Raw genomic sequence first — 288,358 nt, 5'->3', positions numbered from 1 at the left:
GATCAACCCTCTATGTTATAAGTAACTACTAAAATGCTCCTTAGAAATTAATTTACTTTAATATAAAACCTTTACACAAATTACAAAAAGCTTTATTTCAATCCATTCTAGTGTAAATGATGTATCAAAATCATTTTTGTATAAAACTTATAGAATATCTGTATACAACAAATTCCACAAAAATAAAATTTCATTCCATTCATTCCATCATTAATACCATATACAATAAATATATAACCTATTGAGTCAATACATTTCTATTTATTCACAAAACCTCACATTGCTTAAAAGAACACAATCAGTTTTTAGTATTCATCTCTCACTGCTATGGAGATGTCGTAAGCAGTTCGTGTCAAGCAAAAGGACTCTTTTTATCCACAAATGTTCATATTTCTTAAATAAGCAAAGTCGACTTGAAAGTGCATTGCTGACTACTGTAGGATGTTGGAACACCTCACAAGTCTCTGTTTAACCACAGAGGTTCATATTGCTTAAATAATCAAGATGAATTTGACAATTCTTCATAACTCGCTGTTGTAGGATGTTGGAGGAAGCCTACAGAGGCCTCCATTTCACTCTATCATGGGCTTCTTCAGGGGCAACGGCATAGAAGGGTATATCAGCAGTTCTTTTAAGCAATTTGGGGGTCTAAATGAAATCATTGTATTAAAATTGTTTTATTGTACTGCTGCTAGTTCATTAAAATAATACATGTGTATGTGAGAACTCAAGTTTCTGCTTGATAAGTACAATAATTGATTCTAGTTTTTGTCAGTGATACAGTGTAACCTGGTGGGATCAGGCATCTAGCCAGAGAGAGAGACAGAAACATAAGAAACATAAGAAACATAAGAAAATGCCATACTGGGTCAGACCAAGGGTCCATCAAGCCCAGCATCCTGTTTCCAACAGTGGCCAATCCAGGCCATAAGAACCTGGCAAGTACCCAAAAACTAAGTCTATTCCATGTTACCATTGCTAATGGCAGTGGCTATTCTCTAAGTGAACAGCTGAGCAGAGATAAGAATGTGGGTTCAGCTGGGAACAGATAGGCTCTGTGTCCCCAGGAGAAGGCAGCTCCTGAAACATAAATGTCCTGAAGGTAAAGCTGGAGTCAGTGTGGTACATGGCTCCAGCCTAAGACTCCAGCCTAAGAAGTTACTTGACTATCTGACATATGGTGTCAGAAATGTGATCTCTTTACCACGCAAAGCAGAAACCCAAATCGCCAAAGAAGGAAGAGAGATTAGAGAAGAAAAAAAAACCAACTTTTTTTTTGTGTGTGTTGCCTGTCCAAAGAAGCAGTTTGGGACAGAAGCATTGCTGCTAGCTGTGCAGAGAGCACTGAGAAGGTTAAAAGACTGTGATTCAAGGGGCGCACAGAAGCCAGAACAGCCAAAAAACATTTTATTTAATGTAAGAGCTGTGTTTTGGGTCCTGAAGACAAAATATAATTTTAAAAGAAATATTACAGGTATGGGGAAAAACTCTATTTACCCAGACAGGAAAATAAAGTGAGTTATTTGCAGGACAAACCATTTTTTTTGGCCTTTTCCTGGCAGAAAAAAGGGGAACCGTTAGGGGCTGTGTGTGTCTGAACAGAGTATGGTCCTTCAGCAGAAAGCCAGTTGCACTGCACTAGAGCACAAGTAAGGCAAGCATGATTAAGTAATAGAGGCTGTGATTCAAAGTGTCCTGGAAAGACAGAGGCAACTGTAAGAATATACCATGAAGTGCCAGACTGCCTGGGCACGTATCTTGAAAGATCAGGAAGCAAGCTGGGTGCTCCTAACTACCAGCCTGCTAGACCTAAGGCCAGGGAAGAACCGTGGACTGCCAAATGCAACAGTTAACATGCTTATGCATGTGAAAAAAATGCACGAATACATATTGCACTTATCCAGATAAGTCTTAAAACATTACTTATCTAGCTAAGGGGGTCATTTTTCAAAGGTATCACACGCGAAAAGTCTCTTTTCGCGTGCGATACCTAGATCAGGGCGGGTTCTGGGCGGCATCCGCATCAGAAGGGGAGGAGTTGTGGCGGCACCGGGGCGGACGCCGCGAAGACATCGCTGACGGCGAAAAGGTAAGGAGGCTTATTGCCGTCAGTAACGTGGCCAATAGCACCACCTTTCACGGTGGCGTGGTGGTACGATCGCTGCCTGCTTTCGCAGGTCCGCCCCCCCGCCCCCCATTACCGCCGGATTTTCTAAGTTTTGCAAACTTAGAAAATCCAGGCCTAAGTCAGATAGATAAATCTTAAAAGTGCTACTTATCCAGATAAGTCAGCTAGCCAGATAACTAGTGCTTTTTAGACTTATCTGACTAGCTGTCTTAGGCCTAGAGCCACTAAGCTGTGAATTTTTTTTTTGCTGGAGGGAGTCCCTCTATTGTAGGGGGGTCCACGATAGTGTGGCCCTCCCCGAAAAAAAGATCACGGTTCTATGGCGCGTTCTTTTGTCTCATGGCCAAACACCACAGGACAAAAGAATGCAGTGAGTATGTGGCACAGTGCATAGACAAACTCTGCTTATGCACTGTGCTACACCCTGTAAGCTATGTTGTAAATCTATGCAGCAATCCTGGTTCCAGTCCTTGTTTTGCACTGGAATGAACTTTGACTCCAAGTTCTCCAGACTGTGAAATACAAAACATGGGACCACCATACCCAACAGGGTTTTGGGACAAACCAAAGGACCTGTGGAACTTTATTGCTGGGTGCTGCTATTGGTTTTATGAAGACTTTATAGCTTGGAGGTACACTGAGGCAACTAGAAGAGACTTGAAGATCCTGGGAGTAATAAAGGAGTTTCCCCAGGACTGGTTCCAGGGAGTCTTTAAAGCATTCCTGGATGATCTAGACTAAAAGTTTGCAGAACCTGAAAACCCCAAACCAGTCTTTACTCCACAGAAAAACTACCTACAAAAGGCATGGTGGTTTTTACCAAACCCAAACTGGTACTGCCAGAGCCTTTTGAAGGCTCCAGAGGGCAACTTCAAAGATACCTGAACTAGTGCCATGTCTGATTACAGCAAATCCCACTTCACTTTAAAAATAAGATCATCAAAGTGAAGTCAATGAGCTTCTTGTTTAAAGGGGAAACCCTAAATCAGTGATAGCCACTACAAAACTCATGTGCAGCCCTTAGGGGGTCATTTATCAAAGTGCTATGGGCAGGAATTTTGTAAGGCTCACAGTTTTGTGAAGCTGTATGAGAGAGAGAGAGAGAGAGAGAGAGAGAGGGAGAGAGACTAGCCATAATGCCCTCACGCTAGATAGGAATTTATATCTCTATGGGAGGCCCACCTAGTCACTCGAGGTGAGGTTTAGGTAGGAGTGTAGGAGTTAGGGGTCACTTTGACATTCAAAGTGAGACATACGAACAGAATAGTGCTCTCTTGTGAAGATTTTATGACCTTCGGAGTGAGGAAACTCACCCAAAGATGAGATTTGTGCAATGTTCTCTCAACCTAGCTTGATGGACTCTCTATCTGGGTAACATCAAGCTAGGTTGAGAGACCTACCTGCCGTTCCCGGGATGGCATGGGCGATGCCGACCGCCATCTTGTTTCAGGAATCACCTAAGCCGCATGTCCACTCCGGATGACGTTAACTCGCTGCTGTACTTAAACTGACAGGCCCTATGCTTCTACGTGTTAGCAAGGAGTTCCCTCATTGCTGAATCCGCTCCATCCTTTGACTTCCTGTTCCAGATTCCGTACTTGGCGTTTTGAACGCTCTGGGTACCCGCTCCTCGGGGGCCCTTCCGCGTTCCTGGCTATCTGCTCCTCGGAGGGCCTTACTGCCTTGGACTGCTACCTGTCCTGCTACTCGGGACACTCTCCTGGAACTACCTCTTGTGAGTACTTTACTACGGACTTCAATGACACCTAGCCTTACTGACACACTCTATGGTGTACCCCGTGCTTTGGGCCACTACCGTATCTTCCTCAGTAGGAGTCGCACTGTAGGTTATTGCCACCATCTACAGGATCCACCACGGATCCCTGCACCTCAAACTACTTCATCTTCATCACAGAATAGACATCCTCGGCGTACCCCGCTCTGCGGGCCACTTCTGGATCTGCACATCTGAGGTAATTGCTACACTTCTGAAGAGACTTCCTGGTGTACCTCCGCTCTGTGAGCCACTACCGGATCGTCACATCGGAGGTATCACCTTGGGTATACCCCTCTGCTCTGAACTGTACTTTAACTACACCTCCTGCTCCGCGGGCTTTACTTTTTCTTCCTTCACAATAAAGTCTCTACCTTACAGCTGTGTCCTATGCCAGTGGTCCCCAACCTTTTTTGCACCAGGGACCGGCTTCAAGCAAGATCATTTTTCCATTGCCTGGCAGGGTGGGGCTTTGGTCATATGGGGGTGGGGTTATGAAGGGGGTTGGATTTTAGTGCATACTTATCATTTAATTATGACATTTTTAATGTGAATGTGACTCAACTCACCATAGGTTCAGAATGAGTGGAAGCACCGGGCTTGTTTCCCTTGTTTTCCAAACTTCACACCTCTCTCCTCCACCTGACGCCTTCCCTCTCATGACCTCCCCTGGCTGTGAGCACCAAACTTCTCCTCCCGCAGATCTCCCCTTGAGGCCTTTCACAATGAAAAACTTCAGTTAAGTTTCCACCTTCCCTTTCTTATTTTTTTGCCAATTCCTTTTATATTGTCTTTTTTTCTATTTCTTTTCTCTCCATCTGTCTTCTTCCCTCAAACACACAGTCAGGTTCTCATTCTCACATGCTTTCTCTCTCTCTCTCTCTCTCACACACACACACACACACACACACACACACACACACACAAACAGGCTCTCACTCTCACATGCTCTCTCTCATACAATCATTCATACACACAGTCTCTCACTGGCACATGCTGTCTGACTCTCACACACACAGGCTCTCTCTCACTCCTACATGCTGTCTTGCTCAAGCACAGGCTCTCACTGTCACATGCTACATGCTGTCTCTCTCACACACACAGAGACTCTCACATGCTTTCTCTGCAAACATTCAGGTCTTCACTCCCACACACAGTCTCTTAACTCACTCTCATACACAATTTCTCAACTCATCTCATACACGCACACATACACAGTCACAGACCCTCAGCCTCTCTCTCACCTCTGGGCCTCTTCTTTACGGGTCACCACATGATGGGCTCTGCAGCGGCTCTGGTCTTCTCGGGCCGCACTGCTCCTCTTCTGCACACGGCTGATGCTCCTCCTCCTTCCTGCCCGCGCGGCTCCAGCAACATTTTTCTTCCGGGGCAGGAAGGAGGAGGAGCACCTGCACGTTTAGACGCGACCTTTTTCTTCGGGCCGTGGTGACGTGAGCTCCACCACGGCCCTGCTGATCTTCTTGCTGTGTGTATCCGGCACACAGCACAGCAGTAATTCACCGCTCAGCCACCAGTGGGATGAGGTTCTCCAGTGGCCATCGGCGACTCGGCGCCCCCTAAATCTTGGCACCCTAGGCGATCGCCTAGTTCGCCTAGTGCTTCCACTGGCCCTGGGCAGCAGGCAACATTCACCCTCCAAAGTGTGCTCTGAGCTGCCGCAGAGCAGAGCACACTGTTAGTGTTTAGTGCTGGTCTGCGGCGGACCGCCAAAAAACCCCCAACGGCCCGGTCCTGGTCCACGGACCGGTGGTTAGGGACCCCTGTCCTACGCCACTGAGACCACGCCTACCGATGGTGAGGTTCACAGGGCTCCTCCCTGTGGGCTGAGACACCTCTCACCTCGGCCAGGGTTCACATTCTCGCAAAAACATAACAGCTAAAGTATACCAAAGGTCAGCATTAAGTTTCACTTTTGCTTTATGCGCTCAATTTACAAGAAATCATATGATAATATTAGCATATATAAGGTAAGATAATAGTACTAACTAACTGCAAAATGTTATGCTTACAAAGAAGCTATCCAATTGGTATGCAGGTTTAGACGAAGTGACGTATATAACCTATTGTACAATCAAAGAGCTCTCAAGCTCTGGATATACCTTACTCCACACATTGCTCTGTAAGATATTTTACTAAGAAAAATCATTTCTCTTTGTTGCCTGTCAGTGATCAGAGTTTATTCATACAGTGGAAAGCACCCACAACAACTTCCTCTGGTTTGTGATCTCTCCTGGATTCCAGATGTTAATGAGATTATAAAAGGTGACTGCCGTTTGTATGTTGCAATTTTCTGGCAGGTGCCAGGTGAAAGTAAGAAGAGGTGGTTAAATAAAAGCATGGCTTAGCTTGTTGCTCCCCGAGTGCAGTTTTAGGTGTTAGGATACCACTAGCATTATAAATATGCACCCCTGGTCCTGGTCCAGAGTAGAGGAATATAAATAAAAATGGACATATGCAGGGATTTAAATTGTGATTCAGAGTGTTTTATACTCCTGGCAGTCTTTATTTTACTGGGAAAGAACTGTTAATCCATCCTGAGCACCTAGACATGTCAGCCAGTCGACAGGTACTGTAGATTTCAGACAAACCTTGATCATGTTTTGGTTTTTCTCTATTTCACTAATGTTATTAGACACAGCTAGGTAAAGTTTTCCCAGGCTTCTGTTTGGAGCTTTTCAACATTTTCCCAGCATGGAGACAGCTGGACATTGCACACAGCCTATGTAACATACCGAAGCAAGAAAGTACTCTTGTGGATGATCCTACTGGAAATAGTATTCAATAGGCAGCTACTTGTGACAGAGCATTTTCTGTCCTTGCAGTTGGACCACAGCTCTGGAACCCACTTCCTAGACACTTCAGGCTGATTCCAGATATTAAAAGCTTCCGTAAACAGTCGAAAGCTTTTTTATTTAATTAAGCTTTTAGGAATATTTAATCTGTGATTTTGAATGTTTGTGCTGTACTGTTTTTTTTTGTTTTTGTTTTTGTTTTGTTTTTAGTAATCTATGTTTTATTGTATATGGCTTAGTTCAATTTTATTTGTAATTTGTGGTTTATATAAAATGTTATAAATAAGTAAATAAATAAACTCTCGATCTCTCTTTTTTTTTCCAATATTAGGAGTATAGTCTCAGAAGTTGGGGATAAGACATTTCAAAAGTACTGCAAAAGCTATGTCTAAAACGGTATTTCTAAAGTTTACTGGCCTGGTATGAAAAAGATATTGGATAGGTCTGAATACAAATGCTATGTAAATTGTAAGCAGGTTTGGCGCAGAATTATGCTTTCTATTCATTGTGAAGCAAGACAATGAGCCTGTTTTAGCTCTACACTGTAATAGGTCTGTAATGAACAAAACGCATTGTTACTTTAATTGTTCAATTACTGATTATGCAAATGATCTAGTTGCCTGTAGAATATTTGCATGCTTATTATATGATACTGCATGTAATTAGTGATTAGACCTTAAAATATCTCTTTATTGTTTTAATTTCTTCTGTTTTTTTACTGTCTTCATAGTATTCAAATGCAGACACACCGTAGGGATTAATTCAGTAATTATTTTAATTAAAACTTGTTTGTGTTTAAGCGCATTCTTAGAATCCATGGCAAAGAATTGTAGAGGGGCATTTTCAGGCCATGCGGGTAGCTTGCTGGTTCCCTAGGTACGTTGTACCCAGAGGGCCTGTAAGCCTTTGCTGCCATAAGCCTTTTTTATCCCGTGCACTTTGCAGGTGCAAATTACATGTGCTAGAGTAATACAAGGGTTTGAACATGAAATTCCCATGTATACTTTATGGGACCGTCCCTAATCATGCTAGGGCTTGGCTGTTGGATCCAGATTTTAGAACAGGATGATCCAGTTCTGGTTTTACCCCTGCTGCATGCCTGGACTTGTAGTCTCTCAGTTTTCTTAGGGCCTGCAATCAGGAAATCGGAACTACAAGTCCCTGAATTCAGTGGGGTAAAATCAGGACTGGATCGATCTGTCTTCAAAATCTGGAGCCAGTTGGGAAGTCAAAACCCTGCCCCTGTTTCTGCCCTTTTCCCCATGACAAAATGTGTGCGTACTTTCCCCATGGACAACACACATACTTTTTCTTACATATGGGGGGGAGGGGCAATTTTCAGAAGATGTTTCTCTGAAGAACAACACCCATTTTACACATAGAAAATCTTCTGCAAATTGCTCCATTCAATAATATTGTGTAAATAAGCTTGATTAGAATGTCAGGAATTACCTTTTGAGATTAGTATCTTAGGAATTGAAAAGTGTATAATATTTTTGTGTATTAATTATGAAATGCCTCATTTAAATTCTGAGAGGCAATGTCAGTGCAGCCTCAGTATAGAAAAGAAAATGAAAGCCAATATACACAGGAGGTATTGCAACCCACCATTCAGAGTAGAGTTTCCCAACCAGTGAGCCATGGAAAAATCACCACTGCCTGATGCTCAGCTCCAGGCCAGTACCTGGGCTCCGTTCTCAGCACCTCACAACAACAAGAAAAGCTAGCAGTGGTTCTTAAATGTGCAGGAGCTCCTTTCTGACAACATGTGTAATCATGCATGCAGCTTCTTTTTAGCTAATGGGCAGCATGCAGGTCATGGATAGCTGGGACCTGCTTTTTTGCAGCACACATAGCACACAGAACCTCCTCATCTTCCTCATCCTCAGCCTCCTCCTTTGAGTCTTTCCAGCCTCTGTCCTAACCCCAGGCTGAGTGAGACGGAGAGAGTGTGTACTGAGCACTGGATGTGACTTATTCTGAGTTTGGCAGTAGCAACAGTGAAGGAGCTGTGGCAGCCAAGGTAACCTCCTGCACTTGTATATAGAGGAAGCTGTCCAGTGTGATAGGTTCATATGTGCTTCAGTCCCTCTCTTCCTTTGTTTTAAAATTTGGAAGAGAGACTGGTGGGGCTTTCTGTGCTTCCCTAGCTCTTCTTTTGGCCATGTGACTACTTTCCATGCCTCTGCTGCCTGCTCCGAGGAAGTGAGTGTGCTACACAACATTTTTGTTACAGTGGGTGTGACTTGGGCTTGAAAAGGTTGGGAAACACTGGTCCAGAGGATAAGCCAAAATAAAGTAGCTGTGCTATTTATCAAAAATTTGCACTCATGCTAATAAATATTTTTAAGGATAATCATAATTTCTGGGATTTGATCATAGGCTGTTGGTGCATAATTATCTTCAGTTTATCTAGCTGACTTAGGCCTGGATTCACCTTTCTATCGCAGAATGGTGAATCCAGCGAAAACGGGGGGGGGGGGGGGGCGGGCCTGAGAAAGCCAGCAGCCTTCGCACCACTGCGCTGTTTTCGCTGCCGGCTTTTGCACCCAATAGTGCCACCGTGAAAGGTGGCACTATTGGGTGCACTACTGGCAACGATAACGTTGTTTACCTTATCGCCGCCAACGAAGACACCGCTGAGTCCGCCTCCTCGCCGCCCCGACTCCTCCCCTCGCTGCCCCGACTCTGCCCCCAGCATGCTATCGCACGCGATAAGCGTTTGAAAATGACCCCCTTAGCCGGATAGCCAACTGTGCCCCAGTATGCCTCCACCCACTCCCAAGTTAACCAGATAACTTTTTAGCTAGATAAAAAGTTAGCCAGTTAGCTTGGGACCAGTCAGCATGGCAGCATTTTCAAATCCTGCCATTTTTTTCTGGCTTTGCCAGACAAATATTTCTACAAATCATACTCTTAATGACAAGCTATTTAATTCATGCATTAAGTGACTGCTGGTTTTGTTGCGCATCCCGTCCGCACTCGGCCTGTGCCCGGGCCTGCTCACCTCACTAACTCCTCCATGGCTCCCGGGTCGTCCTCCCCTGCAGCAGCAGCAGCAGCGAGCACAGCCAGGCCTCTGTGTCCCGCAGCGGCAGTCGCCGGGCCTTCCACCTCCAGCCAGGCCTCACGGTGGGGTTCAGCATCCTCCGTGGTGTCTGCCCCGCCCCTAGGCGCCCGCATGCGGACCGCCCAGTCCCTTAAAGGGCCAGGGGCGGGTCCCAGCTCCATGGCGCACCCTGATTGAACGCTGCTTAAGAGGAAGTGCCTGCCTGCACTTCCTTGCCTTGACAATCGGGTCGATCACGCTGTGATTTCTAGTTTGCCTCTGCGTTTCCAGTCTTGTTCCACCCCTGTTCCAGTCTCGTTCCAGTCCTGTTCCAGCATCCTTCTGTTCCAGCGTCCTTCTGTTCCTGCATCTCCCTAGGTAGTACCTCTCGGACTGTCTTCTCGGTACTGACCTCTGCCTGTTCTCGACTACGTTGATTGCCGCCTGGATTTGACCTTTGCCTGTGTCCTCGACCACATCTGCACGCTGCCTGGAACCGACCTCTGCCTGATCACTGACCATGTCTGCACGCTGCCTGGAACCGACCTCTGCCTGACCACTGACCACGTCTGACTGCTGCCTGGAACTGACCTCTGCCTGAACACTGACCACGTCTGACTGCTGCCTGGAACTGACCTCTGCCTGACCACTGACCACGTCCGACTGCTGCCTGGAACCTGACCTCTGCTTTGGCTGACTACTCATGGACTGATCACTGGAACCTGACCTCTGCTTTGGCTGACTACTCATGGACGGACCACTGGTATTGACCTCTGCTTTGGCTGACTACTCATGGACGGACCACTGGTATTGACCTCTGCTTTGGCTGACTACTCATGGACGGACCACTGGTATTGACCTCTGCTTTGGCTGACTACTCATGGACGGACCACTGGTATTGACCTCTGCTTTGGCTGACTACGCTATCTTGACTCTGGCCCTGATCCTTGCCATACATTCAGAGACTCTCTTTTGGCCTTCTCTGGCACCCTGGACTCCTAGCCTGAACATTGACCGCGCACCCTTGATCGTGGTGGGCACACCCCTGAACTTTCTCTCAAGGAGATCCTGCGAGGCCCATCTAAGACCAGTCGGCCCAGTTAACCAAGGGCTCAACCCAAGGGAACCCCGGGTTGCTAGTGGTGAAGCTCCAGCTAGCCTCGGTCTCCTCGTGTGCTCCGCCTCCTGGTGGCAGGCGCACTCTGGGTCCGAATCCTGCACTAGGCCAAGGGTCCACCTCCCGGCGCAACCGGTTTTATTGACTCAGCCCCTTTATGATTCTTGCTTATGCTGGTTTTACTCAGTCATCTCTCTCCTTGCTGCCATCTTGACCCACTCCCATATCTCAATTCCTTTAAATTGGACCATAAATCATTAAATGATTTTTAAAATGAACAATTTCTAAGAATCTAAAATATAAATATATACAATTTGCATCATTAAAGAATAGTAAAACACATCAAACAATATCCACAAGATGGTGCTGTTGTATTAGATTTTTCCTCATTGCCAAAGGGCATACCATGAAAAAATGAATCACAAAACATGTCTACCCAGGGCTGGCTTTATTGCCAGTGGCACCCTGTATGAATACCAGGCACAGGGCTCTCCCTCTGAGTGCTACAGTTGACAGCACCCTCTTCAAAGCTGCAGCAGGGCACACTGCTCTCTATGACTGGGCGTAGAGGGTCCTCCTGAAGCTCTGCACCTTGGCACCCCCTCAAAGCCACCACCGTGCCCTTGAAACATGAGCACCCTGTGCACCCACACAGGTCCACACTCCCCCTAAAGGTGGCCTGAGTCGGCTTGAAGTTCTCAAATACTCTGCATTTGGAGGATTAGCAAAGGCAATTTTTTTTCAGTCTGCCTGCAAAAAGTGGCATCCAGTCCAAGTCATGTCAAAGGAGCTTTATGATACATCCTTCATGCCCACTACAAGTGCTGAACATTGGCTACCTTACCACGTATGCTGGTCAAGTCCCTGAGGTGTGGTTCAGGCAGTATTTACCACATATGAGGCCCCTATCCAGTTCATTTTGAGAAGATTTGTCGTTTTGCTTTCGACCGTGCTATGATCCTCACAGTCCCAATTGTTCCTGCTCCTGGATGGGATGTATGGGATGAATGATCCCTTTTTCTCTAAGGCTGAGTCCTCCTCCCTCCCTCTTCATCATCATTACCCAAACCCAAGTGTATCGCCTCAGTACAACTGTCCTAGTAGGATTACTCAGTAGTTGGAATAATGAGCTAAGAACTAGAAGAGCTGCATTCGAATCCTGCTTCCGCCATTGGCACGTATTGTGACTTGTCACTTTCAGGACAATTTTCAAAGCCAGTTGATCAAGTAAATAGTGAATTACTGAGGCAGATTTGCTGTCAGAAAACTGCCCGACCTCAGTCTGGCTAAAAGTATGCATGGGATTCTGTAGTGTACACACTTTTATTTATTTTTTATTTAATAATTTTTATATACCGACTCTTCATGCAAGCATATCAAATCGGTTTACAGTAGTTAGCAAATATTTATTTAAAAATATTTGTATTTCCAAAGAAGAAAGGAAGTAGGTACATAGTTTCATAATGTAAATAATTAAATAGTAGGCTAAGTAATCATAAAATGTAAACAATTAGAGAGGCAGTATAGTAAGAGTAGAAATAATAAAATAAAAAATATATACATTACCTTGGTATAAAATCAGAAGTGTGAAATCATTATGTTAACAGCTCTTGGAAGGCTTGTTTAAAAAGCCAAGTTTTAATCCCCTTTTTAGCTGGATTGAGGGACAGTGTTCCTAGGTGTCTGTATTAGGAAGGATCAGAAAATAATGCGCATAGATTGTATTTTCAAATCTATATGTTATTTTACATAGACTCTTTACCCACATAAAAAGCAAATGTAAAGTCTATGAGTATTTTGTACCTGTCGGCAGTTTTCAAAGTAACAGAGTAGATGATAGCAAATAAAGACCAAACAAACCCCAAAAAACCCCCCATCTAGTTTGCCCAGCTGAGATTAGTCCATGTTGGGTAGATGCACTTGCAATCTCCCATAAACAGTCCCATCAACTCCTTTTCCACATGTCTACTGCCCTCCACATCCACCCCAATCATACTCAAAATCCACAATGATGGCTTCTACCACCTCTGCTATCAGGTCCTGCCATCTTCAACCCTGCCTCCCACAAGATCAATATCCGAGTCAATACCTGGGATCCCCTCCATGATCTAGTAAATTCCACGATAATTCCCACAGCCCAAGGCCAGGGAGGCTGCTGTAAGAAATCTGTCCTTTCCCACGCTTGTAGAAATCCTGGTCCTAACCATGCTCCCTCCATGCAAACCATAGAAGCCCAGTGCTATAGTTTACTTTAGTTTAATTTAATTTATAGGTCGATATTTAGCGCATTCGTTTGACTAAGCTTGACCCAAACGTTTGGATATGAAAATTCCACTTGTTTGACCGCTCCCGACACGTTTTTAGCCAGTTGAAAACATCTGGTTGTCTCAGGGGTGTTCCAAGGTGGAGCAACATTATTTGATTTTCTGTGTTATCCAGATAATGTAGATGCATAACTTCAGGACACTGAAGAGCAGTACCAAAGTTAGCAGGGTAAACTTTACTGGCTAACTTTAAGATAGCCCGATACATTCAGTGGAACACCTATACTACTGAATATCTTGGCTAAGTTAGCCAATTAAGTTATTCAGCTAAGTTTTTAAGCCAGCCAGTGGCAGAATATGGACCTCGAAGTTTATTGATTTACTCAGTTGCCTTTCTAAGACAATAATCAAAGTGATGTAAAAAAACAAAAGTATTACATGGATAATAAACACCAACTTGTAAAGCATCATACTAAACATCTTAATAAATAAACCATTAAAAAACAACAATAAGATCAGATCTCTTTTATACAATCTAAACCTAATAACAGAAATGAAACTGGCCATGGAGATAAAATATAAAAGATATTAGAACCAAAACTCTATGTAAACCCCTATCAAAAAAAACAGTCCCTAATTTTTCATTTTGATTCATTTTTTTGTTTTGGGATTTTTTTTCATTTTCGGTTTGTAAATTATTTATTTGTTTCTGTTTATTTGCCAAATGAAAAAACAAACATTAAATAGAGAAAAAAAAAACCAAAAAAGAAAAGAACTGATCTTTTAAAAAAAGGGCCTCTCGTGGCCTTGGAAATCCCTTTCCACGCAGCAAAATGTGAAGCCAAGCCCCAGGCCTGCCTGTTTGGGCTTCTCTGGGCTCATCCAACCCTCACTCCCAGCCCAAAAATCTAATCCAGGGTGACCTGGACACTGGCCAGGGCCTACCTCTCCTCACAATTAAATGTGCTGGGGCCAGGGAACTCCCACCCCCAGCCCCCACTTATCTTCCCCTTCCCAGATCCTGCATAAAAATAGCAGAGGTGATGATACCCACTTGCTTCGATCTGGGTCCTGGTCCTAGAGGATGGAGCCTTCCTCTGGTGCAGCTGGCGCCATTATGATGCATGACTGAACAAAGATGGGCGTTGTCCCTGTCCTTTTTGTACTAAAAAAAAGGATAAGTGAGGGCTGGGGGTGGGAGCTCACCCACATGTTGAAATTGGGAGAGGGCTCTGGGCAGGCCCCAGCCGAGCCAAATTATGTTTTTGGGCCAGGAGTGGGGGGGTTGGAGGGGCCTAGAAGGTAGGCCCAGGCCACAGATATACATTTTTCTTGGTAGGAGAGGTTTTCCAGAGCCACGGGAGACCCTTTCTTTTAAATTCCACAAACATGAAAATACTTTTATAGGAGGTCATTTTCAGTTCCTTTAGTAGCTTGATTAGCTGCATTTTTTTTTTTTTGCATTGCTTTCAAATGAAGGCACATCTCTACTTTTTACATCTTTCCTAAATTTTGGATAATTCAGTTCCTGGTGTATTTCTAATGGTAAAGCATTACAAAGCCAGGAAGTTAAATAGAAACCTGATAACAGAAAAAGATCATATGGCCTATCAGGTCTGCCCATCCATGCCAATTATTCAGCTTTACCATCCCTACCATTCTTTCAGAGATCCTCTGTGTTTGACCCATGCGTTTCTTGAATTTAGATACTGTCCTTGTCGCCACCATTTACTCTGGAAAATTGTTCCATGCATTCATTACTCTTTTTGAAATGAAATATTTCCATAGATTGCTCTGAGACTACCCCCTTTCACCCGCATCCCATGCCTCTTATTATAGAGCTTCCTTTCCATTGAAAGAGGCCCGTCTCCTTGGAGGTAAATGTCTTTATCATATCTCCCCTTTTCTGCCTTTACTCTGGAGTCTTCATGCTTAGATCTTTAAGTCTGTCCCCATATGCTTTAGAATTAAGACAGATGACCATTTTAGTAGCCATTCTCTGGACAAATGCCATCCTCTTTATATCCTTTTGAAAGTGCGGTCTCCAGAATTGTATATAGTACTCTAAATGAGGTCTCTCAGGGACTTATACATTGGCAATATCACCTCCTTTTTTTTTTTCTGACCATTCTTCTTCCTATGCACCCAAACATGTTTCTCACTTTTGCTGTCATCTTATCCACTTGATTGTCCACCTTAAGATCACTGGATACAATCAAACTTAGATCCTGTTCTTGTTTTGTGCTTAGAATTTCCTCTCCTGGGTTTTTGCAGCCCAAATGCATGACTGCATTTTTTAGCATTAAGTCTTAGCTGCCAAACTCTAGACCATTTGTCAAGCTTTGCTAGATCCCTCCTCATGATTTCTACGCCTTCCTGGGTGTCTACCCTGTTATAGATTTTGGTATCATCTGCAAAAAGATAAACCTTTCTCGATAGCCCTTTTGCAAGATAGCTTAAGAAAATGTTGAAAAGGATGGATTCCCGTGGCAAAACACTAGTAACATCCCTCTCCTTGGAGTGAACTCCTACCACTATCATTTGTCATCACCCACCAACTTCTAACCTAGTAAATCACTTCAGAGCCCATACAAAGGACACTCAGTTTATTTATAAGCTGCCTATGTGGAACCATGTAAAAGGTCTTACTGAAATCTAAGTACACTCCATTTAGTGCTGTCCCCTGATCCAACTTTCTAGTCACCCAATCAAAGAAATTGATCAGATTTGTCTCACATGACTCACCTCTGGTGTCATGCTGCCTCAGATCTTGTAATCCAATGGATTCCTGGAATTGCACTATACTCTGTTTTGACAGCCATTCCATTAATTTACTCACCATAGATGTCAGACTAACTAGCCTGCAGTTCCTAGACTCTTTAGGGCAGATTTTAAAAGCCCTACGCGTGTATATCCCGGCATTTATGCGCGAGGCTGGGCCTTGAGCGCGCCGGGCAAATCTTCAAAGGGGCCCAGCCATGCGTGTAAACGCCGGTACGCACATAAGTGCCGGTCCTCTTCAAAGGAGTGGGCTGGGGGGGGGCATGTTCTGGGTGGGGGGGTAGGCCGGGACAGCGCCATTGTTCGCTGTCCCAGAGACCTGGCTGCTGGCACGCGCAACTTCCTTCAGCTCGTGAGCTGAAGTAAGTCCTGAAACAAAAAAAATAAAAAAGCTAGATAGGGTTTAGGGGGTGGGGAGGAGAGGGGAAGGGAGGTTAGGTAGGGGGGTAGGGAAGTTCCCTCCCAGTCCGCTCCTTAATTGGAGCGGACTGGGAGGGAACTGGGGAAGGCCCGAATATATTGCCGCACGGAAATTGCAAAAGTCCCCCCCCCCCTTGTGTGCACCGCCTGCACATACATGCGTGGATTATGAAATCTAGTGTGCATGTGTGCGTGGCCCATGGATAATCAGCGTGTCCATGTGCGCGCCCTGGGAAGCGCGCGCGCATGGACACACTTGCGCATGTGGGAAAATCTACCCCTTTATTTCCACTTTTGTGAAGAAGAACCATATCCTCTTGTCTCTAGTCCTCCAGAACTACTTCCAACTCTAAAGAAGCATTGAAAAGGTTAGTCAGCAAAGCTACTAAAACTTTTCTGTTAATATCCTCAGATGTATCCCATCTGGTCCCATCACTTTATCTACTTTTATTTTAGCTAGTTCCTCCACAAACACAGTCTTCTGAAAATCATTTGAGGTTTACCTCACTTCCAGTCATAATTATATCCATTTTATGTAGTCCTATTTCTGGGCCTTCCTCAGTGAACATTGAACAGAAATATTTATAAATCAATCCCACTTTCTCCTTGACAGCCTCTACATATTCCTCCCCTTCACCTCTGAGTCTCCCAATGCTTCTTTTGCATTTCTTCCTATCACTAACATATCTGAAAAAAATTGTGTGCCCTGTTTTACTTTGCTGTTTTTAATTCTGTTGGCATCTTTGCTCTCCTGACTACTTTCTCAGCTTCTCTTAGCTTTTCCAGATGGTATCACATGTCTTCCTCTTTCTTGCTTGATAGGCAAAACTCTTTTTGTCTTCTATATTCCAGCATAATCTCTACTGGAGATGGAATGTCAAAAATCCAATTTGGGTGAACGCAGTGTTCTAGCTGGCTTATAGGACAGATCAAGTTGGCAAAATAAGTGGGATGGCCATTATGAATATCTTAGAAAGCAAGACAGACTCTTACATGTCACTCTACCCCCAAATGGCAACCAGTAAAGTTCCACTAGGAGAGGAATAACATGGTCAGACTTCCCAAAGCTAAATATTAATTTACTTGTCTTATTGTTTTAAAGTAGTAATCTTTTAATAATGCTCACAGATGATTCCTGGAAAAGATCATTGACATATTCTAAACTATGAAATGCTAACGTATGTATGAGTTTGAAGGTGCTGACAATCTAAAAATGGTTTTAAATATTGGTATAGTTGACAAAATGTTGTGACTGTCGCTGCCCAACGTCTCCACTCTGCCCACTTTACCGCATTGGCGACTCCCTTCGGGGTTGATGGAAGGCTGGCTGCCGCGGCTTCTTTCGGCCGTCCTCGTCCGGCATCCCCGGACCGCCCGATGCTGCAATCCGCCATGTTGATTTGATGCCTAGGGGTGCGCGCGCAGCGCGGCCCCGCCTCAAATACCAGAAGTGGCGCGAACCTCAGGGGCATTCCCCTGAGATGACATCATCTGCTTCAGATATTTAAAGGTCTCTGAATTGCTAACAACTCGAGTTAGCAAGGATTGGATAAGGATACGGATAAGGATTTGTTCTACCTAAGCTACTCTGCCTCCTCAGACTAACCAGGGGTACCCGCTCCTTGGGGGCCTCGTTCTCTCTTACTTTGTAGGTTGCAGTCTGGAACGGGTACTCGCTCCTCGAGGGCCCTCGTTCCCGGACTTCTTCGGAATTCACTTCTGCCTGGAAGTCATTGCTGCCTACTACATCTGTGAGTTACCATCGCACTCTCAGAGCTTTCCCTGGAACCAGGTACTCGCTCCTTGAGGGCCTACTTCATTCCAGCCCCTGGGGTTCTATGAGACATTGTGTGAGTGTTACTATCAGGTTCTGTCCATGAACTCTACATACCCTGCCTACTCACTATATTTCAGTTTCTCTACAGCTCAGCCTCCAGGGATCGCTGTTCCAGTATCTGAGGGACTACAGCCCAGCCAGGCATTCCAGCTCACTACTGCCACCTCTGGTGGTTCAGTATACTGTCTAATAAAAGAACTAGTGTGTGTCTGTCTCCTAACTCTGAGCCTGACCGGTGGTCCCTCTTGGGATCTTCCCCCGGGGGCGTGGTCATCTGCCACTGGCCCAAGGATCCACCCACAACTCTCCTAAATAATAACACATAATAATACAAATGCTGGACCAAAGAGGAAATGTGGATACCAAAAGTGAGATTGTCATCAGTTCTAATACCCAGGTGGAAACTACCTCTTTACATAAAATATTAGTCCCCTTCATTTGCAGAGAAGGCTTTCTTGTCACCCATAATATTTCATACTTGTTAGGGTTAACTTTCAACTTGTGAGAATTAAGCTATCCATCAATCCTGTCAAGGCATTCATTAAATTTAAATAATTGTTCAGGCAGTCAGGATCCAAGTCTAAGGTCCTCAATAGTCTCCAAGGGCACTCCTTATTTTCATGAGTTTACTATGTTCATACTTCCTATATCACTCTCTTTTCAAGATTCCCTATCAGGGAAGAGATTACTCTCCAAGACTGCAAGCATTGCTATGGCACAGTAATTAGGGTCGGTGCAAAGGTATTAGGCACCCTAGGTGAACCTTCTGCCTTGTGCCCACCCCCACCCCTTCTGTTTGCGGCCTGCAGAGTCTCTACTCTTCTCGGCCGTGAGTGGAATGGGAGTCACTCGTGGCCCCACATTGCTGCAATTTGCTGCCCCCCTAATGGCTGGCGCCCTAGGCGACTGCCTAGTTCGCTTATTGGGATGCACCGGCCCTGACAATAATAAGTATGCTGGACTCTGGATGCGATTCCAACATTACTGATAATTGATTTTAAATTGTCGTAAATGGCAATATATGAATCCTTCCTTAATGCAGCCCATTACATAATCGATTTCCAATAAATCTGTAACTCTATAAAGATGGTTTAATCTGATCTTTCTTTCCTTATGCCATCCCAATTTCAAGGACAGTTTTGGAGCTTCCTCCCAAAATGGTGGATATGATACTTGAATTGATTTAGCCAACATAATTTAAAGTCCCATTTCTCCTATCTTAATCCAGATGTTATGGCTGATTTTATGCTGTAGCCTTCTAAAAACATGATTGCCTAGAATGGTATTCCTAAGTCTTCTCTAAAAATATATGAAAGTTGATTGAACACCACCTTTTTCAGAGCCTTTTAGAGAAATGACAAATTAGAAACTGAACTAAAATTGTTAATATCCGTTGTCCAATGATTGCTTTTTCAAAAGAGGATGTACTCTTGCTTTTTCCAGCACTTCAGGAATATGCCTCTCCATTCATGTAATATGACTTCAAAGCCCAACTCTGGTTGTTTAATACATTTTGAAGGCAGTGGATGAAGAAGAGAACAACTGGTATTCATCATACTCAAAGTTTTAGTCATTTCCACAACTGACCCTGTATTAAAGGAGGAAAATTTACTTGATATAGCAAACGCATCAGTTGGGTTCAGATATTAAAAAGGATTCAGTAGAAAACTCACTCTGATTTTTTTTTTTTTATATTAAGATTAAAAGCATCCACAACGTCTCTGCAGAAAAAGGAATGGTCTCTGAACTAAGCTCCATATGCTTACTAGAAAATTGAGTAACAGAGCTGAAAAGCTGCCTTTGTCTGTTTTCAGCCAATTTGAGAATCCTGGATAAATGTTCTTTCTTAGCACATTTAATTTCTTTTTGATAGAATGCAATGCTGGATCTACCAAGGGCTTTAATCAGTTCAGACTTACGACAGTGCCATCGTTTCTGATTTTTCTTTTGTGCAGCTTTAAACCAGGGTATAAACAGTGATGGCCACCCATTGCTCTCACTGGATGAAGGACACTAGGGGCAGCTTTATCAAAAGTAGATTTCAGCATATTATCCCAACTTCTAGTTTGCAAATCAAGAGACAGCTCAGTAAAATCCTCTGGAAATTGGTCTGGGTCAACTGCCAAGGCCGTAAGGTCAATATTTTTGCAGTTTCTTATCTCCACTAGTGGCTTGAGCTTGAACAGTGAGAGGATAACTGGACAATTAAAAGAGCAATTTCGGTAAAAACAAAAATAAATAAAAGATCTGTCCACGATAAAGGAAAACAGTACAGTTATATTTTTGCTGACAAAAAAAGTTAGGTCCAAGGAGTCAGCAGATTGATGGGTGGGCTTGTAGAACCAATGGTTCAGATTGAGATACATCATGGATAACCAGAACTGATCATCAACAACCTTAGTAGGATTCCCAGCACATTAAAATGCCCCAAGATTAATAATTGAGAACTGACTGTATACTCGTTTATCAACTCCATAAAACTAAAAAAGAGCTTCTAGATAAATTGGGGGGTTATAGACATAAACCTTGGTTTACTCTGGCAGATTTTTCCACATTCTGCAGCAAGAGTTAGAAAATTCTGTGGCAGATCTTTCAAAGTTCTGTGCCAATTATGTGGCAAATGTACATAATTTTGCATAAAGATTCACACCTCTGAATATGCAAAACAGTCCATTTTTTAATTGAAAACCATTCATATTATTTTAAATATTTAAATTATATACAAATAAAAAATGTACCAAATACAAAAACAAACAATTTATCAAGACATAAAAGTTGCAAACTTGTAACTGTGAAATGTCACTTTTGTTTTGAAGTGAAAAATAATGCAATCATCCTTTTTATTTATTTATTTATTTATTTAGAAAGTCCTTGCAGACTCTCTGAGTACATGAGCTTATGTATGCTCTAAATGCACTCAACATCAGTAGTTTTCACAGAAAGAAAGGGGGGGGGGGCATTCATTGGGCACATGGTAGCAGACACAAAAAGAGGTTGAATTAACCCAAGTTTGAAACTTGTCAGCAGTAATGCCAGTCATCAGGGCTTCTATGAATTTAAATTAATGCCTTCTCTACCAGCTATGAGACACCAGGTCTTTGTAAATGGTATATGATACTGCCAATACAGTACAGTGCGCTCCGACGGAGCGCACTGTTAACCATCTATTGGACACGCGTTTTTGACGCGTTAGTGTTACCCCTTATTCAGTAAGGGGCCGAAAACGCGCGTCCAACCCCCCGAACCTAATAGCACCCTCAACATGTAAATGCATTTTGATGGCCCTATTAGGTATTCCCCCGCGATTCAGAAAACAAAATGTGCAGCCAAGCTGCACATTTTGCTTTCAGAAATTAGCGCCTACCCAAAGGTCGGCGCTAATTTCTTTGGGCACTGGGAAATATTGCGATATTATGGCAATATTATGGCGATATTAAGTCGGAGGTCCCGAAAATTTCCAAAAGTAAAAAAAAATAAAATAAATTTGAAGTCGGCCCACGGCTGTCGGGTCGAAAACTGGATGCTCAATTTTGCCGGCGTCCGGTTTCCGAACCCGTGGCTGTCAGTGGGCTCAAGAACCGACGCCGGCAAAATTGAGCATTGGCTGTCAAACCCGCTGACAGCCGCCACTCCAGTCCAAAAGGAAGCGCTAGAGACGCACTAGTGTCCCTAGTGCCTCCTTTTGCCTGATTTTACAGCTGGGCCTAATTTGAATAGTGAATTGCGCCCACAGGAGAGTGGCCTGTGCGCGTGCCGGGAGAGCGGGCATTCGCCCGCTCTCCCATGGACTTTACTGTATTGGCCCGATATGCAGGTGCAAGAGCCTTTATTAGAGATTAGGGAGAGGCTTTCATCTGTTCCAGCCTCAGACTCAGCGTCCCCCATCCCACCACTTAGAGTTCCCTGCAGACTGTTTACAAAGGGAGGGGCTGGAGCAGGAGCAGAGAGTGTTGAGACTGAAGGAAGATTTAATTAAGAGGGGGAAAGCTTCAAGTATGTTGATTCTGTGGCAAATTTGTCTATTATGTGGCAATAAGCTAATTATGTAGTTTCTCCCTGGCCTCACAATCACATGAGGCTAGGGAACACTGGTTATAGATTAATAGAAGGTTGAACCCTAAATGGGGATCATTCTGAAGGAAAAGCGCCTCAATACCAAAATGCAATCTAAAAGTCAAATCTTTGATTTTCAAAGTCTTATAATTTTTGTGCAACTGCTGAATAAGGATGTAACCATTGCGCCATGCAGGTTACCCCAGTGCTTACTTGGAGGTCCAATGCAATCATACCTTTGTTATTCAAGATTGCAATGCCGCTCCATGCAGGTTACCCATACCCAGTGCCTTCTTAGAAAGAGACACTACTATTGTTTTGGGCTGTAATCTATGCAGATTATCCCAGTGCTTCATTACCATCCTTCTGCCACTAGGCATTCGCTGTGTAGTGTTTATCCCACACTTTAAAAACAATTTTTGTTAAAGTGCTTGTCTCTACCATCTCCTTAGGGAGGGCTTTCTAGGCATCCACCATTCTTTCTGTGAAAAAAAATTTATTCCTGATATTGTTCCTGCGTTTTCCTCTAAACAACAATATATAAAATTTTATAAATAATACATAAATAAATAAATAAAACCACCTCCCTAGTTCTGCAATTTCCTTTCCTACGCATGAGGTTTGCTTCTTGTGCATTACCTAGGCATACAGAATGGAAATTGCCCCCCCCCCTTTATCTGTCATTATCTCAGGTACCCATTTAGATCGGAAGATCTCTTGGGCAGGAGCTCACTCTACCTCTGGGTAATGCGTGGTAAAGTGCCCTGTTTTAGAATGATATATAAATACCATAATAATATCACATCTGCCTGTTTCCGATACATTCAATACTTTTGTTTCCCGGGCCTGAGGCTTATACTTCCGGGCACTCAGATTGTCCGGGTGCCAGCAGAGAGTTCGACAGTCGCTGAGGAGGTAGCCAGGAGCCCCCGCGCAGGATTTTAAGACATCAGCTTTCCTTTTCCTCGTGAAAACGCGAAGCGGAACGGCAAACGATGTTAAACCAGGTTTTCCCTGTGGCTCTCTGGCTTTTGAATTTGTCTGTTTCCAGATCTGTTTGCCCTGTGGTAGCGTCGGTGTGCCTGATGATTCTTGCACTCCCTGTTACTCCAAGAATCCAGGTTTTCCTTCGCTTTTGAAACCAATTTGGGGGGCGTTTGAGGATCAGACATTGAGTTCACGGCCAGAGCAGTAGGCAATCGGCTAACGACCCCTTATCCTAAGGCTGACACGCGACAGCTCTCCTAAGGATTTAGAAACTTCTTAATAACTTCGCCACGTGATCTATAAATAACTCAGTTTACTGCACAGCACAGACTAAAACGTGCAGCCACGGGGGACTCTTAGGACAGAAGGGCAAAAGCGGGAAGGACCTCAACATTCATGGCTGGCTTTTCTCATCTCTTTTCTTTTATAATACGCAAAAAAAGTATTTATTCCTTAATCAAGAGCCACACTTTTCAAGATCTTTAAAGAAATTAAATACCACCTCCAGGTAAGTGTCTGCACTTCTGTCGGGACTGGAAATACATTTCTGCGTTTCTCTGTGTGCTCTCACGTGGGCGCCTACATTTATAGGTGGGCATGAGGTTGGAGAGGATAAATGCATACATGCTTTATGGGTAATGCTTTCATGATATGAAAATGTGCGGCAGGTTCTTCCTTTAAAAGCAAACTTGTAGCAGGATGAAATAGAAACTCAGACGAACAGAAATCATTTCACTGGGAGGCACAGCAGGAGATACATAACAGGAGCTCTGAAGAACATTTGTTCTTTTAATAGGAGCTCTGACAGGTGCAATATGCTGAACACAGATCTATGCTGACAAGTAGTTAGTCCACAGGTAAATCACTAAGAGCTGGACACACTAAGCGTTTTCCCCATAGACACAAAATGGGAAAAACCCTGTAGAACATCCGGCCCACCTCAGTCTTCAGTTCTAAATGCTCAGAAGTTGATAGTCAAAGGGTTTGTCTGGGTAACGTTTTGAGTTACCCAAACATGACCTGTGGTCTGTAAGTGTGTGTGTATATATTGAGTGCTCTCTGTCTTTCATCTATGTATCTTCTGATCTCCAATATATTATATATATATATATATATATATATATATATGCAACCTCCCATATATCCAGCTATATTTTATCTGGGAAACTCATTAGCTGCACAAAATTTAGCCGGGTAAAAAGAAGTGGTAATGGAGGCATTCCAGAGGCATGGTTAAATTTCAGCGAGTTAATTCAGCCCTGCCAGCTAAAGTTATTAAGTCTGGCCAGAAAACTCCTGACTTAAAGTAATACGATTACCTTTAACCAGGTAACTTTTACCAGGCTGTGTTCTGCTGCATATCCAGATAACGTTATCCAGGTCATTTTCACACTAATCAGCCTGCTGACTATGAACCTCTCCGCTTCTTCCTTCACACAGCCCAGATTCAGCAGCGTGAGACACAGCCAGGAGAGCATTGTTAGCCTACTGAGCTGCAGGGGACGATTCAATCTCCCTTATGCTAAGAAAACACAAATTGAAAGGTTGTAACTGATCATCAATATAATTGTTTTTTTTTCCTTCATCAATTATATTTCATCATAAACAATCATTTCTGATTGGATCAAGGTTCTTCTGGGAGGCTTCTACTGTCGACTTTGTTTTGAATCTAAATCTAACTAGATATTGAGTGCTCTTTGTCTTTCATCTATGTATCTTCTGATCTCCAATATTATATATATATATATCTATATATATCTGTCTTCCTGTACTTCTAGCTATACTATCCACATGCATTGCTGAATACATAGAGGAACTTCCACACCTATCTCAGTATAGGTTAAAAAGTGTTTACAGTGTAAACTCAAATGTTAATTTCAGGGAATGATATATGTAGAAATAAGGGTCAACAAACAAGTGGTGGGTGATAGATACTTCTTTTATTGGACTAACTTAATACATTTGTGAACCTCTTTCGAGAGCTCTGCTTCCTTCATCGGATCAAAGGAAAATGACAGTGTGCAGCTCTCGAAAGCTAGTCAGAAATGCAGGTAATCCAATAACAAGGCATCACCTACCACTTGTTTGTTCGCCCTCAAGAGCTCTGGTTAGGCTGGCAAAAATGGCAGGGTACTTTCTTATCCTGAGAAATAGCTCAGCCTCATGGCAGCATAAGGTCCCTTGTTACATGAGTCATCCCTCTTCATGGAATACGATGCAGGTCATAAACCTTACAGTGATCCTTTCCCCCTGACGTCTTTCCTGGTAATGCTTGAAATGAAGCAGCTACCCTGTTATTACAGCGAGCCTGTTATTATACTGAGCAATCCAACCCATCACTTTGAAACCAAAGCTTCACCGTCTGTTTCAGTCTGATAACAAATGCAGAAAAGAACATTCTCATTCCTAATTGCAGCCTGTGTGTACCGTCTGTTCCTTTTTTTTTTCCCATTTGTTATGCATCTATTACACTTTGGTCACAGAGCATGGGGGAAATTATGTATAGGACAAACATTTGCAGCTCCTTTACCTACTCCTGGACTTTCATGCACTCATCCGCTTGTCCATCACCAGTGAAAGTTCATGTTGCTCCTTGAGTGAGTAAATGGGTGAGTTTGTGGGCATGCAAGTGAATACCCCCGAGGCTATCGCTGAGTTTTTGGTGTTGAATAAGAGTAGGTGAGATGGCAACACACAGTGATACCCTAGGGTATTCACTTGCACACTCACATTCTCACTCATTCAAGGAGCCACTGCTTTGTTCATTTCCTAACCTTTGCAGACACACACAGTCACACTTGCTCACTCGTTCTCTTCATTCACTAACCTTTGCCTTCATGTACACTCCTTTTTGCTTACCTGCTCACTAATTCATTTAGTTGCATATAATGTGTCAAATTTTCTGGGCTTGGTTACCCACTCATGCATCCATATGCTCACTTGCTTACATAGTGGTTGCTTCCTTAGCTTGGTGGCAGTGGTCAGTGCCCTTCTAGAGAATACCCAGACTTAATGTCTGATGTAGGCTTGAATTTGTGGCTTGTTATTAATTAATCAGTTTTGTACACTACCTTCCCCAAAAGTTTCAAGGTGGTCAACAAAACATACTACATCAAATACAAAGTTAAAATACATAGAATCAGATAGCAAACATGGTCTAGCGCAGTGTTTCCCAACCCTCTCCTGGAGGCACACCCAGCCAGTTGGGTTTTCAGGACTGCCACAGTGAATATGCATGCCCTGGGGCTCCAGTGTATGCAAATCTATCTCATGCATATTCATTATAGATATCTTGAAAACTTCACTGGCTAGGTGTGCCTTCAGGAGAGGATTGGGAAACACTGCCTAGTGGTTAGAACAGGGGGCTGAGAACTAGGGCAAGATGTGACCTTGGGCAAGATGTTTCATTCTCCATTACCTCAGATACAAACTGAGGGCCTCATTTACTGAGCATTTTTCCCCATAGACACAGAATGGGAGAAAAGTCTCAGTAAATGAGACTCTTAGACTGTGAGCCCTCTGGGCAGGGAAATGCCTACAGTACCTGGATTTGTAACTTACCTTGAGCTTGGGTTTGGAAAAGAAGGTAAATAAATCCAAAATCAAACAGTGAAACTTCATGCAATAATACATAAAATCATATATAAAAAAGGCATAAAAACTGCACACGCTCACTCGAAAAATATTTGGCATGCTCGAAAAAGAAATCAAACACTCTAGATAATGAACAAACATAAAAGCATTATCAAACTAAATGTATAATAATCAAATACCCTCCCAAAACACTGGAACGAAACCCCCAAAAGTCTGGGAGACTGATGCAATCTCCTCCAGAAAATAGGTTTAAACTTAACTTTAAGGTGGAGCTGAATAAATTCAGATAAATATTTCTCAAGTTAAAACACTATTAAGAGCCATTAAGAGAGCAAAAGAAAATCTAAAATGCCTCCCAATGAATGAATATCTAAAGAACAGGAGCAAACAACCAGGCTTTATAAAGTTATCCTGAAATGCAAATAGTCCTTCAGAAGCCATTGTTCCTTAGGGACCCGCACAGAAGGAAATTTATTATACGCCTTGGCCAATTAAAAGTTATGAGGGAAAGGAATTAGTAACAGAGCTATGGGGAGGGGAGGGAGGGAGGGAACGTTTTTAGGAGGCAGGCTCTGTGTTCGTAAACCACAGGTAATGCTAGGCAATGCTGGATAAAATGGCGCCCCCTTCCTTTTCAGGCTTGTGTGCTCATAGACTTATTCAAAAGTGTGATGTGGCATGTCCTCCCCCCACTTCAGTTTGGCACCCTTTGTAGATAGCCCTTCTTGCACACCCATTGCAATGGTTCTGACACTCAACCTGTTGGTAAGACTTTCCTTGTTTATAGAAGCATTAGCAAATCCTTTTTACCAGCAAAAAGGAAGTAATAACAAGTAATGACCGGCAGATTTGGGGCTTTCTGGCTGTAGAAGGCCCAGCCTCCATAGGGGGACATGGGCCATGTAACCAGGGGTGGAGGTGAGCTAGCAGAGAGGGGGCGGTTAGGGCTGAGCCAGCAAGGATCCTGGGCAGTATGAATGGGCCAGTCCTCAGATGAGCAGAAGGGGGGGGGTGTCCTAGGGGATATAGAAAATGGCAGGAAGGGTGTAGGCAGCACCATTAAGCACTGGGTTAGTTTGCAGAGGCCCCACCCACCACACACACAATAGTCTGATGCAATGGGAACCAGAGACAGGGAGTAGAGGGGTGGGGGGTAGTCACAGCAGTGGCTCCTTATCGGCACAAGAAGGGGTGAAACTTGAGCAGTTATGCTCAGGCACCAGTGGATGGGGGGGGGGGGGGGGGGGGGCGTCTGGGCCAGTTATGGTCATAGGCACCTTAGCATCCCAGGTCCTTGATAGAAGGGTGGAGGCCTGGACAGTTATCAATGACAAGAGTCTAGTGTATACTCAGACCATGGTAAGGGTGGTCTGGGCAAAGCTGTATAAAGTTAGGCGGAGGCAAACAGCACAGAACGGCTGTTGTCGCACACCTTTAGCGGCAACATTCTCGGAGCAGGGTGCTGCTGGGTAACCACCTTACTAGGTGAGGGATTAGTTAGGAAGTTTCAAGTTGCATGGGATATGCTCCTACCCCTTGCCAATTGGGACAGGGAAGGGGGAGCAGTAGAGTGAAGGGTTAGGGCATGTTGCTATGGTTGTTACATTGTTGTTGCATTTACATTTGCATTTTATGTATGTTAAATAAAGCTGCTGTGGTCATTTCATCCACTGGAAAAAAAAAAAAGCGTATCTGCATAAGGAATAATGCGGTTACTGGGAAGGGAGGTGGATGGGGTGAGTTTGGGGGAGGTGGGGGAGTTAGGTATATCAGGTGGAGTATAAGGCATGCCTGGGTTATGCTTTGTCTCCTATCCTGGATGCTCTTTAGTAATGCTGATGTATCATCTTTACCAAACTGCTTTGCTGATGTTCTTTCAACAAACTGTAGTTTTGGTGCTGCTAGCAGATATTCAGTTCTTGGGATCCTGAGCAGTCATTTGCCCAGGGCTCACAAGGGGGTTTTTTTGTCTCTATGTGGTTGGTGAGTTTCATGGAATTATTTTCATGTCCTTGTGATGCAATCTGACAGCAGTAATCAAAATATATAATGTTAGCAAATTAAATATTAAACTTCTGAAGAACTGGAACTAAAGTGAAGCAGGTTTGATTCAGGTCTTTTGTAAAGGCTGCAATATTTTATCATTGGATCAATAAAAGGTTTTGCTGTGTAGATGCTTTGCTTTTGGGACATTGACTCGGGATCAATAAGGTGATCCACACTCCCCCCCCCCCTTACCCCTCTTCCCTTCCAAATTTGATCCACTCCTAAACCGATGTGAAGGTAGGATGTGTAGCATGAGTCTATGGTTGAGGCCCATGCTTCCTGCGCAGACACTGGGTTCATGGTGCAGAGCACCCCCTAGGATCCTGCTGCACTGCTTCTCACCATTTACAAGACTCCTGGTACCAGTGTGTCCATAGCCTTTCATCTTCCCCTTACTCAGTAGCAAGATAAGAACCCCTCTGGCCAGCTGTCTTTCCCTTAATTAGCATTTTAAATTCAGAGGTCCCTAAAAGCAGAAAATTGTTTCTGACAGCCTTAACAGGGTTCTTCGTGCCATTTAAGTCCCTTTCCCAGGAAATCTCTGCCCTCCTTTTAGCCCTGTGCCCGGGCTGTTTTGCTAGAAAAAAGCCTTTTTGTTTTCCTGATCCATCATTACTACATGATGGGCCCTCTTGACTTTCTGCTTGTCCATTTTTAATTTTGTGTTTTCATGATGTACTATTGCCATGACAAACCATCCCTGGTTACCTCCCAGCTTTCCTGCAGTGTGTGCTCTGATGGCATTTACAATGAGATGGGTGTGCATGTGTCCATATATATAGAGCCTGAGGTTCCCAGCCTGATTCCATATGTGCATTCACAGGTTATCTTCGGCAGTCAACCAACAGTGCAAGGGAAGCTCTTCAGCAACCCAACCTGAGTGCAATTCAAACAAGAAAAGAGCGGTTTCCTTGCAGCTAGCAGCCATTTCTGCAGCATGTCTACACTCGGCACCCTGCCCTTCCTGAAACCTCTCCATCTGAAGTCCCCGGGCGGCTTGCCCGGGCGCCAGAGGCGGCATACGCTCCCTGCCAGCGAGTTTCGATGCCTTACACCAGAAGATGCCTTCAGTGTCTTTGAGATTGAACGAGAAGGTAAGAGCTCCTCTCTCAGTGCGTCTTTTATTTCTGCCCCTGTTCTTGTTAAAGGAAAATCCCTTCAGCCCTTTTTCAGGAAGACACCTGGCTGCTGATTACATTTGCACTCATGCTCTCAGGCACACCTGTCTGTCCAGTTATATGTACACCTGTCTCTCTCAGATATATCTTTTGGTTATGTTACCCTCCTGTGTCTTTTGAGTATATCTGTCTGACATTTAGACACCCTTAGGTAGGTACATCTGTCTGATAGTTATAAAACGATCTGTTCCTCAGGCCGAGCAAACCACATGCACTGGTATCTCTGCTACACATCTGATTACCGAATATACATTTGCCTCTCCTGTACACCGCCCCCCCCCACACACACACATATATATATATATATATATATATATATATATACACATACACATACACATATATATACACATACATACATCCATACATGTACACATCTATACATACATGTACACATCTGTCAGTTACATACACCCAGTTTTCAGTGTTTCACATATGCATAACTTTACTAATAACCTAAATTGGATCAGTTAGTCTGGATTGTGAATACCTACCTGTAATAGTTAGGCACAACGGCCGAGCAAACCACATGCACTGGTATCTCTGCTACACATCTGATTACCGAATATACATTTGCCTCTCCTGTACACCCTCCCCTTCCCCGGTGCCATCAGCTGGCAGGATTTCTATTTTCCCCCACATACTTTGCAGGCAAAGGCCCCCAGTTTCCCGTGGCAACTCGAGGGTAGATTCTGTGGCAAGACATAAAATTGTGCAGGAACGTGTTTTTCCCACAATTCTGCAATTATGTAGCACATTTATATAAATTTGCCTATTAAATAATCCAAAGTTATTTGTTGACATTTTCTTGTGTGTTCAGACAATTTATTTTGTTCTTTTTTTTGGACAAAAATGGGATCTTAGTGGGAAAGGAGAAGGGGAATAAAGGCTAGGGGAAGGTAGGGTCAGTGCTAGGTAGGTAGCTGCCTAGTGTGCCACACCTTGGAGACTGAAAAGGTGTGGGAGGTGGCTTGGGACCCACTGGTGGAGCTCATCCTGCTTGTGGCCAAAAATTGCAGTAGCTGCTGCCAGTAGGTAAGTCTTTGGGGGGAAGTAGGAAGGGGTGCAAGACTGACGGTTGCCTAATACCCTTGCACCAGTCCTGGAGGGGATATGGGCAGAGAGGGAGAAGAGATCTCAGAGGAGACAAATGAAGGTATCTTGGGGGCGGGGGGGAGAGGTAAGAGATGAAAGATTTGGGAGGATTGAAGGTACAGGGAATTGGGTGAGGAGATCCAGGAGCAGGAAAGGGAGGGAGAACAAGTGGATCTTATGTCTCATCCCCCCATTCTTCCATTCCCCTTCTCCCTCTGATCCCCTTACATACCCTCTCTCACACACGCACTTTACACCTCCAGTCTTCATACTCACCTCACACTCCCTCCCATCCCCTCTGATTTGCTCACTACACACCCTCTCCAATCCACTCATTCACATGCTCACATTCCTTTCATCCTCTCCTATCCACATAGACACACACTCCCCACAATCCTTCCAATCCCCTCACTCACTCACTCCCACACCTTTTCCAATCCTTTCACTCACACTCATTAAACCACCCCTCCCCCCCCACACACACACTTTGATTCCATCTCTCCGGCACCTCTTACCATCCCCACCTCACGATGATTCTTATTCCCTCCCTCTACCGATTAGGACTTGGCATTAAGAGCAGAGTAGTGGTGACAGGATGCCACAGACTGCTTCCTTTCTGCTGCCTGGGGCTAGAGTCACACTTTGAATCATAGAAGACCACGTAGTTCAAAGCACAATACTCTTGTCTCAAACAACTGAGGTGCTGCCTCTCTGCTATGCCAAGCCCAGATGAGCATGCGGGGGGGGGGGGGGGGGGGGGGGGCTGCTGCTAATTTTGGCTCCATTCATACCCCTTGTCTCCCACTGCAGTTCCACACAAACTGGGGAATTCTGCTGTAAGGGCTGGAGTTTGCAGCTCTGACTGCAGCATTGCAGGAGACGTGGCGTACTGATTAGAGAGAGACTTTCATGTACATACCTAAGCTTGTGTGCATAATATAGTGCATAGCACCCTCTGAAATAGTTTTACTTTTCACTGTTCTTGGTAGCTCAGAATTAGACACCAGGTGAGGAAGAAGGAAAACAGGCCACATTATATTTGGCAGAAATTTTGATCATGTTAAGATTCTCTTGCCTCACTTAAAGAATGCACTGTAGGGACAAAAAAGCTACAAAGTCATGTTTTTACTAAGTGACCATTTATCAGAAGGAGACTTACAAGATAATTTAATTCAGCAATACAGGAAATTCTCCATATCAATAAACAGGATCAGCCTTATCAATAAAGTCAATTTATTCTGCTAGAGACAAGCAGAGAACTCTCTCTGCCGTAATCTTGAGAGTCTTAAATCTAGAGAAACAGATGGATCAGGAATAGAATAAAACACATATGCTAGCATTAACACTTTTTTCCTGACTTTTTTTTTTTAAAGCAAGTATGGCTAGGACTTTTTTTTTCAGTTGAGAATAATTTATTAGCCAACTTAGTCTGGCAAAACTGTTTGCCTCATTAATAATCGGAGGGCAGCCTGCACTGCCTAACTTATAATTACAACCACATGCCAGGCCACATGCTTGGTACTGCTGGGCTTGGCCTTCCCCATGGTAGGGCTTTGGATGGAAGAGCCTTTTTCTGCTTCTTTCTTCTGCTAACATGCTGCATGGTCCCAGTGTCCTCACTTCCTTTTCGCTCATTCAGGTAGAACTTGCACATTCCAATCCAAGTGAATCCTTTCATAGTTCTGTTTGAAATCTCGTGTGCACTGTGCAGATCTATTAGATTCAGGTTTGGAACAGATTGATCTGTCCGTCTCCTTTCTGTTTGGTATCCACCATCCTCTATCATGCTTTATTGTTCATGGGCAAATATGTAGATCTAGGACATGCACGCTCGTGGAGAATGCAATGGCATCTTTACCCACTGAGTACTGTGGGCTAGAGTTATTGCTTTCTAGAGACGATTGAGGTCACCTTCTTATCTATAATCACACCCTGAAGTGATTTCTACTTATTTGTCTTTCATCTGGCTCCCATTGGAGTGCCATCATGCAAAGCTTCCAGTATTTTTCCCATCTTCAGTTCTGTGCTGACCCAACACTCGCGCCGGGAGAGCGGCCTGTGTGCCCACTCTCCCGGCACGCACACAGGCCACTCTCCTGTGTGCGATTCAGTAAATTAATTTATTTAAATTAGGGCCTGCGGTAAAAAGAGGTGCTAGGGACTGTCAGCGAGTTTGACAGCCAATGCTCAATTTTGCCGTTGTCGGTTCTCAAACCCGCTGACAACCACGGGTTCGGAAACCGGACGCCAGCAAAATTGAGCGTCCGGTTTTCAACCCGCGAGCCTATTTTAAATTATTATTTTTTTTATTTTTAACTTTTTTTTTTAACTTTTGGGACCTCCGACTTAATATCGCCATGATATTAAGTCGGAGGGTGCACAGAAAAGAAGTTTTTACTACTTTTCTGTGCACTTCCCCGGCACTGGCAGAAATTAACGCCTACCTTTGAGTAGGCGCTAATTTCTGAAAGTAAAATGTGCGGCTTGGCTGCACATTTTACTTACTGTATAGCGCGGGAATAACTAATAGGGGCCATCAACATGCATTTGCATGTTCTGGGCGCTATTAGTCTCGGGAGGGTTGGACGCACGTTTTCGACGCGCTATTACCCCTTACTGAATAAGGGGTAAAGCTAGCGCGTCGAAAACGCGCGTCCAAATGCGGGTTAACAGTGCGCTCCACTGGAGCGCACTGTATTGTATCGGCCTGACTATCAGATAATTGTGTGACTGAGCCTGAGAGAACAGCAGTCAGGTCACCAAGGAGATAGTTTTAATATTGCAGTTTTGGTCTCTCACTGCTGTCACTCTTGGTTTTATCTCTAGGGCAATGGGTTTTCAGATTATCCATAATGAATATGCATGAGATTAGATTTGCATACAGTGGATGTAATGCATGCAGATTTATCTCATGCATATTCATTGTGGCTAGCCTGAAAACCTGACTCGCTCGGTATGATCCAAGGATTGGGTTGGATTTTTTAAAATTCTAATCCGAGCATGAACAAACAGAAAGTACTGCATATAGCAGTGCCAACTAGTAATAATATTAAGGTGCACAAACTTATTTTCCATGTCACTTCAATCAAGCATGATCCAGAGGTCTCCAAAGGTAGAAAGAAGACTATGAAACATCAAACTATTTCTAATCTACTTTGGACCTGTGAGCAGAAGTAGTATTGGCCTCTCAGGGTGCTGATCACAAAATGTAACACCCAGGAAACTGAGTCTCTACCTATTTTCTCCTTTCAGCTTTTATTTCTGTTTCGGGAAATTGTCCTCTCCACCTGGAAGAAGTCCACCACTTTCTGAATCTGTGTCCAGAGCTCTCACTGGGCTGGTTTGAAGAAGGACGACTGGTGGCCTTTATCATTGGATCTCTCTGGGACCAGGAAAAACTAAACAATGTAAGGAATTTCCCCCATCATCTTGGCATTTTGTGAAGATGAAAAGAAAGGGGAGGGGGTGGGGGGAATGGATAAGGATGAGACAGTAGGAGAGGGGCAGCAATCATTTGAAGGCCAATGCAATACCGTGCGCTGGCGGCAGCACACGGCTCAGCCTGTGATTGGGCACGTGTTTTGGATTCACATCCATAACCCCCAATGCAAAATGGGAGTTAGCGCGTCCAAAATGTATGTCCAATTATGCACATAGGTAATAGCGCTCATCACATACAAATGCATGCTGATGAGGCTGTTATCTATTCCCCCCTGCCACCAAAAAAAGATGTAGGGTCAACACGCACATTTTTACTTGCCAAAATTAACGCCTGCCCCAGGCACGCATTAATTTTGAAGGAGCCCAAAAAGTGTACAGAAAAGCAGAAAATACTAAAAACTGAGCATCCATTTTCCGAACCGGCTGGCAGCCACCTCTCCCAGGCGCCTGCTGCTGAGGAGGTGCTAGGGCTATGCAATTTCCCCTAGTGCCTCCTTTTTTTTTTTTTTTTTTTTTTACTGCGGGACCCAATTTAAATATTAAAACCGGGCACCCGGGAGAGGTGGATCGGCGTGCGTTAAGGGAATGATCGCTCATTCACGAGCGCCTGTTTAACGCACGTCGATATTGAATCGGCCTGTTTGAGAGGAATTGCTCACCTCAATCAGAAAAAGAGTCATGAGGAAGAAGAACCGTAGATGCTACATGAGTCACTTATCAGATCAGATCATCAAATTGTAAACAAGGGAGCACCCCTAAAAAAAAAAAAAAAAGGGCAAGCTGAAAGCAGCACTAGAACCCACTCAAACAGTCAGTACCCTGCAACCTTTAATCTCCCAAAGGACTGTAAACAACACTTAGCAACAATTCAAATTCTGCAATCCTGGATATCCTACATGAGCAGATTCCATACCAGCAAAGAGAGGAAGGGGGGTGGAGGCAGAGGATAGTTTGGCCAGAAGCATGAAATTTTGAAGGAAACACTCGATGATTGCTTGCACACTTAGACAAAGCTCAAGGATAAAATAAATAACATGTAAAAGTCTAGTCATCAGTTTAATGTTTCATATATTGTAGCTACTTTCAGGGAAATTACAAGAAGCCCTTCAATATTACATTTAGGACCATCAGGGACCATTCTTAAAATAATACAATATATACAGTGGATAAATAAAGTCATTCAGTACAAGCTCTGTAATGGCAATGATTGATTGTCTTTCCCTGTAGAGCAGAGTTCTCACTCAACAGCCAGAGCCACAACTAGGGATGGGCGAGAGGTGCATCTACCCAGTGTTCAAAGGCCCCTGGAGGGGGTGGAGGGTGGAAAAAAATTAAAACATTGAAATGCCAGTGTGGGCCAACAGCAGACGATAAGCTAGGAAACATGGTGTTCTCCTCCTGCCCTCGGGAGTGGGAATGGAGGGGAGGGGCACTAGAAGGAGTACTAGGGATTAGAGTGGAGAGAGAGAAAAACAGGGATCAATGTGAGGGCAGGGATGCAAGGATGCTTGCTTGCCTCAGGTGCTAAAATGCTTAGTTACAACCCTATAAACAGCGAGCCAAGCAAGTGACTTCAATTTCCTCCCTTTCCAAGGAGGGAGCCAGATAATCCACACCTCCCGGTTACAAACCAAACAAGGAATGAGCTGGATCAAACAGAACTGGATGTTATCTGGGGAGGACTCCCACTTTTGTGGTGTTTTGTCAACATAACATACAGGATAGAAGGAACAGGGGGTGGTAGGAATCAAGGACTGGAATTGCTATTTTTTTTTCCATCTGTGACAAAGGCATTAGACATCAGGTATGGCCACAATCTAGCTGTAGTGCAGCATAAAATAGAAAATGTTTCATGCACAGAGTAGAGAAGGCACCAAATTGGTCTACACTCTTGTTGAGATATACAGTGACTTAGACTGAAGTGTCTTTTGCTGTTTTTCTTTTTTCCTGTAGGATGCTTTAACTTTGCACAAAGCCCAGGGGACTACAGTTCACATCCACGTCCTAGCTGTACACAACACCTTCCGCCAACAGGGCAAGGGCTCCATTCTGATGTGGCGCTATCTTCGGTACCTCCGTTGCCTTCCCTACGTCCGGCGAGCCGTGCTGATGTGCGAAGACTTCTTGATTCCATTTTACTCCAAGTGCGGCTTCAAGGTGCTGGGACCCTCAGAGGTCACCGTGGGAGCCCTGACTTTCATTGAGATGCAGTTCCCTGTGCGAGGCCATGCCTTCGTGCGCAGGAACAGTGGATGGTGACCCCCTACGTCTCACTCCTTCATTAACTTACGTTTCTCAGGCAGCTTTGGGACCTTCCTCTTCAGCATGGATAGCTGAATGTAGTCCACCACATTTTTTTTTTGCATGGTCACTGCAATTAAGTAAGTTCAGACTTTGTTTGGCTATTCAGTCCCCCATCTACAGACTTTGATTGATTGGAGGAACAAATCAAAGCAAGGGGGTCTGTGTGAAAGCAAGTGGCTGACTTCTTTTCAATACCATAGTATGGATAACCAGTAGTACTAGCTTGGATAGGGCTTCTTAAACCTGTCCTGACACCTCAGCCAGTTAGGTTGGCAGGATATTCACAATGAATATATACGTTATACATCTGCATATACTGGGTGTCCAACATATGTACATTTCGCTCATGTAGATTTGTCATATGTATCCTGAAAACCTGACAGGTTGTGGGGTCACCAGAACAGATTTGAGATGCCCTGACATAAGGCAAAGGTTGACAGCTAAATACAACCGTACTAGCAGCAAGAAAAGAAAAAGTAGGAAAGATGCACATCTTTTGTTCCATGACAGTGTAAAAATATAAAGAGCTACATTAGTCCTATTTTCATATATTTGTTGTGGAAGCATCAACGCCAGTTCCAACGCCTAAACTGGAACTGTGGCTCAAGGGTTCCTGAGAAACCACCATGTACTGGCCTTAGACACAGGTAACAGGCTGCAGGAATGCGCTGTTCTGTAGCCAATGTCCATTCAGCTTTGTCAAGGAAAGTGAAAAGCTGCCTATCCATTTTCTTGATTAGTTGCTTATTGCCATGAATTGCCGAAATGCAATCTGTACATATGTAAGATACACACAACCTTCCGCCAGCTCTAGCCTTTCCCTCTCCACCTTGATATTGGTCTGGGCCAAAAAAAAAAAAAAGAACATTCTATGGAAGAGGACCCAGAAAGGGGCAGATGACTTAATTCCTGTCCCATCATGAGCCCCTTGCCTCATCTGCAACGGTCTTGGTCTAAACTCTCCCAGTTTCGAGTCAGATCAAAGAAACATGCTAAGTGCTGACAGAAAAAGACACTGCCAGTCCCAGCAGGGAAAACATCTTAGCAGATGAAATGAACAAGAACAGAGAAAGCCCCGCATGGAATAAGACCTATGGCAGATGTTCAATCAACTTCCAAATTCTCAGACTCTGCAACCAAGTATCACTGCCGCACGGGGTGGGGGGGGAAGAGGAATCCTATTCCCTTCAAATCATAGCCCCAGTGGGGCCTATGCCTTGTGGTGTCGGGCCTTGGGAAACCTTTCTGTTTGTGTTCATCCTTCTGCTGTTCATTTCAGTGATGGGCAGCCCTGAGCCTACACCCAGGAGCACAGCTTTATGCAGCAGCACCCGGAGCCCACCCACCTTAAAAGACAGCAGGGCAGCAGCTCATGCCCCAGACTGCGCAGAATTGTGTGCTTGGCAGCCTTCCTGGGCCATACAAACAGAAGCGGGCAGTAACTGCAGTGTCATCTAGACCATTTGAGGGGGGGCTTTCACAGACAGGTCAAGCCCCCTACATTTTTGGCAAAGAACCTAGCTCTGGTCGTACTTGCAGATCTGGTACATTGTATTGTAACCGCACGGGGACTTTGCTGTAGGACTTGCACACCTCCACTCTCACAGCGCCCCCCCCCCCCCCCCCCCTTCTCTCGAAACGCAGCACTGGGCCAGGGTGAGTTGCTCGGAGGCCAGGGGGTGCTGAAAGCTATCCAAGCTCCCCTTGCACTTTGCCCTGCTTCAGAGTACCCCAGAATTCTAGAAGCAGGGCTGGGGTCAGGTCCCAGCAGCCCCTGAATACAGCACCAATACTGGAGAGTGTCCTTTTATTCTGTAAGGAGGGGGGGGGGGGGGTTGCTGGGTGAGCAAACAGAGGCTCTCTGCACAGAGGAAGGGGAGTTCCACCCATCCACCCATGTACAGAGCCAGCTCGGAGCCCTCTGCGGCCATGCCTCACTTAAGTGACACCTCTGGGAAGGCGATCCCTGCCCTCCCTACACAATTCTGCATTTTCTTTATGTATGTGTTAGCCAAATAAAAGTTCTCTTTTTAAGAAACTTGCTCCTCTCTTATTTCGTCTGCAGGCAAAGACAAACACTCATCTGCTGTTAGGATGGGGTTGAAGTGGGTTAATGTTTAAATTAGGGCATGATATTTTTTTTTTTAAAAGGTATTTCAGACAAGCACAGTTTCATCTCTTATATTATCCCATATCTGACATATCAAATCCAGACAGCAGGTGTAGAGACCGCCACTATAAAACCTTTCAGGCATAAAGAGATCAATCAGTCAAAGTGCTGAAAACGTTAAGAGTAATGATGTGACTGTTCTTTTTCAAAGTGTGGTATTGCATTGTTGCCACAGAGAGCGGATGTTTTTGGAATTCAGCAAGAGAAAAGCTTTAAAACAATAATACCAGAAGGAAACATCTCCGTACCATGGAAAGGGTAAGGACAAAGGGCTCATCAGCTGACGCTGAAGGGAGGAAAACTCAAAGGCATGAGAGATGAAAGGTGGAGGACATCTGGAAGAGCCATCCAGCAGAGGCTGTAGGCACTAGAACAGCAGCATTCAAGCCTGCAGGGTCCAGACTCAAAAGGCACATCAGTGCCATAGATCAAGTAGGATGTTTGGGAGTGCTACAAGCAGGCAGAAAGGGGCAGATGGAGTAGGCCAGGTGTTTTGTTTATTCATACTGCTATCTTCAGTTTATATAAATCACCATAAATTAAGAGAGCAGGCTGGTTTACAAAAACAGTAAACATACAATACTTAGTAAACATACATCATAAAAACCAGTAAAGACTGAGAAGCAAACAAGACTTAATACTACTAATTAAGGTGGTCCTTATCTGCCACTTATTAAGACTTGATTATCATGCTTTCCAAACATCCGAAACTAATAGAATTTGGATTGTTACCCCCCCCCCCCCCCACACACACACACTAATAAAAATCCCAGCAACCCAATTTTCACAAATTTTGCCCAGAAATTCTGTTTAAGAACACATTTTCTTTTGTGAATTTGAAAATGCTCATGCTAGAATAAAAGGTTAAAGTTGCATGCTGTAATGTTAGCCCAACCTAATGCATGGAAATAAGTCAATAAACAGAAAAAATAAATTCTATAAGACAATACATTTTTCATAGGCAGCAAGCTTTTTTGGTGCCCTGTATGAATACTGTGCTGGCTGCTCCTGCGTTTGTTTAAAAACAAACAAAAAAACCCACCCCCCCAAAAAACCCACAACACTTGTGTTGGTTTTTGGGAAAATCAAAATTAATAGAAACAGAGTGTCTCATACTCAGTCTTGTTTTCACACGGGCTGGCTGAGGCTCATGCTCTCCTTTCCTAATGAAAAACACCCAGCTTGCTTTTGTAATCCAAACTTTAATAATTGGCACCTTAGCAACTCAGACTATATGCAGTGCAACAATGGAAAAAAAAAAAACTCAGAACATTAGCATTTCCTCAAATAATAAAATCAAGAAATTTAAAATTTTATAGTAAAACTAACACTATTAGAGGACAGAGGGGTTAAAGGGGCTAAATGAATTCTTTGCCTCCGTGTTTACTGAGGATGTTGGAGATACCAGTTCCAGAGATGGTTTTCAGGGGTGATGAGTCTGATGAACCGAACAAAATCAGTGTGAACCTGGAAGATGTAGTAGGCCAAATTGACAAACTAAAGAGTAGCAAATCACCTGGACTCGATGGTATGCATCCTAGGGTTCTGAAGGAACTAAAAAATGAAATTTCTGATCTATTAGTTAAAATTTGTAACCTATCATTAAAATCATCCATTGTACCTGAAGACTGGAGGGTGGCCAATGTAACCCCAATATTTAAAAAAGGCTCCAGGGGCGATCCGGGTAACTATAGACCAGTGAGCCTGACTTCAGTGCCGGGAAAAATAGTGGAAACTATTCTCAAGATCAAAATCGTAGAGCATATAGAAAGACATGATTTAATGGGACACAGTCAACATGGATTTACCCAAGGGAAGTCTTGCCTAACAAATCTGCTTCATTTTTTTGAAGGAGTTAATAAACATGTGGATAAAGCTGAACCGGTAGATGTAGTGCATTTGGATTTTCAGAAGGCGTTTGACAAAGTCCCTCATGAGAGGCTTCTACGAAAACTAAAAAGTTATGGGATAGGAGGCGATGTCCTTTCGTGGATTACAAACTGGTTAAAAGACAGGAAACAGAGCATAGGATTAAATGGTCAATTTTCTCAGTGGAAAAGGGTAAAACAGTGGCGTGCCACAGGGATCTGTACTTGGACCGGTGCTTTTCTCTCTCTCTATATATATATATATGTGATCTGGAAAGGAATACGACAAGTGAGGTTATCAAATTCACGGATGATACAAAATTATTCAGAGTAGTTAAATCACAAGCAGACTGTGATACATTACAGGAGGACCTTGCAAGACTGGAAGATTAGGCATCCAAATGGCAGATGAAATTTAATGTGGACAAGTGCAAGGTGTTGCATAAAGGGAAAAATAACCCTTGCTGTAGTTACACAATGTTAGGTTCCATATTAGGAGCTACCACCCAGGAAAAAGATCTAGGCATCATAGTGGATAATACTTTAAAATCGTCGGCTCAGTGTGCTGCAGCAGTCAAAAAAGCAAATAGAATGTTAAGAATTATTAGGAAAGGAATGGTTAATAGAACGGAAAATGTCATAATGCCTCTATATCGCTCCATGGTGAGACCGCACCTTGAATACTGTGTACAATTCTGGTCGCCGCATCTCAAAAAAGATATAGTTGCGATGGAGAAGGTACAGAGAAGGGCAACCAAAATGATAAAGGGGATGGAACAGCTCCCCTATGAGGAAAGGCTGAAGAGGTTAGGGCTGTTCAGCTTGGAAAAGAGACGGCTGAGGGGGGATATGATAGAGGTGTTTAAGATCATGAGAGGTCTTGAACGAGTAGATGTGACTCGGTTATTTACACTTTCGAATAATAGAAGGACTAGGGGGCATTCCATGAAGTTAGCAAGTAGCACATTTAAGACTAGTTGGAGAAAATTCTTTTTCACTCAACGCACAATAAAGCTCTGGAATTTGTTGCCAGAGGAGGTGGTTAGTGCAGTTAGTGTAGCTGGGTTCAAAAAAGGTTTGGATAAGTTCTTGGAGAAGTAGTCCATTAATGGCTATTAATCAATTTTACTTAGGGAATAGCCACTGCTATTAATTGCATCAGTAGCATGGGATCTTCTTAGTGTTTGGGTAATTGCTAGGTTCTTGTGGCCTGGTTTTGGCCTCTGTTGGAAACAGGATTCTGGGCTTGATGGACCCTTGGTCTGACCCAGCATGGCAATTTCTTATGTTCTTAACACAAAAAGAATATTTAAAAACATAGGAAAAAAATTTTTTTCCACCCCCAAACACCCATAAAATATTTCGAAATAGCAGGCATATCTTAAATAACACCCACTTTAGATTATAAACCCTCTGACCCAGCCCTGCTGTAACTGAGTTTAACCTGCCTTGAGCTTAGGTTTGGAAAGGCAAGTGTTTAAATTAAATGATTAAGAGTTTAATAAAAGATTTTTTTAAAAATCCCCTGCTCGCCCTAGATGGGCACATTTGATTTCCCATCATCTTGAGATTGTTGCGGATCAGCGGAGAGAAGGGAGGCACACATCTCTCTCATCTACACACAGCTCTTTAAAACACAACACACACGCCTTCTCCTTTCTTCGGGTGGTGGTGAAAAGGGCTCCACTGGCAGCCTGCCAGGCTCTCTTTCTGTCCTTCCTGTTAGAAATGTCGGTCGCGGCAGACCGCGACCGGGTGTCATGGCCGCCGGCCGCAACGAGGAAAGGACCCGGGGCAGCAAGGGACTCACCCGGATCGCCAGGCTTGACTTCAGGGATCGGCAGGGCAGGTTGCCCTGCTTGTTCTCGTCTTCACCGCCGCCATTGCCGAGCCGGCAGCATGGCTCCGCGGCTAGCTGACTCCTCCCCCTGCTCCTCTTAGGGCCGCGCGCGCAGCTGTATTGAAATTCTTAAAGAGGCCATGACAGGAAGTGTCATGCTCCCTCCGCAGCTCCTCCTTCCGCTTCCTGTACTTAAGGCAAGGACTGAGCATCCAGTCCTTGCCTTAGTATTAAGGTTCCTGCCTAGAGTGTGTTCCTGGCTCCTGGTTCCTGTTCTTCGTCCCGTCTTCTCTCCTGCTCCGTGGACTTATTCTTGGCTGCTGACTTGGACTGGTGTTCGTGGTTTCTCCTGGTTATTCCCTGGTTTGGTTCTGGATTCTTCTTTGGCTTGACCCCGGTACGGATTTGGACCCTTCTCCTGTCTCGACCCTGGCACGGCTTTGGACCCTTCTCCTGCTTTAACCCTGGACTGGATTCGGACCCCGCGGGTATCTTGAACTTTGGACCGGACTTGGACTTCTCTTTGATTCCATCCTCAAGACTGTCATGACCTGCTGGAGGCGCCAGCAGTCTGGAACCCACGACCTGCAGGAGGCGCCTGCATCCAGACCTCTTACAGTCCTCAGAGGAATTGCCTAAGTCCCAGCGGCCGGACCCCTACGGGCTTCTCCTGGGGGGGGGGGTCGCGTGCTTCCAGGGTGAAGTCTTCTAGCAAGAGTCCTCGGTTCGCAAGGCCTCGCCCTTCGACGGTAGCTATTACCACGAAATAAGGGTCCACATTCATAACACTTCCTTTGGCCACTGGCGGAATGGCTTTGCTGGCAGAATTGCTGGGTCTCTTCCTCTATTCCGTCAGCCCTTGCCAGTGGAGTGTTTGCATGCCCAGTAGCAGCACTGTCTGCTGTTGTATTGCACTAATTTAATAGGTAGTACATTTGGTGGGAATTAAATTAACAATTAATAACCCATCTTACAACAAGGCCACTGTACAATCATAATGAAAATTACAAACAAATATAATACATAAACAGTAAAATCAAAACCCACAAAAGTGTTTTTGAACTGCAAAACTCGAGTCTTCGTGCTACTTCTCTGTATCCTATTTGTAATATGAAACCATACTGTATGATGATCACTGGTGCTGAGGTGGGCACCCACCCAGACATTAGAGACATTATCTCCATTAGTGAGAACTAAGTCGAGTATAGCTCCCTCCCTCGTGGGTTCCATTACCATTTGTTTGAACAGAGCCCCTTGCAAGGCATCCAGTATCTCTCTACTACTGTTAGATACTGCAAAAGAGATTCTCCAGTCTACATCCGGCAGATTAAAATCTCCAACAATCACCACTTCTCCCTTCTTTCCCATCTTTTGGATGTCTTCAACTAAATCTTTGTCAAGCTCTTCCATTTGATTTGGAGGCCTGTAAACCACTCCAATAGAAATGGAAGCCCCATCATCTTTTTTTAGGTCAGCCCATAGTGCTTCTTTGCCCCATCTTCCTTGCAGTTCAGATGCTTGGATATTGTTTCTGACATAAAGAGTCACTCCTCCCCCTTTCCTGTCCTCTGTCCTTCCTTAAGTTATAGCCCAGTATTGCCGTTTCCCAATCATGAGATTCCGAGAACCACGTCTCCGTGACAGCAACAATGTCCAAAGTCTGCCTCCACCATTAGGGCTTGCAGATCTGGGATTTTATTGCCCAAACTACTAGCATTTGTGCTCATAGCTTTCCAGCTTTTCTCATTCAGGTTACTGCTTTTCTTGGACTCCTTTTGTGACTTATTTAGTTGAGTTTTGTTATCCACTTCACCCTTTTCCATTGCATTTGTATTTTTATTGGGGGGGGAGGGGGGGGGGTGACATTCTACTTTCTTTCTGCCACCCCCAGCTTCTAGTTTAAATGCAAGGTCGTTGGTTCCCATATGGATGATAATATCAGCTTTAGAGTTTTTGCTTTCTTCTTGGATTGTTCTAACTGAAAGGCATTTCTGCCGACCGATGATCCTGGGAGGCATTTAACTGCAGTGTTTCCCTCTAGAAGAGTTCCCAAATTAGTGCCGCTGATGATAGAGTCACCCAGAACAATGAGCTTTTTTCTTTGGTTATTGATTGTATTTTGGAATTTCTGTATGCATTGGGTCTAAATATATATGGTTTAAAAATTTTTTTTTACTGACAATTATTTACTTGCATTATAGAAAAATAAAATCCTGCCCTCTTTTGATGTACTAGATGGATCTGTATTTGCCAGAGTTAAGAAAAAAAACATTTTAAGTCTGCTCATTAGTGTTCCTGGATTTGCAGTTTACAGCACTGTGCAATGCAGTGGCCTTGGTATTACCATCCGGAAACCACTCCCACTGCATAGCAGAATGGCAATAGCTGTGAAGCAAGTCATGAAAACCCATCACACAACCCCTTCTATAATGCACTCCCAAAAATGAGAAGCCATTTAAACTTTTGCCCTTAAATTTTCACACACACAACACTAGCTAACAAAAAACTAAAGTGTTCAAAGGTTATATAAAAATAGAAGGTATTGTTACAGAACATCAATGCAAAAATAAATCCACTTTTATTAGAACACATCCAATGAATTTAAATTGATATCCAAAATTGCAAAATATCAAAACACAATCCAATACAAATGTTTAAATGTCAAGATAAATGTAAGTCCAATTAAAAGATCCTTAGATGAACCTTTAATAACAGGCAATGCTGAACATATAGATGTTATCTTGTCTTCTCATGAGTCTCGATCTTTAGTTGGCTTGTTACTGCAACCAATGCTAGCATCAATGATATGCATAAGATGTCTCCAGAACCAGACCATCTATATCTCTCTCTCTCTCTCTCTATATATATATATAGTCCATTCATCAACATGCCCTACTCTACACACTTTTCAGAGCTAAACATGTTTATTGGTGACAAAGCATGTACATATTCAATTGATGTCTCCACTCCTGCAAGTCAATACTTGGTGGAAGAATCACTAGCAGTAATTACAGCTGTATGGCTAGGTCTCCATCAATTTTGTATACTTAGATTTGTCAATATTAGATTATTAATTTTTACAAAACCATTGAAGCTCTAAAGCCAGTGCATGCAAATCTACCTCATGCATATTGCTTGTGGATATCCTAAAAACCTGGCCTGATTGTGGCTCGAGGACCAGAGTTGGCCATCCCTGATATAGGGAGTGAAATTCTTCTAGGCATGAAACAAGAGCAGTGTTTGATCATTGGTCACCTTGAGGTCAGCACACAACAGGTAGATAAGATGAAAGAAAAGGGCAGAAGGAAGACTGAATGTATAGGATGAATGGTCATCAGGAAATTAAAAAAAAAATTGCCCCTAAGACCTCATTTTGGACTACTGTACACAATGGTGGAGTCTGCACCTTTAGAAGCATATAGACAGGATGGAGTCTGTGCAGAGGCTGGCTCGTAAAATGGACAGTGATCATTGTTGTAAAGCATATGGGGACAGATAAAGTTCTAAATATTATACCCTAGTGCAGTGATGGTGAATTCCAGTCCTGGAGTGCCACAAACAGGCCAGATTGTCAGGATATCCACAATGAATGTGCATGAGATAGATTTTCATGCACTGCCTCCATTGATCTCATGCATATTTATTTATTTTATTTTATTTAACAGCTTTTCTATACCGACATTAAAGTACACATCATATCGGTTCACATAACAAAAGGTTGGAAAGTACAATTAACAGGGGAAGGGGGAAGGACAACTGATAGAAGGTCCAAACTGTGAACCTGAACAAACTAACTGAAGGAGAGAAGCATGAAAGAGGTAACATGGTTAACAAGAATGGGAGTAGGTAGATTATATAAGGTTATTTGATTTACAAATGGGGCTGAATGAAATTCCATAGTCAACTGGGGTGAATTAGTCCAGGGAAGTCTGGTTCTAGTCTGGAAAAGCCTGGTTGAAAAGCCAGGTTTTTATCAATTTTCAGAATTTAAAAGGGCATTGCTCTAGACGGAGGTTGGGAGGAAGAGAGTTCCAAAGGGTGGGGCCCGCAATGGAGAGGGCACGCGTCCTTGTTGATGAGAGTCGGGCTTTCTTAAGTGTCGGGACTTGTAGGATGCATTTGAAGTTTGTTCTGGTGGGGCGGGCAGATTGAGCAGGTTGGAGTGGTTCATTGAGCCATAGGGAGTTATGAATGTAGATAGCTTTATGAATGAGGGTAAGGGTTTTGAACAGGATATGGGAGGAGATAGGGAGCCAGTGCAGGTCTTTGAGGATGGGGGTTATATGATGTGATTTACCTGCATTACTGATTATCCTGGCTGTCGCATTTTGAAGTATCTGGAGGGGTCTGATGGTGGAGAAGGAAAGGCCAAGGTACATAGAGTTGCAGTAATCTAGCTTTGAAGTTAGGGTCGCTTGGATAACAGTTGTGAGATCATGAGTATGGAGTAGGAGCTTGAGCTTTTTTTTATGACTATGAGCTTGTAAAAACCTCCTTTTATGACACAATCAATCCTCAATATTAATATTACAATCCTCAATATTAATTGAGGATATCTTGAAAACTTGGCTTGCTTGTGGCACTTGAGAACTGGAGTTTACCATTACTTCCCTAGTGGAAAGGTAGGAATAGGGGAGATGAGAGAGACATTTAAATACCTCCAAAGTATCAATGGAAAGGAGACTCCGGAATGATAGTGAAAGGGGATAGGATCAGGTATAACCTAAAGAAATATTTCTTTATAGAAAGGGTGGTGGAGACAAGGATAGTATTTGAATTCAAGAAAGCATAAGATAAGCACAGGGGATCTCTGAAGGAGTGGTAGGGAGTGTACAGTTGATGAACTGGACAGACTAGATAAACCATATGGCCTTTTTCTTCTGTTATGTTTTATATTTATATATATTTTTTTTAGTCGGCCAGTTCCCAGAATTTCTTAGCAAAACTTGTTTTATGATTTGAATGATCGTGGCACAAAGCCAGAATGTTTCTTAAAAGTTTATAAAAATCACACAAAATTCTAAGCATCTGTTACACATATCAGAACATTATTTAAACTTTCCTTCACTCTGTGAACGTTCCCCCCCCCCCCCCCATATAAGATGAGCTCAGTAATTTTTTCAGTTATTCAGCAGGAACCTAACACCACCGTGTAACCTGCATGCTGGCCATTCAAACACATTCCTCAGGCAGATCTTCTAGTATCCCAAGGACATGGTCTCCATCTTCCTTACGAGCACCATCACGAAAACCTCTTTGGTTTACCAGGCACGAATACCCTGTATACGTTAGACATATTTTGGATGGGTTTCAGAGCGACTTACTTGGGTAGACTGGAGCCCCCCTCTCACAGCTTTTAGCAGGGTTAGAAAAAGGCATATTTAGGGTAGGGGAGCAAGTAGTCTGCATACAGTTGTATTTTCAAAAAATGGAATGTGCACAGTTTTATCCCCCTCTCCATTAAGCAACCCACCTAAAGAGCAGGAGCATTGCACATGTATATACCATTTGTATGCATCTGCTTGCAGCCAGTTACCTCTTGAAAATTAAAAGGCAAGTAGGCCTGCACAAAGGGGGTCTGTGTGCACCTTGCGCTATACAGGCTGTTCAAAACAGTGTCCAGAGTGAGAAAAGTAATCAAGTAACTGTAGATGGCAGAATAAAAACAGGAGGACCAACTCGTCTATTCAGTTTGCCCAGTTCTGTCTATCTACTCTTCCAAAGATACACTAACTGCTCACCACAGAGCATGGGCTGCTTGTAATCTCTCTCCTTATCTTCCTTCTTTGTATTCTACATCTTGGCAAGATGAGCATACTAGATCCAGCACCTAGTTCACCCCCAGCAGCCTTCCCCCTTTCTAGGTTGGACCACAAAGCTTTGTAATACATCTACTGATACTAGTGTGACTAATACCCCAACCCTGCTCATACATGTGTTATTCATTCACTGTACACATGCACACACTCTCACCACAACGCCAGTCTGCCACAACTCTCAAACAGGTCTGTTTTTCAGTATAACCAGACTCTGGAAAATGATCTTTCTTAGGCCAAGTGCATGCAACTCTCTCAAATATTGATTACAGATCTTGTGAGAACAAGACCCTTTTTTTGGGAGTAGGGTAAAACAGAGATGTACCTTCAGGATTGGATTTGAGAACCATTGCATCAGAGGGCTTCACACATATCCCGCACAGCCCATCCTTTCATAATAGACACTCTACTTTGAAGGCCGACAGAAGCTGAAGGCCCATCTGGATCCACTGTGGTGCTCCTTTGTATATACAATCATCCAAGGATTTAAACCAACAGTACCTGCTTTTTTTTTTTTTTTAAGCCCTTCCTGCAAGTGTCACAGGGCATACAAAAAAATCACAAGTAGTTCAAGACCAAGTTATTTCATGGTTTCTCTTTATTCGGTGAAGTGTTTGCATCCCTCCATAAAATGGACACAAGAACACATCTAAGAAAATAATTGCAAACCACCAGATCGGTGGCATAGTACAAAGATGAAAGACTGAAAAACTCTTTAACATGTATAAAGGTTCTTTAGATACATATATATGTATGTACAGTATTTGTTTTCCATTAAATAAATTAAATAAAAATATTTCCATAAAGTTTCTCAAAGTGACAGCAAAGGAAAATGTCAGACATCCCATGGGATGCAGCAAGAAGATCACCTATAGTTAGACCATCATACTAGGCGTCATCAAAATAAAATGCATTCAAAACATTTCATAGTCTTCGGCGTTATTTTTAATCTGTCTAGGAATCCTAAAAATGTTTAATTTTTTTGTATTTAACTGCATTTAAAAACCATATATATTCATCTCTTGAACATAACCAAGTGTTCCAAACCACTTATCTTCCTGGCCAAAATGCCTTGTAGGTCAAAATGTCCACGCACGCCTGGATACTCCCGACACGGAGCTGTGTTTTGAACTGCAGTTCTTCTTCGGGGTATAGTTCTGTTGGTTGGCACAGTGGTAAGTAGACCGGAAATGATCATTTAAGTGCCGGGAGTATCCATTTTATTCTGATGACGTCTAGTATGATGGTCTAACTATAGGTATTTATGGTAGTCACAAATGAGAATATTGTTTTCCTGATTTTGACCACCCGCTCATCTCTTTTGGCAAGAAGATCATGGCCATTCTTATTACAGGATTCTCATGCTACTTAGGCACACACACTAGGGAACCCATCTTGCTTGTGCCCGAGCTCCAGAGAGGATATGACAGATATGTAGCTGTTTGCAAGCACCTGGTGCACAGTGTGTTAGCCAAGTCTTGTAGGTACCTGCTCAAACTACTAGACAAAGACAAGACAAAAGCTGTGTGCGTTTGTATATGTGGGGATGAAAGTGGTGGTCCTGTGTTACAAAAAGGAGCAGCTGATGCCATGGGGGCAATACATATGGATCTGGGTTCAAAATGATTTTGGTTTCAGATGGAATCATTCCAGTGGTTCTCTACTAACTAGGAAGCTCAACATCCCACAGCCACCACCACAATGTTTGGCACCATTCTTTGTAAAACACTCAGCCATGCAGTAGCCAGGGAGTGCTGCAAGCCAGGAACGAGTTGTACTGGCAGCTGCGTTGGTACTTCAGGCACAGTTTAGGCACCCAATTGTTGGGCAGCATCAGCATTGCAACAAGGCCGAAGGTCAGGCAAGCCGAGGTGCACAAGAAGGATCACGCAAGGCATCCGAGACTGAAAAAGGGCAGGCGGGAGGGGGCAGCAGATCAGAGACGGCTGTGCACTGGCAAAACCCAGGCCCTTCAGCTCCCCACCTATACACTGGACAAATCCTCCTCCCACGGGCTGGCTAAACAGCCTCTTGAGTTCCATAGTGCAGCAGAGGCAAAATTGCAACGCACAGATAGCTCAGGTGATGTGACAGCAGCACTAGAGGAGCCCTGTGTGCCTTTAGTATTGCATCACCAGCAAGGGCTTCCGATGACCGGGTCTGGCATGGGCTGAGGAGGATTTTGGAAAGTGAGAAGAGTTCTCTCTCTTTCCAGGGAGGCAGGACTGGACTAGACTGCAATCTGCCTACTGTCAAACAGAGTGAGGCATTGGCACATTGGTGTAGCACCTTCTTGGGTGATCGCACCCCACCGCATCAGTCTTCATTGATATGCAAGCAGCCTGCGCTCTTACATATGCACATTCCAGTTCACTACACACACTTTCAAAGCCATTTGTTTTATCACAGACATTTTTTTTTTGTTAGGGTTATCTACAGACATACAATATTTTGTTTGAGTACTGGGAACTCTGCTAAGCTGTGGTCTAACACATCCATCTACTCTTACTTAACTGACCCAGTATTAGATGGTAAACCTGATTGTTCAGGGTCAATGCAAAAGGCTTTCAATACATTCATCTTACTGCCCAAAATAGTAAATGCACTTCTAGGCATCCTAAAACTCAGACAGCAACAGAAACCAGAGTTAAAAAGGGCTTTGAACATCAGGTTCTCAAAATACATGTCAACCTGGGCATGAACAATGTCCGATTTAATTATTTAAAAAGGTCCCAGGCATACCTCTCTCCTTGCATTTTATCGGGGGCAGTGAGCCAATCTTTGTGTTTCAACTTCCAAACATGCTTTCTAGATTCTGTAGCCCTTAATTATGCAAGGTAAAGACTGATGACAAATCCATGCCAGTCTACAATTTTGAGGTGGCAATCTATAAACATTTAAAATAAATAATAAATACATGGTAAGAGATTGGGGGGGGGAGATGATGAAAACCCAGGACCAATAAACACTCCTGGTGGACGGGAGTTCGTTGAGAGTTAAGGATCCATTCTCATAAGTTTTTTTTTCTCCTCTGATCCTGCCCCCCCTCCCCCCCCCAGCAGTTCCCAAACTGTGTTCCATGCCCTCAAATGGAACTGGTTTTCAGCGTAGCGGCAACAAATAAATATTCATTATGAATATAACCGTGTACACTTTATATAAAAACCGGCTAATTTTCAACCAGACCCGGAAGGAGGTCTCCAGGACGCAGTTTGGGAAACACTTTTTTTTTTTTTTTTAAAGAATAAAAGGAGTCCACCAAGCCTCAGAATCACAGTTTGGGAACTTAAAAAAAAAAAAAAAAAAAAAAAAAAAGGAAGCTGCTTGTATTTTTCTCCAAGACACGAAGAGAAAACCCGACCTGCTGTGCCACCCCATCTTCTGTGAGGTTATGGATGCTGGTACACGCCTCTGAGTGTGAGAAGTGTGAAAAAGGATGGGATGACCAGGTCCGACGAGAGTGGCCTGCTGACATGGCAGGTAAGGTTTTCACTCACGTGGATGACGGCTTTCAAAAGCCATTCACCGGGCGTGAACCGGCTTGTCTGCCTTCCCTCTACGTAGCTAAAAGCCAGCGCCTTGCCGCACAGCATTCTTACTTGTGTCCAGAGAGGAGACGGCATTCCCGGGAGGCACGCGTAGGTTGGGAGAGGGGGGGAAAAAAGAAAAATGCATTTTCAAATGTACATACATTATCTTCTATGGCAGAAAGTAGCCACAGACCAAGCAGATGCAATAAGCATCGGCGGATACTTGTCCCCTGGGATAATTTTCAAAAGGGGAAGAGTGCATGGACCTTCCCCTTGAAAACTGGTGCAAAGCCCACGAGGAAGGTGCAGGAAAGCACGTCTCAGGTCACAAATTTTATCTCCCCCCCCCCCCCCCCCGACCTCCCTTCGCCCCTGGGAATGTCCCTTCCACCCTCCCCATAAATGGACAAAAACAGTTTCACACTGCTTTTACCCACACGGAGGTTGGAGAGGTTTAAAAACCTTTTATGTGGCTAAGTAAGTTTACTCATGTAAAACAGCTTTTGAAAAACTGCCTTTTATGTTTTTTTTTTAAACGCACTGTTAGAGCATCTAAATGGCCGAAATGCCAGTCTCCATTAACCATGGGCATATTCATCCAGCACCCAACGGGAGGAGCCGACGCCATTGCTCGTTGATGGGCATATCGTGAGTGTACCCAAGAGGTTGCGGGGTCCAGCTCTTTAGCCAGCCACTCACAGCAAGTTTCTGGATATTCCAATTAAAAAAAAACAATTTTCATCACACTAAATCCCGAAGGTTACAGCAAATAAGTTTAGCTCAATGCGAAAGATCAACAGTCCCAAGTGTGAGCTAAGACATGCTCAGGGCTCCTAAGACGGGAGGGTTTTAAAGTGCATTCTTGCCCAAAACCGTGTCTGTGTGCACAAGGAATGCATACGTGGGTGCGCGTGCGTGAGCACGTGTGCTTTCTGCAGAACTATCCAAGTGGGACATCAGGTCTACAGCTGAAAGTAGGAGTTTGCCCATCTGTTCAAATTGCAATCTGGGATCAGTTTAACACACACACCCCTTTGTCCTCTGGCAACGTGAAAAGTACGTGACAAAAAAAAAATAAAAAAAAATTCAATTTATGGGGTGTGAAACGAATATGCCCAAAGCTTTGCAGATTTCTACTCTGTAAGGGAGAATTTTGTGCTTTTACTTCAGTAAGAGATAGGTACATGATGGGAGGAGGAAGCAATGTACAACTGAACTTGATTGAAGAGAGAAGATGCAAGCAGCAGCACGGAGTGGATCGGCTAGCCCTAGCCAAAGACCCCAAAATGTTGAGGAGGAGGAGTCAGAAGGCACAGAGGAAAGCATTATTCTTTGACTGCAGCGTTATGGCAGCTATGAACAGTGCAGAAAACAGCTGCGGCACACACTGTTGGTCCCGCCCACCCCCCCAAAAAAAATAAACCAACCACAGAAATGGCTCATCTGTTTCATACAAGTTATCCCAAGAGTTAAGGAGTCTCAGTGCTCTGGTTCCAGACTCAAGCAATTCTCCATGCTATGCGACTGGGAGAGCAAACACCGCAGAGATAGATCAGTTGTGCTGGTCCAAGCCCCCCCTTTCTTAAGGGAATGGGTGCATTTCCAGAGGAAATCCAATACACTCGCACGTTCCTCACCAGTCTGTTCCTGGCCCTCCCATACAGCTCTTTCACCTCAAATACAATGAGCTCCGTGCATGGGGCTTTTCTCTTAGTAGTACCCAAACGCGTGTTGGCTCGTCCTTCGCAACCATGGGACCCCAATGCGGTCAACTTCTGACCATTTCAGCACAGTTCACCTCCCCCTCAATGGTTATGCTTATGGCTTTTCCAGGCTGTGTGAACAAGTCAAAAAACTGTCTAGCACGGCTAATAAACGAATGAAAACCAGATCCATGTCAGCCCGTCCCAATCTCCACTCAAGGACAGAAAGGCACCTGGTGCCAAATTTTTTTTTTTTTTTTTTGCTATTCCTGTAAAAAAGAATTTGCATTCCAAAAAAACCAATCACCTTGATCGCCACCATCTGGCAGACAAAACCTTCTCGGGTTAAGACGACATTACTCTCCGTATTCTCGTCAATAAACAATTTTGGATTGTCTCGACGGGTCTCCGAGTCTTCGTTTCGCGGCTGATCAGGAAACCGAAGCATCCCACTTTAAACCCCGAGCTTCTCCCTTTCCACCCTCATGTCTTGCCCTGCTCGCGTGCCTCTCCGAGGGAGGGGGGGATTAATGTAAAACTTGATCCAAATCGTACTTCTCACAGAACTTGCTGGTGAAGGGCAAACAGGTGATGTACTCGATCCAGGGCCAGTTAATGGGGTAAACATACAGCCACACCACCAGCATCACAAAGAGCGCCACAAAGACGAGCAGCGAGACGAGGATCATGATCCTCTTCCGGTACTTGTCCGCAGTGCCGAAGGTGATGTACGGGAGAAAGGCGAACGACAGCAGCAGGCCGCTAATGAAGCCAAAGAGGTGAGCGATGTTGTCGATCCAGGGCAGCAGGCCGAAGAGGAAGAGGAAGAGGACGATGCCCGAGAGTTTCAGAAATGCTTTCCAAGGTTTGGCTAGGATCTGCCAGCTCTGGAACAGCTCGACGAAGAGACAGGCCAGCAAGCCGAACTGAGAACCTGCTGGGCCCACCTGCCAGGAAGAAGAGACGAAAAGAAAAAAAAAAAAACAGTCAGCAATGCTGCAATCAAAGAGGGTCGTATCCTCAGCCTACCAGGGTTAAGCGCAGTTTTCCCAACACACAAGGGCTTTCTAAACCCGTCCTGGCAAGCCCCACACAGACAGCGGAGTTTTCTGGATATACAGAACAAATTAGCAGGAGGTGAATTTGCATATACTGAGTCTCGAAGCCATGCAAATTTCTCTCCTGAATTGTAGATATCCAGAAAACCCAGGTTAAGGTCTGGGACTAGACACTCTGTATAAAGATTTTCTTGGGAGTCAGGAAGAACATCAGCTCAGTCAGCTTTGGGGTGCAGTAATATGCTGTACTATCCATTCTGCCAAACCTTCCATGATAACTCACCCCCCTCGTGGTTCACGCCCTCCTCCCCCTCCTATGCCCATGTTTATGCTGCCTTGTTGAGCACCCTGGAGGAGGGTGAACAGACTCACAAATTGCACACTACAGCAGTCTAAGAGTAACTTTCTAAAATAAAGTCTCTTACCCCTAGTATTTCAGAGGTAGCACAATCCAAAAGTACTGAAGAAGATTTCCCTCATCAGCTGTGAACCTCCAGCCAAGGAGGGATTCATCAGCACTATTCCCAACAAACAGGCCGATACAGTACAGTGAGCTCCGACGGAGTGCACTGTTAACCTGCCCTTGGACGCATGTTTTCCCTTACCCCTTATTCAGTAAGGGGCGGAAAACGCGCGTCCAACCCGCGGAACCTAATAGCGCCCTCAACATGCAAATTCATGTTGATGGCCCTATTAGTTATTCCCGCGCAACACAGAAATTAAGAAATTAGCGCCTACCTTTGGGTAGGCGCTAGTTTCTGCCGGCACTGGGAAAGTTCACAGAAAAGCAGTAAAAACTGCTTTTCTGTGCACCCTCCTACTTAATATCATGGCGATATTAAGTCGGAGGTCCCGAAGGGTAAAAAAAGTAAAAGAAAAAATTTTTTAAAATGGGCCGGCGGCTGTCGGATCGAAAACTGGATGTTCAATTTTGCCGGCGTCCGGTTTCCGAGCCCATGGCTGTCAGCGGGCTCGAGAACCGACGCCAGCAAAATTGAGCGTCGGCTGTCAAATCCGCTGACAGCCACCGCTTCGGGCTAAAAGGAGGCACTAGGGACGCGCTAGTGTCCCTAGCACCTTCCTTTTGCCCATTTCTACCGCCGGGCCTCATTTAAATAGAGAATTGCACGCACTGGCGAGTGGCCTGTGCGTGCGCCGGGAGAGCGGGCGTTCATCCGCTCTCCCGCGGACTTTACTGAATCGGCCTGAAAGGCAGATAAAACAACTTGCATCAGTAAGTTCTGTCTGCTTGCTAAGAGCACACAGTATCCTTTAATGCTGAACGAGCACTTCAGTATCATCAGCTTTCCAGTGTTGCTTGGATTTTCTCTCTACTTTGGTAGCTGGAACAGGAAGCAGAGCCCAGGGGCAATAGACCAGAGATAGGCAGCCTAGCTGTTAGTGTAAGGGGCTGAGAACTTATGAGACCAGGGTTCGAATCCCACTTCCTCCCATGACACTCCATGTGATCTCAGGCAAGTCACTTTTTTTTTTTTTGCGTTGTGGAGGTGGGGGGGGGGGGGGGGGGAGGGAATACTTAGGAGGAAAAGGACCAGTGACATGAACCTGGGTAGGCCTTTCCCCTTGGGTAAACAGCTGCCTACCTGCAGGAAAACCTTTGAAAACTGCCCTCATCTCCCACTACCCCAGGTACCCACTTATATTGTAAATTCCTTGGGACAGACCTACCTGTTGCACCCGAATACTAGTAATGCTGGAAGATACTTTTGGCATTATTTGTAAAGGTAAGCTCAACCCCCCCCCCCCCCAAAAAAAAAAAAAAAGTATGCACTTTCCAAAAAAATAAATCTCAGAAAGGAAAGTGGAGCAGCGCTTTGAGTCCCTGAATTCATTATAGCGAGCGCCAGAGGAGACTGGGGCAAACCAACAGGCAACTCCTGGGCTCACCGGTGGGATACTGGGTAGAGATAAAAAAGGGAAGCTGAGGTGCGAGAATTTCAACTGGAGCTTCAAAAACGGAAATCACTTTATCTACAGCTAATTCACTGAATCCAAAATGTTCCCTTTCCATCTCTCCCTCCCACTTCTGTGTATATACGTTCCCCTCTACCAGGTGTCTCTGTCTGGTCCATTGTGGGAGAAGACAGATGTCTGCCCTGCATAATCACAGACTGACGCCAACCATCAGGCTTGGACGTCCTCCCTTCCCCATCTCCGTGCTCTTGCAGATCCATTCAGATAATTATAAGCTACACATCCCCCCTGGTCTTTGTTACAAGCAAGGAGGGGGTCTTGGGGAACACCTCCCAGGTCAAGTTTGCATCACATTAAACAGGCTCGCGGAACGAGAGAGCATCTGTTAACTCGGACCTCGGGACCATCCCCTCCCCCCAAACAACAAACAGAGAGCTGTGCGCTCAAAATACCAGCACAGACAGGAAACATTTATTCACACAACTGTAATTTCCAACACCAGAAATGATTGAGGGGGCGTCCTTGCCCCTTGGCTCAAACTGGTTTACGTTTTAAATGCCAATATATGGGAGGGATGGTTTATTGTAAGAAGCAGAGTGTGCTGGAGACGGGATAAAACTGGGGGAATAAAAGCACAGCAACCCCCCCCCCAAATGAAGAAACATAAGAACTTGCCATACTGGGTCAGACCAAGGGTCCATCAAGCCCAGCATCCTGTTTCCAACAGTGGCCAATCCAGGCCATAAGAACCTGGCAAGTACCCAAAAACTAAGTCTATTCCATGTAACCATTGCTAATGGCAGTGGCTATTCTCTAAGTGAACTTAATAGCAGGTAATGGACTTCTCCTCCAAGAACTTATCCAATCCTTTTTTAAACACAGCTATACTAACTGCACTAACCACGTCCTCTGGCAACAAATTCCAGAGTTTAATTGTGCGTTGAGTAAAAAAGAACTTTTTCCGATTAGTTTTAAATGTGCCCCATGCTAACTTCATGGAGTGTCCCCTAGTCCTTCTATTATCCGAAAGAGTAAATAACCGATTCACATCTACCTGTTCTAGACCTCTCATGATTTTAAACATCTCTATCATATCCCCCCTCAGTCGTCTCTTCTCCAAGCTGAAAAGTCCTAACCTCTTTAGTCTTTCCTCATAGGGGAGCTGTTCCATTCCCCTTATTTTGGTAGCCCTTCTCTGTACCTTCTCCATCGCAATTATATCTTTTTTGAGATGTGGTGACCAGAATTGTACACAGTATTCAAGGTGCGGTCTCACCATGGAGTGATACAGAGGCATTATGACATTTTCTGTTTTATTCACCATTCCCTTTCTAATAATTCCCAACATTCTGTTTGCTTTTTTGACTGCCGCAGCACACTGAACCGACGATTTCAATGTGTTATCCTCTATGACACCTAGATCTCTTTCTTGGGTTGAAGGACCTAATATGGAACCTAACATTGTGTAACTATAGCATGGGTTATTTTTCCCTATATGCATCACCTTGCACTTATCCACATTAAATTTCATCTGCCATTTGGATGCCCGATTTTCCAGTCTCACAAGGTCTTCCTGCAATTTATCACAATCTGCTTGTGATTTAACTTCTCTGAACAATTTTGTGTCATCTGCAAATTTGATTACCTCACTTGTCGTATTTCTTTCCAGATCATTTATAAATATATTGAAAAGTAAGGGTCCCAATACAGATCCCTGAGGCACTCCACTGTCCACTCCCTTCCACTGAGAAAATTGCCCATTTAATCCTACTCTGTTTCCTGTCTTTTAGCCAGTTTGCAATCCACGAAAGGACATTGCCACCTATCCCATGACTTTTTACTTTTCCTAGAAGCCTCTCATGAGGAACTTTGTCAAACGCCTTCTGAAAATCCAAGTACACTATATCTACCGGTTCACCTTTATCCACATGTTTATTAACTCCTTCAAAAAAGTGAAGCAGATTTGTGAGGCAAGACTTGCCCTGGGTAAAGCCATGCTGACTTTATTCCATTAAACCATGTCTTTCTATATGTTCTGTGATTTTGAAGTTTAGAACACTTTCCACTATTTTTCCTGGCACTGAGAGGCACCGCTAAGGATTTCACCCAAACCAAATCCCAGGAGATCAGAATCCAAAACCACAGGGGTTTGCTTGGGGGTGGGGGGAGGGGGAACCATCTTGTCTCTCCTTCTACCCCCCCCCCCCCCGCGGCGGATTGCGGTCAATCAGTGTTTAGGGGAAAGAGACAAAACACCCGCTGGATTAGGTTCAAGGAGGGGGGTGGGGGGTAGCGATTAACATTTTCTAATGACACAGAGCAGAAGGAAAGAGAGCGTTGCATTTCCCAACCCCTCTCCGTCACAAAAGACCAATGGAAATTCTAAACAGCCGGCCCCGCCCCCCCCTCCGACGGCTGGTGAGCAGGAAGAGCTTAAGGGAAAGCGTGAGCTGTCTTAAACCGAGTCAGGGCTTTGCGGCGGGCAGATGGCTAATCTGCAGCCAGCAAAGCCTCTGAGGGCGTGCAGGCTGGAGGCAGAGGGGCACGGGACTGCACGTGCAAGAGTGGCACGTGGACGGAGCCGAGAAGGAAGGGGGAAAAAAAAAAAAAAAAGCGCAGCTCCGCACAGAGGAGCAATGTTCAGATCAAGGCAATGGGAAACAGAGAAGGAAGAGCAGCAGAGAGCTGCGTGTCTTATTGAATTCATTTTAGGCAATGGAGCTCTCATTCATTTCAGGGACTACGGATTAATCATTTAAACAATCGGAATTTTCCACAACTTTGGGTGTAAGAGGAGGAATCTAGGCTGGCCAGACTGGAAGGAACAACTGGTCTTTACTGGCCGTCATTTACACTGTAACCCACGTTTCTTTTTTGGGAAGTTGGCGTGTGCGCGCTCTCTCGCCATCGACAGCTGGTGCACTAACCTAAGAGCCCAGGCGTGTGCTGCAGGCACTGGATAACGGCAGTGCAGAATAAAATTCTCTGTCAAGTTCTACTCTGGAGCCACACAGATGTAAAACGATACTAAAAGCCACTAGAGGAATGGCCGCACCAGTGCTCCAAACTGCAAAGCCGGAGACTGGAGTTTGCTTCCCAGCTCAAGCCTCTACCCAGTCAGTACAGGGCAATGTTGCTATTGATCATAAAGCATGTGCTGTCCCCATGCAAACTCTTACAATCCACCGAAAGCTGCATGGAAAGATGTTCCTTCCGCCAGAGAGGGAGAGATCAGGAGGAACGTGCTGCCCATGGTGTGGGAATGTAATAGTTACACAGCAGATTTTTAGAGATGTTTGACTACACAGCACCTCCTATGTTCCTGCTCCCAAGCGAGTCCCTAGGCAAGTCACCTTCTATCCACAGGCCTCCGTTTACCCAACTGCAAATCGTGCCCTCTAGAGATTTCATGTGATCAGTGTGACAAAAACGTGCTGCTGAGTGAAATCATGCCAGAGGCAACTGCACATCTGCTTCTTAAAACGTTACAGTGTGGAGCTTCTGGATGAAGTTAGAATTAAAGATGTCATGTGACCAGCTTCTCGGCAGGAGGGTGTGGGGCAAACCAACTTCCCAGTGACTGGGAAAAAAAAATGCAAATCAGCAGGAGCATCCACTCAAAGTAAAAAGCCCCTGCCTCCAATATGCAAACTTTGGAGCTTCACGTGAAAAAAAACCAAAACACAAACCCCCCCCCCCCCAAAAAAACCCACCTCTCTCAACCCCTTCGTGGGGCACACGCAGCAAACACAGAACCTGAGAAAGACGTCTGTGCACTGAAAACAGAGGAGGCTGTAAGCTCTGGTGCTCGCTCTGTCCTACCATGAGCCATTCCAGATCAAGAAGGAAACAAGGGAGCGTGAGCAAGCGTCTGCTCCCTGCTGGTCTCAGTTAGGAGAACAATTCATTTAAATTAAAATAAAACACAGAGAAATGTGAAACGTTCTCCCTCTATCCTCTCTGTCTGTACCATCTTCTACGTGCTTTAGCACTGCAACAGCAGGAAGGGTACACATTAGTCTGGATGTTTGCACAGCCCTTGGTTTTACCCATCTGTAGAAACAGCCTGGGCAGTGCCATAACTGCTAAAGCCACACGACAAGCCCAGAACTGTCTCAGAAAAATGCTTCTGTAGGCTGGTATATGACAAAAGGACAGAAAAAAAGGACAGACGGAGGTTACAGAAAGGACCCTCGGGGGGGGGGGGGGGGGGGGAGGAGGTATTTCCAGTTAAGGCTGTGGCTGACCCATCCTCTGAATGGGAGGAGCCGGGCGCAGCAAGGTCCGGGGGAGGCCAGCTCTCCCTGGGCTTCCTCACAGTGCTGACACAAGCTGGAATCCAGGTCAGACTGTGAAGCCCTAACATGACAAGCAGCGCAGAGAGAAAGGCGCTTGTGTTTCTTGGCTGCTGGAGCCATTTGGTGGCAGTAACCGTGCGCTCTGTCAGCTCACGCTTAAAAATTTTATGCGCACAGACTTCGGGCGCCCAGGCAGGATGCGGTGAGGTGCGTTTTGCGCGCGTACGCACGCAAGCGACACGTGTGCAGAGCCGATGCACTGCGCGTACCGACGTCCCGTGGGAGGGCAATACGGCACGCACCAAAGATGCTCGCAGGATGGCGCCGCTATGGCCTACCATGCTGTGTGCCGACCAAGCTTAAAGCGGGGCCTAGTCCACCGTGGGGGGGGGGGGGGGGGGTGCACTCAACCCGCTCGGAAGCCCACTTCCCCTTACGGGATCGGGAAGGACGTCAGTACAGCTCGCTAAGCGAGGAGACCGGAGGAAGTCTTACTGAAAACCCCTCCAACATCTCTGAATGGGGAGGTAAATCTTTTTTTTTTTTTTTTAATTTACCTGGGCTCAGCGCTTACCGGCTGAGTACAGAGATGGTCTCCTGCTGCGGGTGAAGAGGGCTTTGATCGTCACTGCCGCGCTTGCCTTCCATTTATGGAAAACAAATCCATTTTCAATGAGGAATCACCTTTAAAATGGCTGCGATTCTGATATCATTGACCTTATATGGTCCATCTCCAACATGGCAAATTTCTCTCACATGTCATTTCCTATGTATGCAAAATACACTTGTACATAGAGTTCTTCATATAGCTGAATCTACTATCGTGTGATTTATATTTATAAACCAGCGCGATAGAGGTCACCTAGGTGACCTCTATCGCGCTGGCTAGGGTTAGTGAGACCAAGATGTAGCACCCAGAGAGGTGAAAACATCCTCACCATAAATCATTCAACCCCGAACTGAATGAAGATAAGACTGCCCCAGTGCAAGTGAGGCCTCTCCTCCTTCAAAACCTTTTATCCCCCACCCTGCCCTCCCACTCACATGCAAATGTGTGTGGAATTCTTAGAAGCTCCTATAAAAGCAAAACATTACTAAAAATATATCCTATGCAGAAAGTCAGCTAGAAGGATCTCTTTACAAGGTGATTAACTCCAGTGCCTTCAAACTCAGGATTGGATTTTGGGCAAATGGTGCTCAGGGCAAAAAGCATCCCTTCCACCTGATTATGTCCTCCCCTAGCCCACTGCACCCCTCTCCAGGCCTCTCTTCGGCCATGGTGAGATGGGATCCTCCGGGAACACAATGCCACAGGATGGGTGATGCTGGCGGAGCCCAGAGTGTCGTCCCGTTTCCCGCACACACACACACACACACAGCTCGCACCATGGCTTTGGTTGGTTCCGTTCTCCACCGGTATACAGCCTTGGGGGGTGGGGGGGAGGGGGGTGACCCTTACCTCTGCTCTATATGGCAGGAAGAGGGCACTTGCCAGGTTGCCGGTAATACCGCTGAGGATGTATATGATGGTGATCCTGAGCCAGCCTGCCAACTTCTCCAAATCCCTCAGCACCGTCATCTGGAAGATCACCGACACCAAGCAATGGATAATCCTAAAACAAGAGACAGACTGACCATTTACTCTTCCACCAGCATCATTTCAGGTCATGTCTGCCATAGCCCCCTCAACAGAGTGTGGCCATTCCTTCCAACCTATCACCTCTTATGTTTAGTAGCTTCAGTTACTAGATGCTCATTTCCACTGGCTGCAGAACACTGCTTCTGGAACATAAAAGCTCCTTACTATGTAAGATCACTGGCATGATTTTCGTATCGGTAGATACGGAATTTGTCCCAGATATCAAAACTTGGGACCCATCCAACACGGCTCCAGATTAAAACTGCTGCCCTGTATTCACCCCAAAGCCGTGCTTCTTACGCGTGGGGAAGGGGAGGACACTCACCCAGCATGAAGGAAAAGGGACAGCCAAAGCCTGTAGAACTGGTCCGGGATTTCAGGGTTCAGGAACGGTAGCAGGCCACACACTTCATCCAGACAGTGAACCTGATCAAATAAAGGCACGGGGACAATTAGCAAGCTACAGAAAAGCCAAGAATACACACTCATTTTGTAGGAGTTCATGCCTAAAAAAATATTGCTCGGGGGGGGGGGGGCGGAAGGTCCACGGCTATTACACATTCTTTGAGATTGATAGGTCAGGCTATACATGTAGCAGAACAAAGACAATTAACTGGAAAGGTAGAAATAGCCAGCAGGAGCAGGACATTAAAAATGCCAGCATTTTCTCTATATACATGATATTTACTTGGTAGAAAATTGAGGTCAGGAGCACTATATGGTCCCCTCCTCCTATTTCTTTTCAAGAGAAAAAAAGGGGAAAACTACCTAGTGAAAAGTTTTGAAACTTTTAAGATGCCCCTGGATTCACTTCGTGTGTGCTAAACGCTAGCTTCGACTTTGGCGAGCACGTCGCGCCCTGCTCTATTGCTGAATTCCGAAGCAGCCCCGCGGCCGGCAGCACTGCTCAGCTGTTCCAAACAATCGCGTTTCTAAGGTGGTGCAAGAATCACACGGCCACGTCAGGGAGCAACGTCCTCACCTGCGAGCATAAAGTCGCCTCTTCATGGAAGTAACCATGCATGAAGTCACAGTATTCCCTCGTCGTGATCTCACAACTAGATTGGGGGTGGGGTGGAAAGCAGAACAAAAAAAAAAAAAAAAGAGTGGGGGGGGGTTACACTATACATGGGGTGCAATATTTCTCTTTTCCCAACTGTACTCCCCCCCCCCCCCCCACCTTCCCATGAGCACCTGGAAAGAAAATGTTTGAGGAGGGGGTAAAATGTGCCACGCAGAACCCACCCGGATGTCACCCTGTTCTCGCATTCTTTAAAGACATACGAGGAAATTTGGATTTCGTCCTTTGCTGAAGTGTGCGATTGTCATCTCAGTTCTGTTAAAATGCAGTTTCCTGAAAGATGGAACGATTCTCACCATTACTCAGATTTGTGACACACACTAGTTGTTCGCTCCCATTACAACTCGATTTATGAATCGATTCGTAATCCTGGGAGCTCTGAAGCAACCTCTGCCCACTTAGTGATGCCCTCTCCAAGGCCTGCGCACACATAGGCCCCCAGGGTCTTATTTACACCAGGAGACACTCCAGTGTCAGGGCTGGCAAACATCAGAATCCTTTATAAACCTCATTCTTAATGCAGCCCATGAACCCCAGGAGTACTCAGCCTAGTTCAGTGCTCACAGCTCCTCTCACATCCTGCGCCATCTCCCCTTTAGTACATCCCAGTGAATCACCGTAAGCTGAGGCCTGGAAAGCCAATGCAAACTTACCTGCCTTTGGTCCCAATACAGCAGGGTCTTCCTTTGATTTCGCAATCCATGTGCTTGAAACCTGTGTGATTGATTTTTGGCTGAGAAGTACAAATCTGTAAAAGGATAAAACGTATGCAATAAAAGGGCCCATAATCAGAGTGCGCCTGCTTTGTGTGTGCTGGCAGGATTTTCAGAGGCAGTCCCTGCAAGGCCTGTGTGGAGTTTCAAAATTGCCCACTCCCTATTACACAGCTCTCCCACCTCTCAGGAAGGCTGTGGTAACTCGTCTTAAGCCCAAGTTAAATGCAGCTATAGTCACCCACTTTATGAGCTTGGAAAAAAAAATTGGGGCCACCCCATGGTTCAGCGATAGCATTGTGTGCCGCTACGTAGGAGATCAGGGTTTGATTTCAGAGTCCGGCTTCCCAGACCGGCTGGGGATGCTGTGGAGGCAACAAGTACAGCTCCAAGAGGAGGAGGGGAGGGAGTCTCAGCTATTGTGCAACAGTGACACCTAGTGGTCAGGCTTAGGGTACAGGTGAACCAGGTTCTGGCTGATGTGATTATTGGACTAAATAGAAGAGGAGATAAAGGACAGGGGTTAAGATAAGGGAGGCGTTGGCCATCACGTAACAGTGACCCCTAGCAGCCAGACTCGGGGACCGCAACCAAATGCTCCAGAAGAAATGTGGCTGTGAGACTCCTGGCCAAGGATCGCCAATGCAATGGCCAGTTTAAAGGAAAGGCGCGGGATTATATGATAAGGGTAAAATATCCCAGGTGATTGCAAGCGAAGGCTTATGATGCTGGTTCTGACTGAGCTAGAAGAGCAAAGCAGAAAAAGAAAAACTACTGGACCAAAAAAAAAAAAAAAAAAAGGGAGAAGACACAAAGGTGGAGGATGATTCCAAAAGGAACTGGAAGCCCAAACAATAGCATATTTAGCATTTTTTTTTTTTTTTTAAAGTTTGACAATATACTAGAAGATATAAGAAAGCAAACAGCATTTTCACTCTACTACTACCAATATACATCAATGCACACGTATCATCTCCATGAACCGGTGGTATGATACCAATCCGGGAATATTTTCGCCTGCCTCAAGGGCGCACACATGCCGGGCATTGCCAACCCCTTACTCTTACAGTCACTGCATGACACTTACTGGCCACTTGGTGATTTCATCCTCCCAGATGTGCGGTGTGATGGAGGCCGGCTCCTCGCATGTCCTGTGGAAGAGAAAGAGAAAAAAAAAAAAGAAGACTAGGATGGTAGGTAATTTCTCTTCTAGTGTCTTAGGGAAGATAAGGCCATGACAGAAAGACCGAATGAATTCTTTGCTTCGATGTGTACTGAAGAGGATTATAGGGCAGGGGTGGGCAATTCTGGTCCATGAGGGCTGCAAGCCAGTTGGGTTTTCAGGATCTCTCTAATGAATATGCATGAAATAGTTTGCATACAACTGAGGCACAGGGCATGCAAATCTCCCTCGTGCATATTCATTAGGTATATCCTGAAAACCAGACTGGTTTACAGCCCCTCTGGGACCAGAATCACCCACCCCGATGTAGGGAGATACTTGGGCCAGGAACTATTTTTAATGTAATGGAAGATGTAATAAGCTAGGTTGACAAACTAAAGAGTAGCAAATTGCCCGGACCAGATGCCATACTGGATCAGACCAAGGGACCATCCAGCTCAGCACACCTGTTCCCAAAAGTGGCCAATCCAGGCTACAAGTAACTGGCAAAGTACCAAAACACTAAGTAGATCCCATGGTACTGATTCTATGTTGGTTTCAAGGACTCGTTCGTCATCTGCATGTCCTGAACACCAGACACCACTTCTAAAGCACCCAATATACATATATATAGTTGCACTGAAAAAGGTTCAGAGAAGGACGACCAAAATGATAAAAGGGATAGAATGGCTCTCTTACAAGCAGAGGCTAAAGAGTTTGGATCTGTTCACCTTGGAGAAGATACGATAGCTGTCTATAAATCATGAGTGGAATAGCACGGGTAAATATAAATCAGTTAATTTCTCTTTCAAAAAAATACAAAGATTAGAGGACACTCCATGAAATTAGCAAGTAGCACATTTAAAACAAATTTGAGAAAATTCTCACACTCAATAGTGCAATAAAAAAGCTCTGGAATTCATTATCAGAGGATGTGGTTAAGGGAGTTAGCATAGCTGGATTTAAGAAAAGGTTTGGACAAATTCCTGGAGGAGAGGTCAATAAAATTATTATCCAAGTAGACTTAAATAGCCACTACTTATCAATGTGCAATAGCTGCACGGGATCTATTTACTGTTTGGGACCTTGCCAGGTACTTGTGACGTGGATTGGCCACTACTGGAAAGATACTGAGCTTGATGGCCCCTCGGTCTGACCCAATAGGGCAAGTTCTTCTGATAAGGAGAAAGCTTGCAGGTGGTCATATTCTGTAGCTGGCAGCTGAAATGTATCCTTACTGTGGACAGAATAACCGAGCAGACTAGATGGGTGGATGGTCTTTTCTGCTATCATATACTGTGTTATTGTGCAGTCCCTCTCACTTTCCAGCATCAATTCCAACAGCTGGAACAAATGCCACACCACCACACATGTTAAAAGAAAAAAAAAAAAAAAAGGTACACTGTGGGCCAGGCAATATCTTAAATGTACATTTTTTCCCATTGCCAACTGGAAAAATTGTTTTAAAAACAAACATAGGCTTCTCCCATGAAGTGTCCTCAGAAACCCACACACAAAAATAAATAAATAAAATATTAGTTTCCTCCCACAAATCTTAATTTTTCTGTGTTGGTTATGTCATAATTGCACCACAGTCCCAAACATTTCTGGTCAAAAGAGCTCAGGAGAACAGCCCATAATACTGAGTTTCTGGCATATAAAACGGACACGGGGTAAGAAGGTCGTCACCTTGCTCTTTTCCATTTAGATAAAGCTATAAAACCACAGCTCTGGAGATGCTCTGCAGACGTCACACCATCATCCTCAGGGGCAGACTCACCTGGGATCCTGATTGCACACGGCACCAGATGTCCGTTTTTGATCACTAGATTCCTTCACGGGAGCATTGTGATCTGGCCACTTTATAAAAGTGGCTAATGTCTCCTGTAATTTCATGAAGGAAAAAAACAAGTTTCACCATCCGATTCTCTTTTTCACAGGGATGAAAGCTCAAAGATTGGGAGAGACACACTCTCCGACATCTTATTCTGCTCCCTCATGCGCACTGTTATTTAAGCACTTAAAGCAAATACTCTCACGACAAAACCAGCTTTCTGAGGGTCTCTCGCTACATGAAAATGTCAAATGTTTGTCCAGACTGCAGATATTACCCACTGAGCATTAGTCAAGAGTCAGGTAGCACAGTTAAGGCATGAAACTGTGAAACCTGGAATGAAAACCCAGGTTTGCACAGTTGCATGGACACCACATTCTTTGCTCAGACGTCTTCTCGGTGCCCTGTTGGGCCCGACGGAAGCTCGTCAACTCTCAAAGATCACCTTGGGTCTGAGCGAAGAGCTGCTGCTGTGTGCCCGGCTGCAGATCCGAGATCGGGCATGGGAAAAGGAAAACTCACCGAGCAGTCCCGTCTCTGCGTCTGGACGCAGCCAGACTTGTCGTTCTGGACGCAGCAGCCGGAGTTGCGCTCCCACTCTCGCTCCTTCTGGATTAGCTTCTCAATCTGCTGGTCCCTCCGAATGCAGGGGGAGAACTTTGCTCCCAAGTGAATTAATGCAATCTGAAAGCACAAAAAAAGGTAGTGACCCTTTTGTTCCTTGACACACCTGCTGCTCAGAACCAATGCTGTCACACATACCGATTCAGGTCTGGGGCAAGTTTACCATGGTTCTCGGGGAAGGGGGCTCTCTGCTTGGCAGAAGCCACACATAGATATAAGAATGGAAGAGAACAGACATATCAGAAAACTAAGAGGTTCTAGGACCGGACCAGTACCAAGAACTGGACTTTGGAGGGAGCACCAGTGTTAGGCAAAATGCAGAACTGGACTGAAGGGTCAGACTGGTCAGGAAGGAAGCAGTGAAGTGCACCAGCACGGACGTGATGATGCTTGCACAGTGTTTGGCTCTATAACATGCAGTCAGCCCCTAATTAACTCTGAGTTCTGCAATCAGGGACAGAACTGAAGGCATTCTAGTATGCTAAAGCCAGCCCATAAAAAGAAAAAAAATTGGATTCAAGGTCTCCTTCTTCATCTGCATGTCCTGAACACCAATCAGAAGCCACTTCTAAAGCACCCAATACTGTTTAAAAAAAATTGGCCCATTCTAGGGTGGACCAGTGGCAGTACTGTACATTACTATACAGAAGGTCCCTGGTTCAATCCCTGAAATGGGTTGTCTTCTCGCCTGATCGGCTGTGGATGCTGTAGGAGTCATCACCAGTCAAGGGTTGACACCTTGTGGCTGGATTCAGAGCCCTAGTGCATGGCCCTTGATCCAGGAGCATTGATGTAAGACCAGGTACATGGAGTGGAATATAAAAATTCTCAGGCAGCTGTGCTTGAAGGTCTCAGATTTCAGCCCTGGTCCCAAATGAGCTGGAAACCCACAGGAGCAGGAGGAAAACTGCCAGGTGAAGTTAAAAAAAAAAAAAAAAAAAAGTTTGTCTCAATATGAGCATACTCCTTACCGAACTTGGGCCCATCCAGAAGTTCTCTTGCTGGATGTATTTAACGCTTTCGTAAACGCCTTTATTTCGGAGCACCTGAGGACACGAACAGAAATATGAAATCCATGCAGAAAACCACCACGCACATGGTCCCAAGGAAGGGCATTAGGAAATCCGCAGCTGCACCGGATTGTAAGAGAAGGGCGGCAGACAGACATTGCACAACAGAGGGCAGAGCCAACTGATCCCATGCACCCCAATTTAGAATACAGTTAACGTTCGCGTTCATCTATTTTTAGTGCATTCAGTAGAATTTTTCTTTTATACCATTTCCTATCTGTGAACATAACATTAACTCAACTGACAATAAACTACTGCAATATTGTACAACAAAAAAAAGGTTGTAATTATGGCACCTGAGACACACCATGGTTTCCAAAATTTCCTGAAAATCTCCAAATTTCTCCAAGTTTACTGATATATGAAGTATGCATAGAGTGATGAGGCAGGCAGTAAGTTACCCAACTAAAGATATCTGGGTAGCTTCAGCCAGACTTCCCTGGCTAGGATTTAAATTATCCAGATAATACGGAATATCACTACTTCCCAGCTAAATTTAAACCATGCACTTAGGAATGGACCCCCACCATCACTCTGCCTCTCTTTACGTGATTAAATTGTGTTGGTTGGTGGAACAGGAAATTGAAATTTTGGGGTTTGTCTGGGTAACTTAAAATTTACCAGACAAAAAAAACAAATTCTCTCAGTATTGATTTCATAGCCTTTTAATGTCTTCAGACATCCAAATAATTCCCAGGTTTAAAAAAAAAAAACACCAGGACTCGAGAATCTACGAGTTGCATCCTCTTGGATCTGGAGGCTTTCCTGAAGCAGGAGACCTTAGGGAGAGGGAACTGAAGGTAAGGAGCGGCCAAGGCTCTGAGCTAGTGGGTGGATGCCACTCTTGGTCACACTCACCAGCTCCGCCGTCACGTGCTGCGTGAATCCAATAGGTGCAAAGCCATACGTGCCAATAGCTAGCAGCGTGATCACTACATGCACAAAAGTGATCCAGTATGTGAAATAAGGCCTATGAGGAGAGAAAGAGAGATTTAGACACAGGCCACAAGCCAAAAGAAGGGGGACAGCTACAGCAAAAAGTGACTGGACATAAACTTTCTGCATTCATGATGATGCCTCCCAAGGACTGGGAGATTATAGGTCGTTGCTGGAACTTAATTAAAATGTATTCTCTTCCAAAGTCTGCTCAAATGTTTTTGCTAATCATATGATCCAATAAACCCATCAATGTCACAGCATTAAAAACAGACCCAAAAAAACATGCATTCTATTGCTAGAATGTCTGCAACCAGGGTTCAGAACCAAAGAACAATACCAGGGAAAACCAAGTGTTTTGCTAAAATCTGGGGGAGGATGGCAAAGGGAAAAAAAAAAGTGTACAGAGAATTTGTATTTTCAATGCATCTTTCCAAAGATTTCATTTCCACTCATTTTGTACGTGGAATAACGAAAGTTAACCCTGAACTTCCAAACACTGCAGGATTTCACTTCACTCAGGGCGTTTCTCTGTAACACACGCGTATAGCGTATGGGATGCTTGCATTACCGAAACCAGTTGTTAGTCCCATTCCAGTAGCTCATCAACACCCTGCACCCTCCTACTCAAGGTCCCTGGTTCAATTCCCCCCCCCCCCCCCAACGAGTTGGATCTTCCGCATCCCAGGTCAGATGGGGATGCTGCGGAAGCTTTGCATCAGAACTGTAATTTTACCAAAACATTACGAAGCCTAGCTGCAAGCTGTAAAGCGAATCCTTTTCAGTGAGCATCAGAAAGCTAATGCTCTTGGACCTGCAGCTTCAGACAAGTATCTGGGGTCCTTGCAAAAAAACAAAAAAAAAAAAAAACCAAAACCAAAACCAAACCAAAACAAAACAAAAACAACCAAAAAACAAAACAAAACAAATCAAACCCAAGAAAACATACATAGCTTTACAAAAGCAATGCTCGGGGGTCCAGAAACATCTGCCATTCAACTGTAAGCAGCTCTCTCTTGCTTTATAGACCTCAGCACAAACACTCTTGCAGCAGGGGACTCTGCGCTGGCCTAGCCTGGCAACCCTGGGATCTGCAGGGGCCACCCGTCCCCCCATGCCTCTGAGGCATGCTAGCGAGGGCAGGGGGGGGCCTCACCTGTGGCTGTCAATGTGCTCCAGCTTGGTTTGTACCACGCTGCTGATACTCCGCCGGTACGTGCGGTTCAGCCAGTTTCCCACCATTCCCAGCCCGTAATGCCGCTTCTTCCGGTCAAAGGCAAAGTGTCGCACTTGGGAGGCGATGCGCTTTCCCCTCCTGGGGGCTGCCACAGCCGACATCGGGGTCTTCACAGCTTCTTTCCTAGAGGGGGTGGGGGGGGGGGGCAGGACAGAACATCAGCTCCAATCTTTTTCCCCGAAGAGATGGATTAAACTGGAAATCCACCAAGATAAATCATCTTTACATTTCATTACCTAAGGTTCCAAGAAGATCTGAGGCTGGAGAGCTGAATTTAGTATTAAAGTGACAAGATAATTATATCTCTCTCTCGATAGATAGATATCCATATCTCTATCCAGGGCTAAAAGCATGATAGATATAGAAAGTGAAAAATGTCTCTTCAGCTGGGCCTATTACTTTCACGCTCATTTGGGAGCCCGACGTGCGAAGCTGCACTAATGCGTTAAAACGCTTTAGCGCAGCACAAAAGCCAACATGCTCAATTTGCATGTGCCGCGCATTGGGGCGGATTTACGCGTGCAGGGCCCTCGCGCACCTATTTTGCATAGGCTGCTGACGCACGTAAGTCCCGGGGTTTTTTAAAAGGGCGGAAGGGGGCGTGGCCGAATGACCCAGCGTTTCGGGGGCGTGACGCAGCGTTTTGGGGGCGGCGACGCGGGCGTGGTTTCAGCCCGGGGGCATTCTGGGGGCGTGGCCGCGGCCTCCGGACCAGCCCTCGGTACCGGAACACAGAGCGGGGCAGCTGGCCGACGCGCGCAGATTTACGTCTGCTTTTCGCAGGCGTAAATCGTGGAATAAAGGTAAGGGCGGGGTGGGTTAGGTAGGGGAAGGGAGGGGGAAGGGAAGGCGGGGGGAGGGCAAAGGAAAGTTCCCTCCGAGGCCGCTCCGAAATCGGAGCGGCCTCGGAGGGAACAGGCAGCGCGCGCTGGGCTCGGCGCGCGCAGGTTGCACAAATGTGCACCCCCTTGCGCGCGCCGACCCCGGATTTTATAAGATAAGCGAGGCTACGCGCGTATCTTATAAAATCCAGCGTACTTTTGTTTGCGCCTGGTGCGCAAACAAAAGTACGCGATCTCGCAATTTTTTAAAATCTACCCTATTATTTCCTGGCTGTGCAACGTGGGTGATGAGCTGCAAAAGCAGACGGGTGGTATAAACAGAACACCACAGCCTGCCTTCAACTTCACAAGCTGCATTATTCCAGTAAAAGTTAAGCTAAGCACGCCTCTTGAGTCATGGGTCAAACTCTCCTCTGGGAGCTACAGCGAACTAACGCGCAATACTGATGCTCCGCAGACGCCAGTTAAAGGAGCCTCAAGTGTTACTAAAACAAGTGTCCATGGGGAGCGTGGGGTAACTAGCCTACCTTACCCGACCCCCCACCATTTCATAAATTTTAAGGGTGCCCTTTTCAAGCCCCACTTACTTGTAAAGATTTCCCTCTTGGGGAAGCCTCCACGTCGCCCCCTAGTGTTGACCTGCTGCTGAAGGGGCAGGAGTGATTCCCATTCCTTCTCCATGGAAAATAATCCACATAAACTTGAAAATGCAAAGCTAAGACTATTACTTTTCTTCCCCTCCCCCCCCCCCCCCCTCGCTGAGGTTGCCGCCTCCAATTATGTGTGCGCACTTTCAGAAGGGTTATGGGTGGGCAATCTTCAGACGGGCCCACTTTTACCCGGCTCGATGGCTTTTGAAAATTGCCCTGTCCATGCGATTATTGCCAAGTCTTCTTGTTTTGAAAAGCTTTTTAATAAATACCTATTAAACTGTGCTCCGTTTCTTAACCGGAGCCCAATATGTTTTCTGTTGCACGGTCACAAAGTGTAGGCCCAGCTGGATGCAGATGGTGGGAGTGCAGCTTGGATTAAAGTAAAAGGACCCTTCAGAGATAAAGTAACTGCAGGGACTCTGCTGAGGAGGATAAGTCAGGATAAGTCAGGTCATAAGTCAGGATGGCCAGGCCATTTTCACCAGTAAACTATGTAAACACCACACGAAAGCTGGAGAGCAAGTACTTGTGGAAGCTTGACAAGTGTCTACAGAGCCAAATCCAGAGCGCGCGCAAGAATTTAATAAAAGAAAAACAAAAATTAGAGCTGCTTATGTTAGTATGTTCTTCCTCTCTGGCAAGCTGGGATCTCAAAAAAGGTTTTGGAAATTTGAATGTAGCACTCTACTCCAAAACTGCACCACACACACACACATTCTCTGTCTCACATATATATGCATTTACTTGAAATATGTATATATAACACACACTGTATGTTATATATCAAGTTACAAAATAAGCCCCCAGTACTGATACAGAATCCATACTCACAGCAAAGGTGGGGGCATATCCCGGGCATGGGCATCGTCGGGGTGAGGAAGGTGCCGGAAATATGCGGCCGAGAGGGGCGGTGACTCAAACACGTCGTCCGTCATGGAGAACATCTCATCATGCATATCCACCTGTATGGCAGAGAGAAAGCAGGGCCCGTGTCACACTATCTGCCGGGGAGAAAAAAAAAAGACGCAGTGCCATCGGAGAGGACTCGTTCGTTAACATCAGACACCCAGATGAATTCAGATCACTGTGGTTGAGGCCAATAGCCAGGCAGATCAAAAAGAGCCCCCAGCCAGTATGAACCCAGGGAACACTGCAGAATCTTGCGCATAGCTTCAAATCAGACTGGTTGAGTTGCTACCCCATCCAATCTAATCTCTAGGTGCAACAGCAATAAATGATTCAGAGATGGAAACAGTCTGATGTTGTCTGCTCTAGACCACTTGGCCCGCCCTGCGTGTTTACTGTGGTCCCTTTGCGTCTGTCCCATGCTTGCTTGAATTCCACTCATAGGTTTTGCTTCCTATCACTTGCCCTAGAAGTCTATTCCCAGCATCCATTGCCCTCTAAGAAAAAAAAAAAGGTTTTCTTGCAGTCTTTTTGGGCCTCCTCCCTCCTTCCAGCTTTATATGATGACCCTTTGCCACTGAGGTTTTCATTTTATGGAAAATGCTTCCTTCTGGTGCCTCACTAAAGCCTGCTAGATAGTGATATCACCACATCTCCCATGGCTGCTCCTTGGTGCTATGTATGGTTTGAAGTGCAGACCACATGCCACTTCCTTTGTATCGCCACCACTTTAACAATGCTTCTCTGTATATGTGATCTCCACAGCTGTGAACAGTTTTCAAGGTGTAAAGACATGTAAAGAGGTAATATTTCATTTTACTAGTGATACCTCTCTTTTACATACCCAATTATATTATAAGCTGGCCCTGAATATAAAAGATAACGCGCATATTAGCGTCAATATGGAAAATAATAAGAAGTACCCATGCTGATGCCACTGTCTCCTTCCCCCACAAAGTCTGGCGCTCCACCTATACTTCCTTCCCCTGTAGGGCCTGGTGGTGTGCCAGTAACAACAGTGGCTTTTGGAAGTGGCGAGCACAGGATTATTTGCGTCTTTTCCAGCCGACGTGTAGTAGGAATGCCAGGATCATAGGAACATCGGAAATGCCACACTGGGTCAGACCAAGAGTCCATCAAGCCCAGTATCCTGGCCAATCCAGATCACAAGTACCTGGCAAGCTCCAAAACAGAAAATAGAGCCCATGCTGCTAATGCCCAGGGATAAGTAGTGGCTTTCCCCAAAGTCTACCCGGTTAATAACAGTTTATGAACTTCTCCAGGAACTTAGTCTAGCTGGAATCTGAAAAGCTTTTGATAACTGCCTTTACCATATCCTTCAGCAAAGAATTCCAGATATTAACCGTGTATCACGTGAAAAGAATTTTCTCCGATTTGTTTTAAATGTACTACTGACTAACTTCATGGAATGTCCCCATGTCTTTGTATTTATTTGAAAGAGTAAACCAATTTACATTTACCTCTTCTATTTCACTCATCATTTTGTAGACCACCATCATAATCTATTCTCCACCACCACCCCCCAGCCACCATCTCCAATTTCCTTAGCCTTTCCTCTTAGGGGAGCAATTCTATTCCCTTTCTCATTTTGGTTGCCCTTCTCTGTACTTCTTCCAGTTCTGCTCTATCTTTTTAAGTTGTGTCAACCAGAATTGCATGCCATACTCTAGATGCAGTCTCACCATGAAGATATACAGAGGTATTATGACATACTCTGTTTTATTCTCCACTCCTTTCCCAATAATTCCTAACATTCAGGCCGATTCAGTAAATGTTGCGCTCTCCCGGCGCATGCACAGGCCACTCTCCTGTGCGCGTGATTCAGGGGGGAAGAATATGCTAATGAGGGCCCACAGTAAAAAGAGGTGCTAGGGGCACTAGCGCGTCCCTAGCACCTCCTTTTTGACAGGAGCGGCGGCTGTCAGCGGGTTTGATAGCCGAAGCTCAATTTTGCTGGCATCGGTTCTTGGACCCGCTGACAGCTACGGGTTTGGAAAACGGACGCCGGTATAATCCGAGCGTCTGTCTTCCGACCCGCGGGCCAATTTAAATTTTTTTTTTTACATTTTGGGGCCTCTGACTTAATATCGCTATGATATTAAGTCGGAGTGTACAGAAAAGCAGTTTTTACTGCTTTTCTGTACACTTTCCCGGTGCCAGCAGAAATTAACGCCAGCCTTTGGGCAGGCGTTAATTTCTGAAAGTAAAATGTGCGGCTTGGCTGCACATTTTACTTTCTGTATCGCGCAGGAATAACTAATAGCGCCCGCAACATGCATTTGCATGTTGCGGGCGCTATTAGTTTCGGGGGGGGGGGGGGGCTGGACACGCGTTTTCAAAGCGCTATTACCCCTAACTGTATAAGGAGTAAAGCTAGCGCTTTGAAAACGCGCGTCCAAACGCGGGCTAACAGTGCGCTCCAACGGAGGATTTCAACGTATTGTCCATGATGATGCCCGGATCCAGCAGCGAGGAGCATGGTGGTTGGACGAGCTTGGCTCCAATTGCAATATCAAAGGTAGGCTTTCTGCCACATGAAATAACTTAAAAAAAAACCAAAAACCCAACCCTTCTCTCATAAAATCTAGCCAATGTAGGATTAGTCTTCTCAAGAGCTTTTCCACATTAACTTGTTAACCTTGAGGTCATCAGGGACAATGACCAATGACTCCCAGTTCTCTTTCCCCCTCTTATATACCGGAGATGTGGAAGAACAAAGGATGAGAGAAAAAGAAGTGTAAAGGCCACATTCCAAGCAAGAGCAGCAAAGCAAAGAAGCAAGCCAGCAAGAACAGAAGAGTCCAGAAAACAAGTTCAGTGGGGCCAAGAGCCCTGTGCCATGTCGACGCATACAGCAAAGCACATTAAATCATACAGAATGAGGGAAATCCGTGGAACCATGCTTGCCTTACTAAAGAATGAGGAATCTAAGGTGTCCACCGCGTCCACTGCGTCCTCGTCCATGAAACTGGGATACACGAAGCTCCTCTTCTGCGTCTTCCATTTCGGGTGAGGTGTTGCCAGCACGGGGCGCCCCTTCGCAGGGAAGAAAGAGCCCACTTTACATTATTCAGCTGAACATTCCTACAGCGAGACCAATCTAAAGACGGGCGTCATTCATACACAATCATTTAGCCCTCTTTGGGATGTGGGGGGGGGGGGGGGTGGTGGTGGGGAAGGGGGACATCTTTCATCAAACTTGGATAAAGCTAACTACTGAGCATTAAGGGGGTAATAAATAAATATATATATATATATATATGTTTTGGTTTTGTTTTTTTTTTAACATTGCACGTCTGTATTGCCAGCCATCTTAAGTTACTCTGAAAATCAGTGTATCCCACCAAATCTCCTAGCAAAAAAGTTACATATGCTAAAACATGCACATAAAATGTTTTCCCTGAAAATATATGTGCACACTTTAAAATTAAAAAAAAAAAAAAAAAAAAGAGTGTGTGGAAGTCCAAACCCCTTTCCCCAATTGTTTCCAGGAACGCCTCCGCTCAGCCTGGATGACATTACCCGTGAACATGACCAATGCGTGCCCATTCGCCCGTATAATTGGGTGGGCAGTTTCACAGAAAGCCCATTCCTGAGGGTAAGCACCGCTTTGCCCATGGAAATGCTTTTGAAATGCACCAAACCAAGCGTGTTACCGAGCACTAACTTTAATAATGGAGGCAGCGGCCCTGAAGCTCATGTGCGCCACAGACTCCCTCTTGCGCCGGGGAAAACGGGTATATCCAGACCGCACGCTCTGGAACGAAGCCAAGGAGATGACCCCAGGAGTAACAGGGGGTAGAACAGGGTGAGGCGTCCGAGGTCGATCCACATCATCTGGATGCCGAAATGCCCGACCTCTGGCCAAAGGGTCCACAATCTTTCAAAACAGAAACAAAAAAAAAGAGGAGAGAAAAATACATAATGTTACTTTTATTATGAATGAGAACCACCAACACACAACAAAGTTAGAACGAAAGTCGGAGGATGGACCAAGAACGTGGCATGAAAAAGGTGACAGATGTACGTGAAGATGGGAGGAAAAACAGACAGAAAATCGTGACTGGACAGAAGCGTCTGGTCACATGAAGTTTGAATGCCATTTAACGTCAACAAAGAGGGGCCCGACTGCTACAGAAGGGGGCAGAAGCTCTACCTTGGGCAGCTTGCACGTGGCGGGAGACTCCGAGGCTTGGAAGGATGGAGTCTCTTGGCTGGGCAGCTCTGCATCCCGCTGGTACTGGGCCTTGAGTTTTCCGTACCTCTGGCTGCAATGCTGCAGACTCTTGCGTTGCCAGTGCTGTCGCTTTCCCTCCCAGTCATTGCTGACGCCGAACCACTTCTCAGTTTCCCTGGGGGGGGGGGGGGGAGAAAGCAAAGCGCACGCAGCTGACCAATAATGAAACTCCGCATTTATTTATGCACGTTGCAGCACGTGAATTAAACTTCTGCCTAGAACAGAAGTCCAGCAATAAGCGGAATATAAATTGTCAATAACTAAAGCATCAGAGCCCGCGGTTTCCTGTGGCAGATTTTTAAAAGATTCTGCAGCAATTTGTGTGGCGAAATGTGTATACATTTTGCATAAATTTGTAATTTAAATGCATTTTTTTTAAAACTTTATAAAAATAAAAGTTGTCTAATATTTAGGACATTAATGTTTTTCTTTGGTAGAGGGAAAGGGATCTGGGGCTGGGGAGAGAGGAGATCACAGATGGGGGAAATGAAGGAAGGAAGGTTAGGCAGGAGGGGGTAGAGGAATCTGGGATAGTAGAGGATAGAGGCACAGAGGGAGGAGAGGATGAAGGACCCAGAGAGGATTAGAAAAGGGAATGATAGAAGGGAAGAGGGATCAGGAATGCTTTGGATGAGGAGAGCTGGGAAGAAAGGGAGGATTGGAGATAGGAGTGAAAAAGAGGAAAGACTGTGGATGGGGAGGAGGAAGGCAAACCTGAGATCTGAGGGAGGGGGGCTGGGGCACTTCCTTCTCCTCCCTATAGGTTTCAGTCCCCTCCTTCACTCAGATTTCAGCACCTCCTTCTCCTCCATCCCTGAGTTACATAGAGAAAACAAGGGTAGTGTCCCTCCCCCTTCCCTGGCCCCAGCTCTGCTCCCCCTCTTGCCTATTCTCTATCATCCTTGCCACCTCATAGTCTCTTCTCTTTTCCAGCCCAGTTATTTTATTTTCCCCCTTCCACCTGCTCATACATACACCCCCCATCCACTCTTCCAGCATTTTTCCCACAACTCCCGATTCCCCTGTTCCCTACCACACATTCACCTTCGCTCCAATCCTGCCACCATACATTGTGTCTCCCAGCCCCTTTCCAATCACCCCTCCAAAATCTCTATCAATCCCATCTTCTCTTCCCTTATCTGCCTAGCCTCTCCCATCGCCTTCCCCTTATCCCATTTCACTTAAAACTTTTCCCCCCTTATTCATCTCCCAGCTTCCTCATGTCTCCATCCTATTCCACAAACCTCCCCTCATTTCCCCCTCATTTCACACAAGCTCTCTTTCCCCTTTATTCCCCCCTCCTGTTCAACACAACCTCCCCCCCCCCCCCCATTTTACAAGCCTCCCCCCCCCTTAACCAACCTCTGATTCCCCCCCCCCCCCCCCCGGAAAAGCGCTGGTCAGGCTGTACAGAGGTGGTGGTGGTGAATAGCAGCGCTCTCCTCCTCCTCTACTGGCCGGGCCGAACCACATAAATATATAAATACACACACGCCACATAGCAACACCTATGCAAATGTTGATGGAAAAGTTCATAGGCTGAGAAGCTAACACAAAGTTATACAGAAAAAACGCACTAATAAGAGTCTAAGCTTAATATCTGGAGACCACCGAAAAACAAGAAGGTTCATCTAGATAGTTCCCTCCTTCTAGAGTTTCAAGACACCTGTTCCCCTCACCATGCACCCTCCCAATTAAAAAGTTTTATCTAGCCATAATCAACAGCTTTTTAAAATACTTTTCCCCCCAACTCCAAGCGAGCGAGTTATACGTAGAAGTTCAGAGCACACTTTAAAAAGGACCTTAGGGTGGTTCAGACTACCTCGAACATCTCTCTTTTACATTTATATACCACCTTCCTCGGATTAGACTCAAACCAGCTCATATGCATTTTGTTGGAAAAGCAGGATGAAAAAAAAAAAAAAAAAGACTATGGGACTGGGTTACAACATCTGGACTTCTGAATTCCTGACATATGGTATGAGGAAGAAAGACTTGATTCTCTCTGAAAAACTTATTTTATTTTATTTTTTTTTAAGTTGCTATTCACAGTTCTTCCTTAACATCCTACCACACTTAAATAACTTATGTTACTAAAGCCACACAGAATACTTACAGGCATCCAGGCATTGGCGTGATTGGAGGAAGAAAAAAAAGAAAAAAAAAGCCAGATGCAGAAGAAAGAGAAAGCAAAGTAGATAAAGAAAAAGGGGAGTTGAGAGAGCTGAAGAGAAGAAATCCCAAGGGCAGATCAGGATAGCAGAAGTTGGAATAAGGAAAAAAAAGACTATAGAGACAGACAACATGTAAAAGCCTCTTTAAAACAAAACTTCTTTGGTTGGGACTAGGGTAGCTCCATGCCTTGTGTATCCAGCCTCACTTACTCATCTAGGATGAGAGATCGCCGTCTCCGCTTGGCCACGCCCCCTTAACATTCTAGGCCTCATGGACTCAAAAAATAAAAAAGTGAACTGTATCGCAGCTGTGCGGCTGGAGTTCGCTGCAGGGCAGGAGAAGAGGCATGGTAAACGGTTCTTGTATTTCATGATGTAGCAGGGTTACACATTCCCCAAATGAGAAATGAGGCGGCCCCGACATGCCGCCTCCCACACTGCTATCTCATACTTAAAGCTCAGCCCTGGGAACCCATGCTGTAATACAATAAGTGTTAACCCCGAGGCTCATCTTCTGTCTGGACATGTTTATGCTAACCTCACGGACTTGGATACATTCCATCTTCTCCGCTTCCACTGCTGCATCACCCCCCCACAAGCTCGCAATTTCAGCCTGGCACCCTGCATACCCCAGCTCTCCCAACTCGGATAAAAGTCTGCACGTTATTCTACAAGCCATGCACTTTTTATCCACAAGGAAGAGACTGTTAGGTTGCAGGAAGAAAATATCACACGTAGACTGCATTTTCAAACCTACTGGCTGCCAGTAAAGTGGAGGCTGCAGTTGAAGATTTTAACTATTGCACATAAGCTTTTATATAGTGATGATAGATTATGATCGAAAGAACCAAGCAAGATAATTAGGTCCTCAGATGCCTATTTGTTATCAATTCCAGCTACAAAGGATTACACTTTACAAATGACAAAAAAAAACATAAGCATTTGCCATGCTGGGTCAGACGGAGGGTCCATCAAGCCCAGTACCCTGTTTTCAACAGTGGCCAATCCAGGTCACAGGTACCTGGTAAAATCCCCATGCTGCTATTGTGCAGAGATAAGTAGTGGTTATTCTTTAAGTCTAGCTGGTTAACAACAGTTTATGGACTTCTCCTCCAGGAACATATCCAAGCTTTTTTAAACCCAGCTACGCTAATTGTCTTAACCGCATCCTCCAGCAATGAATTCCAGAGCTTAATTTTGTGTTGAATTATAAACAATTTTCTCTGATTTATTTTTATTGTGCTACTTATAGATTCATGGAGCATCCCCTGGCCTTTGATTTTTTGAAAGAATAACCAATTTAAATTTAACCCATTCTATTCCACTCATGATTTTATAGACCTCTATCATATGCTCCCTCAGCCAACTCTTCTCTAAGCTGAACAGCCCTAACTTCTTTAGCTTGAGCTGTTCCATCCTCTAACATTTTTGTCACCCTTGTCTGAACCTTTTCCAGTGCAACTATATCTTTTTTAAGATGCAGCGACCAGAACTGCACACAGTCTCACCATGGAGCGATACAGAGGCATTATGACATTTGCTGTTTTATTCTCCATTTCTTTCCTAATAATTCCTAACATTGTTTGCTTTTTTGACTGCCACCGCACACCGAAGCAACGATTTTAGAGCATTGTCAACTAAAACGCTTCTAAGGTCAACTAGTACCTTCTAATATGGAACCTAACATCTTGTAGCTACAGTGTGGGTTACTTATCCTCAAGTGCATCACTTTGCACTTGTCCACATTAAATTTCATCTATTTAAAAATGTCCAGTCTTCCAGTTTCAAAAGGTCCTACTACAATTTAACAACTCAGAATAATTGTGTTGTCTGCAAATGTGATCATCTCACTCATTGTTCCCCTGTCCAGATCATGTACAAATATATTAAAAAGCACTGGTCCCAGTAGAGATCCATGAGGCACTTCACTGTTTAAACTTTCTCCACTGAAAAAATTGACCATTTAGTCCTACTCTGCTTTCTATCTTCTAACTAGTTTGCAATCCACAATAGGACATTGCCTCCTATTCTGTTACTTTTTAATTTCTCAAGTCTCTCTTGGGGCACCTTGTCAAATGCCTTCTGAAAATCCAAATATACTATATCCACCGGCTCATCATTATCTACATGTTTATTAACTCCTCAAAAAAATGTAGCAGAATGGTGAGGCAAGATTTACCTTGTGCGAAGCCATGCTGGCAGTGTCCCATTAAACCATGTCTATTTGTTCTGCAATTTTGTTCATTAGAATAGTTTCCACAATTTTTTCCAGCATTGAAGTTAGGCTCACCAGACTATAGTTTCCTGGACCGCCCGGAAGCCTTTTTTAAAGATCAGGTTACATTGGCCATCTTCCAGGAACGATGGACAATCCCAAAGATAGGCTACAGATTAACAGTAACAGACCTGAAATTTCATTTTTGAGTTTTCAGAATTCTGGGGTGTATGCCACCTGGTCCAGGCAATTTGCAACTCTTTAGTTTGTCAATCCGCCTTATTACACTTTCTGATTTATATAAGTTCTTCTGAATCATCACCAATTAATATAGTTTCTGGCACAGCTCTCTCTCCAACATCCTCTTCAGTAAACACTGAAGCAAAGAATTCATTCCGTCTTTCCATGATGGCCTTATAATCTTCCCTAGTACCCCTTTAACCCTTGATCATCTAACAGTCCCAATCAACTCCCTCACAGGCTTCCTGCTTCGGATATATTTTTATAAGTTTTTATTATGAGTTTTTGCTTCTAAAGCCAGCTTCTTTTCAAATGTTCTTTTAGCCCGCTTTATCAATGTTTCACATCTAACTTGTCAATGCTTAGGAGTCAAACTGATCATCTGTGACAGCATGCAAAATACAATCTTTGTCATGAATTTATTTGTATTTTATTTTTATTATGAATATTGCTTTGTGAACCAGTTCCCTTGTGGATCCTTTTTCCAATTTTTGAAACACGTTCTTTTGGCTAAAGTAGCCTCTTTCACTTCACCTTTTAACCATGCTGGCAGTCATTTGGCCTTCCTTCCACTTTTGTATTTATTTTTTTTTTTTAATGCATGCAAAACATCTGGATTGGTCTTCCAAGACAGTATTTTTAAACACTGATCATGCCAGAGCAATGTCTTAACCTTTGTAGCTGCACTTTTCAGTTTTATTTTCTAATTACTTTCCTCATTTTATCAATCTCCCTTTTGAAAGTTTAATGCTAGAGTTGTAGATTTACTTAATGTCCTTCCATTAAGTCGGATTTGAACACACTATGATCGCTGTTGCTGAGCAACCCCACCACCGTTACCTCTCACACCAAATCCTGCATTCCGCTAAGAATTAGGTCTAAAATAGCTCCCTTTCTCATCGGCTCCTGGACCAACTGCACCATGTAGCAGTCATTTATTTCATCTAGAAACTACCTCCCTGGCATGTCCTGATGTGACATTTACCCAGTCAATATTGGGGTAACTGAAGTCTCATCAAGGAAAATACAATGTATCACAATTTTTTGTTTTTTAGGTACTATAATTTTTAACTTTGTATTTCCACACAAATCATTTATGAATTTGGGACCTTCATAACACCCACGGTGCTGCAAGTATATACTTGTATTTCATACCTGTCATGAAATGGTGGCAGGTCCGAACTATTCGGAGGGACCTCTATAAAATCATCACATATAAGAATCTAGAGATTTCCCCGCAGCAGCACCCTGTGAAGTATCTGGAGGTGTGCCGGGCAGAGTGAGTCAGCACGAGACGTCCCTGAAGCAGCGGCTCGTGAAACGCGCGCGTCAAAGGACCCTTGACTTTGATACAGTCTCAAAGAACAAAGGGAAGTACAATTCTTTGAGTTTTAAGAAAAATGTAAAAAAAAAGTTAAAAATTACTTTGCAAAAGTTGTACCAATGGACCTATGATTAAAAAGGACCCACACAGGTGTGAAATACAAGTATATACTTGCAGCACACTGTGGGTGTTATGAAGGTCCCAAATTCATAAACGATTTGTGTGGAAATACCAAGTTAAAAATTATAGTACCTAAAAAACAAAAAATTGTGATACAACATATTTTCCTTGATGTTATTCAGATCGTTGTTCTGTGGATAAATAGACACGTTTTTCTATCGGTAACTGAAGTCTCCCATTATTACTTACTGCCAAATTTGTTAGCTTCCCATTATCTGTTCATTTTGGCCAAGTAGTGGATGGTAGTATACCCCCATCGCTACACTCTTCCCCAGTACATGTGGAATTTCCACCCATACGGATTCTACTTGTATTTGATCTCTTGCCATCCCTAACAAAGCACATACCCCCCACCCAAGTTGATCCACCCTATCATTATGATATAATTTGTACCCCAATATAGCAGCGTTCTGTTGGTTATCCTCTTTCCACAAGGTCTCAGATGCAATTATGTCCACCTCTTCATTCAGTGCTATACTTTCTAGTTCTTCCATTTTACTTTTTAGATTTCTGTCATTAGCACACAGACATTTTAAAGTATGTTTATTGGTATTAATCTACTTATCACATGACAAGGGTATTTTGGAATCTGTTAACTCAGGTGGTTCTTTACTGATAGGTATATGGGCTACTACTGCTTTTATTGGAACCCCTCTATCAGGACATACTAACTCTGCTGTTATTTTAGTATCCTTTGAAAATACCTCGCTCCAAACCATATGCTTCTAAGTTCTGAGTAACTGTGCTTTCCCCCTTGTTCTAGTTTAAAAGCTGCTCTCTCCCCCCCTTTTTGAAGGTTAGCACCAGCAGCCTGGTTCCACCCTGGTTAAGGTGGAGCCATCTTTTCAAAAACAGGCTCTCCCTTCTCCAGAAATGTTCCCCAGGTCCTAACAAAACTAAAGTCCTCTTCCTTGCACCATTGTCTCATCCACACAGTGAGATTCCAGAGTTCTGCCTGCCTCTGGGATCCTACACATGGAACATGTCAGAAAATGCTACCCTGGAGGTTCTGGTTTTAACTTTCTACCTAAGAGCCTAAATTTGGCTTCCAGAACTTCTTTCCCACTCCTTCCTATGTCGTTGGTACAAACATTGGGGAATGTCTGTTGCGTGAGCTGCATCAGGGTTTTGGGGGAAACAGTTAAAGGTGAGGAATAGCCTAGAGCCATGGGCTGCCAACCAGGGAAGCCAGGGTTCAAACCCCATTTTCACTCCCTGTGACCTTGAGCAAGTCACTTCACTCTCCATTACTTCAGGACTCAGTACCTGATTAACTAAGGGATTTCCCCCAGACACAAAATGGGAGAAAAAAAGCATTAATGACTCTGGCCCTTAGATGGTAAGCCCTCAGGGGATAGTGACATGCCTAGAGTTCTGAATGTAATTCACTTTGAAGTGCCTGAAAAGCAGAAAATAAATCAAAATACTTAAGCAGTTCTGAGATTTTAAAATGTTTTATTTTGATTTAATGTGATATTTTAAGTTTTATTTATAATCTGCACTGGGCTTGCCATGGAAGATGCGGAATATAAAAATTGTTAAAATTCTACTTGCACAAAAAAGCAGGAGCGAGTGACTGCATGTAGTTTCTACTCACAGAAATTTCTAAAGTACAGATTGAAAAACCCACAGATTAAAAAAAAAAAAACCCCAAAACCAAAAACATCCAAAACAAAACAAGAGAGGTGGATGGTGGACCTGGTCTTTGCCCCAAGGCAGTCAAAGAACAGTCCACTCCATGATAGACACAGATTTTATAAAAGTGGATCTCTATTTAAACTACTTTTGTCCCAGATAGTCCAAGCTTTGCCCCCAGAGGTTACCAATCCTAATTACCTGGTACATATCCTTTATCAACCAATGGCTACATTTTTTTAATCAAATAATCGTTAAGGATAACTCTGGACTCTAAAAAGGAACAAAAACAGTTTTCCAGCATTTATCTATTTAATTTTTTTTATTTTTAACTGTGCTACAATTCTTTGATCTATTTGTTTTGGCACGAATTTAGTTGGTATATAGGATAGACTGCAATATTATTAAAGCATTATGGTGCACGATTATGTCAGAGATAGGAAAAGTTCTGTTACAAGATATTTTTGGGATAATAGAATATTACATTTCAAGTTCTTCTCAACATGTGTCAGGGAAAATAAGGCAAGGCAATCTCTCACCCTCCCACAGATGCCTCATGAATGCATCCCAGAAGCCAAAGGTCACTAGAACCTTCCAGGAATAACTCCCCTCACTGACCTAGCAGAGACAGATGAATGGCAGAGAGTCTGGTCCATCCAGTCTGGCCACTTTCTCCCAACCTATTCAGCATTAGCCGTTGCTAAGGTTTTTTAATAAATTCTAGTTTAGATTTTAAGGAAGTAGTAGTACAAGTATGAGTAGTAGGGCTTTAGTTTTCACTACTATAGATTGTAATTCTTTATATTTAGGAGCAACTAATCATATAAAATACTGAAGCAGGAACAGGATCCAAGAAGTGGAATAGTGCCTCTTCATTACTTATGAAACTGCATCGGTTGCCTGGGTTGCAATCTTTTTTTTTTTTAAATTGAGTTATAATTCATAAAACTGCATATAATCTCTCTGTTATACAAACACTAGGGGCTCGGGGCAATCATTGCCATGTGTCTGCACATTCGCGATTTATTAACCTCACCTAGAGCAGTAGGAAAGGGGCTATAGGAGTGCGCGGCCGGCCAGAGCAGCAGCAGCGGAAAAGCTGGAGTGTCCAGGAACCCATCAGTGCAAGGAAATAAAAGAAAAACAAATTAAATGGAGGTATCAGCAGCACAAGAGCTGGTGTGTGTGGGGGGGGGGCCTTGCCCCCACCCGTGTGTCTTATTATAAGGAGGACCCACTGCTCTGAAGTTAATTTGGTCCACTCCTCGTAAAACAGAGCCAACCTGCCCCCTGCTACTGGGAACAGAGGAGTGAACCGGCCTTGCCTCATTGGGAGGACTTAACTCCTCCCGTAGTTTGGGAAGTACCATTTCTGCCAAGGCACTGGCCCTGAAAGGACTGGGACCAGGACTGTTGCCTGTCAGAGTTCTGCCTAGACGAGGAGCTGGACGATCTAGAAGACTGAAACCTCAGATTCCCACAGAAACGTGAGCGGGGGGGGGGGGGGGGGGGAAGGATTTTGCACCTCCACCATCTGCTGGAGACCGAGAAATACTGATGCACTATAGGTGGCACCTTGAGGTATAGGGCAGGGTCATTCAAAAACGTCTGTCTCCATCTGCTGGAGGGGAGGCAAAACCCAGGAGTCTGGACTGATCTGGGTACGTACAGGGAAAAGTGATTTTAAAATTCTTTTATTAGTATTGTTTTGCTATTATAATTGATGCTTTATGTTTCTTGACTTTGTTTTATGAGGAATAGTTGTTCTGATTTCCCATTGTTACACAAAGAGTCTGGCTTCTTGCCATTTCAGTTTTTGTCTGCATGTTGCTGGTTCTAATTTGTGATCCTTTATTCTGTATTTGGTGAGGGTCTGTCTCTGCTCTGCACGTGTGACCAAGATGAGAGATTCTGCTAGCATGTAGTGTCTGTGTAGGGATCTATAGCAATCAAGTTTGTTTTGTTTCCTCAGTAGGTGGTGTATTGGTATTCTGGGACCCAGTGTAATATTTACCTGTGCTTTTTCACAGGTAGGGTTCTTGTTGTTTGAGTCCTTGGTGTTACTACTGTTATGTTATGATAGGTTTGCTGTATAGATTTTGAGTCTTTTTTTGCAGGGTTCATGTTAGTTCATACCACGTCTGGCAGTGGAAGGTGTTTGTGCTGCTATTACTGTGAGGTGTCACCAGAATTTGAAAATATTTTTTTGTATGATGAGCTGTAAGGGAAACATCCAAGCTCCATTGTTGGGGGAATTTCAGTGGATGCACAGAGTTACAGAACTGGAGGTGCAGGATTTGTATTGACATTCTGTCCCTTCCTATATATTCCAGACTTCACTTTCATAGCCATATAGAATTAGTTGAATCAGGCTATCAAATAGTTTTAATGGTAGTTTTACTAGAAAGATGAAACTAGCCAGCTTTACGCAGAAGACCCTTTGAACCTTAAGACTTTTATTTATTTATTTATTTCTTTTTTTTAGTCAGTTTTAAAGAAGGAGGTGGGTGTGATGAGGAAGTGACATCTTGGGCCCCCCCCCCCCAAAGTTCTTCTGTCTAGAGATGCCACTGATTTTCTGTAACCTTAAGCATTAGTACAAGGATGCGGGGGGGGGGGGGGGGGGTGCTGGAGAAGCACACAAAAGAAATAGGCCCCCAGGTGCCGGAGACCCTCGGTATGCCACTGACCCTCAGCCTCTCCCATGCACTCCCCCGCCATCCTCACACACACTCTCGCACACACATACATTCATCCTTTCACCACCAACCCCCAACTTCCCCCTACACACACAAGTGAGGAGAGAAGGGGAGTGTTATTCCTCCCTCCCTGGCACACCCTTTACTCCAACCTCAGAACACATGCAAAGAGGAGGAGCAGGGAGAAAAGTGGAAAGTCCAAGGAAGAAGTGCACTGCTCCCATTCCCCTACAACCCCTTCCCCCAGACACTCCCAACATTGCCCACACCACATGCCCAGCCACTCACCCCAACCCTCTACACGATGGGAGGAGAGGGGTGGAAGGGCAAAGTATAGAGTGTGAGGGAGAGAGTTCATACACGTGCAGGCCAGGCATATGTACCCAGCTTACTCCCGCAACCTGCATGCCCCCAACTCCTAACACACACACACATGGATGGGTGGAGGGAGAGAGTCTGTGGAGATTGCAAAGGGGGGGGGGGGGGTGAAGAAAAAACAAATCCATGCCCCAGCATACACACCCTCACTCTCACCTCTCTCCAACACATGCATACACACATGGCGGAGCAGGGGGGAGGGGGAATGGGGAGTGGAGTGGGGGAGAGAGAAAAAGTATGCACTCTCACACACACAGTCACAGCAGAGGAAAGGGAAGGAGGGCGGAAAAAAAGGGGTGGGTCCCCTTATACCATCACGCCATGCCTCCTGATACCACTTACACATCCACTTCTCACACCTAACACACACATACACACACACACAAACACACCCATTCCTATACAGGTTGGGAAGAGTGGTAGGAGGATAATGGTGAAAAGTGTAGGGGGGGGGGGGGGAGTGCACACACATTTACATCCCACACATCCCAACCTTCCCACGTTCATGCACCCACCGCAAGCCTGCTGACACACTTACCCCTGTCTTTCCCATTGAATATCTCCAGAAACCTAACCCCTGTTCCTCCACCCCCAAAGTAAGTACAAGATCCAGTGATGTACACATCCATCTGCTGAGTCATAACACACACATTTTCACATTGCCATGCAATTCTCTCTCTTTTTGGGGAGTTCCTTTAACATCCACACAAGGGGGGGGGGGGAAAAGAAAATGAAGGATGGGCAGGCTTGAGAATTCTCCAGCTCTCTCCTTGCCTTCCTTTCATTAAGGACGCTTGCCCTACCCAGCCATTCCTTGCATTTTCTGCTGAGGCATGAACATGGAGTCTGGAGCGGAGAGCCCACTGGCAGGATTGGCCAGCAAAGCTGGCAGGGGCGAAGCCCCTAGTAAGGATATATGGTCTCCTAGGTGCATAAGGCGTTAACAACGTAGCAAGACAATTACGATTTGCTCCTGCTAATTTGTACACGGTTCCTTCAATACAGAAGGTTAAACTGCAGGAGACAAGAAAGGCTTTTATTATGCTGGATAGCATTCGTAGTGAAAAAAAGGGATCTAATTTTTCATGAGCAAGAGAATGCTAATTTGTTTGTACGAGCTTTTGAGGGAATAAGAGTATGTATCATTAAGTTACAAGTTTGTGTTGGTTTTCATTTTTTGATGCTGATTTTATGGGTTGTTTGTGTTGCATGTTTATGAACGCTTATATTGTTATCCACACTGAATGTGGATTTTGACATACAAGAAAAGTTTAAATAAATAAAATGCAAAAAAAAAAAGGATCATCTGTTCCTCTTCTACGCCATTTGAATTCAGAATGATATTTGATCATTTTTTTTGTCCCCCTGACGAAGAGTCTGCCAAACCAGAGACTTTCCCATGCAGATACTGGCCTCTTCTCCACTCTGAGCGATTACAGACCCTTTCTTTCTGCAACCACCTACCTTCGAATGCTCTGAGACAGGGAAGTCTGGCGGTGGAAGCCGGGGCGCTTCTCAGCCGATGCGCTCTCGTTGCCCCTCCTCTCCCGCGGCTCTTGTAGGCTCACACTCTTCTGATACACCGGTTTGTTCAAAGGCTAAGAGAGAGAAAAGAAACCCACAAGGCATCCTCATCAGTATAATCTGGGTCAGCCCGAGCCCGTCTCTACAGGTCTGGTTCTCTTCCCCCTTCCCCCCCCCCCCCAAAAAAATAATTTTGATGTGCAAGCTTGCTGTATTTTTTTCTCTTTACAAGTTTTATAGAAACTTGTAAAGATTTTAAAGTTTTATAGAAACTTGTAAAGATTTTAAAAGCCCTGCGCGCGTAAATCCTTCCGGATTTACGCGCACAGGGCACTCGTGTGCCGGCGGCCTATTTTGCATAGGCCGCCGGCACGCACAAAGCCCCGGGATGCGCGTAAGACCCGGGGCTTCATAAAAGGGGCGGGAGGGGGCGTGGCAACGGTTCAGAGGCAGGCGGTCCAGAGTCCCTCGGCACTGGGGCCTGTGCCGGGGGATGCGAGGCGGTGCGCGCAAGTTACGCCTGCTTGAAGCAGGCGTAACTTGCCCAACAAAGGTAGTGGGGGGGATTTAGGTAGGGCAGAGGGGTGGGTTAGGTAAGGGAAGGGAGGGGAAGGTGGGGGGACGTGGCGGGAACGGAGGCAGGCTGCGTGGCTCGGCGTGCGCAGGCTGCCGATTTTGTGCAGCCTTGCGCGCGCCGACCCCAGATTTTATAAGATACGCATGGCTACGCTGTACTTTTGTTCACCCCGGTGTACTTTTGTTCGCCCCGGTTGCCTGAACAAAAGTACGTGCGCGCGTACTTTTTAAAGATCTACCTCAGCAGTTTTACCTAAAAGCAGAAAAGGCGAGTGTATCATTAATTATGGAAATTAACCAAAAAAGGGGAGAAACCCCCTCAGAAAGCATCATGTCCAATCAATAACACGTCTGCCTACAGAAAGGCCCCAATACAGATAAACTGATCAAAACTAGGCATTAGCAAAATAATTAAGAGGAATTCAAGTAACCAGATAGTACACTGAGAAAGTTTAATGAGAGAGACAAATTAATGAAACAGAAGCATCCGATTCACCCTTGTCTAATTGAACCAGCGTGGATATATTTTATTTGATCCAAGCCAGTTAAAACATTTTTTTAAAGACTTCTCATATATTATGAATCTTGCAACTATATCCACAACCTCACTATACAGTCAAGAAGTACTTCCAACCTCCAAAGCCAAGCCCCCTACCTCTCTTCCTTTTGTTGAAAGTAAGTTTTCAAAATCTGATTCCTACCCGTTTGAAAAGTCAACGCAACCAAAACAGTTTCTTGCCTTTGTCTCTAGCAGATGCCATCAGAAGCTATGCAATCCTCGTGGCAATATCAGAAAAAAGAGGCAACTCACAACCATCACATATCTTCCACCTTCTAGATTTTTTTTTTTTTTTAGTGTTACACTCAGAAAAAGAGCCAGATCTGCCATGGGTAGAGGAGATTCTTGTTTAGATTTTGAAAATTTAACATGCAGAGCCTGAATAAATCTATGGTCTCCCATTTAAGGAAACCAAGTCAACCGAAGAATTTTACTTTGTAATCCACTTTTTCCTCCAGATTCTCAGGGTTAAGCCTCAAAGCTACGTTGTATTGTCCAAAAGAATCACAAAACACCTGTCGTCCAGCTGACATATTTTCTTCCTCATCCAACTTTTTTGCTGTATTGTAGTAACTGGATTCCCAAGATAATGCTGTCTTCAGAGTTTTTATGCCCTGCTTTGAAACACTCAGTCTCTGCTATAATCTTTGTCTTCAGCTCTCAAAGTTTATAAAGTGCCTCTAGATTCATCAAAACACTATAAGATCACATGCATAATGCCCATGGTAAGAGAAAGGGGTGCGTTTAGGGTAATTTTTAGAATTACTGCACCGTGCGGTAACAGTGTTTCGTATAGGGTAGTATCGCGTGGTGCAGTAAAGTTTTCGCATCCCGCGGTTGGAGAAATTACTTACCTGATGATTTTGTTTTCCTTAGTGCAGACAGATGGACTCAGGACCAATGGGTTATGTCCTCCCCTGCTAGCAGATGGAGACTGAGTCAGGTTTTAAAGCTGATGTCAACCTAGATATACCCCTGAAGTGACCTCAGCCATTCAGTATTCTCTGCAAAAGCCATTGTGGACATATTAAATTTTATTCAAGTTTTGCAATAGTAATTCGATTAAAAACTTGAATAAAACTGGTGACCGTAACTGTACTCAACCAAACTTAAGCGTAGAATCCCAGCAATATTACAGACGCCCAGATCTAGGAATAGGGTGATGGCTTACCCGTAACCTCTTTGGGATAGAGATTCATGTGCGATTCCTTGGCACTGTTCATGGGCAGCCATGGGTGGGATGCTGAGTCCATCTGTCTACACTAAGACAAACAAAATCATCAGGCACGTAATTTCTCCATTTCCTAGCGTGTAGCCAGATGGACTCAAGAACAATGGGATGTACAAAAGCTATTTCCAAACCGGCGGGAGGCTTCCCATGGTCTGGTTAGTACCGCCCTTACAAAGGCTACGTCTTCTCTGGCTTGGATGCTCAGGCGATAGAACCTGGAGATGGTGTGCAAGGAAGACCATGTTGCTGCTCGGCAGATGTCGACAGGAGACAGCAGCTTAGCTTCTGCCCAGGATACTGCCTGGGCCCTAGTGGAATGAGCTTTAACCTGAAGGGGTTAAGGCTTCCCTGTCTCTACATAAGCTCCCGTGAACACTTCCTTAATCCAGTGAGCTATGGTAGCTCACAAAGCTGCTTCGTCTTGTTTCCTTCCACTGTGAAGAACAAACAAGCAGTTCGTCTTGCGCACCGGTTCTGTAAGTTCTAGATACCATACTAATAGCCTACTGATGTTTAAGTGGCGTAGGAGGCAGTAGTCTTCTGAGTCCTTGCATCTATCTAGGGACAGTAAGGAAATTGACAGGTTCAGGTGAAACTTCTAGACTACCTTTGGCAAGAAGGGACGGTGCGAAGCTGCAATGTTCCTGGAGTTAACAGGAGGAACAGCTCCCAATGTGACAGCGCCTGTAGTTCACAGATGCGATGAGCCGAGCATATCGCCACCAGGAATGCATTCTTCAGCATTAACATAAAGCATAAAGAAAGCATGCAGCGGCTCAAAGGAAGGCCCTACTAAGAAGTCCAATACTAGATTGAGGTTCCATAGGGAGACCGGCCACTTTCAGGATGGTCAGAGGTGTTTAACTCCTTTTAGGAAATGGGCTAAGTCTGGATATGTTGACAGGCGGGCTCCGTTCACCTCGCCTCAAACAGGAGAGCGCCCCCACCTGGACCTTCAAGGAGTTGAGGGACAATCCTTTGTTCAGGCCATCCTGTAAAAATTCCAGAATCATGTGAACCTTGGTCATCCGAGGGGGCACCCCGCATTCCTGGCACAAGGCATGAAATAGTCTCCAGATCTGCATGTATGCCAGGGACATCAAGAACTTCCACATGTGGAGCAAGGTGGTGATTACAGCCGCCGAATATCCACGCTTAGTCAGGTGAGCCCTCTCAAGGGCCAGATCGTAAGACAAAACAGAGTTGGGTCCTCATGAAGGATCGGACCTTGTTGGAGAAGGTCCCTGTGTAGGGGAGAGGCATAGGGGGCTCTCCACCAGAAGTCTCCACATACCATGGGCGTTTAGGCCAATCCAGGGCCACCAGAAGGACTAATCCTATGTGGTGTTCGATCTTGCGAATGACCTTGCCCAGCAGAAGCTACAGAGGGAAGGCCTCCTCTGGCCAGGTCTGGAGCACTGATCTTTTCTGCAACTGAAGAATCGGGGGACCTTCGCATTGTGAGATGTGGCCAGGTCAATGGATGGGAGGCCCCAGCGATCTACTAGGAGCTGGAAGCTCCTAGTAGATAGTCAACATCCATTCCCCTGGATCCAGACTCTTCCTGCTGAGAAAGTCTGCTCTGATGTTTTTGTCTTCTGGGATCCCTTGTAGATTTAACTCCGCCCATTCCATAGGGGGTTGTCTATCTCCAGAGACACTTGGTGGCTTTTGGTTCCTCCCTGGTGGTTACTGTTGTTGAGTTGTCAGACATCACACAGACTGCTTGTCCCTGGAGCCTGTGGCTGAATTGCAGACACCAATCTAACAGCTCGGGCTTCCAGGCGGTTTGTGTTCCAGCATGCCTCTTCCCTGGTCCATCGCCCCTGGGTTGTCAATTCCTGACAGTGAGCTCCCCACCAGAGGAGGCTTGCATCAGTCATGAGGACTAGCTAGTTCGGTGGGGACAGGCTTATACCCTTGCTTAGATGCATTTCCTGGAGTCACCACTGGAGCCGAGAACATACTTCCATCGGTAGGTGGAGGGGACTAGAGTAGTCTTGAGACAATGGGTTCCAACGTGACAGCAGGGAGCGTTGGAGTGGCCACACGTGTGCACTCACCCATGATACTACCTCCAGGGTTGACATCAGGCAGAGAACCTGGAGATAACTCCACACCTTGGGGCACATTGTGTTCATCAACTGATGCACTTGGCACATCAGTTTCCTTATCCTCAAGGGAGGGAGGAAGGCCTTGTCCGTTGGTGTCGAACTAGACTCCCAGGTACTCTAAGGACTAGGAGGGCTTGAGACTGCTGTTGTCCATGTTCATGACCCAACCGAGTTCCTGAAGCAGGGACCTGACCCTGCTGGTCACCTGGAGGCTCTCTTCCAACGAGTTTGCACAGATCAGCCAATTGTTTAAGTAAGGGTGCACCAGGATTCCTTCTTTCCTCAGTGCCGACGCTATGACCACAATTTTGGAGAATGTTCTGGGGGCAGTTGCCAGGCCGAAGGGCAACACCCGGCCCAGTACCATAAAGTGTAGGAAATGCTGGTGGTCTTGATGGAATGGGATATGAAGGTAGGCCTCCAAGAGGGCCAAGGATGTTAAGAACTCTACTGGTTGTACAGCCAATATGACAGAGTGAAGAGTTTCCATGTAGAAGTGAATTATCCGTAATGACTATTGATGCTCTTGAGATCCAGGATGGGGTGGTGAAATAGATGGAATAACGCCCCGTATTTTCCTGTGGTATAGGTACTGGGGATATAGCCCTCAAACTGAGGAGCCTTATCAACGTGGAGTCCACTGCCAGTTTTTTGCTGGGAGTGGCAAAGTGATAATATGAACATGTCCCAAGGGATGCTGTGAAATTCTAGAGCACTCCATGAAGTTAGCATGGAGCACATTTAAAGCTAATCAGAGAAAGTTCTTTTCCACTCAACGCATAATTAAACTCTGGAATTTGTTGCCAGGGGATGTGGTTAGTGCAGTTAGTGTAGCTGGGTTTAAAAAAAGGTTTGGATAAGTTCTTGGAGAAATCCATTACCTGCTATTAATCAAGCTGACTTAGAAAATAGCCACTGCTATTACTAGCATCAGTAGCATGGGATATACTTAGTTTTAGAGTACTTATAGCCTGGATTGGCCACTGTTGGAAACAGCATGCTGGGCTTGATAGACCCTTGGTCTGACCCAATATGGCATGTTCTTATATATGATGTCCAGTACCCATTTGTCTGATATGATCTTGACCCACCTCTGACAGAAGAGGGATAGGGGGCTGACTATCTCCTCGTCCCGTGGATGGGTCAGCCAAACTTCATTGGGAAGTTTGGGTCGAACCTGAGCCCAAACCAGTTCCTCTTTTTGGTTGTCTGCTCTGAAAGGACTGAGAATTTCCCGAGGGCCGAGATGTCTGAAATGACGAGTTTCTGTAGGGGCAGAAGCACTGGGAGTCCCCGAGAGATTTCTACTATGTTATCTCGCCCAGCTCAATGGTACCCTGTTACAGAGTCCATCATGTTAGGGCAAGAGAACATTGTAGAAATATCATTTTTGTGAGACTTCTCACTCTAAATGATGTCAAATCTTCACAGAGGTGTACTGTGCAGTTCTACGTTTCACTCTGCAAGTAAAACTGGCCCCTAAATCACCACCAACACCTCACTTCGAGCTATAGTCATATAACTAGGTGGATACTGTGAAGTCTTCCCCAGAGGCTCTCTCGCTTTCTCTCTACTGCACTCCCCTCCCCTATCTCAAGCCCAAAAATGGCCGAAATGCAATTTGAAAAATTTATCTCAAATTGTGTTTCGGTCATTTTGGGCATATTTCACAGCTTAACAACAGGAAAAAAAGGTATAGTTATTTCCAGTGTTAAAACCGTGTGATAACATGCATTATGCTATCGCACAGTGAGATATTGCCCTTCATGTTAATTAATCTCGCCCAAACCCTTCCCCAATCCTGCCCCTCCTAAAAATTTGCATTTGCGCCAGGCGATAACACGATTATCGTCGTAACGCATTTTGATGAATGACCCTATTAGTTTCTTTAGGGGGTACATTTTTCTCAATGGCTTCCAAACTGCTAAGAGATGTTGAAGAAACATATGGTATTAATAAAATGTTCAGAGCAGAAACACACGAAGAGGTTTGCAAGTGTCCAGAACCGAAATCTCCTTTCCGCTAGCTGCCACACACTTGCCAGACTTCAGGTGCCTTTGCTGCAGAGTACTACTTGGCTCCTTCCAGAAGTTTCCGCCAACATACCAACACCATGCATTGGCTGCGTACCAGCAAGCTGGGGAATCCTGGCCCAGGCCCAAGCCTGGCAGGTTGGCCACTCACAAGGTTCCTGCAAACCCTCACCTGCTGCAGCATCATCAGCTCTGTAGTCAGAGACGGGGGAGAGAATTGTGGATGAATGAGAGCATTTTGCAGATTGCAGCATTTTGCAGATTGCAGCATTTTGCAGATTGCAGCATTTACGGACTCAGGGTTGCATTAGACTCTGAACTGCCCGGAACCAAAAACAGGCTTAGATATGGCAATCTCTCTGCTGCAGTGCCAAAGCTACAAAGCCCTTCAGGGATCCTGGGGGCAATCCAACATTTGGATGAGGGTGGGCTTTGACCTTGTGCTTAACCATAAGAAAAATAATCAAAGGCTAGGGCACGTAGGAGAGCCATCTTCCAACATGAACAGCACGCTGCCAGCTTGCTGTATTTTTGTTTAATGAAGAGTCCATATAGACATATCAAGAATACCGAACAGTTTAAAGCTCCTCAAAGCCAATGACTTCCCATTCCCAAATTACATTCAACATTTATTCCCTAGGCATCAATTAGCCTTGCATAGTTCTGTGTGCCATGCGTGTTATAAAAGGCAGCACTCAGCTGTCTTAAAGCATACATGTCATATTTGAATTAACAAAATGTTAAACTACTTCCTTTAACATGGGAGCACAGCTTAACTTGCAGTCTTTGAAGGATGTCAAAATTACTCAGCCACCCCTAAACCAAGCATACCACCCCCCAAAAAAAACACAACACTTCAACCTCTTTTGCTGAGGAAATGGTGCTTACAGTCCCTGGAGGGGGTAAGGCGTCATGGTCACTGCGCACAGGTGACACCTACTGGATGGAATTCGAGCCCATGACTGCAGGGGTACTGGAAGGAGCTCTGATGAATGTCCCCTGAACAAGAACAGTCCTTACAATGACCAGGCTAAGTATGCTGTTTCGGGGGGGGGGGGGGGGGGGGTAGGGGCATACAAAATAGAGAGAAATTCTCCAGGTAGTTCTTTTGTGAATGAAGGCTAATGATGCCAGGATCCCAGCCCTGGTTCCAACTGAGCTGGATGTACAAAGGAGCAGGAAGAAGCTGCTGGGTAAACCCCTCCCCCGTTCCCCAAAACCAACACCATAAACTACTCCTCTTATAAATTGATACAACACATCTTTTAAGTACTACATCAGTGTTTAATAAGCTATGGAGGAAGAACATTTTCACTACATACTTATGTTATTTCTGGTACAATGAATATAGTAATTAGCAGCAGATAAACACCAAAATTCACCCATCCAGTCTGCCCAGCTGAGATTTACCCTCTTTTGGTAGATATGCATATAGACTCCTAAATGCAACCCACAACTCCCCTCTAGGGTCTTCCACCTGATCTCTCAACCCTCAAACGAATCGCAAATGGCCTCAAACCCTGAAAAGATTTGTATATATTTATTTGTTTGCTCTTTTCCGAAATGAACAAAAACTAAATCAAATGAAAAATCAAAACCACATGAAACAAATTTAAAAAAAAAACCCCCAAAAAGAAAAATTCCAGCCATGAACATTCCTAAGATACACTCACTCCTGCTGCCGAAATTGTTACCTAACATTGAATATTCAGTTTGCTACATCCGGGTAAGCAGGTGGATAGAATTAAATCTTATAGTTTGTGTATAAAATCAAAAGTTGGACTCAAATGAGTGTGTTTACTCTACAAACAGGAGGGAATGGACATAAGAGGAGTGAGTGAAGGTAATTGGTCCTCTCAATGGTTATGTTATTTGGTGTAATCTGCTAAATGCAATTGTTTTTAAAGAATGCCAAATTTACATATTTTATGACCTCATTCACTAAGTTGCATTAGGCCATTTAAGGCATGAAAAAACAACTGTTTTTCACATGGTAAATGGGCTAATGCTAGATATTTCAAATATCTTTTATTATGTGAGCTGCAGCACTGCAAGACAATTGAACTCATTAACATGTAAATGCATGCTAATGAGCTCATTACCGCCCTAGAGTATACTAATCCAATGGTGCAGCTTATTGCTAAATTCACATTTGATTTGAAATTAGCTACAACACAGGAGTTGTAGCTAATTCCCCACATGTGCATTGGGACATTAATGCACGTTCTAATGCACCCACAGCCTTGCCTTAAAAAGGGGCCACCTGTCACCGAATTCCGCCGCCCCCCACTTTTGTGGTTAAAAAAAAGAAAAATGTAAGCAATGGCAGAAACGCTGCCTCTAATCCCTCCCCTTCACTGAAAACTTTCCCAATGAAAACCCATCCTAATGAAAAACATAGATTGGGGATGGGACAGTGGACTGTCCCATCCCCAATCCCCAGAAACCCGCCTGGGTGGCAGCCATTTTCCAAAATGGCATCATGTGGCCTTTGCCTACAAGGGCTGTGTGTTTCACTAAGAGGGGGTCCTGACCTCCCAGAGCCAGGTTTCTTCAGTGAAAGGAGAGGGGTTGAGAGGCAGAGTTTCTGCTGTTGCTTTTCACCAAATTGGCCACCTCCAGGAGCAGCAGGGTTTTTCTAACTACTTTGGGAGGGCCCGACTTGGGGACAAGTGGGCCCCCTTTAAGCAAAGTCTGCCCATAGTCCCGAGCCACCTTTCCTTATTGCGTGGAGGTCCTTTTGCTGCTGCAGTATTTTTCCCTTGCAAGAAAATAATGCAGCCCATGGTATTTTTCCATGAGGAAAAATATAGGAGGATTCACTAAGCGGCAGGGTGATTCATCATGCCACTGGGTTATTTACTGTGGTTGATGAATCCTAAGGTATTTTTTCCTCTGGGGAAAAATTAAAACACACAGTTGAGTGAATGAAGCCATTAGTTTGAAATAAGCAAGTGTCACGATCTGTGGGCTGACTTACTAGGTCTCTACTCTCTCTCTACAATATTTCCAAGGCATCTGGTTTCTTCTCACAGGGACACAGGTCACGAACTCAGGATATGGATTTTCTACCACAAGTTAGGCTTCTGGAACAAGTCTCTGTAGCACCTTGGAATCACACAGATTTACCTCATTCCTCTCCTCGTGCCACTGTTCCGTAATTCAAATAAAGTGCCATCCATCACAGGTTAGGCTGTAGGAATGAGGTTCTGCAGCACTCCTGTCTTCACAATCAGAATAGTCTCTCTTTCATAAAATACCACAGACTTTGTCACAAAGGCACCCACCCGTCTGTTATAAGCAAAAGCAGCCTTTTCTCTATGAGCAACAGTCCCTTTTCTTCATAATAGAAAGACATGTTCTCTGCTTTAAGTTGTGGGCTTTAGTTCTTGAGAAGCATTGCCCCACTACCATCACCTGGAATTGTATATCTTTCAATTTTTCCCAGCTACAACCACCTGTGGAAGTGGGGTTTTTTTGTTTTTTTTTTACCTTCTTCTGTGGGAGGACTCCACCACTGTTTTCTTGTGTCCTTTTGTCTAAATAAAAAAACAAAAAAAACCCCCACCTTTCCCTCTGCTTCTGGCAGTTTCTCTCAATTTCTCATCAATCTCTCTTCATTTTAATTCACCTGGGCTCTCTCCCTGGCGAACGCCCCACCTAAACAGTTATGGGACTGGAAGTTTCCACCCTCCCTGCTCTCAGAAACGTCCTCTCCAGAGACCCTCTGCATCTTGGGGAGTTGTAATTTCCTTTCCCATTCTGACTTTTCTTCTGCTTTCGAGGTTTCTCCCATGTTTTTCCCCCTCTAAGCCAGTTCGCCCTAGTGGTTCCTCCAGCTAGTCTCTCAAAATATTCAGCACCCATAAAACAAGGCATTATAATCCTTCCCCCCTCTGCTCCCCCTCCTCCTCCCAGCTCCCACAGAAAACAGACAAGATGCCACCTGCTTCACCTCTTTCAGCTTGCTGTCCCTCGTGCCCTCCGTCAGCGGGATGGTGATAGAGAGGTTTGGGGGTTTCCTGCTCTGTAGGCGGCTGCTGGACCGACTGGTCCCGTTCTTCTCTTCGGCCGACATCTCACGCAGGAAGGTCTTAACATAAGCTGCGGGAGATAACGAGAAGGTTATAAATAGGGACCTTCGTTTCCACTTGAAACAGATTTTCACCCATAAATTCCTGGGTTTTTACAAAAGGCGACAGCTGGTTTAAACCGATATTCACCCTAGTTTTAGTCTGATTATAAAAGCTCCTCCTTAGCAGTGTGGAGGAGCTTTTCAAGGCCTTCAGTGTTTCAAGGCCTTCAGTCACTGCTAGAAGCCAGTGTGGGCCAAAGCACATGATGTGTTTCAGGTACCCTCCCCCCCCCAGTGAAAGCGCTCACCCCCTCCCAGTGCTGCCCATGCTGTTTCAAATTCCACCACCTCACCCCTCAAGCAGCCAAAGCATCTGTTGTCTGGTGCCACAAATGCATTTGATGCAGGCCCTGTCCACCAGAAGCACTTCCCAGCAGGCTCCCCGACCATGCACAAAAGCAGCCTGGAGCCACCATGGGTAAGGATGAATGATGCTGCAATGGGGTTGGGGGGTGGGGAGAGGTAGATTTTTGGCTGGAGTTGGAGAGAGAAATGGGGGATGCTGCTAAGCGGATGGGAGGAAGAATTTGCTTAATATTGTTCTATTGTCCTGGCTTCTGTCCACCAAGACAGACTCAGATATTTGCTCGGAAACATAAAGGCGTCATCTTTTTCAACTGGCTTTTCTCCTAATTTTGTTCTTTATCATAATAAACCCTGATAAATTCCCAGGAAAAATACATGAACAATAAATGAAAATGAAGGTCCCTACTTGTGAAGTACCAAGCCAAAACACTGCCAAACCCAGGGCTTGAAAAGCCTTTGGATTAGTGGATGAACACATGGTGTAGCATTGTTTGTTTGGTTCCTTTATCTTCAACGGATACGATGCTTTCAACCGAGCTGACGACGATCCAATAAGATTTCTCCCAGCAGTAAGGAGCTGCACTGGGGAAGGCATTAATTTGAGGGTAAAAAAATGTGCGCGTCGGGTGCATTTATTTATTTATTTTGCATCGGGGGGAATAATTAATAGCCTCTTCAACATGATTTTACATGTGATGAGCGCTATTAGCTATATGTTTGGTTGGTCACACGTTTTGGATGCGCTAACTCCCGTTTTGCATTGGAGTTATGGACACGGGTCCAAAATGTGTGTCCAATCGCACGTTGAGCTGTGCACTGCAATCAGCACAAGGTATTGCATCGGCCTGATCGCTTTCAGACAAGGCTGCTATACCTTGAGATACTCTGTAATCTAACTTAAAGGGTATGGCAACAAGTCAGATCTGCAAGATGAAACAGAGCTGGAATCGGGCAGAGATGAGCACGGTGACCCTGCACAATTGCAATTAGTAGCACCAGGACCCAGCTGTAAAAACTAATTTGACCATGCCTCTCTCGCCTGAGTAGCTCAAATGGTAAAAGCGTGAGAATATTAATCTGTGGCTCATGGGTTCAAACCCCATGTTGGGTGAGAAAGATTTATTTTTATCAGTTGCCTTGATGGCTGAGTGGTCTAAAGAACTTAAGTATTCCTTCTTGTCTGTGCTTTGTGTTCAGATCCAGGCACCGCTGTGGTGGCTCAGGGAAAATAGCACTGATCTCTGAGTTATGAAGCTGCAGGTTTGACTCCTGCTTTCATACAGAAGGAAGGAAATAAAAAAAGAAGGCACTAGTAGACTTATTTTTCATTTTGAATGCATATCCAGCGCAGCTCACTGCTTCAACAGCAGGGGGGAATGAAGAAATAGGATTTACATCCAGACAACATCTAACAAGGCATTGATCTGAGCAGTATGAGTATACAAACATTGAGGTAACTCGCTCGATACGACGGTTACTACCCTCAGACATTAAGTCTTATACTTCACTTTGATGCAGCTCCAACATTGCTCTCTGATTCAATGACGGGGGTGGAAGGAAATTAGAATGAAAAAGTTACCAATAAGGGCCCTGAACTCAGCGGTGGGAGTAATAGATAAGTATGAGAAAATAAGTGTAAAAGCTTGCTGGGCAGACTGGATGGGCCTATTCTGCCGTCATTTCTATGTTTCTCTCTCTCCTGGGCAATAAAAATAATCTGGGAATTGTATAAATTCAATAGGCCATGAAAAGCATGGATCATGTCAAACTGGCTCCTACCTATGAGGGGATGAGAGAGCTTTGCCCGTAGTGTTAGATCAATTCTCTTGTGGTTTGCTGGACTAAGCTTGCCCAATGGCCCTCGCACAAACTGCATAATAGCCAGTTATTGCATACTCAGTCAATATAACATTAACAAAGGCTTACAACATGAAGAGCTATTTTACTGTCCTCTGTGGAGCTAGGACAGCAGCAGACGTAATCAAGGAATTCCTATCCCTTCTTTATTCACCCAGCGAAATGGCAATAAAAGCCGTGCAAGTCGGCATGGCATGATAGCAAACAGATTAACATGCATCAAAGCTAACAGAAGCCAAGTGTTTAATCTGACAAGCCAAAAGCTTTCAACAAGTTGCAGATGCTTTAACATTGCAAAAGCTCAATAAAACTGTGAGGAACAGGAAAGTGATTTCTGAATTAAAGCAGAAAGCCCTATTGCTTGAGTGAAGGATTTAGGATCTGAGGCTGGTATTCCAGTCATTTATCAGGAGCACATCTACCCCACTGCACCCATCCATCAGGATCGGGAAAGCCTACTCATGATCTCAACTGAAAGACAAAGAGAGAGACAGCTCGTTAGGTGGGATCGGTCTGCTTTTATTCCAAAGTGGCCATGCGGTGAACAACAGCCAAAAGCTCTTGGCAGGGTCTCAGTAAGCCCAAGCACCCAGTTCCTCTGCCCCCCCCTCCCCCACTGCAGATGCTCTTAGGCCAATGGGGTGAAATACCTAGACTAGTCCTATTCTGACAAAGGCTTTCGGGAACGAGAGTTTAACAGCGGGCAAGGTCACGGACTGATGGTGTGCGCTCCCACTCTCACAGCAGTCGTATAGGAAAAAAAAAAAAAGGAGGAGACTGGGAGGAAGCGCGCCCTCCAGAAAAATCAGTATTGGGTGCCATCATGCAGGCCGATACAGTACAGTGCGCTCCGGTGGAGCGCACTGTTAACCCACGATTGGACGCGTGTTTGATGCGCTAGCTTTACCCCTTATTCAGTAAGGGGTAATAGCGCGTTGAAAACGCGCGTCCAACCCCCCCCAAACCTAATAGCGCCCGCAACATGCAAATGCATGTTGCGGGCGCTATTAGGTATTCCCGCGTGATTCACTAAGTAAAATGTGCAGCCAAGCCGCACATTTTACTTTCAGGAATTAGCGCCTATCCAAAGATAGGCGTTAATTTCTGCCGGCACCGGGAAAGTGCACAGAAAAGCAGTAAAAACTGCTTTTCTGTGCACCTTCCAACTTAATATCATGGCTATATTAAGTCGGAGGCCCCAAAAGTTAAAAAAAAAATGTTTAAATGGGCTCACAGGTTGAAAACTGGATGCTCAATTTTGCCGGCGTCCGGTTTCCGAACCGTGGCTGTCAGCGGGCTCGAGAACCGACGCCGGCAAAATTGAGCGTCGGCTGATAGCCGCCACTCCTGTCCAAAAAGAGGCGCTAGGGATGCGCTAGTGTCCCTAGCATCTCTTTTTGCCACAGACCCTAATTTAAATAAATTACTTTACTGTATCGCGCACAAAGGAGCGTGTCCTGTGCACGTGCTGGGAGAGCGGGCACTCGCCTGCTCTCCTGCGATTTTTACTGTATCGGCCTGAATGACAGCAGGAGGTTGCTCAGTCTCTGAGCTTAGCAATAAGCCACGATTTCTAAGAAAGCCTTGTATGGATTCAGGCAGCCCAATTTGCATTAGTGCCTGCAGCTTGGCTTTGCATAAGAGCTATCTAGATTATACAGTGAGTTTAGTCATGTGCCACGCTGGGGCCAGACGGGAATGGAATCGTGCTTGGGGCAACACCAAACAGCACGTGCCCTATTCTTTGCATACTCAGAGCAGATTGTTTCAAAAAAAAAAAAAATAATAATAATAATAATAATAATTTATTGGATCTCATCAAGAGAGAGATGACATTTCAATTGAGCTACCCGCACTGTGTGCTCACGTTCTGCTGAAAGGTAGAAAGAGCCTCTCTGCATCTCTTTTCTTTCCAAAATATTCTTTTGTTTTCTATTCCGCCTCTCCAGAACGCATCCAACCCCTCTGGTCTCTCTTTCCATCAATGCTCCATGTAACTCTAAACAAAAAAAACTGCAGAGCAGACTTGCCCTTCCATCGGACGCAGACAGACCAGTGCACTACTTGCACATTGTGCTCTTCCCAAGAGGAGCTCGGAGAGCTTTTCCATGGATGCGCCAGCACTGGAATTTCTAAATAACTGTACTGCCAGGATTTCTCCTGCTCTTAAGAGAAAATGTGGATTGGGGAAGGGGGAGGGGCAAAGAAGAGCATTTCTTCTCAAATATGCACAGCTTTAGGGGAGCTTTATTCCCTGTAATCTGCACCCCTGGAAGTCAGGAAGAGTGGAGGTTTCCCTCCCAATGCCTGGGTCACTCTGGAGCTGGCTAGGTTTAATGGAAGTCACATGAAACAGTGCTGCTAAGAACGCCTTTCCAGTCCTTACAAACCGTTGCAGGACCAATAGCAGAAGAAGTCACCATCCACCACATGCAGCAAGAGATTAACCCCTGCCTCTTCCATGCCACCTGACACCGTGTGGGAGAGGGTGGGCCTGCAGGGCTAGCTAAATACGATGTAACCTGGACTAGCAAGCCTATCCCCCACATTCTCCCTGCCTGCTGTGCTGGTTATATTCCAGCACAATGGAACTGTATATATTATTTTATTTACAAATTTATGCCCTGCCTTTTGGTCCTAAGACCCAAGGAAATCAGTCAAAGTGGTATACAGTCAAGAAAACACAAAGTTATAGTATAAAATAATGACTACAAAACCACCTCTACCTCAATTTAGTCACCACAACTCCCAGCCTCTTTTGTACCTATTTCCAGCCACTATTGGGTTTTTTTTTATCCTTGTTTCCCCAAATTAATAATCCTTGCATGCTACCACAGAAGAGCTCTGACACACATCTGCCTCACAGTAAGGGCATCTCCTGGAGGCCTGAGGGACCCTGCTGCACACACACACACCTAGTTCCAACCTCAAATAAAAGCAGGTTGGGCCACGTCTGATTCCAGACAAGAGGAGAAAATAGAAATCCATCGCAAACAGCATCCCAAACTAACAAGTCTACTGCTTCCTGCAGGGGGAAGAGGGGATTCCTCCATCAAATAAAGATCTTCCTGTCCTGGCGAGTTCCTCTACACCCGAAGCCTTGCCCACCGTGCTGGTACGGCTTTCCCATGTCGCTACCGTGTTGTTATGCTTCTTAGGGTGTGACACGAACTTCAACTACAACTGAGTAATAAAAAACAGTAAGAGGACTCGTTGACTGCAGGGAACTAGCATGGGGCTTCAGAGCCCTTCGTAAATCCATCTCGGCGATTTTAAAGACGGCTCATGCGGCACGAGTTGGAGGTCAGAGTCCAGTTTTCGGGGGGACAGGAGGCCACATTATCAGTCCCACCACCACCAGCACAGCTCAGCAGAGAGGCCCAGGACCGCACAGGCAAGGGAGAGGATTTACCCTCTCATCCCTAAAGGGGAGGTGGGGGTCCTTTAAAACAGGGTTGAAGCAAATCCATGAGGCACTAAGCAGAAACTTGGTTTGCCCATGCAGTACTAGGTGCTGTGGAGAAACCGAGGGCTTTGGTCTGCATCACTAGTGCCTTTCACTAGCACTACAACTTAACTTGAGAAAATGTACACACGGCATTTACGTGGCTTTTTCGCCTAGTGCTCGAGATACAGGGCATGCTAGGTTTAACCCAGATCGGCCACCTAAAAAAATGTCTTTCGCTGAGAAAGGAAGAGTACCTTGCACAGTTTCTAATTGCCAAATTTACAAGATAGAATTCTTTTTTTTTCCCCCCTCAAAGGATTAAAGGCTGCACCAACTGAGCACCCGAAATAAATGCAAGTGCTCATTCAGACGAGGATCGCGGGTTCTTACAAGGCAACAATTCTGCGTGCTAAATTAGAATACATTTTTATTTTAAATTCCATGCAACTGGTGAGGAGAAAAAAAAAAAAGTGTACCAATGCTTTCTCCCTGCACAGCATTATTGGGGAGAGGAGGGCTGACAGGAGAATGCTGCTGACCCATCACATTTTTGTGCTCCGCTCCCAAACTAAAGATAACAGCTGGGAACGGTTTTTTTTCCTGCACTTGAAAACGTTAGAAAGCTGAGCTTTTTCTTCCACTCCCTCCTCTAGCTGTTCAGTTAACGGGTTCCCTTCCTCTGTGGAAACAGAGAAACAGGCCTGAAGCGCCTGCCAGCACCAGCTGGCAAGAAAAAAAAAAAAAGCGGGACTCTGAGAACATTTTTATCTGGGAGGGACACGGAAAGATTTCTCAGGAACAGGAACCGGTGGGAAGAGTTTATGTTAAACAGACTCCGCTGTGCATAAAACCACCATGGAGCCATCTGTGAAAAATACGATCTTTCCGTGCAGGTACAGCAAGACGTGGCCAAGCCCCAAGCTTCAGCTACGGGTGGGGGAATCGTTGCCCTTCAGATATCCAGCACCAACTCAAAAAAAAACCAAAAACGTTCAAACATGGGGACGGGTGGGGATGGGGACAATAATGGAACATTGTGCCTGAGGGACAGTAAGCTTATTTTCCAAGGGAGAATCCATCCCGAATGTGTTTTACATTTTCTGGACAGTTCTAAGCCGAAGGAAGTACAGAAAAGCAGCATTTTCTTTTTTTTTCTGTACACCTTTCGGGCTCCTTAAAAATTATCACCTGCTCTCCAGGGCAGGCGTTCGTTTTGGAGAATAGCAATGTGCGTGTTGGGCGCACTTTTTGTTTTTGGCATCGGGAGCGGGAATAGCTAAGAGCCTCATCAACATGAATTTACACGTGATGAGCGCTATTAGCTACGTTTTGGAGACACTAACCCCCATTTTGCATCGGGGGGGGGGGTTATGGACGCGCGTCCAAAAAAAAAAAAAAAAAAAAGCGTGCCGTGGTCAGGTCAGGAAGAGGGGATGCTTGTAAAACTGAGCGTCCCTTTTCCTAACCCGCTGACAGCCACCTCTCCTAGGGGCCCCGCTGCCAAGGAGGCACACGGTATTGCATCGGCCCGATGGTTAACTGCAGAGCCACAAGCAGAGTGCCTTCAGAAGCCAAAAAGGCCACAAAGCAAAAAAAAAAAAAAAAGGGTGGAGTGCCTGCCAGAAGAGATCTTACTTAACAGGTCGATACAGCAAGGCCGCGTTAGAAAGAGTGCGGCAGTGCCGGGCACACCCTCGTTCTCCGCACGCACAGTCCTGCTCACATACCGCTCGATACTCTATTTAAATTCCTTGCAAATGCAAGCCGCGTCTGCGAAGCGTTAGGCGAAGGGTTAGGCCCGCGCAACCCATTTTACTGTATAGGCGCTTAATACAGTGCCTATACAGTATCCTGGGTGCGCTGGTACCTGTCATTTCAAATGTCATTTGAAATGACAGGTACCAGGAAGTGGATGGTTCCCCCCCTCCCGAAGCAAGGCGCAGGCGAAAATTAAAACAAAGTGTAAAAAAAGTAAACTTACTGGCGGGTGCCGGCAGGCACGCGTTCGAGGCGGGAGCGAGTTCATCGAGGCGGTAGCCAGCGAGCTGTCATCGAGGCGGGAGCCGGCGGGCGGGCGCGCGTTCATCCAGGCGTGGCGGGAGCCGGCGGGCGCGCGTTCATCCAGGCTGCGGCGGGAGCCGGCGGGCGCGCGTTCTTCCAGGCTGCGGCGGCGGGAGCCGGTGGGCGGGCGCGCGTTCATCCAGGCGGAGGGAGCCGGTGGCGAAAGCGGCCTCTGGCAACCCCCGCCGGTAGTGAATGAATGCACACCTGTGTACGCCCGTGCAATTTCGGCGCTCAAGGCGTGACGTCACGACGTCAAGGCATGTGACGTCTGCATCCTCTAATGTATCGCATCCTCTAATGTATCGCAGGAAGGGCTAACGCGGCCGGAACGTGAGTAGAAAGCAGGTTAGGAGCAGGGTAACCGCGGCCGCACTTTACAGTATTGAGCTGTTAGTGCGCTTGCAAAATGCCACACTGATCCTCTCTTCTTTGCTTTAGTTGCACGTTCAGCTTAACTGAAATATAAGCAATGTGATAACACGCTCATGATATCACCTGAGCAAATCCCAGACCTTCATAATTTTCTTCCCCAACCATTTTACATAAATGAAGTCAACGTGCCTTGCAAACCACCGAACATGCGGTCTTGCCTCATCTTAGGATCAGACCTGGGGGGGGGGGGGGGGCGCGGGGGGTTTGAGGGAGTTTTTGCCATCCTTGGCTCAGTTAAAGAACACGGTCTTCCCTCCCCCCCATCCCCACTCCCACCCGGCTCTGGAATATTTGATTTCTTTCCACGCAACAGATCCTAAATCTAGCCTTTAAAGCACCTCATTTCCCCTTTATGCAATTGTATGGAAATCTTCCAATCACAATGTTCTTAGCATGGGAGGCAGAGGATGCCACTGGCTGAGCGATATTGGCACTTAGCAGCGGTGAGTAATTGATGGCACATGCAAGGTGCAGAGAGGCAGAAAGCAGAATCCCGAGGGACGAAGAAGCTTCCACACCACTTGCAGATGTTACACAACTCGGCTCTCACACACACAGAAAAAAAAAAAAAAAAAGATTAATAATTCAGAGAACACCTATGACCATCGAATTATACACAAGAGAGAAACTGGGGGGAAAAATTAAGATCCCCCTCATACGTGCACATACTTGGAATAGGGTCACAGGCAGGCATCCAGCGGTGTGGGAAAGACAATAAGATTCCTGCTGCATTTAAAGGGCCTGCAGCCCTATGCCTCGTATAGAAATTCAAACTAGAAGCTCCCAAAGCTCATCCTGTCCATCCACCCATCCCTTGACTGTGGGTGGGTGGATGGACAGGAGGGCGAAAGGGTCAGAGAGACATCAGGGAGGAATGAAAATACAAGCATGGTAGCTTAAAACCCCTATCCCTACACATCTGACACACACACACACACACACTCTTCCCTACTCAAAAACACAGAATGCTAAATAAACTTGGATTTTTCTCCAATGCACTCTATATACTCTGGCTGGGTCCTCCAGCTACTACTTTGTAGGCTGCTACAGTATGTCAAGAAATTGTTACAATGGATTTCCCAGACAAAGCGCATATACCGCAAACCACCCGTTTGAAAGCTATTTGAAGAGAACTACATGACATGACACTTTTTACTATGCTGCCACCTTGTGAAAAAAAAGCAGAACTGGGAAAAAAGCCCACTGCCTCCATCCATCAGCCACCGAGCCTGAGCCCTTCACAAGAAGGGACAGCCATGCAAGGCTAACCTTAGGAGGGTACGAGGCCCAGGGTGAATCAACAGAAACAGGGTCCAGAAACACTAAATTTGTGGTGTTGGGGATGCATTTCTTATAGCACAGTAGGTCCGACCCCCCCAGTGCAGGGCCCTGGGGTACTCACTCCTGTTCACTACCCACTAAAGATGGCCCTGCAGCCATGATAGATCTCTCAGGGAGTTACAGATCTTTTAAGGGTGGGAGGCAAAAGCATCCATCTGCACATATATTTAAATTAGAACCAATGCACATAGGACACCACTGCATGCAAGGGTCACCTTTTCCCAAAAAAAATAAATGTGGCTTTTAACAGAACTTAATGTATTCCTGTTCTTCTAAACACCTACATTCCCAGCCACTAGAACTAGCACAGTGCTTTCTTACCATCTCCAAAATCAACATGGTTTACAAATTGAGGCAGTCCAGAGAAGAGCGACCAAAATGGTGTGGGGTAGCAGAAGACCTATGAGGAAAGGCTGAAGGATCTGAAGAATACGTATACCCTGGAAGAAAGGGGAGATATGATACAGACCTCCAGATATCTGAAAGGTTTTAATGATGCACAATCATCAAATCTTTCTGTTGGAAAGAAGACAGTAGAACTAGGGGTCATGAAATGAAACTCCAGAGAGAACGACTCAAAACCAATGTCAGGAAATATTTCTTCATGGAGAGGGTGATGGATGCCTGGAATGCCCTTCTGGAGGAGGAGGTGAAGCCGAAAGTGACAGAATTCAAAGGGGCATGGGATAAGCACTGTGGATCCCTAAAAACTAGAGAATGGAAATGAAGAAAAGAACGCATAGGAGTAACTTGCTGTTGTGGCAGTTACTGCCCTTAACCAAACAGCATCTGTGCTCTCTGCTTCAACGGCAGGGGAAATGGGGAATGGTATTTAGACAGCAACCAATGAAGGCCCCAACTTTTATGGTCTGGGGAAACAAAGAAGCATGGTAGTAACCTGCACGACAGACTGGGTGGACCATTTTATCCTTTACTGCCATCATTTCTATGTTTCTATGTTAAAAGCTATAATTGTTAGTGGATCATCTGGAGTTTTATAGGAAAAAGAGCATAAAATGAGGCAGTTTTTACTTTGGCAGGCATAATGTTAGGAATACTGAAATTTTGAATTAGATATATTTTATTTTATTCTGTTTTATTAATTGTAATGGAGAAATTACTTATCTGATAATTTCGTTTTCCTTAGTGTAGACAGATGGACTCAGGACCAATGGTATTGTGCTCTTCTGCTAGTAGATATGAGATGGAGTCAGATTTCAAAGCCAACGTCACTCTAGATATACCCCTGCAGTAACCTCAGCTCTTCAGTATTCTCGTCAAAGTCATTGTGGATATATCTTTGCTTAAATAACTTGATTTAAACTTGAGTAAAACTGGAACTGGCTCAACTAATTTCCAAACTGGAGACTGCCAGTCCACTCAACAAATTAACACCGACACCGGACTAACTGTGGGTGTCTTGAACTAGGAGTAGGCCGTGGCTTAACAAACCTTGAGATTAAGCAAATATGGGTATCAGAGGTTCTCCTTTTCCGGGGCAGCCGTGGGCGGGATGCTGAGTCCATCTGTCTACACTAAGGAAAACGAAATTATCAGGTAAGTAATTTCTCCATTTCCTAGTGTGTAGTCAGATAGACTCAGGACCAATGGGATGTACAAAAGCTATTCCCGGTCAGGGAGGGAGGCTGCCCATGGCCCACTTAATATTGCCCTTGCGAAGGCTGCGTTTTCCCGGGCCTGAACATCCAGGCGGTAGAACCTGGAGAAGGTGTGTATGGAGGACCACGTTGCCGCCAGACAGATCTTGGCAAGCGACAGCAGCTTGGTTTCTGCCAGGAGACTGCCTGGGCCCTCGTAGAATGAGCCTTAACCTGTAGAGGTAAGGGCTTTCCTGCCTCTATGTAGGCTGCCTTGATTACTTCTTTGATCCAGCGGGCTATGGTCGCCCGCGAGGCCGCTTCTCCTTGTTTCTTCCCGCTGTGAGGAATGAATAAGCGATCCGTTTTGCACACCGGTTTCAATCTTTCCAGGTATCACACCAGGAGTCTGCTAACATTCAGGTGGCAAAGAAGGCATGAGTCTTCCGAGCCTTATGTTTATCCGGAGCTGGTAGCGAGATGGTTTGATTCAAGTGAAACTCTGAAACCACTTTTGGAAGGAAGGAGGGGACAATGTGCAGTTGTATGGTTCCAGGTGTGAACCTGAGGAACAATTCCCGACAGGATAGAGCCAGTAGTTCGGAGATGCGACGAGCTGAACATATTGCTACCTGGAATACAGTCTTCAATATTAAGAGGCATAGTGACAGACCACATGTTGGTTTGAAGGAAGCCCCAGCTAGGAAGTCTACTAGATTGAGATTCCATAGAGGCACCAGCCACTTTAGGGGTGGTTGGAGTTGTTTAACCCCTTTCAGGAAGCGGGACAAGTCTGGATGGGTTGATAGCCAGATACCGTCCACTTCTGCTCTGAAGCAGGTCAGTGCAGCTACTTGGACTTTGAGGGAGTTGAGTGACAACCCCTTCTTCATACCATCCTGGAGAACTCCAGAATCAAGGGAATCTTGGCTGTCCGCAGGAGAATCCCATGGTCCTCACGCCAGGCTTTGAATACTCTCCAGATCCGTATGTATGACAGGGTTGTAGAGAACTTGTGCGCTCGGAGCAGGGTGTCAATCACGGCCTTTGAGTAACCGTGCTTCTTCAGGCAAGTCCTCTCAAGGGCCAGACCATAAGAGACAATAGAGATGGATCTTCGTGGAGAATCGGGCCCTGCCAGAGAAGGTCCCTGTGTGGAGGTAGACATAGAGGGTTCCATGCAAGGAGTCTTTGCATGTCTGCGTACCATTGTCGTCTTAGCCAATCCAGGGCCATTAGAGGAACTAGTCCCCTGTGATGTTCTATCTTGCGGATGACCCTGCCCAGTAGTGGCCATGGGGGGGGGGGGGGGCATACAGTAAGTCTTCCTCTGGCCAAGTCTGGACGAGAGTGTCGATTCCTTGGGATTGCGGCTCTCGTCTGCTGCTGAAGAACCTGGGGACTTGGGCATTGAGACGGGTGGCCAGTAGGTCCATGGCTGGGAAGGCTGTGGTCAACAGCGTCCATTCCCCCGGGTTCAGGCTCTCTCTGCTGAGGACGTCTGCTGAGATGTTGTCTTTTCCTGTGATGTGGGAGGCAGAGATCCCTTGTAGGTTTATCTCTGCCCATGCCATGAAAGGGTCTATCTCCAGAGACACTGTTGGCTCTTGTTTCCTCCCTGGCGGTTGATGTAAGCAACTGTTGTCATGTTGTCTGACATTACTCGAATTGCTTTGCCTCGGAGTCTGTGGCTGAATTACAGGCACGCTAGTCTGACTGCTCGAGCTTCCTGGCGGTTTATGCTCCATTCTACCTCTTCCTTGTTCCATTGTCCTTGGGCCATCAGTTCCTGACAGTGGGCTCCCCACCCTCACAGGCTCACATCCATGGTGAGCAAGATCCAGTTTGGTGGGGATAGGCTTACTCCTCTGCTTATGTGGTCTTCCTGTAGCCACCACTGGAGCTGAGAACGTACATCTGCTGGTAGTTGGAGGCGAATTGAGTAGTCCTGGGACAGTGGGTTCCATCGTGACAGTAAGGAGCGCTGGAGCGGTCACATATGGGCCGTTGCCCAAGCAAACACTTGCAATGAGAAGTACAGTAAAGAGGCTCAAGGTTTTTGTTAACTTATTTTAATCTCTGGCAAGTGCTCGATTTAAAATGTTCTTATCCAGCAGGTCTCTTTATTGTGCAATAATGTCCAAAACTATAGATAGAGAAGCAACAGCATGCATCAATAATAGAAGATAGCTTGCAAAAAGCATAAAAACCATATGCAGAGTTCCACAGGGGGCTCCACAACTGAATGATCATTTATTCACTAGAAGGATATCTTCTGCAGATGGCCAACTAAAAAAGCGGACACAGATCATAGGGAAGTCCACACCTTAGAAGGCCAACCTCAAGCAGAATCTTAAAATGTGCAAAGACAGACCTCAACATTTGAGAGGACACGGTCAAACTGGAAGTGGCTCTGTCACTCAGCAGTGCAAAGCTTGGAAACCAAATGAACCCAAGCGCAAAAGGGAAAAAGAATGCAAAAAAAAATCAGGCCCAACTTTGCAGCTCCAACTAGAGATTTCACCTGCGGGTCAAGGATCAGTCTATCACATCAATATAAAAACAAACCAACTTAATCAAAGCCCTATCAGGCCAGTGCAATATAGTATGCTTGGCTGACTGCATGACTTTAGTTACTTACCTGATAATTTCCTTTTCTTTAGAACAGTCAGATGAATTCAGAACAAGTAGGTTATGCACCTCTAGCAGCAGATTGAGACAGAGCAAACAGATGTCCCAGTATATATAGCCCTGCAGTTACATCAGCTTGCCAGTATTCTCTTCAAAAGCAACTGTGGACAGACTAGCAAAATACTTGATTAAGAGCAGATAACCATGTCAATATTCAATCAACAGGCAACACTGAGCTCAGATGAGAACATAACACTAGTCTAGGGACTGGAGTAACAGTTACCAGTAATCCCTATAAAACAGTCACTCAAGAGGACCATAGTACAATCATTCGGCAGCCAAATGAGGGAAGCTGGATTCAGCTGACTGTCCTAGCTCTTAGTAAGTTGGAAATCACTGCCACAGAGTATCCATGTGTCAGCAAGTGAGCCCTTTCAAGGGCTATACCATAAGACAAAATAGTCAGATCTTTGTAAAGAATAGGAAGGACCCTGTCGCAACAGATCCCTGTATGCCAGAAGCCGAAGGGGCGATTCTGACAGGAGCCGGCACAGATCTGCATACCATGGTCTCCTGGGCCAATCTTGAGCAACCAAAAGCATCCCTCTGTGGCACTCGATATTTCGGACTAATCTGCCAAACGTGGGCCATGGAGAAAAGGCGTACAGCAACTTGTCTTCCGGCCACTCCAGCACCAAGGCATCTATCCCCAAAACTTCAGATCTCTCCTGCGACTGAAGAATCATGGAACTTTCGTGTTGCAAGTAGCTAGCAGATCTAGAAACGGGAGACCCCAGCAATCCAGAATCAGCTGAAATGCCTCAGTTTGATCGTACCCATTCTCCTAGGTCCAGACTTTCCTTGTTGAGAAAATCTGCTCTTACATTGTCTTGTCCTGCTATACATGAGGCTGAGATCATCTGGAGATGTAGTTCGGCCCATTCCATAAGTTGATCTATCTCCTGCGACACTTGTTGGCTCTTGATTCCACCCTGCCGATTTATGAAAGCCACATTTATTATGTTGTCTGACATTATATGGACTGCTATCTGTCATTGAACTGCAAACATACAAGCTGGACTGCCCTAGCTTCCAAATGACTGATGTTCCAGAGACTCTTCTGCATTCCAGCACTCTTGCACTGTCAGCTCCTAACAGTGAGCTCCCCAACCATGGAAGCTTGCATCTGTCGTCAGTACTAGCCAGTCCAGTGGTACTAAGGAAATTCCCTTCCTTAGATGATCTGGCTGTAGCCACCACTGCAGTTGGGAGGAGACCTCCATCAGCAGGTGAAGCCAAATCTAATAGTCCAGAGACTACGGGTTCCACGGAGACAACAGGAAGCGCCAAAGAGGATGCATATGCGTTTTCGCCCACAGTACCACTTCTAGAGTTGCCACCATTAAACCAAGTACCTACAGGTAGGACCACACAGTCGGACAGAGTGTTCATCAATAGACGTAGCTGTGCCATCAACCTCTGAATACAAGCTTCCAGCAGGAAAACTTTGCCCTGCTTCATGTCTAAATAAACCCCAAGGTGGTTCCAGAGGCTGACCACACTTAAGACTGCTCTTGACCAGGTTCACAATGCAGCCGAGCTCCTGCAACAGGGAGATCACCTTGTGGGTCACCAGGTAGCTCTCCTCCAGCGACCTGGCTCGAATCAGCCAGTTGTCTAAACACAGGTGTACTATGATCCCATCCTCTCTCAATCCTGCTACAATTAACACCATTACCTTGGAAATGGTCTTGGGAGCAGTGGCCAGAACAAAAGGTAGTGCCCGAAACTGATAATAGCATCCCAGAACTGCAAACCGCAGAAAGCGCTGATGCTCTAGTCAAACGAGAATAAGAAGATATGCTTCAAACAGGTCCGAAGAGGTCAGAAATTCCCCTGACTGTACGGCCATCACCACCGAGCGCAACGTCTCCATGCAAAAATGCGTCACGTGCAAGTGACGGTTGACACCCTTAAGATCCAGGATGGGGACTAGAGGATCCTTCTGTTTTGGGCACAATGAAATAAATTGAACCTAGCCTTGTATTTTCTTGAGACATGGGCACTGGAATTACAGCCCTCAGACTCAGGAGCCTTGCCAATGTATCCCTCTACTGCTTGCTTCTTCTGTGGGGAGTGGCAAGGAGAGACCATGAACACGTCCCAAGGAATACTGCAAAACTTCAGTGCATATCCTTCTCGTATCACCTCCAGGACCCATTGATCCGATGTGATCTTGGCCCACCTCTGATAGGAGAGAGGCATCCCCATATCTCTTGCTCCCAGGGGTAGGTCAGCAAGACATGTACCTGGCAAGTACCCAAACATTAGATAGATCACAAGCTACTATTGCTTATTAATTACCATAATAGTTTATGGATTTAACCTCCAGGAACTTATTCAAACCTTTTTTTAAACCCAGTAACACTAACTGCTGAAACCACATCCCCTGGCAATGAATTCCAGAGCTTAACTATGCACTGAGTGAAAAACAATTTTGATTTGTTTTAAATGAGCTACTTGCTAACTTCATGGAGTGCCCCCTGGTCCTTCTTTTATCTGAGAGAGTAGATAACAGATTTGTTCAAGTCCTTTCATGATTTTGTAGACTTCTCTCATGTCCCCCCTTCAGTCGTCTCTTCTCCAAACTGAACAGCCCTAATTTCTTTAGCCTTTCCTCATAGGGCAGCCGTTCCATGCCCCTTATCATTTTGGTCACCCTTTTCTGTACTCTCTCCAGTGCAGCTATATCCTTTTTGAGATGTGGAGACAAAAATTGCACACAGTATTCAAGGTGCGGTCTCACCATGGAGCGATATAGAGGCATTATGTCATCCTCAGTTTTATTTTCCATTCCCTTCCTAATAATTCCTAACATTCTGTTTGCTTTTTTGATCGCCACAGCACACTGGGCCAACGATTTCAACATATTATCCACTATGATGCCTAGTTCTCTTTCCTGGGTGGTAACTTCTAAGACAGAATCTCACATTGTGTAACTACAGCAAGGGTTATTTTTCCCTATATGCATCACTTTATGGAAGAACCATAGCATGGACCTATACGGTTCTAATCCTGGAAGAATTTCACTATCCTTATGAGAGATCGGATCGGCGTCATCATCCGTGCCATCCGGATCTATTGGGTTGTCCCGCTGCCACTCTAGGAGTATTTTGGCGCTTACCAGTAGATCCAGGCAAGGTCTGCACCTGCGACTCTGACCTGGGAGCATTGGAAGGGGGCTGAGGACTGTGCCTGTAGAAAGGATTGTGATCCCTGGAAAAATTCTACCCATGCAAATGTGGAAGTATCCAGACCAGGAGGTATCTGAGGTATACTCACTGAGCTGCCTTCCTCTGCTGAAGAACCAGTTAGAGCGATTCCAAAATCAGGAACCCCCACCTCAAAAGTCTTTACTCAGTTCTACATCTGGCTGGGAAGAACCAGGCTTGGTGAAATCAGACTCAGATAGTTCTCCCTGAGCCTCCAAAACAGCACTGGAACAAGACAGCAGCCACTCCTGGTTGAGATGCCTGAATATGACAGGGAGCGCAAAGAGAAAGGTGCTTAGGTTTCTTAGATATAGGCACCATTAGACCAGCAGCACGCTGATCACGGCTGGAAGCGTGTGTCTAGTTTTTTGGGGGGTTTTTTGTGGGCATCCAACCCTAAATGCCCAAGACTTAGGTATCCCTAGGATAGGCGCTGTAAAAAAATTAAGCTCACAGCAACGTTCAACTTGTGTGCACAGGTAAGCGGACGGCCATTTAACGCGCTATTTAACTTGGATGCACAGACTACTAGACCTGCCTAAGCGTCCAAAAATTGGATGCAAAACTAGATGCACACACTGAACAGACAATCACGTAGAGGGTAGCCTAAAGAAAGCACGTGAAATGCTGTTGAGGCCCACCACGAAGCGCACAGCAAAAGAGCCTCCTTCTCTGTACTAGAGTACAGAAACAGTTTCTAGCTGCGGGGGGGGGGGGGGGGGGGGGGAAGAGGGCATTTGCCGTCACTGCCACTCTCTGCTTCCTGCACCCGCTGCCTTTCAGCTGCTTAATAGTTACGTAAGTCCACGCTGGCTGAAAAACCTGCTACCGGACAAGGCACTCATCTGAGGGATCACAGAAAATCGCCTCATGAATTCTCAACTGGGGGAGGGACCTTTTGGCATCACCGCAGGAGAGTGGGGCTAATTTATTTACCTTATTTCTCTCTCTCTTTTTTTTTTTTTTTAAATCGAAGCAATCCCCAATAGGGAGACGCACGTTCACCATCTGCTGGAGATGGAAAATACTGGCAGGCTGATGTCATTGCAGGTATATACTGTGATGTCAGTTTTCTTCATCTCCATCTGCTGGTAGAGGCGCATAACCTACTTGTTCTGGATTCATCTGACTGGATGTTAACAAATAGGTGGGATGTGGACTGGTCTAGTAGGACTCAAGGAAAGGAAATTATCAGGCAAGACCCAATTTCAAATTCCTTCTCTTCCTGCTAGAGTAGTCTTTACTAATGGGAGGCATAAAAGCTGTACCCTAAAACAGGCGGGAGGAAGACACAGCTGCCTTCAGGACTCCTGTACCAAATAAATCTGCCTTGGCTCTTACATCCAATCTATAGAACCTTGAGAAAGAGTGAAAATATGATCAGGTGGCCGCTCGGCCGATCTCATCTGGAGGCACAGCTGATGCCTCTGCCCATGATACTGCCTGTGCCCTGGTGGAAATGTGCCCGAAGCATAGCTGATGCTTGTGAGCCCTTAAGCTGATGCAATCACCTCCTTAATTCATCTGCCCAAGGAGGCCTTGGAGGCCATTTATCCTTTCCTTGGGCCTCCATGCAAAACAAATAGCCTATCTGTCTTCCTAAGAGAGTTAGTGGCAACTGCCTCAGAAGGGTGACTTCAGGGGAATGAAAAGAATAAGGGCGTAATCTTTGTTTTCAGCAGCTATGGAGCAGAAATATCCCACTTGTAAAAAAGACTGGTCTAGCAGGAAGAGAAGGAATGTTATTTTCTGTAAGCTGCAATTACTCCAACTGTCTTGCAGGCACATCTGAAAGAGGTTGGGCATTCAGGACATGCCCAAGATAGATCTGCATACCTTGGAGACCCAGTGTACACAAATCTCTCATACGCATACTCATTAAGGATATCCTGAAAAGTAGACAAGTTAGGCGTGCCTCCAGAACAGGGTTAAGCACTACTGCTTAAATGGGGAACTGGGACGCTGTTGCAAGGAGTCCTGAAGTTTGATCCTCTGTCAGCACCAGGGGTCTGCCACGGCTGAAAGCGTAGCATGCCCACTTCCCCCGACTCCCATGGCACTCGCCCTCTCAGCACCAAAAGGCAAGGGGACAGAAGATTCCATAAATCAGAGCCAGACAAGTCTCAGCAATGACAGAAAGCTTGGGGAGGTGGGTAGGAGCGGCACGACCCTTAACTCAACATGCCACTTTTAAAAGAAAAAAAAAAAAAGTTACACGAAAAAGCTGGATTGTAAAGAGCGTGCCATGTGAGAAGCAATCAGCATGACACTTTATCATCAAACACTAAAGACAAATTTAACAAGCTCTCTCTGAGACCTTCTATCCCTTTAAAAGTATTGAAAAGCCAAAGTGCAGAGGTCACTAATGGAGCCATAAGCATGGTTTACCTGTTTTGTTTTGGGGGTTTTTTTGTTGGGTTTTTTTTTTTTAATATATCCTCTCATAGGTGGAGTCCTGAGTTTTGTAACTTTACTCAGTTTAGTTATAGAACTCTGTGACAAGGACCACTAACACCTCTTATTTCTCCTCTGCACGTCATGAACAGATTATAAGCTCTATGTGGCAGGGACTCTCTTATGCATGTCTGTTCACAGCTGCATACACCTGGAAGTGCTACACACAGGGTGGTTCTGAAAAACAGGTTTCAGATTAGTGTACAGTGACCAACAGTAATAGTAACAAGGAGTCCAAGCATGCAAAACACATTGCCCTGATTAGCAACTGTGCTTTGAACAAAAAATGGCCTCCAAAATACAGGATGTCCCTACTAGGCAAAACTTCCTTTATTAAAATGGAAGGAGAGTCGTATTTATACACGCCATGTAAGCCATCTGCCGCAGGAGTTTGCTGCACTTGGCAAGAAGCAGAGGAATCTGAGGAAAAATACAATTCTAAACTCTGCATACATTGAATAATTAAAAAAAAAAAAAAAGACACATGACAACCAAAGCAAAGTAAAAATTTCAAAACTTCTTTTGGTTATTCTAGTCACTGACCAACCAAAGGAATCCAGCAGTCTGGTTGTCCCATTTTGATTTTGTATGTTCAGGGCTCTGAATTATTTGAATGTGTCGACAGCTTAAGTGATCCTTTCCTGTGCTGAAATGCCTCTCGCTCACCAGTAGGTGGTATTCTAATACTTAAAATACAAACACCGGAGTAATGTGTAATTCTATAAAGTTCAGTTGGACAGGTTATTAACCAATATGCATTATGGGTACAAAGAACAGGTTTAAATATTAAGCACACATACAAATTACCTCACGAAGTGTGGGGGCTATATATATATTTTTTTAAATTTTATACCTTAAAACTTGTATTCTAAGTTGTTTTGCTCTAAATTTGGGTTGATATGTACTCAAAAAGCACAGCTACGGCTTTATGAAGTTAGTTTGAATTTTGAACAAGATAAGTGGTTTTATTAAAAATTGTGCTCTCTGATCACTTATTAACTCAAATTTAGAGCACAATGGTTTTTAACGTAATAATGATTAGGAAAGATGGCCCAAAACTTCATAAGGAGATTTGTTGGCCTATGTATGAATATACTTTTCACTTGTGATTTTTAAAAAGAAACAGATTCAGTATGAAAGAAAAATAAGAGTGTTATTATTTAAACATTTTTTTGACCCACGTATTCCTGATATTCTAATATTTACAGATAAGGTGAATCACATCCAAGCTCAGAATGCAAATACTCCCTGCCCCATCCCATATCTTTTGCTACTGTTTATGTGTACAGGCCTGGTACAACTGGAAGTGCGCACTGTGCTTTTGCAAGGGGTGGCATACCTGGGGGGCGAGGGGGGAAGCAGCAGGAGAAGCTGCAGGGCTGCTAGCAGAGCTCAACACACTGGCAACAAAAAAAAAAAAAAGAGAAGTGAAGAGGAGGCCAGATAGGGTTACAGTGGAGATCATCCCACCATAGCCTAAGAAAAGAGGAGGTTGAGTGTATGTGCCTGTGTCAGAGCCTGTGTCACATACTGGCTCTCAAAGGCATGTGCGCACACACCCACACATAATGTGACTGAGGGAGCGAGCCTGTGTGTGAGAGCATACGCATGTGAGAGAAAGAAAGAGAACATAAGAAATTGCCATGCTGGATCAGACCAAGGGTCTATCAAGCCCAGCATCCTGTTTCCAACAGAGACCAAACCAGGCCACAAAAACCTGGCAAGTACCCAAACACTAAAAAGATCCCATGCTACTGATGCCGGTAATAGCAGAGGCCACTCCCTAAGTCAACTTGATTAATAGCAGTTAAGGGTCTTCTCCTCCAAGAACTTATCCAAACCCAGTTACACTAACTGCACTAACCACATCCTCTGGCAACAAATTCCAGAGCTTAATAGTGCGTTGAGTGAAAAAGAATTTTCTCCAATTAGTCTTAAATGTGCTACTTGCTAACTTCATGGAATGCCCCCTAGTCCTTCTATTATCCAAAAGTGTAAACAACAGATTCACATCTACTAGTTCAAAACCTCTCATTTTAAAGACCTCCATCATAAAGGCTCTTCAGCCTTTCCTCATAGGGGAGCTGTTCCATCCCCTTTACCATTTTGGATGCCCTTTTCTGTACTTTCTCCATCACAACTATATCTTTTTTGAGATGCAGTGCCCAGAATTGTGCACAGAGCTCTTCCTGTTCTTCCATGCTGTCACCACTTCCCTTCTACTTGGATTCTGTAACACTTTCAGCTATAAACGGTGTCTATTGTCTTCCAACTAGGTTCCCCACAACCAAACAGTTTAAATGACAAAGAGGAAAAACCATTTAAGAGCACCATCCAGAAGGAATCAAGTTTTATTTGGCAGCCAACTAAGCAATAGCAGTCCGAGAACCACAAGTGGGTCTGCTTTTTCAGATAACCAAAATATGCAAGCAAACCAGACATTATTAACAGATGCAAATATAATTTGATGAAATAACAATTATGGTCACCCTGAAAAACAGACAGAGTCACAGTTTTAGAGGACTGACGTTGCTCAATCCCTGGGTTAGGCACATAGATGACAATGCTTTTAGGTATTTTGTAAAAGTTATGTAATTCTGTATCTGGAATTTGGGAGAATGCCTGCGAGTGGTTTGGTGGCACTGGTGCAAAAAGAGGACAGGGAACCAGGACCACTCAAGACTCCTGCTTCCTCTCCTCATTCATGTTTTCTTTCTTTTCTCAATCAATCATCCCTTTTATTTCTGTTCCTGGCAAGGAGAAGAGATGAAAACAGCTGCAGCCAAAAATACTTCATTCGTGTGAGCAAAGGGTTACAGTGCAACCCTGGGAATGCTGCCTGATAATGCATTTCCGTTCACACCTCAGGAAGTTGGAACCACTTTTGGTGCTAATCTCAAAGCAGATTAGTGCTTTCTAGAACTAATACTGGAAAGGGTGGTGGATGCATAGGGCAATCACTCAGTGGAAGAGATGCGTTAAAAAAAAACCAACAACAGGATTCAGGAAAGTCTGGGACAAGCACAGAGGAGCCTTAGGATTGGAAAATTGTACAGTGCCACAGGTCAAGTAGGGTCTACAGTACAGCAGTAGTAAGGAGAGTGAGCAGATGAGGTGGCACTAGTTGGTAGCTGCCATCATGTTCTATTAAGGCAGATCTGATCCACCTGTGGCCATCTGAATTTTAAAAGCAGTTCTTTGTTAAGAGATGAAAGGAACAAAAAGGTGGAGGGGGAAGATGGTGAAGAAAATTGAATAGGTGATGCAGGGAAGAACAGGAATTAAACAAACAAAAAAAAACCCAACAGATATGGATGTGACAGAGGGAGGAGGACTGGAAAGGAGGGAGAACTACCCCTCCTCCCCCAACTCCAGCCACCAAAGGCGATTTCAAAGTCCCAATTAAAAATAAAATGTAAATGATTTATGTTGCTGCAGAATTAAGACACTGCAGAGACCGAGAGAGAGAAAGAGAGAGCGCTGATGTCACCAGCGAGAGTCTCAATGATGCAACAACGGGCACCGGGGAATAAGGGCAGAGTGCAGGGTTCAGCTCTCAGCCCGTCTTTCCTCCTCCGGCGGCCAGGAGCCTCCCAACGGAAGTGCCCTTGGCTGGAGCGCTTCGGTCGCCTCCTCCCCCTTCGCCTGAACTAAAAACTTCCCAAGCACGCGGAGGCCTCGCTCGGTCCTGTGCAGCAGAAACTTCCGGGCTCCGCTCACCCCGAGAGGAGCCGAGGGTGGGGGCAGTGCAGACTTCCTCCTCGCCACCCCTCGGGAGCAACTACTGCTTACTATATCTCCTCCAGCACATACTTCAATAGTTTCCAACCTTTGGTGGCTGCTGGCTTGATTTTCTGGTTCAGCATCTTTTTTTATCCCCATTCTCTTACTGTCTTTGCTTCTGTTCCAGTTCTCTCTCTCCCTAACTTTCTTTCCTTCTGTAGCTAATACTCTTCCTCCTTTCATTTCTTTTCCTCTACTCATTCATTCTACCTGCTCTGCTTTCACTCTTCTCCTCCATTCCTTACCCCTTCCTTCTACATTATCACCCTGGATTCCTCCCCCATCCCTGGCTCCTCTTCTTCTCTTGCTATTCCTGATCTTCTCCCTCCCATCTTTGCTCAATTCAATTCTCTCTCCTCCTTGTTATTGCCTCCTCCCTCCCCCATCACCTCGACACACTTATTCTCCCATTTCCTTCTCCCCCTAACTCATACTCACCCTCTCACATTCCTGACCCTCCCCTTACTTGCCCCTCTTTCCATCCTTGCTCTCCCCACTCTCTCACCCACACCCACACAAACTCATGCTCTCCTCTCACTGCCGCCTCACATTCATTCCTGCTCTCCTCTCTCACTGACCCCCAATTCCCCCCCCCCCCATACACACAATTTTCCAATTTTTTCTGTTCTCACCCCTCCCTTCGATCTCTCACTCACACATGCACACTTTCTCTTGCCCTCTCCTTTACCAGGATCCATGCAGGACCGGAGAGGAAGAGGGCAATTCTCCACCTCTGGCTGCTGCTTAGTTTTATCAGAATGAACCTGAGGTGGGAGGCTAAACAGTAGCAGAGCTTCCTCCTCAAATACTCAGCACAGGACAAAGGAAAGAGAGCAGGGCCCGTGCTAGCTTTTTTTGCTGCCCTGTGTGAGCAATTACTGTGCTACCCCCCCCCCCCCCCCCCCCCCCCCCCCCCCCCCCCCATTCATTCAGTCTATGTCCTGAGCCGATCAAAAAAGCACCCAGCTCCCTCCAGCAATCTTTTAAAAAAAATGGACACCCTCCCCAAATGGAACCCATAGTCAAGGGAAGGGTATTAGGTACCCTAAGGAAATCTTACAGCCTCACGCACACACAATTCAATTATGCATTTGTAACAGGTTTTGAGTGAAAAAAAAAAAAAGAGACATTCAAAAGTAGCCTTCGGAGGCAAAAATATCACTTACAACAAGTATATTATGTTTACATGCTCTGCTGTGATGTTCAACCAGAAAATCCTGAAAAGAAGATGCTTGGAGCTCCTATGGAATTAGACTTTTTATAATGTGTGCTGGGTGTGGGCTTGGCCCTCAGAAAGCCATGAATAAATGGAATTACCATTACAATATAGTAACCCTCCTATACTAAAACAACCCTAACTGCCAGCACTCAAACATTAACCACCTTATCTATGAAAAGATAACGCTGCACATATTCACCAGTCGCTAGAACATCAATATACTTCCTACCTATTAGGAAAACAGAACAAATCAGACAATTTATATGGTAGCAGAATACCTTACATTTCGTCACACACAGAGAACACAGACAGACCCTGACCAAATATAGAATAGAGACTAGAAAGTATAAATAGAAACATGCTGAGAAGAACTGAAAGTGGAACCCACAACAAGCCAGCCTCTACAGACAGAGCAACAGTGGAAAAACAGAAACATTACCATTCTTCATAAAACATTAAAAAATAAAATCAAGAAATAAAAGTCAATAGTAAAATCATAGCCCTAAAAGGAACAAATATTTCAAACCAGTTAAATAGAACATCCAAAATTTCCCAAACACCATTTTAAAACATCTAATGAATAATATATCCATTATGTTCTAATATTTCCCAAAAAAAAACCCCCAAATATTTCAAAACAGAAACATCAAATTACACCCAATAATTAAGACTAATAAGCATTAAAATGTCTCCTGCCCTCCATACCTGGGGATCTTTTGATTTTCCGTCACCCTGAAATTGTTGTGGATTGGGGAAAGGTAGGGCCAAACAATCTTCACACACACACACATGCCTGTGCTCTCCCGCACACTCACTATCTCCCTCACAGACACATTAGGTGTGTGAGCATGCTTGTGAGAACCTATGTGACACACAGGCTCTCACAAGCGCACGCACACACACACACACAAATACACATTAACACAAGCTCTGACACAGACACATGCATACAGGTTCTCATACACACTGCCTCCCTTTCTCCAGGCTACAGTGGGATGGGCTCCCCTGCGCCTCCCCCCCCCCCCTCCGTTCTTTTCAGTTTGGGCCATAGTGGGATGTGCCCTAGCATGGCCCCCCAGGGCTAATCTTTCCTTCGACCCCGCCAGCTTTTCTGCGAAGGGAGGGCACGCAAAGCTGTAAGCGCATGGAGTTAAGCTGCCACAGCCCTTCCTCATTTTTTGCTCCTCTCACCTCTTCATAGCCTTTTCTCATTTTTTGGCTGCCAGCGAGTTGAGAGCTCTGCCACTGCCGGTGGCTCCGCGGCCTCTCCTGCTGTCACCGCCCCCCCAGTATTCCGCGCTGTGCAAATGCACAATGTGCACACCTGGTCGCGTTGGGCCTGAAAGGGAAGACAATTTATAGGAACCCAAGATCTTGCGTGCTCTTCTGGAGAAAGGGCTCTAAACCCAGAGAATCTCTGGGTCAAATCTGGAGAATTCCCAGGTAGGGGCATGACAGATTACAGAGCGTTTAACACACACACAGACACACACACTCTGTACTCTTAACATTTGCAGAGTCCTGGTTATTGCAAGAACCCTCTTCCCATTCCAAGAAGTTGATTTGGCTTTATAGTCTAACACAGCATAACATTATAATAGCCCAAAGGCAAATAATGCCACCAAGACAATTTCGAAATCTTCTTAAGTAATAGAGAATTACCTGGGTAAATCCCTGTGGGTGAGAAACTCTCCCCTCCACTTGTAAAAGCACAGCAGGCACACTTTTAGTTGTAGGTGAAAGGGGTGGGGGAAGGAAGAGAATTCATATTGAAATATCTGCCATGTGGACTTTGAACCTGTGGTAAAAAGAAAAAAAAAAAAAAGTACCCACAGACCTGTCAGCTACCTGGGAGGTTTTAGAAATGTCCCCATAGAGTAGTAGCTGGTAACAGTGTAGAACAGCCCATTGCAGCTATTATAATACTGAGATTTCATTTCTTTCTGCTGTAACTAAATCAGCAGTTCCACTGTGGCCCTCAGAATCTTAGCTCGATTTTGTTCCAGTGGACGCTCTCAGTTTGTGCTGCCTCCAGGGTCCCCTTTCCTTTTATGGAGTATTGCTTTATTTTTTTCCTTTTAGTGCTTTTAAAAAACTGGTGAGTTGGAGAAACATTTCTGCAGCGATTGAATCTGTCCATCCAGAGGCACAATAAACTCTCCTCAGAGCGGACCCATCATGATCAAATCTGGGCTGAAGGCCAAACCACTGGCCTAGAATTTACCTGACAGAAGATTGCCTCAATCTGATGGAGGCTGAGGACATTATCTACAGGGTATGGTTGAAAAAAAACAGGACTGAGAAATTGTTTTGGAAATAAAGGCAAAACACATTTCAGGAGCGTGGCCTTCATATTTCTACGGAGCGTGCACTTGCCCCCTCCCCTCTACGTGACTCGGCAACTGGTCAGGCTGTTACTCTACCAGAACCAGATTTCTATCAGAAGGAAATCTTCCATTGGTGTGGAGAGAGAATAGTTAGTGTGGATGTGTAGCTCCCCCATGTGGGGCCTAGAATGGTGTGCTCTTAAAATTATATAAACCCCTGTCGCCATTTTAAGCTGTGGAATTTAAGATACTCTTCCAGGGTCAGCATGTACCTACAGTACCTGGATGAAATCCACTTTTGAAATGGCCGAAAGGAGGAATATAAATCAAATAAAGTGCCAATGGTAGTTCCCTGGATTTGTTTTTAAGGATAGAGGCCTCTGGGGGTCTCTGGATTGAGAGAGCTTGCACAACGAGAGAACGTTTACACCTTTATTTATTAAAAAGGACTGTCAAGAACAGTGCAGACCATGTCTGGAAACCTCTCAATGTTGTGTGTGAGAGAGGAGTTATTTTTCCACGTGCATGAGGACTCAGCGTGTGTAAACTCAATGGAGTGGTGCTTCTCCGCCAGAGAACATGGGAGAATCGTGAGGCATTCTGAAGAGGAGGAGTGAGTTCTCATCTATTCCTGGAGTAAGGAGTGAAGGGAAGATAATGAGTGTTTGGGCCTAGTAGTCTGTTCACTATCCTCTCAAGGAGACTGAAGGAGAAGAGGTGTTTAAAAAAGTGGTCATCCAGTGCCAAGAGTAAGAGGAAGACTTCAGGAGAGATTGGGATTTTTCTATATGGATTTTGACTAAATTGGACAGTAAGAACCACCCCTATCATTTGAGAGGGAACTTACAACTGCTTCAGGTTCATTCTCCATCAATTATGGACTCATACACCGGAAAATATTTGAACCATCTTTATAAATTTATTGGCGGGGAAGAACGTCCATCTACTTAAAGAATTAAATATGTACCATCAGATAGTAAAACGACCAAAGCTTAAGTTGGAAACCAACTAATGCTTCCAGCTTGATTATTGCTGCTGTGATCATCAGTGCTGTTTACATCTGACTTTAAAATTGGGATTTGACTAAAAGTAACACATAGGGCCTAGAAGAGAAATTTTTCCACTGTTCAGGGAATCATGGAAACAGATAAATTAAGAACTTGCGTAAAGTTAGACCTTAAGAGACTTGGGTTTGAGGTGTGGTTCCTGGGGCCTTTACCCAGGGGTTACACTAGGGGCATCCTGGTGGAGTGTGCACAGACTTCCAATAATTCCCAGGACCAAATCTGGAACGCTTAGGTCAAATCAGCAAAGTAGCAGGAGCCAACAATCTCCCAACATCCAAGTTACTGTGTGCTTTACCAGGGAGAGACATGTAAAGCACCAAATAGTTAAAGTTTACCAAGTTCTTCTTGTTTACACTACTCCAACGAAGTGCCACTTCATTTTTATAAGGTTTGAAAATCCAAAGGAGAACCAGTTTACTGCTCCAGCATTCAAAATGAGAAAAAAAAAAAGCCCTTAGAGATGAAATATAATCAAATTAGCGTGGATTATCACCACTCAAAAGTCTACCATGAAAATGATTTAAGGCCTGTAACTTTATGAAGTCTTATTCTGAGAAAGACAGTCACCAATGAGTTCATTACAGCTAAGTTAATTAAAGTATTTTTGGGGGGTTTTTTTTATACTTACACAGAAAAGCATCCTCATATTGGATACATACATGCTGTCACACAGCAATGGTGGAATTAGGCCAGGTTTGAAACTTGTAAATAGTAACACTGAATGCTTCAAACTATATTGTGAGAATTCATTCATTTATGAAACGTTTATAGAAAAACAAAAATATGATGGTGAGGAAAAAGAGCTTATGACTTAGTCTGCCCATACTGTACAATCCCTATTACTCTCTCAGAGATCCCCTGTGCTTGTCCCATGCTTTCTTGAATTCAGATACTGTCCTTGTCTGCACCTCCTCCACTGGGAGACTGTTCCATGCATCCACCACCTTCTCTATAAAGAAATACACTTAGATTAGACAGGAAACAGAGAGTAGAATTAATGGCCAGTTTTCTCAGTGGAAAAGGGATAAACAGTGGAGTGCCTCAGGGATCTGTACTTGGACCGGTGCTTTTCAATATATATTTTGAAATCTTATTCCTTTCCAGATCATATTTATATATATGAACTGGAAAGGAATAAGAATGAGGTTATTCAGACTAGTTAAATCACAAACGGATTGTGATACAATACAGAAGGACCTTGCAAGACTGGAAGATTGGGCATCCAAATGGCAGATGAAATTTAATGTGGACAAGTGCAAAGTGTTGCATATAGGGAAAAATAACTCTTGCTGTAGTTACACGATGTTAGGTTCAATATTAGGAGCTACCACCCAGGAAAAAGATCTAGGCATCATAGTGGATAATACTTTAAAATCGTCGCCTCAGTGTGCTGCAACAGTCAAAAAAGGAAACAGAATGTTAGGAATTATTAGGAAGGGAATGGTTAATAAAACAGAAAATGTCATAATGCCTCTGTATTGGTCCATGGTGAGACCGAACCTTGAATTCTGTGTACAATTCTGGTCACCGCATTTCAAAAAAGATATAGTTGCGATGGAGAAGGTACAGAGAAGGGCAACCAAAATGATAAAGGGGATGGAACAGCTCCCCTATAAGGAAAGGCTGAACAGGTTAGGGCTGTTCAGCTTGGAGAAGAGACGGCTGAGGGGGGATATGATAGAGGTCTTTAAAATCATGAGAGGTCTTCAATGAGTAGATGTGAATCGGTTATTTACCCTTTTGAATAATAGAAGGACTAGGGGGCATTCCATGAAGTTAGCAAGTAGCACATTTAAGACTAATCAGAGAAAATTTTTTCACTCAACGCACAAATAAGCTCTGGAATTTGTTGCCAGAGGATGTGGTTAGTGCAGTTAGTGTAGCTGGGTTCAAAAAAGGTTTGGATAAGTTCTTGGAGGAGAAGTCCATTAACTGCTATTAATCAGTTTTACTTAGGGAATAGCCACTGCCATTAATTGCATCAGTAGCATGGGATCTTCTTAGAGTTTGGGTAATTGCCAGGTTCTTGTGGCCTGGTTTGGCCTCTGTTGGAAACAGGACGCTGGGCTTGAGGGACCTTTGGTCTGACCCAGCATGGCAATTTCTTATGTTCTTACTCCTGAGTCCACCTACTTTCATCCTCATTCTGGGCTATGCTCTGTGTGGAAAGAGGCCAGCCTCCTGTGCATTGATACCTCTGAGGTATTTAATGTTTCCATCCTATCTCATCTGTCTCTATATGCTTTATAAGGAAGACCACTGACTATTTTAGAAGCCACCTTCATCCTGTTTATATCCTATTGAAGGTGTGGTCTCCAGAACTGTACAGTTTATTTACCTTTCTTGCTCTCTCTAATAGTAACAGTGACATAATGTGCTCAGCCAGGTAAAATTTTTTTTTTTTAAACCACAGATCTGATGTAAGAGACAGATCTAGGTGTATAAAATAAATGATTAAGAGAGTAAATCTGACAGTAGCAAAGATTGAAGCCTTCACAGCAGTTTCAGATTTAAGCTAATTCGGCTTTTTTTTTTTTTTTTAAACTTAATTCACACGAAAACAGATTTAACTGATCTTCACGTTAAACTTTCACTCATAGTCCAGTTGATACAGTAGGAATCACAATTACCAGGGCAGCAGTGACCAGGAGCAGAGCGTAAACTCTTCCCCCCCCCCCCCCCCACCACCCTCGAGATGCTCACGCTGGACCACCAAAAGGGACAAGAGCACAACGTCCCCCTCTCCGTAGGCAGAGCAGGCCCTTTTTATAAGCCATCTGGGTAAGAGAGCCATCTGGCTGTGCACAGGGTAGTAAAATGGAGGGTCCGTTTTCCTAAATGGCTGACAGGCACCTCTCCCGAGTGCCCGCTGCCAAGGAGGCACTAGGGGCAGGCGGTTTCCCCTACTGCCTCCTTTTTACCGTGGCATCCATTTGCATTGGGTGCCTCGGAGAATTGGATCAGCATGTATAAAGGGGGCAGGCGCTCAATCACGAGCACCCCAGATACTGCATCGGCCTGATTGTCCAGGAAGCATTCCTAGGAGCACCTTTAGGCCGAGGAGGGGAGAGGGATAGGAGATAAAAAAAAAAAAAAAAAAGCACAAATGTTGCATTTTCAACTCTATGTACATTCTATTCCATGAGAAAAGCACCTGCAGAAAAAGCAGGAGCAAATATCTGGACATTGATCACTGTGGCAATTAACATAAAAATAAAAGCACGCACTGTCTCTTTGAAAAATTGGTGCAAAGTCCATAGGTTTAAAAAAAAATAAAAATATATATATATATATATATATATATTTATTTTTTTACTCTCTCAGACACTGCACCAATAAAGGATTTCCCCTCATCCACTGCAAAAGTCAAGTGTTACTGAGTCATGTAGCCTCCGATAATAGTCTTTAGGTCCACATTTCTGCTTTAAGTGCAGAAGGGATACGAGAGCCGTTCTGCTGACAGGAATTTTTGAAGTCCCTGCTGGTGCGCGATTCTTGCCAACGTTTTGTTCTCAACTGCCGAGATGCCAGCCAGCAGGTTTCAAGAAAAGGGAAACTCGAGCCAGCCCCCCCCCCTCCCCCTCCCCTCGGTCCGTGGGAAATGCTACCGCTGCAAAGCAGGATCTTGAGATCCATCTACAGAGTGCAGGCCGAAGGCGGAGGGGAAGTGGGGCAGTCTGGTTGCTGTGGTGCTGGATTTATGCGGATGCTTGTAAGACAACCCAGTCAGCACCGAAGGAAGACGCATGGTTTCCTCCTGGGAAGTTCCATGGGACTCTTGTGCATACACCTCTGCTGTCGGGTACCTTGCCAGGCCCACAGGGTGAAACCTGGGTGGCTCGTGCACATAAGTGCTATAAAAAAAAAAAAATAATAATAATAAAATAAAAAACACGGGAGAAAATGGGAAAGATTTTGTGGAAGGAATACAGATCCTCGAGGCTGCACTACGTGTAAAGCCGTCTGTTCTCTCCTTGGCCTTTACGGATCCACGTGGGAGACAGCTCTGGAATGCACCTTTGTATCTTAGAATTCAGCCGGGAGTGGGAGGGAGGAAGCTGTAGGATTTCTGGCACATGGTGTTTGTATAACTGGGGGAGGGAAATATGATCAGAAGCCTTTTTTTTTTGGGGGGGGGGGGGGGGGGGGAGACACACGACTGGATGAGGTTGGAATACAGCAGTAAAGAGAGGAAGCTCCCCAAGAGAAAGGTTGGTGGGAGAGGGAAGCAGGGGGAATTTGTGCAGTTAAGGTTGTGTATTAAAATGGTTCTTGGCATAAGACGAGAGACTTATTGGGCCTCTGGATCCAATACACCTACCACAGGTCCAAAAATAGGGGAAAACCATAATGGGCATTCAAGAACGCTGGCAACACCTCTAAGAGCATCTCCTCATGTGAGAGGTCAAATACGTGTGTCCATCACTTTGTGGCCCCAAGACGCTCGGTATCATCCTGGCTGCACACAATTCCTAGTCTGTCTAATACAAGCCATCACAGCCTGTGCCGAGCATGCAGCACTACAGGCAGGTGAAACCAAGTCACAACAAGGGAGGAACACAGCTAGGCCTTTCAGTTTTAGGTTTTAAATCTATTTTACTGGGAGAACTTAAAGCGGTATGGCAGTCCCAAGAGCATAGTGTCCTTAGCATAGCTGCAGGCTGTGGGATAAACACTGAGGATCCATAAAGTCTAGAGGACATGAATGAAGAGTGGGTGGCTCGTGGGAATGACAGCTACTACCTGGAGATAATACCCTTATTCAATAAACATACACACAGTTAATGCGACACCAACATTGCTCTAAGCTTCAACGGCAAGAGGAAATATGGAAAAAATGAATTGCATTCACAAAAAAGCGGGGAATAGCTTGCTTGTTACAGTGGTTACTACCCCAAACCAAATAAGCTTGATACTTCACTTTCAATGCATATCCAGCATAACTCTCTGCTTCAATGGCAGGGGGAATGAAGAAAAGTGGATCTATATACAGACAACAACCAACAAGGACTGAATTACATAGTCTGGGTAAACAAATAAGCATGGGTATAGCTTGCTTATTGCGGCAGTTACTACCCCTAACTAATTAACAGGCCGATACAGTACAGTGCACTCCAACAGAGCGCACTGTTAGCCTGCTCTTGGACACGTGTTTTCCCTTACCCCTTATTCAGTAAAGGGAGGAAAACACACATCCAACCCGCAGCACCTAATAGTGCCCTCAACATGCAAATGCATGTTGATGGCCCTATTAGGTATGCAAGCGGGATACAGAAAGTAAAATGAGCAGCCAAGCCGCACATTTTACTTTCAGAAATTAGCGCCTACCCAAAGGTAGGCGCTAATTTCTTCCAGCACCGGGAAAGTGCACAGAAAAGCAGTAAAAACTGCTTTTCTGTGCACCCTCCGACTTAATATCATGGTGATATTAAGTCGGAGGTCCCGAAGAGTAAAAAAAAAGTTTAAAAAAAACAAAACCTTTTGAATTCGGACCGCGGCTGTCAGGTTGAAAACCGGACGCTCAATCCCGCTATCAGCCGCCGCGCCGGGCTAAAAGTAGGCGCTATGGACGCGCTAGTGTCCCTAGTGCCTCCTTTTGCCCGATTCTACTGCACCACCTCATTTGAATACTGTATCGCGCGCACCAGCAAGTGGCCGGTGTGCGCGCCAGGAGTGGGCTTTCGTCCGCTTTCCTGCGTTTTTACTGAATCGGCCTGTAAGCTAGATATTTCACTTAGATGGAGTTCCAACACTGCTCTCTACATTAATGGTAGGGGTGAAAGGGAAATAGAACCAAAAGGTTACTAAGAGCCAAGAGTTACAGAAGTATGAGAAAAAGAAAAAAGTGCAAAACTTGCTGGGCAGACTGGATAGGCCATTTGGTCTTCTTCTGCCGTCATTTCTATGTTTCTATGTAAAGCATCAGCAGGAGGGCAGTATGACCATAAAAACGTAAGATACTGCCATACTGGGTCAGACCAAGGGTCTATGAAGCCCAGCATCCTGTTTCCAACAGTTGCCATACCAGGCTACAAGTATATGGCAAATAACCAAACACTAAGTAGTTCCCATGCTACTTATGCCAGCAATAGCAGTGGCTATACCCCAAGTCAATATGATTAATAGAACTTATCCATATCCAAACCTTTTTTAAACCCAGCTACACTAACTGCACTAACCACATCCTCTGGCAACAAATTCCAGAGCTTAATTGTGCATTGAGTGAAAAAGAATTTTCTCTGATCAGTTTTAAATGTGCTACATGCTAACTTCATAGTGCACCTCCTAATCCTTCTATTATCCAAATTAGTAAATAACCAATTCACATTTACCCATTCTAGACCTCTCATGATTTTAAAGACCTCTATCATATCCCCCCTCAGCCATCTCTTCTTCAAGCTAAACAGCCTTAGCCTCTTTAGTCTTTCCTCCTAGGGGAGCTGGTCCATCCCTTTTATCATTTTGGTTGACCTTCTCTGTACCTTCTCCACCGCAACTATATCTTTTTTGAGATGCGATGACCAAAATTGTACACAGTACTCAAGGTGTGGTCTCACCATGGAGCGATGCAGAGGCATTATGACATTTTCCATTCTATTCACCATTCCCTTCCTAATAATTCCTAACATTGCTTGCTTATTTGACTGCTGCAGCACACTAAGCTGACGATTTCAATGTTATTATCCATTATGATGCCTAGATCTTTTTCCTGGATGGTAGCTTCTAATATGGAATCTAACATCGTGTAACTACTGCATGGGTTATTTGTCCCTATATGCATCACCCTGCACTTGTCCACATTAAAATTTAGTCTGCCATTTGGATGCCCAATCTTCCAGTCTCACAAAGTCCTCCTGCATTTTATCACAATTTGCTTGTGATTTAACCACTCTGAATAATTTTGTATCTGCAAATTTGATAACCTCACTCATTTTCCTTTCCAGATCATTTATAAATATATTGAAAAGCATTGGCCAAGTACAGATACCTGAGGCACTCCACTGTTTCCCCTTTTTCCACTGAGAAAATTGACCATTTAATCCTACTCTGTTTCCTGTCTTAACCAGTTTATAATCCACGAAAGGACATCGCCACCTATCCCATGACTTTTTAGTTTTCTTAGAAGCCTCTTATGAGGGACTTTGTCAGACGTCTTCTGAAAATCCAAATGCACTACATCTACCGGTTCAGCTTTATGGACATTTTTTATTAATCCCTTCAAAAAATGAAGCAGATTTGTGAAGCAAGACTTCCCTTGGGTAAATCCATGCTGACTGAGTTCTATTGAAACCAGGTCTTTCTATATGCCCTGTGATTTTGACCTTTAGAATAGTTTCCACATATGTAGGGATATGAACAGAGAGAAGCTCGTATAGCTGGAATACAGGAAACAGATGGCGTGGGATGGGACTTGAGAACCGGGTACAGACAGAGCTCAGGCTCCAGTCTGCAGCACAATCAGGTCAAGTTAACCGTGCCTCTCAGATCTGTGCCCTGGGAGCGCAGAGGTTATAGATTTGCCGCCGAGAGACGCACAAACCCTAGCTGTCCCTTTTTTCCCAATCTTTGCTTGGTGCAGCGGCTCTGGCAGCATGACACTAGCCAGAGCTGTTTCCAAGACACGTAAAGCCCTGCCAGGTGCCCGAGGAAGGTGGAACTGGAACGGCTGGGGGGTGCGTGGAGCTTAGGAGCGGCGCAGGAACCCGAGCCGGGAATATCAGGGAAACTCCAGCATGTGCAGGCGGGGGCCCGGCTGTTCACAGCAAAGCCCTGGGGTCTGCCTAACCCTGTTCTCCATGGTAACAAGAGAGATTACAAGCCACTTCATTTCCACTGTCGTCATCCTTCCTGGGAGTCAGCAATGGATCTCTTTGAATGGGCCAGAAAGGGCTGCAGCTTCGCTACTGCACCCCTCCTAAGCAAAGGACCCGACAGGTCTTTAGCAGAAGGTATTTTAGGTTGAGACTTTAATTTTCAAATGTTTCTCAGGAATTTATCAGCGTTTATTACAAATGAACAAAAATGGGAGGGGAAAAAAAAAAAAAAAGCGCAAACACTTTCCACTAATTTTTCTCCCATTTGTATTCATTATAACGAACACTGATAAATTCCCCAAATTTTTGTTTTTTTAAATGTAAAAAACGAACCCTAGGGATAAGTGAGACAGATATGCTGGTGGGTCAAAGGTAACAGGGAGAGCTACAGTGACATGCAAAGCAATGGTGCGGGCAATCCGCACAGCAGCAATAAACGCAGGCATGGGTGGAAATGTTTGATACGCTGCAAGAAGCACAGGGATAAGGAACTTCAAATGGCCCCAGATGAGCCCACCCTGGCTTATCTATCTCCAGCAGTCGCTGCTCTTCCATGTGCTACAGGTGTACACAGCCCCAGCTGCGGTGCACACTTCTGTTAACTTACACATCACAGGAACCAAAACGAGAGGGGGAAAAAATGTACAGCTGCAGCAACAGTCAAGGGGAACAAACATCCTATAAGGTTCAGAGAGCATGAAAAAAGAAAAAAAAAAAAAAAAGAGACAAGCCATCAAGGGGCCAAAAGCAGGTACCAATGTCAAAATGAATGGAAAAACAGTCAAACCCCCTTCCCCGCAACATAAAACCTCACAATCCAAAGTCAAGAAAGCACAAGTTGAAAAGTTAATTAAAAAAATAATAATAATAGAAAGAAAACCAAACAAAATAAACCAGATCACCTTACAGATGGAATCTCACGTATTATACAGACTCCCCCATAAGATCCAGACACAACCAAAGACCCAAATGCAGCTCCAGACCATATTTGTCTGCACCTTGCTATTTATACTTATGGCCTGAATTTATGACTGAGGTGAAGTAGTCTGCTAGCTGGGAAAAACACCTGTTAGGTTACAGGTTTTTCTGATTCTGATAGAGGCTGGGATCCATGACTGAAGGGGCTCCTTGGGTGCTAAAAATGGCGGCGCTTAAGCCTTCCCGACATTGAAATGCCTGCAGCAAGTGGTGGGGATTTGATTGCTGTGTTGAGGACCCACTGCACCCCGCCCTACCCAACCCTCGCTAACTTTTAATGTGCCTCCAGCACAAAAAAAAGTTTGCCCACCCCTGCTGCAGGAGGACATACTGGGCAGACTAGATGGGTCCTTGTCTGTTATTATATTCTATGTTTCTGTGTTTTTCTAATGGTGAAGAGTGGCAACAAAAGTTGCATATGCTTAAATTCCAGCAGTGAAGATACTAAACAGCATCTCCAAGTGTTTGGAAATTTGACGGTTGAAAGTCAGCAACCCTACGTACAGCTTCTCAGCAAAACGGGCAACAGTTCACCGCTGCCGCCACCTTGCAAAAGGAGGTGAACTTCACCACTGCAACCACATGAACAGCTGCTGCTGCACAAGGCAAGAGGAGAGGGGGAAAGAAAAGGCTTCAAAGTAGTTCACCAAAAACCGCTTATTTGTCACTTATTCTTGAGCTGCCCGACCTTATGACTTCTCCGCCCCTCCCCCCCTACAGTAAAATAAGGGAAATATATATATATATATATATATATATATCCCAAGCCAAACAAAATATTGAGCGGCCATGATGCTACAGGTGACATATGCCACATCTGAGACAGAAAAACTTTATCGTACAGTTCAGCCTTCTTTTCACCAGAAGCATGCAGCCCTGCACTTTCTGGAGCAATTCTCAACTCAGTTCGAGGACCCACTGGCCAGTCGGGATTTCAAGACATCCAAAATGCATATGCACGAGATAAAGTCTGCATATACCAGCTCTCCATTCTATGAAAAATCGCTCTCTCATATGCATATTCAATGTGGATATCTTTCAAAACCCGACTGGCCTTTGATAGTGCCAGAGGACCAAGTTGAGAACCAAAAAATGTTTACAGCACTGCTTACACTATCCGCACCATAAAAATTAGAACTAGCACCATGCTGAACAACAAAAGGTGGGTGGGTGTGGGTGGGTGGGTGTGGGTGGGTGGGGGGGAGGGCTTCCTCATTACCAGATGGTCATCACCTCTGTTTTTAGATAAGAATTTGTTGTGCCCATGTCCTGTTTGCACAGTTATTTCTGTGAAAGAGGAAGGAAGATTACTTTGATGCAATCCACAGGCACTGAGCCCAGGATTCAGATAAAAGCATAACAACATCTGCCATACTGGGTCAGAGTGAGGGTCCCTCAAGCCCGGTATCCTGTTACTAACAGTGGTCAATCCAGGTCACAAGTACTTGGGCAGGATCCCAAAAGGTAAATAGATTCCATGCTGCTTATCCCAGGAATAAGCAGTGGATTGCCCCAACTCCATCTTAATAATGGTTTATGGACTTTTCTTCCAGGAACTTGTCCAAACCTTCTTTAAACCCAGATACACTAAGTAGTTTTTACTACATCCTTCGGCAACAAATTCTAGAGTTTAGCTATGTTTTCAGTAAAAAAAAACAACCAAAAAAACCCACAACATTTCCTATTTGTCTTAAATGTATTATCTATTAACTTCATTGCACATCCCCTAATCTTTGTACTTTTTAGAAGAGTAAAATGATGGATTCACATTTATTGTTCCACTCCACTCTTTATAGACTTTTATCATATTTCCCTTCAGTTGTCTCTTCTCCAAGCTGAAACTTTATCATCTTGGTCCCCCCTTTTCTACTATATCTTTTTTGAGATGCAGTGACCAGAATTGCACATAATATTCCAAGTGTGGCCTCATCATGGAGCACTGTAGATAGAGAGGCATGATGATATCCTGTTTTATACTCGATTCCTTTCCTAATAACTCCTAGCATTCTCTTTGCTTTCGTGGTTGCCACCACACACTGAACAGAGGATTTCAACATATTACCCAAGACGCCGCCTAGATCCTTTTCCTGGGTGGTGACTCTTTATAAGCCACACCATGCAAGGTTCCACATTATTTATGTTGCTCTTCCCTACATGCATTACTCTGCACTTATCCACATTAAATGTTATCTGCCATTTGGGTGCCAGTCTCCCAAAGTCCTCCTGCAATTTCTCAGAATTATCTTGTGATTTAACAACTTTCAATAAATTCTGTATCGGCAAATGTGATCACCTCGCTTGTTTCTATCTCTAGGTCATTCATAAATATGTTAAAAAGCAGCAGTCCCAGTACAGATCTCACTATTCACCTTTCTCCACTGAAAAAAAAAAAAGTGACCATTTAACCCTACTGTTTTCTTTTTTTTATGTATAATTTTCATATTGCAAACAAACATCAATTTTAACAGAAATAAGTGGTCTGGACATTTCCAGAATATATAAATACTAAACACGAGAATTAACACCAACCTCATCATACGTCATTACCGCTATTACTTGTACAGTCAAAATAACGTGAATGGAGGCAGAAAACTTTAGGGAGATGTAACCATTACATATTGAAATAAGGAAAGACTTAACATAGCACTAACTGCACAATTCTTTAATTCTTAACTAGAAGCTGGGGATTAAGCGACTAGTTTCCTGTGTTCCACAAAAAAAACCCAAAAACTCTTCAATTGTTCAGGCACAAAGAAAATAAAAAGATCAAACATTTACACGGAAAACGTTAAACAAAAGAGAAACCCAAAGTAATAACTTCCTGACGAAGGGCTAGAAACCCCTTTCATCGGTTCTGTGTGGTTAAAGCAACATCAGGGAAGATGTTAACAAGTTTATCATGAAAAGTGATAGGGTACTTAAAGTATTTTTTCATTACATTGTTTAAGTCCACAGGACTAGCAAAAGTTACTAATAAAGTGCCCCAAACAAACAATTACTTGCATAGTGGAATTTTCAAGAAAATTTGTGAGATCTCCCTGGAAAGGCAATTCAGATCTATTCAGATTTACATTTTTTTTTTTGGCAAAAAAATAACATACGTTAATTACTGGCAATTCTACTTCAATAAAACCTAGTGTTACTAAAAAACCTCTTAATTGTTTCTAAAGGTACTTCCCCTGCTATTCTTGGGAAGTTAAGAAAATGTAAATTTAAATACTTGGCATTGTTTTCAAAGGGCTCTGTTCGTCTGGATAAAAAAGTTCTCTATCTTTAACCACTGCTGCATGAAATTCCTGGTTCTTTTTCTCTTCAAGAATTTTAATTCTGTCCTCAGATTTGTTTCTGTATTTGCCACTTAGAAAACAGAGTAGGGTTAAAGTTGGATTTTCTATCTTTTAACCAATGCTCACTCCACAATAAGAGCATTGCCTCCTGTCCTGTGACTTAATTTCCTCAAGAATCTCTCATGAGGTACTTTGTATCTAGATTTTCAGAAAGCATTTGCCACTGTATCAACTTGCTCACCATTATTTACACCTTCAAAAAAAAATGTAGCAGATTGGTGAGGCAAGACTTGCCTTGGGTAAATCAATACTTAGACATACTTTAATGGAACAAAGCCATCTATAAATCAGTGTTTCCCAGTCAGTGTGCCATGGTACACTGGTGTGCCACAGAAAAATCACCCCTGCCTGATGCTCAGATCCAGGCCAGCAACTGAGCTCTGCTCTTAGCCCCTTGCAGCAACAAGAGATATTGGTGGTGGCATTTAAACATATGGAAGCTCCGTTGTGAGAAGATGTGTAACCATGCATGCCTCTTCCTAGCTACAGCATTACGCACAGACGGGCCGATACAGTAAAAGTCACAGGAGAGCGGGTGAATGCTAAGAACTCTGTTTTAGACGTGTTCAATGAAAGTTTGAGAGTTTTATTGTAGAAAAGCAAATGTTGAGATCAATAGTATCTTGCCAGAGGTAGGCGTTAATTTCTCCGGGCACGGGGAAAGTGCACAGAAAAGCAGTAAAAACTGCTTTTCTGTGCACCCTCCAACTTAATATCATGGCGATATTAAGTCGGAGGTCCCGAAAGTTAAAAAAGTAAAATAAATAAATAAATAAATAAATTTGAAATAGGCCCGTGGGTTGAAAACCGGATGCTCAATTTTGCTGGTGTCCGGTTTCCGAACCCGTGGCTGTCAGCGGGTTTGAGAACAGACGCCGGCAAAATTAAGGCGAAAATTAGTGTGATGCAGGCAGCTGCCAGTGCTGTCAGCACTGATGTCAAACCCACTGACAGCCGCCGCTCTTGTCCAAAAAGAGGCGCTAGGGATGTGCTAATGTCCCTAGCGCCTCTTTTTGCCGCGGGCCCTTATTTGAATCAGAATTGTGTGCACAGGAGAGTGGCCTGTGCGCGCGCCGGGAGAGCGGGCATTCGCGCGCACAGGCCACTCTCCTGTGTGCGCAATTCTGATTCAAATAAGGGCCTGCGGCAAAAAGAGGCGCTAGGGACATTAGCACATCCCTAGCGCCTCTTTTTGGACAAGAGCGGCGGCTGTCAGTGGGTTTGACATCAGTGCTGACAGCACTGGCAGCTGCCTGCATCACACTAATTTTCCCGGCGTCTGTTCTCTAACCCGCTGACAGCCACGGGTTCGGAAACCGGACGCCAGCAAAATTGAGCATCCGGTTTTCAACCCACGGGCCTATTTCAAATTTATTTTTTTTTTACTTTAACTTTCGGGACCTCCGACTTAATATCGCCATGATATTAAGTTGGAGGGTGCACAGAAAAGCAGTTTTTACTGCTTTTCTGTGCACTTTCCCGGTGCCCGGAGAAATTAACGCCTACCTCTTGCAAGATACTATTGATCTCAACATTTGCTTTTCTACAATAAAACTCTCAAACTTTCATTGAACACGTCTAAAACAGAGTTCTTAGCGATTCATAGCTCATACTCGTCTTTCAACAAAGGGATCATTACTTTAGATAATTCATCTTTTCCAATTAAAAGTCACATTAAAAGCCTTGGAGTTATTAGATAACTCTTTTCGGCCCCAAATCAAACAGGTCATTTCTCATGGCTTTTATCTTGCAGGCCTTAAGAATCTCCCACACCTGCCAGAATTTCGTACTGTTCATTGATTTTTCCCATTATTAATTACTGTAAGTGTCTCTACACAGATTTTTCTCTCACAACTCTTCAGCCGTTACAGTTGTCGCTAAACTCTGCTGCTAGTTTGTTAACAGGACTAAAATGAAGGGACAATATCACCCGTACTTTAAATGAACTTCACTGGCTCCCCATAAGTGAGCAAGTCAAATACAAAACAGGAATACTTATTTTAAAATTATTTAATGACCAAACCTGTCCTTGGGCCAATGCCATACTAAAATTTTATCCACCTACTACAGCCCTGCGCTCATCACACCGTAGATTGCTTGAGATTCCTTCACCTAGAGGCGCACATCTACATAGGACATGAGAATGCACCTTCTCTATTGCTGGTCATTTATTTTTTTATATTTCTCTATGTTACTAAATATGCTTTTTTATATTCATTTTATTTGTAGTCTAAGAAATACCTACATTTATCAATTAACCCCCCACAAAAAAAAAAAAAAAGCAGCATTGATACTATAGTGGTTGAAGTTAATCTCTGATGGCTGGCTGAGCTAAACTGGTATTTTCTCCCCTTACTACTCAACGTAAGAAAAAACAAACCCCCCCCCCCCCCCCCCCACTGTGCCATTTATTAGTGAAGTGACAACATAATTTGAAAGTCCCACCATTGCCAGGCACTTACGGGCCGATGCAGTAAAGTGCGCTCAGGCTGAGCGCAGTTAGCCCCCGTTTGGCCGTGCGTTTGACGCGCTATTTTTACCCCTTTTTTTTACAGTAAGGGAAACTAGCGTGTGGGGAAACGAGTGGCCACCCCCCCCCCCCCCGAAACTAATAGCGCCCGCAACATGCAAATGCATGCTGATGGGCCTATTAGTCATTCCCGCGCGATACAGAAAATAAAATGTGCAGCGAAGCCACACATTTTAATTTCGGCTCTCACCGGGAAAGTGTACAGAAAAGCAGAAAAAACTGCTTTTCTGTACACCTCCGACTTAATATCATAGCGATATTAAGTCGGAGGCCCCCCCCCCTCCCAAAAAAATTAAAAATCTACCCGCGGCCCGCGGGTTGGAAGACTGACGCTCAATTTTGCCAGTGTCCGTTTTCCGAACCCGTAGCTGTCAGCGGGTTCGAGAACAGATGCCAGTAAAATTGAGCGTCAGCTGTCAAACCCGCTGACAGCCGCCGCCTCCTTTTATCTTGGGCCCTAATCTGCATACTGAATCGCGCGCCCAGGACTCTGGCCTGTGCGCGCATCAGGAGAGCGGGCGCTCTCTGGCTCTCCCGCGACTTTTACTGCATCGGCCCGTTTGAAAAGTAACAAACCCCTGCAAAAAGTCACTCTCAACCTACTAGCAAACCTGCCATAGCAAAACAGCTTGATCACCCAGAGCTTAACAGCAACAACCCTGAATGAAAAAAAGACAACACTGCAATTGCACTACTTGGCTCTAAAACACCAATACACCTTTTAATGGGAAGACAGAACAAGCTAGATCAGGAGTGCTCAAACCAGTCCTTGCCCCCTCCCCCCAGCCAGTCAGGTTTTCAGGATATCCTTAATCAAAATGCATGAAAAATATTTACATGCACAGGAGGTTGTGCATGCAAATAAGTCTCATACATATTCATTAGAGAGATATCGTGAAAACCTGCCCCCCCAGACCGGTTTGAGCAACCCTGAGCTAGACTGGTACAGATTCCTACAGAAAACCTACACCCTAGCACAATACTTCACTCTCCACTCTCCATCACATATACAGCACACAGACCCTCACCAAATACAAAAATAAGTGATCACAAATATAGAAGCATGCAAAAACTGAGTTCTTCTTTGATCTGCATCCACTCCAGCTTAACCCCTTCCCTCCCCCTATTTCTGTTCCCTGCAGTTGGGGGGTGGGGGGCAGGAACAAGAGAAGAGAAGGTGCTGGATTAAGGAGAAGATGGCTCTTCTGTGCTTTCAACTATACTCTGTCTGCTCCAGGCTCATCTCCCCCCACCATTCTGTTCCTTGCATGTTACCTGGGAGGAGACTCATCGGAGCAGAGCCTTGTGTGCTTCTGCCCGTAGGTAAAAGCAGCCCTGCTGACACCCCCTTGGGCAGCCACCCCCCTCACCCCTCCCCTAGACCCGGCCAAGAGACTTAGCCTACTGTGGGTGAGCTGAAGGCAGCACATTAGGGAAGTATTACAGTTGGAAACCATGTAACATTTCATAAGCCTTCCCATGAACTTTTTAAATTTTCACTGGTTTTTAATGGTTAGTTATGTATGTTTTTATGTATTCTGTAAATTTGTTTTGTTATGATTGTTAACTGTAATCCACAATGTTTTTGGAAGAATAAGTAAATGCTACAAGACATACACAGTAATGTACAGATGTATGCAAGAGATTGTAAGCGTCACAGAGCAAGGACTATCTATTCGAGACAAACATACAGGACAAATGAGCTCATCACACCCCAATGTGTGGAGTTGCATCATATACCCAGCGCTTAGTGTGTTCTACCTGCCTCTATGCAGAAATACACAGGGGGCCTGCCCAACCTCTCCTGGCTACAGAACCTTTCATGAAAGCTGTTGCCAATCAGAAGTACCAAGAGCATTCAGATTTCCAAAACAAAGACAACCCTCTCTCTCTCCAAATACACAAAAAAGAACTATTAAAAGAAAGAGGGAGACCAGGTTTGTATGTCACTACATACTAGATCAGATCAAGTGGTTTCTACAATGGTTTCCTACTCCCTCCACCTCCACACTTGACTGCAAGTCACACAAAAGATCTGTCAAAATAATTCTTCCCTCCCACCAGTTTCAAAAATACAGTAAAGCAGGGCTGGAAAAGGTCATCTGGGTGCCTAAGATATGATATGATACCTGTTGCTTAAAAAATTCAGAAAAAAAAAGAGAAACAAAAATACAAACCAAAAATATGTAGAACTGAGAAAAATAAGAAAAAAGCAAAGTCACAACAAAAAAAAAAAAAAGCCAAAAAATTGGAATAAAATTATTTCCAGTTTGGACTGGTACTCAAGTTTTCTAAATATATTTCCACTCTTTACAGTCTTTATTAAAAAGCACACACTTTCCATACAGGACTAAATGAGACCACAGCTGAAGGTGTGGAACAGTAGCTGAAAAGGCAAAGGGACTCAGGTCGGCCATGGAGGGGACGATCATCATTCAAGATAGAGGTTCAAAGAACCATTGTCAAACGGAAGCCATACACGACAATCTCCAGAGTCAATGGCTGCTGATAGGAAAGGAGCAGCTCTCTACATACATCACCTATGTCCCATGGGAAGAATACAGAGAGCATCAAGAGAATCTAAGGAGGCTCGTGCAAGATGAACAAACAGTATTTATGGAATTTAAGCCTTGTGGCAGACAGCAGCTGGAGGAAAAACTAGATGTAAAAATGTCTATAAGCACTCTAAAAAGAAGCACAAAAGGTGACAACACTTAACTAAAAATAATGAGAAATTACAACTTACCTGATAATTTTTTCTTTTATGTAGGACAGTCAGATGAATCCCAGAACAAGTGGGCTATGCACCTCTACCAGCAGATGGAGACAGAGCAAACTGACAGTATATATATATCTACCCCTGCAGTGACATCAGCCTGCCAGTATTCTCTTCAAAATTTATTGTGAACAGACTAGGAAAACCTGACTAAACAGATAACCATTGCAATACTCTGCCAACAGGCAACACTGAGCTCAGACAAGAATGTAATATTAGTCTAGGGACCGAACAAATACCAGTAATCCCTGTAACACTTAGCCATGGAGGACCATAATACAACCATTTGGCAGCTAAGGGAGGGAAGCTGGATTCATCTGACTGTCCTAAAGAAAAGGAAATTATCAGGTAGGCAGTCAATTTCTCATTTCTTAGCATCCAGTCAGATGAATCCAATTTAAACTAATAACTGGAAAGGGGACAATAAGTAAACCTACAGCTCTAACACTAAATTTTCAAAAGGGAAACTTTGATAAATGAGGAAAATTGTTAGAAAAAAAAACAAACTGAAAGGTGCAGCTGCAAAGGTTAAAAAAGTGTTCAATAGGCATGAACATTGTTTAAAAATACAATCCTAGATGTGCAGTCCAGATGTATTTCACGCATTAAAAAAGGTGGAAGGAAGGCAAAATGATTGCCAGCATGGTTAAAAGGTGGGGAGAAAGAGGCTATTTTAGCCAAAAACAAAAAAAAATCCTTAAAAATTTGGAAGAAGGATCCATCTGAAGAAAATAGGATAAAGCATAAGCATTGTCATGTTAAGTGTAAAACATTGATAAGACAGGCGAAGAGAGAATTTGAAATGAAGTTGGCCATAGAGGCAAAAACTCTAATAAAATGGAAAATATATCCGAAGCAAGAAAATTGTGAGGGAGTAGGATGGACTGTTAGATGACCAAGGGGGTTAAAGGGGCTCTTAGGGAAGTTAAGGCCATTGCAAACAGAATGTTGGGAATTATTAGAAAAGGAATGATGAATAAAACGGAAAATGTCATAATGCCTCTATCGCTCCATGGTGAGACCGCACCTTGAATACTGTGTACAATTCTAGTCGCCGCATCTCAAAAAAGATATAATTGCAATGGAGAAGGTACAGAGAAGGGCTACCAAAATGATAAGGGGAATGGAACAACTCCCCTATGAGGAAAGACTAAAGAGGTTAGGACTTTTTAGCTTGGAGAAGAGACGACTGAGGGGGGATATGATAGAGGTGTTTAAAATCATGAGAGGTCTAGAACGGGTAGATGTGAATCGGTTATTTACTCTTTCGGATAGTAGAAAGACTAGGGGACACTCCATGAAGTTAGCATGGGGCACATTTAAAACTAATCGGAGAAAGTTCTTTTTTACTCAACGCACAATTAAACTCTGGAATTTGTTGCCAGAGAATGTGGTTCGTGCAGTTAGTATAGCTGTGTTTAAAAAAGGATTGGATAAGTTCTTGGAGGAGAAGTCCATTACCTGCTATTAAGTTCACTTAGAGAATAGCCACTGCCATTAGCAATGGTTACATGGAATAGACTTAGTTTTTGGGTAATTGCCAGGTTCTTATGGCCTGGATTGGCCACTGTTGGAAACAGGATGCTGGGCTTGATGGACCCTTTGTCTGACCCAGTATGGCATTTTCTTATGTTCTTATGCAGAAAGACTAAATGAATTATTTGCTTCCATGTTTACCAATGAGGATGTTCGGGAGATACCAGTTCCAGAGATGGTTTTCAAGGGTAATGAGTCTGATTAACTGAACCAAATCACTGTGAACCTGGAAGATGTAGTAGGCCAGATTGACGAACTAAAGAGTAGCAAATCACCTGGACCGGATGGTATGCATCCTAGGGTACTGAAGGAACTAAAAAATGAAATTTCTGATCTATTTGTAACCTATCATTAAAATCATCCATTGTACTGAAGACTGGAGGGTGGCCAATGTAATCCCAATATTTAAAAAGGGCTCTAGGGGCAATCCGGAAAACTATAGATCAGTGAGCCTGACTTCAGTGCTGGGAAAAATAGTGGAAACTATTCTAAAGATCAAAATCGTAGAGCATATAGAAATACATGGTTTAATGGAACACAGTCAGCATGGTTTTACCCAAGACAGGAAACAGAGAGCAGGATTAAATGGTCAATTTTCTCAGTGGAAAAGGCTAAACAGTGGAGTGCCTCAGGGATCTGTACTTGGATCGGCGCTTTTCAATATATTTATAAATGATCGGGAAAGGAGTACAAGTGAGGTTAATCAAGTGTGCGGATGATACAAAATTATTCAGAGTAGTTAAATCACAAGCAAATTGTGATACATTCCAGGAAGACCTTGCAAGACTGGAAGATTGGGCATCCAAATGGCAGATGAAAGTGCAAGGTGTTGCATATAGGGAAAAATAACTCTTGCTGTAGTTACACAATGTTAGGTTCCATAACAGGAGCTACCACCCAGGAAAAAGATCTAGGCATCATAGTGGATAATACTTTGAAATCGTCAGCTCAGTGTGCTGCAACACACACACACAAAAAAAGCAAACAGAATATTAGGAAGGGAATGGTTAATAAAATGGAAAATGTCAAAACGCCTCTGTATCGCTCCATGGTGAGACCACACCTTGAATACTGTGTACAATTTTGGTCGCTGCATCTCAAAAAAGATATAGTTGCGATGGAGAAGATACAGAGAAGGGCATCCAAAATGATAAAGTGAATGGAACAGCTCCCCTATGAGGAAAGGCTGTTCAGTTTGGAGAAGAGATGGCTAAGGGGGGATATGATAGAGGTCTTTAATGAGTAGATGTGAATCAGTTATTTACACTTTCGGATAATAGAAGGACTAGGGGGCACTTCATGAAGTTAGCAAGTAGCACATTTGAGACTAATCGGAGAAAATTCTCTCACTCAATGCACAATTAAGCTCTGGAATTTGTTGCCAGAGGAAGTGGATGGTGCAGTTAGTGTAGCTGGGTTCAAAAAAGGTTTGGAAAGGTTCTTGGAGGAGAAGTCCATTAACTGCTATTAATCAAGATGACTTAGGGAATGGCCTCTACTATTACTGGCATCAGTAGCATGGGATCTTCTTGGTGTTTGGGTACTTGCCAGGTTCGGCCTCTGTTAGAAACAGGATGCTGGGCTTGATGGACCCTTGGTCTGTCCTAGCATGGCAATTTCTTATGTTCTAATAGACGTAGCTGTGCCATTAACTTCTGAATACGAGCTTCCGGCAGGAAAACTTTGTCCTGCTTCATGTTGAACGAAACCCAAAAGGTATTCCAACGTTTGAGCAGGCTGAAGCCTGCTCTTGACCAGGTTCACAACCTAGTAGAGCTCCTGCAAGAGGGAGATCACCTTGCAGGTCACCAGGTGGCTCTCCTCCAGCGACTTTGCTCAAATCAGCCAGACATCCAAATATAGGTGCACTAGCATCCCATCCTCTCTCAATTCTGCTGCAACCAACACCATTACCTTAGAAAAGATCCGGGAGCAGTGGCCAGACCAAAAAGCAGTGCCTGAAATGGATAATGGCATCCCAGAACTGCAAACCCTTGAGAAAGAGGGTGAGCAGGAGCCTGGGCAAGCAGTTTGCTACCGCACCTTCGGTACCATGTCCAGTAATGTTTGCCCATGTACATCTGTGATCAGTGTATTGTTGATCTGACGCATCAATGTCAGGACCACCTTGGGGACCAGGACTGCCATTATATGCCATGGTCACCCTAGACTTCATCAAGGTGACATCGATATGCATGACTGCCCTGTTGCCGTAAATGCCTTTTATGCCATAGGTATCATCTCAATGCACTGGAATCATTGAGCACCTTGGGCCTCGATGTGGCGGAGTTGTGGTACCGACCTCTATCATCGAAGACTAGGACTGCCATCAAGCGCCATGGTCCACCTTGATGCCATTGGAGCTGCATCAATGCGCTGGGGGCCTTCAATGCCATCAGTGCATTTGATCCAATCGAGATGCTTGCGTGGCCACACTCGATGCCATCAAGGTACATGGTCTTGATGCTGCAGCAGCACTTGATGCCATAGAGGTGCGTGGCTTTGCTGTGGCTGGCCATAATGGTGAGGAGCTGCCCTGATACCATTGATGCCATAGCGGTGAGGGGCTGTCTTGGAGGTAATCGGGCATGTGGGCCCACTGATTCCTTTTGTTGCCACTCTTGATAAGTTCGAGCACCATTAACAAGGTACTGGGATTGCTGTTGAGTGCCCTGGTCATCCTCTAGGCCATTTACCACCAGGGTTCTTGAGAGCCCTCTAGTGCCACTGAAGCCCTCAGGTGACATGGTTTTCAGCCTTGGATGGATTGAGCACCGAGGTCACCATCCACACAAGTCACCCCAAGATGCTGACGCATCCAGGCACAGTGGTCCAGTGCCCACCAGGCACCTTGCAGTGTCCTGACATGGCACAGAGAGGCATCCTGCTGTCCCATCACTGGCCTACGGCAATATGGCACCATGGCTACAGACTATCTCGGAGGCCTGAACCGCTGGGATTGAGGGAGCATCGGAGATCCCGCCTGGATTCGTGCATCATCAGTGCTAATGAGCGATTGCAAGGCTATCATCATCCATAACCGTTGGCGAGGGACACCATTGATTTCACAGCATCGATGCCAGTACGAATCCTTCTAGCCACTAGATACCACCATTGTGCGCTGACAAGACTCTCGCCACCCTTCCCCAGAGGGGCTGTGAATGTTCCTCTACTGCATTCCCTGGCCAGCTCAAGGAACAGAAGCCAGAGTTGAAAAATGAACCCAGATTTCCTGCATGACAGAGAAAGCAACTGTCATGGAGTCACCAGCCCAGCCTATAGACCTTACAATCATATATAGAGGGAGGTTACATGAACCCAATCAGCACCTGAACTCTGTGCAGAGAACATATTTCACTCCAGTCTTACCCCATTCTCTTCCCACTCCCCACCTCCCACTGTATGGGGGAAGATCTCTCTCCCCTGCATTCCTTACCATGACTAAAACAAAACAAGAACACTTGTGATTACGCAAGATAGTGAAGCAGTGGCGAAACGAGGCTACACAGTACTTACAAGTCCTAGCATGTGTGACTTTTTTTTTTCTTTTAACCTTCAAGGGTTTTTGACTATTTTAAAAGTAATCAACCCACTCCTCCTGTTAAGATTCTCACAATAAAAGGTTAGTGCAATTTCAGATCACACTTTGGTTCACACACTGCAGGGCAGCCACAAAGAATAAAAATTCAACACAAAAGTGTTGGAGTCTAGAGCTCCATCCTCTGTTCAAGGTGATCTTTGAGGCCCCTTGATTTTAAAGGCTTCAGTGAAAGGCCTCGGCTTTTGAGGCCTTAAAGAACACTTTTTTTTTTTTTTTTTTTTTTTTTTAACTTCCTGGCAATCAGTCACCCCTACTGCCTGGATATCATCGGTCAGGCAGTGACCATCCTTTCCACAGTAGAGAGGATGAGATCATAAAGGATGTATTGAGTAATGCTTTCCAAGTCTGTTGGAAAAAAAAAAAAGTCACAGCAGAACAGCAAATAAGTTTATATGTGAACTGTGTTTCTGCTTCAGGCAGCTCCAGCGTGCGAGTGACACGGATCTGCATTCAGTTAACTGCCAGCCCTTTCCTTGCTCGTGTTTAAGACACTCGGACCACAGCACTCAGTACTGAAGTTACAGGTTCCTGACGACCAGCACAGGAATTACTGAAGTCAGAAGCTGCGGCTTCTCGGAGCTATGGAGTCATACAGGGGAAACCGCAGCACCCGTGCACGAGAGGTCGATGCCGCTCATTAAGTCTCCAGTGCTTGGTCAACATGTCAGGGTGTGGCACATTAGAAGGAGCTCTGTACAGATCGGTGCACCTCAGAGGGAACACGCTGGTCAACGGGTTTACTTGCTCAGGCTATCAGCAATACAATGTTTCTGTTTAAAAGTGGCCTTCAAGTCTCTCCAACTCTATAAATCCAAAGGAAAAAGTGTAGATACCCTGCCCTCCAGGGATCTCCACTAGATGGCGCCAGCATAAAACCCCGAGCTAGGGCATAGGTGGAACATACTAATCTTAGCAGCACCTCTTAGCGAGGCTGCTGGACTAGTCAGCTTCAGCCTAGATAAGAGCAGGGAGAGCAGGAAAGCTTTAGTTTGCATTTTGGAAGAGGCGTGCTTTTTTTTTTTTTTTTGGCCTATTCCCAGTACTGGGCCTCACGGTTTGCGTCCCCTACATAGGTGGGAGACTTTACTCCCTTCCAATTTATTTATTAAATTTTTCAAACAAATACCAGAAACCTTGATTACAGAAATTCAGCATTAATCTGATCTGTACAGAGCTCCTTCTAATGTGCCACACCCTGACATGTTGACCAAGCACTGTAGACTTAATGCGCGGCATCAACCTCTCGTGCACGGGTGCTGCAGTTTCCCCTGTATGACTCCATAGCTCCGAGATGCTGCAGCTTCTGACTTCAGTAATTCCTGTGCTGGTCGTCAGGAACCTGTAACTTCAGGTTCCTGAAGCCTAAGAGATCTATTAAAAATCTCTCAAGCATCTTCATGGGAGAAACAATAGGACATCTGACAAAAATTCAACATCCTAAGATTACATCTTTTAAACATACTTTCCAAGATTTTCCAATCTTCTCTGCAGACTTAAATTCTCTCTCATGGCAACAGTATTATGCTCAGTCACAGAAGAGATCTTATTGTTCAGCTGCACAGACATGTGCCCCATGGTGCCCAACAGAATCAATTCTGGAAGACAGGGTAGCTTCTAATCTGGTAATAGCTGTCCATAGAGTAACCAGGGTTACTGTGGCTGGTTTAGCAAGATGACGTAAAGGCGTAGAAGAGCCTGAAGAACTAGGCAGGGAAGCCCCATTCAGAACCAGGGGAGGAGAACCTTCCATTCCTTTATCTCTGTCCAGCAATCCTACCTGTCTTGAGTTCTTAACCTTTGGAGGGTTGGGGCTAAAAGGACTGAAAGAGGTTGATGCCTCTAACTGAACAGAGCCTATAGCTCCAAGCTCAGCAGAACTCATATAGTTTTGGCTTGTGAACTGAAAAGCCTCCAATGTCGGCTGAGATGAAGGAGGGAAATAGAGAGGACTGGGTGGGTAGGTCCTAATAGAGCCTCTTACCCATCGAGAAGAAACTAAGTAGAACTTATGTTGGGAGGTCAAGCTGCAAAAACGTGCCAAGGGGCACACCCCCACCGGTGGTGGCATGCTGCTGGACACCGTGTTTTAAAAGGTATTGGCTGATGGTGTCACAGGGGAGACCTTCCCTCACACAGCTGCCCGGGATGGAAACACACAAAGACGTCAATGTGCAGGGAGGCCCTCCAATGCTCTCTCCCCCCACTCCGGTCCAATACGTCACTTGTCTGGTTGGGTTGTCCCCAGGCTTTGAGTTTTGTTCCTGTGACTTTTAGAAAGTCTGGAGCCTCGGACAAGATCCCTGGTCCAGAAAAGGACTTCAGGAAATAATTTCTCCTCAAAAGTGCTGTGAGTAAAGAAGACCTGCTGGCACCATCTCACAACCTAGAACGGCAGCTCAGTGACGACTTGCAGCAGGATTCCTTTTTTGGGAGGTATTGTTGCGAGAGACCATTTTTCCCGATTTTTGGGAGGACGTTTTGTCCTGCCACCCTTCCTGCCCAGTTGGAGGGGAGAAGCTGGAACAAGAGCTCTGGAATAATTGAAGATCCCCTCTAGAATCTTCACTGGTAAAGACTGAAGATTTCGACTTGAGATCAAGTGTGACCCCTATACTTCTTGACTAAAACCTGAAGCAGGGGCTACAAAAGTACAAATAATATTTAAATATGGTCTTCTAGGTTGCATTCTGCAGTGGAAAGTAAAACAGCATCCTTCTTACAAGAGCTTGTACCAGGGCAGTGGATTGATACTAAGTGATAAGCATCATCAAGTCCTCTTTAAAATCAGTAAATTAAGTAGACGTAACTTGGAAGTCTCAGCAGAGTACCTAAGTAGCTCATCTCCCCCTGTGTGTCTTTCCCCAGACGACAACCTGTTCTCTTCTGCTCTTGGTGGAGAACAGCACAGTTTTGCTAGAGCATTTTCTTCCTTACTGCATTCCTTAGTTAAAAAAAATAAAAAATTCAGGAACATTATTATAGTTAATGAGTCATCCAACATTGTTCACAAAATGCAAACCTGGGATTGTAAAGATGGTCTGAGTCTAACATGAGATATGAATTCAAATCTTGCAAAGCTAACATACTGACCTACAGAGCCTCTGTTATTGCAGTTGGGCGCACACACACAGACCTATCAAAAGCAGGCTACAAAATAAAAAAAAATAAACAAACAAACAAAAAAACAGCAAATGCATAGGCTTTACCTGGCAACCAATGAATCCAAAATAAGTTGAAGGGATACTATAATGTCACTTTGCAAAAAGACTAAGATTAACAGGAAGAACAGAGGGCAATTTACGGAGGCAGAGAATCAAGTCCTACAAACCCATGAGTCATAGGATCAGTCATTAGCTGTGTCATGCATTACTACAGAATGAGAAAACCAATGCAGCAGGACACTGGCACAGTGCAGGCTCTCTTCCGAAACTTCTGGGAACCAAGGGCTTAGCGTGAGATTTAGAAACCAGGGCAAAGGCAGCACACAGAGCAGCAGGACCGAGGCTCCAATCAAACACTTAGCGTGTTGGCCTCAGAAGTTGCACACTTTCTTCCTGCAGTGGAAAAGAAGATGTAGAACTAGGGGGGGTCACAATATGAAGCTCCAAGAGGTAGATTCAGGAACAATGTCAGGAGGTTGTTTTTCTTTCACAGAAAAGGGTGGTTATGCCTGGAATGCCCTCCCAGAAGAGGTGGTGATAAGGCCAATGACAGACTTCAAGAAAGCATGGGATAAATGCAAAAGAATGGTAATAACGGCACTGGGCAGCCTGCATGGAGTATCCGTTGCAACCCTAAAAGGGACACAGTGGGACTGGAGATTGGGTTCTATGTGGGAATTTGATCTACTTTGGGTAAGTGTGCATAAAAAAAAAACAACAAAAAAAAACCCCACTACTGGGCAGACTTGATGGGCCTTTTCTGTATTTATCCGACATCATTTACTATGTTCCTATGCTCTCTTAAGCTCCTCCCCCATTCTCAGTGAATCAGGTTCATAGTGAGAGCTCATGACCATCATTATGAGGTGGTGGATGTAGGGAGGTTTGCTGGGCAGAGGCAGTTTTATAACTGCTTTTGGCCCATTTCTAGAATTAGCTTCCTGAACTATTAGCAAAAGACCAATATTAACAACCGCAAACAGTCCATTAGAGAGAAAAGGACCCCATTTACAATAATTTCATAGTAGGAGGGACACATCCTTATTGACCTGAACAGGAGCTCAGCAAAAGAGCTAAATATTTTAATCCCATATAATGCACAGCCAGTTTTATTTTATGTGCTTTTATTCCATTCTCATTCAAATCGAACCAATTTTTGAAATTCCACATACGGCTTTGTAGCACAAAGCAACAGGGGGGACGGGGGGACTTGGCCACGACTAAGCAGACAGGAATTCATGGCTAACATAGCAACAGATAGGAGGACAAAAGCTGTCAGTCAGTAAGCAAGGGGACTTAGGGTAAATCTGATAGCGTGGGCTGAGCGTGGAGAGCATGTGAGGCTCTCTTCAAACTGCAGAGAAAAGGCTTGGGCATATGGTGAAGCTACCCCACCCCCACAGGCACACACAAGTGTATCACATGCTCAGAGCCACGGAACACAGGCCACTACAGACAGGGGGGATGCAGCTCACCATATCCCAGCCAGGGGAGCCCACACATGCTAGATGTGCACAGCCTGCAACAGCCAGAGGGACCACATGCATGTAAGCTCACCACGGCAAGAACAACCTACATGCGATTATAATGTGTGCTCCATGAATCTGCTGTTCTTCACACGAACACTCCTGCAATGCAATGGAGGCTGCAGGAACTGCAGGGCATCGCGTGAGCGTCTGCTCCGGCACGAAGGCTCCTCACGGGCTGCCAAAGCTGCCTCCCCTGTGTCCATTGCAAGAGGCTGCTTTCCACACAAAAGGAATGGGACAGTGCACACTGCTCACTTCCCCCGAGACAGCACTTTTAAGTTTTAGAAGGAAATTCCACAGAAGTCAGCATCAAAGCCCTAGAAGATTACAGTAGAGGTCTTCAGAAACTGTGCATGGTACAATCCAAAGATCAAAGGCACTGTGGAAAACTTGCTACTACAAGATGGGCAGCAGGAGTGTAAGAATCTACAGAACTTTAAGAGGTCCATATTCCATGGGATTTATCCAATTAAGCTGGGACTCAGCCAGACAAACCCCAGGGTTTTGGAATTCTCAGTCATTTGATCACCCCTGACTTACCTGGCTAAGCCGTTAGCCATCTAAAAGCTTAGCTGGACAAGTCAGGAGTAGGCTGGAGATGCATGGGGTAGAGCAAAGTTAGCTGGCTCTCTTTCAGATAGCTGGGCATATTCAGCTGCACCCCCATTTAATGGGTCTATTTAGCCTGCATCTGATGAACTCAGCCACACACAGAATATACAGAGGCAAGACCCTATCATCATCATCATAAGTCATAAAACCTCTTTGCTAATATTTAGAGAAATAATAAAAGAAGGTCACTGTCCCTGCATTCATGAGAATCCTTTACAACTATTTGCAGAACTAAAAAAAAAAAAAAAAAGGTCTCTGACCTTGTGCAAAGAACTGTATAAAAATGATCAGAATTATCAGACATCAGATCTCTTCAACACTTCCAAAAGTGGCAGAACTGATCTAATCCTTGGGCCCTATCGAACATCATAAGCACTGTATGTTTTGCCTATTATATTGTATTCTTATTACTTTGTTTATATTTGCAATCAAACAGCTAGTTATGCTATTCACCTTCATTGTCATTATCTAATCTGTACAGACTCACAATAAGTCTGTTAGGCACCAGGAACGGAAGTGTAATGGTTTAGTGAGCGTGAAATAGTTCCCTTTCCGTAATTACAGTGAGCTTTGGATCTGTAGTCCTTTTCCCTGCACTGCTGAACATCCAGTATAAACAAACTTATCCAGCTAATTGGACCAACTTAGCTGGATGCCCCAGAGCTGGACCGCTTTAAAAAAAAAAAAAAAAAAAAAAAAGTTTATCCGGACATCAACTTTGATATGTTTAAAGCTGCAAATTTCTCACAGAGTGAATAAATCAGTACGCACCAGCTCAATTGCTTTTATATTAAAAGCAAGGAATGACACTGCCCTTGTGGCAATTGTATGTGGTGGACAGGGGAGGGAAACCGTTTTGACGTACGACTATCAAGCTGGGCCAGACTTATCAAAAAGGAAGAGTAGGCAACTGCCTTTAGGTAGCCACTGCAGGAGGGCAGGTGCTCTGACTGCATGCCGAGCAATCAGCATGGGCAAGCTGTGTGGGCAGTGGGCACCAGCACAACGCTGCCGCTTTTGGCAGAAATAGGTTCCAGCGGCTGCTTTTACATGGCTGCATTGTTGCAGGTTCCAGAGTGTATTATCAGAGGGGTATAGCACTCAGGGACCAACCACAACTGCATGGTGGTGGTGGTGGGGAGAAGGGATTGAATAAGCTGGTTGCCCACATCTAGGGACAGCCAAGGGTATAAATCCATTGCTGCTACTGAGTACAGATCTATAATGCTTGCTCCCCACTCCCAACCATGGGACAGATTGTGAGACCTCCGAGGCATGGACTTGTGGGGCTGTAAGTCCATCCTGAGCATTCCTGCTCTGCTGGACCTCTTCCAGGTCACAGTTCTCACAGGCTAAGGTGGCACACAATGCCCCCCTTAACAGTAGGTAGCCACTTCATGAACAGCCAAAAGAAAAGCTCGGGGGGGGGGGGGGGGGGGGGGAGAGACTGAACCAACCAGCTGACAATCTTCTGCAAGTCTGGAGATTTCTGACAGTCATCACAGTGGCCAGAAGTTAGACCCTGGTGTGTGTAAGGAGGAGAGGTCTGCAGCTTCCAGCCAGCCAGACAAGATTTAAAAGCAGGCCCATGTTTCCTGCTACCCATTACTGCTCATCCTATAATGATGCCTTTACCTTAGGGAGCATTTATCTATCATAATACTGTTACTATAGAGAATACAAAAACCATTAGCCAAATCATTTTTACTAAAACTACAAAATGCCCAATGTATCCTCATATTTTTTTTGCCTTGCTCATAAATCGCCACCTGAGAACCTCTTCAGACAAAAACTCACTGTTCAAGGACATATGGACCAGGAAGGAAAGAAGAAAAAAAGATGGCAACCATATTCAGTCATTTCCTTGTTCTTAGCTGAAGAGTGGGGTTGGAGGAGTATCATTGTACCTATTTAAGGAAGGTTTACAAATAAAATATTCCTAGGAGTACTAAATAGTCATTTTGCTTCAAAAAGACAAATCCACTTTCAAGCATGGAAAACATTTACAGGAAAGCAAAAGTAGACAGGTAATTATGGCAGAACGTAACTGTGCGAAACCATGGGCAGTGTTTACTGATACTGAGTAATAATCATCCAAAGAGGGGGAACATAGTGCTCACATCATTCAGAAGGCTGAAACTAGCGCCCCTAATGCAAGGGTAAGAGGAGAAAGCGTGACCATTCGTTTGTAGACGCCACTTATACAGCACAAACAGTACAAGATGAAAAGGTCATGTCCTTCCACCTTTGCCAGTGGCCACGAAATCCCAAGGTCTCTAAAACACTTTCACATTAGACACTGCTCCACCCCAAACCACCTACAAGTGAGAACTCTAGGAAAACAATCCTGACTGTCCCAAAGTCCCACTAACCTCCCAAACTGCATTTTATATTATCATTAACCAATACTGCTCATAACCACAAATACCAGAACTGTAACTTGCTCTGAGCTCCGATTTGGGAACGAGACAAGTAATGAAATCTAAAATCCATATCTGTACAGTCCCATCAACATAATAAGCATATAAAAAAGTACCTTGCTGGATTAGATCAATGCTGAATCAAGTCCAGCATCTTCTGTCTGATAGCAGCCAGGCCTGGTCACTCTGCATTTCCCAACAAAGTCCTTTCCACGTTGCTCGTGCCCAGAAGCAAGCAGTGGAGACACCCAAAATCTACCCAGCTCTAATTTTCCTCTAGAAAAAAACAAAAAACCTTTCTTAACCTTTTTTTTTTTCCTCAAGCTCAGCTATACTTCTGGCCTGGACCACATTCTCTGGGAACAAATTCCACAGCTTAATTGAGCAATGACTAGGGGGGGGGGGGGAGTTCTTAAAATGTTTTAAATCTATTAGTTTTCATTGTGTCCCCTAGTACTATTTGAAAGGGTAAACAGTCCCCTGACTTCTTCCACACCACAATTTTTGAACCTCCATTATATCCCCTCTCAGCTCTCTTCTCCAAGCTACGAAAGCTGAACCAGGGCAGACACAAAGTCCAGTGGAGGAGCCTGAACAATGCAAGACCCCTTCTCAGCCCTTTCCTAATTTCCATCTTGAAAATGGCACGTGGCTTACCCCCTCTTCTATCCAAGAAGAAAAGCGTGCTGTTCAGGAGATGGTACAAAGGAAGGAGGAGGGAGCTCCACGCACTAAGCGAGCGCCAAAAAAAAAAAAAATAGAACCCCCTTGGGTTACGGAAAAAGATAAGCAGCACAGGGTCTCCTCAAGGTAGCAGACAGCTCACCAAAATAAATTAAAAGAGAGCCAGTCAGCCAAGCAGCTTTACTCAGCTTTCAATAGGGAAATGGAAAGATAAGTCATCAAACCAACGCCAGCCAAGTCTTCAATCTCTTTATCATCACTGGCAATGTTTTGATCCCAAGTCAATTCCAACTGCCACCTTCCCTGAATCCTTCCATCAACCCCATGCACTGAGATCTTCAATTACTCTTTTACATGAAAGCACATTCTTGCACGGAACTTGTATTTCAATGCCGAAGCAGACCTTGGCTAGACCTGGCCACTTCTCCCACCTGCGCTCATTTCTTTTCACGAAGCACAGAGAGAGAGGTTGGAAGGCAAAGTGAGAATAAATTCCTGGAGCCATCTTCCTCGGATTCCGCAACAAGGCGGGACGACGGGTACAGGTAGCAAAGGCTCGGAAAGCTTTTTATGCTTTAGTGACAGATGGATGCAATAAGGATAGCGGAAAAAAAAAATTAAAGGGAAGTGGGGGAATCTTCCACTAACTTTTTTTTTTTTTTTTGGAACACTGAAGTAAAAATCAAGACAAGGGTCTTAAGTCCCTGCTCCCATGGTAAAATATGGTGGTAAAAGTGAACCAGCACCTTGGGTGATGGGGTGAGAGCCCATCACAGCCAAGGACAAGACAGCCTTCTGGCCATATTTTACAACCGTGATTAAATGGTTTACACAAAGGTTGTTTTGGTAACCTGTGTTTTTTCATTCACAGTTGTCCTGCTTGTGCTTCCTGTCACTTGAGGGCTCACCACTCTGGAGCCTCTCTGATCTTGTTTCTCTGCATCACCTCCAGCCCTTTTCACTTATCCCATTGTGCTGTCTGTGGTAGGGTCAGACTCCCCCTCTCCCACCTAATTCTCTTCTCTGCAAATCCTAAGAATCTCCCTTTTACAAAGCCACATTTTTACAAGAACTCGAGCTTAAATCGAAAGAACGATTCTCTCTTTATATTTAGTCTGTCTTCTGTAGGTTTATGATGACTTTTTTTATTTTTTTAATTAGATGAGGTTGGGTTTTCCCCCCCTTTAAAGCTTTATCTGGGTTTCAGCTGTAAACAGGGTCATCTGGATCTGAACTCTAATCTAATTACCTAGGAAGGTTCGAACCTCTATCTCCTAAAAATAAATTGAAGGAATAATTTAAAAGACTGGTTTGAAAAAAAAAAATCAGTTTGCAAACTTTACAACTAGGTTTTTACCTTTGCTGTCTTCCTCTGAAAAATTAGAACATAAGAATCGCTCTATTGGGTCAGACCAATGGTCCATCAAGCCCAGTATCCTATTCCTACCCGAAACCAATCCAGGTCACAAGTACCTAGCAAGATCCCAAACCATAACAGATCCCATGCTGCTTTGTGCAGTGATAAGTAGTGGTTATTCCCCAAGTCCACACAGTTAACAACAGTTTATGGACTGCTCCTCCAGAGCTTGTCCAAACCTTTTTAAAACCCAGCTACACCACATCCTCCGGCAATGTATTCCAGAGCTTAATGGTGCAACGCACGAAAGAATTTTCTCCAGTTTATTTTTAAAATATGCTACTTGCTAACTTCATGGAGTGTATTTTTTGTTGAAGCAAGTAAGCAGACATTTACATCCACTCATGATTTTATAGACCTCTATCATATCCCCCCCCCCCCCCCCCATCTCTTCTTCAAGCTGAACAGTCCTAACCTCTTCAGCCTTTCCATCCCCTTTATCGTTTTGGTCACCCTTCCCCATACCTTTTCCAGTTCAACTATATATTTTCTGGAGATGCACTGACTAGAATTGCTCATAGTACTCTAGGTGCCATCTCACCATGCATTGATATAGAGGTAATGTGTCATTCTCACTTTTATTTTCCAACCCCTGCCTAAATATTCCTAACATTGACTGCCGCCACACGCTGAGCCAATCATTTCAAAGTGTTGTCCATGAAGATTCCCAGATCCTTTTCCTGGGTGGCAACTCTAATGTGCAACTTATGTAACTACAGTGTGGGTTACTTTTCCGCATTTGCATCACTTTGCACTTGTCCACATTAAATGTCATCTGCCATTTTAATGCCTAGGGGCCAATGCAATATTTGTGCGCTGAAATCAGGTGCTGAACAGTCAGCGCCCGCATTGCTAACTCGCCCCCAAGTGCCCCTCCTGGGGGCGCCATGCAATAAAGGGTCACGTTATCAAGGAGGCCGCTTGCTAACTGAGCGTCCATTTCCTGAACCCGCCCAAAGCACTTTTTTTTTTTTTTAAAGTTAAAATTTGTTCCTCCTACTTAATAAATATCACAACAATATTAAGTAGGAGGATTAACATAAAAGCTGCTTTTCCAGCTTTTCTGTACAACTTTTGGGAGCACTCAGCAATTAACGCCTGTTCCTGGCAGGCGTTAATACCCGAGCGCAAAAATGTGCGTCTTAAATGCACTTTTTTTTTTTTTTTTGCATTTGGAGCAAATAGCTAATAGCCTCATTCACATGCATTTCCATGTGATGAGCACTATTAGTTTTGCTCCGCGTTGGGCGCACGTTGTAGAGGCGCTAATCCCCTTACTGCACAATGGGATTAGGTAGCGCCTATACAACATGTGTCCAACTGCCGGTTAAATAGTGCGCTCGTCTGAGTGCACTATTTTGCATCGGCTCCCTAGTCTTTAGTCTCGCAAGGTCCTCCTGCAATTTCCCATAGTCTGCTTGTAACTTAACTCAAAATAATTGTCTTCTAATTTGATCATCTTACTCCTCATTCCTCCTACCAGATCATTTATAAATATTTTAAAAAGCAGCTGTCCCAGCACAGACTGCTGAGATATTCCACTGTTTACCTTTCTCCACTGAAAAAACTGACCATTTAGTACTACTCTCTGTTTTCTATCTTTTAACCTATTTTCAAGTGACAACAGGACATTGCCTCCTATCCCACGACTTTTTAATTTTCTCAGGAGTCTCTCATTGAGCACTTTATCTCATTTACTGTCAGCACAGTCTATTTCACATTCCACCGGCATAATTTAGAAAGCATTTTGCAATAGAAATGCAGATTTCCAATCAGACCAATGTGAAATCATTATTGGGTCCAGTGTTCAATAAGTCATTGTCTTTCAGACAAGTTTTGCTGTATTGCAAAGAACAGTTTTTAGAGGGTTTTTATTTTTTTAATTTTTTTTTTTTAAGAGCTAGGGCTTTGTACCTTTAAACTGGTACACTGAAACCAGCAAATAATCTTCAGATTGGCAGATGGCTGATTCCTTTTAGCAGCAAACTGCATCCTGAGTTCTCCTCATTGCTGGTAGTCCAGCAGATGGAGATGCCGGGAGGGAAGGAGGCTGCTCTTTGTACTGGATCCAGCAATTCAAATGCTGGCTCCTCTCGGAGATCTGACACACTGCAATTGGCCAATCCAAAATTCCCTCCATCTGTTTACCTGCTCTTAAACTTCCTTCCAACACCGGTCTCCAAATACCTGGAAGTGAAGTTCAAGATAAAAATGCTGGCTGCCAAAATGAAGAGGCTGGGCCCCTTTTTCTGTGCAGACTTGGATGAAACAGCCAAGCTTGGACCATCTCATTCAGAGCCCAATACCAACTGCAGCATGCCAAAAAAAAAAAAACCCACCCCAAGACACTAGTATGAGTGGTACATGCATGGCTTAACTCAGAAGATGTGTTATTGCCACCACTCATTCTCCCACCTTCCCAAAAGGGTCAGCCATGCATGTACCATTCATACTAATGTCTTGTTTTTTTTTTGGCATGCTGCGGTTGTACACACACACACACACACACACACGAGCCCAGTGTCTTTACAAGATGCCTACAGACCCTCAATTCATTATTCTGAAGAAAAAAAAAAAAAAGCCAGTTGTACAAGCTTCTGAAGAGATAGCCAATGTGCCATCACTACTGGTAGTAGTTACACAGAAGACCCCCCCCCCCCTAAAAAGATCAACTTTTAGTGCATGTCCATTGTACAAATGCTATGGTGGGGTACACAATACAAGTATCCTGTTTTCAAGTAAAGATCTTTATATCTACATTTTTCACCAATCTTATTTAACTGGAGGGGCCAAATTAGCCTATTGATCCTTAATAATAACAAACTACAGGGACAGGGTGGTACTAGTCACCAAAAAGCAAACACACACACCCCAATAGGCCCAATATTGGCTGAAAACCGCACATGGACGGCATGGCATTGGTAGTCACACACCATTGGCCACGGAAGCATTTCCGGTCCTTCCTTCCGCAACTTTAAACTCCATCTCCTAAATAGAAAAGCCTTATACAAGAGCGGAAAAGGAAGACTTCATACGCCAAAAGTGTAAACCAGTGCTGTGAGCTCTGGTTTGTGGACCTTGGCAGAGGACTGTCAGTATGACGACTAGTCTAGATTTTCGGGAGGAAGGGGGGGGGGGGGGCGCTGAGAAGATAGTGGCCCTTCCCCCGTAGTTATGAAATTCCGAGGGGGAAGAAACATTCCTGGCTCTTGCAATAAAAAAAAAAAAATAATAATAATGATGCAAATAAAAAACATTTAAATTTGGGTTTTGTATACGCAGCATGTATGTAGATGACCATATCCAAGTGAAACAAGCACACTTGCAACTCGTGCTCAGGGCTCAAAATGTTCTTGGAAACAATTTTCAAAAGGAAAAAGCATCCGCCAAATACGGCAGAACCTGTTAAGCTTCCGCGCCACGGTGCTGCGCTCGCAGCAGAACGCGCGCTCCAGTTCCCATTAATCCCGGGCTGCACCTGCCCCCGGGGATCGCACCTCCCACGTGCCACCTCGTTTACCCGCACGCACCGCCAGCGTGCGCGCCACACAAACCGGCAAGCCTCGGCGAGCTGTCACCGGGGGGAGGAATAAATAAACGCCGCCGATCTGAAAGAGGGGTTTTCTTCCGAAAAGCAACCTGAAAAAGGGCCCGCCTGAAGTTGTCCAAGGATCACTCCAGAAAAAAAAAAAAAAGAAAGTTGTGAAAAATAAAATATCCCTGTCCCACGCCTTCCCCTCTTCCCTGCTGCAAAGATTACCAATGTAGTATGAGCTTCAAAAAGGATCTTTGCTTCATGAAGCCTCAGAATATTACCACTCCCAGGCTTAATACAAACAACTTTCCCAGGAGAGAACAAAAGCCATCCAAGAATGCGAAAGGCCAACCTGTGGGAGGGGGGGGCCAGACGAGCTCTCAAATCACTGCTAGCCGCCCCGCGGCCGCTTCTGGCTTGCGCTGTGCTGCCCTCGGTGGCTACCGCGCGATCAGCCCTGGCACGTACCTCGGTGGGAGCTTCGGCACGCCTCCCTCTGCCCCTGGAAGTCGTGGAGGAAAGGAAGATTGCGAGACGCTGGCAGCGTGGCACGCGTCTGAGAAAGCGCTGGCTGTGTGCGAGCAAAGCTGCCCAGCCCGAGAGATTTTAAAGGAGAATGTTCAACGCAGGAACTCTTGGAGCCATCTGCGCTGCTGGAAACAGCCGACGAAAGGGGAGGGGAGGGGGGGAGACACACACACACACACTTCTCTGCTGTCTCGTAACTAACCGTGCTCGGGCTTCCTCCTGCGTTCAGCTACGGCTGCATAACGCTTTTCTAAAATAACCTTCTCTGACAGGGCTTCCCATAATGAATATGCCCGAGATAAGTGTGCCTATCATGGAGACTCAGTATATGCAAATAGATCCCTGTGCATCTCCTGCAAACCCGACTGGCTCTGGGGTCCCCAGGGCAGGTTTGGGAAGCCCTGCATGTAGTATGATATACAGCTATAGACCCTTTAGACAAAAACAGCATTTTTATTTTTTTTTTTGCATAATTCACGGGCCGATATAGTTAAAGTCACTCTCCTGTGCGCGATTCTGTATTCAAATGAGGGTCCATGGCAAAAAGAGGTGCTAGGGACACTAGCGCGTCCCTAGCACCTCTTTTTGGACAGGAGCGGCGGCTGTCAGCGGGTATGACAGCCGACGCTCAATTTTGCCGGCGTCTGTTCTCAAACCCGCCGACAGCCACAGGTTCATAAACCGGACACCCTCAAAATTGAGCGTCCGGTTTTCAACCCACAAGCCGATTTCAAATTTTTTAAACTTTTTTTTTTTTTTTTAAACTTTCGGGGCCTCCGACTTAATATCGCCATGATATTAAGTCAGAGGGTGCACAGAAAAGCAGTTTTTACTAGGGATGTGAATCGTGTCCTCGATCGTCTTAACGATCGATTTCGGCTGGGAGGGGGAGGGAATCGTATTGTTGCCGTTTGGGGGGGGTAAAATATCGTGAAAAATCGAAAAATCGCAAAACCGGCACATTAAAACCCCCTAAAACCCACCCCCGACCCTTTAAATTAAATCCCCCACCCTCCCGAACCCCCCCCAAATGACTTAAATAACCTGCGGGTCCAGCGGCGGTCCGGAACGGCAGCGGTCCGGAACGGGCTCCTGAATCTTGTTGTCTTCAGCCGGCGCCATTTTCCAAAATGGCGCCGAAAAATGGCGGCGGCCATAGACGAACACGATTGGACGGCAGGAGGTCCTTCCGGACCCCCGCTGGACTTTTGGCAAGTCTCGTGGGGGTCAGGAGGCCCCCCACAAGCTGGCCAAAAGTTCCTGGAGGTCCAGCGGGGTCAGGGAGCGATTTCCCGCCGCGAATCGTTTTCGTACGGAAAATGGCGCCGGCAGGAGATCGACTGCAGGAGGTCGTTCAGCGAGGGTTCCGGCGCCTCGCTGAACAACCTCCTGCAGTCGATCTCCTGCCGGCGCCATTTTCCGTACGAAACGATTCGCGGCGGGAAATCGCTCCCTGACCCCCGCTGGACCTCCAGGAACTTTTGGCCAGCTTGTGGGGGGCCTCCTGACCCCCACGAGACTTGCCAAAAGTCCAGCGGGGGTCCGGAAGGACCTCCTGCCGTCCAATCGTGTTCGTCTATGGCCGCCGCCATTTTTGGCGCCATTTTGGAAAATGGCGCCGGCTGAAGACAACAAGATTCAGGAGCAGGAGCCCGTTCCGGACCGCCGCTGGACCCGCAGGTTATTTAACTCATTTGGGGGGGGTTCAGGAGGGTGGGGGATTTAATTTAAAGGGTCGGGGGTGGGTTTTAGGGGGTTTTAGTGTGCCGGCTCACGATTCTAACGATAAATCGTTAGAATCTCTATTGTATTGTGTTCCATAACGGTTTAAGACGATATTAAAATTATCGGACGATAATTTTAATCGTCCTAAAACGATTCACATCCCTAGTTTTTACTGCTTTTCTGTGCACTTTCCTTGTGCCCGGAGAAATTAACACCTACCTTTAGGTAGATGCTAATTTCTGAAAGTAAAATGTGCAGCTTGGCTGCACATTTTGCTTTCTGAATCGCGCGGGAATACCTAATAGGGCCATCAACATGCATTTGTATGTTGCGGGCGCTATTAGGTTCGGGGGGTTGGACGCGCATTTGACACGCTATTACCTCTTACTGAATAAGGGGTAAAGCTAGCGCGTCAAACGCATGTCCAATTGCAATTTAACAGTGCGCTCCACCGGAGTGCACTGTACTGTATCGGCTGGTAATTGTTAGAACTCTATCCATATATGTGATGTGCATTCGTTTTTCCCCGAATTAGGCAATTTCAACGAAATTGCCTAATTCGGTATGGTTCAGGGAAACCGAAAAACGAAATAAATTTTTCAGAAATTTCAGAAAAAAAAAAATTGGTTTTCATGTTAGCGCGCACTAACTCAAAAATTGGAGCCCCCGAAAAAAAAAAACCCTGAACCACAGGAAATACAAAATTTCCCGTGGGGGCCCTGAAACGAAGCCCTAGACAATAGGGCTTAACGAAGCACATCTCTAACTTGTATTTTGTTCCTAGGGAAATATTTGATATATAGCATTAGGTATGGCTTTCAAAGAACCTAAATGCTTAGTGAATGAGCGAGGGAGGTAGGGACACAGCAGGCAGAGGGTGAATTCACTGCCAGGCAAGAAAGTGACATGGCCTGCTGCTTTAATAAAAGGCTAATTGTGCTGGCTTTACCGTTATAACCTGCTATCCTAGTCTGGCCATGGACCCACTTTTTGGATCTTCATGGGAGGACCACAATGTAGCACAGCCATTCAGCAAAACCTGAGAGCTGACACTAAAAAGGAGCAGCAAGTCCCAGGCAGAGCTGTCCTGGGGGGGTACTCTTCCCCTTCTCACCAGGAGTGGAGGTGAACTGCACAGATTGATTTTACCTTGACATTACATCCCTCTAGAGTCAGCCCCAAATCCATCTGTGTCCTATCAGGAGAATTAAAAGGAAAGTGCTTTATTTTTACTGAAAATATTTGTAATCTCCTCTTGGTTTTGAGCTACCTTATTGGAGGGCCACACTTTCAACCTCCTACACATCTCTAACGCCAGACTTCTGGCCCTGGGGTTCACCGGCAGAGAAGAGAAACTCTGGAGGCTCTCGGTGCACTAGGCAGGAATAGTCCAACAAAGTCTCCCTCTCAAAAGTTTCTTTTTCAAGTAATTCAATGGGTACTCACCGTAGAAGTAGAGATAAAAATCACAGGAAGGCTGGCAAAAACAATTACTGCCAGAGTCCTTTGATGGTATTCAATATAAAAACCAGTTTATTGCAGCTTGAAAAATAAAATCCAGGCCAAGCTGGTGAAAATTGTGAAAAGAAATATGGAGAAAGATACTGTTGCACTTTTAATTGTCATACTCATAATAGCCTCTCTTCTTTGAGCTTAATCAGTGTCCTTATGACCCCTCACTGTGAAGGGTGGGAAATTCTAGCTTATCTACAATTATGAGCCACAAAAATGGAATAGAAAGAGACTCTTGCCCAATCTATGGTTTCTGGATGTAGAGGATCAGACAGCTAGAAATTAGTCCCTCCTGGAAGGGTGATGTATCCTTCAGATTGAGATCAGACAGATTCCAAAAAAAAAAAAACTCATCCAAAACTAACTCTCTCTCAACCTTCAAAATATTCTCCTATATGGTGGACCTTGAGGCCTACCTGAAAACAGCAAGCTCCAAACCTCATGGGTCAAGGTCCAATTCCAATCTCCTCTACAATAATGCTATCTTCTTTTATAGGAAGTCAAATTCATCACCACGCTAATGGGATGTTCAAAAATGCAAACACTTCAGCTGGAAACTGAATGGCAAGACTTACACAGAGGCAAATCCACTGTTAGATACATATTATTTAATCACCCCCTAAGGGGCATAATCTATAACAAAGAGGAAAGTTGCTCTGGGCCTGTATTTGCATTGCCAGTATGCAAAATTGCGTTCTGCCCCTCTCCCTTCCCTGCACTCTCCAGCTCCACCCCCTCCATATGGAAATTGACCTCCACCACAATCCCTATATTATCAATCCACTCTCTACCCACCACCACCACATATGGAAACCGAGCACCACTTCTCTTTCACTGTACTCTTCAGCTCCACCCATCTCTCTCTCTCTCTCTCTCTGAATTGTGGAATCAACTGGCTATTACCACACAGTAAAACCAAGCTCAGTGAGCACTCTACTACACACTTCCTTCACAGCATTTCCCCATTCTTGGACAGACATTTACTACTAGCTATATATAAAATGATTGCATTACCCTTCCCCCAACATGGAAGAACATTTCAAACCTGAAAATCAGGGCCCCCGAAAAAAAAACAAACAAAAAAACCCCACCCTCTCCCCCTCGAAATTCCCATGGGGGGCCCGAAACGAAGCCCGACACAAATATTTTGCCTGAAGCACATCTCTACTTCCTATATTTCATTTGCCCTTCGGCACACATGACTGTTTCTAGATTTGTAAACAAGTGGGTACAGTGGCAGCTTTCATGCAGCTCTTCTAGGGGACATAGCAATGGAGAGCATTTTGAGTCCCATAAACTGTTCGCCGAAGCCACTGATATTTTGCATGCATGATTTCATGCAAAATAAAAATTAAGCAGACTGGAGCTGGGCACATCTTAGCTCCTCTTGCTTCCAAAGAATGGAGAGGTGAACTGAGAAATTACTACTTACTGGATAATTTCCTTTTCTTTAGAACAGACAGATGAATCCAGAACCAGTGGGTTATGCACCTCTACCAACAGATGGAGATGGAGCAAAGCTGACATCACAGTATATATACCCCTGCAGTGACATCAGCCCACCAGTATTATCTACAAAAGCCAACTGTGGACAAACTAACAAACTTGATTAATAACAGAGGGCCAACAGGAAACACTGAGCTCAGACAACGCACGGCGATAAGAGTAGAGCTTCCCCCGTTTCTTCCCAGTCTGCTCCAATTAAGGAGCAGACTGGGGGGGGGGGGGATTCCCTATACCTCTAACCTTCCTATCTTTTCCCCTCTCCTCCCCTGCATGGTATATATATATACTGTGATGTCAGCTTTTCTACATCTCCATCTGCTGATAGAGGTGCATAACCCACTGGTTCTGGATGCTAAAAAACGTATGACACACTGTTTGCTAATAGAGCACTAATTTTGAATCTTTGCACCCAAAATGAAAGGCAAGACTTCCCCTGTGCCCTTTTTCCCTCCCCAACCCCCACCAGCAAAATAGTTGAAGCTTGTAACAGCAGGTACCGGAAAGAGTATTAATTTTCTTGAAAACTCATGGTGCAGCCAGGCCTGAATTTACCAATAGGTCTGGGCCTAGGATGACAAAAATCTGGAGCTGGAGGAGGAGGAGGAGGAGGGGGGGGGGGCAGGGCAGGCCAGCTAAAGATTTGCTGCTTCCCAGCTGTGCTGAATCACTCAGCAGCTTTTTGCTTCCTGCTCCAGCCCCTCCCCTCTCAGTGTAGAGAACAGGGAGGGAGGAGGTGAGGTTGGAAGGGACATACCAAAGGAAAAAACCAAAACAAAACTACCTACTGCTCTACTCTCTATTCCAGCCCCTCCCTCCTATTCAATACAGGCAACAGGAGAGGAGAGAAGTGAGGCAAGAGAAAACAGCAGGGGGCAAAGAAAATCCACTCTATTGCCTAGTCTAGCCCCTCTCCTCTGGGATATGAGAGGAGGTGGTGAGCCTGGAACAAAGGGAGCAAAGCAAAGAAGGCTGTGCCTTAAAGGCTTAAACCTTCTGCTCTGTTCCTTGTCCAGGGTTGGAAGGTGAGCTCCAACAGTACCTAGGAATAGCAAAATCCTAAATCTGTCAATGGATGCAGCTCTTATCAGATCCTCAGAGTACTGAACATGTCAATCCCTTTTATAATACATAAAAGTGCATTTTCCTGCAAGGAAATGAACCTATGCATTTTAGGTAGGAAGCTGAAATCCAGAACCTCCAGGGTGGCATTCTCTGAAATGCTTCCTGTTCCACGTGCAGGTTCCCAGAGGCAGGCAGAGCTCCAGAGTTTCAATGCGTGGATGAGACGATGGTGCAGGGAAGAGGGATTCAGCTTTGTAAGGAACTGGGGAAACTTTTGGGGAAAGGGGAGACTTTTCCGAAAGGATGGGCTCCACCTTAACCAGAGTGGAACCAGGCTGCTGGCACTAACTTTCAAAAAGGAGATAGAGCAGCTTTTAAACTAGAACAACGGGGAAAGCAGACAGTCACTCAGCAGTGCATGGTTCGGAGAAATGTATCCTTCAAGGATACTCATGAAACAGGAGAGTTAGGGCATCCCAAGAGAGAGGTTCCATTAAAAGCAAACAGTCTATATGCCTATATGTAAAAAATCACCAAAGTTAATGATTTCCTTATCCCAAACAACTGAAAAGCAGCTTGTTAAAACAAACAAAAAACACTTTGAAATGTCTGTATGCCAATGCCAGAAGTCTAAGAAGTAAGATGGGAGAGTTAGAGTGTATAGCAGTAAATGATGAGATTGACATAATTGGCATCACAGAGACATGGTGGAAGGAGGATAACCAGTGGGACAGTGCTATATCAGGGTACAAATTATATCGCAATGATAGGGAGGATCAACTTGGTGGGGGTGTGGCACTTTATGTCCAGGAGGGTAGAGAGTCCAACAGGATAAAGATCATACAAGAGATTAAATGCTCAGTAGAATCTATATGGGTAGAAATCCCATGTGTGCTGGGTAAGAGTATAGTGATAGGATTATACTACCGTCCACCTGGACAAAATGGTCAGACAGATGATGAAATGCTAAGAGAAATCAGGGAAGCAAACCAATTCGGTAGTGCAATAATAATGGGAGATTTCAATTACCCCAATATTGACTGGGTAAATGTAACATCAGGACTTGCTAGAGACATAAAGTTCCTGGATGTAATAAATGATTGCTTCATGGAGCAATTGGTTCAGGAACCAATAAGAGAGGGAGCTATTTTAGATTTAATTCTTAGTGGAATGCAGGATTTGGTGAGAGAGGTAACAGTGGTGGGGCCACTTGGCAACAGTGATCATAACATGATCAAATTTAAACTAATAACTGGAAGGGGGACAATAAGTAAATCTGCAACTCTAACACTAAATTTTCAAAAGGGAAACTGATAAAATGAGGAAAATAGAAAAAAATTGAAAGGTGCAGCTGCAAAGGTTAAAGTGTTCAACAGGCTTGGACAGTGTTTAAAAATACAATCCTAGAGGCACAGTCCATATGTATTCCACACATTAAGAAAGGCGGAAGGAAGGCAAAACGATTACAGTCATGGTTAAAAGGTGAGGTGAAAGAGGCTATTTTAGCCAAAAAAAATCCTTCAAAAATTGGAAGAAGGATCCATCTGAAGAAAAACAGGATAAAATGTAAGCATTGTCAAGTTAAGTGTAAAACATTGATAAGACAGGCGAAGAGAGAATTTGAAATGAAGTTGGCCATAGAGTAAAAAACTCATAATAAAAACTTTTTAAAATATATCCAAAGCAAGAAACCTGTGAGGGAGTCGGTTGGACCATTAGATGACAGAGGGGTTAAAGAGGCTCTTAAGGAAGATAAGGCCATTGCAGAAAGACTAAATTAATTCTTTGCTTCCGTGTTTCCTAATGAGGATGTTGGGGAGATACCAGTTCTGGACATGGTTTTCAGGGGTGATGAGTCAGATGAACTGAACGAAATCACTGTGAAACTGGAAGATGTAGTAGGCCAGATTGACAAACTAAAGAGTAGCAAATCACCTGGACTGGATGGTATGCATCCTAGGGTACTGAAGGAACTCAGAAATGAAATTTCTGATCTATTAGTTAAAATTTGTGAGCTATCATTAAAATCATCTATTGTACCTGAAGACTGGAGGGTGGCCAATGTAACCCCAATATTTAAAAAAGGCTCCAGGGGCGATCCGGGTAACTATAGACCAGTGAGCCTGACTTCAGTGCCGGGAAAAATAGTGGAAACTATTCTCAAGATCAAAATCGTAGAGCATATAGAAAGACATGATTTAATGGAACACAGTCAACATAGATTTACCCAAGGGAAGTCTTGCCTAACAAATCTGCTTCATATATTTTGAAGGGGTTAATAAACATGTGGATAAAGGTGAACCGGTACATGTAGTGTATTTGGATTTTCAGAAGGCGTCTGACAAAGTCCCTCATGAGAGGCTTCTACGAAAACTAAAAAGTCATGGGATACGAGGCGATGTCCTTTCTTGGATTACAAACTGGTTAAAAGATAGCAAACACAGAGTAGGATTAAATGGTCAATTTCCTCAGTGGAAAAGGGTAAATAGTGGAGTGCCTCAGGGATCTGTACTTGGAGGAAAGGAATACGACGAGTGAGGTTATCAAATTTGCAGATGATACAAAATTATTCAGAATAGTTAAATCACAAGCAGACTGTGATACATTACAGGAGGACCTTGCAAGACTGGAAGATTGGGCATCCAAATGGCAGATGAAGTTTAAATGTGGATAAGTGCAAGGTGTTGCATATAGGGGAAAATAACCCTTGCTGTAGTTACACGACGTTAGGTTCCATATTAGGAACTACCACCCAGGAAAAAGATCTAGGCATCATACTGGATAATACTTTAAAATCTTCAGCTCAGTGTGCTGCAGCAGTCAAAAAAGCAAACAGAATGTTAGGAATTGTTAGGAAGGGAATGGTTAATAGAATGGAAAATGTCATAATGCCTCTATATCGCTCCATGGTGAGACCGCACCTTGAATACTGTGTACAATTCTGGTCGCCGCATCTCAAAAAAGATACAGTTGCGATGGAGAAGGTACAGAGAATGGCAACCAAAATGATAAAGGGGATGGAACAGCTCCCCTATGAGGAAAGGCTGAAGAGGTTAGGGCTGTTCAGCTTGGAGAAGAGACGGCTGAGGGGGGATATGATAGAGATCTTTAAGATCATGAAAGGTCTTGAATGAGTAGATGTGACTCAGTTATTTACTCTTTCGAATAATAGAAGGACTAGGGGGCATTCCATGAAGTTAGCAAGTAGCACATTTAAGACTAATCAGAGAAAATTCTTTTTCACTCAACGCACAAATAAGCTCTGGAATTTGTTGCCAGAGGATGTGGTTAGTGCAGTTAGTGTAGCTGGGTTCAAAAAAGTTTTGGATAAGTTCTTGGAGGAGAAGTCCATTAATAGCTATTAATCAAGTTTACTTGGGGAATAGCCACTGCTATTAATTGCATCAGTAGCATGGGATCTTCTTAGTGTTTGGGTAATTGCCAGGTTCTTGGGCCTGGTTTGGCCTCTGTTGGAAACAGGATGCTGAGCTTGATGGACCCTTGGTCTGACCCAGCATGGCAATTTCTTATGTTCTTATGTGACAAGTTGACAACTAAAGCCAGAAGAATGCTAGGCTGCATACAGAAAGGAATAGCCAGTAAAGAAAAAGGATGTGATAGTCCCCTTGTACAGGTCCTTGGTGAGGCCTCACCTGGAGTATTGTAGTCTCCAGAGCTGAACATCTCAAAAGGGACAGAAACAGGATAGAGGCAGTCCAGAGAAGGGCAACAAAAATGGTGGTGGTTCTCCATCAAATACATATGGAGGAGAGGTTGAAGGAGCTAAATATGTACACCCTGGAGGAGAGGAGGTGCAGGGGAGATATGATACAGACCTTCAGATACCTGAAAGGTTTTAATGATGCACAATCAACAAAACCTCCGTTGGAATGAAGTCAGTAGATCTAGAGGGTCACATCATGAAACTCCAGGGAGGACGACTCAGAACCAACATCAGGAAATATTTCTTACGGGGAGGGTGGTGGATGCTCGGAATGCCCTTCCGGAGGAGGAGGAGGAGAAGACAAACAGTGAAAGAATTCACATGGGATAAACACTGTGGATCCCTAAAGGCTTGAGGAAAGAATGAAAAAAAAAAAGAAGGGCACATGAGGGTAACTTGCTGGTGTGGCGGTTACTACCCTTAACCAATAAGCCTTCAATACTGTTGATTCAACTCCAACATTGCTCTCTGCTTCAACGGCATGGAGAAAGAGGGAATTGGATTCAGACAACCCTGACTTTGACGGTTTGGGAAACTAAGTAAGGTGTGACTTGTTTGGCGCGGCAGATGCTACCATAAGCTTGCTGGACAGACTGGATGGGTCCTGCTCTGGCTGCTGTCATTTTCTGTGTGAGAAACAAACATTTACCAGTGAAAAAAAACCCCAAACCGCAACCCACATTCATATCCAAACTCCCTCAAAGTCCAACAGTTAGAAATATGAAAACCAGCAGAGATTTGGGGGAAATCCCCTCTTCTGTAAGGAACAATCTCTGCCTGGTTTGCTCAAAAAGAAAAAGGATAGCAAAACAAAGCTAAACCTTTCAGCCAACTAGCATAACCAGACCCGTTATATCATAAGACGGCACTCCCAGCAGCATCCATCAGGCTACAGAAAGAAGGTCCTACCATACAACTTAGGCAGTTACAAAATTTTAAAAGGGAAGCAGATTTGGAAATCCTGTCCAGGAGTTCATCATGCTTGTTTCCCCACTCGCTTATGACCTGGGGAAACTATCACCCAATTTGAAACCATTCTCTGGCATGTGAATTTTTTTTAATTATTATTTATTTATTTATTTATTTAAATACACCCTCCTTGGCTGGTTAGCGTTGGAAAGCCAAACGTTGATCTCTCTATCTGAGAAACAAAGCTTAAAGAACCTGCAGACTTTCAGTCTTCAAATGGCACACCTAGGGCGAAAAGTTAAATATGATAATGACAATCCCAGAAAAATCCAATTGTGTGAAGTCAGATTTTCCACCAGACACCGATACAGTGTTCAATGAACCAGAGAGACTTAATTGGGACATCAGGATCAACCTGCTCATTACTAAACTAGGAGAGCCTAGAGGACTGGGCTTAGAAGGGGAAATGATTTTGTACAAGAAGAAAAAAAAAAAAAAGCCAGACTCTTTTACAAGCCATTTAAAGAAACTAGATAGAAGGTGCATTATATCCAAAGTCAGAGAGGATTTACTCTTCCCCCATGGGACCGCACACATGCGCGTTGGTCTTTCAAGCAGAGTCTGGGAGCGCTGTACAGTAAAAGAGGTCCTTTCACGGAGGAAGCCATCCGCCACATTAATCTTTCCAGACCTTGGATACATGTTCCACTCAACTCCGTCTGCAGACGCTCCAAAACCAACACAGAACAACTTCCATACACCAAGAAAAAAAAAAAAAAACATTCAACAGAGTAGAAATCTAGCTTTCCTGCTCCTGCTGACTTCTGGCCCAGCAGTTTGCATTTCTTTTAAAAGTTCCCTCTTATTTGCCCTCCTCATCCATTTTTTTCTCCTCATGTTGGTAAGTTTTTTGTGTTTTGTTTTTTTTGTTTTAAATCTCAGTTAAACAAAGTTATTAAAAATGCTGAGACTTTTCTTTGTTTTTGGCTAGAATAGTTGCTGTCAGGACAAATGCATCTGCAGAGTAACTCTTAAGCGGTTCTCTATTCAATACACCAATAAAAAAAAAAAAAACAAACCTATTAAAAGGCTACTCCATCCAGGGATGGCCTCCATCCATGGAGAAATTGATGCTATAGCTCAGTGTCCGCTGCAGTCCTTGCAGAGATTATGCTTCAGTCAGCAGCTCCAATAAATTGGACCCCAAGGTTGGTTAAGCTGAAATGTTCCCAATTTGCTACGGACCCTGTGGAGGTAAAAATAAAAAACTGCCAAACACACACAAAAACAGAGCAGCTGCATTTTTCTCTGGGAGTGCAGTGGTGGTACGTGCTGGGGACAGTTAGCTGCAGCAGGCAGAACGTCTGGAAATCTGTTGGTGCTCTGCGAGCAGTCCTCGGAGGAAACCCAGCAAAGGACTGGAGGGCAACTGGGAATGCAGCACCCAGAATGTGCTCCAAAAGCATCCAAGTCTTTTTCCCTATAAAAAAAAAAAAAAAAAAAAATCTGGTGTACTAGAGCGTGCACAGCAGAGATATAAACCAATAAGGGAGTATTTCATCACATGCCAAGTCTCCAGTGGACTACACATGTTCCAGAATGAGTCTGGCTGTGGCCCTCCATCAGTGTGATGATTGGGAGGGGAGAGAGGGCCGAAAGTGGGGACTGCCCACCCCAAGTAACCGCACCATAGTCCAACAAGAGGCCGATTCCAGGTGAACTGGAAGGCCAGAGGACCTGGAGAAAATTGCCCTCTATAGCAAATCTTAGAACGCATCCAAATCAGTACTGGTGCTTTACTGGATCTGTCCGGGTGTGCACGTGGAACCAACTGTGGTTTATTTTCAACACAGGTTGATCCAGTCCTGGTTTTACTGCACAACCATGCAGGGATTTGTAGTTCAGATTTCCCTAAGAGCAGAGCTACAAAAGCACTTGGTGGGGAGTAAAGACAGAACTGGATCAACCTGCCTGGAGAAAAAAAAAAAAATAGACTCTTACCCCACTGTGCGGTATATAAAAATGTTTAAATAAAAAAATAAATAGTGGAGCCAGATATTCTAGCTACTCTGTGCTATTATAGTAATAAAAAAAAAGAGTAAGACAGAGGAACTGAATAAAATGTAACTAGCCAGTATCATTCTACAAAATATTCTTACATTCTCCATGAAATATGAGACCAGAGGGTGTGGATTACACAAATAGCCACGCCCACAAGACTCACTGTGAAGCAAGAGGCGTTGCAGAACAATGCCAACTACCTGGAAAGCAATGCTACCATGCAATCCTGAAACATTTTGCTCTGCCTGTAAAATAGTCCAAGTCGTAGATACCAGAAATGCAGCTTGTGTGCTTTTTTTTTTTTTTTTTTTTTTATCCCCCATGAAAACTCACCCGCTTCTGATTCCACTGGGATACAACAGAGTCCACAACTTCCACTCAAGACTTTGGGTGAGCAGGCTAGGATGTCAAGTGTTGCCAAACCATCCCCTCCACTGGTTGGCATCAAAAACAGAGGAGCCAAGAAAATTTCTTAGAAGTTAATAAAAAAAAAAAATAAAAGTTATAGGGGATACTTTTGTATTTCACTAACTTAATACTAATTTTCAAGATCTGTAAAGGGAGAAAGTACCCGCTGGATAGTGATTTTTACAGGCATCCTTAGTTGGCTTTTAAAACAAGCACAGCCCCTAACAGACTAAGGAGGAAGAAAAATCTAGAACTTTCTGCCCAAATGAAGAATCAGTGAGAGCAGTGCTTCCTGAAAGGTGGTCATTGAGTTGTGCAGAAAGTCAGACCCAGGCTAGGAGATAGAGAATCTAAACAGGGTGAGGAGTGAGCCTCTCTCTATAAAGAACCATTATTGGTACAAGATTTCAGAAGTAGCTGGGAAAACGGAAGCAGGCGGAGTTGAAGCTAATGGACAACCACATCACTGCATCCAGAGGTGTCGCAGTAGAGCAGGAAAAGAGCCACAGAGGATGGGTTAAAGTCATCACAGAGCAACAGCCAGAAGGAATCTAATGAGAGAGTCAGCTGCAAAGAAATCACTAAGGGGGACATTTTGCAAATCGCGTTAGGGCCTTATTGCAGGCAATAGCGAGATTAGTCAAGGTGGTGGGCTAGGTTTTGGGGGGCAGTTTTACATGCCCAGTCAGAGGTACAAAGAGCACAGTAGACATCAGTGAAGATTTTATGGGATTTGGAGTGACGAAAGGTACACAAAGATGAGATTTGTACAATGTACTCAACTTAGCAACTAGGTAGAAAGTGCATCAAGCTATCATGCTAGGTCGAGAGTACATTGTACAAATCTCATCTTTGTGTACCTTTCATCACTCCAAATCCCATAAAATCTTCACTGATGTCTACTGTGCTCTTTGTACCTCTGACTGGGCATGTAAAACTGCCCCCCCAAAACCTATCCTACCACCAAAACCTCACCCCAAGTAACTAGTTGCCCCTCTTACAGTGGTATAAATAATTCACATATGAGAGCCTTATGAAGAGTCTCTCTCTTCCCCCTCCCCCCCCGGAAGCTTGCAATTTTATAGCAAAATGATAAATCTAGGGGTAACCACGGCCGGCTTACTTGCTGGTTAGCAAAAAGTTTCCTGCTATCAAGGCAGTGGAGCACAAGTGACAGAAAGAGACAAAGAGAGGGTTAATAAACATGTGGATAAAGGTGAACCGGTAGATGTAGTGTATTTGGATTTTCAGAAGGCGTTTGACAAAGTCCCTCATGAGAGGCTTCTACGTAAATTAAAAAGTCATGGGATAGGAGGCGATGTCCTTTCGTGGATTACAAGCTGGTTAAAAGACAGGAAACAGAGAGTAGGATTAAATGGTCAATTTTCTCAGTGGAAAAGGGTAAACAGTGGAGTGCCTCAGGGATCTGTACTTGGACCGGTGCTTTTCAATATATATATATAAATGATCTGGAAAGGAATACGACGAGTGAGGTTATCAAATTTGCAGATGATACAAAATTATTTAGAGTAGTTAAATCACAAGCAGACTGTGATACATTGCAGGAGGACCTTGCAAGACTTGAAGATTGGGCATCCAAATGGCAGATGAAATTTAATGTGGACAAGTGCAAGGTGTTGCTGTAGTTACACGATGTTAGGTTCCATATTAGGAGCTACCACCCAGGAAAAAGATCTAGGCATCATAGTGGATAATACTTTAAAATAGTCAGCTCAGTGTGCTGCAGCAGTCAAAAAAGCAAATAGAATGTTAGGAATTATTAGGAAGGGAATGGTTAATAGAACGGAAAATGTCATAATGCCTCTATATCGCTCCATGGTGAGACCACACCTTGAATACTGTGTACAATTCTGGTCACCGCATCTCAAAAAAGATATAGTTGCGATGGAGAAGGTACAGAGAAGGGCAACCAAAATGATAAAGGAGATGGAACAGCTCCCCTATGAGGAAAGGCTGAAGAGGTTAGGGCTGTTCAGCTTGGAGAAGAGACGGCTGAGGGGGGATATGATAGAGGTCTTTAAGATCATGAGAGGTCTTGAATGAGTAGATGTGACTCTGTTATTTTCACTTTCGAATAATAGAAGGACTAGGGGGCATTCCATGAAGTTAGCAAGTAGCACATTTAAGACTAATCGGAGAAAATTCTTTTTCACTCAACGCACAATAATACAGAGGATGTGGTTAGTGAAGTTAGTGTAGCTGGGTTCAAAAAAGGTTTGGATAAGTTCTTGGAGGAGAAGTCCATTAATGGCTATTAATCAATTTTACTTAGGGAATAGCCACTGCTATTAATTGCATCAGTAGCACGGGATCTTCTTAGTGTTTGGGTACTTGCCAGGTTCTTGTGGCCTGGTTTTGGCCTCTGTTGGAAACAGGATGTTGGGCTTGATGGTCCCTTGGTCTGACCCAGCATGGCAATTTCTTATGTTCTTATGACAAAGAGTGGACTGGAGGTAATAGGAGAATTGGGGGGGGGGGGGGGGGGGGGGGGAGGGGGAATTGCTCCCAGCACTACTGGAGTTTAGTGACCAGTTCTCCTGCTGCTATTGGCCCCTCCAGGTCTGATAGCCAAGCTTGTCTGACTGCAGCAAGTTGAGGTCAGTAAGACTAAAATTGGATTCAGCAACAAAATTGCTCCACAGGGAAGTGCTGAAAGTAAGCGTCCCCAGCAGTTTCTGGATTTATACCAGCAACGACACAGAACTAACAATGCAGCCCTAGGAATGGATGGGAAATTCTCCCAACCAAATATCATGATTTGTCTGGATCATAACAAAAAAAAAAAAAAAACCAAAAACAAACTGCTGTGCATTAAGCAGTACAGTTTTAAACCGGTATCAGGTTCACAGTTTGAGGGCCCACCTCAATACATACCTCCATTGTCATTTGCTGTTTTTTGTTCTTTTTTGGTTTTTTTTTTAAGGGTGACTCGCATCTTGTTTTCCCCTTTAGTTATTTCTTACTTATTCTATTATTCAAAAGGCACATTCCTCTTATCTTGTAATATTTACCTTATGTTTTATGCTTTCTCTCTGTTTTTCCTTAAGTAAAAATTGTATATTTACTTAGTGTGGTTTTTTCTGACTCCGGTGGGGGCCTAGGCAATTACATGGTGTGGTCCAGGGACAGAAGGGGTAAGGAAACACTATCCCCAGTTAATCTGCAGGCAACTGGCACTTGAATTTATAGTGGGGGCCCAGTTGGTTTCTTGTGCCGGTTTCTCTCACCTTTGGTGCCAGTTACACTGTAGAAGCTGAGGGGGAGGACGCTACATTTGTTACATAACATGTGTCAAGGTTTTTTTTCCCCCCATTCCTAAGTTGGTGAAAAGATATCCGATAGTTTGGGAACAATCTCAATATCTGATATATACAAATGGGGGTATGTCTTTGTGTAAACTTGGAGCACGTTAAAAAAAAAGTTAAAGAAAGAGTAGAGTAATATACATTAATATGTGAATGTTTGATCGTTTTATGCTATCCTGTTCTGTTTAAACTTTTGTTCATCTGAAAATAAATAAAAAAAAAAAAAAGGCGGCCGGCCCACAGTAGCAGAGCTGTGTAAAGCCATGCAGAAGGTCCTCTGTTCCATCCCCAAGTTGGGTTGTCCACACCTCGGTCCAACTGGGGATGCTGTAGAGGCAACTAGGTGGGGAGAAGCAATGATCAGCATTAGAATGACACAGACTGCTATAAGCTGCCTGGCACCCTACTTTAGTGCCTGAATGTGCTGCTACAACCAGTTTTGGTGAAATGCTGCAGAAGATAATCGTATATTTTACCGAGATAGAACTAAATTTTTTAAAAATGCGCAATATCGTACGATCTATTTCAAGTTTAGTTCTCATTGTCCACCTTCTCCTTCAGACGTGAATTGCTAAGCTGCAACATCTGTGGCTCTGAATGTAGATTGCCATGATGCAGGATTTTAGAAGGAGCTCTGGCGATTGGCTCTCAGGGTGATTGCTGCAAGGGCCGGTAACAAGGGTAGTTGTAAATGAAGGCACCAGAATCCCAGCACTGGTTCTGATTGACTGAGCTGGAAGAAAAAGATGACTACTGGGCCAAAAATAAAGATTTCCCAGTGTCCTACATCTCCCATTCCACTTCCTCATAGCCCCAATATTAAACAGAAACCTCCATGACTCCACCATGCCTCAACTGCACTTCAGGGCAGAAATATTACTAAATGTTCCCATGCCAAAACAAGCTGTTTGGCATTCCTAGTCAGACAGGGAACAGGACCTTGAGCAACTAATTTCTCTGTTCTAAAGCCAGAACGAGTTCACAGCTGTTCAGGACAGTGGGCCTAACTGTACTTTTACCAGCCAGGTGGCACACCTAATCCTTGGCCAAACAGAGCTATTATTAAACACAGATAAAAACAAGGGAGAGCATTTTGGTGCCAAGTGATAAGGAAAAATATCCACATTTTAAAAGAAAAGCTCAAAACAACATCTAAACCTTAGGGAGACTTGACTCTCTTCTGAGGGCAGGTAAAGCAAGGAGGCTGGTGGCTTGCTCCCTTTCGCACCTGTGCGCCAGTGCCCAATTCTGCTTCTAACCCAGACTTTAGCAAGGAAGCACAGCTTACATGCCCAGAATGATGTTACAACTCGTGACAGACAAACCTTGGAAGAGATGTGTACAAGTCTGGACGAAGCCGGGGAATATGTTGTAATTTTAGCCTCCTTTCTGGAAGCAAGAAGGCTTAGGAGTTCACAATATATATTGTGTGTTTTTCTCTTCTCAATTTAGTGTTTTGTGTCTTATCCATAACACATTTTTAGGATATATATTATCGGGGAGTCCAAGCAGATTCCAAGAGAAGTTTTTTTTTTTTGGAAATCTATGTATGCACACTCCATTAGATCTGGCTAACAACTTCTAGTCTTTAAAAAGGACTTTGGATATCATGTTTTAATCACGAGAATTAATCTCCATGGCTGAGGTTCCTGATGCAGCAGGATCACCTCTTCCCTTCCCAACCACCATGGATATATAAACCTGTTTTATGCACTGGAAATAGTCTGTTCGAGGGACATAGTCATTATACTGTGGAAAGGTAACAGCAGCTAATGCTGAAGCACCCTGGGGCCGATGTAACAAGACCCGTGCTGAAACTGGCGTTCGTCTGCGCATATTTTTTTTTCTTTTTAGCACGTGTGACAGAAGCAGGCACCTCCGCAGGATGTAATAAGAGGACAGGCATGCAAATGGGTGACCCACAAGTGATTCAAAGGGTGCAAGCCTTCCCCTGTCATAAAACAGTGAAGAAATGAGTGGGCTGGGAGAGGGACGGAAGGTGGATAGAGTAATCTCTAATCTCTTCACGTTCTGTCTCTGAGTGGCCAGATGTACCAGTGGATGCCAGCAAGCATGGGAAATGCAGCATGGATGTCAGCTGATCCAAGTATACCACAGCATCTGGTGAAGGTAATCCATGATTACCCCAGAGCTGCGCAGTCACAAAACCACACTAATGACAGCAATGGAGTAAACCGGCCCTCCTGTCACATGCTTTAACTTAACTCCTGCCCCAGGTGCTAAAAAAAACCCACGTGCTGTTGGAAGATATAGGGAGTTAGTAAAATAGTGGACCAGAAGACTTTTGTATGGGCAAGTAAGAATAATAAGTGGAAGAAAGCAAATCAATCAATAAATGAATGAGGATCAATATATAAGAACATGCCATGCTGGGTCAGACCAAGGGTATATCAAGCGCAGCATCCTGTTTCCAACAGTGGCCAATCCAGGCCATAAGAACCTGGCAAGTACCCAAAAACTAAGTCTATTCCATGTTACTGTTGCTAGTAATAGCAGTGGCTATTTTCTAAGTCAACTTAATTAATAGCAGGTAATGGACTTCTTCTCCAAGAACTTATCCAATCCTTTTTTAAACACCAGCTTAGTAGAGCATCACTAGGCACAGGACTACAGCATGATGACTATCTTCTTTAATCTGCCTAGTAGTAACAAGTTGAGATAACATGTTTTTCTTTCTGATAAGGTTTAGTGTTTGAGCTGTGTGGAGCTATGGAGTACCAGGATCCCTAACCAACCACAGCAGAGACAAAATATTGTTGAAGTTGTTCAATTAGACCAACTGAACTTGCAAAATCTGAACCAGAGCCAGACAAGAGAATATGAAGTTGATTGTAATTAACAGCATCTTTAGACTGTCAGAAAGAACACTGTCAACCATGTCATGTGGGGGAGTCCCCAAGCCTCTTATCTCTCTATTTCTGCACAGATACATTGACTCACAATAGGGAGACTTGTGAGAGAGGTATCTATCTTAATCTTTATCTTTTATTATTGTGATGCTGTTTGCGTTTGATATTCATTGTGATTTATCTTTGCTGACTTTTACCAGATTTAGTAAACTGAGTTTTTGTTTTTATAAATCTGTTTGCGTGTTCTGACACATTATCACCATTCAGCCCACAGGAACAAAACCCCACACTAACTGATGTGCAGCTCCCTACATAGCTCATGAAAAGTTAATTGTCTCCTTTCCATGCACTTGTGAAAAACCAGCAGCAGGTTTTTAAGAGAGTTTTTTTCTTGTGCTGACCATGTTAACATACATGCACAAAACTAGCACAGGAAAGACGCATGAAAAATCCCATGTAAGTATGTGCACGAACCCTTAGCAGCTTATTACACTGGCCCTTCTGTGTAGGGGGCAGTTTTCAAAAAAATAAATCTTAACAAAAAAACCCCAAAAACCCATCTCTAAATACATTCAGAGCCAGCCTGAAATAATGTTAATGGATTCGCACTACAGACTGGAATGAAAGAAATTTGAGCAGTAGAAAGATGAGAGGAAACCCCCCCCCCCCCACTAAATATACTAAAAAGTAGATTTTAAAAAATCCTAACTCAGTAATAGACAATAATAGTGGGTGCGCTGGTGAGAAAACAAAAGCTACAAAAAGTACTAGCAGAAAGCAGAATTAATCCAAGTACATTAAAAATTATATATCTATCTATAATGAACATGCATGAGAGATTTGCATGCACTACCTCTACTAAGATAAAAAAAAAAATACACAAACATCGATCTAGCTAGCATCATGACCATAAAGTTGTAGTTTCTGACATTACCTTCCCCATGCATATGTCAAAACATGTACAGCAATTCTTTGGGTCGATTTTTCAACTTTTTTTTTTTTTTTTTTTTAAACACACGCTAGGCCAGGGACAGGCAACTTCAGTCTTGGAGTGCCACAGGGTATCCTCAATAAATATGCATGATGTATATTTGCATTCACTGCCTACACTGTATGTAAATATCTCATGAATATTCCCTGTGAGTGACCTGCACTCCAGGACCGGAGCAGCCTACCCCCCCGAGGAATAAAACCAGAATAACTGAAGGAAAGCCAAAGCAACAGCCCTTCAAGCACACCAGGCCCTTATCTATTCTTGCCATTTCATTTTGGCAGCTCCTCCAATTTAAGGTCGGTCTGGTGTTGTACAAATAGTATAGCAAATATGGGCTGTAGACAAAGATACAACGGCAGTCATCTGTGAGAATACCATCAAAGCCTCGACCTGTCCCTGTCACACCTACCATTGTAGAAATACAATGGCCCATACCAGCTCATGCCATGCATCTGCTTCCCTGAGGTACGGAACAGAGCTTCCTGAAACCCCCAATAGTTTTACCTTTCCTTCCACTTTCTCTTGATCAACCATTGTGTTGTGCTGACATATATCCCACGTTTACTTAATACAATGGAGAATACTCGATCATCACTATGCATGTATAAAAAATGCATATATGCACTGGATCCGCCTAAGGATAAAATGATCATTCACGGTTTGTATGGGAGGTTATTTCATATCAATTAAAAAAAAAAAAAAAAGAGTTGACTCTGGTTTCATTTCCTTGATTTATACTGCCAACCATCTCCTTTCCTGCCTCGTCCCATGGGACGAGCACAGGAATCGGCAGTGGCAGCTTCCAGGATAGAAAAGTGTCACCGGGAAGCCCAGGCTTGATCACTCTTCGCCAAGGGCGGAATTCCCCCTCCAACTTTTTCTCAACTGAACTCCGAGTTGCGTCATTTGCACCACTAAAACGAAAGCCTGAACCCACAACCGTTGAGTCATTTTACCCACAGCCGTGCAAACAAACGTAAAGTGGAGCACCGCACTCTAATATTGATAGTAATCGTGAGTGTAACAGCCCCGCCAACAGGCAGTCCAGGGTAGGACGGCTGAGAGAACGGCGCGGCGCCAGTGTCACAGGATGCCTGCCCGCTCACCTTAACATGAGAACAAAACACTTCCAAGGAGAATCAGCCAGGAAAACCAGCCCCCTCCCTCCCCCCCCCCCCCCCCCCAAAACAGGAGTAACCAGAAGTGCACTCAAAATACCTCCCTCTAGCTTCAATCTATGCAACCTGTCCTTCCGTAATTCCCCCCTCTACAATCCAACCCCAAAACCGGGGGCGGGGGCGTCCGCGCCACACGAAAGCCCCTCCCCACCTCATCAGCACACACAAAAAGGAATCCGGAAAAAGTAAAAACTTTTCGATTCTAAAAACTTATTGACCTGTCCTCTCCCTCCCCACCACAAGGGCTCCTCCCTGCCCAGCAAACCCAACTCTAAAACAGGGAAGGAAGGGAGAATCAGCCATGGGAGAAGCGGGGCACAGAAGGGGAAGGATCAGGATTTCAAAAAAAAAAAAGTAACACTCTCTCTAAAACAAAATTAACCTGCCTTTCTTACCTCATCCTCTCAGCCCCCTCCCGAAACAATGACCTTCCTCCTCTTAACCCCCATAAAATAAAACCACCTAAGAGCTGCCCCACCTCCCTCCCCCACTACACAAGGAAGCGCGATCAGCCGCGAGAGAAACTACCTGCCTCCCCCAACACGCGGCGGGCGTAGCCACCTTCAATAATGTATTGGATATTATGCAATATATATAAGATATAATTATAAAAAAAAAAAATAAAAAAAGAATCAGGAATACAAGGAGAAGAAAGTCTCGTCGCTTACACGGAGTAACCTGTTCTTGCCCCACCCTCGCCGGCTGGGGGCAGACGAGCCTTCCGGGCAGATCTCCCCCCCTCGCTCTCGGGCCGAGGGCACCGTTCCCCCGCAAGCCGCGCACTGCTCCGATATCAATCCAGCAGTGGAGGAGGCAGAAGAGTCCGCCGCACCGCCCACAGCCGAAGCTGAGCAGCTTCAGGGGAAGAGGGAGGGAGGGAGGCGACTTAGCCGTCCTGCCCACAAGGAAGTAATTACTATGCGAAGCCCAGCGAAGGCGTGAGAGGGGAGGCGGAGATAACGTCCCTTGCTGCTCCTACGGCAAGTGACATTGGAAACCCGCGGGAATTTTTAAATGTAGGGGAGGAGCGAGAAGGTCAGTGCCGGGCTGCCGGCGTGAGAAGAAGTTGTGCCTGAAGGGCTTTGCAGCTCTGGTGCGGCTTCTCTTCCCTTGGAACCGATTGGACTGCTAGCGAAAGTTCCATTTACTGCTGCTGTCAGCAAAATATCAAACTTGGCTCATAGATCCACCGTGTACCGCTGTGGGGAACTGACTGAATAGGGTTTGAGAAAGAAGAGGAAAGTAGTTTCAGAAAGGACAATGGCTGACTGAAAAGGGATTTACCGCTTGCATCGGGGTGGGGGTAAGAAAGTCAAGAGTGGGGGCTGGAGGTGGAGTGGTATGGTAGTCACTAGTGGGGCCTTGAGGGCTACCTGGGGTGCGGGTAACAAAGCCAGCAGTAGGGGCTGGAGGAGAGAGAGGTAATCATCTAGAGCAGTGGTTCTCAACTTTTTCCCCATCGTGACACACCGGACAGACCACGCTTACATGTGTGACACACTGCTCATTACAATTTATGGAGGAAATAAAAAATAAAGGTCCAGTAGTATTTTTATTGTTAAGAATGATACAAGGAAAAGATAGATATTCTGTCTGAACAGAATTGCATAAACAGTAAACATCCCACACCAAAACAGCACCAATTTCCAGCACTTAACAGTAACCACCTTACCTAAGAAAAGGGCAACACTGACAATATTACACCAGGCCTTAAGACACCAATACATCTCCTATTAGGAAAACTGACCAAGTCAGGCTGCTATAGAGCCCTACACAGAAACTACACGCCAGCAGAAAACCTCACCTGACCCTCACCTAACAAAGAATAAAGAGACCAAAACGCATAACTAGAAGCATGCAGATAAAAACTGAATTGGAAACCGCAACAAGCCAGAGTATCTTATGCAGTGCAACAAAGGAAAAAAGAAACATTACCCATCCTTATAAAACAAATCAAGAAATATAAAATCAGTAGCAGTAAAACCATACTAACAAAAAGAACAGATTATTTCAAAACAGCGGATGAATGGAATATCCAATAATTAAAAATTTCTAGATACCAATAAAATATTTCAAAATAGCAGACACAGAGACCCAGTAATGAAAAATAATAAGGATACAAAAAATGTTTTGCTCTGCATACCTGGGAACGTTTGATATCCAGGTGCCCTGAGATTGTTTTGAGTTAGCAGGAGGAAGGATGATTTGCTTGCAACTTTCTCCTCTCTCTCTCTCTCACTGGCTCTCAATCGCTCACATATACACATGCCTTTTCTCTCTCACTTATGTAGGCTCTTAATTACACATTTAGGCACATGCTGTCTATCTTTTCAGGCTTACGCATACAGGCTTTCAATCACACACATACATGATGTCTTTTTCTCTCACACACAGACTCTCATTCATATGCTTACAAACATGCTCTCTCTCTTTTTCTCATTTACACACAGGCACTCAATCACATACTCTCATGCTCCCTCACCTAAGTCATCTCTCAATAACACAGACACATATGCTGTCTTTCTCTCACTTTCACACATGCTCTCAATCACATACTCACATGCTCCCTCACCTAAACCAGCTCTCAATCACACACATACTCTCTTTCACATGTACAGGCTCTCAGTCATTCACATACATGCTATCTCACTCACACACACAGGATCTCAAACACACATGCTTGCTCATTCACTCACTCTCCCCCCTCCCTCGAACTAGAGGCAGCAGCAGCCTCCTCCACTTCTAACCCTAAAGGCAGCAGCAACCTACTTCATTTTCAGCCCTCGCGGAGAAAAGAGTCCCATCGGCCGTGGGAGTTGACGTCGTTCTTTGTTTTTCTCCGAGCCGTGCCGCTCATTCCCCAGGCTGCGCCTCTCTTCTTCGGGCTGATGCTGCCTGTACTAGCATGGTCTCTTCTTCCTGCGCACGCACCTGCTGCTCACCACTTCCTCTTCCGGGGCACGGGAGGGGGGGGGGGGGCGGGAAGAAGAGAGAATGCCGGTGCCGCTGACTCCAGCTGTCCTGCCACCTTCCGCCTGGGTTATCAGCATTTTAAGCCCGGGCTGAGGACCTATTTCGCTTGGGTAGGGGAAGCAGCTGGGTCAGAGGGGGACTGGGAAGTGTAGCAACACACCTGCGTGTTCTTGGTGACACACCGGTTGAGAACCACTGATCTAGAGGGTGGGGCACGTATGCAGTCTCATATCTTCCAATATGTTTGTCTTGATTATACAGTAAGCTCTACACAGAGCAGACACTGTTAGGTATATTTTCACACAGTGGCCTAGCCATGGGTAGGACTGGATGAGCTATGGCTCATCGTTTAGCTCCCATTTGGCCGCAGTTTTACACGCATATGTTGATGAGCCTATTAGCTAGTCACCCAGAATACTGAAAGTAAAATGTTCAGCCAAGCTGCACATTTTACTCTCAGAAATTAATGCCTGCCTGGCAGGCGTTAAATTGGAAGTGACCCTGAAAAGTGTATAGAAAAGCAGTAAATTCTGCTTTTTTATACACCCTCTGACTTAATATCCCAGCAATATCTGCCTGTCGATCGGTGGATTCAAAAACGGAAGATCAATTTTGCCAGCATCTGTTTTCCGAACCCATGGCTGTCAGGGGTTCGACAACCAACGCTGGTAAAATTAAGCATCGGTTCGGACCCGCTGACAGCCACCTCTTCCGCTAATAAGGCGCAAGGGACTAGCTATTGTCCCTAGCGCCTTCTTATTAGCGCCGGGCCTCATTTAAATACAGAATCACCTGCCCAGGCGAGGTGCCTGGGCGCGCATCGGTAGAGCAGGTGCTCAACTCGGAATGCCGCACTCCCGCCTCTTTTACTGAGTCGGCCTGTAAGTTTGTATGTGAGGCAAACTATCCAGTTTGCACTCAGTCCCACCCACTCAAAGTTACTTGGAGCCTGAGAAGAGAGGCCCGATACAGGGCCATCGCGGAGCTCATCCCATGCAGCCTGAGGCCGGACCTGACCTTTGCAGGGCCATAGCTGAGCTCATTCCGTGTGGGCCGAGGCTGGATATGATCTTTGCAGGGCTATCACAGAACTCATCCCAAGTGGCCTGAGAAGAGAAGCCTGACCATCACAGGGCCATCATGGAACTCATCCCGCATGGCCTGAGAAGAGGCCTTGCAGCAAGGAGGCCCAGAAGAGAGGGAGAGGTCCTGATAGAGTGTGCATGTGTGTGTGTGTGTGTGTGTGTATGAGAGAGAGCATGGGAGTGGGAAGCCTGTTTGTGTATGTGTGTGTGTGTGTGTATGAGAGAGAGCATGGGAGTGGGAAGCCTGTGTCTGTGTGTGTGTATAAGAGAGAGCATGGGAGTGAGAAGCCTGTCTGTGTGTGTGTATGAGAGAGAGCAGGGGAGTGGAAAGCCTGTGTGTGTGTGTGTTTGTATGAGAGAGAGCATGGGAGTGAGGAGCCTGTGTGTGTGTGTATGAGAGAGAGCATGGGAGTGGGAAGCCTGTGTCTGTGTGTGTGTATAAGAGAGAGCATGGGAGTGAGAAGCCTGTATGTGTGTGTGTATGAGAGAGAGCATGGGAGTGGAAAACCTGTGTGTGTGTGTGAGAGAGAGAGAGAGAGAGAGCATGGGAGTGAGAAGCCTGTGTGTGTGTGTGTATGAGAGAGAGCATGGGAGTGAGAAGCCTGTGTGTGTGTGGCTGTATGAGAGACAGCATGGGAGTGAGGAGTCTGTGTGTGTGTGTGTACGAGAGAGAGAGAGAGAGTGGGAGTGAGAAGCCTGTGTGTGTGTGTGTGTATATATGAGAGTGAGAGTGCATGGGAGTGAGAAGCCTGTGTGTGTGTATGAGAGAGAGAGCATGAGAGTGAGAAGCCTGTGTGTGTTTGTTTGTGTGTGTGTGTGCATGAGAGAGAGCATGGGAGTGAGAAGTCTGTGTGTGCATGTGTGTATGAGATAGGGCATGGGACTGAGAAGCCTATTTGTGTGTGTGTGTGTGTGTGTGTGTGTGTGTGTATGTGTGTATGAGAGAGAGCATGGGAGTGGGAAACCTGTTTGTGTGTGTATGAGAGAGAGCATGGGAGTGAGAAGCCTGTGTGTGTGTGTGTGTGTATGAGAGATCATGGGAGTGAGAAGCCTGTGTGTGTGTATGAGAGAGAGAATGGGAGTGAGGAGCCTGTGTGTGCATGTGTGTATGAGATAGGGCATGGGAGTGAGAAGCCTATTTGTGTGTGTTTGTGTATGTGTGTATGAGAGAGAGCATGGGAGTGGGAAGTCTGTGTGTGTGTGTGTGTGTATGAGAGAGAGAGCATGGCAGTGAGAAGCCTGTGTGTGTGTATGAGAGAGAGAGCATGGGTGTGAGAAGCCTGTGTGTGTGTGTGTGTGTGTATGTGAGAGAGAGAGATCATGGGAATGAGAAGCCTGTGTGTGTGTGTGTGTGTGTGTGAGTATGAGAGAGAGCATGGGAGTGATAATCCTCCCATGCTCTCTCATGTGTGCATGAGAGAGAGAGCATGGGAGTGAGAAGCCTGTATGTGTGTGTGTATGAGAGAGAGCATGGGAGTGGAAAACCTGTGTGTGTGTGTGAGAGAGAGAGAGAGAGAGAGCATGGGAGTGAGAAGCCTGTGTGTGTGTGTGTATGAGAGAGAGCATGGGAGTGAGAAGCCTGTGTGTGTGTGGCTGTATGAGAGACAGCATGGGAGTGAGGAGTCTGTGTGTGTGTGTGTACGAGAGAGAGAGAGAGAGTGGGAGTGAGAAGCCTGTGTGTGTGTGTATATATGAGAGTGAGAGTGCATGGGAGTGAGAAGCCTGTGTGTGTGTATGAGAGAGAGAGCATGAGAGTGAGAAGCCTGTGTGTGTTTGTTTGTGTGTGTGTGTGCATGAGAGAGAGCATGGGAGTGAGAAGTCTGTGTGTGCATGTGTGTATGAGATAGGGCATGGGACTGAGAAGCCTATTTGTGTGTGTGTGTGTGTATGTGTGTATGAGAGAGAGCATGGGAGTGGGAAACCTGTTTGTGTGTGTATGAGAGAGAGCATGGGAGTGAGAAGCCTGTGTGTGTGTGTGTGTGTATGAGAGATCATGGGAGTGAGAAGCCTGTGTGTGTGTATGAGAGAGAGAATGGGAGTGAGGAGCCTGTGTGTGCATGTGTGTATGAGATAGGGCATGGGAGTGAGAAGCCTATTTGTGTGTGTTTGTGTATGTGTGTATGAGAGAGAGCATGGGAGTGGGAAGTCTGTGTGTGTGTGTGTGTGTATGAGAGAGAGAGAATGGGAGTGAGAAGCATGTGTGTGTGTGTATGAGAGAGAGAGCATGGCAGTGAGAAGCCTGTGTGTGTGTATGAGAGAGAGAGCATGGGTGTGAGAAGCCTGTGTGTGTGTGTGTGTGTGTATGTGAGAGAGAGAGATCATGGGAATGAGAAGCCTGTGTGTGTGTGTGTGTGTGTGTGTGTGAGTATGAGAGAGAGCATGGGAGTGATAATCCTCCCATGCTCTCTCATGTGTGCATGAGAGAGAGAGCATGGGAGTGAGAAGCATGTGTGCGTGTGTGTGTATGAGAGAGAGAGCATGGCAGTGAAAAGCCTGTGTGTGTGTATGAGAGAGAGAGCATGGGTGTGAGAAGCCTGTGTGTGTGTGTATGAGAGAGAGCATGGGAGTGAGAAGCCTGTGTGTGTGTATGAGAGAGCATGGGAGTGAGAAGCCTGTGTGTGTGTGTGTATGAGAGAGAGCATGGGAGTGAGGAGCCTGTGTGTGCATGTGTGTATGAGATAGGGCATGGGAGTGAGAAGCCTATTTGTGTGTGTTTGTGTATGTGTGTATGAGAGAGAGCATGGGAGTGGGAAGCCTGTGTGTGTGTATGAGAGAGAGAGAGAATGGGAGTGAGAAGCCTGTGTGTGTGTGTGTGTATGAGAGAGAGAGAGCATGGGAGTGAGAAGCCTGTGTGTGTGTATGAGAGAGAGAGAGCATGGGAGTGAGAAGCCTGTGTGTGTGTGTGTATGAGAGAGAGAGCATGGGAATGAGAAGCCTATGTGTGTGTGTGTGTGTGTGTGTGTATGAGAGAGAGCATGGGAGTGATAATCCTGTGTGTGCATGAGAGAGAGAGCATGGGAGTGAGAAGCCTGTGTGTGTGTGTGTGTGTGTGTATGTATGAGAGAGAGAGCATGGCAGTGAGAAGCCTGTGTGTGTGTGTGTATGAGAGAGAGAGCATGGGTGTGAGAAGCCTCTGTGTGTGTGTGTATGAGAGAGAGCATGGGAGTGAGAAGCCTGTGTGTGGCTGAATGAGAGAGAGCATGGGAGTGAGGAGCTTCTGGGTGTGTGTGTATGAGAGAGAGAGAGAGAGAGAGCATGGGAGTGAGAAGCCTGTGTGTGTGTGTGTGTGTGTGTGTGTATGAGAGAGAGCATGGGAGTGAGAAGCCTGTGTGTGTGTGTGTGTGTATGTGTGTGTGTCTATGAGAGAGAGCATGAGAGTGAGAAGCCTATGTGTGTGTGTGTGTGTCTGAGAGAGAGCATGGGAGTGAGAAGCCCGTGTGTGTGTGTGTGTGTGTGTGTGTCTGAGAGAGAGCATGGGAGTGAGAAGCCTCTGTGTGAGTGTGTGTGTGTGTGTGTGTGTGTGTGTGTATGAAAGACCATGTAGGAGTGGTAGCCTGCAAGTGGGAGAAAGCATATAAGTGTTAGAGCCTGTGTGTGTGTAGGAGTAGAAACCTTTGTGTGAGAGTGGGAACCTGTGTGTGTGAGTGGGATCCTAGGTAAAAGAGAATGTGTGGGAGTTTGAGACTGTGTATGTGTGTGTGAGACAGAGTATGCAAGAATCGGAGCCTGTGTGAGACAGATCCTGTGTGTGTGTATCAGGGAGGAAAGAAAGGGCAGGAGGAGAGAGAAGAAATAGAAATAATAAAGGAGCCCTGAAAAAGGAATTAGGAAAAGACAGGGAAAAAAGGGACTGGGACCAACTGATTAGAAAAATAAGATGAGAAAGCAAAGGTAAAAAAAAATATATATTAAATTATATTTTGACTTTCATCGATTGGAATATGCCTTCTTTAGGAATGTGCATTTCTTATATTTGTATTTTGCTTTTTCTTCTGTATTCCAGTGTTCACAGAAACTGGTTTATTGGGCTTTCCATTTCAATCATATCTGCATGTTTCTGTTTCTAATTTGTTGTTGTTTATTCTGTATTATGTAAGGGTCGGTCTGTGCTCTGCATGTGGGACAGAGGTGCAGTATTTTGGCTAGCATGTATTTTTTTTTGTAGGGATTTATAACAGTCCAGTAGGTGGTGTATTAGTGTTCTAGGGCCTGGTGTAATGTTTGCCTTGCTGCCTTTTCATAGATAAGGTTGCTGTTTTTGAATCCTGAGAGTTACTGCTGTAATGGTATGGTATGGCAAGGTTCTAGGTGGCTTTTTATTATATTTTTGTAAGGGTTTGTGTAGCGTCAGTGTTTGGCAGGGGAGGGAGTTTATTTTACTGTTACTGAAATGACACTAGAATTTTAATATTTGTTTTGCATGTTTTGTTGTAATATGAACTGTTCTGTTATCCATCCATAGCAAATCTCAAGTTCTTATAATTATTGCTGTTTTATTGTAGTTATGATATACTATGCATTTTTGGAAAGTGTATTCATAAAGAAATACATTGATATTTGTTTAATTACTTTTGCGCTGGAGGTGGACCCTTGGCCTGGTGCGGGATTGGTACGGTCCTCTGGTCAGACCCAGAGAGCGCCTGCCACCAGGAGGTGGAGCACACAAGGAGACAGAGACTAACTGGAGCTTCACCAATATCAGTCCGGGTTTTCCGCAGGTTGAGCCCTTGGGTACCCAGACTGCCTGGACTTAGGTGGGCCTCTGGTGGTCTCCCAGAGAGATAGTGGAGGGGTGTGCCCACCACGAGCAGGGGTGCGCGGCTGATGCAGTATGGATGGACTGGACCTGAACTGGAAGCTCTGGAGACCTCAGGGAGGTAGCAGTTCAGAGAGGTTCTCTGGGTGAGACAGGCAGCGCCTGAGGGTCTAGTCAAGTGGAAGCCGCGGTTAGTTTCCAAGCAGGCTGGTCTGGTAGGCATAGTAGACCAGAAGAGAGTGTCCGAGTGAAGCGCAAGGGTCAGAGCCAGAGTATCATTCCAGGAATAGTCAGCCAAAGCAAGGGTCAATACCAGGGTCAGTTCCAGGCGACAGACAGGAAAATGGTCAGGCAACCAGCGGTCAGTTCCAGGCGGCAGACAGAAGATTGGTCAGGCAGGCAGAGGTCAGTACCAGAGGTCAGTCCGAAGAGGTACTACCTGAGAAGGCTACAGGAACACACGGAGACACAGGGAACGAAGAGACGCTGGAACAGGAAACTCTGGAACAGGAGGCAAACTAGAGCACCAACGGTGTCAACCCAATTGCCAAGACAGGGCTCAGGTGATGTCATCTTGGCGCGCCATGGAGGGGTTTCCCGAGCTTGGCCCTTTAAATGGCCGGGAGTTCCGCGTGCGCCTAGGGGCGGACCTGACGCCAGCGTGGACGCCGAGCCTCGGTGTGAGGAGCCGGGAGAGGTAGAGGGCCTTGAAGGCCCGGGAGAAGCCGCAGGACGCCACGGATGCTGGGAGCTGGTGGCGGCAAGGCCAGCGCTCGTGGAGGGCCGCGCGAGGTGAGTAGGTCCAGCCGCGGTGCCAATGCAGCCGGAGCGCGCAATAATTACATAATTGAATCTGATGTCTTTTAGTGTTCTTTGTTTAATTTTTACATGATATTGTGTATTTATAAACTGCAAATATAAAATAAATTAATACAGATTAATAAGGCATTTTTAATGTTAGTAAGTGCTTGAAATAATAGAATTAAAATATGTTAAAGCATCATTCATGGTACAAGATGGCTGTTGCAGGCTGCTTAGAAATCTATTGTCAGGTGCATTCTAAGGCATTATTTATCAATAAGACTACAACTAGTAGGGCCTAGACCTGTATGCCTTCTGCCCATCCATGTTAACCTTGGGCCCTCCCAAACTATTCAGTTCTGGCTACGCCACTGTTTTCACAGTACTGGCTATATACGGTAGTGCTATAGAAATGATGAGCAACGGTAGTAGTAAGGATGAGCGAGGAGACAGGCTGGGGCAAGACTGGAAAAATCCTTAAAGTTTGACTGCTGTTGCCTATGTCCAAGAGAGGAGATTTTGGTGGTGGACATGAAAGGAAACAAGCGCCTGCCGACAAAACCGCCGTTGGGCAGTTAAGCAAAAAGCTGCCGTGATCGGGAAAGCAGGAGAGGAGTTGAGTTCAGGCCAGTGAAGAGCCACTGCCTCCAGGAGCCATGGGCTTGGCCATGAAAGAGGAGGAAAGGCTGGGGATAGACCATTTTTAAACAAATGGGAAATTAAGGGAGAAACAGAATTAATTCTTTATGGCTTTTAATTTTAATTTATTTTTTTTTTTTACCCTGGTTTCTAAAATTAGTACTGGTGCCCAGGTTTCCTGAAAAATATATCCACCCCTGGGTATGAGAGGGGAAAAAGCTGACTGTCACTGCTACTAGCTGTGTTAAAGGCCTTTAGTTACTATATTTTTCTGTAACTGTAATATTAGGCTAATTATTGAGAACATGATTGTGCTTGTGATTTGCAAATAGCCGGTGTGACTGTAAAATTTTGCAGGTGCTTTTAAGGATGATTTTGAAAGATACCTACTTGCATCCCTTAGGCTTCCCTCCGGTGGGAGGGTGGCAAAACAGCAGGTGTGCAGCTGAAAACTAAGGGGCAGATTTTCAAAAGGTTACGCCCTATTTTCAAAAGGCCAGGCGATGCGCGTAAAGCCCCGGGATGCTTGTAAGTCCCGGGGCTTGCAAAAAGGGGCGGGGAGGGTCAGAGGCTCCCGGCACAGCAGCCCATTTGCTGCTGTGCCGGGGATCGCGCAAAAACAAAAGAAAAATGAAGAAAAAGGTAGGGCGGAAAAGGCGGGGGAGGTAGGGGAAGGGAAGGTGGGGTGGGGGGGGGGTAGGGAAGTTCCCTCCGAGGGAGGGAATGGAGGAAGGCCGTGCGGCTTGGCGCGAGGCTCGGTGCGCGCTGACCCCCCGATTTTATAAGTTATAAAATATCGGGCGTACATGTGCGCGTGCCGGGTAGCGCGAGCACATGTACGCCCGCGCGCAGGTTTGAAAATCTACCCCAAATGTGTGAGCGCTGTTTCCCTCTCTTGACCTAAGCACGCCCACAGGAACCCATTTTTGTTTAACGTGGCTAAGAATAAGTGCTCTTTGGAGCCCAGATGGACTTTTTTAGCTGCGTTTGAGGAGGGTGATTTTACCTCATTTCACCCAGGTCAGTGGCTTTGAAACTTACCCTCTGTCATTTATTTTATTTATTTAATGTTTTTTTTTTGTAGCAAAGTGCTGTGGCTGTGAATATGTAGAATTAAGACTGTTTTTATTGCCCCTCCTCAATCTGTTTGTTAGTCTCCTTTCATCACATTCAAATAACTTTATTGGCATGACATGGTGACATTGTCAATGTCTGCAGAAAAAGACCCAAGCAGCCCATCTGGTCTGCCCAGCACGTTTTTCTTTTTTTTTAATTTTTAAAGTTTTAGGGTAGTAACTGCCGCTCCGTGCATGTTACCCCTCTCCTTCATTTCCATCCTTTAGCCACAGGGGGATCCTCTGTGTTTACCCCATACCCTTCTGAATTCCCTTACTGCTCAGTTCTTCAGTACCTCTTCCAGGTACAAAGTATTGCATAAAGCAGTTTAAAAGGAAAGGGGGAAAATATTTTAAAGTTAGTGATAATAGTAAGATAAAATTACAGGGTATAGAAAGGGATGGTCCCTATGTATCTGTCCTGGTGGCAGGAGGCCATGTACATTGCTGCTATGGCTGCTGTTTCTTCTGTTCGCCCCCAGGGTTCTGTAAGGATTTTTAAATGTTTTTCATTGCTCGGATGTGCTGAAATGTACTTTTAAGGAAGCTTGGTGCGGCGATAAGTGTTCACGGATCCTTAATGATGAGCAAATCAATAAACGAAGAGAGGAGAAGGGTGTTTTTCAAGCGTTTTCGCCTTTTATTCACCAATTTCTCTCAAGTAATTGCTCATCATTAAGGATCCGTGAACGCTTAGCCCTACATCATCTTCTGTTTTTGGTTATTACCTACTTTATTTTTTTGCTTTTAAGGGAGCTTATCATTTTGGGGTGGGGCTCTGGGTGCTGATATTTGCTTTGATCAGTTGATATACGGGATTAATTTTGGCAGTGGCCTGATAGGTAAAACTGAATCTGATAGTCAAGATGTTACTCTCTTTCTGTAGGTTTGTTATAATCGTGGGCGCAGCTGTGGTATGGGCCTGGGTGCCAGGTCCTGTCTGGCAGAGGCCTAGCATAGGCAGCAGTGGGATACGACACAGCATGTGGGTTTTTGGATTTTTTTTTCTTCTGGCCCCCTTCCCCTCCCTCTGGAAGTGGCAGTGGGATGGTGCATTGCTTCCAGCGCCCACCCTGACTTTTCTCAACCTCCATGTCCAGGAGGAGGAAGACGATGCCCCCCCTCTGGCTGTGCCCTCCTCCTCTGTGGCTGGGGCCTGAATGTCATGCTGTGAAACAAGTGGCTCAGAGCATGGCTTGGGGCCTGGCAGCGGAGGACAACGCGATCTGAGGTGCCGCAGGGCCATCATCGCCCTCCTCTTTTTTCCGAACACGGAGTATGAGGTGAGGGTCTTGCGGAGGCGGGAGGGAGGGCGAGCGATGAGATCAAGGCGAGGTGAGAGTGAGTTTGGGAGAGAATGCAGGAGGGTGACTGAGGGGGTCACGAGGAGGAAGGAGAGGTGAGTGAGGGAATTATGGGGGAGGGGAATTGAACACGGGAGAATATGGGGATTTGGGGGGGAAGGGAATTAAACCAGGGAGGATGGGGGGATCAGATGGGGGGGGGAGTAAAGTGGACAAGGAAGAGTGACAGGATGGGGAAAGGACAATGAATGAGGTAAAGTAAGGGGATGGAGTGGGTGGAAGAGGGAGTGAAAGGGTCATGGAAGGGGAAGGCATGTGGGGGGCATAGAAGAAAGTTAATGGGTGTAGTGAGTAAGGGGATCTTGGGGCTGGGTGGAGGGAGGAAGAGTGAGAGAGAAGAAAGTGACCGGGATTGTGTGGGATGGGAGAGTGCCATGGTGAAAATGAGGAGAGCGAATGAGGGGATTACCATGGACACAAATGGAGTGAGGGTGTAGGATGTGAGTGAGAGGATTGGAGGGGCTTTTGGAATGTGAATGGGTCAAAGGAGCTTGTGATGGGGGGAGGGGGGAGGGCTGTGGCTTCTTTCCTGCTGCACCCCATCCTCTCATTCTCCACCACCCCATCTCTTGTACTTCTCCTCTTCATCCTGATCTTCCCTCCCTTTCTTCCCAGCTCTTACTCCCCATTCCGGATTCCTCTTCCCTCTCCTCACATTCCCTTTCCTTATCCATCCTGTCTTCCCTCTGTGCCTCTGTCCCGTCCCCCTCCTGCTTAAGATTCCTTCTTAATGTCCCCTCCTCCTGAGATACCCTTTCCCTCTTCTGAGATCTCCTCCCTCCCCCTCCTCCTCCTTCCCAAGCCCCAGTCAGGAAGATCCCATTTCCTCTGATAAAGAATCAGATACATTAACTGGACACAGACATGTTAGAAGAAAGCTTTGTTTTTATCAAGCAAAACAAAAATACATTACATTACATTACTTAAATTACAAATATGCAAATTTGCCATAGAATTTTTGAACAATCTCTTGCCCCAAAATCTTGAAAACTGTGCTGCAGGACACGCAGGGCTCTGGTTATAAACAAAGATACTGTGTCCCTACATTGAGTTGACAGTAGATGTACCCAGGGAGTCTCGCGGGTCAGTGAGGAAACAGCACAGTTGCTCTGCCTTTAGTGTAGCGTCTGTAGGTTGTCTGCATATACCGTTGTGGCTCAGTAAAGGGAAAGGGGAGAGGCTGTTAGACAGTGGTGCTGGAGACAGTGAAATCACCTGCCTTTCCAAATCGGCGTGCAAGGTGAGTTAAAATATACAGGTAATGTAAGTAGCTTCCTGCCTCAGAGGGCTTACAATCTGTGGTCGATTTTAAAAGGAACGCGATGTGTGCCCATAACCACACGATTTGGCGAGTGAGCAGAGAGTCGCTGCAAAATTTAAATGGTGCTCGCAAGTCCGTATCATTTAAAGTACCCCTCCCGCGCATATTTCGGCTAGGGCTTTAGCGGCTTTTACCCCGCGTATGCAGGCGGATTTTAAAACATACTCACGCGAGGGAGAAATAGTTTTTCCAAATGGTCTTTATCCAGTTCATATTGAGATCTTCTTCAAGACCCCCTCTGGTTCTTCATCCTGCATGCCCCCCACTTGACCCCTGAACCCTCAAGCTGTGCTAAACACCCTAAAACTCAAGATCACCAGACTTGCTCCTCATCAGGACCAGCAGTAAATTTATGCTGATAACAAGCTGACGAGCGCCATGATCACCTTTTTTTTTTTTAAAATGCAGATTTCTGCACGTAACCTTTGCCCCTGCTCCCTTCCCACCCCTTCTTCATGACAGGCGCATGGGTATGTACGCACGTACTTCGCAGTGGCTTAAAATGTGCATTGTTTGCATGAGGCCTGCATGTGCGCATAGGTGGCCGTTTTTTGCACGCACAGCGCTTTTAAAATCAGCCTGTAAGTTAAGTAGCGAAGGTAAGGGAGGGTGAAGTGACTTGCCCAAGGTCAAAAGCAGGGGCAGTGGGATTTGAATCCTGGCTTCCAAGGGCCACTGGTTTAACCACTGGGACGCTCTTCCACTCCAGCCTCTAAATGATTGGGCAGGCATTTTTGTCAATTTATAGCTGTAAAAACCTTTGCTGAATACTTTTGCTCAGGGATGCCACTGTAGGTTCAATGCTGTCATGGGGGAGGGGGGTGGGGGTCCTGGGCTTGGTGATCAGTGCCGCCCCAGAGATAAGGTGGCAGAGGTCGAGAGTTGGAACAGAAAACAAGAGCACATGAACAAGGCCAGGACTGGAAACTGGAAAGAGAGCCAGGAAAACAGAGGAGCAGCAGGGAACTCATGGAACATAACCACAGGAACCGGAATACCAGGGGCTGGAGGCAAGCAGGACCCTGGAGGCTGAACTACTGAAACAGGAAGGTTTATGTGCTGGAACACAGGAACAGGGTACAACATTAGAACACTGGAACAGGGTACGATGCGGGACTAGAATAAGACCTAGGAACCACGATCAAAACAGGTAACTCTTTGTGGGACGGACGCCAAGGTGACTGTTGGATCACCACTATGTGACTTTTGAGTATGCCTTATGTACTGCTGGGAATAAGGGGCACACCAAGTGCAGGTCCATTTGGAAGACTGCAGGGGTGTGTCTGATTCTCCCAGAAAACAGGACAAATATACCAAGACTACTGGGAAAGCCAGCAGCCTCCACAGCCTTGTGGCAGGTTCAAACCCTGATGAACGCAGCTTTAAATTGTAACTAATCAAACTGGAAGGCTGTGATAATGGATGGACAGTTTTACCAGTGACCTATCTCTTCTACACTTCTGAGACTGCCTAAAGCCCTACCCAGACCAGCATACCACTTATCACACATTATTTCTGTAAATATGAGACGGTCACCCAGATCTTGTCTGACTGCCTTCTAATTTTATGGACGGAATTTCAGGAAGCCACCAGGAGCAAAGGACGAACCGTGCACCAAGCCACAAGTCATGGAAACATCCATGAGTAGCATTTCAACATAGCTGACTTTAACTCACAGAATTGCCCTCAGTTAGTGAATCAGCAGGGTGGAAGAGTTGGTAAGTCAAGGCTTGACATGACATTGAAGTCCAAAGACAGGTTTTGCAGTTGCCAAGCACAGGGAAAGTGTTCTGTCTTCATAGTAATTTGATCTTATATATGTTCAGTATTCTGACATTGTTATGCTACCACCAAGTGATGATAGAGGAAACCTGCATTCTTTATTATTTTTTGTAAACAAAGAAATGTGCACCCCATACTCTCATTGGGCAAGACATAGGGTGTTCGGGGAGATTTACGTTAGTGTGTGAGGTCCTTCCATTTTCTTTTCAGCAGCTGACAGAAAAGCTTTCAGCTCCAGAGTCTGCAGAGGGCATTGCTTTTTACATTAATTTCAGGTAACCTGATTCCAAAAAGGACTCGCAAGAGTTGTAACATTTCAGAGACTTTGTAACAATTATTCCGATTTCCAGTTCATCATACAGTAAGTCCTATGTTTTTCCAGTTATTGTTGTCAATAAACCTTTTGCAGGTTAAGAAATAAGCCTCTCTTCGTATATCAAACTGAGTTAGTTTCTCTATCTGAATTGTTCCACAGCGTGATGTGCAGCGAGGGCAGAATAGAAAGGCTTTAAGTAAGTGCAAGTGGTGCCTATTGTCTCTAGTCCAGTGTGGATTTCAATTCTATCAAACAACTCCAGACACCAAAGACTTGATTCATCTTGATCATTTCCCATAGACACAGAATGGGAGAAAAGCCTTAGTGATTCGACCCTCATGGTATTTAATAACTATAGAGGGCAATATTTGGAAGCCGGGCAGGTTGAGAATCTGCGGATACAGACCTTTGTGCTAATTTTCAAAGAGAAAACTGAAAATTAGTTTTGACAAGGTCCGCAGGTAAAAAAGATACCTGTGTATTTTGCTGCCTAAGGAGTCTGTGCAGGAAAGTTTTTGCATGCAGGGCCATTGCAAGGGTTTTGGATGCCCTAGGCAACCATCGGTCTTGCAGCCCCACCCAAGACTTACCTACGGGCAGCTGCTCCTGCACTTTTTGGCTGTTGCCTCCCCTGGGCTTCCTCCAGTGCTCTTCAGCTCTCAGTGAGAGGCTTTAGTCTGAGGATTACAGTTCAATTTTTGTTTGTTCGAACGATTATGATCCATAATTTGCAGTTTACGTATGAAGTTTGAACCAACTTGGTATTTTTATTTTTAAGAAATACTTGTGGTTAAACCAGTGGCCCTTGGAAGCCATGGGTAACTTCAATTTTCCATTTTCAGAAAACCTACCACTAGAAATACCTTTAGGAGGATGACAACTAGGAGCCACTTGGCAATAGTGATCACAACAGCCCAGACCAGATATATTGCATGCATTAGAAAATGTGGAAGGAAAGGCTAAATGACTCCAAGCATGGCTGAAAGGTGACTTGAGAGAGGCTCTAATAGCTAAAGGAGATCTATCAAGAAATGGGAAAGGGATCCGAATGAAGAAAACAGGAATGACAAGCACAGGCAAGTTAGATTTATAAGGAAGGCAAAGAGAGAATTTGAAAAGAAGCTTGCTGTGGAAGCAAAAATTCATTACTTTTTAGGTACATTTGAAACAAAAAGACTATAAGGGAGTCAGTTGGACCGTTAAATGATCAAGGGGTAAAAGGGCACTTAAAGATGTCAAGGCCATAGCAGAGAGATTAAATTATTTCTTTGCTTTGATCTTCACTGAAGAAAATGTAAAAGATTCCTATGCCAGAAATGATATTCATAGGTGACAATTCAGAGGAACTGAAACAAATCTCAGTGTCTCTGGAAGATGTACTAGGGCAAACTGACAAATTAAAGAGTAGAAAATACCTAGACCAGATCGTATATATCGCAGACTGCTAAAAGAACTGAGAAATGAAATTGTGGCCCTGCTATTGGTAATTTTGTAAACTATCATTAAAATAGTCTACGGTACTTGAAGACTGGAGGGTTGCCAATGTAACGCCAAATTTTAAAAAGGGATCTAGGGTTGATCCAGGACCTGTGAGTAAGACGTCTGCCAGACAAAATGGTTGAAACTATCATGAAGAACAAAATTATATATAGATGAGCATAGTTTAATGGGACAAAGCCAACACGGGTTTAGCCAACTGATAAAGTGTATCTGGATTTCCAGAATGCATTTGTCAAAGTCCCTCTTGAGAGAAGACTCAGGAAATTAAAAATTAGTGTCTTAGTGTGGATTAAGAACTAAATAGTAAAGTGTTCTGGGACCACTTTTTAACATATTTATAAATGACCTGGAAATAGGAACAATGAGCGAGGTGATAAATTTGCTGCACACACAAAATTATTCAAAGTTGTTAAATCACAAGAGGACTGTGAGAAATTGCAAGAGGACCTTGCAAAACTGGGAAACTGGCCATGCAAATGGAAAATGAAATTTAACGTGGACAAGTGCAAAGTGATGCACTTAGGGGAGAATAACCCAAACTATAGCTACACAATGAAAGTTTCCACATTAGGAGTCTCCATTTAGGAAGAGGATCACTGCGTCATCATTGATAATACATTGAAATCTTCTGATCAGTGTGCAGCAGCAGCCAAGAAACCAAATAGAATGCTAGGGATTATTAGGAAAGGAATGGAGAATAAAACAGAGAATATAATATTAATGCCTCTGTATCGCTCCGTGTTGCGACCTCATCTTGAGTATTGTGTGCAGTTCTAGTTACCACATCTCAAAAAGGATATAGCAGAATAAGGAAAAGTACAGAGAAGGGTGACCAAAATGATAAAGGGATGGAACAATTCCCCTATAAGGAAAGGCTAAAGAGGTTAGGACTTTTCAGCTTGGACAAGAGACGGCTGAGGGGAGAGATGTGATATAAGAAAATAAGAAATGCCATAATTGGGTCAGACCAAGGATCCATCAAGCCCAGTATCCTGTGTCCAACAGTGGCCAATCCAGGCCATAAGAACCTGGCAAGTATCCAAACATTAACAAGTGAATTTTCAAAGGGCCATGTGCGTAAATAACGGGGGTTACGCAAGTGGCTGGGCCTTGCGCACGCATTTTCAGAAGGCCCCATCCACATGCATAACTCCCATTAGGCGAAGATGTGCTGGGCCCAGACCACACCCGGAGTGAGTGGTCTGGGCAGGGAGGGGGGAAAGGGGACGGACCGGGACAATGCCATTCAACGCTTTCCTGGGGAAGCGCATGCTGGAAGCCAGCTGGCGCACAGAGATTACTTACTGCTCCAGAGGAACAGTAAGTAATCAAACAAAAAAAAAAAAAGTAAGTAGCTGAGGAGGGGTTAGGGGCTGGGGAGGAGAGGGGAAAGGGTGGGAAGATAAGGTAGGGGTATAGGGAAGTTCCCTCCCTATTGGAGAGGACTCGAAAGAAACATGGGAAGCCCTACTCCCGTCGCCATGTGTGGGCTTTTAATATTTCCCCCCCCCCCCCCCGCTGCGAGCAGAGGAGACCATCTGCCCACACATACGCGCACGGATATCGTATTTTATAACGCGTGTGTTATAAAATAGCCGCGTCCATGTGCGCATGGGTTTTAAAATCGACCCCTATATGAATAGATCCCAAGCTACTAATCTTTATTGATTTAATAGCAGTTTATGGATCTTTCCTCTAGGAACTTCTCCAAACCTTTTTTAAACCCAGTTACACTAACTGCCGTAACCGCATCCTCTGGCAATGAATTCCAGAGCTTAATTATTGTTACAGCCCCGGGCCGTGCCCCAGGTCCTCCACTTACCTCGAGGCCGGCCCGGGCCACTGAGCTGCCGACTAAGCCTGGCCAGGCCTCGGCCATGGCGCTCCCTCCTCGAGGGAGACGCCGGCGTTCCGTCACGTCTGGCCCCGCCCCCTAGGTGGACACGCGCGCAGGGCCTCTGAATTTAAAGGGGCCAGCGGGGGAACCCTAGGACAGCACCGATGATGACGTTAGACGCTGCCGGGTCATTTAAACCCTGCAGCCGCCTCTAGACCTCGCCTTGCAACGAGGTTCACTCTTTATTTATTTATTTATTTATTTATTTAAAAACTTTTATATACCGGTATTAGTATGCATACATCATACCGGTTTACAATGTAACTTTAAAGGTAGAAATTACAATGAACAGGGAGGGCGAACAAGGAGGAGTATACAAAGAGCAGGAGGTGGAGGAATTAAAGCAATAAATAAAAACTGCAACGGACTATTTACAGGAATATACAAGGCGTAGGCAAGATACTTGCAGAAGTCGGTGTACTTAATCAGGGTAGGCTTGTCGGAAGAGCCATGTTTTAAGTTTTTTTCTGAACTTGGCGTAACATGGCTCTAGCCTGAGAGTGGTAGGGAGGGCGTTCCATTGTTTAGGGCCTGCAATGGATAGTGCACGGTCCCTAGTAGAGGAGAGGTGGGCTTTTTTCAAAGGGGGAATGGAGAGGGTGCCTTTGTTGACAGTGCGAGTGGGTCGTTCAGTGCGTATAGGACGAAAGGGTTCATCCAACCAATTGGAATTGTGCGAGTGGATGGACTTGTGCACTATGGTTAGAATTTTGAAGAGAATTCGGGATGCGATGGGGAGCCAGTGGAGTTCTTTGAGTATTGGGGGGTAATGTGATCAGCTTTCCTTGAGTTAGTGATGACCCTGGCGATGGCATTCTGGAGCATTTGTAAGGGCTTGGTGGTGGAGGAGGGTAGGCCAAGGAAGAGGGCATTACAGTAGTCCAGCTTTGAGGAAAGGGTGGCTTGGACGACGGTGCGGAAGTCATGATAGTGGAGGAGGGGTCTGAGTTTCTTCAGGATGTGAAGCTTGAAGAAACCTTCTTTGAGGATGGAGTTGATCTGTTTTTTGAGATTGAGTTGTTGATCTATGATAACCCCAAGGTCTCTTACTGTGGGTTGGGGTGTTATGACGTTGAAAGCTGGATCGTTGGAGATCGGTGGTTTGGGAGGGAGGTGAGGAGAGATAAGGAGCAGCTCTGTTTTGGAGGAGTTTAGAGCGAGGTGGATGTTGGTGAGGAAGTCATTGATGTTGGCAAGACATGTGTACTCTTCTGAGTTGCTAGTTGCTGCTTTGGACTCCTGTCTGTCTTCGGCTTCTGACTTCTGACCCTGCTTCGTCCATCGACTCCAGCTTCAGCTTCCGTTCCTGGTTTTGGCTTCTGACTTCTGGCTCCTGACCCTGCTTCGTCCATTGACTTTGGCTTCAGCTCCCGTTCCTGGCTTGTCTTCGGCATCTGACTTCGGACTTCTGACTTTGGCTTGTCCCTGGACTCCAGCTTCAGTCCTCATCTCTTCTACAGGTAGTTGGTTCTCTGGTACCCGGAGGATTCTCCTAAGTCCCAGAGGCTTGGGTCCTCAAAGGCTCCTCTTGGGAGGACCATGGGCTTCCAAGGGTGAAGTCTCTTCTGGCCTCCTGGGTTCCACCGCTTCTGTCGACTACCTCTTCGGCTGCTTCTCTGGTCCTTGGTTACATAGGATCACACCTAAGTCCAAAAGACCTGGGTCCCTACAGGCTCCTCCTGGGGGGACCTCGAGTTTCCAGTGGTGAAGCCTTCTTTGGAACACCTCTTCAGCGCCACCTCCCGGCTGTGACGCCCACTGTGGATCCCCACAGTGCAACACCATTAGTCTCAGCCGGCCCAAGGGTCCACTCCCCGTAACAGTTTGCAAGGCCATGGACCTGGCGGAAGCCACGGGCTTGAAAGCCATTCCCGGTATTGCACAGCACTTGCAACAACAACAAATCTGCATTGACTCCCTGATGACGACCGTGCAGAGATTAGCAAATCGGATTGAAGGAGCCGCCGCACTCAGCCCCACGGTTCCCGTAGCTGTGGCAGACGTCGGACCGTCCACGCCCACACAACTACCGGTGCCCACACGGTACTCTGGGGATGCCAAGTTATGCCAAGGATTTCTTAATCAGTGTTTCATAAGGTTCAACCTACTGCCCGCTCAGTTTCCCACGGATTGGATTAAAACCAATTACATTATTACGTTGGACGGGAAACTTCTGGCGTGGGCCTCATCCCTATGGGAGTGTCAGGACTCCTGCCTAGCTAACCTGGAGCAATTTGTCACAGCCTTCCGGCAGGTTTTTGATGAGCCATCCCGCAGGCCCACCGCCGCCTCAGAGTTCCTTCAGCTATGTCAGGGCAACCGGCCCCTGTTCGAGTATGCCACAGAATTCCAGATGCTAACAGCCGAGCTGTACTGGGGGAATGACAGCCTTCACGGCATATTCCTGGAGGGTCTCTCCCCAAGACTCCAAGACGAGCTGGCGGGCAGGGACATCCCGGACGACCTGAACAGCCTCATTGACCTGGCGGGTCGCATGGACCGCCATATCTAACGCCACTTCCAGGAGGGGAGATCTTCTCAGAGGCTCGGGAACTTTGGAACCCCATTTTCCCGACCAGTACCCTTTTCTTCGACCTCTCCAGGAAATCAAGACACAGAACCTATGCAGTTGGGCTGAGGTCCGATCTCTCAGGAGGAGAGAAGAAGACCCGGTCCCAAGGTCTGTGCCTGTATTGTGGGAGCAAGGGCCACTTCCTTGCTTGATGTGGTGAGTGGCCGGGAAACGCCTGGACCTAGGGATTGTCGGGGAGCTAACCCTAGGTAACACCACTTCAGCCTCCCCCCTGTACTGTTCCAGTGACCATACTTCTTCCCGACGGAGACTTCTATACCCTGGCCTTGATTGACTCCGGAGCTGGGGGCAAGTTTATCCTCAAGGACTTAGTCCAGCAACTCCAGATTGGGGTCCAACCCCAAAGACCCCCCCCATCCAGGTGTCTTCCATTCATGGAACCCCTCTTCCAGGGACTATCTCTATTTGTACCAAGCCCCTCACGCTACGCACGGGCCTTCTGCATGTGGAGGAAATCTCATTCCTCATCTTGGAAAAGTCCATGCATCCGGTCATTTTGGGACTACCCTGGTTGTGGAAGCACTCCCCAGTAATCTGTTGGTATACTCTCCAGGTGTACTCCTGGGGTTAATTGTGCTTCAACTCATGTCTGACTGCTGTTCCGCGACCTTCGATACCTCTTCTGACCGCTCCTTTAGCACTGCCACCCCATTATCAAGACTACCAGGATGTCTTCTCGAAGGAGAAAGCTGAGCTCCTCCCGGAGCACCGACCATTCGACTGTGTTATCAATCTGATCCCAGGTACCACACCGCCTCGAGGACGGGTGTACCCGTTGTCCCTCCCGGAGACATCAGCTATGTCCGCATATATCCAGGAGAACCTGGACCGAGGGTTCATCCGACCGTCCAACTCCCCGGCTGGAGCCAGGTTCTTCTTTGTAGCAAAGAAGGACGGGTCCCTCCAGCCCTGTATAGATTATCCTGGTCTGAACAGTATTACCCGATGCGACCGTTACCCATTGCCCTTGATTCCGGAATTACTGGACCGACTACAGGGAGCCAAGGTGTTCACAAAGCTGGATCTCCGTGGGGCATGCAACCTGGTCAGGATTCGGCCAGGTGATGAGTGGAAGATGGCGTTCAACACAAGGGATGGCCACTATGAATACCTGGTCATGCCCTTCAGCCTCTTCAACGCCCCTGCGGTTTTCCAGAATCTCATGAATGAGGTACTAAGAAACATGTTACATAAGTCGGTCATTGTCTACTTAGATGACGTGCTGATATTCTCAAAGGATTTGGACACGCACCGCTGAGAGGTCTGCAGGGTACTGCAGAAACTTCGGGATAACTGGCTCTTCGCGAAAATGGAGAAGTGTCAATTTGAGCAAGAGTCCTTACCCTTCCTTGGGTATATCGTGTCCTCCACAGGTTTCCATATGGATCCCAAGAAGGTGGCGGCCATCAAGGATTAGCCTCAACCTGTGGGGATCAAGACGCTTCAACGCTTCCTTGGCTTCGCCAATTTCTACCGGCAATTTATACCACACTACTCCATGATGGTAGCAACGCTTACGGATGTTGCTATGCAAACTTTTTCTCTTCTGTTGGCAAACCACAGAGGCTGAAGGGCCTGCATCAGCACTCCTCACTGAAAGGCCTACATTAACACTGTTCGCTGAGTTTGCATAAACATTCTCAGCATTTTGCCTATCTCGTTCTGAACAGTCACAAAGTCTGCATTTCTTAAGCTGTTGTTTTTCCACATTTAAGCTCTTAGTATAAATAACCCTCTGCCTTAGATACAGTATGATTGTAGCCATAGCTACGTAGGCATGCACGCAGGCAACATGTTGTATTAGCACGTAGGACGTATTAGCCAATCATATACTGTATAGTAGTTGCTGTGGAATTCTGTAACTCCATATAATAAAAACAACATCCTCAGACTGAGATCAGAGAATCATCAGAGGATGCTGGCTTCCCTAAGAAATCCTGTCTGATGTGCCTCTTCTTTCCCTGCGTCGCTACAACGGCCCTCACCAAGAAGAAGGCTGATACCAGGAACTGGCCTGCAACGGCGGTACGAGCATTCCAAGACCTGAAGACGGCCTTTCTTCAGGACACATGTCTTCATCACCCGGACCTCCAACATCAATTCCTTGTGGAAGTGGATGCCTCCAACATGGCGGTAGGAGCCATCCTGAGTCAAATATCCAGTAATGGCAAGTCCCTGCAGTGTTCCTACTTTTCCCAGAAATTCTCACATGCAGAAAGAAATGATGGCATAGGAGACAAGGAACTTCTGGCCATCAAAATGGCCTTCGAAGAATGGTGCCAGTGGCTGGAGGGAGCCCAGCATCCAGTGATCGTGTATATGGACCACAAAAATCTAGAATGTTTATGCAGCACCCAAATTCTCAACCCCCGACAGGTCTCTCTTTTTAGCTGCTTCAACTTCCTCCTCCGCTGCAGACCAGCAGCCAAGAACATCCGGGTGGACGCCCTTTCCCGTACGGCGGAGATGTAGGACACTCCTAACTCGCCACAATACATACTTGACCCGGCCAAGGTGCTTCTCACGGCTTCCGAGGTGGTTCCTATGGGAAAGACGGTAGTACCAGTCCGTCTCTGAAAATAGGTACTCTCTTGGGCCCATGACTCCCTGACCACAGGTCACCCAGGGGTAGCTAGAACCCAGGAATTACTCTCCGAGTTCTACTGGTGGCCCCAGTTTAAGGACGACCAGTTCTATGTCAACTCCTGCCCGACCTGTGCCCAACAGAAGACTCCTATCAGTCACCCCTGGGGCCTTCTTCAGCCACTGCCTACTCCTACTGAGCCATGGACTCACTTATCTACGGACTTCATCATCGATCTACCCGCTTCTGAAGGGAAGATGGTGATCTGGGTTACGATTGACAGGTTCTCCAAGATGGCTCACTTTGTTCCCCTCGCTAAGCTGCCCACAGCACCTGAACTTGTGAACAGCCACATCTTTCGCCTTCATGGACTCCCCCGACACATCGCCTCAGATAGGGGCTCTCAATTCATGGCGAAGTATTGGAGGGTGCTCTGTAAAATGTTTGGGGTCCAGCTAGATTTCACGACCGCCTTCCACCCCCAAGCTAACAGCCAAGTGGAACGCACGAACTGGACTTTGAAGACTTTCCTCCGGTCCTTCGTGGGAGATTTGCAGAATGATTGGGTGGCCCTACTCCCATGGGTGGAGTTCTCATACAACCACCACAAACACTCCGCCACCGGCAGTTCTCCCGTCTATACACGGTATATGGGGAATGCCTTCGACCTCCCTTGCCCTTGCTGTTGGAAGTGCCATCTCCAGTCATACAACTCACGGCCCAACAGTTTCGTCAGCTCTGGAGATCCACCCGGAAGAAACTTCAACGCACTGCGGTTATTGCGAAGAAGTTTGCAGACTGCCTACGACGTCCAGCTCCGTCATTTCTCCCCGGGGATAAGGTGTGGCTAAGCACCAAACACCTCTGTTTGCGGCTTCCTTCAATGCACCTGGCTCCAAGGTACATTGGCCAGTTCTCTATCATGGAATGGGTAGGGGCAGTTTCCTACCACCTCCGTCTCCCACCTATGTTCAGGGTACACAACATCTTCCACGTTTCCCTGCTGAAGCCACTGGTTCTCTCCCTCTTCCATAGGAAGACACCTGTACCGGCCACTCCTGAGGCACACGAGGATACAGTCTATCAAGTCAAGGAAGTACTAGACGTGTGGTTCCGCCTCAGACACTGGGAATACCTCCTCTCTTGGGAGGGCTATGGTCCCGAAGGGAACTGGGAACCAGCCTCCCACATCCTGGACAAGGACCTCCTCCGCCAGTTCCATATGAATCATCCGGCTAAGCCCAAGCCCCCGGGTGTGGGTGTAGGGGGTAGGGGTACTGTTACGGCCCTGGGCTGTGCCCCGGGTCCTCCACTTACCTCGAGGCCGGCACGGGCTGCTGAGGTGCCGACTAGGCCTGGCCAGGCCATGGCCGCGGCGCTCCCTCCTCGAGGGAGACGCCAGAGTTCCATCGCGTCTGGCCCCACCCCCTAGGCACGCGCGTAGGGGCTCTGAATTTAAAGGGGCCAGCGAGGGAACTCTAGGACAGCCCCGATGATGATGTCAGATGCTGACGGGTCATTTAAACCCTGCAGCCGCCTCTAGACCTCGCCTTGCAACGAGGTTCACTCTTCTGAGTTGCTAGTTGCTGCTTCGGACTCCTGTCTGTCTTCGGCTTCTGACTTCTGACCCTGCTTCGTCCATCGACTCCAGCTTCAGCTTTCGTTCCTGGTTTTGGCTTCTGACTTCTGGCTCATGACCCTGCTTCATACATTGACTCCGGCTTCAGCTTACGTCCCTGGCTTTGGCTTCTGACTTCTGACTTCTGGCTCTGACCCTGCTTCGTTCATTGACTTCGGCTTCAGCTCCCATTCTTGGCTTGTCTTCGGCATCTGCCTTCGGACTTCTGACCTTGGCTTGTCCCTGGACTCCAGCTTCAGTCCTCATCTCTTCTACAGGTACCTGGTTCTTTGCTTGCCCGAAGGATTCTCCTAAGTCCCAGCGGCTCAGGTCCTCAGGGGCTCCTCTCAGGAGGACCGTGGGCTTCCAAGGGTGAAGTCTCTTCTGGCCTCCTGGGCTCCACCGCTTCCGTCGACTACTTCTTCGGCTGCTTCTCTGGTCTTTTGTCACATAGGATCTCACCTAAGTCCAAGAAGCCTGGGTCCCTACAGGCTCCTCCTGGGGGGACCTCGGGTTACCAGTGGTGAAGCCTTCTTCGGAACACCTCTTCAGCGCCACCTCCCATTGGCGACGCCCACTGTGGGTCCCCACAGTGCAACACCATCAGTCTCATCTTGCCCAAGGGTCCACTTCCCGTAACAATTATGTGTTGATTGAAAAATAATTTTCTAGGATTTGTTTTAAATGAGCTACTTGCTAACTTCATGGAGTGACCCCCCCCCCCCCCCCCGCCCCAGTCCTTGTATTATCTGAAAGAGTAAATAACCAATTTACATTAACTTGTTCAAGACCTTTCATGATTTTGTAGACCTCTATCATATCCCCCCTCAGCCATCTCTTCTTCAAACTGACCAGCCTTAACTTCCTTAGCCTTTCCTCATAGGGGAGCCTTTCCATGTCCCTTATTTTGGTCATTTCTTCCAAAAAGGAATCAAAAAATGTATAAATCTCCCAATAGCCACTCACAATTTTTAATATATTAGAATCACTCTTTCTCAATGTGGATTACTTAATATAATCTTTATGTAATTTTTTATGGAAATTAAAAAAAATATTTTTATGGCCGCATCATCAAGCCTGACAACGTGCCTACCTGGTATTCAAACGGAGGCCGTCCGGTCTTATAATCATTTGCGGTCATAAGCATAAGAGATGGAATGTTTTTAAAAATTTGTGTACTAGTTGTTTCTTCACACGGTGATATTTTAGTTGTGCAAAACTTTTTCAGCTCAACAAACGACCGATGTTTCGCAGGAACTCTGCTTCATCAAGAGCTGACCAGATACAATTCTATCATGGTTCATTTATCTGTATTATATAGAAAGATACTATTACTATACGATCAAAAATATAATAGATCACTTATCTGCTGTTGGCCATTTACTCCAACCTTTCAATAGGACCAATCCAGTCTCACAAGCGTCAAAACAAATGATGGAACAGAGACCATCTAGACGTCAGCTGTCAGCTTAAAACTCCTCCACCATCCAATCAGGGGATATGTTAGCGTGATGACGTAAGAAATGACGTCTGTGCACTGTCCACCATTCACAAAAAAACATTCAATTCTGTATCCAATCCTTTTGGATGCAATGTATCAAGTTTGTGTATCCATTTTTGTTCAGTCTGCAACAATTTTTTATTTAAATCTCCTCCCTGCCAGTGTGGAAGTATCTGTTCAATCACACACACAAACTCTCAGTTCTTCAAATGTATGCCCCATGTCACAGCAATGAGAAACAATGGGTGCATTGACCTGATTGATTGACAAACTTGATCTGTGCTCGATTATCCTTGTCCGCAGCTGTCGTTTGGTTTTGCCCACGTATATCATTTCACATGGGCAAATAATAATGGGGTAGATTTTTAAAGTTATGCGCGGGCGTAGATTTGTTGACGTAACCCGGCGCGAACAAATCTACGTCCGATTTTATAACATGCGCATGCTGCCGCACGCATGTTATAAAATCTAGTATCGGCGCGTGCAGGGGGGTGCACAATTGTGCAACCTGCGCGCGCCGAGCCAAGTAGCCTGCCTCTGTTCCCTCCGAGGCCACTCTGAAATCGGAGCGGCCTCGGAGGGAACTTTTTTCCGGCCCCTTTCACCTTCCCCTCCCTTCCCCTACCTAACCCACCCCCCATTCCTAACTAAATCCCCCCTACCTTTGTTCAGAAAGTTACGCCTGCCCAAGGCAGGTGTAACTTGCGTGCGCCGGCCGGCTGCCGGCGCTCCATTCCCCGGACCAGGGGCTGGTTCGGAGGCCTCGTCCCCACCCCCAGAATGCCCCCACCCCCAGAATGCCACCACAGCAAGGTTCCTGAATTCCAGCCTGGTGACAAAGTCTGGCTGTCTACAAAACATCTAAGACTCAAGCTACCATCAGCTTGTTTTGCTCCATGCTTTGTCGGACCCTTTCCCATCCTCCGACAACTGGGTACTCTCACGTACAGTCTGAAACTTCCACCAGCGATGAAGATTCATAATGCGTTCCATGTCGACTAGTCCTTAGTGAGTTTTCCACCAAGACACCTGAACCTACACCTACTGATGCAGAAGAAGACATCGAGTACAAGGTTGATGCCATCCTTGATGTGCGAAAGAGAGGCAGAGATTGGGAATACCTCCTCTCATGGGAGGGTTACAGACCTGAAGAAAACTCTTGGGAACCTTTGGCTAATATCATGGATAAAGAGATGCTTCAGCAATACTACAGATCACATCCTCAAAACCCAAGACCAGGTAGGAGGTCTGGAGGGGGCCCTTTGAAGGGGGGTACTGTTGCGTCCGTCGGTCTCAGATGGCTTCGACCTTTGTGCCTCATCTTTCTCTCTGCTCTCCCCGCTAGCCTCAGGAAGATGGCTACCGCTGCGTCTGCATGCCGCTCTCTCCGGGGTCCCCGGAACGGCAATGGCAAAGCCTCATGCCATGTTTCTCCTGAGGGCTCCTAGGGTGCACTGCACATGCCACCCACGTCTTTATCCACATCATGGTGGGAACCTCGGGGGTGTCCCCCTCGAGTGACATCACGCCATCCGGGTATTTAGCCTGCCCTTCGTTTGCTAGCTAATCGAGTTAGCAAGGATCGTGAATGGATGGAAAGCCTCTGGTCTGAGCTACTCTGCCGCTTCCTTGCTGCCGCTGGAAGCTCTCTCTGCCCTTCGGGGTATTTCTCTAACTTGGGTACCCGCTTCTCGGGGGTCCTTTGCTTTCTTTCAGGTGCCTATCTGGGATCAGGTACTTGCTCCTTGAGGGCCTGCTCTCCCTGGCTTGGTGCCTGTAAACAACTACTTCTGCCTGCTGGGATCTCCACCTATACAGCTACCAACTTAGTGAGTAATCTAACATTGTCAGTCTGTCTCATCTACAGCTCTGCTGCATTGGGAACCTGCATCCAGATCTCCCAATACTATGTGAGACAGGTCTCCTCTGCCGAGGTTCCCTGGACTGCCACCTCTGGATCACCTCACTACTGCCACCTCTGGTGGGATATCTCAGCTGTATCATAAAAGACAAATCTCTGTGTTTGCATGTCTCGAGTCTAGCCTAGTACTGTGGTTCCTTATGGGGCTCTTCCCCGTGGGAGTGGTCATCTCCACAGTACCCAAGAATCCACTCAAACACCTCAAATCCATAACAGGTACTTGTGACCTGGATTAGCCAATGTTACAAACAGGATACTGGGCTTGATGGACCTTTTGGCCTGACCTAGTATGGCAAATCTTATGTTCGTACTCCATGGTTTCATTGAAACACAATTCAGGTTACCAATATTTTAGACACAAACTACCACTCTGTGCAAACTACCCCAGTTCTTCATTACTATACCCTTGCCAGCTATGTGTCCCCTGTATTTATCTCATACTTGTTTCAATTCTCATTATTTTTGTCTCCACCATCTTCTCTGGATAGGCATTGCATGTCATCACCACCCTTTCCATGAATAAATATTTCCTGATGATCCCGAGTTCACCCTCTTGGAACTTCATAGTTCTGGGTTTACATATTTAGGTTCTCAAACTGTATCTCATATTACTTCTGATGCAAATCTTACACCATTTTGGTTGCCTTCTCTGGATCACCTCTAACCTTTCTCTGTCCTTTCTGAGAGACACCCTTCAGAGCTGAACATGGTGATCTAGATGAGGCTTCGTCAATGATCTATGTAGTGGCATTCTCACCTCCTTTCATTTACTGATTATGTCTCTTTGTATGCATCCAGACATCTCCCTGGCTTTGGCCACTGCCTTATGATGTTTTACTATCTTGAGATAATCAGACATGATCAACCCAAGGTCTGTCTCTTGGTTGGTGCACATCAGCTTCTCCCCATCCTCATCGTGTTCCGCTTCTGTGGATTTCTGCGCCCTTAATGCATGACTTTACAAATTTTTGTATTGAATCATATTGTCAAGCTTTTGACCATGCCTCAGATTTTCATAAATCATTTCTCATTTTCTCTACTCCTTCAAGAGTGTTGCAGATCTGGGTGTCATCTGCAAAAAGACTAAGGGGTAGATTTTATAAAACTACACCTGCACGTACTTTTGTTCGCGCACCAGGCGCAAACAAAAGTATGCCGGATTTTATAAGATACGCACGTAGCCGCGCGTATCTTATAAAATCCGGGGTCGGTGCACGCAAGGGGTACACATTTGTGCACCTTGCATGCGCCGAGCCTTGCACGCGCTGCTCGTTCTGCTCAGAGGCCGCTCCGAAATCGGAGGCCGCTCCGAAATCGGAGCGGCCTCCGAGGGAACTTTCCTTCGGCCTCCCCCCACCTTCCCCTCCCTTCCCCTACCTAACCCACCCCCCCAGCCCTATCTACAACCCCCCTACCTTTATTGCGAAAGTTACGCCTGCCCTGGCCAGCCACCGCTGCATGATTCCCCGGCCCGGGAGCAATTTCGGAGGCCTCGGCCACACTCCCGAAATGCCCCTGGGCCAGAACCACGCCCACAGCCACGCCCCCTAATGATGTACTGCTGTGACACGCCCCCCAGGAAAGCCCCGGGACTTACATGCGTCCCAGGGCTTGCGCCCGCTGCCAAGCCTTTTCAAAATAGGCTCGGCGCGCGCAGGGGGGTTTTGAAGGGGTTACGCGCATAAATGTTTTCCTTCTGACTGCTCTGTAGTATTGTTCAGAGAGATATTGAGCAGAACTGATCCCAGAATCAATCCCTGAGGCACCCAAATAATTCATCTTTCTCTCCTCAGGGTGACTTCCATTTACTGGTACCCTCTGTCACCTCTTAACCAGTTTGTAAATCAGTCCACCATCTTTGGACCTACCTCTAGTCTATTAATGAGCCTTCTATGTGGGACAGTATCAAAAGCTTGGCTGAAATGCAAGTAAACCACATCCAGAACATGTCTTGCATCAAATTCTCTAGTCACCCAACTGAAGAAATCAAGATTTATTTGATACAATCTGTCTCAGCGAATTCATGCTACTTCAATTCTTGCAACCCACTAGATTGTAGGTAGTTCACTGTACTTTCTTTTAGTAGATTCTCCATTAATTTTCACACCATGGAGGCGAGGCTAACTGGCCTGCGTAAGAACCCACAGAACAGACACAAATATCCCCCAATAGGCTTGAGTGACATTTTATTTCGCTACATGAGAAAAATATCGTGGGCTGCTATCTCCCAGATATTTGATCATTTATGTGACTCAGTAACTGATACCTTACTGGTCAGTTCTGCTGTTACTTTAAGTTTCTATTGGCTGAAAAGCAAGACAAGGTGCAAGGTATGAGGATAATAAAGACACTGGCAAGAATTAGAGAAACAAGCATGGCAGCACCAGGGTATAGTAACAAAGTAATGATGGCAGATAAAGACCAGATGGTCCATCCCAGTCTGCCCAGCAAGTTTTCCAAGGTAGCAACTGCCGCTCCATGCAGGTTACCCTCGTGTTCTAAGGATAGTAACTGCCAATTTGATAAGGGTAGTAACTGCTGCTCTGTGACACTGACAAGGAAGTGAAATAGGCTCTAAACTGAAAATCTAAAACATTCAGGAGAAAGAAATACAGACAACTTCTTCTGGGACTGAGGAAAGACATGCTAAGAGTCTTGTAGGTAGGTTACATATATATATATATATATATACAGAGAGAGATATTTTTTTTTCTCTCTCAATGCTTTGCTGCTGTAAAAAAAAAAAAAAACCCAAAAAATTTTAGAGTTGCATCTCCCTGAAAGATGCAACTCTAAAAGTTGAATGCTACTGACATCTACTGGGGAGAAGAGGAAATGCATGACTTGGATACAGCTCGCAGGGCCCTGAGTAATAAAACATAAGTAAACCCTGTGAGCTGAATTTCAGCACAGGTTTTCTTCATTGTCACACTAAAGAAACTGTTCCCTCCTGATGCAGTAAGCTAACGGTATTCTATAGCATCAAGTGTTTTAAAAGGCACGCTAACCCAAAAATATGTGCACAAAAAGATGCTCAGCATGTTTTATGCATGCATAAAAGATTGTGTAATCAAAACATAATGGAGGAGCATAAAAACTGTGCCCGTAAAAGCAGCACAAAACCCCAATCTAGGACCTCACTGGGGCTCAGAACCATAGGCTAACACTAGCCCCAGAAATGATTTACTCCACCTCTGACCAAGAAGCTACTTTCCCAGTGTTAAAAAAAACCAAAACAAACAAACCCACCTTCTGTTAAGCTTTCAGGGCTTTAATGCACCTCCTTGCATTGAAGAATAAAGGCCCATGTGCACACGTTTGGTGCGCAAAAACTCCTTGCTGAATCAAGAGTAAAGCTGTATGCTCAAAAATGTGCGTGCAAATGCACGCTAACATGCACACAGCCTAGCACACCTTAGTGCATCAGAGCCTGAGGTGGAAAAGCAAACTGCTCGACAGTGTATTAATATTTCAGAGACTTGATATAATTTCATTTGCCTGTAATTTTTGTGTTTTTATTGACCTTTTCAGTTCATCATAAATCACAGTGAGTTGAATAAGTGAAAAAGATCACAATGAATAGTCAACGTTCAAAAAGACGTTTAGAAAAGATGAACTGCATTATCAGTTCCATTATAATGCCTAAACACATTATCATCATGATCAGCATTTTGATTCCTACAAGCTTTTCCAACTAAAGAGCTCAAAGCCTATTAGAACAGCAAACTATAAAGCCAATCCATGATCATTTCCATTCATATCGTATTTCATTTACTTTAGAGTTCATTAATGTGGAGAATCGGCAAGGCCACTTAGAAATCGGAGTGTAGCAAGGAAACGGTCATATTGTTATTTAATTCTTGTTGTATAAGAAAATATTCCTTCCTCATTCTCCATTTGTTTATCACTGGCTTGCCATGTGGGTTTTCCGTAATTCACTGATAAGAGGGACAACATCCTCTGCAATTAATACAGAACTCTTAAAACCCAGGCTTCAAACTAGGTATGCCGATTGTTAGTTTGGACAGTTCACCCTCCATGTAGAGTTTGTCTCTGGTGACCCAAGCTGGACTTACTCCATGGTGGTCTTCTCAGCTTCATCCTTTCAGGGTCGGCTCTGAAACAAAAGTCCTATTGAAAAAGGACTTTTCCTCATTTTATGCTCCCCTTGAGTAACACCCATAGTAACCTTTGAAGGAAATCGGCCTGTTCAGCTGTTCTTTAAATCGCAATTGCAGGGGTACAATAATCAAAAATTTGCCTTCCCATCACCACTGATATCTCCTGTGCTTGCCACACATGAAAGCGTGCGGACTTACTTTCTGTTCTTCGTGTAGGATGGTTTAATGTTGTGGAGCCAAGTGCATACTCCGGTCTCTAACTAGGCCTGTGCCTGGGGCAGCAGACCAGTTGAAGATTTTGTTTCCCAGCTATGCTGAATCTCACTTACAGGCCGATACAGTAAGGAGTGGTAGGAAGAGCTGCGTTAGTGCCGGGCGCACCCGCGTTTGCCGCACGCACAGTCCGGCTCACCTACCGCTTGATACTGTATTAAAATGGCATGCAAATGCAAGCCGCGTCCAAGAAGCGTCCGTGAAGCGTTAGGCCCGCACAATCCATTTTACTGTATAGAACGCTATACAGCGCCTATACAGTATCCTGGGTGCGCTGGTACCTGTCATTTCAAATGTCATTTCAAATGACATTTGAAATGACAGGTACCAGGAAGTGGATGGTTCTCCTACACTCGGGACCTCTCTCCCCCCCTCCCGAAACAAGGCGCAGGGCGAAAATTAAAACAAAAGTGAATAAAGTGTAATAAAAGTAAACGTACTGCATGTGAATTTTCTTTGAACAGTCCTCTCTCTCCTCCTCCCGAGGCACGCACCGCGGCGCCCCTGCCTCCTGGGGGCAGCCGGCGGCGAAAGTGGCTTCCAGCAGCCCCCGCCGGCGAAGGTGAATGAATGCACACCTGTGTACGCCTGTGCGTGCAATTTGGGCGCTCGAGGCGTGACGTCACGACGTTTGGCGTCACGGTGTGTGACGTCGGCGTTCGCTAATGCACTGCCTTGAGCGCCCAAATTGCATTCATTCACCTTCGCCGGCGGGGGCTGCTGGAAGCCGCTTTGGCTCCCCTGCCCCCGCCGGCGAAGGTGAATGAATGCACGCCTGTGTACGCCTGTGCTTGCAATTTGGGCGCTCAAGGCAGTGCATTAGCGAGCGCCGACGTCACACGCCGTGACGCCAAACGTCGTGACGTCACGCCTTGAGCGCCCAAATTGCACGCACAGGCGTACACAGGTGTGCATTCATTCACCTTCGCCGGCGGGGGCTGCTGGAAGCCACTTTCGCCGCCGGCTGCCCCCAGGAGGCAGGGGAGCCGCGGTGCGCGCCTCGGGAGGAGGGGAGAGAGGACTGTTCAAAGAAAATTCACATGCAGTAAGTTTACTTTTTTTACACTTTATTCACTTTTGTTTTAATGACATGTCGAGCTGATTTTCACCCTGCGCCTTGCTTCGGGAGGGGGGGATTTTGACCGGAGCCTGCCTATTGCTGTCACACCACACTAACGCCAGGGTAAGGGTCCCGGGGGGTGAGGGGGTCGTTTGCCCATGAAATTTCATCTCTCTGACCTGACGCTCCACACTAACGCAGGGGTAAGGGTAGGCGGTAAGTTAGCAGGTTAAACGCGTGGCAAAACTGCAGGTTAAAAAGGCAATAGTCGAGGCGCACATTACTGTATGGGAGGGAATAGCTAATCCGATCGTTTACATCTCATATACATGCTGCGGGCGGAAAGGGTTACCGGTTGATTTAAAGAAGTGGTAAGGATGAGTTAAAAGGGATAGTGAATCGCGGGTTGGACTTACGCGGCCAAATTGTGAGTTAGAAGCGGGTTAGAAGCAGGGTAACCACGGCCGCGCTTTACTGGATCGGCCTGTTAGAGAGAATAGCCTTCTGTTTCCTGCTCCAACCTCTCCTCTCCCAGGGGCTGATGCAACACAACCGAGCGCACTGTATAACCCGCAGTTGGACGCAGGTTGTAGAGGCGCTAACTAATCCCCTTATGCGCCTCTACAACCCCCGTCCAACGTGGAGTGAATCTAATAGCGCTCATCACAGGCAAATGCATGTGAATGAGGCTATTAGGTATTCACTCCCAATGCAAAAAAAAAAAAGTGCATCTAGGATGCACATTTAGTGATCAGAAATTAACGCCTGCCTGCAGCAGGCGTTAATAGCTGAGCACTCCTTAAACCAGTACTGAAAAGCAGAAAAAACTGCTTTTCTATACTGCCTCCTACTTTTTTTTAAAAACCGCTGGCAGTTGGGTGCAGGAAATGGATGCTCAACTCACAAGTGTCTGTTTCCTGAACCCCCTGGCTGTGCGGCGTTTAGGTAAACAATCGGCGATAAACTTGGCGTCTGTTTTCCTAACCGGTGGATGGCCGACGCCAATTGGGTTCTCGTTAGCAATGAGGTGCTAGGGGCGCGCAAGCATCCCTAGCACCTCCTTGCTAATGCGACCCCCTAATTTAAATATTTCTTGGCACCCCCAGGGGGCATTGCCTGGAGGTGCATTAAGAAATCGGGCGCTGACGGTTCAGCACCCGCTTTCTGCGCATATATATTGCATCGGCCCCCCAATGCAGAGAATAGGAGGGGAGGGGTGAGGGCCTCTCCCTTCCTGTCCTGTGCAGGTAATCAGGGATCTGGAGAAGAAGGGTGAGGCCAGAGCACGCAGCAGGGAGCAGAGAAAAGCCATTCTGTTGCTTAATCCAGCTTCTCTCCTGTCATTCAGGGATGAGGGGAGGAGGGGAGGAGGTAGACCTGGAGCATACAGGGCAGAGCAACGAAGCCTGCACCTTGGACCTTCTGTTCTTTTGTCCCTTTATATGGGATGGAGGGGTGACCTTTTGTCTAGAGGAGTCAAAATCATAAATCTGTTATTGCTTCTAACAGAGTGAAAACTCAAAATGTCCCCTTTGCAGTTTTCTGGATTTTTTTTTTTTTTTACAGCAACAATTCTCCTGGTCTTACTTTCCTGTGATGATCATCCTCAGGTCATGGGTGGCTCAGAACTTAGACTGGATCCTAGCCATAATGTGTCTGATTTTCAAAGCCCTTTATATGCCTAAAATCCCAGTTTTATGTGCATAAATGGCTGTTATAAAATACCCCGGTGCTCATGATGTGTAACCCAGTGACATGTATTGTTTTACACAAACTACAGGGAGGCGTTCTGGGGAGTTGAGCTGTAACTTCTGCATGTACTTTTTAAAAAAATTTGAAAATGTATGTGCATAAGTTTACCCGTGTGACACCCTCTGAAAAAGAGGTGTAATATTATGCAAGTGAATCTGAGCGTGTACAGGAGAAGAGCTCATCTTGTTTTCTGGTGGCTGAAAAGGAACAAAGTATTGCTTTAAGAAATTTTAGAACTTAAAACGTTTTGGGGAGAGGTAAGCTATTGGGGTGTGTTTTTTAATGTGTGTTATTAAAAAAAAAAAAATCTAACCAAAAGGTAGGAAATAGCTTATAGTTTATGTGTTTCTTTCTCTCCCACCCACTCCTAGCTCATTCTTTGATTTATAGACAGGAGACATTTTCATATTAAAAATCAATCAGTCTTTTATCTAAAACACAGGATTGCCCCTGGCCTTATCAAGAGTTTAATTATCCTGTTGCAGGTCTCTACCAGATTAATAGTGAATATACCGATAAATCTAAAGGACTTATATTTACACTTTCCTACTCCCTTAACAACCTAATCTTAACTAAGAACTCAACAAAATTAAAATGAAGGCAGCAATCCAGCAGTAAGAGGGGGGCCTTCCAATCTTCTGTATCGAATGTCACATGTATGATTTTTTTTACCTGCCGGTGAGAGGTTGTATGTATGCAACCAGTACAAAGAGCTCATGGCTCTCAGAGAACAAGTCCGATCTCTGGAGACTAGAATGGCAGATCTGGAGGAGCTGAAGCAGACAGAAGTTTATAGATGAGACCTTCAGGGACAGAGTAGCCAAGTCCCAACTCCAGTCTGGCAGCCCTGGTGCTGCCTTAGAGGAGGAAGGTCTCCTGGTCAGAGAGCATCAGCCTGGTGCAGCAGGAACTAATCCTATAGCAAGGACCTGCTCTCCAGGTGATGCATTGTCCTCTTGCAATGAGGAAGTGTCTTTCCCAGGACTGCTGCCCAGGAGGGAAGGGTTAGATCGACCATCATAGTTGGTGATTTGATTATTAGGAATGGAGATAGGTGGGTGGTTGGGTGGGTGTGAGGATTGCCTGGTAACATGTCTGCCTGGTGTGAAGGTGGTGGCCTCATGCATCACCTACATAAGAGTTTAGGAAGTGCTGGGGAGGAGCCGACTGTCATGATACATGTGGGCACAGACAGGAAAATGTGGGAGGGAGTTTCTGGAAGCCAAATTTAGGTTCTAACAATCATTTTTCATTTTTTTAATGCCAATCATAACTACACCTTTTTTTTTGTGCGGTACCGGGTGAAAAGGTTTTTTTCACACATGCCGCTCAGAGAGAGAGAGTGACACTCTGTAGAGAACAATATGTCACTTTACTATTTATTCCATGAAAGAGGAGGCACTTTTAACTCTGTTTGGGGAGGCAGTTTTACATACACAGTAGTAAGTAGGAACAGCAAAGTTGACATTACTGAAAATGTTTTACTGTTTGAATCGATGAAAGGTACAAGAGAAATTTATTTGTACAATGCACTCTCTAACTAGCTTGTTTGAAGCTAGGTCCTCAGTGATGTCAACTGTGCTGTTCATACCTCCTCCTCAAGCCGATGCAATATTGGTGCATGTCAAACGGGTGCTCATGATTGAGCATCCTCTCCCTTAACATGCCCCTAGCGCCTCCCTAGCAGCGGGCATCTGGGAGACATGGCTGTCAGCAGGTTAGGAAAAGGGATGCTCAATTTTAAAGTATCTATTTTCCTAACTTGTGTACAGCCACAGATTAGGAAAATGGACGCTTGTTAATTGTGCGTCCCTTTTCCTAACCTGACTGTCAGCACCCTTTTTTTTTTTTTTTTTTGGGGAGGGACGACATTCTAACTTTTTAGTTCTTCCAACTTAATATCGCCATGACAGCCTCATCAACATGCATTTGCATGTGGTGAGCGCTATTATCCCCGTTTTGCATCGGGGGTTTATGGATGTGCATCCAAAATGCATGCCTAATTGTGGGTTGAGCCGTTCGCTGCAGCCAGCACACGATATTGGATTGGCCTGACTGTGTACGTAAAACCATTCCCCCCAAACCCCACACTGAGTTAAAAGTAACAGTGATATAAATAATAGGGATGTGAATCGTTTTTTGACGATTTAAAATATTGTCCGATATTTTTTAAATTGTCAAAAATCGTTAAAGAGTGCGATACAATAGAAATTCCCCCGATTTATCGTGAAAAAATCGTTAATTGGGTTAGTGTCCACTAAAGGGAGTTATTTGGGAGGAGGGTGGGAAAACCGGCACACTATAACAACCCCTAAATCCACCCTGACCCTTTAAAACTAATCCCTTACCTTCCCCCACCCTCACAACCCCCCCCCCCCCCAAAAAAACTTTTTACATGTACCTGGTTGTCCAGTGGAAGCCCCGGGACCGATCGCCCGCTCTCGGTCCGTCGGTTGCCATCATAAAAATGGCGCCGATGGCCCGATTAAAAAACCCCCCACCCGACCCTTTAATACCGCCCCCTTAGCTTCCCCCACCCTCCCGATCCCCCCAAAACATTTAAAAATTGCCTGGTAGTCCAGTGGTGGTCCAGGGAGTGATTTCCCGTTCTCGGGCCGTCGGCTGCCACTAATAAAAATGGCGCCGATAGCCCTTTGCCCTTACCATGTGACAGGGTATCTGTGCCATTGGCCGGCCCCTGTCACATGGTAGGAGCACTGGATGGCCGGCGCTATTTTTAAAGATGGCGCAGGCCATCCAGTGCTCCTACCATGTGACAGGGGCCAGCCAATGGCACGTATACCCTGTCACATGGTAAGGGCAAAGGGCCATCGGCGCCATTTTTATTAGCACAGCCGACGGCCCAAGAATGGGAGGTCGCTCCCGGGACTTCCGCTAGATCACCAGGTATTTGTAAAAAGTTTTGGGGGGGTTCGGGAGGGTGGGTGAAGCTAAGGGGTCAATTTTAAAGGGTTGGAGTGGGGTTTTTTTTATCGGCTTGGGCTTCACTAAAAAAAATTAGCAATGTGAATCGGAATCGGAACCGATTCCCGATTTACATCTCTACTGATCAGATTTTTTTCTCCCTCCAGCCGAACCCGATCGTTAAAACGATCGGGCACACGATTCACATCCCTAATAAATAAATAGTAAAGTGACATATTGTTCTCTACAGAGTCTCTCTCTTTCTCACCTATGAAATGCAGGAGCAGGATAATCACACTAACCACGCCACTTTTTTTTTTATCGCGGGCATTATTTCTGCTATAAATAGTATTTTGATAAATCTAGGCCTAAGGTAGAAAGCTGAAATCCAGAACCTCCAGGGTGACATTCTCTGAAATGTTCTCTGTTCCATGCACAGGTCCTCAGAGGCAGGCAGAGCTCCGGACTCTCAATGCGTGGGCGAGATGATGGTGCAAGAAAGAGATGGCTTCAGTCTTTTAAGGAAATGGAGAAACTTTGGGGGTGTCTTTTCCGAAGGGACAGGATCCACCTTAACCACGGTGGAACCAGGCTGCTGGCGCTAACATTTAAAATGGAGATAGAGCAGTCTTTAAACTAGAACAAAGGGGAAAGCAGACAGTCAGCAGCACATGGTTTGGAGAGAGGTATCTTTGAAGAATACTAATGAAGCAGGACAGTTAAGGCATCCCAACAGAGAGGTTCCAATAAAAGCAAAAGTAGTCTATATACCTATTAGTAAAGAATCACTTGAGCTAAAAGATTCCAAATTATCCCTGTCAGCTAAATTGCAGGCTGCTAATGCAAACAAAAGACACACTTTGAAATGTCTGTATGCTAATGCCAGAAGTCTAAGAAGTAAGACGGGAGAGTTAGAGTGTATAGCAGTACAGGATGAGATAGGCTTAATTGGCATCTCAGAAACATGGTGGAAGGTTGAGAACCAATAGGATAGTGTCATACCAGGGTCCAAATTATATCGTAATGATAGCAACTTGGTAGTAGTGGGGGGGGACACTTTATGTCCGGGATGGCATAGAGTCCAACAGGATAAGGATTCTGCGAGAGACTAAATCCACAATAGAATCTTTATGGGTAGAAATCCCATGTGTGTTGAGGAACAGTATAGCAATAGGAGCATACTACAGTGCGCTGGGCCAAAATGATGAGACGGACAATGTAATGCCAAGAGAAACTAGGGAAGCTAACCAAATTGGTAGTGCAGTAATAATGGGAGATTTCAATTACCCCAGTATTGATTGGATATTAGACTGGTAACTAGACAATCTTCAGCAAAGTCACTATTACAGTACCATTATTGTTACTGAGTTACTCTTTCTGCTGCTAGCGTCTTCTTCTCCCTACCCCAGTACCCCTGTTTTATTGTAACTTTCCTGCAACTTGTTTTGTTAAGGTTGGTTAACGTTAAGGTTTCTTGTCACACTGTTCTTTGTAAACCGATTTGATATATTTTTCATGAAGGTCAGTATAAAAAAAGTATAAATAAATAAATGTAACATCAGAACATGCTAGAGAGAGAAAGTTCCTGGATAGAATAAATGACAGCTTTATGGAGCAATTGGTTCAGGAACAGACGAGAGAGGGAGTTATTTTAGATCTAATTCTCAGTGGAGCACAAGATTTGGTGAGAAAGGTAACGGTGGTGGGGCCATTTGCCAACAGTGATCATAACATGATCAAATTTGAATTAATGTCTGGAAGGGAGGCAATAAGTGAATCCACGGCTTTAGCACTAAACTTTCAAAAGGGAAACTTTGATAAAATGAGAAAAATAGAAAAACAACTGAAATGTGTAGCTACAAAGATTGTGTACAACAATCGTGGACATTATTTAAAAAATCCCATCTTAGAAGAGCATTCCAGATGTATTGCATACATTAAGAACGGTGGAAAGAAGGCCAAATGATTGCCGGTATGGTTAAAAGGTGAGGTGAAAGAGACTATTTTAGCCAAAAGATGTTCTTTCAAAAATTGGAAGAAGAATCCATCTGAAGAAAACATACTGGTCTGACCCAGTATGGCATATGTTATGTTATGTTCATTTCTCAAGTACATGCACACAGAGGCCAAGATGTGATCACATGTATTATATGGAAGACAACGAGTTATTTTCTCCATATCTACTCAACATAGGCAAAGCTTTTATTGAAGTGCTGTGTCCAGGCTTGACCCTATGTGTTGCGCCAGAGGTGGACCCCTGGGCTGAGGTGGGGTTGACACAACCCATAGATAGGGACCTATGGGTCCCCACCGTCGGCAGGTGGAGTGGGCTGATGGGCAGAGGCAAGCTGGAGCTTCACCAGTACCAGCCCTCGTTCCCCGCGGGTTGAGCCTTTGGGTGCCGGGGCCAGCTGGACTTAAGTGGGCCTCTGTATGTAGTCGATGTAGAGATCGGTTCAGCCCAGAGACAGCAGATGAGAGATGTACAGTCTTACACTGGACAAGGTAGTGTCCTGGAGACTCGGGCGCCAAAGGAACGGAGGCAGACAGGGGGCGCCCAAGCAAGAGCAGGCCGAAGCCTGAATAGACCAAGTCCAGGAGGTAAGCTGGAGAAGCGTCGAGGAACAGGCTTGAGTCAGGGCTGGTGGCAATCCAGAGGCAGTGGCAAGCAAGGCTGAGATCTGATCATGGAGATAGTCAAACGTAGTCAAACGATGCGGAGGTCTGGGTCTGGAGATAGGCAATAGCGGAGTCAGGCGAAGCGGAGGTCTGAGTCTGGAGATAGGCAATAGCGAAGTCAGGCGAAGCTGAGGTCTGGGTCTGGAGATAGGCAATAGCGAAGTCAGGCGAAGCGGAGGTCTGGGTCTGGAGATAGGCAATAGCGTAGTCAAGCGAAGCGGAGGTCCGGGCTTGGAGAGAGTCAATGGTGTGGTCAGACGAAGCAGAGTCGAAGTCCGTGTAGGTAATCTGAGGAATGGAGCAAGACAGGAACAAGGAGACAGGAACTGGGAACAAATGAGGATCAGGAGCGTAGGAGTGAGATGAATCTCTAGGAGGCAATGAGTACTCGACCAGCGAGGAGACCTGTTGCAAAGGCAAAGCTAGGGAGTGTAACCTGCGCTTAAATACAGAAGCTCCACCGACATCATCATCCGGGGATGCGGCTAGGTTCCCGCCATGGTCCCTACTTAACCATTAGTGGGGCCCCGCAGAGAGGCCCAACGAGAGGCCCGCGGAGAGGCCCAGTGAGAAGCAATGGACATGGTGGCTGGACCGGGAACGCCGGGGACTGCAGCTAGGCCAGAGGCACTGGGGGAGGCCTGAGGACGGAGTTGACGGCCCACCCCTGCCAGCAAAGAGGAACCAGGAGCCGGAGTCTCTGTAGAAAGGTGAGGGGGCTGTGCCGCGGGTCCGCCGCGGACTGAATACATAACACCATGCTTAAGGTGGTCATAGAAATTCTGGAACAAATTCAGAGCAGAGCAAAAAAAAAAGGTAAGTCTAGAGGGGATGACCTATGAGGAAAGATGGAAGGAACTGGGTTTATTTGCTTAGAGAAGATTGAGAGGCGACTGGATGTCCATATTTAAATATATAAAGCAGGGTTATGAAGACAGTAGTGATTTCCATCTACACTGTGGACGGGACAAGACACAATGGGCTTAAATTATAGCAGGGAAGGTTTATGCTGGACAGTTGGAAGAACTTTTCTATAAAATAAAAGGGTTGTTAAGTACTGGAACACATTCCATGACAGCCAGTGCAGTAAACAATCACCACATTTGCAAAGGCAGCTTTGTGCTAAAATCATAAATAGTGCACATTAAATGGGGAAACACATTATTTGTCCATTTCAAATGTGCAATTTTAGCTTTTTGCTTTACAAATAGCTAATTTTCGCATGTACCTTTTATGAAATATCATGTAAATTTTCTTGTGATTGCAAAACACAATAAAACACTTTGCAAACCCAGTTTTGCAAAACACTTACCTGCACCTGAATGATATAGAGTTAACATTTTTTCAACCAAGTCAGCAGAAAAAGTGCTTGTGCTTTTTGTTACTGGGCTTTTTTTTTTTTGGATCAAAGCCTGGTAGCAAAATAGCAGGCACTACCGACTAAAATGTGCATGAAATCCCGTGCACTTTACAGCCTCAGCATCCTGGAGAGGTGATAGAATTCCTGTCGTTGGAGGTTTTTAGGAATAGATAATAGTTTAGGTACAGTGGATCCTGAAGAAAGAGGATGGACCAGATCTCCAGCTTGAGTTCCCTTCCATCCCTTTCTTTCTGTGATTCTTCTGCTTTCACCTGTGTGAGAGCCTCCTCCGTTTCCAATCCTTTTCAGCCCTGAGATGCTTTGGAGGTGTGTTGCACACTCATAAGAAAATTAAGGGGTTTTTTTTTGCTACTAATAAAGTCCAAAGGGAGTTGTCTTTGACATTGGGGACCTGCTGGATCCACCATAACTGTGGCAGACGTAAATAGTAAACAAATTCAAAAAAGGCACGGGATAAACACTGTGGATCCCTAAAGGCTAGCGGTCCAAATGAAGGGTGCATGGGGGTAACCTCCAAGGAGCAGCAGCTACATCCCCTAACAGAAGGCATGCGGATTATTACCATTAATTAGCTTTCATGGTTTTGATGCAATCGCAACATAGCTTCTCCGCTTCAAAGGGCAGGGGAGGTGGGAAACGGGAATAGCATTCAGACAGCCAATGCTGGGCCCTGACTTTTATGGTCCCCGGGTACTGATGTGCGGACATTAGGGAAAAGGTGCAGGAGTGCGTCTACGGCCAAGACCAAAAGCAAAGCACGTTCAAGCAGCGTCGCCTGAAAGAATTATCAAGAACCCTGTAAAAAATGCTGTCAGCAGTAATTTTGTTATGGGTTTGACAGTGCTTGGTTTTGATTGTTTAATATTAAAATGAAGCATGAGGTAACCAGCACAAAGCACTGCAGCAGTGACTACCTTGAAAAACTTGCTGGGCAGACTGGATGGGCCATTTGGTCTCTTTCTGCTGCTGTTATTATGTTACTATGTTTAACAGGGGAAATACATTCAAAATCATGTTCTTTGACTGTGTTTTAAAGTTCCCTTTGTGAAAAGTGCTATTCTGCTTTTATGGGGCTCTGTTAGCAAGTAATTGCTTTTGCCCTGATGTTAGAGCCCCTTGACTTCTTTGACTTGCGATGTCAAGCTTCCAGCAGGAGTTGGCAGCGGAGCCTGTGGCGGCTACAGGGACCACCACCTTCCCGGCTTTGGTACCTGGTCTGCTTGGGTTAGATCAATTTAAAATCTCTCCATTTTTAGGAAGGCCCTTTCTTTCACAGCAGAGGGCACTCCGAGCTCACGTTTCCTTTGAGGTCAAGCTTGGGCTGCAGCAGAAGGAAGCAGCTTGGCTGCTGCTGGCCAGGATGGCTTCAGTTTGTGGCTACCTGCCCCTGTTGATGGCTAGCCTGGGATCCAGGACCATCTCTGCAGACCAGATTTGCGTCCATACACACATTATCCAGAAGATGCTAAAATGCATATTAAAATGTTCACTTTACCTTGATTCCTATGGTGAGCAGGCTGCAAAGCAAGGGAATGCAGGACCTGGAAGCCCATTGCTTTGTCATGGGTGGTAACTGTCGATTTTCTTTTTTTGTGTGTGTTTTGTCACTTTTTTTTCTCTGTTTGTTTGCACTGTGCTTTTTATTCCAAACTTTGGATAGTTAACTTAATAAGGGATATATGCAGTTGAATAGGATGGAAATTCTGGGATTAACAGAGCTTTCTATGATGGGATTTCAGCAAGTGCCAGTGTAGCATTTAAACACTGTGATTTCTGTTCCTACTTGTGCAGAAATCCAAAACAGTACACAATGAGCTTGTACTGTTTTTGGACATTAGCAGCCCCATTTGAAAGTCAGCTTTTGGTAAAATACTGCTCTCCGACGCTGTATTGGAGCAGGAAGAGCACCTCCTGTGAGCCATGAACATCACCACTGCTCTAATGCCTGATGTGCTGTGCCGTCTAGACACCACTGCTGGCTGGTTCAGCTTTGTAGATTTCACTGGATCGATCCACATGGTAGTTTGCCTAAAGGTGCTTGTTCAGGGCCTACCATTGCCCCACGTTGGAAATATATTGGTCTGCTTAATTTTGGGGGGAAGTAATGCAGAAAACCTGTTTTCTACATCCAACGTGATAGTATCAATAGGAAAGTCTGCTGTGACTGTGCTTCAGGTCTCCTTTTATCACATTTTGATTTGGTTGACTGAACTTTATCAGTCAGGTGGAAAATGCAGCTTGCCATAGATCTGAAATTTTTTTTTTCCTCTGATTTTGACATTTACTGGGGTAGTTAGAAAGTTTTGCAAACCCTGCTGAAGCTTTAGAGAGAGAGAGGTGAAAGCACTTCAGCAGATGTTATCAAAGTTAATAAAAAAAAATAAAAATTGCCATCTTCAGTTAGTTTCAAGCTGTGTGTACGAGGGTAGTTCAGATTTAAGGGCTTGTTCAAAAGGGAAAAGACTACAGAAAAGGACCCTAATTCTGGATGTAAACCAATTATCTGCTTTCAATGGCTCTTGTTCTCTCTCGCTTTCTCTCTCTCACGCTCTCACTCTCTCATACATGCACATTTTTTGGTGCTGGGGCCCACATTAAGAGTTATCGAGAAAACAAGGGCGTGGTGCAGTAGGGTAGGGTGAGGTGAGGTGCGGTGGGTCCTCATCAACACAGCAATCAAATCCCCACCACTTGCTGCAGGCATTTCAATGTCAGGCAGGCTTAAGTGCCATCACTTTTAACACCCAAGGAGCCCCGTCAATCTTGGATCCCAGCCTCTACCAAAATCAGAAAAACCCTTCACCCCAACAGCTCCATGGCATTTTTCCTAGCTAACTGACCATCCAGCCTCAGTCACAAATGCAGGCGCTAAGTATAAATAGTAAGATGCAGACAAAAAAACTGGACTGGAAAACACTAAAAGCCAGGCTCATATGCAATGCAATAAATCAAAAACTGAAATATCATCATTCCTCATAAAACAGTCAATAAATATTAATCAATCATAATAGTGAGGAAACCATACTAATAAAAAGCATATTTCAAAACAGATGACAAATAGAACACCACCTAATAATTAAGTAGAATAAGGATAAAAAAAGCTTTAAACATTTCCCCAAAATCAATTAAATATTTCAAACAGCTGACATATCAAACACCCAATAATAAAAACTAATAAAGATAAAAAAAACATTTCTACCACCCCCCTCCCCCATCCATACCTGGAATCTTTTTCATTTCCAGTCACTCTAAGTGTTGCGTTCGTGCCTGTTCTCGCCTTCGCTCCACCCACTCTACCTTAGTGGCGACTCCCTTCGGGTCTGACGGACAGATGCTGCCGCGGCTTCTCCTCGCCGCTTCTCCCTGGAATCCCCAGGCTGGCCTGACGCTGTGGATCCGCCATGTTCCTGATGACGTAAGGGTGCGCACGCGCGCTCCAGAGTTTGTACCGGGAAGGGAGCGAACCTCGGGGGCGTCCCCCCGTAGTGACGTCATCCGCTTCCAACTTAAAAGGTCTTTGCTTGCAACTACGAATTGAGTTAGCAAGGGGTTTGATTGCGGGGATCATTCCGACCTGCTTCATCCTCCGCTGCTCTGCTTCCACAACCTTACCTAGGGGTACCCGCTCCTCGGGGGCCCCGCGCTCTCTTCTTGATTTCACATTGCTAAGACGGGATCCAGTACTCGCTCCTCGAGGGCCCATGTTCCTAAATCCCTTCTCAACTCTCTTCTATATCAGAAGCTATCGTATACTTATATCTGGTGCACTACTATTTCAGATTGCAGATAGGGACCTGTACTCCAGTGGCGTAGCCAGAATTGATTTTTTGGGTGGGCACAAGGTTAACATGGGTGGGCTGTAGGCATGCAGGTCTACTAGTTGTTTTTTTTACTGATAAATAATGCCAAATTATGCAGCATAGCATTCACATCTACGCCTAAGTATGAGGTTTACTTAATGATACAAACATAATTCACGGTGATTTGTGGTACTTTAGCCTTCTTATTATTACGATTTTATACACGGCTCCTATCTGTCCATAAATTTTGAGAGAGCGGTTGTGTTGCTTATATTTAAATTGCTAACATCTCAAAATATAGATACATATTTTTACCTTTGTTGCCTGATCTTTGTATTTTTCTAATCAGTTGGTCCTGGTCTCTTTTTCCCATTTTTTCCCTTATAGCTCATTTCCTAATTCCTTTTCAGTGTCTTTCTTCTATTACTGTCTTCTTCCCTTCCACACACACACACACACACACACATACACGCTTTCTCTCACAGACTCCCTCTCACGCACTCAAGCTGTCACTCTCATATGCTCTCCCCCCCCCCCCCCCCCACAAGCTCACATTCTCTGCAGACACACATACAAGTTCTCACTTTCTCACCCCTCCCCAGGCTTATATTCTTATGCACACACAGACGCACATCCAGGCACCCATTCTCATCCACACACATAAACCCAGACTCCCATTCTCACCCACAAACCCATGCTCCCAGTCTCACCCACACATATTCAAGCTCCCATTCTCATCCATACATATACACATTTAAGGTCCTATTCTCACCCACACATACACACATTCAAGCACCCATTCTTATCCACATATTCAAGCTTCCATTCTCACCCACCCACACAAACCCAGGCTCTCATTCTCACCCATATATACACACATTCAAGCTCCCATTCTCACCCACCCACAAACCCAGGCTCCCATTCTCAACCACACATACACACATTCGAGCTCCCATTCACCCACATATTCAAGCTTCCATTCTCACCCACATACACACCCAGGCTCCAGTTTTCACCCACACACACTCCCATTCTCATCCACACATACACATTCAAGCACGTGCACAGCTTCCGCTTTCTTCCCCAGAGCAGGAAGATCAGCTGCCTCTCCTGCTGCCACCGGACTCCTGCTATCTTCGGGCGTCGGGCCGTACAGCCCGCCGAACTTCCTGTCGGGGGGGGAGCAGAAGCACAGCGCACAACGTCCGCTTCCTCCCTCCCCCCCCAAGGAGGAAGATCGGCCCGACACCCGAAGATAGCAGGAGGCCGGTGGCAGCAGGAGAGGCAGCTGATCTTCCTGCTCTGGGGGAGAAAGCGGAAGCTGTCTGCGGCGCTTCCGCTCCCCCACCCCCAAACAGGAAGTTTGGCCCGAAGATAGCAGGAGAACGGGTGGCAGCAGGAGAGGCAGCTGATCTTCCTGCATTGGGGGGAGGAAGCGGAAGCTGCGCGCGGCGCTTCCGCTCCCCCCCCCCTTAACAGGAAGACCGGTTGGCCATACGGCCGCAGCAGCGCTTCCCCATGTGTGCCGTGATGGCGCGCGAGGCGTGGGTTCTCTTGTTCGCTGTCGCGGGGATGGGATCCCGCGACAGCCTTGCAGTTCCGGTGCCAGTTGGGTGGGCCTGGGTCTAAGTTGGGTGGGCACCTGCCCACCCAGGCCCACCTGTGGCTACGCCACTGCTGTACTCGCTCCATGAGGGCCCATGTTCCTAGAACCCTTCACAGACTCTCTTCTATTTCAGAAGCTATCACATACCTATATCTTGTGAATTGCTATTATAATTTGCAGATAGGAACCAGTACTCGCTCCACGAGGGCCCATGTTCCTAAAACCCTCCAAAGACTCTCTTCTATTCCAGAAGCCACCTCATACACAGATATTGTGAGTTCTCATTCCAGACTGCATATAGGAACCAGTACTCACCTACGGCTCCTGTTCCTGAATATACTGACTCTCTGCTGCATAGAAGCCATTACAGATATCTACAATTGTGAGTGTAACATAATTTACTGGTTATGTATCCAGCATACCCTGTCTACTCACTACCTATAGTCTCTCTCTACAGCTCTGCAACCCAGAGATCGCAATTCCAGTATCTGAGGGACTTCAGTCCTGCCGGGCACATCAACTCACTACTGCCACCTCTGGTGGTTCTACTTCCTATCTAATAAAGAACTATCTGTGTTTGTCTCCATACTCCAGCCTAGCCGGTGGTCCCTCTCAGGATATCCTCCTGAGGGGGCTGTCATCTGCCATCGGCCCAGGGGGGTCACAATTTACCTCAAGTGTCATCCCTTACACTACTAGAGCGGTATTATACAACTGCCACTCTATGGGAAGCCAATCCCCCACAGATCATTAACTCCGCCTACAGAGTATTACAATTGTTAGCTCTTCCCCTTGGCAGGGTGATCCATAACAGATTGCTAACCCTCTGGCGGACTTATAGCAGATTGTCAACTCCTCCCCTTGGCGAGGTGATTTATTACAGATTCTATCTCCGCTCCCTGAGGAGCAGTTTCTAACAGATTGCTACTCCTAGCAGCAGGAGATTGACAACAGTGTGCTACTCCTCCCTCTCCAGGAGGAGATCCATAACAGATTGTTAACGCCTCCCTCTTTAGGAGGAGATTTCTAACAGATTGCTAACTCCTCCTTCTCCAGGAGGAGATCGATAACAGATTGCTAACTCCGAGCAGCAGATTGATAACACTAAGATTGTAACCTCTTTCACAGGCACACACATAAGCAGGCTCCCATTCTCTGTCTCTCCCCCAGGCACACACATAAGCAGTCTCTCTCTCTACTTCTCTCTCTCTCTCTCTCAGGCACACATAAACAAGCAGGCTTCCAATCTCTCTCTCTCTGGCACACACATGAGAAGGCTCCCAATCTTTCTCTCTAAGGCACACACACAAGCAGGCTCCCAATAACTCTCTCTCTCAGGCACACACATAAGCAGACTCCCAATCTCTCTCTCTCTCTCTCAGGCACACACACAAGCAGGCTCCCAATAACTCTCTCTCTCTCAGGCACACACACAAGCATGCTCCCAATCTCTCTCTCTCTCTCAGGCACACACACAAGCAGGCTCCCAATAACTCTCTCTCTCAGGCACACACATAAGCAGACTCCCAATATCTCTCTCTCTCTCTCTCCCTCCCAGGGACATGCACAAGCAGGCTTCCAATATATCTCTCTCTCTCTCTCTCTGGTACACATACGAGCAGACTCTCTCTCTCTCTCTCTCTCAGGCACACACACAAGTAGGCTCCCAATCTCTCTCTCTCAGGCACACACACAAGTAGGCTCCCAATCTCTCTCTCTCTCAGGCACACACACAATCAGGCTCCCAATCTCTCTCTCTCAGGCACACACACAATCAGGCTCCCAATCTCTCTCTCTCAGGAACACACACAAGCAGGCTCAAATCTCTCTCTCTCTCTCAGGCACACACACACAAGCAGGATTTCATTCTATCTCTCTCTCTCTCTTTCTCTCAGAGACACACACAAGCAGGCTCCCTCTCTCTCTCTCCCCTCAGGCACACATACAAGCAGGCTCCCAATCTCTCTCTCTCTCTCACTATTTCTTTCTTTCTCTCAGGCACACACACAAGCAGGCTCCCAATCTCACTCTCTCAGGCACACACACAAGCATACTCCCAATCTCTCTCTCTCTCTCTCAGGTAGACTCACAAGCAGACTCCCAATCTCTCTCTCTTTCTCTGGCACACACACAAACAGGCTCAGAATCTCTCTCTCTCTCTCTTTTTCTCTCATGGACACACACAAGCAGGCTCCCAATCTCTCTTTCTCTCTCTCTCTCTGCTCACTCTTTCTTTCTTTCTTTCTTTCTTTCAGGCACACACACAAGCAGGCCCCAAATCTCTCTCTCTCTCTCAGGCACATGTACAAGCAGGCTCTCTCTCTCTCTCTCTCTGGCACACACACAAGCAGGCTCCCAATCTCTCTCTCTCTCTCTGGCACACACACAAGCAGGCTCACAATCTCTCTTTCTCTCTCTCTTTTCACTCTTTCTTTCTTTCTCTCAGGTACACATACAAGCAGGCTCCCAATCTCTCTCTCTCTCTCTCAGGCATACACACAATTAGGCTCCCAAGCTCTCTCTCTTTTTCTCTCAGGGACACACACAAGCAGGCTCCCAATCTCTCTCTCTCTGTCTTTCAGAAGCACACACACAAGCAGTCTCTCTCTCAGGCGCGCACACAAACAAGCAGTCTCCCAATCTCTCTATCTTTCGTAAGCACGCTCACAAGCATGTTACCAAACTCAAATTTGTACCTCTGCTCGTTCTTCAGCCCTGCTAGCCTGGGTTGAAGCAGTAGCCCACTACTCAGTCTCTCTTCTCCTCTAGTGGGTGCCGCTGCCGCATCTCCCTTTTTCCTCTTTCAGCCCCATCAGCCTGGGCTCTGACGGGTGTCACTGTAGCATCTTTTTTTTTCTTTGTTTTCAGCTCTATCAGCCTGGGCTCCGGTGGGTGTTGCTGCTGCTGCATTTTTCTTTTTATTTTTTTTTGTCCCTGCTCTGGGCTCCAGTGGATGCTGGTGCCCCCACAGCTCTTAAGTGTCTCCTGTGCTGACGAATAGGGTCTTTCTTCATCAGCCAGGTTAGATGCCAACACAGACATCCTGCCTGTGTGCTGATGCCATCCTCCATGTCTGTCCACCGATGTCATAATCATAGGCCTGTTTCAGCGTGTCATCAAAAAGGCACCGTTCTGAACCTTTAATGAGAACTTGGGCAGACTGCAAAAGCTTCGGCAGGCCACATCTAATGCATTTTAGAATTTCTTCCATGGGCTGGATTGAAAGTAAGAAAAGGCTGGATTTGGCCCAAGAGCTGTAGTTTGCCCACCCCTGCCCATTTTGCACCCCAGGGTTAGGTTAGTACTGAAAACCCATACTAAAACAAGAGTTAAACCCTGCAATAAGGTCCACGTGGCTTATTACATCTGTTTCTTAGATTGCTGAAACCATCTCAAAATGAGGAATACCCCTCACTTCTCAAGGAGAGACAGTTGCTGTCTCTTATCAGGTTCTCTTGCAGAGCTTTATAAATGTCTTTCAGTCCTGATATCCAGTAGCCCCTTCTGTACAAGTCACAGATTACACGTCGTCGGTCTGCTGTTCCTTTTGCATCAATCCTGGCTTTTCCTGCCAGTACATAGTTCCACCTGTTCACTTTTAGTTCTGTTGGTCCAGTCCTGGATCCCACATACTAAATGTAGCAAGATCTCTTGATATTATCTATAGCACCTCCTCATATCAGTCAACGCAGTTCCCATCTGAGACTGCTAATCTTGCCAAACGTAGAGCTGATTTATCTGTAACAAAAAAATGTGTGGCTACTCAGGAAGGGAGGGTATTTTGTTTTACCGGCATGCTAATGTGGATCGTTGCTCACTTAGTGGGGCTTAGAGTGACATTCTCTCAGGAATTTGCTAGAGTTGTAATTTCAAGAAAGCTTTTGAAGTAATGATCTCTCTATGGAGTCTTGCAATTAAAATTCTGCAAAATCCTAAGCACATCAGTAACTCCTTCTCCCTGAGGGTCATAGTGTAGTACAACTGCTTTCAAAATAATGGAAACGTAGCTTTCGTCTCAAGACTTGGAGATACAATCTATCCTACTTTATATAGAAATAGAATATGATGGCAGATGAGGAGTGTAAGGCCCATCTAGTCTACCTGGTGCAATGCCATATGCTCCAGTTGATCTCTGAACTCTCCTCTCACTTTTTTGCAACTAAGGATTCTCTGTGCCTGCCCCAGACTTCTTTGAATTCTGTTAACATCTTTGTCTCTATCATCTCCCCTGGGAGGCCCTTCTGGGCCTTTTTAGTCCTCATTAATACAGCACAGCTTGAGACTTTAGATGTCCTTCTAAAAATCCTATTATCTCTTTGTCTGAAATGAGTTTTGAGTGTAATTTTAGGGAGTAGACATTAACAGAGGAACATACAGATCTGGATACATTGAAAGGGGTCAAAGGAAGACAAAACGACTGTCTGTGTGGTTTAATGGTGAGGTAAAGGAGGCGGGCATTGTTCAAAAAACGGACAGAAGACCCAAATGATGAAAATAGGCAAGAGCATAAGCACTGGTAAGTTAGATGTAAAACAGTAGTAAGGCTGGCCAAGAGAGATTTTGAGAAAAAGCTTGTAAATGAGGCAAAAACTAATAACTTGTTTTCAAAATATATTTGAAGCAAAAAGTCTCTTAAAGAGTCAGTTGGGCTGTTAAGATGACCAAGAGGCAAAAGGCATTTTTAAGGAGAACAAGGAAATAGCAGAGAAAATGAATGAATTCTTTGCCTCGGTCTTCACAGAGGAGGATGTTGGGACTATACCCACATCTGAAACATTATTTGATGGTGATGATTCTAACCAACTAAAACAAATATCCGTGACCATGGAGGATGTACTAGATCAGACTGACAAACTAAAGAGTAAACAAATCACCGGGACTGGATGGAGAATAAAATACAAAATATCATATGAAGAGGCATGGGGGTGGCTTGCAGGAATGACGGCTACTACCTGGCGATTAATATCCTAATTAAATAAACATACACACGGTTAATGCGACTCCAACATTGCTCTATGCTTCAACGGCAAGAGGAAATGGGAAAAAAAAGGATTTGCATCCAGAAAAAAGCAGGGGAGTAACTTGCTTGATATGGCGGTTACTACCCCAAACCAAATTAGCCTGATACTTCACGTTCAATGATATCCAGCATAGTTCTCTGTTTCAACAGCAGGGGGAATGATGAAAAGATATCTGCTTCAACGGCAGGGGGAATGATGAAAAGATGATTTATATTCAGACAACAACCAACAAGGACTGAGTTGCACAGGCTGGATAAACATGCGTGGGAGTAGCTTGCTATGACGGTGGTTACTACCCCTAAACAATTAGCTAGATAATTCACTTAGATGCAGCTCCAGCACTGATACTTCACTTAGATGCAGCTTCAGCACTGCTAACTACATCAATGGCGGGGGTGGAAGGGAAGTAGAACAAAAAGTCACTTACAAGGGACAAGAGAAACATAAGTATGGGAAAAAAAAAAGTGAAAACTTGCTGGGCAGACTGGATGGACCATTTGGTCTTCTTCTGCCCTCATTTCTACGTTTCTATATATGCTTCTGTATCGAGCCATGACGAAACTGCACCTTGAGTACTGTGTGCAGTTCTGGACATCCCATCTCAGGAAAAATCTAGCAGAACTAGAAAAGATGCAGAGGAGGGTGACAAAATGCTAAAAGGGATGGAACATGTCTTCAGTGATGAGGCTACATAGGCTGGGGCTCTTCAGCCTAGAAAATAGCTAACTGAAAGAAGACAGGATAGTTTATAAAATCATGAGTGGGATGCAATGGGAAAATAAAAGATGGTTATTTACCCTTTCAAATAATACTAAAACAAGGGGACACTCCTTGAAATTAGCAACATGCGAATTCGAAACAAATCACAGAAAGTATTTTTTTTTAACTCGGCGCACAATTAAGCTGTGAAATCTGTTGCCAGAGGACGTGGACAAGGTGACTAGCATAGTGAGCTTTAAGAAGTTTGGACAAGTTCCTGGAGGAAAAGTCCATAACACCTTATTAGCCAGGTAGACTGAAGAAAGCTATTGCTATCTCTGGGGGTGAGTAAGATGAATTAAATCTACTTTATGGGCTCTGCCAGGTATTTGTGACCTAGATTGGCCACTGTTGGAGACAGGATGCTGGGTTTGATGGACCCTCGGTCTGACCGAATATGGCAGTTCTTATGTTTTAGTTTGGATGTGTGCAAGAAAGTTCTTATGCACAGATGTAAATCTCTTCTGGACAGTCCAAAATCCCAACTCTCTCTCCTTCCCCCTTCCCCCTAACCCCCACCTCCCATGCCTGCCTGCATATCTGTTTAATAGATGGTTGGTCATTTAAATGACTTTGGGAGTTTGTAAAATTGAGGCATTTGTGATTATTGTAGCTATTTGGAGGCAGCTTTCTGAGACAGCGAACATGCCCACTTAGCAGAATGTGCTCCCTGGTCACAGGGCCAGCCTACGGGGGGGGGGGGGGGGGTGACCTGTGTGAATGTCCATGGTACCATGCTCAAAAGGACACCACTGCTCCCTCCCTGCTGCATCCTTCCAGGCAGGAAACTCAGGAAGGCAGTGCAGGAGGAAGGAGACTTCTGTGTGTGGTGATAGGTGAAGGATCGGCCTGCAGGGAGGGGGAGAAGCGAGGAAAAAGAGGGGGATGTGGCTAGGCAGGGGGAAGAGAAGGGAATACTGGGCACTGTGGACAGGAGGAGAGAGGGCAGTGAAGAGTGGGAAGGGAAGAGATGGATATACTGTGCCAGAGCCACTACCAAATGGCGGGAGTGCAGTGCCAGAGCTGCTGCTGAGATGGGGTAGGAGTACCATTTCTGTTTTCACACAGAGTGCCCATTAGCCTAGAGCCAGTCCTGCCTATTCAGAATGATTCACTTTTGATGCACTCAATCATGGGCAAAAACCAGTACCCCGAAAGTGTCCCAGACATGCACATTATCTATCTCTGCAAAAGCTCACATTAGTGGCTTTTAAGTACAACTTAGACACTTAGTTTGGCTTTATGGCTTGTTTAATTTTAATAATCTCTAACATAAAACACATTTCTTCTTGTCCTTCTGCACCACTGTTGTACATTCCATGTGTGGCACCTGTGTCACAGAAAGTGCATAGTGGGTAAAGATGCTGAAAGGTTTAATGGTAAATGTGTAAGTTTTCCTCTTAACATGGGTAAGCTAGATTTCCTGTCGGCTTCCCAAAACTCTTACCCATAACAATAAACAAGAGAGGCAAGTAAGAATTGAAAGCTATACTGTACACCCAAGCCCAAGCAAAATTATCACGTTATAACAGATGAATATATCATAAATTCCCCCCAGGCCGCTCTTGGGGTGATCTGCCACTTACCCGTTAAACCAACAGCCCTACAGGCTTCCAACATGGTCCACTCTTTCAAAACTCCCCCACCGGCGGTCCTCCACCTTCTCATCCCTCCCCACTGCAACCCAGCGGGGATAAACATCAGATGGGTGTGATGAGCCTGCCTCCATGTCAAAATCCAGAGTTGAAAACCCCACCCTATTTTCCCCACAACTTAATCTTATCACAGTAACATGTCATACAAAAGTCAAACCAGGCTCCGGTTACCCCCTGCTGCGGCCCTATCAACTTCAGGAAAGCACCTCCTCAAGTGCCTATACAAAGTGTTATTATACAGGTTAAGACCCATAGCAGAAAAATGGACGCTGTTCAGCCCATAAAAGCCCACACGACCATCATTCACCCAATTATGATGTAGCCCAACCTCCCCCTCTGGTAAGCCAACCACTTGCCAATCTGAGCATTGACCTTTGCCATACCATGCCGCCACAAAGGCTGATCAACGTATTTAAGTCTACTAATAATGCCTGACCATACAAAAAACATATGGGGCATAACATTCATTAGTAGAGACAAATCCTTCCTGACCACCGAAATAAACTCCCGGCAAGATCAAAGTCCAAAATCATTACCCCAAAAATGAACCACCAATAGTTCAGGGGCTCTGGCAGTCTGCAGCTCCTCCAAAATCGTTGGTATCAACTGATTCCACCGCATCCCGCGATTCCCAAACCAGCAAATCCACCAATCGGTGAGGTACATCCACAAACGCTCTTCATATGGGCGAATCAATGCTCACTGATATGCCCAATAAACAAAAGAGTGGTGCACCACCCAGGTATGCCCTTTCACCGCTGACCTTTCCCTGCAAGAAAACAAGAGAATTAGTACCACTAACACCTACAAAGACTCAAAGAAGCCATCCTCGGAACGTATGTAATTTAAAAAGGCCCATGAATACCACCTCCCAATACACTGTATATCTTCCCTCACAAACCCAGCCTGAGCCACACTAGAAGCATCAATTCTGAAGGAATGCATCCCATAATCCTATGGATTCCACCCAGCTGCCCAAATCGCTCTCTTCATCACCACCATAAATTGGTATCTCTGCAAGGGGAAGAATAGTAGTGAATAAGGAAGTAACCCCCAGATGAAGGTTGCACCCCCACACAGTGCTGTACCATCTCCACAGAGCACACCAGTCCGTCCCCCCCCCCCAATACCATGCACCACCACTACCTGCCCCCTGCCCAGCTGATCCATCTTGGATCTACGAATGCTCAGAGTAACTCATTCCCCCTCTATGGCTACATCCTCCCACAAAAGAGCTGACATCCCAGGGGCCTTAGCTGAAGACGCCACTAACTCTTCCACTTGTAATGCCGCAATGAAAGCTAACACATAGGCTGTGCAAAACAACAAGCTCTCAAACCCAGACCAGCACACCCCAGGCAAGGCAACATCCAAGCCCACCAAATGTTGAAAAAGCAGATGCCTCATCCTATCCCATGCCTTACCCTTTATCCACCCCATGCCCCCACATCCCATAACCTTCTGCATGAAAGAAAAATCCACCACCCTGGAATGCACCATGGCCAGGGAGGACCCCAAATACCTCTCCTGCAAGAAGTACTGCATCACATCCTTATCCGCTACAGGGCCCCCCCCCTCCATCCCAATAGTCTCAAAAATGGATACACCACAGTATAACCCTTTGACATAAGAAGACCATATAGCTGGAGACACAGAAGCCCATATCATTTCAGAGGCCACTGCATCCCAGTTGTCCATAAGGAAGGCACTGCGATTCCTTTCTCTTCTGCCTCCGGAGCCAATCTTGGAAAGCTGCCCACTTGAAACAAGAGTACATTGTGCAGGTCTAGGTGTTATAGTGGATAATACACTGAAATCATCGAATCAGTGTGCTTTGGTGATCAAAAAAGCAAACAATGTTAGGAATTATCAGGAAGGGAATGGCGAATAAAACGGTGAATGTTGTAATGCCTCTGTATCGCTCCATGGTGCAATTCTGGTCACCGCATCTCAAAAAAGATATAGTTACACTAGAGAGAGTGCGGAGAAGAGCGACCAAAATAAGGGGAATGGAAAAGCTGCCCTATGAGGAAAGGCTATAAAGAGGTTAGGGCTGTTCAGGTTGGAGAAGAGATGGCTGAGGGGGGATATGATAGAGGTCTACAAAATCATGAAAGGACTTCAACAAGTTAATGTAAATCAGTTATTTACTCTCTCAGATAATAGAAGGACCTGGGGGCACTCCATGAAGTTAGCAAAACAAGTCAAAGAAAATTATTTTTCACTCAGCGCACAGTTAAGCTCTGGTATTCATTGCCAGAGAATGCGGTTACAGCAGTTAATGTAACTGGGTTTAAAAGAGGTTTGGATAAGTTCCTAGAGGAAAAATCCATAAACTGCTATTAATTAATAAGCAATAGTAGCTTGAGATTTATTTAATTTTTGGGTTCTTGCCAGGTACTTGTGACTTGGATTGGCCACTGTTGGAAACAGGATACTGGGCTTGATGGAGCCTTCGTCTGACCCAGAATGGCTTATCTTATGTTCAAATGTTCTAATAAGTTTTCTCTATCAGGCACATGCTGCGCTATCTCAGTAATATTACAACGTAAACACAAGAAAACAAACTTCCATAAGAGGGCAGACACCTTAACACACTTAGCTGAACTTCTGTTAATCACCACCAGCACACCGTGATTATCACACCAAAACACAATTTGTTTGTCCTGCAAATAGTCCTCTCTCCCTCCACTCCACCCACTCAGCCACAAACCCCTCCAATACACCTCAAAACCTGTAGCGCCTGCCGCAGTGAATACCATTTCAAATCCACATTGGACACCACCGCCTCCTGTAGAACACAAATTCTTCATGGAGAGGGTGGTGGATGCCTGGAATGCCCTTCTGGAGGAGATTGTGATGACAAAACAGTGAAAGAATTCAAAGGGGCATGGGATAAACCCTGTGGATCCCTAAAGGCTAAAGGATGGAAATGAAGAAAAGCGTGCATGAGGGTAACTTGCTGGTGTGGCGGTTACTACCCTTAACCAATAAGCCTTCATATTATTGATGCAACTCCATCTTTTCTCTCTGCTTCAATGGCAGTGGAGAAAAGAGGAAAATGGGAATTGGATTCAGACAGCAACCAACAAGGGTCCTGACTTTTACGGTCTGGGAATCAGATAAGTATAAGGTGACCTGTGCGGTGCATATACTACCAATAAGCTTGCTGGGCAGACTGGATGGACTGTTTGGTCCTTTTCTGTCGTAATTTCTATGTTTCTATGTTTCCATTAAATGTTTCCAAAAAGGAATCCCACATAGTCAACTCCTTGCGAATCCAGCTACTTATTCTGATATAATGATGCGTGCAACGAACCCCTGCTGTGGCTGCAGACAATTGCCTTATAAAAGCCCTCCCTATAAGAATGAACCAGCAGGCAAAATTCAAGGACCCTGAAGGATTGCATTTGATGCAAAGACACCTTTTTGGGCAAACGAACCCGACGCGCCAAAGTTCTCAGAGCCACCACCTTTTTCTCAGGCATTCTGACTACCATAGAAACAGAATACAACTCTATATCCAAAAAATGTTCAGTCTAGACAGCGGCCCCTCCATCTTATCTTCTGCAATCGGCACCCAAAAATGATACATCAAGTCCAAAAAGACATCCAACAGATGTCTGCACTGCTCATGGTGTCCTGGACCTACAAACAGAAAATCGTTCAAGTAACGCACCATGCTGCAACACCCAGTTGCCTACACCGCTACTCAATGCAAGAATGAACTAAACCTCTCAAAGAAAGCACAAGTAATAGCACAACCCATTGGCAAACACTTGTCTACAAAATAATGATCATGAAAAGAGAAACCCATCAACGGGGAAACTCTCCAGGTGAAGATCTGCTTTGGCCAACAATGCATCCCTCCCAGCCTCCCGCACCAGGGCCATAGCATCAGGAAAAGAGGAATAACGTAGCGAACACAAATGCTCAGGGACAAAATCATTCACTGAGGAGCCAGAAGGGTAGGAAAAGTTCAAAATCAACCTAAATTTACCCACCTCTTTCTTAGAAATCACTGCTAATGGGGACAGATGCATGCAAGGAAAAGGAGCAGAGGAAAAGGGGCTGGCTATCCTACCCAACTCCAGTTCAGAAGATGACTTAGTCCATGCAGAATCCTCCATATGGGACACAGACCTAGAATTGTAAACCCACCCCCCCAAAACCAGGACCAACATAAGCAACCTGGAAACCCAATGAAAACCCTCTTCTCAAAAACTCTGCTGCTGTGACATCTGGATATGCATCCAACCAAGGCATCATGGTAGCTACATCAACTGGTGTCGGGCTATACCATGCAGTACCTCACTATTTTCCGCCCCCGACCAGGGAACGCTTAGGACACTTACTAGCCGGGGCCAAAATGTACATTCTGGGAACAAGCAAGCAGATTTATTAAATCAACAGCACACATTGGAGCCGCCCCCCTTAACCCCACTGGAACCTTCCACTCTAGCTGCTGCCTCCGCATCAGCTTGGGTGCAAAAGGAAGCTGAATCAGACCCGGCAGTCCCCCCTTTTTGACCCAGGCCCCTGACTCTTATTGGTCATCTGAGTCAACCACAAATTTATGTCCTGAATACACCATGAGATAAACTTATTCTCCCCTAAATTTTCATCATAATTTAACCAAGCCCACCCCTCGTAATCCCTAAAGCACCAATGATACCATCGCCATAAGCCAACAAAGCTCCATATTGTGCACGATCATAATGACCCATGACACTAGCTAATGAAGGCTTCTTACGGTGCTTATCGCCTTGTATACAGATAAACACGCTATACTCAGTCAGGATAGAAGCATTTATTGGTATGCAAAATAAGACAGAGTACAGGGAAGGGCCTGATTGTCACTGTTGGAGCTCCTTCAGTTTTCTACTTGCACATTAGCTGCTTATATAGAGAATTAATTTCTTTGTTTACCAGCTTCCTCATATCTCAGCATCATGACGGTTCTGACCCTTTTCATCCTAGCCCATTATTGTTGCCCCCAACATTATCTCTTTCCTGATCTCCCTTCTATCTGAGTTCCAGCCCCCACCTGGCATCAGTGATTTCGGCATCATGAGCCTCTTTTGTCATGCATCCCTTCTGTCTAGTTATCAGATTTCCTCGGCTGCCGGCAATATTTATTTTTCTGATATGGATCATGGACACCATAGCTGCAGTTCGGTGCATACGCATTATGTCTGCTAGAGCTGTCTTTTGCTCTGCAGATATTCAGTGAGAAAACATCGCACCTAGTTCAAAATGTTCTTAGGTACCGTCAAGCCCCTGTCACTGCCTTTACCATCTTTATGCTTCTCCTTACCTCTCTTACCCCCTCCTCCTCTCCTCTTGCCCTCAAGCAATCTAAAAATATCACTATAAGTCCTTTTTTAAACTTTTCTTCCTAAGGCCTTTAGGAACCCCTTCCCACAATTTAGTTAAAGCTGCCAAGGTGGGGGTGCCTCACTTCCTGTTTGGGTCTACTTGTACCCCGCCGAAAATATTCTTGCAAGACTCTCCTGCAGAAGAAGAAGAGGAATGCTTCCTCTTCTTTTTGGCTTCTACACTAACCCTGACCCGAACTTCTGAATCACCTGTAGGCACCAGTGGGACAGGAGCTGGAATCCACCTGTAGGCCGCTGGAACCATCCAGAACATCATGGGACAGTGCACTCCCTCCCAGAGAATCGCTTGCAGTCAGGTCCATTGGAACAGTGGCATCAGGAGCCCGTGCAAGATGAGACCCTGCCCTCTGGCAGGGTCTCATCTTGCACGGGCCACTGGCATCTGGCAGGGTCTCCCCTAACCGAGCCCTGATCCTGCGAAGATCGCCCAGACACAGTGTTGGCCATATGCCCACCTTGAAAACCCCCTAGAGGGCCCAGTAGCCCTACCACTGATGGAAAAAACCCCCCTGCCAGCCAAAGGCACCTCACCCATATCCCCTGGCACCCCAAACCCTGTCCAACTAGGATCAAGAGCACGCCCACCTCAACCGGACCCACTGACCAAATCATCCAGGACCCCCACAATATAACCTACTGTCTGCTGACCAGGAAATGTGGGACCTCAACCAGCCCCACCCATCCACTCAGCAATGCCCTGGTCCTGCCATAAGTCCACCGATCTGTCTGGAGGCCTGGACAGTGGACACCCCAAGCATCTGCAAATGAAGTCCCGAAGGCGCCAAGCTGACCACCCGCAGCATGCTCACTGGCTCCTGCTCCAGTCTGCCCTGAAAAAAGCAACGGACTCTAGGGGCAGCACCCACACCTGGAAGCACAGGAGGAACAGTCTTCTTTGCCTTACCCTTTCTCTTCTCCCCACCCTTACCTTTAACGCTGTTTCCCACGACCTTGCCTAACCCCCCCCCCCCCACCCCAATGACGCAGCATTCGGAAGCTAAAGGCACACCAGGCACACTTGCAGTCCTTCCCCCCTCCCTGTCCTAAGCCCCGGTTCCACCGTCAAAAAACCACGCCCCTCAGAGGATGACCAGGCAGGAGACCTCACTGCCCGGCCCTGAACTCCCAGCGCAGCTAATGCCCCAGTGCATGCCACTCCCCTGACACCATCCACGGCCGTTGGAAGTCCACCCACCGGGGCTCTCAACCACCCCATCTCCCGAAAGCAGCAATTCCAGTGGAACTGGGACTCGCCTGACCGGATAATCATAAATGAGGGTTGACTTATCTGTTTTCTTTTGCTGCGGAGAGTCTTGACTTTCTTAGGGCTGTGTTGGGTGATGGAGCGAATGTCGTAGGCAATTTGCTTGGGGGTGAGGTCGTCCGGTTTGCCTGATTCTGGAGCAGTGGCGCAAGATCCTATGGAAGAGCAGACCGGTGTTTCGGTGCTGACAGCTGGAAATAACACGATGCCTGCAGTGGCCGGGTCTGTACCTGTGTGGGTGGCCCAGGCAAGTCCTGGTATGTATGTGTGTATGTATAGATGTACATATACATACACACAGCTCATATCCCCTTGAGGAAATGCCCCACATGCACAATTGACCAATAAGAGCACAGTAATGCCCCCAGGCTTCATTCAAAACAGCACGTAGGCCTAAGGAAGAATCCTGCAAACCTCATGCCATCATGCCACTAGTTCGCATCTTCCCGTGATTCCCTGAGTAGCTACCAGGTAAAACTTAATTTGAATGATGCGCTCCAACATTTCCCCCCTCCCCCCCCCCCCCCCCCCGGGATTCAGGGCCAACATAAGGGGGTAGGAATAAAGCCAGGACCTCTACCATTTAATCCTAGCAGGCGGATTCCCTAGCCTGCCTTCTGACTATGGGAGCCTCGAGGGGTTGTAAGCAGTGTCAGCATCTGCTGGAAGTGCATGGGGTAAAAGGTTAAGCTGGAACCCACATAGGAATATTCCAAAGCCCTGGGTCAGCTATATGTGAGAAAGGGTAACCTGCCTTCTTGACAGATGAGGAGCTTGGTTATGGAGCAGAAGTGATAAAAGACCCTGACTCTCCTGAGTCTGGGGCTGTTCCAGATTGCAAGGAGAATTGAACGGAGCTGTGATCCTCATCCAGGGTCTCGCAAGGGAGCAGCAGGCGCGCAGGGATTCCCCCTCCCCCATAAATCCCCAAAGGCTTGAGAGCAGAGGAGAAGAAGTAGAGCGTGCAATATAGGCTGGAAGTTGGAAGTTAAAAGGTAAAATCTGCGCTTAACTAAGGCAGGAACTTTTCTGGACCAGGAAGCCAAACTGTGCCAGAGGGAACTTGTTTTGGGGCTCACAGGATCCTGATGCTGCACCAGAAGGATTTTTCCTTGTGCTGAGCAGGACAGTCTTGTGTGTAACTGTATTGCCATCTGAAGAAACTAAAGAGAGGACCAGGCTAGGGGGTGCAAAAGCCGAGGAAAGAGGAGAAACAAAGTGACTAAACTACTGTGTTGCTATAATAGGAAAATGTTACTTAAGGAAAGGAGTTAAGATTTCTGGAACTGTAATTCTGTTTGATTTTTGCATCTCCCTGAACTGTCACTGTCACTATATTTGATAGTGAAGAGTCTGCAGTAAACTATTTATTATTTGGAGCACAACTTGAGTCTGGAGAGTGGTTTGTTTATGTGGAGTGTTCCCGGCCTGGTACTGGCCCTGCAGGTTATCCTGCCCCCAGCTCACGGCCCTGGAGATTTATTTCCCCACCTCAGGACAGTAATTACCCTGCTCCCCGAGGCTGGGAAGGTGACCACTGGCGTACAGAGAGTTACACTTGAAAGATACTCTACACTAAATGTGTAGAAACTACAGGAGACTGCTCTGTCACCAGCACTTTAGTCTTGAACTGTATCCCTTAGATATTGGTGCCCTGTATTGTTATCTCGCGAAAGCCATTGCCCTCACAGATGGGCCAATGCAATATCAAGCACAAAAAGGTATGACCAAAGTGGACACACGTTTTTTCAATATGCGCATATCCTCTTTTCCTGGGCACCTGATGCAATAGGCAAATGAGCTGACGCACTAGGGATAAATTGTGCGTCCCTAGCGCATCCATGGCATCAGGTGCCCAGGAGATGTGGCTATGTTGCGGGGTAAGGAAAATGGATGTTCGTAAATTGAGCATTGGTTTTCCTAACCTGACCGCCATCAAGATTTTTTTTTTTCATGCTGCTTCCTGTGGTTGCTCTACAGAAAAGTAATTTCTGCTTTTTTTTTTTTTGAGCCCTTGACGCGCATCAAGAATTAATGCCAGCTCCGGGGCTGGTGTTATTTCTTGCCTGTAAAAGCACGTGCATCGGGCGCATGGTGATTTTTTTTTGCATGTGGGCAATAGCTAATAGCCTCATCTGCATGGCAATTTTATGCGATGAGTGCTATTAGCTACGAGCGTGTTTAGACACACGTTTTATTTATTTATTTAACAGCTTTTATATACCATCGTTAAGTATTACCATCACAGCAGTTTACATTTCAAACACTGTAACATCATAACATAAAAATATTAATAATAATAATCAAATACATCAAATAATTACTTAAAAATAAAAACCAAATGTAAAATTTATAAAAGAAATCTAAAAACATAAAACATCACTAATAATACAGAATACACATTAAATACTAAAATCCTAATTAGAAAAAAAACAACAACAACAGATGACTACTCTAAGAATCTCCTTTCACGGTGGTAGAGGCCTGTGTGTATAGCCAGGTTTTCAAATCCTTCTTAAATTGCCTGACGTCATGTTGTAGTCTGAGCTTCAAGGGCATGGCATGCCAGATGTTTGACCCTGCGAGTGAAATTGCTCTGTCTCTAACCTGAGTAAGATGCGCTTTCTTTTTTTTTAAATTTTTTATTTATGAATTTTCAACTACATACAAGAAATTTTCCAAATATCGTGCGGCAATTACAGAACATAAACATCTAATTATTATTTCAATAAAATATATTTAACAAAGGAAACTGCTTAATGTGAGATGTGCTGTTTTTATTGATGGTATCGGTAATAGGCCTTTTTGCATCAGGTGTTAGCCTAGCACGTCCAAAACATGTGTCCAATCATGGGCCTAACCTGGGCGCTAGTCTGAGTGCACCGAATTTCATCGGCCCCTGAGTGTCCGTTTCCTTCTCATCTTCTGTTTAGCTAAGGTCTAATTTTGAGGTCTGAGTCATGAGCTGAGGGAAGTCCTTTCTTGGCCTTTTGGCCTAGATTATAGAGGAGATTAGCACCCTGCCAGCCATCCCCCATGAAAACATTTGGACTCTGGCCAAACCAGAAGGATTAAACCTCAGATTAAAAAAAAAAAAAGACTGAAACAATTGAATGGTTCTCATATCTGTTTTCCGAATGACATGTCAGGGAATGCATTTGCAGCTGGTTGGGAATTCATAACAACTGTCTTGAGAACCAGTCAATGACCATATATATATATATATATATATATATATATATATATATATAATTTTTTTTTGTTTTGTTTTGTAATACTGTGTGCCTTTTTTAAAATCTTTTGTTTTCCTTTTTGGTCAGAAGCAAATGTCCTTGAACTGACTTTCCTGACTGAAAAGTCAGGAGAAGCAGCAGGCAGTTCCCCAGGCCTTCTTTCACTCCGCCAAATCCGCCTGGTTTCTCCTTCCCTTTTAAAAGTAATTTTTTTTTTTTGTTTTTAATCAGAGTGCTACCTTTCTGACAGCCAATTATCCCCCTCCACTTCCCTCTGGCTTGCAGGAAGGTGAGGCAGAGAGGACAGACAGAAAGATAATAGAGCTGGGTCAGCAGGGTATTAATTACCTTTCTTGCCACTTTTCACTGGCTTAGTGTTGACACAGGAAAATTAAATGAGTGCAGTGGGGAGTTCAGAATAACACGAGAAGAAAATTGTATGGTGGGGAAGGAGTGAGGAAGGCAGCGGGAAGGTCTAGTGGTTAGGGCATGCCCCAGGGCATCCGGGAAATTCTTGGGGAGGGGGGGGGGGTTTACTGGGTTTGCCTCTTGGTTCTGCCAGTTGCACTTGATCTTGTTTGGGTCACTTTATTGTACTTCATGTCTATTTTCTAGTGTACACAGGCATGGTACTGGCACTAAGATTGGGCCCTGTTGCCTTCCAAGCTGTCTTGTAAGGATGTGAATGGCAAAATCTTTTTTAGTTTCATGTCATTTTCTTTTTTTGCGGGGGGGGAGGAACGGACCTAGGTGTGTTTGTTTTTATTTACATTTTATTTTTGTTTTGCATCGTTTTGGGGTTTTAGTGTGGACTACAACCAAAATTTCATGTGCGCTTTAACATTTAATGCACGTGGGGTAATTTGGAAAACGATGTATGTGCATAAATGTCCTTAAATAATAAAAAAAAAAAAAGCTGTTTTGTGTGTATTTTTTCTGTGCACTGTGAAAAGGTGACTCGGGGCAGTGTTAGGGTCGGGGACATGATTTACACTCGTTTTCTTGATCATTTTTTTTTTAACGATAACTAAAAATATACATATACAAATTTGCACCTGCTCCTGTGTGTATGTCAAGCTGCTTTGTGAAAATGACCCTTTAAATGGTTTTAACGGGTGTTTAAAACTCAAATGAACTTTTTCTTTTTTGTATTGAAAATGACATGAGACTGAAAGCTGTTAGTGTAACTGGGTTTAAAAACAGGTTTAGAAAAGGTCCTGGAGGAAACGTTCATAAACCATTATTAAGGTGGAGTTGCAGAAATCCATTTCTTTGCTGGGATAAGCAGCATGGGTTCCAGCAACGTTTTGGGATTCTGCCAGGTACCTATGGCCTGGATTGCCTGCTGATGGAAAGAGGATACTGAGCTTGATGGACCCCTCCGTCTGACCCAGCATGCAAATGTTATGGTCTTATGAAGCGACACAACTCATGATGTTGATGCTTTTGTGTCTTTCAAAGAACTGCACACTTCTACCGTCTTGCGGTGAGCAGGTCCTTGCGTGCACATGGACATAGAGTCATGAGGTGACTGCTTGCCTGCATCTGACATCCTGTGTTTAGCACTTCAAAGATTTCATTGAATTTGCACGCTTTTCATTTGAATTAGTACTGCTATTTCCACCGAAAGAGATCCTTTCTCTCAGCGAGGATGTTCGTGTTTACCACTGTGACACCGCTGGTGGGTGTGAGTTCTTGCTCTCTTTGATGTACAACCTCAAATCTGTAGTTTCCTTGACTTTTTTTTTTTATTTAAAACCTGTAACCACAAATCTTGCTTTCGGGTTTGTCTTTTTTTTTTTTTTTTTAAATACTTAATATGTTCCCCTGGGGCTGTCATTATTGTCTTAGTTCAGGATTGTATTGCACAAGTTGCAATAAGCAATGGTCAAGCAAACACCATTGTGTATCAAAAAAGGGAAAAAAAATGTCTTGGCTAGAGTTGCAAATGAGATTATGCAAGGTGCATGTAATCAGTTCTTGGTGATCTCTGATTATATCTTGCCAGGATGGCCCTGTTGTGGCTTAGAGGGATGCCATCTACCGTGTTCCTTACCTGAATGGACCAGTCAAATTCTGGAATGTGTGATGCTACTATAAACAGGGCAGCTCCCAGTTTGGTTCAAAGAATACTGTAGGTCTGCATTGCATGGTTGGTGTATCCCATTTAAAAGTGTTGTTGCCTGAAAGATGGAGTATATGTCACAGATTTGTATCTCCAACCACTCACTAACCAGTCTGTCTCCCACCCCACACACAACAGGCTGCCTCTCTCTTACTAATCACCATCCCAAGCAGTCTTTCTCACCCCCATCATCCTATACAGTCAACCCCATCACTCCCCTCTCACCAGTCACTCCCACATACCACGATGCCTTTCTCTCACTACTCACCAACCAGTCTCTCTCCCAACTGTCACTCCATACAGTCACCCCAGTCACTCCCCCTCTCACCAGTCACCTCCACACACACCAGGCTGCCTCTCTTTCACAAGTCACCACCCCAACTAGTCTCTTTCCCACCTGTCACCCGATACAGTCACCCCACTCACCCCCTCTCAGCACTCCAGTCTCTCTACCACCTGTCACCCATCACTCTCCCTCTCACTAGTCACCCCCCCCACACACACACACACACCAGTCTGTCTCTCTCTCACCAGTCACCACCCCAACTAGTCTCTTTCCCACCTGTCACCCGATACAGTCACCCCATTCACCCCCTCTCACCACTCCAGTCTCTCTACCACCTGTCACCCATCACTCCCCCTCTCACTAGTCACCCCCCCCCCCCCCCACACACACACACACCAGGCTGTCTCTCTCCCACCTGTCACCCAATTCATTCACCCCAGTCACTTCCCCTCTCACCAGTTAATGCTCCTTCACCCAAACAGACACCAGGGGAATTAAAAGTATGCATATCCTAAAATGCCAGGGCCCCTTTCCTAAAATACAAAGGGATTGGCAAATTTTTAAATATGTATTTGCATTACATGCTTTTGCTTATTCTTACTAGAACTTGATGGTATGATTATATCACTTGTTTGTTTACATTTGTTACTAGGCACTGGCCATCTCCCCACAAACACCACCTTGCACCTTGGCAAACAAGTAACTAAGGAATGGGAATGGGAATGCACACCATACCTCTAGCTAACGAACTGCTCCCCAATTGACACTTTTTAACTTACCTGTAACATTTCTAGTTAGTGCACATTTACACGAAATACTAATTTTTCTGAAATTTTGTCTTTTTTTTTTGTTTCTTGGGGGCTCCTAAAACAAGACGAAATAGACAATTTTGTTGCCATTGTCTATTTTGTTGAAAATGAATGCACATCCCTACTGACCTTAACTAAGTCCTTGACTTATCTTGCTCAGGTCCTGGACTACCCAATTAAGGATACTCCAGTGATTTGCATGGGAATGGAGGACAAGACCCATCATTGTTCCAATGATGGGGAAAGGCTGCAACAGTACTGGACAACCAACTGGGTAGGAAGCTGGTGTAGTGCAGGTTTAATCATTCTGTATATTATTTTGGCAAACTCTGAAAAATACCAGCAATCATCCGGTTAACAGACTTCACTGACACTAGTATTATCAAGTTATCAATTCCTTAGTTTTAGGCTTATGACCATCATAATAGGCTTCATTGTTATAGCTGTCGCTTTAGGACTCTGCCTTATATTTAATCATTATTCACAATCGACGAAATAAATGTGCAAGAATTTTTTTAAAGAATTTTTTTATATGCAGCAATTAAAATGTTCATTCAGGAACTACTTAACTTTCTGTTAAAGAACCAGTTCTTCCTTTGAACGTTCATTGATGGTTGATTAACTCCAACTCCAACTTTTTACATGTAACATTCAAATGCTGGCAATTTTCGCCGCTGCTCTCTGCTCTCTGGCCACCCGAAGCACAATTAATTAGACCTCGATATAATTTGTCTAGAGCAGAGTATGGGGCCCTTCAGGCACTTAAGGATAATGAGACAATTGTCATCAAAAAAGCTGACAATTCCGGAGTGAGTGAATATCCTTGGAAGTGCTGTTTAAGTGTAGCTTATTCATGATTGTTGTACAATAATCTTTGAATCTATTTGAACACTAAGAGTTAACAATTATGGTGTTTTGACGCAGAATATTACCCTTGAAAAAGGACAAGATCTATCCGAAACACCGTCCCATGTCGGGTGACCAGAGAGCAGCGGTGAAAATTGCCAGCATTTGAATGTTACATGTAAAAAGTTGGAGTTGGAGTTAATCGACCATCGATAAACGTTCAAAGGAAGAATTGGTTCTTTAACAGAAAGTTAAGTAGTTCCTGAATGAACATTTTAATTGTTGCATATAAAAAAATTCTTTAAAAAATTCTTGCACATATATTTCATCAATTGTGAATAATGATTAAATATAAGGCAGCGTCCTAAAGCAACAGCTATATCGATGAAGCCTATTACGATGGTCATAAGCCTAAAACTAAGGAATTGATAACTTGATAATACGAGCATCAGTGAAGTCTGTTAACCAGATGATTGTTGGTATTTTTCAGAGTTTGTAGTTAAGACCAACTATCCAATATAGAACAGATTTTTCACTCTCTGTTTTCTTATTGTATTATTTTGGCAACACAGGTAAGAACATAAAAAATTGCCATACTGGTCAGACCAAAGGTCCATCAAGCCCTGCATCCTGATGCCAATTTACGCAACAAGTATCTGGCAAGTGTCCAGACATTAAGTAGATCCCAAGCTACTAATGCTGGTAATAAGCAGTGGCTATTCCCTATTGATTAATAGCAATTTATGGACTTCTCCTCCAGGAACTTATCCAAACTTTTTTTAAACCCAGCTATGCTAACTGCCTCAATCACATCCTCTGTCAATGAATTCCAGAACTTAAATGTGTGTGAGAAATTTTTTCAGTTTTGTTTTAATTGTGCTACTTGCTAAAATTGTTAGACTAATACAGTAATCTGAATCATGTTGGAGAAAAGCAACCCTAGTCTCGCTGATTATACAATCTGCCCTCTGGCATAGAGGTGCACCAGAACTGTATACTCTGTTATAAATATCTTTCTTGCAATGTGGCAGAGAAAAGGAGGATTTATTTCAAGAGCAACTATTCAGTGTGTTTTTTAGTTTTTGATGTCAAGTGGATTTTGTGTAGTTTGTTCCATCATGAATGGCTCTGGAGAGCATTCTTTTTGAGCCAGTTTAATGCGAAATAGCGAGTCAGGGCTACACAAATATTTACTTGGGCCTATTTCTTGCTGAGTTTCCTTGGAAATTTCTGGTCCTGAGTGCTAGAATTGTTTAATTCTGCCTTTTCATATCCTGATCCTCGTATACCATGAAGCTGCCAAAAAGAAATTTGATACAAAAAATGTGTTAACAAAATGTGAGAGAAAAATACAGAAAAATACAAGAAGGTCAGGGCCAGTGCAAGGGTATTCTGCCTCGTGCCTCGCGCCTTCTGCCTCGTGCCCGCCACACCCACTCCTCCACGTGGAGGAAGCTGGAGCAAGATGGCGGGAGGCGGCACGAGCCGGGGTCTGGTCTGAGGGAGACGCCGCGGGGGGTGGGGGGGGAGGTGGGGACCAGGTTACCGCACGGCTGAGAGAAGCGCTGGATTGGGTGAGGACAGTTGGGTTGCTGGCTCTTGCTGCCGTGGCTGCTGCCCCTGGGACCCTGGCACCCTAAGCCCCCGCCTAGTTCACCTAGTGGTTCACCTACTGGTTCCGCCGGCCCTGAAGAAGGTTAGCAAATTGTAGAGAAGTAGAATAGTACAGAATCTGTGCTATTGCACCTCTGGATTCCCCTCTTGGAATTAAAGAAAGAGATTTGTTTACAAAACTCCACCTTTTTTTGTATTTTCTCAATATCCTGAATAAGGAAAATGGGAGGCACCAGGAACTGTGTGATCCTTCTATGGCTGGCAAAACGTAGGAGAGCCAGGAATGTAGCCACCTTCCTCATGCAGTATGAGCAGTCAAGCTGTTGGACATGAAAGAGAGAAGCAACCAAATGGTGCTGCTCGTTTATTTAGCACCACTAGACCTACGCAGTGCTGTACAGATCCACATGAGACCGTCCCTGCTCCATGGAGGTTAGAATCTCCAATGGCCCATCCAGTCTGCCCAGTAGACTGTACTAAACTGTAAATGAGTGAAAAGAAAGGAGACCACTTATCAAACTATCAGGGCTTGGATTAGTCACACCGGGGCCCAGGGCAGAAACTATGGAGCGGGTTCAACCAGTACCAGGCACTCTGAAGCTCTGCTTCAGTGCCATCACTCAGCTTTGCCAAAAGGGTCCCTTGCGGTACTGAGGCCGTGGGCAATTGCCCTGTTTTGTCCTGCTTCCTCCGCCTCCCTAAAAACTGGCTCCGTTTGCATCACATCCTCAGGGAGGGGCTGCCCTTTCCATCCCACCCACTTAAATGTGCACTCGTCCTGCTGGATCCCATCATGGGTGCCCCCCTTTCAGGGGCAGGCGCCCAGGAACAACCACCCCCTCCCCAAAACTAGCCCCACGAGCAACTTGGAGCCATGTGTTGGTGTCCTAGCACAAATTGATAGAGGTGTGAATCGTGTGATCGATCGTCTTAACGATCGATTTTGGCTGGGGGGGGGGGAGGGAAATCTTATCGTCATGGTTTATTTTTTTAAAAAATCGTTAAAAATCGTAAATCTGACGATAATTTTAATCGTTCAAAAATGATTCACATCCCTACAAATTGATCCTCCTGTTTCTGGAACTCTTTACCTCTTACTTTTTTGCCGTTTCAAGCCATCTTAAAGAGATTATTGAGAATGTATCCGAGTCTCTGGCAAAAATTGGATCTGGAGAAATCTAGCAGAGTTCTTACAAGCATCTGAGGGGGTAGAAACATTGACTGCACCAGTCGGCAATCAGTCTTTTGGGGGGGGGGGGGGGGGATGAGGAAAAGTCGTATATTGCAAAGTCTTAGATACATCCCTTCTGCCTTACAAGAGATTCAAGCAGCTTTGGAAGTCCCCATCTGGTGTTAAGATTCATGGAAGATGAAAGGATAAAGCTAACAATGGCTGAAAACGTAGTAAAATTTTTAAAAAGCCCATTATTCAGATGTAATAGACTACCTCTTTCTGACGATAAAAAAAAGAGACTATAAGCATAGGGAAGAAAAGAGCAGAGCACTATGGGGAGGAGGAGGAAGGAACAGGAGAATTTGTCATCGATTTTCCCCCAGAGCTGAGAAGCTTTGCACTGCCTTTATCTCCCTAGCAGAGTGGAAAGATAATAAGGAACAGTCACCTCGTCAGCAAAACTCAGCTGAGCGGGATTTGACAAGAAATTAAAGCCAAGGACGTCCTGCTGGGTGCTGCAGGCAGGCTGTGCTCTTGTTTGTTTCCAATCACTGCCATCCTCCCATTGCAGGAAGTGAATCTGCTTCTCCTCCTTCACCCTCCTGTCCCTTTGCATGCTCGGAAGACAGGCCTTGCCTATATAACATGCTTCCTTATTAATTGTTTTCCTGTTTTTACAGTTTATTCTGGGCGCCAGGTTGGCGGCCTCTTCTGGGAGACTTTTATGGTTTTGAATGTGCATCTCGGTGCATGGTGGTATTTGTATTCCCTGGTTCTATCCAGTGAAATCCCTGCAATATCAGAATGTAGCCAGGATGGGGATGGTCAGAAAGCTAGGATTGGCCTGAAATCTTCCTCCTGGAGCTGGGTAACTTGGCACCAGAGGATATTCAAGAGCACCACGGGCAGCTCCAACATTGCTCTCTGCTTCAGCGGCAGGAGAAAAAGGGGAATTGGATTTAGACAACCAACGAGGGCCCCCGACTTTTACGGTCTGCAGAACCGATCAGCCACGGGCGTAACCAGCACAGTGCAGCAGTTGCTACCCGTCACAGAAGGCATGGGATTACTATCCTTAACCAGTAAGCCTGGATGCTTTTGATGCAACTGCAACATCGCTCTCTGCTTCGAAGGAGAAGGGGGTGGAGGGGTGAAAGGAATGAGAAATTTGGATTCAGAAAGAACCCACATGAGCCATGACTTTTTTAGTCTGGGGTACTGATGCTCAGACATTAAGGGGGAAAAAAAACAAACCACAGCACTGCTTCTACGCCCAAGTCCACAAGCAAAGCGCGTCCAGCAAAAATGACAGATACATGGGGGGTAACTTGCACGGCGCGGCAGATGTTACCATGGAAGGCTTGCTGGGCAGACTGGATGGACCATTGGTCCTTTTCTGCCGCCATTTCTATGTTTCTGTAGTGTAAGGATCACGTTTAATTCTGTGCTGATGCTTGGCCTCATCCCAGCCCTCTTTCTGTACATAGGGCCATCAGCAGCTGTCGGGTTAAGGAACCTCCCTGGCAGTGCTACAGTGCTGCTGTGGCCAGGGACCCTGGGCAATTGCAGAAAGGTTTCATAAAAAATCTGCAGGGAACTTGTCCATCTTTATTTCAGCTGACTTCCTGCATAACTTCGCTGAAACGTCTGGTTTTCGGGCTGGAATTCCTTCCTCCTGCGTTTTGTTGCACATTTCGTCTCTCTCCATCGGTCTGTTCTGTTTCCGGGAGGTCAAACATCCTGAAGCTTGATCAAGCACACCTAGGGTGAACCTGCCACATGAACCAAATTGTAGCAAAAGAAAAAAAAAGTCAGAAGGTCTGAAGAAGTGAAGATAACAGAAGCTGAAACCTTACGGTGCCTGCAATGGCCCAGTGGCCCAACCTGTGGTGGAATGGCAGGAGATGATGGCCAGGTTATGGGCTTTTGTTCCATCCGTGAAAAGCACTGCTGTCCAAACTCCGATGCCTGGGGGGACTGGATAGCTCAGGGAACCTGATGCAGGAATACCGAGCCTGGGTTTGAACCCAGGCTAGCTTATTAGAAACGAAGTCATTGACCATTCTGGTTGGTGCTCCAAGTGGAGTATCTTTGGTGATCTCGGACCAGTTTCCAGTGGGCAGGCTTCTACATTACCAGACGCCATGATCGCAATCACAGCTGGTAATTAAGTTTGGTGGAGAAGTCCGAGCTACCCTCGCTACCCACAGAGATGCTACCTTCCTTCACCCCACAGCAGGACAGAGGCGTGACTTGTATTGTTGTTGCTTTATACGTTTTGTGTTGTGGATAAACGGAGGACTTCAGATTCAAATTCTATTAATTTCTGTAAAAACAAGTCCACGCCAGATATTATGAATAGAAAGAAAAGCCTTTAATATCTCTCATTAGAAACCATGTTTGTTTGTTTTTGTTCAGCTTTACAATTAAAGAAATCCTTGCACAAAGACTGCAGGGTGCGGTATAGCAAATTCTTCAGTGCTTTTTAAAATGACTTCTTATGAATGCCACACAAGTGCCAAATGGGAGTCATTGATTCATTCCCTTCATTTGAAGGTGTGGCACATTCCTCTCACCCCAGGCAGGGAGCAGCAGCTCCTGGTTTCCGCTGGCTGCTTCAGTTGCTAAGTTGCCATGGCCTAAGAGCTCAAGCAGCTGATTCCTGCGAGCTCGTTGCTGGACTGCAAGGGCTGCTTTGGACTGAGGGGAGAAGCTGCCATGACGAGCATTAGTGGTTGGATAAGGGTGAAGATCCAGAGACTCACTCTAGAAAAGAGAGAAAATCCAGAAGCATAGAATTTTAGCTTTGGAAGCCGATTGGCTAGCATTATGACTGTCAATTTACATTTTCTGCCACTAAAATGACACTTGTGGGCTATCCACCAGTGACTGCTCAGTTAGGGTTGCCAGCTGTCTTAGGAATGTATTTACTAAGCTGCAATACAGTTACTGCATGGCAAATGCCTTGTGGTAGCGATAATGTATGGTATTTTGTCTCCCCCTCCCCCGTAATTCAGGTATGGTAATGAGCTGCTTTGCAAATTCTCATTATTAGAAGTTACAGGTAAATTAAAATAACATGGCTTACCTATAAAATCACAAGCCACCTTAATTTAATGAAAGCTACAACTTCTGAGTTGTAGCTAACTTTTTTTTTTTTCCCCTGGAGCATTGGGAAGAAGGCAGTGTCTAACCCCTTACAGAGGGAGGGGGCATGTGAGAACCTAGAGGCTCCAAGGCACAAAAAAAAGTTTAAATAAAATGTTAAAATTCATGCAGCAAAGGCCCTCCTTCTTCCCCTTTGAAAAATCCTCCCCCCCCCCCCCCCATACACCTCCCCCTGCCATCTCGGGCATATCTTTTAGCATCTCTGCTGGCCTAGAGGGGCCCGGAGTGTCCCCTAGACTCTGAGCCCTGTGCTGTCTGACCAAAAATGGTGCAGGTTGACCACACCACTACCAATGCCCCTACCCGGAGTTCAATATTAAATGTTTCCACTGTGGAACCTCTTACAGCAACTGTCATTTTGGTTTTTTTGTGGGTGGTTACTTGGCAGTAGCTCGATTCATGTTTTTGGCTCGCAGCCCAGTCAAGTCATGGATCACATCTCTGGTTTCAAATGTGTCTTGGCTTCTTGGCCTCAACCTGGGTAATCTCCCCACCAGGTCACCCTTTATAATGTCAGCACTCCTGCGGTCTGAGCAATTCAAATCCCATCACATCTGGAAAATGGGATGGGACTCAAACTCAAGTAAAACACCACAAATTGTAACCAGAGGGCACCTAGGTGACAATGGAACAAGTACAATGCTGTGCTATGCATCCGACGAAGTGAACGCCGTCCTCAAAAGCTCATGCCTCAATGAATTGGTAAGTCTGTGAAGTGCCACCCACCTCTTGTCATTAATGCTATATTATTGTGATTTGACTTCGTAAATATATAAGCGCAAAAGGTCCAACAATTGACAAAGCAAAACACGTATTGACTTTGCCACCTGAACCTGGAGGTCTGATAAAGGATTTAAGGCTGTTGTGTTCTACTTACTAGTTTCCTAGCCATGTTAAGTAAGGTACACTGTACTCCTAGAGCCCATACCTACAAGAGAGAGAAAAGATAAGTCAAAGATTAAAAATGTATCCTATTAGTGACTCCCATCACATGACTTCTACAGAAACATAGAAATGACGGCAGAAAAGGACTAAATGGCCCAACCAGTCTGCCCAGCAAGCTTATGGTAGCACCAACCTCACCATACAGGTCTCTCTCATAATGGTATCCCCAGGGGGCGGCAACTGCCCGTGCCGTGCAAGTTACCCCCATACTTAGTTTCCCAAACTGTTAAAGTCAGGGCCCTTGTTGGTTGCTGTGTGAGTCCAATTCCCCGTTACGCCTTGCCGTTGAAGCAGAGAGCAGTGTTGGAGTTGCATGGAAAGTATCAGGCTTATTGAGTAAGGAAAGTAACAGCAGCATCAGCAAGTTACCCCCATGCTTATTTGTTTTCCCAGAGTGTAAAATTCATGTCCTTGTTGGTTGCTGTCTGAAACTAATTCCCCTTTTCCTCTCCACCCCCGCCATTAAACCAGAGAACAGTAATAAGTTGCATCAACAGTACTCAGTTCTTTATGGCCAGAGCTGAAAACCTTTCTCTCTCAGAAGAGCTTCCAATTTATAGTTTCCTGACAATAATTCTGTGACGTTTACTGATAACAGTCCAGGAGCAGTCATCTGATTTTTGTGATTGCTGAAGATGGATGAATGTTCATATCGGAAGACCGCTTTGAAATGATGTTTAGTTGCAGTTTTAGCACTTGGGCAGCCTCAGTAAATGGGTGGTCGTGGAGAATATATTAACCGCCGTGCTGGACGTTAAACCAGTTCGGCGACTGGATAGATGGGGAAAAGTCAGACAGCTTGCAGGGAATTCAAAGTTCAGCCAAAGAGAAAGGGATGAAAAGTGAGCCAGTGGTCATTAGAAAAATGGGTTTGCAACCAGAGAATTCAGTTTCTTCCCATTGACATTCCTTGCGATTTGGGGCAAGTCTCTTTATCCCCTGTTGTCTCAGGTAGCCACGTAAGCTCTTTAGAGCATAGATTTAATCATACCTGAATACTTATCACCATTCTACAGCCTGCAAACGTCCAGTAACACTATAAAAATGCTGAGCATTGAGTAGACAATGCAGGCAATTCAAAAAGCCTATCATGGTCTTTGGGGAGGAGTTCTGAGAGGAAGGAGGGTCTGAAACCAAGATATTCCCATCTCATCTAGACTAAAAGCAAGCAGACTTGAGTGAGAAGTGGCCCATTAGGAAAGGACCGGCCGAGGCCCTGCCTAGCAGCTGGAAACTCTACCTTTAAGGATGGCATCGGAGACTGTTGCAGGATAGATCCTGGCTGAGCCATGCAGGAAGACCTGTGCTCATCCCCCATTAGCCCGCCCAGATCTTATTCCACCTCCAGCCCAGTCATTCCCACCTTCTTGATCCCACAACAAACCCATCTGTCTCCTTCTGGTCTCTCCCTAGTCCCACTCCTACTCGGTTACGCACCTGCCACCTCACCACCCCACTCTAGTTTCTCAGTTGTGCAGCCGTGCAGTGCAGATTGCATTGAGTATAACTTTATTCTACTGTAGTGCATCTATCTCAGCATGAATACGGGGGGGCATTTGACTGCCACCATAACCAATATGAAAGTGTTTTGTTTTTCTCTTCTCTAAAATTAGATTTGAAGCTGTATTTTAGGGTGTGTTTGGACCCTTACAAGTGGTACGTGGGTGAGCAGCGTTCCTACACGTATGCTTTTCTACATTTCTGTTGCGTTTTGGTTTTTAAGCGTGTTTATGTTTTGCGTGAGTACCTCCAACTATCAGGCATCTCATTCTCTCATCCAAGCAGCGGAGGGAAAATGAAATCCCTGTTTTCAGCCTCTTTCCTGTTAATCTTTTTTCCCTAGGCAGCTGCCACAAGGCACCCTGCTGTTCCAGAGGAGATAACGAGGCAGAATTTCCCAGCCTGCTATCGATTCACAGGCAATGCAGGTCTAATCTGGAGTTAAGCAAGGGTATGACTGGACTGCTGAATCTCTGGGATGGACAGTGCCTTCCTGCAGGCACAGAGAACTTGTTCATTCTCTCTCTCCTTCTCGTGCAGTATTGTCTTTCCCAGTTTTGTCCGGCCTCTCTTCAATTTCTGTTTCCAGTCTTTTTTTAAATTTAAATTTTTATTTTTTTGCAGCCTCCACCCCTACCCTGATCTGTGTATGGTTGTATTTTTTTTTCTGCCTTCTAGGATCTCACAACATTGTGAGGCTTTTTTTAAGTAAGACAACCCAAGGCATTAAAAGATATAATTCGGTCATTAGGAACAATAAACAAAAATGCTGGAGTCCCTTTATATTTACATGATTCCTGAACAAAAATAAATGGTAGCCTATTTTTAAAACCCTCTCCTACTTAGCCATTCTTATTGTTAGAGATCTACCTAAATCAATTGCTTGATAAGGTAGCCCTGATGCAGGCTTTCTCTGACATAGGAATTCACCCTAAGATTAGGATAGGAGGCTCTCTCTCTCTCTCTCTCTCTGATTATAAACCTCTCTTACATAATGCTCTCCTCTGGGCTCCAAGATGCTTTCAATCTAAATGATTTTCCCTCCTAATAATGCGCAAATTGCTTTGCCCTGTAGGGCAGCCTTGCCGGTGGTACCCTGCCTACTACTACACCCCACCTCCTGAATACCCCAGTCCTCCATCTGTGCGCGCCACCATTACCATCTTCAGGGGATCTTCCCTTTCAAAGGCACAAAAAAGGAATGGCTGGACGATTCAGTCTTACATCATGTTTTTCTCTCTTCTCCATGTAATGTTCCTGTGGCAGGGTCCAGTAACTGGGCAGAGGGAGCCAGGGGCTTGTCCGTCTTCCCTGGACTGGTGGAGCGGCCCGAGGGGCCTTTCCGTCTCCCTGAACAAGCGTTCCTCTCGCCAACATTCCTGATTTGGCGTTTCGGGCTTTGCTTGGAAAGTGTTCCCAGTTCGGCTCTCTCTTTCCTGGTGGCAGCCTGCAGTTTGGAAGGGTTTGTTTTTTTTTTTTCCTCGGGTTCTGTGTCAGTCCTTCTCTCTCTGTCAGGTTCTGAACATGTGGTTGTTTGGAACAAAGAGGTCGGCCTATGAAACATAATACGCTGCTCCACAGAGCAGACACACTCAGTGTAATTGGATTTTCACCCTGGGGCAGTACCAAGCAGTATGGTCCTCCTTCTTCCAAGGAGTTGAAAGACTGAGACTAAAGGTAGGGGGCTCCGACAGGTTCCCCACCACCACCACGGGATTTCTGGCATTGAGAACGAAGGGGGAGGGGCAAGAGAGCAAGAGTTAAATGCAAAGAGAATTCAGAGGACTAATATGAAGCCGAGAACAAAGGTTTGCAAGAAATGGAAATGACAAAGGAGGAGAAATAGGAAGAGAACTTGAAAGCGTAAAAAGATAGGGAGGTGGAGACTGGGGAAAGAAGACAGAGCTATGGGCACAAAGGGAGAGAACAAATGAAAGCTAAAACAAGGAGAGGATTAGAAGATGAGGAAGAGCAATCCCATAACTAGGACTGGAAATGACAATGGCAGGATTTACTGGAGAAAGAAAATCCTTATTTATTCCTAATCCTTTACATTTTACTGGGTCGTATAGGCTGCTTTGCATGAGTATTGACTTGAAAAAAAAAAAAAAAGCAATTTATAAGTTAGTTAATTATACTGAATTTGGCAGAGTGCCTAGCAAAAAGTTTATAAACCGTTTTATTCCTCCTGCCCCAGAGCCCCAGAGTACATTCTGCGGATTTTATCAGATGCTGCTACTGATTATCTTCAAAGGCCTTTCCAGAGCAATAGCAGATCTGGTGCCAAGCAACAGTGCCCAGTGACACGGTAATGTGATCACAGGTTGAGCAGCTCAGGGTAGAGCTCGTGCTCCCAATCCTATTGGGTGCCACTGGCCTAATTAAGGAGAATTTTCAAGCACATCTTGATATGTTGCCTGCTAGGATCACACCCTGTGAACTCCAGGAGGAGGCTGTTCTTTTTTGTTACAATGCAAGTACTAAGAAAGGCATTAACGGCTAATTTGAGAGACTGAGATCATCTCCGGCATGCCACGGTTTACAAATGACACGTTTACTCCTGTCAAGGTTATGCGCAAAACAAACCCATCTGGAGAAACTGCCCCGGGGAAATAAATGTTATGGAACCTCCCTCCTGGGGTGACCGCGCTGCACCCCAGAATACAGGGCATCTCCTTGGTAGAAGCGATACCAAACATCACCTTGTTTTAAAAGCTGACCACCATCTGTCCTCTCATTCCCCCCCCAGAAGTCAGAACAGCAGCAGCGATGGTAGGCTGGCAGCATGGGACACAAATAGCACTCGCTTCTGAGGACGCTTCTCTCCCTTCCCCACCCCCCCTACCACTTCTGTGTTTCCTGATTACAAACGGGCCAATATGGTAAAAACCGCGGGAGAGCCCGCTCTCCTGACGCACGCCCAGGCCACTCTCCTGGGTGCGCGATCGAGTATTTAAATGAGGGCCCGCGGTAAAAGGAGGCGCTAGGGACACTAGCACGTCCCTAACGTCTCATTTTTGACAGAAGCAGCGGCTGTCAGCAGGTTTGACAGCCGACGCTCAATTTTACCGGCGTCGTTTCTCGAACCCGCTGACAGCCAAGGGTTAGGAAAACGGATGCCGGCTAAATTGAGCGTCCGTCCTCCAACCTGCGAGCCACAGGCAGATTTAAAATTATTTTTCTTTTAATTAAAAAATTTTTTTTAATTTTGGGGCCTCCGATTTAATATCGCTATGAAATTAAGTAGGAGGGTGTACAGAAAACCAGCCTTTTCTGCTTTTCTGTACCCTTTCCCTGTGCCGGCCGAAATTAACTTCTGCCTTTGGGCAGGCGTTAATTTCTGAAATTACTTTCTGTATTGCGCGGGAATAACTAATAGGTCCATCAACGTGCATTTGCATGTTGCGGGCGCTATTAGTTTCGGGGGGGTTGGCCGTGCGTTTTCGACGCGCTATTACCCCTTACTGTATTAGGGGTAAAAATAGCGCGTCGAAAACGCGCGGCCAAACCGGGACTAAAGGTGTGCTGAGCCGAGTGCACCATACTGAATCGGCCCGAAAGGAAGCATACCAGAGCCATCTGGAAATCAAAAGTTCCAAGGTATGGATAACGGGGAATTTACTTTAATTACTTTAATTGTTGGGTGTCTGTTTTGAAATATTTTATTGATGTCTGGAAGATTTTTATGAGTTTTTAATTATTGAATGTTATTCTATTCATTAATTGTTTTGAATTATTCTTTTAGTGGTATGGTTTTACTAATTTTGTTTTATGTGGCATGGTAATGTTTCTGTTTTTTACATTGTTGCAATGCATACAGAATTTGGCTTGTTGCGGTTTCCAGGTCAGTTTGTGTCTGTATATTTCTGTTTATACTGTATGGTCTCTTTATTCTGTATTTGAGGGTTTATCTGTGTTTTGCATGTGTGACTGAAGTGAGTTATTCTGTTAGTGTATAGTTTCTATGCAGGGATCTATAGTAGATTGGATTGTTCTGTTTTCCTAATAGAGAATTTATTACTATTTTTGGCCTGGTGTAATATTTATAGTATTAACTTTCATAGGTACGGTTGTTGCTGCTTGAGTGGCTCTCTGGGCTCATGCCCATGCCCAAGATGCATTACAGTAGGCCTAATACCATATAGTATCTCTTGCTTTTTTTTTTTGCAGGGTGTTCTGGTTGGCACCTCAGCAGTGCATGTAAATATAATATACATATTGTAAGTGATATTTTTACCTCAGAGGACTGTGCTTTGAATGTTCTTTTTTATGTAAAATCTGTTATTATGAATGCATAATTTTTAATTGTGTGTAAGAAAGATGTGATGAGGTAGGGGGTGCAAAGCTGTAAACTTTTCCCTAGGACCTCTAATATCCTTGCACTGGCCGTGGGCATTGCTGTACAAACACTGAAGAGAGTCTCCCAACTCGTGGTGCCATGTGTTGTGTGATGGATGAGGGTGCAGTTTTTCACTCGGCCATAGGTGCCAAACTGCCTGGCTACAGCTCTGAAGCATGCACCATGGGGGGAGAGCAGCCAAGGGGACAGGGAGCACACACTCGCCATGTCTCCACACTCTGCTGGCCCACCACTACTTGGCCAATGGTATAGCACCCTAAGACACACAGAGGAATCTGAAGGAGGGGAGGAATGGCCTGATGCTTGGAACCAGGGTTCATAACCCACTGAAGCGCCTTGTGACCTTCAGTGAGTCACTTCACCCACCATTGCTTCAGGAACAAATTTTAAGACCTCTGTACCTGAATGTAACTCACCTTGAACTATCAATGAAAAGGTGTGAGCTAAGCCTAAAATAAATACAAGAAAACTGGGAGGGGAGTGAGACAGAAATCTGAGGAGGAAAGGAGGGGAGAGAGAGAGAGAGACCTGGGGAGAGGAGTCAGCTCTTGGTTTAAAATCGGGTCTCTGTCCATAAGCATCATGTATGAAATCTACTTGAATTTCTTTTTCCGTGTGTGGCCAAATTGAAAAACAGGACAACTGTGCATCTTTTTCTTTCTTAAGACAGACATAAGACAACTGATTGAAAGGCAGGCTGTAGGAGCTGGATTACGAAGCAGGCGAGGCAGTGTGCAGACGAGGAGTAAATAAATAATACTGAGGCTGCTGCAAAGGCAGGATTCGCAGTATGTGATACTGTTGTGCACATAGACAACCGATGGTGGCATCACAGAATCATGCATGTTTGGTTACTGTAGAATGTGGCTTGTAGTCCTTCCCAGAGAATTGTAGGACTCCCAGGATCTTGATACCGACTCCGAGGGCAAAGTTAGAATTCTTGTTTTACTTTGCTTGAGGTGGCCTGGTACCATTTGTAATCCTTTCTTGAGTTGGGAAAACAGTCAACAAGAAATCTTTTGAAAGAAATAATCCCCATCTCTGCAATGGCACTTTCTGGGGATGTTAGGTTCCTAGTTATTATTTCTGTGGCATGAGATTAGTTTGAAAATGTGATGCCTCTCCTACTATACCTAGCTTTCTCTTCTAGTTACAGCCGTGCGGCATTTTCTGCTCCAGAGACAGGAAGTCACCTTCTGGATTCCCTGGAAGCAAAAAAGGAGAGATGGTTGAGGAAGCTATGGTCCCTTGGATGTGACAATTGCTGGTAAAGACTTGGATAAACAGATGTTAGGGGGAGGGGAATGGGAAAAAGAGGGAATTGTAGGGGGCAGTAGTACACTCTGAATACCGACAGCCGGTAAGAGAAAAATCCTTTTATTATAAGAAATCTTATAGAAAGCAGTGCTTACCAAGAAATGTAGAATGAACCCCAGCTCAGCTCTTCTGAGCTGTTACACTCAAGTGATATATGTCATCACCCCTAAACCTACCCACCAATGGGTTCGTTTGTTTGCATAGCATTGTCCAACTGCTTAGCATTAAAAGTGCTCTCATATATGCTAATGAAGTTTGATTTTTGTAAGTCATATGGGACCCAGTGTTCAAAGACATCTGTTTATGTAAGTTAGCCGGTTAACTTACATGGGATATTTAGCAGCACGGCTATTCTGCTGAATATGCCCATATTTGCTGCTACTTAAGTTATAGCCAGCTAAGCTTAGGCCTACTATTGAGCAGGTCTAATGTATCTGGTTAGCTTAACCAGTTAAGTTAGAATATCAGGCACTTACCCAGCTAAATTAGCCAGATAAGTAGTGCCATCCTGATCTACCCATTCCCCAGCCCTGAGTTATCCAGCTAACTATGCAGCTGGATAAGTGACTTTTCTGGCTAAGTGGTGACCACTGAATGAAGCCGAAATACAACAGCCAGCACTTAGCCAGATAAGTCCTCTAATGGGAACCTGAGCTTCCTCTTAGGATGGAACATATGACAGATGTCACATTCATGGGTAGTGAGCTTTTGTCATTATTCTGAGTGACAAGACCCTGAAGCGGCAGAGAGGAGAGGACAAGGCATTTCTCTTCCAGCAGGCACAATGTGCTGACTTTTTTTTTTTTTTTTAATTTAAATTTATTTCCCATTCATCTTTATCTCAGCACTGCAGCTTTAGCTGCTGCTGCTGCTGAAAGATCAGACTGTTGCTTATCTGTTCCTCACATCACAAGTCACAGTCTAGCTAGTGGCGTCCAAGCTCTGAGCAGGTGGGAAGCGGAGGCACTCTCAGAAATGGAGAGGAAGAGGAACGGAGATGAAATATGTCAGCTTGGAAATGACTGCCTCTCTCTCTTTGCACAATCATACTTGAGCCGTCTTTTTCCCATGTTGTCCCAAGTCAAAAGTGAGATCTTTTGATGGGCCACATTCTTCAGTAATGCATGTTACTAAAGGAACTATTGCTTTTCCAAAACACAATTAAAATAATATGCCAACCTAGCCAATCCCCAAATCAGTTGTCAGCCCTTCAGAAGGGAGAACATGTTTTATAAGGAAGTAGCTTCTGTGAGGAAGCACAGAACTCCTTCCTGGTGCTGAGAAGGCTCAGCTAGGGTCTTGTCCACTCATTCTCCAAACTACTCTTGGCCACGCCCCCCCCCCCCAAGCCAACCAGATTTTCTGGATATCACTAATGAATATGCATGAAATAAATGTCTCATACTATCCATTAGGGATATCCTAACAACCCAACTGGCTGGAGGGACCTGAGATCCACACGTCTAGAACACCAGCTGACGGGGACTACAGAGTTCCAGGAGTGTGCGAGTCCTTCAGACATCTCTCATAGGATACAGACTGCTAGACTTTGAGGTCAAATGGTTAGCAGCAATTTCCTTTTTTTTTTTTTTTTTAAATATACGTCATGAATTTCATTGACATCTTGTGTTTGAGTTCATTTATTATCACTTTGTATTATAATAATGCTTCTCCATTTAGTAGTTCCTAATTACAAGTAGAACATCTTGTAGAGCATGCTTATGATATTATGTAGGGCATCTAATTCCTTATCGATTCTTTTCTTAATTGCCTCCTTTTCTTAAGAATGTTTACATGATTTTAATTTTTGCTGTTTGATACTGAATACCATTTTTAGTTATTGGAAAAAAATATTCCTGAGGTCTGCGAATAAGAACGATGACATTGCCTGCGTCTGCTGGAAGCTCCGCAGGTGTATAATGTATAACTTTGGGGATGTGTGTTATCAAGCAACCAGTAAATACTAAGCTGAAAACAGAAGGATGGGGGGAGGTGGAGGGTGGAGAGAGAGCAAAGTAACCAATGAATGTTATACAGAAGAAGCCTTTATCATGTTACCTCTTTCTGAGTGCTTTTTCTTTTCCTCTTATCCTTGTCGTTCCCCTCCCTACCCCATCTCCTTTGTCATCTCTGTGGTATAGGTTTAAAGGGATATTACCTGCTCGGTAACGTGGAACTTGAGTCTTGCGGGGAACACATGGATCTTTCCTCCGCTCCATCTGGGAGTCTGAAACATGCAAAAGAACGAGGTGCTAATAACTTTATATCTGTCAGCATTCTCTGGTGGTGCCCTAAAGCTAAAGAGCATGACTTACTTCCTCCTAACTCTCACACGGGCCGATACAGTAAAAACGCGGGAGAGCGGGCGAGCGCCCACTCTCCCAGCGTGCGCACAGGCCACTCTCCTGTGCGCGCGATACAGAATTTTAATTTATTAAAATTAGGGCCGGCAGTAAAAAGCGCTAGAGACACTAGCGCGTCCCTAGCGCTTTTTTGACAGGAGCGGCTTTTTTTTTTTTTTGCAAGAGCCAGGAAGAGGTTGGCAAGGAGGTTCCTTGCCCTGTATGCTAGGGTCCTGGACATGGCATGCCCAAAAATAAACATGTTGGGAGCAGTGCAACCAGAACTGCAGAAGCAGGTTTTTGAGCAAAGGCAAAAAGAGCTACAGTCTGGCACAGAATAAAAAAGCATGAAACATAGACCTCCATCCTCCCTTAAAAGGGACAGAAAGCTGAGGAGCCCATAAAGTAGGCTAAAAGCTAACCTGTGCTGTCGGCAGCATGCAGAATTTTCTAGCTCAGGTCCCTGGTAGGCTCGGGATGTGCTGGGAATAGGAGACCCGCTGGAGGACCTCGCCCTCAGATGGTGGCAGAACTTCCCGCCAGATGGTGTCTGGACGGGAGATGAAGGTGAGGAAGTGCATGGTATGCGGCATGAGCAAGGAGATCTTCTGCCTCGACACAGTGGAGAAATGTGTCGGGGTGAATTCTCACAACCTGGATGGGTTATTGAGGGGGGGGGGGGGTGGAGGCTTAGTGAGTTTTTGAGGCTTGGAGCTGATGAGCAGATCTGGACACACAGGGTCCTAGGTAGGGAGGGGACATCCGGTCTGTAGAATCCCCTCAAAGAAGGAGTGTTGGTCAAGTGACATGATGATCAGATCTCCTGGAGCAAGCAATGGATAACATGAGGGTTTGTGTGGGCTAGGGTCACCCACCAGAGTCTGTCATAGTCCAGGAGATCCCTGGCCACTGTGATCCCGGCCGAGATGAGTTGATGACAGACTGCAGGGGATCTGAGCATGCTCTCAGCCAGGCACCGGTTGAGGACCCCCCTGAGCATGTGCAAAGGGTCTTTCTGCTCTCTGGCGGCTTGATCAACAGGTGTCTGAGAGCTGGGTGTTTGTGGAAGAGTTTTTGGAGATATTTTTGCCCAGTGCTCTGTTAGAAGAGTTAGTTACCCTTTCTCTAGCAACGCTGGATTTTCTCTGGGAGTTTTTTTGCTTGTGACCATGAAACCGAAAGCAGAGACTTTGGGAGTGAAAATAATCAAACTCGAGGTTCTTGTGACCTGCCCCAATAGAGAAGTCGGTACTACCTTGCTTTGGGAGTTGGAAGTTGGCTGTGTTATCCCATGACCAGTAAATAGTGGGTAAAGACTGCTGGCTGTAAGAAGTTTGAAGATGTGCAGTCATCTTGTTTTGGAAACCGGGGATTTTTTTCCACCTACCCCCTTACTTTTTTGCTGGTTGCTGAAGAGACTTATCCTACCTTCCCCAGGAAAGGGATTTTGGTTTGCTTAGAGAAAGAAGAGTGAATAGAGGATGTACTACAGATAAAGAAACCATTGCTTTTGTTTTTATTTTGCTCTTCATCGTTTTTGCTATCCTATCACAGATCTTGATTTTTAGGATAAAGTAAATTTTCATTTGAACACCATTCTTCGAATCTGTGCTTTATTCAGCATGCCTTTCCGGCTAGAAGACTCTTCTAAACCAGTGCAAGACAGAGAGTCGGGGGTGTCATTTCGTGTCTAAGACTGAGTTACCCATTATTGCACCAGGAGTCCAGGACATTGAACCTTACCCTGCCGGAAGAACCCAGAGGCTGTCGTGGACGATGTATGAGAGGAAGAGAGGTCCGGGATATTGAGGAGCTGCCTGGGAACTATGGGACCCCCCCCCCCTTCGCTCATTCAAGTGCACCTCACAAAGGGGGGTGGAAGTTACATATTACAGGTTGCACACCTGGTGAAGATAGAAACAAGCCTGAGTGCCATTGCGGAGTTGGGTCTGCATAAAGGTGCGGAGCTGGGTCTGGAGGCGGAAGATACAGACCTGGTTTTGGACTCTTACTAGGCCCTGACCATCCTCTCTGAGGGAAGCTCAGAGCACCTGCAGAGACCCAGAGCTTCCTGGCCCAGAAAAAAATCTAGCAACTGGAGCCTGCTTGACACTGCTTCTTCCCCATTTCCCATATTACTCTCTCTCTCGAAATATTATGCAGTGGGGCCTGGGATTGAAAGCAGCCTCCTGTGAAATTAGAGGTGTGAGGGGTCCTTTTAAAGTATGAAAAATGTTGGTGGTGGGTTTTGTTTTGGTTTTTTTTTTAATTAAACATAACAAGAATAGGTAAGAAATGCCCTTATTTGTATAGAGTTCTCCATGGATGTTTAGTTCTGAGTGGATTTTATAACCTGTAAATAGAGTTTGGGAAGGTTACCTTAGATGGATTTTATGTAAATTCAATATTAATGGGTTTTGCCTGTATAAGTGGGTTTTTTTTTGTTTTTTTTTTAAATAATTCCTGTGAACAGATTACAATTTAAAAAGATTATTGTGATTTTATAAACCCAGATAGATCTGTTTTGTGGTGGAGCTCCTTCTGTATATGCACCTGGACAGGAAAGAGATTCCACGAGGCATTCAAACTGATTGAGTTTGAGCCCTGGTATAATTCTAGCCCAAACAAGTCTATTCTAAGCACTGTAGCTGAGGCTTCCAGGATTTCAGGAGGCCTTGCAAGGATTTTACTGCCAGGTCTCTCAACAGGAAGGCAATTAAGTATGCTCCAGAGACAAATCTAAATCAATCTTCTAAATCCTTTTTTTCTAATCCCAGTCTCCAAAGAAGAATAACATAGATTTATGGTCTGAGAGAGAAACACAGACTCTAGCTCTTAAGTGCAATAGAAAAAAGAAAACAGTTTGAGAGAGAAATACAAAATAAAAGACAGGGGGATTGTGAGGGACTAAAGAATACATAGGTGATTTGGCTGTCAGAGCCTGAAAGAGGGAGAGGGTGGAAAACACAATAAGTGATGGTGAGAAGGGGACAAGCACAATGCATTGGCACTGTTCTGGTCTCTCCTCACCTGAACTTGAAATCCCTTCTGCTTGTGATGTCACAGGTGCTTCAGTAGGTATAGATTATGACATCATACACAAAGGATTAATCTTTCAGTACATGGTGAAAAGCAAAGGAATGGGCAGCAGAACCTTGGGATGCAAATTAATTCTAAAGCCAATCAGCACTGACAGAAATAAGGAAAATACATATAAAACACACATAATTGCATACAAGGAATTTGGATTGATTTCAGAAGCATTAAGCCCTTCACTTCTACAGACTAACAAGCGACATAAAATGTACTGAAATACTGATTTTTATTCATATATTCATATCTGATATGATCAGTAAAGTTGCAAGGGTGTCAGAACTAAAATAAAAAGGGCTCTGCCAGCGTGAGTGTGTCGGAGCTGAAACGGCACTTGGCACAATCAACTCGCTGTACTCAACAGGACCAACACATTAAACAGCAGAGTTTAAACTAACTATGGCTTCCATCAAGGCAAATGCTAAATAGAGATGGCTTTATGCATCCTCCAGGGCAAATACAATATTCCTCACTCAGCCTTTATGTGCATCCCAGAGCAGACTGTGAACCGGCCTTTTGTGCTCACAGGGGAGAACGCAATACTGACAGTCTTTTGATTTCTATCAGGGCAAAGACAACCTTTAATATCAGCCTTCTACTGCCACAAGGTCAATTATTAGGCAGAATTGCACTGAATTTCTTAGAAACAACCTTCCATGCCTCCCTCAAAGCAGCAGTATAATTGTGCTCCACAAATGTAAATAGAAATCGGATCAGAACTGGTAACTTTGGGAACCATTCCCGAAGACCAGACTGTTTCGGTTAAGACGCGCATCTAATGCTGAAAAAGAGAGACTGAACAAGAAAAGGAGGAAGCAAAAGACAGAGGGACAAATAAGACTGAATGGGAAAAAAAAAAACCCCAAAACAAGCAACAGTGAGCGAGAGTTAAAAAGGGAAAAGAAAGAGAGTGAAAATAAATCAGACACAAAGTAAAAACGGGCCGCCTAGCTTCTGCTGCTTTTCATTTTGTCTGTTCCCCCTTTTTTTTTTTTGGATTTCTCATTCTGTGGGAAAATTCAAAGTCTTGATCAATCCACTGCCAAGCATCTTATGGTTGGGCTGACTGGGATGCAACCCCGCCCTGGAAAGGAGAAAGAGAGGAATACCTACGGACTGACTTTGTTGAAGAATCTTCGGCGTAGCAAGACTGCCAATGTGCTGAGAAGCACGACCATGGTGCACATGGTGAATCTCCACGTCTAGCAGCATGAAGTGGCAGAGAACCGAGATGAGCTAAGGAGCGAGCTGCAACCCTGAGAGAGAGAGAGCGAATAAGCACTGTCTTCATTCCAACATCCCTAATGCTGTTTTGGCTTCATGGTTTCTACAGGAGTCTTGTTGAGCCAGTCAGTGTGGCTCCACTGCAAGATCCCGCAGCCTGGAACCCCCGGGTTTGACCCCCACTGCCCCTGTTGCTCCTCACGTCTGAGGAGGCCTTAAATTCAGCTCCCTTCTGATAGGTTCTTTAGAGTCCCTCTCTCCCTCCATGTATGCTATACAGACTGTAAGCTTTAGGAAAGCTCCTTAGGGTTATCCCCCAGTGACACTCCCCTTTTTTGCTTTAACACCCTGCCAGCTGTATGCCTCACATTCTTGGTATTCATTCCTTACCATTCATGTAGCTTTTGGGCACACTGAAGGAAAATATACCGACCCTAAGTCCTGTGCCGTGGACTGGTGCTCTGCAGTCATGGCGTCAGCATTTAAAACTCACTAGTGTGACACAGAAAACCAAGCCCTGGATGGGCTTTTAGGGATAATGTGTGGACAAAACATGGGGAGAAAATAGGCTTTGAGACCTGGTAGGGAAGCACTGCTATATTTATTTTGAGTTCGGCTGTGCATAGACTTGTGCATTGGGGTAGATTAGTCTTTTCTCTTTAAACATTGAGATTATTTTTGCTCTTTCTTGAGATTAGTGTCTCCAGATGGGTTTGTTTTGCACTCACCGTGACCCTTGGGCCAAAAACCTTGCCCGGCCCTAGTATATTGGGCACAATCTCAAACTCTCTCAAATTTACTGCTGGTACTCTTCTTACCACTTGCATTGCACCAAAGAAAGTTTCTTTCTGGAGGTCATAGGGTATAAATATAAATATAGGCACCATATCAAGGTATGCTTGGAAGTTCTTCTTAATTAGTCCAGGGGTGCCAAGATAGTTGGGACTATTTTTTTTTTGTATCTTTCTCCCACATTTTTGCGGTTTTTATTTGCATTTATTGATTCTTGAGGATCTCTTTCCAAACATTTTACGGAATAGTAGCTTGGTACTGACACTTTTATTAGCAATGTTGTTCTTGTGGGTTTTTTATTTTTCTCCTTTACCACTAGATCTGGTTTTCTTGCATTAGGCTTTTTATCAGTTGGAAAAATGTCACAGGTGATCACAACTTCATTCTCTGCAATTCTGTCAGGGTTCTGATCCTAATGCTTTTCTGTTCTGGTATTGACACACAGGTCGATTCAGAAAACCGCGCGGGAGAGCCGGCGCTCCGAGGCGAGCGCCCGCTCTCCCAACGCGCGCCCAGGCCACTCTCCTGGGCGCGCGATTCAGTATGCAAATGAGGGACCGCGCTAATAAGGAGGCGCTAGGGTCAGTAGCGCGTTCCTAGCGCCTCCTTATTGGCGGAAGCGGCGGCTGCCAGCGGGTTTGACAGCCGACGCTTAATTTTACCGGCGCCAGTTGTGGAACCCGCTGACAGCCACAGGTTCGGACCATGGATGCCGGCAAAATTGAGCGTCCATTTTCCAACCTGCGGCAGATTTTTTTTTTTAAAGATTTTTTTTTTTGGGGGGGGGTCTCCGACTTAGTATTGCTATCATATTAAATCGGAGGGTGTACAGAAAAGCAGTTTTTTTCCGCTTTTCTGTACACTTTCCTGGTACCGGCCGAAATGAACTCCTGCCGGCCCTGTATACAGGCCTTCTGACATCAGCATGTTGCACCCAGCACCATTTCTTTGTTCCCCGTGCACTCCTTAACTTGACTATGCCACTTTGATGGCAGACAATTCCTGATAGTGAGAAGGAAGGTCTCTCGATTGCTCCTCTGTGGTGCTGACGTTAGAGTATTGTAGAGCTGTGAGCCATACAGTAAAGCAATGTTTCTCAATCACCGGTCTGTAGATCAACACCAGTCCCTGGCAGCATTTTTGCTTGTCCTTGCAGCGATGGTGGTGATTGAAAGAGGCAGAGAAGGCTGCGAGCTCTGCCCTGCAGCTGCACCGCAGCTTAACTGACTTTTCCTAACCCTCCCCTCCCCCAACCTGCAGACCTTTCTTTCTCCATGTGGGGCCAGTCCTGAGGCCTAGTGTCTGGGAAGGGAGCAGCTGCAGCTGCATGGTAATGAGCTAGCATGAGACCAAGTTAGTCTGCTCAGCCGTGGGGCTCCCATCTCCCATACAGAAGCCAGGAAAGAACGCAGACCCTGCAGGGCCTGAGAGTGGAGCTGACGCTGACTTGGGCTCATGCAAACCTGTTAACAGTCAGCTGCAGTTGCCCCTTTCCCAAAGATCGGGCCTCAGGACCAGCCCCAAATGGAAATAAAAGTCTACAGGGCAAGGGTATTAATTGTAGCAGTGTTGCTGATTGGCAGAGGGAGGGATGTCACCCTTTTTTTTTTTAGGAACTGGTGGCTCCCTATAAGGAAGGGAACGAGACAGGGTGTCTTTTCTTTTTTTTTTCAATTAACTACCTTCTGTGTATGCAAATATTTTTCATGCATATTCATTAGGGATATCCTGAAACCCTGACTGGCTGGGGGGGGGGGGGGATGTTGGACTGGTTTGAGCACCCCTGTACTAGATTTTGTTTTGTATGCATTAAGAAACATCTGGATAAAAGTGAGCCGACTGATTTACAATGTATCTGGATTTTTCAGAAGGCATTTGAGGTCCCTCATGAGAGACTCCTCGGGAAATTGAAATGTCATGAGATGATAAGCAGTGTCCTACTGTGGATTGGTAACTGATTACAAGAGGGGGAAACAGAGAGTAGGACTAAATGATGATTTATTCCCCGAGACGAGAGGTAAATAGTGGAGTGCTTCAGGAATCTGTACTGAGACCGATGCCATTTTAACATATTTGTAAATGATCTGGATATAGGGAGCATCAAGTGAGGCAATCAAAATTTGCAGATGACACAAAATTATTCAGTTGCAAAAACCATGAGCATATTATGAGGGGACTAGGCATCTAAATGTAATGTAATGTTAGTTTGGGGATCGCACCATTCTCCAGGTAACTCAGCACTCACTACGTGTTAGAATAAATAGTGAAAACATAAATACATGCACAATATAAAAATAAACCTTTGTTTTTAATGTAGCTTTTAAGGAATTACTCCAGAACCAGCCAGAGGCACAATGCTCGTTTTTAAGTAGCTTATTTTGATTCTTTTCTTAAGCTGCAATTGATTATAGGCTCTGTTTGCTCAGCAATGTGCACTTTGTATATGTCTAGACTGTTTGTCATTTTTACTTTTTTATTTTACGGTTATTTAATTTTTTATGATTTTTTTTTAATGTATGTTTCTATGTACTGCGTCCTGAATTTTGGAGGGTGTGAGCTATAAGTAATTTTAAATAAATAAAACCATTTATCCATAATAATAATAATATAGTACAAAAATGCTGAAAAACCCTTAAATACATAATACATTAAGAGATTTCATCAGCACAAAATATTACTGCAAAAATAAAAGGCTATATACATCCAAAATATTCAAATTCATATTCAAATTCCTTCCACATTCCAACCCCAATAAAAAGTCACTATAAAGCCCTCGATGCCAACTCCATCCCCTCCCCCCGCACTCAATAGGGAGAAAAAAGGGTGCATATTTATTTATTTATAGATTCTTTTATACCGCGGTACGTATAGTTATACATCACCTCGGTTTACAGATAAACAATAAATTAGCAACAGGCTTTACATATAACAATTTAAACAGTAACACAAATAACAGCTACAATCTTTACAGTAATAACGGGGTTCAAATGTAACATGCTAACTTCATTAACTATAATAACCATAATATATTAAAGTTCAGGTATTACGCAGGAGCAATAAACTGTCGATAAACTTATATAAATAAACTTTTTTTTATATAAAAAAATATAAAGTTTATATAAATAAACTTATATAAACATATAAGTAAACATTCTAAAGATCTCTTCACTGTGCACTGCTCCACCCTCTTCCCGGGCCTAAAAAACAGAGCTCCTAATTGGCAGAAGGCTGCCTTTTAGGGGGTGGTCCATGATGACATCAGAGGAGGTGGGGAAGCTTAGAGTTAGGATCCTCAGTGTGGCCCCCAGCCTGGCACAGCACTGGAGGATGGTGAGGGCTTGTATTTGCAGGGAGTGCAGCATGATGAAAAGCTCTTCTCCGGTCCCAGTGATATGCTCCTTGCTGTTTCCCCCCCACCCCAACACCACAGCAGGGAGATGAGATTTAATGTGTTCAACATGATACACATAGAGAAAAATAATCCTAACTACGGACGCAATATGCTAACTTTCGTATTTAGGAGTCACCACCTAGGAAAAGGTTAGGGTCGCTGGGGACGATACGTTGACATTCTCAGCTCAGTGTGCGGTGGTGGTCAAAAAAGCAAATTATAATGTTAAACCTAATTATATATATATTTATATATTATGCTTTCTATTTTGATTGTAAACCTTCTTGATTCCATGGGAAAGGCGGTATATTAAAACTAAACTAACATTAAGAATCATTCAGAAAGGAACGGAGAATGTCCTAATGCCTCTGTCTCGTGCTCTGGTGCGACCACTCCTTAAGTATTCTGTGAAGTTCTGGTCGCCTCATCTCAATCAAGACATAGAGGAAATAGAAAAGGTAAAAAGAAGGACCACAAAAATGATAAAAGGGATGGAATGGCTTCCTTATGAAGAAAGGCTTAATAGACTAGGGCTTTTCAGCTCAGAGAAGAGATGCCTGAGAGGAAGTATGATAGAGGTTTATAATGTTGTGAGTGGGATGAAACAGGTAAATAGGAGGCGGTTATTTACCCTTTTCAAACAGTATTAGGGAATGCACCCTAAAACGAACAGGTAGCAAATTTAAAACAAATTCAAAAGGGTATTTTTGTTTTTCATTTGATGCACAATAAAGCTGTCGGATTTGTTGCCGGAGGATGTTATGTACTCCGTGTTGAACAGCATCACTGAGATTGCAGAATATAAATTTTTTATAAAGAAATAAATAAATGTGGCCAAGGCGTCGAGCATAGTTGGGATTAAAAGGGGTGTGGACAAGTTTCTGGAGGGTAAAGTCCATGAACCACAGACTTGGGGAAAGCCACCTCATATCCCTGGATGTGAGCATTAAGAAATGGATCTACGCTGTGGGATCTGCTGGGTGCTTGTGACCCGGATTGGCCGCTATCAGATTTAGGATGCTGGGCTTGATGGACCTTTTAGTTTGGCTTAGCATGGCATATCTTATGACAAGAGAGGAGATGATAAAGCTTTATGAAGTCACTACTGGTTTGGAACATATTATTTGTCCTTTCAAACAGGGGACATTCCATGACAGTACCAGGTAAGAGATTTATAACAAATAATTAACCTGTGGAACTTGTTGCCGGATGATGTAGTCAAGGTCAGTAATATAGCTGGACTTAAAAAGGTTTAGACAAGTTTTCAGGAGGACAGGTCCATTAACAGGCAGGCATGGAGATCATCGCTTCCTGTATCTGGGAATGAGGAGTAGGAAATGGAGCTTCCCATAGGGTCTGCCAGGTACTTCATAGTGACCCAGATTGGCCATGGTCAGAGACAGGATGCTGGGCTTGATGGAACATTGGTCTGCCCCAGCATGGCACTTCTTGTGCCGACTATCTAATTTACCTGTATGTTGGCTCTGTTGCTTCCTATTATGACTTTATTCAGTGCCATAGCTAGAAATTTTACCACCCCTATGTTGAAACAGTGGGAAGTGCCTTTCCCCTCATGTCATTATATGGGCAGTAATAACAGTTCTGCCACCGCCTGCCATGTCAGATCAGTCTACAATCCTTTCAAAACGTATACTGTGCCCTCCACACTCTCCCCCCAGCTACAGCCCTGGTCTTATTCTTAGGTTTCCCTTTTCATTTTTTTACCTATATTTTTATTTTAACACCTTTGTGCATTAAAAAAAAATGCACACCTTTTCTTATGGCTTCACACCCCCTATTAAAAATGTCTCCATTCAGTCTACTGCTGAATATTTACTTTACTTAGCCGGATTTGAAGATGCCTTTCCATGAAAGCTCAAACAAAGCACTCTAAAGCAACAATTCCTGTGGATTGGCTATGTAAGAGGAACTTTCAGAAATATTTAAACATTGATATCTCTTCAGGACACACATACATTTCTAAACAAAAGGGAGAACTTTAATGATTTTGTTCGCTTAAACTGCAGACCAAATGATCTGATAAAGGCATTGCTGGTACTGCTGCTTTAGCATAATTATGCAATGCCGAAATCACTTGGAAATGTTAATATTATGCAAGACTAGCATGGCAAAATTTCAATTAAGATATCATAATAGGAAAATGTAAATAAGGCCCTGTTTTGTAAGGAGGGAAGGAGGGGGGAGGGGGGGTCGTGTGACTAAGAGGAATGACATTCAGAAGCTAAGGAATTCTCATATTAACTATAAACTATTCATCACCATAAAAATAAATGCACTTGATATATTTTCTTTTACATTCCTTTTTGAGGAAAAAATGTATTGCTGTATGAATTTCTGACTAATTACACAGTTGTTGGATGTTATACTAATAGCCAATTATTGGCAGTCCAGTCCTGTTTTACGAGATAAGTCGAGAGCTGTGATGGAATACAGATGCTGTTTACCAAATGAAGTGATTGGTAATGAGACATTTTCAGTACCTGGGTGATTGCATTTCCCAGAGTCTCTTTGACTTGTCCTGTCCTGGCAATGACACTTTAACTGTTAAATCAAAGGATGTATCATCACCTTGGCTATCACTTGGGTTCAAAGATTTCCTGAAAGGATTTTTTTTTGTTCTTTTTTGGAGCAGGAAGTAAAAGAGAACTAAATTCAAACAAGAGGGGTTGGAGTCAGACTGAAAACAATAAAGAGGGCAAGTTGGACTGGGCTACGCGTGGGTACTGTATCGGCCCGTAAGGGCTTTAGATCTGTGTTTGGCATTTCAGCAAGTCAGATACTGGAAAGCCAACATTTTTTTTTTCAGAGGGCAAGGAGAAGCACCACTGGTGGGATGAGGAAGGAAGGAGAAATTTCATGATTTGGAAGCCAAAAAAAGTACATGTATTGAAACATAAGATAAGTGCATAAGATTTGCTATACTGAGTCAGACCAAAGGTCCATCAAGCCCAGTCTCCTGTTTCCAACAGTGGCCAATCCAGGTCACAAGTATCTGGTAGGATCCCAAAAATTCGATAGATTCCATGTTGCTTATCCTAGGGATAAGCAGTGGATTTCTCCAAGTCCTCCTTAATAACGGTTTATGGACTTTTTTTTCAGGAACTTGTCTAAACCTTTTTTAAACCCAGCTACACTAAAAGCTTTCACCACATCTTCTGGCAATTAATTCCAGAGTTTAATTATGCATTGAGTAAAAAAATATTTTTTTCTGTTTGTTTTAAATGTGTCACCTAGTAACTTCATTGCATATTCCCTGGTCTTTGTACTTTTTGAAAGAGTAAACGGCAGATTTGCATTTACTCATTCCACTCACTCATTTTATAGTCCTCTATCATATTTCCTCTTAGCTGTCTCTTCTCCAAACTGAAGAGCCCTAACCACTTTAGCCTTTCCTCATAGAGGAACTGTTCCATCCTTTCTATTATTTTGGTTGCCCTTCTCTGTACATTTTCTAATTCTGCTATATCATTTTTTTTTCTTTTGAGATGTGGTTACAACTGCACACAATACTCAAGATGTGGTTGCACCATGGAGCAATTCAGAGGCATGATGATATTCTGTTTTATTCTCCATGCCTTTCCTAATAATTCCTACATTCTATTTGCTCTCTTAGCTGCCACCGCACACTGAGCAGAACATTTCAACATATCCACAATGTTATCTAGGTCCTTTTCCTCCGTGGTGATTCCCAATGTGCAATCTTGCATTGTGTAGCTATTTGGGTTGCTCTTCCCTACATGCATCATTTTGCACTTGTCTACATTAAATGTCATCTGCCATTTGGATGCCCAGGTTCGCAGTCTCGCAAAGTCCTCTTGTAATTTAACAACTTTGAATAATTTTGTATAATCCAGCAAATTTGTTCACCTCACTTGTTCCCATCTCTAGGTCATTTACAAATATGTTAAAAGGCAGCAGTCCTAGTACAGATCCCTGTGGCACTCCACTATTCACCTTTTTCCAGTCAGAAAAGTGACTATTTAGCCTTAGGGGGGGTCATTCTCTAACGCTATCGCACGCGAAAACGAACGTTTTGCACACGAAAAGTCCCTTTTCACGTGCGATAGCAAGCTCGGGGCAGAGTCAACCCCGGAAGAGGAGGAGTCGGGGGCAGCACCGGGGCCGATGCTGCGGACACATCGCTGGCGGCGAAAGATAAGATTCCTTATCGTTGCCAGTTTCGTACCGAATAACTACACCTTTTATGGTGTAGTTATTCGGCGCGAAAGCCGGCAGCGATCGTACCACGGAGGTGCGATCGCTGCCGGCTATTGCAGGACCGACCCCCGCTTCGCCCCCCCATTACCGACAGATTCTCTAAGGTCTGCGACCTTAGAAAATCCAGGCCTTAGTCTCTGTTTTCTCTTTTAACCTGTTCCCAATCCACAATAGAACATTGCCTCCAATTCCATGACAATTTAACTTCCTCAAGAGTCAAACAATTTCTGAAAATCCATATACACTGTATCAGTTGGTGCCCCTTTATCCACATGTTTATTCATGCCTTCAAAAAAATGTAGAAAAGTGGTGAAGCAAGACTTCCCTTGGCTGAATCCATGTTGACTTTGTCCCGTTAAACTATGTCTATCTATAAGTTTAGTAATTTTATTCTTTAGAATAAATTCAACCATTTTTCCCATTACTGATGTAACTGGTCTGTAGTTTCCCGAATCACCCCAGAACACTTTTTTTTTTTTTTTTATTTAAAATTTTTATTGAAAGTTTTTTTTTAATACATCCATCAACATGGTAAAGTAATTCTTCCAATGTTTAAATAAGTGCAACATATGTCAAGTCATGAGTACACGTAAACGTTCAACATTCATCATGACATTCCCTTCCCCCCTCCCTCCGCACCCTATCCTTAGCCCCCCTCCCCTTCTCCCATTGTATGCGCTTATCAAATGTCTCCCAGGTTCTTTGAAATGCCGGAAAGGTATCTTTCCCCCAAAGCTGTCAGTCACTCCATAGAATAAATGTGCCACAGCCGTTTATAAAATCCATCACCTCCTGGTGCCTCTTGCTTTCTCCAATATGATGCTACCTCACACCTCATTGATAGCATAATATGGGATATTAACTTGGCACACGGACCTGGGATGTCCTCCAGCTCAGTAATAAATAAAAAGAACCCAGGTTTCATGTTTATCAAACATGTGGTGATATCCTTTATTAGGGCTTGCACCCTTCTCCAAAATGGGACTAAGAGAGCACTGCCACCATAAAGGAGCCGCCATCCCCACAAGCCTTCCAACATAATTTGGAAGACCTATGATAAATTTTCATCAGCCTATGAGGTGTGAGGTACTACAGACAGTACACTTAAGTATTTTCTGCTAAACCTGCATTACATAGGCCACCCCTCAATCTTTAGGTACAGTAGCTAATTTTAATGATAGTTTACAGATTACAGAGTTGAGGGCCCTTATGTGACTCAGTTTGGGGTTATTTTCAGTTTATCTGTAAGTGGGTGAGGGAGTCAAGGGCTCTGAAGTGATTCAGTTTGCTGTTATTTTCAATTCCTTGTACATGAGGGAGGAAGTCAAGGGCCGTGAAATGACTCAATTTGAGAATATTTTCAGTTTCTTTGTAAAAGGGGGAGAGAGTCGAGAGCTCTGGAGAGAGTCATTTTGGGGATATTATTTTGTAAACCATTGTGATCTTATTATGGAATGACGGTATATAAAACACTAAATAAATAAATACTAACAACTGGTCTGCGATTTCATATATCTGTTATTTCAGCACTCTGGGATGTATACCATCTGGCCCAGATGATTTGCTACTCTTTAAGCACAGCTAAGGAGTTATTGGATCACGGTGACAACATTCTTTGAGATAAGTGTATTTGAATTTTTTAGCTCCTTGAGATATGAGGTAGCATTCTGTGAACCAGTAAATGAATGAATGTAGGGTGCTGTTTTCTGAAGTTGTTTTGCAGCCCACTGTGAGGCAAGCGATGCTGGATTGCACTATAAAGCACGGCACGTAAAGTCTGATGCTGTGTTCATGAATGTAAATTTAAAAGCTGTTCTTTGAGAACT

The 288,358-nt window shown here is 45.0% G+C and overlaps 2 protein-coding genes across 5 annotated transcripts; one reads left to right on the top strand and one right to left on the bottom strand.

Moving 5' to 3' along the window:
• The first annotated feature begins 29,800 nt into the window (after positions 1-29,800).
• Positions 29,801-36,836, top strand: AANAT (aralkylamine N-acetyltransferase). Its single transcript, XM_029597499.1, has 3 exons — positions 29,801-29,957; positions 34,389-34,543; positions 36,531-36,836. Exons 1-3 carry the CDS (start codon positions 29,801-29,803, stop codon positions 36,834-36,836), a joined length of 618 nt encoding a protein of 205 aa, XP_029453359.1.
• A 12,314-nt stretch (positions 36,837-49,150) lies between these two features.
• Positions 49,151-187,564, bottom strand: RHBDF2 (rhomboid 5 homolog 2). 4 transcript variants are annotated; one of them, XM_029600422.1, is made up of 19 exons: positions 187,282-187,564; positions 176,856-177,256; positions 100,892-101,040; positions 90,364-90,497; positions 77,974-78,169; positions 77,485-77,697; positions 76,725-76,853; positions 73,722-73,852; positions 71,315-71,518; positions 70,081-70,192; positions 69,124-69,198; positions 68,051-68,212; positions 67,475-67,578; positions 65,620-65,683; positions 64,473-64,567; positions 63,721-63,796; positions 63,064-63,164; positions 62,559-62,712; positions 49,151-54,755 (listed from the first exon to the last, which is right to left on the bottom strand). In XM_029600422.1, the coding sequence occupies exons 2-19, from the start codon at positions 176,890-176,892 to the stop codon at positions 54,336-54,338; spliced, it is 2,556 nt and encodes an 851-aa protein (XP_029456282.1). In that variant the 5' UTR covers positions 176,893-177,256; positions 187,282-187,564; the 3' UTR covers positions 49,151-54,335. The 4 variants fall into 4 exon arrangements, with proteins under 4 accessions (XP_029456282.1, XP_029456283.1, XP_029456284.1 ...); XM_029600423.1 differs by having other exon boundaries at positions 176,856-177,022; XM_029600424.1 differs by lacking the exon at positions 176,856-177,256.
• Positions 187,565-288,358: the final 100,794 nt, after the last annotated feature.

The sequence above is a fragment of the Rhinatrema bivittatum genome, chromosome 4 (genome assembly GCF_901001135.1).
Source record: "Rhinatrema bivittatum chromosome 4, aRhiBiv1.1, whole genome shotgun sequence".
Lineage (NCBI taxonomy): Eukaryota > Metazoa > Chordata > Amphibia > Gymnophiona > Rhinatrematidae > Rhinatrema > Rhinatrema bivittatum.
Note: the sequence above shows the minus strand (reverse complement) of the source record. Positions and strands in the feature narration are given on the sequence as shown.

Bases quoted from the DNA above. Each gene is read 5' to 3' on its own strand.
- AANAT (XM_029597499.1), top strand. From the start codon at position 29,801: ATGTCTACACTCGGCACCCTGCCCTTCCTGAAACCTCTCCATCTGAAG. The intron at 29,958-34,388 runs GTAAGAGCTCCT...TTCTCCTTTCAG, and splicing joins CTTTGAGATTGAACGAGAAG to CTTTTATTTCTGTTTCGGGA. The intron at 34,544-36,530 runs GTAAGGAATTTC...TTTTTCCTGTAG, and splicing joins ACCAGGAAAAACTAAACAAT to GATGCTTTAACTTTGCACAA.
- RHBDF2 (XM_029600422.1), bottom strand. From the start codon at position 176,892: ATGGAGGCCATCCCTGGATGGAGTAGCCTTTTAATAG. The intron at 101,041-176,855 runs GTTTGTTTTTTT...TATCTCCCGCAG, and splicing joins ATGGAGTAGCCTTTTAATAG to CTTATGTTAAGACCTTCCTG. The intron at 62,713-63,063 runs GTGAGTGTCCTC...CTCTTGTTTTAG, and splicing joins TCCCTTTTCCTTCATGCTGG to GATTATCCATTGCTTGGTGT.